General features: G+C 57.3%; 12 protein-coding genes across 13 annotated transcripts in view; 8 read left to right on the top strand and 4 right to left on the bottom strand.

The window, feature by feature from the left end:
* The first annotated feature begins 1491 nt into the window (after nucleotides 1-1491).
* On the top strand, nucleotides 1492-5655 carry AMIGO1 (adhesion molecule with Ig like domain 1). Its single transcript, XM_068995721.1, has one exon. The coding sequence runs from the start codon at nucleotides 2832-2834 to the stop codon at nucleotides 4320-4322; it is 1491 nt and encodes a 496-aa protein (XP_068851822.1). The 5' UTR covers nucleotides 1492-2831; the 3' UTR covers nucleotides 4323-5655.
* A 1340-nt stretch (nucleotides 5656-6995) lies between these two features.
* On the bottom strand, nucleotides 6996-15570 carry ATXN7L2 (ataxin 7 like 2). Its single transcript, XM_068996005.1, has 11 exons — nucleotides 15468-15570; nucleotides 12787-12861; nucleotides 12570-12674; nucleotides 12092-12257; nucleotides 11748-12010; nucleotides 10398-10480; nucleotides 10082-10308; nucleotides 9392-9572; nucleotides 9120-9241; nucleotides 7651-8440; nucleotides 6996-7290 (listed from the first exon to the last, which is right to left on the bottom strand). The coding sequence occupies exons 1-11, from the start codon at nucleotides 15562-15564 to the stop codon at nucleotides 7276-7278; spliced, it is 2124 nt and encodes a 707-aa protein (XP_068852106.1). The 5' UTR covers nucleotides 15565-15570; the 3' UTR covers nucleotides 6996-7275.
* An 886-nt stretch (nucleotides 15571-16456) lies between these two features.
* On the bottom strand, nucleotides 16457-21561 carry SYPL2 (synaptophysin like 2). Its single transcript, XM_068996007.1, has 6 exons — nucleotides 21455-21561; nucleotides 20729-20800; nucleotides 19241-19359; nucleotides 18371-18572; nucleotides 18097-18288; nucleotides 16457-16791 (listed from the first exon to the last, which is right to left on the bottom strand). The coding sequence occupies exons 1-6, from the start codon at nucleotides 21503-21505 to the stop codon at nucleotides 16663-16665; spliced, it is 765 nt and encodes a 254-aa protein (XP_068852108.1). The 5' UTR covers nucleotides 21506-21561; the 3' UTR covers nucleotides 16457-16662.
* Nucleotides 21562-22572: 1011 nt separating this feature from the next.
* PSMA5 (proteasome 20S subunit alpha 5) lies at nucleotides 22573-32519 on the top strand. Its single transcript, XM_068995932.1, has 9 exons — nucleotides 22573-22743; nucleotides 23722-23788; nucleotides 25469-25595; nucleotides 26905-26972; nucleotides 27554-27661; nucleotides 27745-27803; nucleotides 28490-28592; nucleotides 29551-29637; nucleotides 32244-32519. The coding sequence occupies exons 1-9, from the start codon at nucleotides 22715-22717 to the stop codon at nucleotides 32319-32321; spliced, it is 726 nt and encodes a 241-aa protein (XP_068852033.1). The 5' UTR covers nucleotides 22573-22714; the 3' UTR covers nucleotides 32322-32519.
* A 26717-nt stretch (nucleotides 32520-59236) lies between these two features.
* On the top strand, nucleotides 59237-63111 carry LOC138098960 (sperm-associated antigen 4 protein-like). The gene is made up of 8 exons (XM_068995899.1): nucleotides 59237-59265; nucleotides 59440-59480; nucleotides 59727-59814; nucleotides 60038-60098; nucleotides 60471-60583; nucleotides 61163-61330; nucleotides 61686-61775; nucleotides 62532-63111. Exons 1-8 carry the CDS (start codon nucleotides 59257-59259, stop codon nucleotides 62676-62678), a joined length of 717 nt encoding a protein of 238 aa, XP_068852000.1. The 5' UTR covers nucleotides 59237-59256; the 3' UTR covers nucleotides 62679-63111.
* A 4690-nt stretch (nucleotides 63112-67801) lies between these two features.
* On the top strand, nucleotides 67802-70178 carry LYZ (lysozyme). Its single transcript, XM_068995708.1, has 4 exons — nucleotides 67802-68031; nucleotides 68371-68529; nucleotides 68749-68827; nucleotides 69235-70178. Exons 1-4 carry the CDS (start codon nucleotides 67875-67877, stop codon nucleotides 69293-69295), a joined length of 456 nt encoding a protein of 151 aa, XP_068851809.1. The 5' UTR covers nucleotides 67802-67874; the 3' UTR covers nucleotides 69296-70178.
* An 8345-nt stretch (nucleotides 70179-78523) lies between these two features.
* On the top strand, nucleotides 78524-124457 carry CACNA1S (calcium voltage-gated channel subunit alpha1 S). 2 transcript variants are annotated; one of them, XM_068995799.1, is made up of 44 exons: nucleotides 78524-78723; nucleotides 82752-82857; nucleotides 92051-92190; nucleotides 92691-92824; nucleotides 93397-93549; nucleotides 93802-94007; nucleotides 94571-94674; nucleotides 96269-96417; nucleotides 97382-97463; nucleotides 97960-98120; nucleotides 98698-98923; nucleotides 99476-99683; nucleotides 99979-100099; nucleotides 100539-100653; nucleotides 100780-100873; nucleotides 101690-101759; nucleotides 101988-102120; nucleotides 102374-102503; nucleotides 103237-103296; nucleotides 103900-104006; nucleotides 104414-104501; nucleotides 104688-104795; nucleotides 105635-105687; nucleotides 105939-106085; nucleotides 106344-106545; nucleotides 107895-108053; nucleotides 108796-108906; nucleotides 109368-109451; nucleotides 112491-112547; nucleotides 114343-114471; nucleotides 115069-115134; nucleotides 115665-115756; nucleotides 116233-116392; nucleotides 116823-116950; nucleotides 117364-117460; nucleotides 118803-118905; nucleotides 119723-119824; nucleotides 119944-120068; nucleotides 121114-121242; nucleotides 121861-122060; nucleotides 122512-122576; nucleotides 122986-123080; nucleotides 123643-123759; nucleotides 123982-124457. In XM_068995799.1, the coding sequence occupies exons 1-44, from the start codon at nucleotides 78563-78565 to the stop codon at nucleotides 124240-124242; spliced, it is 5538 nt and encodes a 1845-aa protein (XP_068851900.1). In that variant the 5' UTR covers nucleotides 78524-78562; the 3' UTR covers nucleotides 124243-124457. The 2 variants fall into 2 exon arrangements, with proteins under 2 accessions (XP_068851900.1, XP_068851901.1); XM_068995800.1 differs by lacking the exon at nucleotides 112491-112547.
* Nucleotides 124458-142338: 17881 nt separating this feature from the next.
* KIF21B (kinesin family member 21B) lies at nucleotides 142339-165476 on the top strand. Its single transcript, XM_068995709.1, has 34 exons — nucleotides 142339-142441; nucleotides 142765-142947; nucleotides 145222-145371; nucleotides 145601-145735; nucleotides 146066-146233; nucleotides 146713-146828; nucleotides 147400-147595; nucleotides 148545-148734; nucleotides 148845-148908; nucleotides 149720-149944; nucleotides 150190-150271; nucleotides 150743-150860; nucleotides 151154-151345; nucleotides 151903-152102; nucleotides 152257-152364; nucleotides 152758-152826; nucleotides 153216-153445; nucleotides 153850-153997; nucleotides 154096-154290; nucleotides 155091-155192; nucleotides 155309-155474; nucleotides 155744-155804; nucleotides 156111-156168; nucleotides 156636-156841; nucleotides 157287-157361; nucleotides 157511-157624; nucleotides 158254-158292; nucleotides 160388-160524; nucleotides 160779-160959; nucleotides 162551-162715; nucleotides 163310-163427; nucleotides 164113-164283; nucleotides 164753-164952; nucleotides 165377-165476. The coding sequence occupies exons 1-34, from the start codon at nucleotides 142379-142381 to the stop codon at nucleotides 165474-165476; spliced, it is 4725 nt and encodes a 1574-aa protein (XP_068851810.1). The 5' UTR covers nucleotides 142339-142378.
* A 12663-nt stretch (nucleotides 165477-178139) lies between these two features.
* On the top strand, nucleotides 178140-182954 carry ELF3 (E74 like ETS transcription factor 3). The gene is made up of 9 exons (XM_068995869.1): nucleotides 178140-178258; nucleotides 179023-179191; nucleotides 179781-180002; nucleotides 180235-180318; nucleotides 180412-180525; nucleotides 180649-180738; nucleotides 181306-181422; nucleotides 181563-181758; nucleotides 181882-182954. The coding sequence occupies exons 2-9, from the start codon at nucleotides 179029-179031 to the stop codon at nucleotides 182000-182002; spliced, it is 1107 nt and encodes a 368-aa protein (XP_068851970.1). The 5' UTR covers nucleotides 178140-178258; nucleotides 179023-179028; the 3' UTR covers nucleotides 182003-182954.
* A 47153-nt stretch (nucleotides 182955-230107) lies between these two features.
* Nucleotides 230108-235466, top strand: GPR37L1 (G protein-coupled receptor 37 like 1). Its single transcript, XM_068995814.1, has 2 exons — nucleotides 230108-230822; nucleotides 234188-235466. Exons 1-2 carry the CDS (start codon nucleotides 230148-230150, stop codon nucleotides 234998-235000), a joined length of 1488 nt encoding a protein of 495 aa, XP_068851915.1. The 5' UTR covers nucleotides 230108-230147; the 3' UTR covers nucleotides 235001-235466.
* A 1740-nt stretch (nucleotides 235467-237206) lies between these two features.
* On the bottom strand, nucleotides 237207-252944 carry ARL8A (ARF like GTPase 8A). Its single transcript, XM_068995878.1, has 7 exons — nucleotides 252481-252944; nucleotides 244602-244682; nucleotides 243584-243657; nucleotides 241275-241368; nucleotides 240033-240100; nucleotides 239246-239316; nucleotides 237207-239122 (listed from the first exon to the last, which is right to left on the bottom strand). Exons 1-7 carry the CDS (start codon nucleotides 252601-252603, stop codon nucleotides 239073-239075), a joined length of 561 nt encoding a protein of 186 aa, XP_068851979.1. The 5' UTR covers nucleotides 252604-252944; the 3' UTR covers nucleotides 237207-239072.
* Nucleotides 252945-259863: 6919 nt separating this feature from the next.
* Nucleotides 259864-265297, bottom strand: part of PTPN7 (protein tyrosine phosphatase non-receptor type 7) — an 8774-nt gene continuing 3340 nt past the window's right edge. Inside the window, exons 5-9 of the mRNA XM_068995782.1 lie at nucleotides 264483-264620; nucleotides 263627-263737; nucleotides 262939-263096; nucleotides 261438-261551; nucleotides 259864-260889 (exon numbers count right to left, since the gene is read on the bottom strand). Coding sequence (XP_068851883.1) covers nucleotides 260796-260889; nucleotides 261438-261551; nucleotides 262939-263096; nucleotides 263627-263737; nucleotides 264483-264620 — 615 coding nt within the window. The 3' untranslated portion in view covers nucleotides 259864-260795. The remainder of the gene's footprint in view (nucleotides 260890-261437; nucleotides 261552-262938; nucleotides 263097-263626; nucleotides 263738-264482; nucleotides 264621-265297) is intronic.

Raw genomic sequence — 265297 nt, 5'->3', positions numbered from 1 at the left:
GATGGGGATAAGAGCCAGGATGGGATGGGATGGGATTGGATGAAATGGGAATGGGGATGAGAACAGGGATTGAATGGGAATAAGGGGGATGATGGGAATGATGGGGGTGGGGACAGAGGACAGGGATGAGAATGAGGATGGGGAGAGGATGGAAATGGAAGATGGGGACGAGGATGAGGACAGGGCTGGAATGTGGATGATGGGGATAGAGGACAGAGATGGGAATGAGGATGGGGATAGGGGAGAGATAAATGTGAGGCTAGAGATGGGGAATAAGGACAGGGATGGGATTGGGGTGATGGAGATGGGGACTGGGATGGGGATGAGGATGGGGATACAGGACAGGGATGGGAAAAAAGAGGGGGATGAGGTTGGGGGTGGGGAGGAAGATGGGGATGGAGATGGGGATGAGGATAAGGATGGGATTGGGACAGGAACGAGGATGGGGATGGAGAGGGGATGGAGACAGGGATGAGGACGGGGTCGGACATAGGGCTGGGGTGGGAGATGGGCCCGGGCCGGGTGCGGGGCTGAAGCTGGGGCTGGGGTGGGGGCCGGGCCGGGCCGAGCCCGGTGCAGGGCTGGGGTAGGAGATGGGCCCGGCCGGGCCAGGTGCAGGGCTGGGGCTGGGGCTGGGGTGGGGGCCGGGCCGGGCTGAGGCTGGGGCTCGGGTGGGGGCTGGGCCGGGCCGGGCCGGGCCGGGCTGAGGCTGAGGTGGGGACCGGGCCGGGCCGGGCTGAGGTGGGGGCCGGGCCGGGCTGAGGCTGAGGTGGGGACCGGGCCGGGCCGGGTCGGGCCGGGCTGAGGCTGAGGTGGGGACCGGGCCGGGCCGGGCTGAGGTGGGGGCCGGGCCGGGCCGGGCCGGGCCGGGCTGAGGCTGAGGTGGGGACCGGGCCGGGCCGGGCTGAGGTGGGGGCCGGGCCGGGCCGGGCCGGGCCGGGCTGAGGCTGAGGCTGAGGCGGGGGCCGGGCCGGGCCGGGCCGGGCTGGGCTGAGGCTGAGGCGGGGGCCGGGCCGGGCCGGGCCGGGCTGAGGCTGAGGCTGAGGCTGAGGCGGGGGCCGGGCCGGGCCGAGCCGGGCTGGGCTGAGGCTGAAGCTGAGGCGGGGGCCGGGCCGGGCCGGGCCGGGCTGAGGCTGAGGCTGAGGTGGGGGCCGGGCCGGGCTGAGGCTGAGGCTGAGGCGGGGGCCGGGCCGGGCCGGGCTGAGGCTGAGGCTGAGGCTGAGGCTGAGGCTGAGGCTGAGGCTGAGGCGGGGGCCGGGCCGGGCCGGGCTGAGGCTGAGGCTGAGGCTGAGGCTGAGGCTGAGGCGGGGGCCGGGCCGGGCCGGGCCCGGTGCCGCCCGCGGCGCTCGGCGGGTTAAGCCGCGCGCTGCCACCATTGGCGGAGGGCAGAGCGGCGGCAGCCAATGGGGACGGGGCGTGCGCACCGGGCCTGCCCCAGACCCCGTCCCGGGGCGGATCGGGGCGGTTCGGCTGCGTTCGGGCCGGGTCGGAACCGTTCGGCTGCGTTCGGGTCAGGCTCGGCTCCGCTCGGCTGAGCTCGGGAAAGATCGGGAAGGTTCGGCTGCGTTCGGCTCGGGCTCGGTTCCGCTCGGCTGAGCTCGGGGCAGATCGGGGAGGTTCGGCCCGGCCCGGTTCGGCCCGGCTTGATTCGGCGCGGCCCGCTCGGCTTCCTTCGGCTTCGCTTGGCTAAGGTCGTCTCGGTTCGGCTTCTCTCGGCTCGGCTCGGCTGCGCTTGACTCTGTTCGGTTCGGTTCGGTTCGGTTCGTCTGGGCCCGGCCCTGCCCGGTCGCCGCCGCACCGGGCCCGGTAACGCTCCGACCCCATTCCCGGTCCAGGCCCGAGGCCAGCCCCGGTAACGCCCCGGGAGGAAGGGGGGGGAGAGAGCGAGCGAGCATCCTCCGCCGCTCCGTCCGCAGCGCGGCCGGGACCGGGGGGGCGGAGGGATCCGGGCCGGGACGAGCAGGCAGGAGCCCCGGGCCAGACGTGCCCCGAGTGGGCCGTGACAGTGGGGACATGTCGTGACAGCCACCTCGCACCGTGACCTGGGTGGGCAGTGACCCAGGGACACCCTGTGGCACCAGGGGACCGAACCCCCCAAGCCGGGACACCGAGGGACCGCCGGGACACAAAGCCATTGCATGTCGTGACACCGGGGGACCACAGCTACCCCAGGCAATGGCACTGGGTGCACACCGTGGCACTTGGTGACAGCCCCCCTCAGCGCCGTGACACCCGTCACCAAGCACCCGCACCATGACACCCGGTGAGCAGGCAGACTGCGCTGTGACACTGGGTGAGCCCTGAGCCCAGAGCATGCCATGACACCGTGTGACTGAAGCCATCCTGGACCGCTGACATTGTGTGAGCCCTGAGCCTGGCACATGCTGTGACACTGGGTGACCAAACCACCCCGTGCTGTGACTCTTGGGTGAGCCCTGAGCCTGGCACATGCTGTGACACTGGGTGACCAACAACTGATCAACCAGCCTGGCACCTGCCACTGGGTGACCGAAGCCATGTCGGACTGTGATACCAAGTGACCAAGCCACTTTGCACCATGACACCTGGGGAACCCAGAACCTGGTGCCTGCCGTGACACTGTGTGACTGAAGCCACCCTGGACCAGCTGATCAATCAGCCTGGCACGTGCTGTGACACCAGGTGACCAAAGCCACCCTGGACTGTAACACTGGCTGAGCCCTGCACCTGCTGTGACACTGTGTGACCGAAGCCACCCTGTGTTGTGAGTGACACTGGGTGACCAAGCCACTCCACATCGTGACACCATGTGACTGAAGCCTCCCCCACTCTCCACGCTGCGTGTCCCGGTCATGCCACCATCCTGTCACCCGTGCGTGGCCATGAGTGTCCCCGTGGGGCCGCTGTCCCTGCTGCTGGCGCTGTCCCTGCTGTCCCCACGGGGCTCTGCGGGATGGAGCTGCCCCCCGCGCTGCGTCTGCGCCTCCAACCTGCTGAGCTGCTCTCAGGCCAACCTGAGCGCGGTGCCGGCCCCGCTGCCGCGCTTCACCGCCGTCCTGGACCTGAGTCACAACAACGTGACGCGGCTGCGCGCGGACTGGGCACCGGCGCGGCTGCCGCACCTGCACGCGCTGCTGCTGAGCCACAACGGGCTGGCCTTCGTGTCCACCGAGGCCTTCACCCACGTGCCGCGCCTGCGCCACCTCGACCTATCCTCCAACCGCCTGCGGACGCTGGATGAGAACCTGTTCAGCGACCTGGGCGAGCTGGAGGTGCTGCTGCTGTACAACAACGAGATCACCACCGTGGATCGCACGGCCTTCGAGAACCTGGGCCGGCTGCGCAAGCTCTACCTGGGGCAGAACCGTATCGCCCGCTTCCCGCTGGAGCTGCTCCGGGAGGGCACCCGGCTGCCGCAGCTGGCGCTGCTGGACCTGTCGGCCAACCGGCTGCGGGCCGTGCCCGCGGGCGAGCTGCAGGCGCTGCCCGCCTGGCTGCGCGACCGCCTCTACCTGCACAACAACCCGCTGGCCTGCGACTGCCTGCTCTTCCAGCTGCTGGACCGTGGCCACCGCCGCCACCTCAGCGCCGTGGTGGATTTCCAGGATGAGCTGCGCTGCGTCCTGCCCGGAGCACCTGCTCCCATCAAGATCCTGGCACTGGCGGGCCAGCAGCCTCTCAACTGCAGCAAGGCACAGGAGGCCGTGCTGGAGGCGCACCTTGGGGACAGTGTGACGCTGGGCTGTGACAGCCGGTGGCAGGGTGTGCGCAGCCGGCACTGGGTGACACCGGGCGGGGAGCGGGTGCTGGGGGACGGGGGCAACGGCAGCGTGGTCCTGCTGGCCAATGGCAGCCTCCAGCTGCGGGCGCTGCGCCCTGAGGATGCCGGCACTTACGCCTGCTGGGTGGCCGGACCCCTCCTCAATGAGACCCTCTATGTGGAGCTGCTGGTGCACAACTTCACCCTGCACGGCCCCCATGACACCTTGAACACGGCCTACACCACTCTGGTGGGCTGCATCCTGAGCGTCGTGCTGGTGCTCATCTACCTGTACCTCACCCCGTGCCGCTGCTGCTGCTGCCGTGGCACCGAGAAGCCACCGGCGCCACGCGACGACAGCATCAACTCCTCGGTACTGAGCACCACCCCGAACCACGCCGGGGGCACCGGGGAGCCCTGCGGATCCCACATCTCCTCCAGTGCTGGCACAGGGCAGAACGGCCGGTTCAAGGGCGGGGGGACCCCCGCGCTGCCCGCCCGGCAGGGCCCCAAGGCACAGAGGAAGGTGTCGGATCCAGACTCGGTGAGTTCCGTCTTCTCCGACACGCCCATCGTGGTGTGAGGGGACACTGTGGGGACGGTCCCCAGGGACACCCCATGCCCCCACCGCCACTGCAAGCTGTCCCTGGGCAGGAGGGGTGGCCAGACCCCCACTGCCGTGTTCCCATCTTGGGGGCTCACACCATCACACCCCAGGACTGAGCATCACCGCTGGCCCCCGCCGAGGTCACTGACACCATGGGACAGTGAGGGACAAAGATGTGACACACACTTTGGGGACAGTCTCCCACCGTGACCTGTCCCTGGGCAGGAGAGGTGCTCGGACCCCCACCACCATGGCCCCAGCTTTGGGGGTCCCACCATCATCCCCCAGGACTGAGCACTGTCCTTCACCCCCACTGAAATCACTGAGGGACTGTGAGGGACAAGGGTGTGAGGGGACACACCGTGGGGACAGTCCACTGGGACACCCTGTGTTCCTACTGCTGCTGTCACCTGTTCCCCATGGACAGGGGTGGCTGGACCCCTTCTGCTGTGTCCCCAACTTGGGGGGGCAACACCATTGCCTCCCAGGACAGAATGTCACTGCTGGCACCCACCGAGGTCACTGCGCAACTGCAAGGGACAAGGATGTGAAGGGGTAACCTGTCACCAGGCAGGAAGGGTGGCCAGACCCCCACCACCATGTCCCAGCTTTTGGGGGTCCCATCGTCACCCCCCAGGACTGAGCATCATCCCTGGCCCCTGCCAGGGTCACTGTGGGACTGCAATGGACAAGGGTGTGAGGGGACACACCGTGGGGACAGTCTCCTGCTGTGACCTGTCCCCGGGCAGGAGGGATCATGGGACTCCCACCACCATGTCCCTGGTTTTTGGGGGTCCCACTACTGAGGACTGAGGGTCACTGCTGGCCCCTGCCGAGGTCACCACAGCACCACAGGGGCAAGTCTCTGGCAAGTGAGGACAGCCTGGCCACAAACTGCAGGGCACCAGCCCCACCTGGCACCGGAGGACTGAGGGACAGTGACGGTGGCAGCCGTGAGCCCCCAGGAACAGCAGCACCAAGCAGAACCCCATCTCCCTGCAGCCCCGACCCCTCCCTCCCCGCCCCCCTTGGCATGTGCATGGCCAAGCATGAGTCCCCCGGGGAGCATGTGCCACCCCCAGGGGGATGCCGGGGGTGTGTCAACCCCCTGGGGACCCCCCAACTCCCTCCTGACCCCCCCTGCAACCCGCAGCCGCGAGCAGAGCCCTGTCCCCGCAGGGGGTGGGACCCGGGGGCTCCGGCGCCCCAAAAAGGTGGTGCCCCCCTCACCCCCCATGCCAGCCCAGCCTGTGTCTCCCGTGCCCCCCCGGACGTTCCCCTCACCCCCCGCACTGGGCAATGCCCACCAATGCCGTGGCCAATAAACGTGTTTGCCCTCATGCCTACGTGGCCTTCGCCCGGTTTGGGGGGACTGAAGGGGGTGTCCCCACGATGGGACCCCTTGCTGGGGTGGGGGTGGGGACAGGGTGACACTGCTGTGGGACCCCCCCGGGGTGAGGGGTAAGGCCGAGTGGGGGGCCCTGCTGCCCTCCTCGGCCCCCATCGGGGGTGCAAGGGGGGGAGGTAGGGGGAGGAGGGGGAGGCACCCCGGTCACCCCAGTGCGCCCACCCAAGGGTCCCCCTGACCCCGACGAGCTGTGCTGGGAGGGGGGTTCAGGGCAGCCCCCCTGCGGCCAGCCCCGTGCTCACCCCCACTCGAATACCCCCCCAGCACCCCAGTGACACGACTGACATCCCCGGGACCCCAAAGACCCCCTATGATCCCCAGTACCTCCCTATTAACCCCCCAGCACCAAGTCAGTAACCCCTTATGGTCCCCAGGACCTTCCCGCTCTACTGAAGCCCCCCCCAAACAACCCACTGACCCCCCAGCCCCTTAATGACCCCACTGACCCTCCCAGTCCCCAAAGATCCTCTATGGTCCCCTGTACCCTCCTAGCACATCAACGACCCCCTATGGTTCCAAGTACCCCCCCCACTAACTCTCCCCAGCACCCTACTAACCCCCCCAACATGCCAAAGCCCCACTGATACCCCCCCAGCACCCCAATAACCCCACTCACCCTTATGAGCCTCCACATGCCCCCCGAGCACCCCAGAAACCTCCTCTGGTCCCCAGTATCCCCCATCCAATGACTTCACTGAGCCTCCCCATCCCCCCAATGACCCTATTTACCACCACCCGGCACCCCAGTGAACTCCCAAAATCTCAATGACCCCACTGACCAACTCCCAGACCCCAAAACACCGTTATGGGACCCTGCCCACCCTGCAGCACCTCGAAGATCCCCTACAGTCCCCAGTAAACCCCCCAGCACCCCAATGACCCCCTCAGCCTCCCAAAGACTCTTACGAACTCCTGCCCAGCCCCACAGCCCCCCAGCACACCAAAGACCCCCTCTGGTCCCCAGTACCCCCTCCACAGTCCCCCAATGAGTCCCCCAGTACCCCACTGACCCCACTGCCCCCTCAACACTCTTAACAACTGCACTGACCCCCTGCCAGCCCTCAATGACTCCCCCAGCCCCCCAATAACTCCCCATGGTCCCAAGCACCCCCTTGCCCCACTGAGCCCCCCCAAGGACCCCCTGGCTCCCCATCACCCACAGCCCCCAAACCCACGGTCCCCCAGCACCCCCTTTCCCCCACCTCCCACCACACAAGTCTTTTTCTTTTTTTTTTCTCTTTCTTTGTTTTTTTTTACAAAAAGAACAAAAACAGCAACAACCGTTTCTTATAAATATCCGCGGCCGACGGGGCCCCGGGAGGTCCGGGTGGGTCCCCAGTGCCGCCCCCCTCCCGGGGCTGGTTTAGCAGCAAGAGAACAGAACTGAGAGTTTTGAGGTATTTTCTGGAAGTTTGGGATTTTCCTTCGTGTTTCCTTGGGATTTTTTTTTTTTCCCCCTTCATCGGTTTTCTGGCGTTTCCCGGTGGGGAGGACACAGCGGGGCCCCCGGTGACCCCTCTGTTAATGGGCTTTGGACTGCGGGGGCGAGAGGGGATGAGTCAGCCCCGGGGGGAACACTGGGGACAGGGCCCGATGGGGACTCTCGGCAGGGTTAGGGGAGCCCCACGGTGGCCCCGGGCTCGGGGAGGTCCTCACGGTGTCCCCCCACAGGACAGGGTGTGCCCCCCGGTGTCTCCCCCACCTCCCCCCCACCCCAGACCAGGATGTCCCCGTGGTTGTTCCCCCACTGGACCATGGTGTCCCCCACAGGGGGACATGCACAGGGCATCTCTGCGGGCACAGTGACCCCAATCCCAGTGTTCCAACCCCGCCGCCGGCTGTGACCCTGAGGAAGGGGGTTCACCACCCATCCCCACCGCCCACCCCCAGCTCTACCTTCAGGACGCTCCTCTTCTCCTCGAAACCCAGGGGCGTCCCCGGCTTCTTCCTGCGCATGGAGCCCCCCGAGGCGGAGGTGCCAGAGCTGGGGGGGGCCGGGGGGCCGGGCAGGGGGGGCGCGGCTTTGGGCTTGACGGGTCGGCAATAGGTGGCCGCGTTCTTGCGCTTCTTCACCTCATCCTCGGACAGCCCCCGGGGGGGCCCCCCCAGCCCGTGCAGCGGGGACGTTTGGGGGTCCAGGGCAGCGGGGGGGGCACGGCAGCTTTGGGCGGGGGGCAGCCGGCGCACCCGCGGGGTCCCGTTGAGGATGGCGATGGAGGGCGAAGCCGGGGGGGTGAGTTTCGTCTTGCCGGGGGGAGTCAACCCCTGGTTTTTGCCCTTGGCGCTGTCCCCCAAACAGGTCCGTTTGAAAGGGGGGCTGCCGGCCGTCAGGGGGGGCTGCCAGGGCCGGGGGTCCGTGTCCATCCCGCCGGACGCCTCCCGTGCCCGCGGGGATTTGCTGGCCTTGGTGGGGGGCAGTTTGCTGAAGGAGGGCGAGGGGGTGTTGGCGGGGAGGGGGGAGGTGATGGACTGGGTGCCCCCTCCCCCGCACTCGGGCTGGCTGCAGGCGGCCGCCGCGGGCGGGGACCCCACGGTGTAGGTGAGGCTGGTGGGGACCCGGCAGCCCCCCGCCGCTGAGAGGGTCCGGAGGGGTGGGGAAGGGGTTGCAGGGCCGTAAAGGGGGGCAGCGGGGCTGGGGGGGGCCGCGGGGAGGTGAAGAGGGGGAACGACGGCTGGAGGGATCTTCCTGTGAGAAGGGAGGGGGTGGGTGAGATGGGGAACCCTCGAAATTCCTGCTCCCAACCACATCCCCCCAGTTCAGGGGGGGGAGAGGTGAGATGGGACCCCTCCAAATCCCCATTCCCATCCCTCCGACTCCACTTTGTCCCCCGAGTTTGGGTGGGAAGGGGTGAAACGGTGAAACAGGACATGCCCTCGAATCCCCATTCACACCCCTGCCTTGTTCCACCCCAGTTCAGGTGAGGGAGGGGTGAAACAGCCAAACAGCCCTGCCCCCCCAATCTCTGCTCTCAGTCCTGCATCCCCACCTTGTCCTTCCCAATTTGGGTGGGAAGGGGATGAAATGGGACCACTCAAATCCCCACTCCCATCTTTGTCCCCCCAGTCCTTCCTGACTCAGGTAGGGAAAGGTTCACAAATCCCCGCTCCCATCCCTCTATCCCCATCAGTTTGGATCAGAATGGGGTGAAATGAGACCCCCTCCAATTCCCCACTCCCATCCCTGCCCAGTTTGAATGGGGGAGGGGGGCGCAACAAGACACCCCCCCCACCCCCCAAATCCCCACTCCCTTCCTCCCTCCCCCAATCCCAACACCACGCTGGGACCCCACGGAACACAAACCCTCGCTGTGTCCAGGTGACTTTGTCCCCCGGCCCCCCCCTCAGCGCCCCGGGACCCCCCTCACCTCCACCTGTGCGCGCTGAGGTGCCGCTCCAGCATGGAGCCCAGCGCGGCGCAGAACCGGTCCAGCCGTCGGTCGAACACGTAACAGCCCGGGGTGACCAGGCGGCTCCCAAAGGTGCAGAACTGGGGGGGGGCACCATGCCAGGGTCACTGCAGCACCCCCCAAGCCCCTGCCTCAACCCCCTGCCTGGCACAGAGCCGGGAACAGGACCCGTGGATGTGTTGCTGGCAGAGTTGGGGGTCCCCGCCCCACCCTGGGCTCCCCTCACTCACCGCCTGAGGCCGTGGTGGGCGCACTGGGGTCCGGGGGGGCTCCTCGCCCCCCTCCTCCTCGCTCTCCTCGCTGGACACACGGCTGCCCCCCTTGGGCAGGGGGAGGGGGAAGCCTCCCGTGCCCCCCTCCCCAAAGGTGGCTGGAGCATCCTCAGGGTCACTGTCAGAGGAAAGTCGGGCCCTGCACCGGAGAGGAAGTTTTGGGGTGCTCAATACTGGGGGGGTCACTGTGAGATGAGATCCCCCCCCCTAAATCCCCATTCCTAATCCCTACAATGTGCCCCCCCCAGTTCAGGTGGGGAAAGGTGAGATGGGACCCCCCTCCAAATCCCCATTTCCATCCACCTCCCCTCCCAATTCAGGTGCAGAGGGGCTGAGACAGGACCCCACAATTCCTCACTCACATTCCTGCTGCCCTGCCACACCCCCCAGTCCCAGTGGGGAAAGGTGAGATGGGACCCCCCAAATCCCTGCTCCCATCCACATCCCCCCAAATTCAGATGATGAGATGAGACCCCACCAATCCCTGTTCCAAACCACATCCCTCCCCCCCCAATTCAGGCAGGGAGGAAGTGAGATGGACCCCCCCCAAATCCCCACTCCCATCCCTGCCCTCTCAACGCATCCCCCCACCCCAGTTCAGGTGGGGAAAGGTGAGAGGAGACCCCCCCAAGTCCGCGGGGTGCCCACCTGGGGGGGTGCAGGCAGTGGGGCAGCCTGGCTCGGCAGGGAGGGGTATTGGGGGGCTGCAGCAGTGAGGGGGCGTCCTGCAGGGCAAGGTGCAGTGGGTCCTTCTCTGGGGGGCTCCTGTCTTTCGGGGGGTCCCCTCGGCGGGTGCTGGCCTTGAGCTCGGCCACCAGCACATCGAAGTCCTTGGCCCGACCCTGCACCTCCCGGCGCTGGTGAACCGAGTGGATCTGGCCGACAGCAGGGAGGGGCTCAGGACCCCCCCCCCCAAAACACCCAGGGTGGGGTACTGGGGTGCCCCCTCCCAATTTCCCACTACCTTGCAGGTCAGCAGGCGGGTGCAGAGCTTGTTGGTGTCGGGGTTCCGCACCCCACACTGCCGGTTCAGGTCACACTCCTTACCTGGGGGGGACACGGAGGCAGCGGGTGCTGGGGAGTGCCGGGGGGGCACCCCAACACCCCCCACCAGGGCTGGGCATGGAGCACCCACTCCTCGGAGCAGCTCTGAGGGGGGGGACACAGCCCTGGGAAGCTTTGAGGGGGTGGGGGGGGTCACCATGTGCTGCTCCCTCCCCTTTTTGCCCCTCAGTAGGGTGACACCCCCCCCTCCCCCACTTTTGCCTGGGTCCTGCTAATGGCATTGCTGTCACCTGGGAGTGTCTGTGGGCACAGCAGCGTTTGGCTCTTGTATTTTGGGCGTGGGGGGGCACATGTTTGACTCCCATATTTTGGGGAATATGTGTCCAACGCCCATCTTTTGGGGTGACATATATCCAAATCCCATATTTTGGGGGGGGGGGGCACACATCCAAACTCCATATTTTGGGGTGACACACACATTTGACCCCCATATTTTGGGGGGAAAATTGTTATATCCCCATATTTTGGGAGGGACAATACATTTGGTCCCCATATTTTGGGGGGATATGTGTCAGCCTCCATATTTTGGGGTGACACACGTCCAACCCCCATAATTTTGGGGGGACACGTCTTCAAACCCCACATTTTCAGAGGATACACATTTGACCCCCATATTTTGGGAGGGACACACATTTCACCCTCGTATTTTGGGGGGAACATGTGTTCAACCCCCATATCTTGGGGGATCGTGCATTCAACACCCATATTTTGGGGTGACACGTTTGACCCCCATATTTTAGAGGGATACACATCCAAACCCCCTATTTTTGGGCGGACCTACATTCAACCCCTCTACTTTGGGGGACACGTATCCAACCCCCATATTTTGGGGGGAATGCACATTTGACCCCCCATAATTTTGGGGGTTGCATATCCAATTCCCATATTTTTGTGGGGGACACAAGTTCAACCCCCATATTGTGGGGAGATGTGTTCTACCTCCATATTTTTATGGCAGACACGTGTTTGACCCCTGTTTTTGGAGGAACACACAGGAATTTGGGGATCCATCCTCAGCTCCCACTGTGGCCATTCCTCGAGAGCAGTCAAGTGGAGAACCTAAACCTGCAGGATGACCGGAACTGGGGGAAGGGCAGGGACCCCCCAAACCCGCCAGAGGAGAGGGGGGGAGCCACTCCCCTGGTACCTACCCCACTGCTAGACCTGGCCACCGGAATTCCGGCACCAGGATGTCCCGCTGGGATCATCCGCCCCCCCCCCATGGCCGGCAAGGAAAGGGGGGACTCACGCGCCAGCTTCCTGTGGGACCTGGGGGGCGCTTTGGGGGCCCCCACATCCTTCTCCCCCGGAGCGGGGATGCTCTCCGGCATCGCCGAATCCCCCCCGACCCCGGCCGGCACCGGGGGCTCTTTGGGCACCGCGGCAGCCGCGGGTTTCCCCAGGGATTCCTTGGAGTTGGTGGGGACGGCTTTGGGGGGCACCTTGATCCCGTGCCCGTCCGGTTTGGGAATGCTGGGAATCTTCTCCAGGTTCACCACGGGCACAAACAAGCTGTGGAGAGAATTTTGGGGAGGAAGGATGGGATCGAAGTGACCCCACAACAGCATCAGCGTCGCCCATCCCAGCGCTCACCAGAGGTTGTTGTCCTTGTCCGTGTGCTCGGGGAGGGGCTGGGCTCTCCCACGGGCACTGGGATGCTTCTCCTGCAGCGCTTTGGCCGCTCCAGGGGTCCCATTCACGGCGACGTGGCACGCGGTGGCACGGGCATACAGCTTGCTGAGCGGGCCGTGCCGGCGTTCTGCCAGGAGGGTCGGGTTGGGACAGGACAGGGTGGGATGGGATGGGATGGGATGGGATGGGATGGGATGGGATGGGATGGGATGGGATGGGATGGGATGGGATGGGATGGGATGGGATGGGATGGGATGGGACGGGATGGAATGGGATTGGATGGGATAAACCCACTGTTAGCCCACACCAGGCCTCCCACCGCTGTGCCCCCCCGCAGGCTGTACCCCCATAGCCAGCCCCAGTGGCGCCCCGGTGGCATTCCGGTGCTGTTCCCAGCACCATGGGGTGGAACAGCCATTCCCGGAATTCCCTGGCTCACCACAGTGCTTCTGGAAGGCCTGGGGCTTCACCACCTGGCTGCAGTGGTTGCAAACCACCAGGTAGAACTCGTCGTGCGCAGGGCAGTGCCCGAAGATGTCCATGTCTGTGGGGAGAGCTCAGTCAGCTGGCACAGACCTGGTGCTGCAGACAACGATCCCAACCCAAAGGCTCACACAGCCCCGAAACGCGGGGTTTCACCCCAGAGAGGAGCTCACCTTCCTTAATCAGGGTCATGGTGTCCAGTTTCTTGCTGCCACTCTTCCCATTCTCCTCCAGCTCTGCCCCTGATCCTGCCAGAGACAAAATCCTGTCAGTGGCTGCTGGCACAGGGATGGTCCCGGTGCTCCCACACAGGGATGGTCCCAGAATTCCTGCTCCTGGAACAATTAAACCAGGCAAAATTAGACCAGAGAGTCTGATCCATTCTGTGAGTGGGGTCACCCTGTGGTGCGTCACCACCTCCAGGGTCCCCATCTTGACAGCCCAGTGCCAGTAGGATGTTCCTGTGGACACCCCAGTATGGGATGTGACACCCCTGGGAAAACCCTGGTCCTGGGATGTGACACCCCTGGGACACCCCAGTCCTGGCATGTGACACGCCTGGGAACATCCTGGTCCCGGGATGTGCCACCCTTGGGACACCGTGGTTCCCACAGAGTTGTGGCTCCACTGGCTGTGCCTGGCCGATGTCCTGGGCTCTGCTCTGGGGGGACTGGTGGCCACTGAGCCAGTGGTGATGGTGCCCAGTCCATCCCCAGTCCTATCAGGCCATGCCTGCCTGGCCATGCCATACTGGGCACCCGGTCACATCTGTGCTGTACTGGGCAACCAGTGCCACCCAGCTGTGCCATGTTGGGCATACACTCCCAGTCCTGCCTGCCCACGCCATACTGGGTGCCCAGTGCCATCTAGCTGTGCCATACTGGGCACCCAGACCCATTCAGATGCACTATGACTGGTGCCCAGTCTGGGGTAGCCAGTCCCAGTGCTGAGAGCCCACTGGGACACAGCCAAGCTCCCAGTAAGGGGCACCTGGCTCCCAGTGCGTCCTGCCCAGTTCCCAGTGCAGGGTATCCCAGTGCCCCAGCTGGGGCTCCCAGTACCCACGGCCTGCTCTGGCGTGATGGTGGCAACCAGTTCCCAGTCCAGGCTCCCCAGTTACTGCTCTGTTCCCACCAGTGTCCACTGCACCTGGGAGATCTGGAATCCAGGATGAGGCACCCAATAACTGGCTCCCAGTAACAGGCACAGGGTTCCCAGTGGGCAGACTGGGGTGCCTGGTGCCAGATCAGCGCCCAGTGCGGGGTGCCCAGTTCCCAGTTCCTGGTTCCCAGTGCCCAGTCTGGCTGCCTAGTGCCCAGTTCCCAGTGCAAGCACAGAGTGCCCAGTTCCAGGTGCCTGGTTCCTGGTGCCCAGGGTCCAGTGCAGGATTCCTGGTGTTAGGTTCCCGGTATTGGGCACCTTTTGTAGGATGCCCCATTCCCAGTTCCCAGTGCTGGGTGTCCAGTACAGGATGCCCTGTTCCCAGTGCCAAATGCCCAGTGCTGAGTGCCCAGTTCCTGGTACTGGGTGCCACATCTGGCTGCCCAGTGCCAGGTTCCCAGTCCCGATTCCTGGTGCCAGGTGCCCAGTGCTGGATGCCACATTCCCAGTGCAGGAAGTGCCCATTCCCAGTTCCCAGTGCTCAGTGCTGGGCGCCCAGCTCTCAGTACTGGGTGCAAGGTCTGGATGCCCAGTGTACAGCTCCCAGTGCCCAGTTCCTGGTGCCAGGTACCCACTGCAGGATGTCCTATTCCCACTGTCCAGTGTCCAGTTCTGGGTGCCCCATTCCTGTTTCCAGATGTTCTGCTGCAGGATGCCACACTCCCAGTGCGTGTTGCCCAGTGCTCACTGCCCAGTTCCCAGTACTGGGTGCTAGGTCTGGATGCCCAGTGCCAGATTCCAGGTGCCCAGTGCAAGATTCCAGGTGCCCAGTGCAAGGTGCCCCTTTCCCAACGTCTGGTTCCCAGTACTGGGTGCTAGGTCTGGATGCCCAGTGCCAGATTCCAGGTGCCCAGTGCAAGATTCCAGGTGCCCAGTGCAAGGTGCCCCTTTCCCAACGTCTGGTTCCCAGTACTGGGTGCTAGGTCTGGATGCCCAGTGCCAGATTCCAGGTGCCCAGTGCAAGATTCCAGGTGCCCAGTGCAAGGTGCCCCTTTCCCAACGTCTGGTTCCCAGTACTGGGTGCTAGGTCTGGATGCCCAGTGCCAGATTCCAGGTGCCCAGTGCAAGATTCCAGGTGCCCAGTGCAAGGTGCCCCTTTCCCAACGTCTGGTTCCCAGTACTGGGTGCTAGGTCTGGATGCCCAGTGCCAGATTCCAGGTGCCCAGTGCAAGATTCCAGGTGTCCAGTGCAAGGTGCCCCTTTCCCAACGTCTGGTTCCCAGTGCTGGGTGCCAGGTCTGGCTGCCCTGTTCCCAGTGCCAGGTGCTAGTACAGGATGCTTCATTCCAGGTGTCCACTTCCCAGTGCCCGGGAACATCCTAGGACATGCCAGGACATCCTGCTCCGGGCACCTGGCACCACAAACTGGGCACCAGGAACCCTGCACCGGGCACCCACACCCGGCACCCGCTGCTGTGTGCCCAGGTCCTGCTGCTGGATGCCAGGTCTCCATGCCCAGCACGGGCTTTCCAGTGCCCTGTCTCCCAGTGCCCAGCGCAGGATGCTCCGTTCCCGGTTCCCTGCGCAGGATGCCCCGTTCCCAGTGCCCGGTGCAGGATGCCCCGCTCCCGGTTCCCGGTGCCGGACTCCCTTCTCCCGGTGCCGCTGCCCGCCCGCCGCGCGGCGGCGCTCGGACCGGGGGTCGGCGGGCGCGGCCCCGGTCGCGAAGCCCCCCCGCCGCCGCCGCCCCTCACCGCTGTCGGCGGGCGGCCCGGCCCGCTCCACCCAGGCGCTCCAGCTCTGCCCCGCGAACTCGTCCAGGCCGGGCACCGGCCGCCGCTCCGCCGCCATCGCCGCCGCCGCCGCCGCGGCACCGCCGCCCCCCCCGCGCCGCCCCCGCCCCGCGCATGCGCCGCGCGCCCCGCCCGCCCCGCGGCACCACGGGCACGGTAGTCCCGGCGCGACCCCCGCCCGGCCCGAGCCCGCGGGTCCCGCAGCGGGATGGGCTGACAGATATCCCAGTGCCGGCATGGGGCACCCGATGTCCCGATACTGAGTTGGGGGCACCCGTTATCTCGCACTGGCCTGGGGGTCCCAAGCGATCCCTATGCCAGGCTGGGGTTTCCTGTTATCCCGATACTGGGATGGGGGTACCCGGTGTCCCTATATCAGGTTAGGGGCACTCGGTATCCCTATACTCGGTTGGGGTTCCCTGTTATCCCTATACCGCGCCCGGAACCCCAATTACTCCCATAACGGGCTGGGGTCTGGTATAGTAATACCTCTACTGGGCAGTGATCCCAGGGTGTTGCCACACAAGGCTGAGGTCCCAGGTTATTCCTATACGGGGCTGGGGACTCCCGTTATGCCTATACCAGCCTAGGGTCCCCCGTTATCCTTATTATGGTCTGGGCTTCCCTATTATCCCCTATATGGAGCTGGGACTCCCTGCCATTTTTCCCATACCAGGCTGGGGTCCCAGGTGATCCTACACTGGAGTGGTGCCCCCTGCCATCCCAATACCGGCCTGGGGTTCCTGGTTATCCTTTTACTGGTCTGGGCTCCCCTGTTGCCTGTCTGGGACCTCCCCCATCAGCCCAGTACTGATCTGAGGTCCACAGTTATCCCTACACCAGCCATGGGGACCGGTTTACCCCTATATGGACCAGGACACCCAGGGATGTGCGCACCTCCATCCCGAGGCAGACACCAGGAGCCCAAATCCAGAGTTGGTACCCAGGACTTTATGCGCCCCCCACACAGACCTGGACCCCCGGGGTGACACACAGAGCCCCCCACAACAAGCGGGACCCCCGGGTTTCCGTGTCCCCCTTCAGCATCCGAACCCCCGGCGGCTCCAACCCCGGGGACAGCGACACCCCGTCCCCGGGCTGGCGGCCGGCGCGAGGGGCCGGGGGCCGGGGGGGATCCCCGGGTCGGGGCCCGCGGTCACTGCTTGTCGATGGCGCCTTGCTCGGCCGCGCTGTCGCGGGGCGCGGGCGGTCGCAGCCACGGCGTCTCCCGCAGCACGAACCAGCAGTTCCCGGCCCACAGCAGGAAGTTGAGGAACCCAAAGAGCTGCAGGAGAGGAAAGGGGAGAGGGGAGAAGACAGAGGAGAAGGGAGAAGGTCCCACGGGGCACCCTCGGGGGAGCACAGCGCCAGCACCCCACACACCTTTTGCACCCCATGAGCTTAAAGCACCCCCTGTACCCTGCTCATCGTGTGTGCCCTGTGCATCCCATAGAGCCCATGGATCCCATGCACTCCATACATTCCCTACACCCCACGTACCCTGCTCATCGTGTGTGCCCTATGCACCCCACAGAGCCCATGGATCCCATGCACTCCATACATTCCCTACACCCTCTGTACCCTGCTCATCGTGTGTGCCCTGTGCATCCCATAGAGCCCATGGATCCCATGCACTCCATACATTCCCTACACCCCACGTACCCTGTGCATCGTGTGTGCCCTGTGCATCCCATACACCCCACACATCCCATACATCCTGTGCACTGTGCTCCAGGCACCTCATGCACCCCGTGTGCCCCATGTTATGCGTGTGTAACCCATGTCCTGTGCACCCCATGTACCCCATGTAATCCACATGCTCCATGCACCCCATGTACCCCACGCACCCCATACTCTTCATACACCCCATGTGCTCCATTCACCCCAGGCACCTTATGCACCCCATGTGCCCCACATGTGTTATGCACCCCGTGCTACCCATCGACCCTGTATGCAGGGTACCATGCATCCCACATGCCAGATGCACCTCATGCACCCCAGTTCACCCCATGCACTCCATAAACCCCATGTACCTCATGCACCCCACATGCTCTGTGCCCCCATCCACATCACGGACCCCACACATCCCAAACACCAATGCCAGGGACTGCACCGCCACCACCCACCCCATCCTGGGAGTCCCTGATGGCTGGGGGGTTGGGGGGGGGGGGTGCAGGGTGGATCCCACATCCTGTGGGACCAAAGCAGGTGGCTGTGGAATGTTTCCACCCACATTTCCATGAGTGTGCCAACATTTTCATGTGTGTGTCCACATTCCCACTGCCCTCTCCTGGCCGAGCTCAGGAGTCTGGCACGTGTGTGTGCACACAAGGAGGTGTGTGTGTGTGTGTGTGTGAGCACACACCTGTGTGCACGTGTGTGTGTGCGCTGTGCGTGCACGGTGTGCTCAGGCTGTCCCGTGAACACGCGTGTGCACTGCTGTGCCCTCACATGCACCGGTTTGCAGCCTGTGGGCTGCACGTGTGTGTGAAGGCTCAGCTCTGCTTGAACCCCATCAACTGTGCTCCCAAGGAAACAATTCCACATATTTGGCCATGTGTGCCCATGGGTGTGCCCGTGTGGCCCTCACCACGGAGATGTTGGCCAGCCCAAAGGCCGGCGTGGTGCCGGCGCTGCAGACCACCTCATCGCCCTGGCAGACCCCCATGGCAGAGATGAGGGTGGAGGGGCGCGTGGCTGCCTTCACGTCGCTCAGCCCCTTGCCCCACGCTGCCGCTGCCACCAGCCAGAAGAAGGCAAAGCAGATGGTGACACAGAAATCCTGCCAGGATGAGAGACCGGGATCAGCTGCCATGCTGGCATGGCACTGGCTCCACGTGTCCCAAGGGATGAGCCTGCCTTACTATGAAGGGGAGCTTCGTGTTTTCGGTGTACAGGGAATGGAAGCGGAGGTAGAGCACAAGAGCCGCCATGGAGTAGAGGAAGGAGAAGACCCCCAGGGTCACAAAAAACTCGGCGGGAGCAGAGAAATCACCAACAAGGTACAGGATGTGGGCTTCTGCTTGATCCTCACAATTCGGCATCCCAAAGGGAATCTGGTATAACCTGGGATAGAGGGAGGGGGGTGTCAGGGGGCTGGGAATGGAGAGGATGGTGGGGGTAGGTGGAATAACCATGCAGGGTTGGTCCCCTGGGAATGGAGGTGATGACAGGGATGGCTGGAATAATCAGGTTGGGGTGGTCCCCTGGAATGGCGGGGATGGATGGAAAAAAGACTGGGGTGGCCCCCTGGGAATGGAAGGTTTGATGGGGGTGGCTAGAATAAGCAGGCTGGGGTGGGTCCCTGGGATGCAGGGCACCAATCCACTGCCATAACCTGGATTCTTTTCCAGGGTCTAGTGCCGTGGCATGGGGCCCGTGGCAGAGGAAAGGGGTTAGAACCACAGCTCTCATCTGGCCCAACTCCATCATCGTCTTCCCAGATAAAGCAGGATTCCCCTGGTCTTCCCTGATTAATGAGAATTCCCCTCCTTCCCCAGCCTGGTCTTCTGTGATTAACAAGGATCCCCCTGGAACGCATCAGGGACTGAAGCCGGGGGATGTCCCACAGTGTCAGGGTGTGGATGGTCCCCAGCCAAACATGGCACCGCAGAGACCATGGCTGTGGGCCCATGGAGGTCCTGCCAGCAGGAAGGGAGTCTAACCCAACCCAGCACGTCCCAGCTTTCCTGGGGGCAGTCCTGAGGGGGTGTCAGGGCTCAGCACCCCCTCACCTGAAGGGGTACCCGAACTGGATGTTGATGGCTGTCATCCCGCTGCCGTCACACTTCACTGTGGCTCCGGTCTCGCCGCTGAAGGAGCCGCAGGAGCCGAAGGCGAAGATGGCAAAGAGCTACAGGAGAGGGCAACGGGTCTGGGGGGGTTGAGGCCCTGGGGGGACCCCTTTCATCCCTGGGGGGGTGGGTTGTACCCCCGGTGCTGAGTAGGGCAAGCTGCCACCCCCCGGCTGTTGGCCTTGGGTGCCTCCCTCCAACACTGGGATTCTACTGGCACCGGCATTTGAGGATGGGGGTCATGTTTGGGGGAGTGAGGACACCAAGGCCAAACCCACCTCGACCCCCCCCCCCTTAATTTTGGGCAGGGTACTGAGTGCCAGAGTGGGTTTCCAGACAGCTGGGAGCATCCCCACGGTGGGACCCCCAGAGTTGTCCCCTCCCCAGGAGCCAGCACCGCCCTCCCTTGCCCTTAAGAGTCACGCTGCCCTCATCTCTTGGATGAGGGTGCCGGGAAAACACCATTCTCAAAGTGTTTTCCCGCAACTCCTCCTGGCTGAGCTCCCAGCTTCCCGGGTGAAATGGGGAATCTAAGCCACCAGGCCTGACGCTGCAGGGATGGGCAGCCCCATGTGTGGCACCAAGGGTTTAAGCAGGAGTGTCGCTGGATCCTCCAGGGATTTCCCCCTCGTTTTTGTTTCTGGGGTGTCTTTGCACATGGGGTCTGATCCCATATAGTGACCTCAATGGCAGGGGGAGCCCAGAGCCTCTGTGGGTGGGATTATGCAAACCAAAGAGTTGTAGGAGTGGGGGAAAGCCCCTCAATCTGGCTCCTCCGGGTAGGAGATGCCCAAAGAAGGCTGAGTCTCCCCCGGTGCCTCAGTTTCCCCTAGGAGCCCCCCGGCCCTGGCAAGGCCAAGCTGCAGAAATGCCACCCTGAAATCCAATCTCACAGGGAGCCATTCATGGCATGGCCAGGACAGGACAGAGCCGCGGGCGCTTGGCTCCCCCCCTGTCCCCAGGGTCCCCCTTCCTGGGGCTCACTGACCCTCAGTCCCTCTCCCCACCCACGCACCCACCCACCCACCCAGTGCCCCCTGAGCCCGTGGGAATGGCGGGGAGCTGACACCCCGATGTCACTGTCCCCTTTGGCACGGCCCAGCAGAGCCACCTGCTCAAGGTCACCGGGGAGGGCCAGGGAGGGGCTCGTGGTCTCAACCCAGGCGTCCGTGTGGCCCTGCTCCCCTCCTCTCCCGGAGCCCCAAAATGAGTCCTCCACTCCCGGTGCTGATGGGGTGCAGGAAGCTCCAGAGGGGCAGGGAGGGCTCTGGTATTCCTTCATTCCGGAGGGGCTTCAGGAAAGCAAACCCCAAATGTGGGGGGACCCAGGTCGTTGGGGAGCAGCACCCAGCAGTGCTGGGGAAGGGGCTGTGACGGGGGGTCCCGGGATCCGGCCGGGGATAGGGGGACACCCTGGGGGTCACTCACCCATTCCAGCACCTTGATGAAGCCCAGGGGCTCCTGGAGGCGGCCCCAGCGCAGCCCACGCAGGACACGGTCCTGCAGGAGAGAGTGACGGGAGCCAGGGAGCACCGGGACGGCACCGGGACTTGCCCCGGAGACCGCTCCAGGGAACCGGGGGGGCTGCACCGGGGGAGCGGGGGGCTACCCGGGGCACGGGGGGGCTGCACCGTGGGCTACCCCAGGTGGCCATAACGGGACTGCCCCGGGCTGGGGGCTGCAACGGGGGATAAGGGGGCTGCAGTGGGGCCTGCTCCGGGCTGGGGGTAACCTCGGTGGAGAGGGGTCCACTCCGGCAAACCGGGAGGACTGCACCGGGGGCTGCCCCGGAGTACCGGAGGGGCCGGGACGGGGGGGCTGCCCCGGGGAAACGGGGGGGCTGCAATGGGATTGCCCCGGGCAGGGCACTGCCCTGGGGGACCGGGGAACGGCATCGGCCACGGCACCAGAACAGCGGAGGGCTGCACGGCCACACTGGGAGGCTGCACCGGAGATCGCACCGGGCGGCTGCAACGGGACACTGTGGGCTTCTCCGGAGGTCGGCGCTGGAACACCATGGACTCCTCCGGGGATCGGCACCGGGACACGAGGGGGACAGCGGGGATTGGCCCGGGCAACTGTGCCGGGACACCAAGGGGCTGCACCGGGAGCCTGCCGCGGTCACCGGGAGGGGGGGACGCACCGGAGCCCTACCTGGAGCCGGGGCGCTTTATCACCGGCCGCGGGGGCGCCGGGCTCCGACATGGCCGGGCCGGGGGCGGTCGGTGCTGCCTCCGCCGCCCGCTGGGACGGCTCCGCTGGCGGAGCCGCCACCGGGCACCCCACCGCCCCCAGGGCGGGCAGCACCGCCCCGCCCCCGGCAGCGCCCCTGGGCCGGCCCCGGGCCCCCCCGGGACAGCCCCCCGCCCCGGTCCGCCCCCAGGCCCTCCGGCCCGCGCAGCGCCCCCCGGGGGGGCCCGCCCGTCCGCCGGCCCCTCAGATCCCCCGTTAGATCGGGAGCGCTGGAACGAGGCGAGAAGCCCGCCGGGGGCCGGTAACGGGGCCGGCAAGGAGCCTGACGGCGTCGCCCCGTGTCCTGGGCGCTGGGGTGCCCGTAGGGCCCCGGGGGTCCAGGGCCATACACCCCCTCCCGGTATTCCTCTCCCTGGATCCCGTCCCGTAGCCCCTTCCCGACACTGCCTCCCGTAGCTTCTTCCCGGTGCCCCCTGCCCGGTATCCCCTCCCTGGTACCGCCTCTCGGTACCCCTTCCCGGTACCTCTTCCTATTACCCCCTTCCCGGGACTCCTTCCCGGTACCCTTTCCCGATACCTCTTCCTAGTACCCCCTTCCCGGTACCCCTTCCCGAGACCCCCTTCCTCGGAGCCCCTCCCGGCACCGCGCCGTGCCCGCCCGCAGGCCCCGCCCCCTGCTGCTCTAGCCCCGCCCCAGCGTTTAAGCCACGCCCCCTCACGACCACGCCCCCGGGCGCATGTCCCATCCCGCTCTGGCCCCGCCCCCCGGCGCTATGCCCCGCCCCCTGCCCACACCACGCCCCCTGCCCACACCACGCCCCCTGCCCACACCACGCCCCCTGCCCACACCACGCCCCCTGCCCACACCACGCCCCCTGCCCCTCCGACTCCCCGGTGTTGTGACCGCGTCCCTCATGCTCCGGCCACGCCCCTCGTGCGTTGGCCCCGCCCCAATTTATGACCCCGCCCATCCCCCGCTCCCGCCAATCCCGGCCCCTCTCCTGCGCACTGATCCCGCCCTCCCTGCCCTCCTATTGGTCAGATCGCAGGGCCGCTGCCCAATGGGCGGGCGGCGCGGGCGGAAGTGGTGCTCGGGGCCGGAAGCGGCATTGCAGCCCCCGGTGAGGCCGCGGCGCTCCCGGTGCCTCTGGAACCCCCGAACCCTCCCCGGTACCTCCGGAGTCCCTGGGAACCCCGGAACCACCCGGCCCCGCCGTCGCCATGTTCCTCACACGCTCCGAGTACGACCGGTGAGTGCCCGCCCGCGCCCGCGGCTGAGTCACGGGCCTGCGCCCGGCGCGGCCCGGCCGGTCCGGGGCACCCCGACCGGCGCCTCCCGCACTGGGATCGCACCGGGAGCTGCCACGAGCCCGCAGCGTTGCTGGGCCCTGCCACGGGACCGGGGGCTGCCAGGATGGGACGGATCCGAGGGCGGCGGGAGCTCGGGAGCCCTTGGTTGGTGTGTGGGGATGAGGCGGGATGGGGTATCCAGGGGAAGGAGCGTGTCCGGTGAGGAGCAACCGAGCTGCGGAATCGTGGGTCTGGATCGCCAGGAGCCGCTGAGGGAGATGAGGGGGCTCGGCCTGGAGCAGAGCAGGCTCAGGGGGGACCTTGTGGCTCTGCACAAGTCCCTGACAGGAAGGGGCAGCCGGGGGGGTCGGGCTCTGCTGCCAGGGAACACGGACAGGAGGAGAGGGAACGGCCTCAGGCTGGGCCACGGATGTTTAGTTTGGATATTGGGATTTTTTTTTTTCATGGAAAGGGCTATCCAGCCCTGACACAGCTGCCCAGGGCAGAGGTGGAGTCCTCATCCCTGGAAAGGCTCAAAAAGCACGTGGATGTGGCACCTGGGGACTCGGGTTAGTGCTGGCCCTGGCAGTGCTGGGGGAAGGGTTGGACTCGACGATCTCAGGGGACTTCTCCAACCTCGAGGATTCCGTGGTGAAACAAAACTTTTCTGGCTCCTGGTGCTCCCTCTGGATTCCAAAGGCTTCCAGCACCCAGAGTGTGCTGTGACACCCCACCTGCTTCTCACCCATCCCTTGACCTGCTGGATTTTCCTTTCCATGAACATCCCAAATCCAGCCCCTGTGGGTGTTCAGTGCTGAGGGGGACACGTCCCCGCTGCCCCCCTGTGCTACCTGTGCCCAGGTAGCTTCACCCTTGAGCAAGGACTTGCATTCCTTTGGTTTCCTGCCCCTCTCACTCTGTCTGTGTGTCCCTTGCAGGGGTGTGAACACGTTCTCTCCAGAGGGGAGGCTCTTCCAGGTGGAATATGCCATCGAGGCCATAAAGGTACGTTAACACGTTTCCAAACTGTGACATTTAGGGCTCCTTCAAACCCCAAGTGTGGGTTGGTCAGGACTGATCCAGGCCGTGCCTGTTTCCTCCAGCCAAACATCCCAGAGCTCTGCTCTTTTATGGGTCACTAAGAACCAAAACCCATTGATTTTCCCCAAAATTCAGTGGAATGTTCCATCCCCTGTCCTACCAAGTGATTTATCCCCAAACCAAACCCAATCTGAAGCTGTTTATCCCCAAATCAAACCTAAAAGGCTTCTTGGGTGGATTTAAAATGTGAAGATTGTTATGAGCAAACCCACCTTTGCAGGGCCAAATGGGGTTTAAGTGTCCTTAATCGGTAAATGGGGATTAAAATATCCTTAATTATATATCCTAAATATCCTTAATAATTAAAATGTCCTTAATTGATAAATATTCCTGTTTATTGTATTTATAGAATGTGGGTGTTGATTGGTAATGGCTTGAATTTGGAAGAAGCAAGTCAAGTTATGAAGGGAAAAAGCTCTGAGGTGTTTGGATTGGGGAGAAGGGTCCTGGCTTCATCTTTTCTGTGTTGTTTTAGCTCTTTGGAGCACTGAAAAGAGGAATAAAGTAATAATGTAACAGAAAAAAGCAATAAAACTATCAAGGACTTGGGAATTAAAGCTCCCAGGAGGATGTTGGTGACCATGCTGACTTCATAAATTAAAACAGATCTCCTGCCAAGACCTGTGGCTGTAGGTGCAGCTTTCCAGGGAATCTTGGGGTTAGAACTAAACCCTGTGTCTTGAAGTGGATGTTGGGAGCTGTTAGCACTGCACACTGCAGCTGATCATGCCAGGAAGTTCCATGGTGGGGAAAAGCTGCGAGGGCTGGGAGCAAGGGGGGATCAAGGCAGGGGCTGGTGGGATCAAAGTGGGATGAGGGTAATTGTTGGTGGGATCAAGGATCGAGTTTAGGAGCTGGTGGGATTAGGGTGGGGTTAAGGTAGGACCAAGGTGGGGGTTGGTGGGATTAAATAGGATCAAGGTAAGGGTTGGGATCAAAGTAGGGGTTCTTCAAGGCAGGGATTTGTGGGATCAAGGTGAGAGTTGGTGTGATTGAGGTGGGATCAAGGCAGGGGCTGATGGGATCAAGGTGGGATCCCTGTGGGATCCAGGAAGGAGCGGGTGGGATCAAGGCAGGATCCAGACAAGGGCTGCCAGGAGCCCCTGAGATCTGTCCCTGTGCTTGTGGCCGTGGTGCCACTGAGGTGTCCTGCAGTCCCCAGGTGGAACTGGCTGCCTGGGACTCTGGGGAGAACAGGAGCTTATGGAAAGCCAAGTCCCCAAGCCCGAGGTACAGTGGGATTTGTACTGATGTGGGAAATCCTCTCACCCTTTAAACTCTTCTTTGCCTCTGGCAGAGGAGAATTCCCAGGCCCTTTTACACTCACCAGGCTCCACAAACTGCTGTTGCTTGAAAGATGAAGGATGTGCAGCAGCCCCACTGGGTTCTCATGGGAATCACATGGATTTCACCTTCCCCATTCCCTCCTTCAAGGAATGAGCTTTAAAATCCGCCATGCAAAGCCAGAGTGGGTTTGTGTGTGGGCGATACAATTGAATCCAAACCAGCACACCTGCAGATAAGTCAGAATTAGCATTGAGCTGGATATCTGTGTGAACTGGAGCCTGTGGTGGTGTTTTCCAGCTTGGCTCCACAGCCATTGGGATCCAGACCTCAGAGGGAGTTTGCCTGGCCGTGGAGAAGAGGATCACATCTCCCCTCATGGAGCCCAGCAGCATCGAGAAGATCGTGGAGATCGACTCCCACATTGGTACAGAGAAGGGATTCGGCCTTGGGGGTCCCTCTGGGTCAGCTCTGGGAGCACCCTTAAAGCTGTGAATTATTTATAATAAGAGTCTGTGCCCTGGGAATTCGGGAAGTTGTGTTTTGGGATGAGCCGTCCCTGCAGGCAGTTCTGCCTGGAGCAGGAATGCTCATCCCTCCCAGTGCACACCAGCTCCTGGTTACTGGTTTTCCAGGCTCTGAGCCAGCAGAACGTAGCTGCAGGAACCAGAAAGAGGCAGCTGAAGCACTGCCCCCTGCCTCAGTGACCTCCCTCATGAAAGCTCATCCCAAATTTAGCTCTGGGAGGGTGGGGAATTATGGTGGGCTTGACTTGGGGCCAGTTTCTCCAGGATCACTGATGCCAACCTGGAGCTACCCACACCCTGAGGGGCTCACGATGGGCTCATGACCAAATACATCGCCCTGAAAGGCAGGAAACCTCCAAAATCCCCATGCTGCTGTTCCATGGGCATGGGAAGAGCTCCAAGAGTCTGATTTCCTCTTCCCGGGGGCTTGCGGTGCAGCCCCCTCTTCCCAGAGTGGAGTCTGTGCTGGGGGCTCCTGCTGCATCTGCTGGCTGTGGGGCAGCCAGGGCCCCTTCCCAGCAGGTTGTGGAGCAAATCTGTTTCAATTCCATGGAATCCTTGAGGTTGGAAAAGCCCTCTGAGATCATCGAGTCCGACCATACCAAGGCCACCGCTAATCCGTGTCCCCAGGTGCCACATCCAGACGCTTTCTGAACCCTTCCAGGGATGGGGACTCCACCACAGCTCACAGGGGCAGCCTGTGCCAGGGCCTGACCACCCTTTCCATGAAAAAAATTTACCTAATGTCTGACCTGAGCCTCCCCTGGCCCAGCCTGAGGCCGTTCCCTCTCCTCCTGTCCCCGTTCCCTGGCAGCAGAGCCCGACCCCCCCGGCTGCCCCCTCCTGTCAGGGACTTGTTCAGAGCCACAAGGTCTCCCCTGATCCCCCTTTTCTCCAGGCTGAGCCCCTTTCCCAGCTCCCTCAGCAGCTCCTGGGGCTCCAGACCCTTCCCCAGCTCTGTTCCCCTGTCTGGATACGCTCCAGCCCCTCGATGTCCTTCTTGTGAGAAACCCAAAACTGACCCCAGGGTTCCAGGTGTGGCCTCACCAGTGCCCAGCACAGTGGGACAAATCCCTTTCCCATGTTCCCACTCAGGGACCAGCTTCTCCCTGCAGCCTTTTGTGTTTTATGTGGGCTTTGGGCAGTCTGGGGGGAAACACATCCCAAAGAATGGGTGGAATGACCCCTGTTTCCCCTTTCCCATTCCAGGGTGTGCCATGAGTGGCCTAATAGCTGATGCAAAGACTTTAATTGACAAGGCCAGAGTGGAGACTCAGGTAAGATCCAGCATTTCTGTTCTTAAATTAGCAGCACAAACCCCAGGAACTCCTTGAAAGTGCTGGGAAAGGGAAGATGATTCCATCAGAGAAGCTGGTGGGAAGCTGGAGGCTTTGCTGGGAGCAGAGGGGCTGTCTGACTGTTTTGGCAAAATACTGGATGTATTGGTTTTATTTTTATCCCCTTAAGTTTCCTGGATGCCTCAGGTGCTTGGAGGTCCCAGGAACAAATCTGTGCTGCAGCAAAGGATTTTCCTGGGGTTTTCTCCTGCATATCAGCAGTTTTCCACCTTCTGGAGAGCTGGATAACACATGACTTCCAAAACAGATACTGGGATGAAACCCTTCAGCCTTGCATTTCCCTGTTGGCATCCCAAGGCCTTGGTGTCCCAAAATTTTCTGTGGATTTTTGTACATCCCACTCTGCCTGATTCTTCCATGGGAGAACTGGCTGTGCCCAGAGTTCCGTAGGAAAGTTATCCTTGTGTCCACACAGGGCATCACTCCACCTCAGCCACACAGGAGCGTCATATTTTGGGACCATGGGGATCATGGGAATCTTTATTTGGATTTTCCTGCAGAATCACTGGTTCACCTACAACGAGACGATGACGGTGGAGAGTGTGACACAGGCTGTGTCTAACCTGGCCCTGCAGTTCGGGGAGGAAGATGCCGATCCAGGAGCCATGGTGGGATCCAGGGGGGATCTGGGGGTGCTGGGGAACCCCCCTTCCTTGTCCTTGTCCGACCCATTCCCTCCTTTCTCCTGCAGTCCCGCCCATTCGGCGTCGCTCTGCTCTTCGGAGGAGTGGATGAGAAGGGACCCCAGCTGTGAGTTCTGCTCTCTTAATCCAGGGAAAAGACCAAACCTCCACTGCAAAATTCCCAGGCTGTTTTAATGACTCCGTTCTGGGATTTTCCTTAAGCCAAACCCTCGGGGTTTATCCCATTATGTCCCTGATATGTTTGTTAATCCTGTTAAACTCTTTCCAGAGCCCTGCTTGCCTGTTTGCCATGGAAAAAACATCATATCTTCCCCAAACCCTTGCTTTTCTTTATTAAAAATGTGGTTTCCTGGGGAGGAGGGAAGCGTTAAAGCTCTCCTCGTCCTGAGTGTGTTCTTACCTTTCCCTAAGGGACCAGCAGAGCCACCAGTAACATAATCCATGTGACATTCCTTGGGGAGGTGTTGGAGCAGCTGTAACCTGAACTCAGGGCTTCAAATGGCCCCACTGGAAGTGGGAAAGGCTTGGCAGAGCCAGCCCAGTCAGGTCTCCCTTCCAGCAGGGAAAACTTGCTGGATTTATTAAAAAAAATAGGATAAACTGGGAAATCCAAAGGAAAATGGTTCTCTGAGGAAGGAGGGCAGTGTCAGAGTGTGTAAGCTGCCAGCCCAGGAGCTCTTGGGGATGAATCCCAGCTCCAGCTGTGCAGGGAGCTCTGGGGAGCTGGTGAGAGGGTCCTTGGGGTGCCCTGGGGTGGGATGGGGCGCAGGCAGTCACCCCCTGTCCCCACAGGTTCCACATGGATCCCTCAGGAACATTCGTGCAGTGCGATGCCAGAGCCATCGGCTCCGCCTCAGAGGGAGCCCAGAGCTCCCTGCAGGAGGTTTACCACAAGGTAAGGGCTGGATTTGGGATTGGGGGTCACATCTCATGGGTCTGGGGTACTTCACCACCTACCAGGATCCCCTAATTCCCTTCCCAGTGAGGATTTAGGACTGGGCTGGAGAGGAGGTGCCTGAGCTGCTCAGGGCAGGGTCACTCCTTAGCAGTGGATCCTGTGAGTAGGTGCTGAGGATCTCTGCGATGAGTAGAGCTACTCCCAGCAGCTGCTTTCTGCCTGTGAGGTAATTAAGGCCATGTCAGGAAGTTCTCTATAAATAAAAACTGAGCTCCAAGTGCTGCTGTCAGCATCAGGCTCTGTATGGATGCAGCTGGAAGCACCTTGAGCTCACACCAGCACCTTCACCTCACCAGGCAAGGGAGCAGCTTTTGTGCTGCAAGTTCTGGTCATGTTTGGTATTAAACAGGAATTTTTTTCCCCCTGAGGAGGGAGTTGCTTGTTTTGGGTGGTAAGAAACCAAACCCTAATTGAAAGCACAATTAGTGGTGGTGGCTGGGAAGACTCATTTGTTCACTAGAATTCTCCAAATTACCCAAACTCTGGACTCCCTGGATTGTCAACCCTTTTTCAAGTGCAGAGTGAGTGAACACTGCTGCACATCCCTCTGGCTCTAGGGATGCATGGGATTTATCAGATTAAATGCAGCTTGGAGGCTCCCACTGAGAGGGAATCTGGCTTTTTGGGAGGAAATTGGTGAAGAGAAACAGCCTCTGCTGTCCCAATCCCATCAGATTTATGTGCCCAAATTACCCATTTTTAAATCTCAGAAAGGCAGGATTTCACTGTCCCTGTGGATATCCCTGCCCTGCCTGCTCCAGTGTCCCGGGGATGCTGCAGATGCCTTGATGAGCTGCTCTGGTCTCTACCTGGCTCAAGGGATTTGGGAGAGGGGAGGGAGAGGGGCCACGTCCTGAGCCTCCACCATGTAATCCACGAGCCATTTGTTTTCCAGTCCATGACGCTAAAGGAAGCCATCAAATCTTCCCTGGTCATCCTGAAACAGGTCATGGAGGAGAAACTAAATGCCACCAACATCGAGGTAAGTCCTCCTGGAGTCAGGATTGCCCCTGGAGCAAGGAATGGAGCAGCTCAGGGCTTCCTGAGCCAACTGCTGCAGGTGTTCCTGCCCTTTTCTTCATCTCCTCTGGGGCATTTTGGAAAAGTTAAAGCTTTTCCCTTCCAGAGGTCCAGAGCCTGGTCTGTTTTCACAGCTAATCCATGATGAGCAGAAGGGATTCTCTGACCTCCAGTCAGCAGAACCCAACACACCACCCAGATGGGTTGTTCTTCCCCTGGATCTAGCCATTCTTTTTTGCCTTGCTGCTTGTAATACTAGAAGGAATGAAAATTACCCTGCTCCTGGGCTGCTATATCAGTCCTGGGGCAGTGCCAAAAATCCCTTGGACAGTGGGAGCAACAGGATCCTCCAGGAATGGCTGTGCCCCTGGAACCCCGGGAGCAGGCAGTACCCACAGACCTGGGGATGCTGGGCCCCCCAAACCTGCTCCATAGGCTCCTTTTTGGGTGGGAAAGGTACAAACCCTTTGGATTGGGTGGGGTAACCGGGAGATGAGAAGTCAGGCTGGTGTATAGAGTTTGCTTCTATTTCGGGTGGGTTATGAGACACCAGACCTTTCCAAAGTGTGGCATTCCAGCTCCTGAGCTGCTCTCTCCTCCCATTCCTTCCCTCTGAGTGCTGGGAAACCTTTTCCCAAACAGCCTCGAGGTGTTTGCCCCATTTTTGTGTGAAACGTTGCTGCTGGTGGGACCATTCCTGGTGGGATTAACCAACTTCCTTTGGAGGGGAAGGCCAACAGCACATGGAAACTCGGATACTCTGTCCCAAAATCATGCCAGGCAGCTGGAATCTCCTTCCCAGGTGCTCTTCCAGCCCTTCACCATACATTTTTTCCTGGTACAGTGCAGGCAGAGGAATGTGTACAGTATCCTGATGTCATGTCCCTGTTTAACAGGGCTTAACTGTGCTTGGCACGGCCCTGGAGTGGGGTGGAATTGTGCTGGGGGGAAGGACAGCAGGAATGTGCTGAGGATTAAAAGGTTTCTATTGACTCAAGTCACCCCGTGGATGAAAATCTGCCACCTGAAGAGCTCTTTGCTTCCTAGAAGTATGTGCCTCTCCCATTTCTTGGCTCTGGCCCCTCTCCTGTGGCATTTTCCATCTAGGAACAAAGAGAAGAGGGAAAGTGTGGTTGTGGAAGAGTTAAATCCATGGATGGCAATGGTCAGGAGCCTGAAAGGACTTCATGCTTTTGGATTAATGACTTCCCTGTGAAGCCTGTCAGGGAATGGTGGAGGGAAGCTTTTGTAGGGAGAAGGTGAGGGACAGGTTTGAGGAGGTGTGGAAAAGCAAAGGAACTGGTGTCTCTGAGTGCTGGTTTTGGGTGTTCATGAAGGTTTTTTCAGTATTAGAATTGGTTTTGGTGCATAAATCTGGGTCTTGTTGGGTCTGGTTGGGTCCAGGATCAGTCCAGTCCCTGCACAGGTGGTTTGGTGCCCAGAGCAGCTGTGGCTGTCCCTGGATCCCTGGCAGTGTCCAAGGCCAGGCTGGACAGAGCTTGCAGCCACCTGGGCTAATGGAAGGTGTTCCTGCCATGGCAGGGGTGGGACTGGATGAGCTTTAAGGTCCCTTGCAACCCAAACCACTCCATGATTTGAGAGGCCTAAAGTGGCATCTCCAAGTGTCTCTGCCTTGTCTGAGAGTTCTCAGTGAAGCCTGGGCTGGCAGGAGCTCTCAGGCTCAGGAACATTTCTACTTGGAAACACCTCATGGAACCTTCCTGCCCCTGGATCTGCTCCTTCCCCTTGTGCTGGTGAAGGGGAGACTTGTGAGCAGTCACCTCAGAAGAGCTCTGGGATCTGCTGGGATGCTCCAGAGCTTTCCTTCAGCTTATTGGTTGCATCCATACACTTTGATCCCTGAAGAGTCAAAACACGTGCCCAGTGCCTGTGAGTTCAGGAGCATCCCAGCCCGCTCCTGCCCCATCCCAGCCCGCTCCTGCCCCATCCCAGCCTGTTACAGGATACCCCAGCTCGTTCTGGGGCATCCCAGCTCCCTCTGGAGCCTTGGCATTTCCACTGACACAGCTGTCCCTGTTTTGGGCTCTCATCCCTGAGCCAGGTGTGAATATTTCTGCTCGTGTTTCCCTTCCAGGCTTTTCATTCAAGTATCCCTCATCCTTGGTGTTGCCTCTGGAATGTTTCGGCTGTCTGCCCTGACGCTGTGTTGTCCCTGTCCCTGTTTTCCTTAGCGATCTCTGCCTCAGTTTCCCTGAGCCAACCCTGAGTCCCCTTAGCTCCCAGACAGGCCAGGATTTGTCCCCTTGGTTGGTTCCTGGGGGAGAAGAAGCATTTGGAGAGGCAGGAATTCTCTCCTGGGAGGTTTTGATGGCTTTTCCCCCATCAAGTGGGAGCAGCGCCTGCCTGTTCCCACTAAAATTCCCTTCTGCTGCTCCTCTGAGGAGACTGAGTCAATTCAAAGCTATTTGTGCAGCAGGCAGCTATTTTAGGGACTCATGGAGCGTGTTCCGGGCTGGAATGATCCTGCTGGTCTGGCAGATCAGAAGAAGGAACAGCTGCTCCCTGCTTTCCTCAGCCACACTTAACCCCTTGTTCCTTCTCTTCCAGCTTGCCACGGTGGAGCCTGGGATGAAATTCCACATGTACACAAAAGAGGAGCTTGAGGAGGTCATCAAGGATATTTGAAAAAGAGGGAGAGACCCCCAAAAGTTCACACCCCTCCCCGACCAAAGGAACTGGTCCAGTTCCCCCAGCTCCTGGGACTTCCCTTCCCACAGCACCTGGATCTGCTGCTCCTGCCAACTCCAGAGGTTTTTTTACCATTTCTGGACAGAACTGAGGTTTGCCTGAGGAGGGAATGAAATAAATCATTTTGTTACTCTCTCTGGACTCCTCGGCACGGGGGGAAAAGGTGGGAAGGCGGGGATTTGGAGCTGAAACTGGGGGTGGATCGGGACAGAGGCTGTGCCAAGGACACTGCCAGCTCTGCTGTAGCAGCGAGTCTCCCTCTTGTGGTGCTGTCCCCGGGGAAATCCAGGTGTCATTCCACATTTCTTCGTAAAAAAGGAGAGTTTTTAATCTGTTCAGTGCGTTCCTCCCTCCTTCTCCAGTGTTTTTTATCAGTATAAGCATCCCTGGAGCTCCATCTCCTTCCCTGCAAAGAAATCTGTGATCAGCCTTGGGGTTTGTATTTGCTTTGAGTAGGGCTTGAAAAAATCCATAAAAATTGATAGATCAGAGCCCACCAGGCAGAAACAGGGATAATAGCCTGGGACAGCCCCTCAGCTCCAAAATCCTGCAGGTACCACAGAGTTTTGATAGTTAACCCTATTTTTCATCAGAAAATCCCTGCTTATCCCACTTAGTTTTTTGTTCTCCAGCAAAAATCTCTCTTTGTGTCCTCAAAACAGTGTCTGGGAATCGAAGATGGGTCTGATAAGGGAAGAAGTTAAGATTAAAAGAGTATTTTCCTTTAAAATCATGGTTGTGGGGCAAGCCAGCTCTGCTTCAATCCTGGCAGCTGGCTCTGCGCTGCCCTCGGAAGGGCAGAGGTCTGGAAATCAAATCCCAGGATAAATTACAATTTTAAATTACAGTTTCAGGATAAATTATGATTTCACCCTGAACCAAACAGCATTGGCTGGTGTGGAAGAGCTGGACCTAGCTGGGACAGGGGTTATCCTGGGAAATAGGGACGTTTTCCCCAACATAACGCTGGAAATGAGGAATTCTCCTTGTGTTTCATCAGTTGGCAAAGCCAAATCTCCCCCCCACCTCCAGCCTCTGCCTTTTCCAGAAGGAAAAATGCCAATCCTGTTAGTTTTCCCCTCTCTTGCCATTGCCAGATGGATTCAGGAAGGGAAGCAAAGTCTGGAAAATCAGTCCTTGCATAACCTCAGTTTCAGCACAGCCCAGCGCCCTCCTCCTGGAATTCCTGTGAGCTCCTGTTCCAGAGCAGTTTAAAGGGAACAAATGGATCACCAGGTGCTGCCTGAGGCTCTGCTGGATCCAACACCTGGCCCTGCAGGTAGAATCAAATTATTGGGTGATGGGACTTTTCTCCTTTGGGAAGAATTCCTGGAGCCGGGCTGCGGGGAGGCTGTGCCTCTCTCACTGCTCATCCCGCAACCGCCCTGCGGTGGCTCTGGAAGGGGACCTGGCCCATCCTGAATGGCAGGCCAGGAATGAGGGCCAGGAATGAGCGCCAGGAATGGCCCCAAACCAAAGCCACCCCCTCTATCCCAGTTCATGACGGCGGAGCTCGGCCCGGTTCCCTTCCCCGGGCCGGAACGCTTTGGCGGCGCCCCAGGGAACACGGAACCCGGTTCTTGGCACGATGGCCCCTCGTGCCCTGTGGTGTGACGGGGCCAGGCCCGGGAGGGCACAGCGCCGTCCCCTCCCCGGCCAGCCGGGCCCTCAGCCCCTCGGTGCCCCGCGACCCCCGCCCGCGCTCTGACAATGGCCCCGCCTCCCCGGGCCTTCGGCCAATCAAAAAATCGCCCTGGCGCTCCCCGCCAATCAGAGGCTGTCGCTGGGTAGATTAGAGACCGGGCCGGGGAGGGGGCGGGCTCGCACGCGCCGTGCCAGCGCTGCCGGCCAGTCACGGGAGGAGGGGGGCGGTGATTGACAGAGGAGCGAACCAATCAGAGCTAGCGAGGCTGTGCCTGCGAGGAGGAGGCGTGGCCGCGTTATGAGCGACAGCTCCTACAGCCAATCATCATCGCCCGGCCGGGACAGCGGGACACGCCCCCCGACAGACGGACAGATAAGAGAGACGGACGGACAAAGGGACAGGCGGATGAATAGAACGATAGACAGACGGACGGACGGACAGAAAGCACGACAGACACATCGACAGATAGGTCCTCACCCCCTGCCCTCCCAGCTCCCGGCGCCGGCAGGTGGAGGCGGACGGACAGATACACATCCCTACTTGCATCCCCTGGGACGGACAGACAGACAGATGCCCCTCTCTGCACACCCGGCATGGACACACAGACAGACAGACAGACAGACAGACATCCCCGCTGCGTCCCCCGGGACGGACACACAGACAGACAGACAGACAGACAGACATACATCCCCTCTGCATCCCCCGGGACACACAGACAGACAGACAGACATCCCCGCTGCATCCCCCGGGACGGACGGACAGACAGGCAGACAGACAGACATCCCCGCTGCATCCCCCGGGACGGACACACGGACAGACAGACAGACATCCCCGCTGCATCCCCCGGGACGGACGGACAGACAGACAGACAGACATCCCCGCTGCATCCCCCGGGATGGACACACGGACAGACAGACAGACAGACATCCCCGCTGCATCCCCCGGGACGGACGGACAGACAGACAGACAGACAGACATCCCCGCTGCATCCCCCGGGACGGACACACAGACAGACAGGCAGACAGACATCCCCTCTGCATCCCCCGGGACGGACGGACAGACAGACAGACAGACAGACATCCCCTTTGCATCCCCCGGGACGGACGGACAGACGGACTCTCTTGCCTTCTCTGGCAGCGCTCTCCTGGAAGCATGGATGAATAAAGGATAAATACCACGGATGGGTAAAGGATAAATACCACGGATGGATAAAGGCAAACCCCAGGCAGCGTTGTCTCCCAAGCAGGGAGTGTCCCGGAGTGCCCAAGCGCTTGTGATTCATTGGAATCACGGAATATCCTGAGGTGGGAGGGATCCACGAGGATCATCGAGTTCGGCTGCTCCAGTCCTGGGGGGACTCATGTCAGTGACCTCCCCCCCAAGTTGGGGTTCGGGGGCTTTATGAGCCACCCAGCCACAGTTTGGGGGTGTTGTGACAGGAAGAGTGAAAGCTTCAGACAAGCTCTGCCTTAGCCTCAAATTTTGGCAGCAGTTAAGCCGATCCACATGGTCTAATGATGGCAAATCAGATTTATAAAAATGAATAATTTATTAAATGGACAAAGATAACGGATGGAAGATCTCAATGGGAATGACTACACAGGATAAAACTGAAGAACCACAGATAGGTTACACCACAACATAAACAGTGCACTAGAGCAAGGTACCGGCACTAAAGCTGGCAAAAGGAATAGCATTGATTAGGAGTTGAAAGTGATTTGCCACCAAAACAACGATAACGTGCACAGATCACTTCGTCCCTGTGGAGTAACCGTGGAGCAGCGTCCCCTCTCACGGGAGAAACTCCACACATGTCCAGGAAAAGGTGGAGAGGATTTCTGCTCTGTGGAAGTTTGGTGTGGCTTTTACAGCTGTAACGTGAGGGTCACTCCCAAACCCAGCTCCCTCGGCCAGGTCTCACTTTAACAGCGAGAGGTTTGTTGGCAGCTGGGAGGTGCCAGCCCAGTGTTACCCCACGGCTCCAGAATAACTCACTGCAGGACAGCTCGTCCTGCTTGGGTCACCTGGTTAGCAAACAGCAGAGAAACTCTTGTGGGGGTGAGATGCCCTGCTGCAACAGTCAAGGGCAGTCCTCTTTTCCCTTGCAGCAGAGTCACACTGCTGCTCTGCAGTTCCCTGCCCAGCCATAGGGTAAGGTCACGCACTTCCAATCTGGCAGAGACCAAAGTGCCCACGTAGTCTGTACACAAAGATGTGCCAGAACAGAAGCAGGTGCGAGGTGTGTCTTTGTCACAGCAGCGTTTCAACAGCACACAAGGACACGGGGCTGTGCACCTTCCTTCTCAGCCACATTTGCTCTCACATTCCCCACTCCGCTGAGCCAAACTTGAGAATCCAGGAGCTGCTGCCATAAGAACGGACTAAGAACAAAATCCCAGGGCTGGCCTGCACGTTTCCCTTGCAGCTTATAAACCACACCAAACACGCTGCTGTTCTGTAGTTTTCTCCTCAGATCACATCACATTCGATCTCGCACAGTCTGAAGGTGAACCAAAGAGCTCCCAGTTACAGCTCGCAGAGGAAAATGTGCCAGCACAGAAAGCCTTCTCTGACTTCCCCCATTACAATTGCTAGCTTGCACTCAGGCTGCGTTCCAGTGGCACTCACGGCCTTCTTGAAGTCTGGAAACTGCACACACCCGATGGTCCTGGCACATTTTTCTCTGTGAAGGTACATCAGGATCTCTGGTGGTGGATGTAAGGTGTGTGATGATGCTCACAGCTGAGTGTGCAAAGCACCATAGTGGGAAAGTAATGTACAGGTGGTAAAGGAAAGAAGACTTGATTGTGGTGCAAATGCAACTTTCCACATGTAAGGGGCAAGGTCCCAGCAAGCCTCTTGTCCTGGCACAGTTGTGTGTGCCAGAGGTAGCTGGGAAGTTTTTTAGGCTTACGAGAGGGATGGGATGTGATGGTACTCAGAGCTGAGAAGGAAAGTGCATGGTGCTGCTGGGTTTTGACCGAGGCAGTGCTCTGGACTGCTTCAGTGGTGGCACCGTGCTCTGTGTGAGAAATACATGAACATTTTGGATCTGAGAGAACAAAAGGGCGTGATGCTACATGAGGTTGAGAATGAGCCTGCAGAGCACCGTGGCCGAGTGTGCAGGGTACAGGCTGCAAGAGGAGCGTGACTGCCACTTGATTGCCTTCCAAATCCAAGTTATCAATGGCAGCAGGAGAAGTCAGTGGAGTTACCTGTGCTGGCACATTGTCCTGTCTGAGCCCTACGTAGAAACAATTCTGTTCAGCTTTAGACTCGAGATTCAGAGAACATTCTGGTGAGGTGTAGCTGACAAGGAAAGTACAGAGTGCACTGGGGAGCTTGATGGGGCTTACCTGCAGCAAGGGGAAGGTGCAGCCCAGCACTGGCTTTTTCTTCTAGAGCCTTTTTTATGGGAGCAGCTGCTGGATGTTTGAAAGGGAGCTGTAAGAGTGGAAAAATGTGGCGGTGCCTATATGTGAGAAGGAAGATGCAAAGCCAAAATGTGTTGTGGGCAGTTTAACAGCTGCTAGGAGGAGGGGATAACCCAGGAACTCTCTCTGTCCTGACACTTAACTTCTCTGAGATGTAGCTGGTTGAACTCTGCGACACTGTGTGTGAAAGTGATTGCCCTGTGAATGCCAGCTTCCACAGGGAAGAGGGAAGGTCATCGAATGCTTCCTGTCCTGGCACATCTCTCAGTCCGAACTGCAGCTGGAAACGCTTCAGTTTAGTGGTTTGTCAGTCTCTGTGACACTGAGAAGAAGTGAAGCTTTACCGAGTTGAGAAGGAAAGTGTGACTCACCAGTGTGTTTCGTCTGGTTTATAGGCTGCAAGGGGAAGGTAAAGACCAGTACTGGCTTTTTGTTCTAGGACTTTTTGTATGGGATCAGTTGCTGGGTGTTTTGAAGGTGTTTAGTGTCTGTGAGAATGAAAGGCTAGGGGTGGTACAGAGATCTTTAGGGGAAGTGCACATCTCCAGCGAGTATGAGGCAGTTCAGTGGGTGTGAGTTACACGCTGAGCCAACCAAGAGAGTTCGCAGCTGACTCTGTTTGTGAACAAGTTTTTGCTGGGCTGTTGCAATTTTGTCCCTGGGTTTCAAATGTGGCTGTACAAACAGCTCAGGAAGGTGGTGCGTGGACTGATACTGCTTTGTGTAGCTGAAAAGCTGCAAGGAGAACAAGGGGTAATGCAGCATCTGTTTCTTTCCTGGCACAGGAATTTGTATTGTCCCTTGGCTGTGGTGAGAATTGGGGGTTTCAAAAGGAAGCTGAAGTTTCTTCTAAGCTGCATGTTGAATCCTCTCCTTTCAGTCTCACACAGAGACCTTCAAGATCCACTGCTTAAAAAAAAAAGTTCCTAGAACAAAGGAGTCAGTGCTGGGCATCACTTTCCCCCTGCAGTCTTAAACTGCATGTCTCACATTGGTGTTGTGCTTTTTATTTCAGGGTTTCACATTCACATCGAAGGCTATCAACAGCACCATGCAAACTGGAGCTTTCCTTTCAAACTAAATGTACAATCACATCTTTCACTCTAGCAGAGCCCAACTTTGAAACTTACCACGTCCAGCAATTCCCATACCAAAAGTCCTAGGGAAAGAGAGTAAACACTGGCCTTCACTTTCCCCTTGCACCTTACAAACTGTGGCACTCACAGGTCTGTGTGCTCAGCTCCGTGTACCCTCTGAACCTTCAGTCTCACAGAGCCCAGTTACAAACCTAAGAACGTCCAGCAGCTGGTCCCACAGAACAGGTTCTAAAAGAAAAGGCTGTGCTGGAACTCACTTTTCTTTTGCAGCCGATAAACTGCACAGCCAGCAGCTGAACCATTCTCCTTCCTTCCCAGCTGTATGCGCCATCACATTCTGTCAGTCTCCAAGAGCCGGGATCCACCTCAGAGCTCTTCCCTGAGCTGCTCCATCACAGGAGTAAGTGATTTTATCAATCTTTGTTAGATGTTCACCGTGTGCAACAACCTGATCCTGCACTGCTGAAAACTGAGTGGATCTTTACTTGCCACTTTCGAATGCGAGAGCCTATCCAAAGATGGCATCAATGCATGGAAACATTAGAGCAGTTGGGGTAGCTGAGAGGAAGAAAGCACACAGGAATTATTAGTTATGTGAACACTTGGAGGAGGGAAAAGAGCTACTAGAGCTGACATTGTCCTTGGTTACTGTCACAAGTATTCAGAAAGCAGATGAATTTATTGAATGAGGCCGGAGAAGCGCTTGGCTTTTCCCTGGGCACTGTCAGCGCTCATCGAAACAACCACACGATGCCGCTGCCGACTTGCAGAAGAAGGAAACGCTCCGAGCCCAGCTCGAAACCACCCCAAGGCCAGAGCCAAGCTGGAAACGTCCCTGCTCCCAAAGCAACTGTGGCAGGACAAAAAGATTTCCCGGATCTTCCTCTTTGCAGCACATTCAAATGGCAACACAAACTTATTTCCGCTTATAGATTTTTTTAATTCTTGCAGAGTGAGGCTATGAACTTGAAAACATTTGGTAAAAACAGAGCTCACAAAGTGCCAGCTGAGAGAGATCTTGCTGCCTGCAACTGCAGCTGCACCCACGGGACTGCACCACTCCCCCTGCTCTCTGCACTTGCCTTCTCAGCTCTAGGTACCATCACAGTCCTTCGGTCTCACAGGATCCAAAACTGAACACAACTCCTGACGGCTCAGACACTAAAGGTAGCAGGACAAAAAGCTCAGCAGTTTGGCTTTTGCATTTGCACCGTAACAGTTCCTTCTCATTCCTGACCATCCCTCTCCTGCCCTGCTGAGCCCTCTGTGTCCTTCCACTGCCCATCCTACACCTCCATTGCTTTGCCTTCCTCCCATCACCCCCCCTTCAGTTCCCTGCCTTTCCATCCTGGCCTGGCCTTGCCTTGCTCCTCCAATTATTACTTCCCTTCCCTACCTTTCACTTGCCTTTCCTTGCAAAGCCAACTCTTTTCTTGCCTTGCCCTGCTGCCCCTCCCTTGCCTTTTTTTGGCCTTGCCTTTCATCCCCTGGTTTGATCTGCCTACAACTTTTTTCCCCTGGCCTTGCTTTGCCTTTTCTGCCCCTCCTTTGCCTTGCCTTGCCTTTCATACCCAAACCTTGCATTACTTTACTGACCACCCCATGTCCTTCCCTCGCCCTTCCTACCACTCCATTGCCTTGCATTGCCTTGCTCACCCATCACCCACCCTCACTTCCCTATGCCTTTTTTCCTGGCCTTGTGTTGTCTTGCCTGCTCCTCCTATGACTCATTTCCTTACCTACCTTGCAGTTGCCTTGCCTTGAAATCCCACCCCTTGCCTTGCATTGCTCTGCTACCCTTCCTTGCCTGGCACTGCTTTCCGTGCCCATTCCCCACCTTGACTTGCCCACTGATTCCTTCCCTGGCCTCGCTTTGCTTTGCTTTCCCCTCTCTTGCCTTGCCTTGCCGTGCCTGTCCTACCCACGCCATTCCTGACCATCCTTTGCTTTGCCACTCAATACACACCTTTTTCTGGTGAAACACTGGTGTTTTTAAGGCTGTTCTTGAAATGAGTTCAGTGTCCAACTCAATTCTTTCAGCGCTGCCACGTTGCCACAGGACGTGTTTCTCAAGGCCCAGGATGGTGTCCCAGGCAGTGGTGGGAGGCACAGGGTAGGTCTCCAGCCATCCACTGGTGCCTTCCACCCTTGTCAGCACGTAACAACTGCATCATGCAATCCATCTGCCAGGCCTCCCCATACTGATATTTAGACCAACAGGGGCTTTACCCACTTGGCCTTCTTGATCACAGTACGTGTTTCACAGTCATGGATTACCCAGGATAGAGTGTGTTGGGGAGGATGAAAGTTTGGTAAGAAAGTTTCACAGGCTTGGCAGAAAGATCTCTGAATGTAGAAACTGGGGATGAGGTAGAAATGAAAGCAAGTTTTGATATAGAGTAAAAGATGTTTTGCTGAAACACTGAGCACTGAGTAACTGAGAAGGCAAAGGTTTGGAGATGAGTTGGAAAGAGATTTTTAGGAATAGGACAAAGGTATGTGACTACAAACAAAGACATGTTTTTCACCAAGTAAATAAGTCTCAAGAAAAGCATAAGTAAATAGAAAACATGTCTTTACCAAAAAGAGAGATATGGCAGGCAAACAAGAAATGTTGATGTAGCAAGAAGAAGAGAGGTCTGAGAATTTTCCACTGTAAGCTTAAATTGTAACTTACTTACTGTGATTGGATAATAATGACCATAATTTGGTGATGGTAGTAGCTATGATAGACTATAGGCAAATGTAAAGGTATTGTGTATGGTGCTTATTGGTTGTTATGTGTTAAGATACTCTGCAAAGAAAAGTATATAATGCTTTGTAACTTGAACAGAAAGGGGCTTCAGGTATGCCCACAGCTGGAGCTGGCAGCTGTAGGGCTGGCTCTGGATACCCACTCCCTGAGCTGCTGTAACTTCGCCTATGCAATAAACAGCTTTCAAGAGAGCTGCCTGAAGTCCAGACATCCTTTGTGAACCTTTCTCCTATAAGAGTGTCCATGGCTAAGCCCATTACGTTGTGTCTCTTCCCTGGTGGCCTGAGGCATCATGGGTGCACCAAGCTACAAATAACTCTCCCTTGTGTTTCCAGGCCAGATCTACCTCTGACATTTCAATCTTGGCAGCTTGACCAACCTGTTCATTGTTGTGATGCTCCTCATTAGCCCAGCTCTTAGGCACCTGATGGACTTTCAAGGTCAGCTTCTCTGCCCGGGTGGCGATGTCTTGCCACACTTTGGCAACCCAGATGGGTTTCCCTCTGTGCTGCCAACTGGCCTTTTTCCATCGTGCCAGCCACTCCCCCAGAGTGTTTGCTACCATCCACGAGCCAGTGCAGAGGCAGAGTGTTGGCCACTTCTCTTGCTCAGCAATATCCAAAGACAGCTGGACAGCTTTCAGCTCTGCAGCCTGACTTGATCCACCTTGTCCCTCGAAAGTTTCCTCAAGAGACCCTGGTCTGCACTGGTGAGGCAAGGAAAATGTCCTCCCTAAGCTCCTTCCTGAGTTTCTGATGGCTCTCTTTAGTCCCCCCTTCCAATTTCTCCATATGCCCGATCAGGTCTGTTTCCACAGCCAAGACTTCTCAGGGCATGGGCAGTATTTTCATATGTCTGGAGCCTTCTTGTCACAGCACCCACTGCCTCGTTTTCCTCATCCCATTGCTGCCTCGCTAGGAAGCGGGAGTGTGCTTGACCAAGTCCTGTGAGTTCCAACCACGCCAGTGTTGCACATTTTAAAAGGTCTGGACTTTTGGTGGCTTGGTCGTTATTTGAAAAAAATGATCTTTAGGACAGCCAGTTCTCCCACATGTTCGATTCCTTGCTCAATGGTTTTCCAAGGGCCTTGCTGCAGGTGGCATGGCCAAAATTCGGATTGCACGTTTGAAATTCAGTACAGCCAAAGATTGCTCGCAGACAAAAGTGGCCAGGACAGACTGGTCTGGCCAGCCTTGGTCTCACATGGGCTGCCTCTAATCTGCACCTAAAACTTTGTGCTTTCCTTCCTGTGGGAAAGAACTGTCATTCTGGTCCCAGAGCCATGGCAAAATGTGGATTGCCTGTCCAAAATTCAATCCACGCAAAGATTGGTCCCAGAAAAGCTGCCAGGACAGATGGGTCTGGCAGGATGTGACCTCCCCTGGGCTGCCTCTCATCTGCTCCTGAAACACGGCAGGTCTGTGAAGGCTTTGAGAGTCTTAGGAGAAGCAGGCACGGCAAGGCAAGGCTCGGAAATGGCAGGAGGAAAAGGGTTTCAATCCAGGTGGGGAAGGGAGAGTAAGGTCATGCCAGGCAGGGGAGGGGTTCAAGGGCAAGGCAAGGCAAGTGGTGGCTTTGCAAGGCAAGGCAAGTGAGAGGCAGGCAAGGCAAGGAGAGTCCCAGAAGGAGAAGGAAAGGCAAGGCTGGATCTGGATAAATGGGCAGGGAGTTCACGCTGGGAGACGGGTGAGCAAGTCAATGCAAGGTAATGCAGTGGTTGGAAGGGCCAGGAAGGACAGGGATGGGTCAGGAAAGCAAAGTCAGGAATGAATGGGCAATGCAAGGTTGTGTAGGAATGGCAAGGAGATGCCAAGGAGGTGTAGGCCTGGCAAGGCAAGGCCCTGGAGGAAAGCAGTGGGCAGGTCAAGGGTGGGGCATGGGCACCCAAGGTAATTCAAGGCAAGGGAGGCTCAGCAGGGCAAAGCAAGGCAAGTGAGAGTTCCACTGCAGTATTGCTCCCAGACAAAAGCTGCCAGGACAGACAGGTCTGGCTCACCTTGACCTCTTGTGGGTCACATGCAATCTACTCCTGAATCCCTGGGGCTAAAGGAAGGAAATGGGAGGAGCAGGCAACAAGGCAGAACTGGAAAAATGGGGTTGGGAAGGCAAGGTGGGGGATGGTTGAGCAAGTCAAGGCAAGGCAATTAAGTGAAGGAAGGGAAAGAAAAAGATGTTTAGGGGTAAGAAAGGCAAAGGAAGCGATGATCAGAAATGACATGGAAATTCAAGGCTGGGTAGGAATGGCAAGGCAAGGCAAGGGAGGGATAGATAAAGCAATGACAGTGCAACTCAAAACCTGCAAAAAAGGGGTGAGGAAGTCATTGTGGGGATGGGTGAGCAAGGCAATTCCAGGCAATGCAGTGGTAGGAGGTACAAAGGAATGATGTGGAAGCCAGGGAAAGGCAATGGAAGGTTGGGGTATGGAAGGAAAGGCAAGGGATTATCAGGAATGCCAAGGAAATGCAAGGTTGAGCAGGAAAGACAAGGAAAGGCAAGGGAGGGGTAGACAAAGCAATGAGAGTCATAGGCCAAAAAGCATTCTGGAAGTCAAGGTGGGGATGGGTTAGCCAGGCATGCAAGGCAATGGAGGGGAAGGAAGGGCAAGGAAGAGAAACAGATGGGTCAGTAAGGCAATGCAAGTTTTGAGAAGGCAAGGCAAAGCAAGGCAAGGGAATGGATGGGCATGGAAGGCAAAGTCAGGCAAGGAACAGGCAAAAAGGGCAAGCCAAGGAAAGGCAAGTACCTTGTATTGCCCTGCATACCAATCCCCCACCTTGACCTACCTACCCTTTTCTTCCCTGGCCTTGCCTCGCCTGCCCCTCCTTAGGTTTGCTTAGCCTTGCCTACCCCAGCCTTGCATTCCCTTACTGAACCCTCGGGGTCCTTCCCTTGCTCTTCCTGCCACTCCATTGGCTTCTTCACCCATCCCCCACCTTGGCTTCCCTACCTCTCATCTCCTGGCCCTGCCTTGCCTTGCTTGCTCCTTCTGTGACTTGCCTTGCCTTGCCCACCCCAATCTAGCACTGCCTTACCTACACTCACATGTCCTTCCCTTGCCCTTCCTACCACTCCTCTGCCTTGCATTGCCTTGCTCACCCATCAGCCACCTGAACTTTCATACTCTTTTTATAATCTCCTTAATTTGCTGTGCAAGCCTCTCATTTGACTTGCCTTCCCTTGCCTCAACCTTGTCTTGCCTTGCAAACACCCCCCAGACCTTGCCCTGCCTTTCCTTTTCCTTCCATTGCCTTACTGTGCATCCCCCACCCTTCTTCCCTGTCCTTGCCTTGCCTTTACTGCCCTGCCACTGACTTGTCTTTCCTGACCATCACTGGACTTGCCTTTCACTGCCCTGCCTTGCCTATAACTTTGGGCCTTCTCTTGCCTACCACTTGACTGCCTTGCCTTGCCATTCCTACCACACCTTGCTTTTCCTTGCCATTCCTCCCCATCCCTCGCCGTGTCTCTCCTTGCCTACCCGTGTCACGCTTTGCATCGCCATTCATCTCCATCCTGCCTGTAACTGCCTGGCCCTCTCTTCCCAGGTCTTGCCTCACCTTGTGTTCCTCTCCTTCCACCTGCCTTGCCTTTCCTATCCCTCTCTTGCCTCGCCTTACCCCTCCCCCTGCTGTGTCATTGCTTTGCCTAGCCTTTCCCTTAATTTCCTTCATTTGCCTTGCCTACACCTACCTTGCCCTGCATACCCCAACCTTGCCTGGCCTTAGCAGCTCCTTCCCCACCTTGCCTTTCTCTTCCTACTCCTCCCTTGCCTTGAATGGTGTTGCATACCCATCCCTCACCTTGACTTCCCTTTCTTTTCTGGCCATGCCTTGTCTGTCCTGCCCTTCCATTGGCCTGCCTTCCTTGCATACCGCTCCCTTTTCTTTCCATCCCTTTCCTTGCCCTGCCTTGAACTGGCTACAACTCCCTTGCCATGCTTTGCCTTTCGCTGCCTACCACTCCAGTACCTTCCCTTCCTCTGCCCTGCCTGCCCGTGTCTTGTTTTGCATCACCTTGCACAGCCCTTGCCTTGCCTCACCGGTCCAACCCCAGCCTTGCATTGCCTTACTGACTCCTCTGTGTCCTTCCCTGGCCCCTCCTGCCCCTTCATTCCCTTGCATTGCCTTGCTCACCCATCCCTTGCTCCACCTTGATGCCCCTTTTCTCCTGGCTTTGCCTTGCCTTGCCTGCCCCTCCTATGACCGTCCTTGCCTTGCCCATCTCTCACATGCCTTGCCTTTCTAACCCATCCCTTGACTTGCCTAGCCCTCCCTTCCCTTGTGTTGCCTTTCCTACCCATCCCCTGCCTTGACCTGCCTCCTCCTTACTTCCCAGGCTTGGCCATGCCTTGCCTCCCTTCCCTTTGACTTCCCTTGTCTTTCCTACCCTTCCCTCACCTTGCATTGTTTCCTATACCCATTCCCTGCCTTGCCTTGCTTTCCCTTTCTTGCCTGGCCTTGCCTTGCCTAGCCCTCCCTGTCCCTGCCTGGCCTCCCCATCACTGGACTTACCTTCCTATACCCAGCCTTGCCTACCACTTCGGGGCCTTCTCTTGCCACACACTCCATTTGCTTTCCCCTCACTGGGCTTGCCTTCCCTACCTCTGCCTTGCCTTGCCCAGAATTGCCTACACTTGCATGGAAGGCAAGGCAAGGCAAAGCAAAGAAGTCGTAGGCAGGGCAAGGGAGATGTAGGCAAGGGAAGGCAAGGCAAGGGTAGGCTGGGAAAAACAGGGCAATGGTACTGGGAGCAAGGCAAAACCAAGTGACTCGGAGTGCCTTTCGTTGGGAAGCAAAGGACATCGTGCCAGTGCTGGGGGAGCAGGTGTTAAGGTACCATGGGGAGGTAAACTCCAGCAAGGCTTTTCTGATGAGGCACCTTCTGTGTAGGAGCAATTGTTGGATGTGTCTGATTCTGGAGTGGTATCCAGGTTTTGGTTGGTAAATTCCTGAATGATGATGGCAATGCTTTTCCATGGAAAGGAAAGAACGTAGCCCGAGGGTTTCAGGTGCAGCTGAGAAGCTGCCTAGTGGAGGTCAAGGGCAGCAGCAACTTTCTGTCCTGGCATGTTTGGTGTGGAAGCACTCCCTCCATTTGTACAGTTACACAGTTGGTATCCATCTTTTGAAGGTGGTCTCCTGAAAGGGTCAGTTTGGCACGTGGTTTCCACTTCTCAGAGGTGGTCTCCTGAAATTCTGGCAGTACACTTATTTTGGACAAGGTAAGCAGCTATACTCAGTCTGGGTGTGCAGCTGATGTAGTACCCAGGGCAGGTAATGCCCAGGAACAGTGTTCTGGCACCCTTGAATGGGGTCAATTCCCAGATTTTCTATTTTGGAGGAGTGAAGCCTATTTCTTTTGAGATGGGCTCATAGTTCCTCTCTTCGCTGGGTGCAGCTCAATGGGAGCAGGTGAAGTTGTCACCAGCAACAGCTTTCTCAGCCAGCCAGCATTTTTGTGAGCTCCATTTTTGCCAAATGCTTCCAAGTTTGAAACAGGATTCTGTGAGAGCTGAAACCATTTACTAGCACCAAGGAGTTCTTGTTGCCGTTTGAGTGTGGCGCAAATAAGAGTTTGTACCTGGAAGAGGAAGATCAGCAAAATCTTTTTGTCCTGACGCCATTGATGTGAGAGCAGGGATGTTTCCAGCTTGGCTCTGGCCTTGGGGTGGTTTCGAGCTGGGCTCGGAGCGTTTCCTTCTTCTGCAAGTCGGCAGCGGCATCGTGTGGTTGTTTCGATGAGCGCTGACAGTGCCCAGGGAAAAGCCAAGTGCTTCTCCGGCCTCATTCGTGATGGAGCAGCTCAGGGAAGAGCTCTGTGGCGGATCCCGGCTCTTGGAGACTGACAGAATGTGATGGCGCATACAGCTGGGAAGGAAGGAGAATGGTTCAGCTGTTGGCTGTGCAGTTTATCGGCTGCAAAAGAAAAGTGAGTTCCAGCACAGCCTTTTCTGTGGGACACGGTCAACAGGTATCTCACACCCTTTGAATTGCATCAAACTCCCTGGAGATAGGCAACTTTCCCTCAAGCTCTGTGTACTGTCTACTCTGTCACTCTTGTAGATCTCAAACCCCTTCAAAACGTCCTGCAACTGCTCTCGTACAAAACAGTCCTAGAAAAAAAAGCCAGTGTTTACATTCATCTTCCCCTTGCAGTCTGTAAGCTAGACTGGACACACAAGTGATTCACACCCTCTTTCTCAATTATATATAGCATCACATTCTCTCAGTGGGGCAGAATCCATTGCTAAAGAGAAGCATTTCCAGCTGCAGTTTGGTCTGAGAGATGTGCCAGGACAGAAAGCATTCAATGACCTTCCCTCTTCCCTGTGATATTCTCAATACAATCATATTCACACACCTCCAGTGTTGCAGCTATACCTTACAGAGAAGTAAGTGTCAGGACAGAAACGGTCCCTAAATTACCCCCTTCTTCTGGCAGCCTTTAAACTGCTCACGGCACCCTGGGGTGCTCTATGTACCATCACATTCTATCAGTCTTGTAGATTCAGTCTTGTAGTCTGAATCTAAAAGGAAAAGTTTTCCAACTGCATCTCACACAGATAACTGTGCCAGCACAACAAGCTTGCTTGGTGCTTGCCCTTTATGCATGGAAACTTGTATTTGCAGCACAGCCAAGTGGCAGTTCTATTTCCTTTACAACCTGCAAAGTGCCATCAGATTGCTGTGCTCTGCATGTTCCTCCTCAGCTGTGAGTGTCATCATGGACTTTACTGCTCATAATGACCAAAGATCTGGATATACCTCTCGCACAGAAATAATGTGCCAGAACAAACACATTTTCTTCTCGTTGCCCAGATTGCAGTGGTTTCTTGGAGGGCTTAGAGGTTAAAGAACTAATTCAGGAAGTGCTTCTCTCCTGGCACATGTTGTTAAAATGCTGCCGAAACAAAGACATACCTAGCAAGTGCTTCTGTTCTGGCACATATTTGTGTACAAAAGCACATTCACGCTTCGCTATCTGCAAATTAAAAAGTGCATGATCTTACCTGAAGTCAAGCAGAAAATTGCAGAGCAGCAGAGTGAGAACGCAGTTCATACGATGCAATAGGGAAAGAGGTCTCCACTTGTGGTACAAATGCAAGTTTCCATCTGTAAGGGGCATGGTGTGAGCAAGCTTCTTGTCTTGGCGTGTTTATCTGAGCGAGATGTAACCAAAAACTTTTCGGTTCAGAGTCGGGCTAACATGTGATGGTGATGGTGGAAGTGACAAGGAATGTGCATAGCACAGGCATGCTGGACAGTAGCAATTCTGGACTGCTGCTGTGCTGGCACATCGTGCTGTGCGAGAAGCACGTGGACACTTTGGACTCTGGGGAAAGGAAGAGGTGATGCTTCGTAAGGCTGAGAACAAACCTGCAGAGCACCACGGTTGTGTGTGCAGTGTACAGGCTGCAAGAGGAGCCTCAGTGCTTGTCTGAGGCTCCCACTCTGTCCATAACAAGTTCAAACTCCAGCAGCAGAGGCAAAGAAGGGTGACTGTTGCACTGAAAGCCCATCCTAGACGAGAAATCAGCTCTCCTGTGTATGTGTCCTTTTGAATTCTCAGTCGTACAAGGACAAACAGCTCTGTTATGAATTTTCACTGAAGAAAGCATCACACTTCCCCTGAGCAAGGCAAGGTTTGTCCCAAATCTGACAGGACACTCCTGGGTATGCTCAGAAGGCTTACTTGCTCTGTAGGGGCCAGGAACTGGAAATGTCACTGAGAGCCTTAAAATTCATAAAATAAATGGAAATGGACAATTCAGATAATTACAAATCAACAAGTTCCCACAACCACCAATACGATGGAAGTGCTTCTCAAGAAGTTACAAGCAAGAACTCAGATGGACCTGATGCTATGGAAGGAGTTATGCTCTAAGACCAACAATGCAACTAAGTTCAGAGACAATAGTAAAAAGATGCCAAATGTGTTGTGTAAATAACCCAAATCCAAAGAAAGCTGCCTATAAGTGATGTAAAAAGAGGAATACTTCCCAGGCAACACTGGCTGATAGATTTCTCTGAGTTTCCAAAGTGTAAACAATAGAAATATCAGCCTGTTTTAGTGGATGCCTTTTCAGGGTGGTGGGAGCCTTCCCTTGCCACACCAATCATGCTAAGGAAGTCATGATGATGCACGGAAAGGACTCTACAAGTCAAAAGCTGTAAAGTAGGTACGTTTATTGTGGTGCTGGACACATGGGGGGGTAACCCCCAAAAACCACGTGTGCCGACTGCGGTGCTCAGCTTGAAATAAATCTGGTTACAAACTGCAGGTGCACCAGGTTACACAACACACCCGTACATATTCATACTCTGTCTCTGCTCTGTATTATAATTAGCTCAGCATCTTATTACGCCTGTGCAGTGCTGCCTGGTGGTTGTGGGCTGGGGTCTCTGGGATGAAGTAAATGCTCTTCCTCAGACCTGAACTCTTCACCTTGCTTCCCTGTGCGTGCTCTCTGAGGGCCTGGTCCAACCCCAAACCCCAAAGCTGGTTCAGGCCAGTTCCAAGGTCTGAAAGCAGGAATTCTGGTCATGGCTTCTTCTTATCAATGGTCTGGTATCCTATCCTTATCCTCCCATACGTGCTTCCCCTTTGCCAGGCCAGCACAGCAAATATTAAGTAAGCAATTCATTGTTTAGTAAGCAGCTGCAAAGTTTTGCCATACTAGCGGTAGCCACAATCAGCAATTAACCTCTTAAAGCCTGAGCCCCCTGTATCAATGAAAGTACTGTTAAAGGAAATAGTCCCTAGACTTGGAATTCCTGAATGATTGTCCTCAGTCAATGGCCCCCATTTTATTTCAGAAGGAAATCTTTTACTGTCCAAGGAGTACCGAAGTTCTTCCCCTTTAAAAGGGATTTACACACTCCCTGGAGACCACAGGCTAGTAAAAGGCTGGAAAGAATGAATCAAGATTCTTTAAAAAAAATATTAATTTTTTGCCAGGAAACTCAGCTCAAATAGGTAGATACCTCACCCATGTGAGTAAGGATCACTCCATGAGTCACAGAAGGAGTGAGTCCTTTTGAAATATTACATGGGAAGCCATATCTAAGTAATGGTATGGACAATTGAAGTGATCAGATGGTGCTAAAGGGAAAGGCCTGATAAAAAATTATTTGTTTTCTCTTTCTTTTGTTCTATCATCTTTACATAGGTAGTCAGTGAGCACATTTGTCCCTGGATATGTCACTACACAACTTTCAACCTGGAGACTTGGTTTATATTACCAAGTGGAAAACTGGGCTGCTGAAATAGAAGTGGAAAGGCTCTTGCATTGTTCTGGCTCAATTATTTTAGTAGCTCCGTTGATGCCAGTTTGCTGTTAAGGATTCAATGTTTACATGAGTGTTCTTTCAGGTTATAGAATTGACTCTGTTTTTTCAAAAATTAAGTCTGTCAGAGAGGGATTGTTTCCCGAGGAGCCCTGGCTGCTGTGGTCCAGGGGCAGAGCTGAATGCATCCCCCACCAGCTCTGGGCACGAGGGTTCATGGGTGCAGCCACCCTGGCTGGAGCTGCTGTCCCGGCTGTGCCACCCTGGGGCAGGAGGGGGCCAATGTTCTGAATTCCCATCTGGAGCCTGACAAGCTCACAGGACCAGGTGTGGACCCTCGTGTGAAATGTGAATGTGGTGTCCTTCAGGAGTGAAAAGGGGAGTGCAGTGTTTTCTGGGGATTTTCCTTCTTTGTCAGATCTCTGAGATTCACATGACCTTTAACAGCCAGTTGGGAGGATTTAAGCACACATTTAAACTCAAGCATTTCCCAACTGCTCTCCTGAGGTGTGGCTGGAATCCACCTGTGAACTCCTGTTCCCACCACAATGGAGAAAGCCATTTTTTTTTATTTGGTGATGAAAGCAACTCAGGAGTAGCACTGATGTTCAGCACCTGTTTTAACCTCAGGTCCCACCGCATCCTTTCCCAGGCTGTCACATAATGGAAAGGATACATCAAACCAACCCCATAAACATATCCTGCATCTCTCTTTATTTGGCCTGAAATGACAGTACAGGATCCTGCTGGGCCATCTCTGCTGCTCTGTATGGGAACCACGGTGGTGTCTTTACATTCCAGGATAAGGATTTTGTTATTTTTTTAAGTGACTTCGGAGCCATCTTCAGGCTGGCTGTGCTAAGTTGGTTCACTGCACAGCTGGTTGAACAGAGGAAAACAGCAACCTCCACTATTCCTTGGGTATTTTCTCATTCCTGTGTAGCTCATTTAAGTTATATTCTCACAATCTGGCAAGCAGAATCTACCACTTAAGCTTGGGCTTTGGTCTAATAGTCCTGAATATCAATACTGAAAGTCTTTCTGAGGTTTGGCTCAGGCCATATGCATTTTATGAAACTGCCTCTGGCTACTGTTTAAATTTGCTTTTTTTGCTCCCTCTGTTTGTCTTGAGTGTTGGAACTCTGAAAGAGGCTGATGGGTTGTCCTCCCTCAGTCGGCTCCCTCCTCTGTGGGGTATGGTTAATGTTTGCTCCTTAGCTTTGCAGAGGAGAAATTCCATTAACGCACCCCCAGACTTGCACTGCTCTTGTTGGAAACCAGTGAAAAGCTTCCTGCTGCCTGATCTTGCAGGTGGCCATCTGGTTCTTGTTGCATGGGCAGCCTGTGGGTTTGTCAAATCACTCTCTAGAACCCAAGTTACCCAAAGCAGTGATGATGGTATGAAGAACACATTTCCCACCTGGGGCTCTATGTCCAGCTCTGGGGCCCCCAACACATGAAAGATGTTGACCTGTTGGAACCATCAAGGTCTGGAACCCCTCTGCTCTGGAGACAGACTGAGAGAGATGGGGCTGGAAAAGAGAAAACTCTGGAGAGTCCTTAGAGAGCCTTCCAGTGTCTGAAGGGGCTCACAAGAAAGTTGTAGAGAGACTTTGGACAAAGGTTTGGAGTGATGGGACAAGGGGAGAATGGCTTCACACTGAGGGAGGGCAGGGTTAGATCAGATATTGGGAAGAAATTCTTGTCCACGAGAGTGGTGAGGCCCTGGCACAGGCTGCCCAGAGCTGTGGCTGCTCCACCCTGAAAGTGTCAAAAGGCCAGGTTGGACAGGGCTTGGAGCACCCTGGGATAGTGCTGGGATAGTGGGTCCATGCCCAAGGCAGGGGCTGGAATGACACAATGTTTGTGGTGCCTTCCAACCCAAACCAGGCTGTGATTCTGTGATTTATTGCTGGAGATTCTGTGCTTTTCACTCTGAAGGCTGGAAATGTGATTTTCAAGTGGGTGGCAGCTTTCACAATTGAAGGCAAAGCTGCTGCTCTGTGTGGTTGCTTTTCACCTCTTCCCTTATTCTCTCTTCTTCCTTTTCTTGTGTGAGGCTGCTTCTATGGTTCACCTTTTCTGGTGAAATGAGCTGTCACACCAAACTGAGGGAAAGGGAACAGGGGCAAGAGAGGTGTTACAGTCCTTAGCTGGCAGATTTCATCCCTAAGCCCTGTGCAGAAAACACAGCACTGTCTGTAGGGCAGCAGGGCCTGGCAGATTTTTATTGTTTACAGCAGCTTCTATGAATACAGGACTTCACAGAGAAGATTCACACAGTGCTGTGCTTCTTGTAAAAGGAACTGGTTTTATTCTTGCTAGGTAGCAAGTGCCAGCTTGAGAAGGAAATCATAAAATCATGGAATCTCCTGAGTTGGAAGGGGCCCACAAGGATCATCCAGTGCAACTCCTGCCCTGCACAGGACACCCCCAACAATCCCACCCTGTGCCTGAGAGCATTGTCCAAATGCTCCCTGAGCCCTGGCAGCCTTGGGGCTGTGACCACTGCCCTGGGACCACAATCTGGGGTCTAGATTGGATTGATTATTACTTCAGGTGTACGAGATACAAATTTTGTAGTAAAAAAGGAAAATGTTGATTGATTGCATAGGGTGTTGTACTGCGTTTTGTAATTTGATGTTTACAAAAATATTTGATGGATGTCTATGAAGTTGCAGGTGCTAACATTCTTGTGGAGCTAACTTTTTATATTTAAATTGAGAGAAGCATGATTTAATTTCACTTAAAATGTGCTCTTTTGCCCATTATACCTTGGAGAGATGGATTCTAACCTTCTAAACATTAAAAAAAAGGCAAACCAAATCTGTGACTAAGTGTAGGTGGAGCACCTGACCCAGTGAAAGTCAGATAATCTCTTACTGATATCCACAATTAGCAGAGCTGTTGCAATCAAGACCTAGAAATACAGAGACATTGATATTACATACAGGCAGCTCAAGAACCTAGCAGTCAAGATAGAGAATCATTTTCTGCACCAACACTTTTTTTTCCTTTTGTTTTTTCACTTTAAAGTGTGTAATTTAATAAATACAGATGTATTTGAAACTCACGTCATATCCTACCTAGTTTATGACAAGTGTGTGGCAGATAAGACTTTTCCACTTAAAGAGATGTTGAGCCGGAGTGGAAAAAAGGTTTTATGGAACAAGTGTGACAGAACAAAAGGGATAAAAGGGCTTTTATTCTTTTTTGCTTGTTTAGTGGTATGAAAATTCTGGCAATGACATCACTTCTGGCCTGAAGGAGCAGAGGAACACGATCCTTTTTTAGGTGTTCATGGTATATAGTTACAGCATAGAGGAGAAGCCTTACTGGAAAATGTTTTTCTCCTGGCATGGCTCACCTGTGATCTGCTGGGGTGTGAGGCAAGGACAGCTGCAGGTGAAGATGGCATTGCATCTCCCCTCACAGCTGAGGGGGCAACAGCTTTGCCATGCAATTGTGCAAGATACCCAACACATTCCTGTTTCTGCATCAGGAGAAAACCATCTGGGCCAAAGAGCTTTTTAGTGAAGCAAAGGGTGGAAGAAGCCACTTCCTAGAGCAGCCAATATCCTGATAGAGATGCAATTTTTTATTTTTAATTTTTTCTTAAGAAAGAAGTTTAATTCTGCACTGAGGTGAAAGTTAGCTGGAACTTTGCTGGCCGCCTTCTGCTCAGCTCTTCCTCAGTTCTTTCTCTCCTCTGACTGAAGACCTGCAAGGCTGACCAAGCCACCCAACTGAGTGTCTGACCAGCCCAATACTAACCGAGTGTGCTGTTCTCAAATAGATGGGTGCACACTTCAACCTGAGTAAAAGCTGTCGAGAAAGTCACGAATCATATCCCATTCTGCAAGTCAAATTCTTGGCTGTTTTCTCACTAACTGTAGATTACTTTAAAATACACTTTAAATGTCTAATTTTTCATACCAGCAAATTCTTGGTGCCGTAAGAGAAACTTTGTGCTGAGAGGGTGCTATAAACAAACAGCAATGTTTGCAGATGTAGATTTTGGCTTCCTTCAGATGAAGTTATCTTTTCATTCCAAAGCTTAGTGGAAGGATTTTTGGGTTTATCATGATCAGGTATACAAGGGCCATCCCTCTGCTACAGCTGCAGCATAAGGACTTGAGCTGTTTAAGCACTAAATTAAAGTTTTCCTTCCCATTTAGCTGTCATTTCCCCCTCCCTCTTAATTCTTATCTTTAAAATGACAGTTTAAATATTTGCTCACTTGTGGCAAAAACATTGCTATGCTTATCCTGTTAAGATAAGCTACTTATCTGAAAGGCAGAAAGCTGAGATGATCAAGAAAATTGTTAGGAGGCCTAAAAGAGAGGTGGAGAGGGACTTTGCACAAGGACCTGGACTGACTGGATGAGGAAGAACAGCTTTAAGCTGAAAGATGGTAAATTTAGATTGGATATTAGTAAGAAATTCCTCCCTGTGAGGGTGGGCAGGCCCTGGCACAGGGTGCCCAGAGAAGCTGCGGCTGCCCCTGGATCCCTGGCAGTGTCCAAGGCCAGGTTGGACAGAGCTTGGAGCAGCCTGGGACAGTGGAAGGTGTCCCTGCCCAGGGCAGGTGGGTGGAACAAAATGGTCTCCCAGGTCTCTTCCAACCCAAACCATGCTGGGGTTCCAGTGTGTGTTCTTCATCTGGCCAAAGCTGAGGAGGGAGAAGAAGAAAGGGAAGCACGAGAGAGCAGCTCCCTAAGGAAGGTTGGCAAGGGTAAGGAAGAGCCTCACTTTCTAACCTCCTTACAAAGCCCAGATTCAGCTAGGTCTAATCTTAACCTCAGATTTTGACAATGGTTTATGTTTAATGGAATTATCTATACAAATTTTATAATAGTTAATACTGAACAGCTACATAGATTTTTTTTTTATTATTAATTCAGCGTGTTATCAATCACTTACAGATGATCTGTTGCAACTAAGAAATCTGTCTTGGGTGTGAAAGGACCTCTTAATTTCAAGTAAGGGATCTCAAACCTTGAGTGGTGCCCTAGTTCAAGGGGAGAGTCACTGGTATGCAGTCCAGCTGCCACTCAGGGACAGCTCAAATTTGGCTTATCTTGATGGTAATATTTATAGAGTGAAGTAGTTGGCTGCTAGTCAATAGTATTGAGAAGATGGGTGTCTTTGTTTTAGCTCTGTTATCATCTTCTGTACATTAGTTATCTTGCATTTTTGGGTTTTGAAACCACCTTTCAAAATATTTTTCCAAGGCACTTTCACTTCCTTGTACATAAGCCAGGAGCTTTCCAGCTCACAAGTCAACCCCATAGGAGCATATTCACTTCCCTGTACCTGAGCCAGGAACTCTCCAGCTCACAGATCCACCACAAGGTGTGGGGCCTGTTGCTCCACAGTCAGCCTGATCCAGACCCTGGCTGAGGGTCAAGTGTATCTGTAAGAGGCACAGCAGCAATATTTATAAAACTGCCTTGGGGGCTCAGCTGCCATCTCTCTGTCACTCATGATGTTCCTTTATTTGCGACTTTTTTTTCAATAGACAGGAGAGTTTTCTTCTAGTTACAAAATTCAGAGTCAGCACGTGAGTGGTTTCCAAGCAGCAGCTGGAGTTACTAAGCAGATAGGCAGAAGTGACAGCTCTCACTGGCTTTAGGCAAAGGACTTAGGTTCCCGCCTGGCTTTTTGGTCCTTTCTTCAGTTATGTAGGACTGTGGTGCATATATGAGCACATTTTGTTGGATACCCCATCAGAAATGCCAGATGGGTCTGTTCCAGCTACTGTGGTTGTGTTCAGCAAAGCCTGGTCCTCTCTCACCACAGGTTTTCCAGCAGGAGGCCTGAAGCTGGGTGAAGGGAGCTCCTTTCAGCTTGCCTTCCTGCACATCTCCTTTGCTTGCCCATCAGGCCTTTTTGGCTTCCCTTACAGCAGGACTCTGTGCCCCATCAGTCGGTGCCAAGGGAACCAGGGGCTGTCCTTGGCCCTTGGTCAACAGAACCCCGTGTAGAGCAGGTTAAAGTAACTTGCAAGGGAAAGGGAGGCAACAGAGGCCATGTTTTTGTGGTTTCCTTTTCTTGGAGAACAAATGAGATCTTGCATGCAGTGCCAGGTCTGAGCAGGGTGGCATTGCCCAGGCTGTAAATCAGAAGTGAAAAACCTCTGGATGCAATTGAGGGTAAGCTGGGAAGAGGAGAAGGAGAAGAAATGAGATACTGAGGATGTTTTATTATGGCAGGAAAGAAGATGAATGCAATGGTACTATTTGTGTATCCACTCTCTCTCGTAATTATTTCGGCACTATGATCAGACCCAGTCTGGCAGAAGTTAGAAGTCCTGGAGATAATAAATTTTCCACAACTTGGGAGAGCAGTGGGAACAATTGGGTAGAGGAAACAAGCTCAAGTTAATACTTCTGTCCAGCAAAGGCAACAGCAATAAACTTTTATAGATAACACAAATTGATAGGAAAGGTATGGTTGTTCTAACCAGAAAATCCCCTCTGAGTTAGTCACTGGGCACCAAAAGTCTGTCTTTCACACACAAAGCTGCAAGAAACTGGGCTTCACACGTTCCAAGGTGTGTGGTTCCATTACTGTAAGGTGAATAGGCCCCAGCTGATGGCCTCAGGGGCAGCCTCCCTGGTACTGTTGAGGCTGAATCGTAATAACCCCCAGAGTTCAGACATGCATGGCCCTGCAGCATCCTTCCAATCCAAACCATCCTGTAACTGCATGATGATTCTATGATTCCTGGCCCTCTGCAAGCATCCTTTGCTTGTTTAGGTGTAACTTCCTAGTTAGATGGTGGGATGAACCACCTAACCTTGAGGCAGTCCTCCCAGCACTGCATTCTGCAAAACAAAATGGGGACACCCAGATGCACAGTTGCACCACCCTGGGCACCCCAATTGTGAAAGCAGAGCCACCACGGCTGTGAGGTCAGAGCGTGGGGATGGAACGTGGCACCCCACATTCCACACTCCTCAGCTGACCTGCTGCCTGACCCCCAAGGCAGCAGGGAGGAGACAACGGGCCCTGAGGGTTTGCTGCAAACCCCAGTCCAGTAACTGTCGGCTGTCGAACTGGGCACACATCCCCTCATAGCCCTGAGGAGGTAGAGCTGAGGGCAAAGGGATGGCGAGGAGAAAGGCTCACCAGACAAGCTGTTACGAGCCTTCCAAACAGTACTTGGAGCGTGAGGCTGATCAACCACTGGCAGAGGTGACTGTGGAGCTCAGCAGCTGCCCAATGAGCTGGTATGAAGTGGGCTGCTCCTGCCCAGGGTGTCAGGTTGGAACAGTAGGATGGGTGTGGTGTAACGAGGTCAGTGGGGTTAGAGCAGCGTGGGGAAGCTGACAGGTTTTCTGAAGACCAGCCCTGTGATAAGTCCCCTTTCTGTGGGGATGGGTCCCAGCTGGAGAAGAGAAGAGACTCAAGAGACAGGCATAACTTTTCTCTGGTTTCTTTTCCAAGAGATGTTCTTCAGGCTTATTTGGCAACTGGCAGGTGCCCTTGTCTCCTTGGGGAGAAATCTTCTGAGCACATGCCATCCTCACAGAGTACATACTACATGTTTCTACTGTGGACAGGGGGCAGGATGGGAATGCCTGAGGGCCAGTGCAAGCCAAGGGGAGAGCAGAGCCGGTGCTCTCACTGGGATGATGAAGCTTGAGCACTGCTTGTGCTGAGGCCAGTCTCTGGCAGAGCCAAGAGCAAAGCCCCTTGGCAGCATCACTGGCACACCAGAGCCAGAGCCTCCAGCTTTGGCTGCAGTAGGACAAACTGCTGCCTAGCCAGGTGCTCGGGGGAGAGCCAAGCATCTGCAGGGAAAGGGGTTTCCCAGCTCTGGTGCAGGTGTGGGAGAGCTCTGGGACCAGAGACAGACAAAGCTCCTGTGCTTCCTTGCTGTGAAGGGGGTTGCCTAAGGCTCAGGTAACTGACAGCAGCAGGGCTCCCTCTCTTTCAGGCAAAAGATGGTCCAGCAGAAGAAGAGCTTTAAAGTCTTCATCTTGTTGCTCTCAGTGGCTCTTGGTGAGTTTTCATGAGCAAAAAACTGAGAGTGACAGCCTGGCTGTGCTGGACACCAGCTTTCCTTCAGGGCCATTAGGTGTGGAAACTCCTGTGGCTCAAGGGCTTCCTGAGTGTGCCCTTGACTGGGACTGGCTTGTGGACCACCAGTAAGATTCCCAGGTAGTCTCACAGCCATGCTACTGGTCTGGCCACTGGACTGGATGGCTTGCTGCAAGGTTGAGAGAGAAGGGCATAGGTATTTCCAAAGCTGAACTGGGGATGCCCAGAGGGGAGGTGCTGTGCAAGGGGAGGGATGGGGAGGTACCTCCCCTAGCCCCTACAGCCTGGTCTTGGTGCTCACTGAAGCGAGGGGAAACAGGGAGTAGATCTGGGGCAATAAACACAACTGAAGACCATGCTGGGATGTCCCCTGAAGCCTGGGCTGATGGCCCTCGGTCAGAGGTGCATCCTCTCTCTGCACCCCACATTCCGCACTCCTGAGCTGACCTGCTGCCTGACCCCCAAGGCAGCTGAGGAGGAGGAGACAATGGGCCCCGAGGGTCTGCTGCAAACCCCAGTCCAGTAACTGTCTCTTGGTGATGTGATTTGCAGCTGTTGTTTTCTGCGGGACTGCCGTGCCAGGATGGTTACCGTGGACAAAGGGAATGATGGAGGTTAGTGACTGTTGTGGGACAGGCACCTCCTGCAAGGGAGGGTTGCTGGATAAATCTCGGGCTCTTCTGCTTCCACATGGCATGACCCGAAGAAGAAGCAGATTGTGTAGTCTTCCCTGGGAAGCCACGGTGGCTCTGGCAGTAGAGGTTCTAATGGAGAATTTTCTCTTTCAGGAGCTGACAAGTGTATTTCCAGCAGGACTGAAAACCCTCTGGTAAGAGAGATTTCCTGAACTGGAACTGTGTCTGTGCAGAAGTGTCAGCTGACCTTGTGCTATCTGTGCTCAGCTTCCAAACAGCAAAGGCTCCCATATTTCCATCCTGCCTTTGCCTTTTGCTCAGCTTGGGCTGGAAGGAAGCACTGGCAAAGCAGGGAAAGCATGTGTGTCTCCTCACTGAGCTCAGGTGCTTCACAGAAGGAATGGGCTGCTTTGACAAGATCTGCTTTTCTCTTCCTGCAGGAATTCACACACTTTGATTGAAACCCAAAAGTTGCAGAATCTGCTGGAAGAGGTCACTCAGCTGAGGGCAGAGATCAGCAATTTGAAGGTGACCCAAGCTCTCCTTGGCATTGTTGGTGGGGTCAGAATGTTGTGGCCACAGATGCTGTTCCTCACTCCTCGTGGCTCATGTCAGCAGCACAGTTTCCCAGCTCTGAGGGCACGCCTTGCCATGCATGGCTGACACCGAGCTCTGCCTCTGTGGGTGATGGCAGCGTGCTGAACTCTCCACTGATGTGGTCCTTTCCTGTGTTTGCCCATGGTTTTCCCAGGAATTGACCCAGACTGCTTTGGAATCCTGTGTCAAGATGGACTGGGCCCTGAAGAGCTCTGGTAAGGACACAAGCAGCCCGGTCTCCTTGCCTTGTGCTTTTCTGTGTCCTGTCCACAGCCTCAAGGATGACTGGGGCTGCCCCCACACACGTTCCTGTGGGGATGGCACAGAAATGACAGACATTCCTGGGCGGATGGAGGGGCCCTCTTCCCCTCCACTGCATCTGGAAAAGGAATGGCTGGGTTGTCCTTTGCTGCCTCCCAGCACTCAGCCCTGTGGGAGAAGCAGTCACCAGGCATGTGGCTGCTGTCATTGCAGATGTGGACAGGACAGGTGGACATGGAGCTGGCCAGTGGCATCAGAAATGGTGTCTGAGCCAAGCCCTCCCAGGCTGTAGCTGCTTGCAGCCTTTTGCTCTCCCTTCCTTACAGGAGCCACCATTGACACACAGAGAACTTCCCAGACCTACGACTGCAAAGACAGCGGTCTCTGCAGGATTTTACGCTTATTCTGGACTGCCAGCCCTCCTGATACTATTCTGCAGGTATGTTAGCAGAAATCATCAGTTTTCTTCCCTCCTGTGAATTTGGGAACCATTCTCGGGGGGTCTCCCCTCAGCCCAGTGGTACTGCTCAAGCCCACGGTGTAGACTGGATTCCTGAAACCAAAGGTGGAACACAGGGCTGGGCTTGCTGAGAAGCAGTGGCTCCTCTCTGGAGGGGAGTGGGGCCAAGCTGAGCTGTACTGCTGCATTCTGCCCACAGTCCTCGGCCACAGCTGGGTGAAAGGCTTTCTTCCTACCTGGTGACCCTGGCTCCACTGTCAACCCTAAGAACTGCTTTTCAGGGTGGAGGCAAGAGGAGGGGGGATGCCCTACAGAGTCCCTGGGCAGAGGTGTTTCTGCTTGTCCCTGACTAGGATGGTTTCGTAACCAGCATTCTCTGTTCTGCCATGCTGAGCCCACTTTGGCAGGCAGGGAAGTCCTTCTGCTTCTGTCCATTTCCTCAATTGCCCCTTGTTTTCAAGCTGAAATAAACTCCACAGACATGTCAGCCTCAACGCTTCAAGCTACATGGGCAGTTGTGTTGGCCCACACGTCATTGCTCTTGTGTTCTGGTTGCAGCCAAAAGTTTTCCCAGGAAACTGCTGGGCTTTTAAAGGGCATCAGGGCCAGGTTGTCATCAGGTTGCCAGCACGAGTCCACCTGACTGCCGTCACAGTGCAGCACATCACCAAAGAAGCCTCTCCAAGTGGGACCATCATCAGTGCCCCCAAAGACATCGCTGTCTTTGTAAGTCTGCTGGGCATTTCTGGTGGGGATCTGGGGCCTGGGGGGAAGTCAGGGCAGGGTCTTGCTTGCTTTTGTGCATCCTCCGAGCTTTGTGTCCTGCACTCCCCTGAGCACTGCTGTGCCCCAGTGCGACACTTCCAGGGCTTGAGAGCTCCATCCTTCTTAAGACCCGTTCTGGCCAAGCACCTAAGGGTTGACCAAAACACGAGGCAGAGACTGAGCTCTACCCTAATCAATGCCAGACTACTGCCAGCGCCCTGGAAGAGGCTGGGTGTTTAAGAGGGCTGATCCAGCTTGTACATTCTCTCTTTGTTGGGATGAGTCCGACTTGCTCTCCTTGTGCTTTGCCCCCAAGGGAGTGGATGCAGACAGCGAAGAGGAAACTCTCCTGGGGATGTTCACCTACAATACAGAAAAAGACCCCATTCAGACTTTCCCTCTGAAGGTATGCTCCACACATGGGGGCCAGATGCCAGGGAGCAAAACAGGTTTGATTGCAAGTCCGTAGCAGGGAGGGTGTGAATGTTTCCTCCCTGGGCAGAGAGTCCTGGATCACTGCCAAAAGAGACCTGGTGGGGCTTGGAGGGCTGAATAGCACGTGGTTGTGGTAGCCAAAGGACAGGGTCAGGCCTGTGGCAACACAGCTCCTGAGAGATCCCTGACTGCAGCCACTGCCTTCAGAAAAGCCAGATGAACATGCAGCCACTCCATCCAAACAACAAATGGACCTTGTGCCATGGAGGAACAGGGACAAGTGGTGGCAAAAGCTGTCAGGCATCACTGTTGCTCCACTCTGTGCCCTGCTGACACTGGACAGTGTTGCCCTGGCACAGCATGCCCCTTCTCTCCCGGTGCTCTCAACCTGCCAGGAGAAAGGCAGGCAGAGCAGATGGTGGGAGCTCAGTGGGGTCACACACCAGCCCCATGCACGGGACCACCTCCCAGCCCCTCTGTCAGCACAGAGCAAGGGGCAGAGAGAAAGGAGATGCAGCCCCAGCCGGGCCAGCATGCAGAGGATGCCAAGTGCCTTCCCATGTCCCCAGTCTCCCCAGCAGCCCTGGTACCAGCAGCGAGCTTCAGATCTCCATTCCTTCTCCCACCTACTTTTGGGATCTTGTTCCTGAGCAGAAACAGGGCTGGCAGGGTAAGACATCTTGATTTCACAGTTGCTTTTAATGCCTCCCCTTTTCCCTCTTCACAGAGCATGCTGCTTCCCAGAGCCTTTTCACATGTCAAACTTCTTGTGAAGAGCAACTGGGGAAACCCGTGGTATACCTGCATTTACCGAGTGCAGGTTCATGGAAAAATGGAAAACCGGAAAGCTCCAACCGAGGGCCAAGATAAATAAAAAAGAAAACACAAAAGAAGAAAAAAGGGCAAGGGGAAGAAGGGAAATGGGGGGAATGATGTGGCAGCCCAATGTTGATTTTAGAGGATGCATGTGGGACTGTGTCAGGTGAGTTTTACATAAGATATTAGGAATCATAGAATCATTTAATCCCTCTGTTGAAAGGGACCCACAAGGGTCATCAAGTCCAACTCCTGGCCCTGCACAGGACAGCCCCAACAATCACACTGTGTGTCTGACAGCTGGCTCAGTGCCGTGACCACTTCTCTGGGAAGCCTGTTCCAGTGCCCAACCACCCTCTGAGTGAAGAACCATGTGGGTAAAGAACCTTCTGGGTGAAAAATCTTCTGGGTGAATCACAGAATCTGCTGAGTTGGAAGGAACCCACAAGGATCATTGAGCTCAAATCCTGCAACTCCTGGCCCTGTACAGGACCACCCCAACAACTACACCATGTGTCTGACAGCTGGCTTGGTGCTGTAGCCAATTCTCTGGGGAACCTGTTTCAGTACCTGACCACGTTCTGGGTTCTGGTTCTTCACTCAGAAGGAGAAGGTTCTTTAGCCAAAGGTTCTTCACCTGTTTCTTCCGGACAGTTACAGGCTCTTCAGGAGGGGTAGGCAGGGCAGAAGGGGTGTAGGAGGCCCTTCCAAGTCATAGGTTCCATGGTTCTATGATTCTATGATTCTATGACTGGTTGTTTCCAACCCATCTCTTCTAAACACCTGACACAGTGGTATATGTGTCCTGTCCCAGAAACAGAGGGGAAGCCACAAGTCCAGGGTTTAAGATGATAGCAGAATGCATGGAAACCTCTACTCCTTGACCATGGATGTGTAGTGAGAGACTAACTTGTGCCAGAGCCTAGCACTACTGACAAAAATAAAAAAGCCATAGGCCCCAGGAGTTGTACTTCAACCTTTGTTTGATCAGTAGAACTGTAAGCAGTTCATAGGGAAGTATAGGATGGGGACTCCACCACCTCCCTGGGCAGGCCCTTCTAAGGCCTGACCACCCTTTCAGTGAAGAAATTCTTCCTCATGTCCTTCTCTGGTGCAGCTTGAGGCCGTTCCCTCTCCTCCTGTCCCTGTTCCCTGGCAGCAGAGCCCGACCCCCCCAGCTGCCCCCTCCTGTCAGGGACTTGTGCAGAGCCACAAGGTCCCCCCTGAGCTTCCTTTTCTCCAGGCTGAGCCCCTTTCCCAGCTCCCTCAGCTGCTCCTCATCAGACTTAGGACATATGACTCTTAGCTAGGAATTCTCTGCAACCCCCTTTGTAGCAATCTCATGCTGGTTTATTGTCACTTAAGACAATCCAGTACAGGGATTTAATTATTTTGTTACCAGAAATTCGGTAAAATAAAAAAACTCCTTAACACCAATGTAGCATTAAGAAGCAGGATGCAGCTCCTCCCAAAGCTGTTCATGCTGAGTACAGGAAAGTTTCTGTTTATATACTGTACTTTGTATACATATTCATTGTTCCAGACTAAACATACATATGATAATCATTTCCCCCAAAATCATTAACATATTTCCCCTCCCCTTTGCTCATGTGTTCATCTGTCCTGGGGGTCTCTCTGGTGGTCCCTGGTGGTCGTAGACCCCAATGTTCCAGGTGACCTGGCTGAGCTGGCAGGGCACTGAGGCCGGAGAATTTCCAGTCCTCCTCCTCACACAAGGGGCATTGTGCACTTTCCATAGAACAGTAGTTCTGGAGAACAAGCCTTGTGTGAACTAACCAGGTGTAGGCCATTAATCATCTGGTAACAATTATATTTATGGCATTATCTTCATTCTGCCCCTTAACCTGGAGTCTCAACTGATAAATGACAGAACTTTTAGGTGAGGTATTACCATTTTTAGTACTCCCCTGTGTCGCGGTAGGGTGGTAGGGAAGAGAAGAGAGATCCAGCAGGCAGGAATTGTGCAGCAAGGTTGATTTACGTAATTATTTTACAACTTTTTTATAGACTTTTTTCTTCATAGTCTAATTGGACAAAGGATCAGCCACCTCTTGGGGTGATTGGCTAAAATCCTAAAACTTCCATTGTCAAAATATTTTTCTACTGTACTATAAACAAAGCTTTGCATGGTCGCAGGTGTTCATAGCTTATAGAAATCTACTGATATCTTCCATGAGAGAGAAAAATATCTCACAGGACTGGAAAGAAGCAAGAAAAATTCTTGCTAGCAGCATATTTGTATCCACACCCATGCATAAAAATCAACTCAGAGAACAAATATTCTTCCACGTGACCAATAGATGGAAGTAGCTCACTCTGCTCAGTTGAGATTCAAGTCTAAGATGCTGAGGAGGCCTCTGGAGGTGAAAGCTCTAACAAGTGTAATTGTCACTTTCTTTATGTGACAAGCAGAGCAATCCTACATGGAAGCACCAGCAACAGGTAAGGAAGCCAACTTCAAACTATGGTATAGAATGAGCCCTGCTGCACTTAAAGCTATTCAGGTGTCACATTTGCCCAAAGAATTCCCACTGTTCCTTCAAATAATGTAGGAAAGCTATTGTTGGAAATGTGAGGCTCTTTTTTTGCATTTCCTAAAAGATTTCAAGTTTAAATCTTATCTGACAGTTGAATCTCAAGTCACAAAGTTGTGCAAAACTTTAAGAAGTCCAACCTTCTATACAAAGTAGGTCTTGGAAACAAATTCTGCACTATACAAGGGTAAATTAAATAACAGTACATATTTCACGGTTATTTACAAATTTTCTAATACCTGTCACTCATTTCAGAACCATTTACTCAATTGTAGAGCCAAGTGCTGAAGTTTACAGTAACAAACTGTCTCCAGGCAACACTTTCTAAAAGTGCCTTGGTAAAGGAGATCCCTTTCCCAGAAACGACAAAAACTTGCCTAGAAAAAACCAGAGTCACAGTAAACGAGGCAAAAGCAACCACTGATACAGGGTTTAATACATTTTACATGCCCCATACACACACTTCAGGCTCTAAACCACCCAGAAATAAAAAAAAAAAAAAAAAATTGACAGCATTGATGTTTATCACAAATAGCTTTATACACATCTGCTGTGCTTTAGGAGAGAGAATGATGACATCTACTAGAATATGAGGTCACCTCCCCAAGGAATGGCAAACCTCCGCCAACTGACACCATTTAAAACCAAACTGGAAGTCCTCTGAGGAAGACTAAAAAGCCCTCCTGCACTGGCACAAAACTCAGTGGAATACAAGATCCTTCCCATGAGATAGCACAGTTCTCACCATTACAAAACAAGATTTCTCACCATTACAAAACCTGATTTAAAGCCCACCAACACTTGGGTTACTCAGGGCACAATCACCTGAAATTGTAACACATTGTCCCGAGCACGCAGAAGTCTCTCAGATCAGGCAGAGCAAAACTTCCCCCATCAGCACCCCACACACACTTCTTTATCCAGAGCAATAATCACTTGTCAAGATAAGGGTGCCCACCCTGGCTGCAAAGATTAACAACTCACAGACACCACATTAGGAAAAGACCCTGATCTTCACTGATACTTAACAGTCACCAGATAGAGCCTTTCAGAAGTGGATCAATTCTATGCTATAAACTTTATTTTTTAATATGTACTTTATTTAATAATAATTTAAAAATTATTTAACAATAACTTTATTAATATTAAATTTATTTAATATAAACTTATTTTCATGCCTTTACCCCAAAAAACTCCATCCTCCACAGCACATTATTGCTTCTCTGAGAGCATCTGGGCTGGTTTTGCTTTAATTGCAAACTACTGCACTACAGCCTTAAAACCAGGGTGAGCAAGAATGTGCTTTAATTGCACACTATTGCACTACAGCCTTAAAACCAGAGTGAGCAACTCCCAACCACCTGATACAAATGAGCAGTATCAGGACAGCAAGCCAGGGCTTTTAAATCCTGCTTTCTTGCTTCATCAGTTTTTCCCTTTAAATCAGTTTAAGACTTGTTACAGCTAAGCAGTTCGTCATCTGCTGTGTCAGACTTGTGTTCTGCCACGTGGCATCTACACTTGGGTCCTCATTGTGTCACCGAAGCCGCAGGAAAAACAAAAACTCTCCAACAACATTTTAGGGTTACAGAATTAAGGCATTACTTTATTCTGGCCAGGATGTGCAACAGAAATCATTTCACCCACACATTGCCCAGGATGTGCAGAGAAAATCATCACACATACACTTCACTAGATACTTATACAGTAAAAACCCATCAAAATTCATTGGTCAATGTTCATTGGTCCCACGTTACACAGTTCTTAGTATTTGATTTCCTATTGGTTATTGATCTCTTTGTCTTCGATGTTAATTCAGTTCTCATTCTTTGTTCTCTTATTTATCTTTTCCCAGACCAGATGTCTCCAACCAGGGGTGATGTTTGGAGTTGATGTTCATTAACGGTCATTATCCTTTGTGTATCTTTTGTGCTACCCCCAGTCTGCTGAGATGTTAAGCTCATGAGGCCTGGAGTGGTGAAACAGTCCTTTGAAAAGAAACTTCAACTCCTTTCCATCTGGGCAAAAGCAAACAAAACCCCTGACTAAAGTTATATAAAAAATTTTAAATTGGTATAATTTCCAACAAGAGAACCCCCAGAAGCACCTCACTGAGCTAGAGGGTTGTAGAGGCATGGACTCCTTTCTTCTCTGGGGTTCATGGCAAAGATGAAGCCTTTGCACAAACTTAGGTGTGATGTCAGTTGGCACAACAATCCATAAAGAAGCCAATGACATAATTTCTCCTGCCAATGTCCTCATGACTGCTAGAGAAGAAAAAAGAAGCTCTTCCATTCAACACCTCACCCACAACGCCCTCCCAAAAATACTCTGTTCACCCTCAATCCTTCCTTCTTCAAAGCTGTATGGCAGCATTGTTAGCATGAAAGGATAAAGAGCTTGCTTTGGAGCTAGAGGAGGAAATAAACCATATGAGGATTGCTGGATTGTCTGTGGAAAACATACAGCCCAGCTTTGATGGAGCAGTGAAATAGGTACTGGCACTCTCCAGGAATTTGTTTTGGAGTTTGGCCCACTTCCCTACTGCCTTGTTACCGTAAAGACCGCCCAGACTTCCCAGACGTGCTTGCTTAACCAGCTGATATTCCTCCTGGGAACAGGAATAAAAGGCTGGCACTGCAGGCAGTCCTGGCAGACAGACAGCTCAAGTTCCTTTGGCACATCTTGCTGTGGACTGCATGATGGGAAAGTCAATGCTCTTCCTTGGCTTTCTTCTTATTTTCCTTGGGCTGGCTCTGCCAGGCACCCAGGGAAAAGTATTTTCCAGATGTGAGATGGTGAGGATCCTACGTCGGAATGGCTTTGAGGGCTTCGAGGGCACAACTGTTGCTGACTGTGAGTATAACAGGCTGCCACAGCACCTCTCTGCCTGTACCACCTTTGTCCCTCTCAACTTCTTTTTCATCTTCCAGCAGTACTATTCTGTCTCTCCATTTCTTTGACTTCATCTTTTCTCTTCCTTATCCCCTTCCTTGCTCCCTTCTATAGTTCACAAATACCCATCTAGAGCTTTGTTCTTCCAAGAATTTACCTATCCAGTTCTCAAGGTTATGATATCACCAGTTCAATTACTTCTCCAGCACTTCATTCATCCTTGATCCTTTCATATCTTTCCTCTTATTTACCCATAGTATACCTTAATGCTCTCCTCTGGGATCTCTCTTCCTCCTGCAGGGATGTGCCTGGTGGCACATGAGAGTGGTTATAACACTAAGGCGTATAATAACAATGGTCCAAGCAGGGACTACGGCATCTTTCAGATCAACAGCAAGTACTGGTGCAATGATGGCAGGACCGCTGGAGCCAAGGATGCCTGCCATATCAGTTGCTCAAGTAAGTGGCAGGACAGAACAAAGAACCTTTCTTTGTTCATTCCATGAAAGACACCCGCCTAGCAGCTGCTCTGGGCATTTCTATCTGTCCTTCTATTCATCCATCTCAGTGTGCCACCTGTCCTTCCTTCTTGATGGACACCTTTCCTTCTGCCAATCTGTCCCTGCTCTTCCTCTGCCCTGCTTTCCTCTGTACTGATCTTTTCTCTCTTCTCTACAGAATTGCTAAATGATAACATTGACGATGATATTCGGTGTGCCAAGAAGATTGCTCGAGAGGCTCATGGCCTCAGTCCCTGGTAAGGATATTCGCAGTGGACACTAGGGAAGAGTGGGCAGAGGAGATCAAAGACAATCCTGCTATTGACTGAGGGAGGCAGGGGGATCAATGGATGGGAAGCTGTATTTGGTGGAGTTTAGCACAGTCTTTCTCCTAAAGCTGAAAGGAGAATATAGGAATCCTGTCTCACAGCACCCGCTCTAATTCCCTAAATTTCCTGCCTCTCCCAGAGCTCTCCTTTTTATTCTCTTCCCCTTCTCCCAGCTCGCTTAGATTGAGCTTGTAATAATTTTCATTTATTCATATGTTTCAGAGAGATCTTTGAGAGTCTTCACCCAAGACTCTCAAAGAGTAACCAAGTCTGTTTTTATAACCAATTCAATCATTATTTAACTCCTCAAATTACATAATGTATTTGTTTTCCAGGTATGGCTGGAAAAACCATTGCCGGGGCAGAAACCTGAGTTCCTATGTCAGGGGTTGCTAAATTGCTCCACAGGTGTTCTCAGCATCACCAGAGGTGGAGAATGACGGCGTTTGGAGAGAAGACCAGGGAAATGGATAGGTGTGGGGAATTAAAAGCAGTATATTATTAAGATAGAGAGGGTACTGGCTAGTGCTAACTCCGGAGGCCTTCACACTGCTGCAATGCAAACAGAGAACTTACAACTCGTGGCTTAATACAAACGAGGCTTAGCAACAGGTAGAGTTTCAGCTGTTTACTTGCATAATCCTGACTCAAGATTTTATTGCCCTGACTAACAGGGCTTAGCAACATTTAGGGTTTCTCTCTCTGTATCTTTCTCTGTTCTCTTTACCCCTCCCTCCCCTTCATTTTTTGCCCATTCTTATTGGAGTGTCTGTAGTGAGAAAAGACAAAAATTGATGTACACTGTGTAAGACCTGCAGAATTGAGTTGCCTTATGACGAGGACAGTCACTGATGGAGGTGGGGAGTACAGTTCACTGATAGAGAGAAAACGATGCTGAAACGTGACCTTGCTCCTTAAATTTGTCTGAGCATCTGCTCCTGGCTGGTATGAGGGATAGGACACTGAAAGGTATGGGCATTTGGCCTGGGTGAATACAACCTTTCTTATCATTCTTTGAGGAAGCTGATCAAACACAGCCTAGAATGCAGGCAGCATCTCTGTGAGGAAACTATGGGTTGGAAAGCCAGTTGGGAAAGGGAAATGTTTTGCTGTTGAGTTCACAAGTCCTTCTTCCAAATGAAAGCTGAATTCAGAAACAGTGCATAAATGAAAGGTGCTAACACTGAAACCATGCTTGCTTTATTCATGTGCTTTCTGCTGCTGCTAGGGGAGCAGTGACCTCTTTGGTGCTTATGCAATAAAGGGATGCTTAAACTTGTGTCTTGTGTGAATGTATAAACCAACCATTAAAGGCACGTTTGTTTAGATGGCTGCATCTAAAAAAATAACCCACCAAAAAAAGCTCAAAGTAAGCCTTGCCAGAAAACCCTCTTCCCCAGTGTTGGAAGTTAGGATTTTTCCTTCATCTTTTCTTTCTCTCATGGAATTTTTCTCCCATTTGCTGCCTGAGAAATGGGAACAACAGCTACTTAAGAGAGAGAGAAGATGTGGCCAGGGAAGGGGGAAGGGGTGCAGTTTGTTACCGTCTCTTAGCTGGGGGGTTTTCTCTTGGGAAGTGAAGAGATACCGAGAGGTTTTCCTGGGGGCTCAGGGGCTGGGCTCAGTCCTCTCTCTCTCAGGATCCGAGTGGGGACAGGTGTGGTTTTGGTGCTGCACTGTTAGTGCCCAGAGGATTCGGCTGCACTGTTAGTGCCCAGAGGATTCGCTGCCACTGCGGAGTTTTTGTCCTTCACGGCTTCTCCTTACCGTAGGTGAGCCTTTGCTCACAAGAGCAGCTGTTGAACTGGGGCCTTTTCCAACACCCGACCTCACTGGAAAGGGGACCCCAACCCCCTTCCCTCCCCTCCGGAGGGAGCATCTCCCAGCTGCGTGCGGAAACCCGGCTGCCACTGCCCAGCCCCGCTGTTTTCTGCCGCTCCTTCAGGTTTTTTTGCTACACTTTAATCCAGCACCCCGCGTCCGCCTGACCCCCGCAGCGCCTGGCACGGCCCCAGCTTCTGCTGCATTTTGTTTGTCACCCCGGGTGTGGCCGCCTCTGCTGTTCCAGCCGCCGCTCCGGGGTTCCTGCTACAGCCCATTCTGCCATCCCGAGGGGCACCGGGCTCAGCCGCCCCATGGGTTTGTAAAGGAAGCCGCTTTTCCATCGCTCCCGCCGGCCGAGCCGCCATCGCCGCCTGAGGGGAGACGCGGCCGAGCTCGCGCCACAGCGCCCCCTGCCGGCGCGGGGGAAGCACAGCACCCGCCCTGCCCGGCCGGGAGCCGCCAGCGCCCCTGGCGGCCGCGAGCGGAACTGCAGCGAGGGGAACGGGCCCGCGGCGGGAGAGGCGGAACCGGGTCTGGAACCGGGTCTGGAACCGGGTCTGGAACCGGCACCGGAACCGGGTCTGGAACCGGAACCGGGTCTGGAACCGGGTCTGGAACCAGGTCTGGAACCGGCACCGGAACCGGGTCTGGAACCGGGTCTGAAACCGGGTCTGGAACCGGCACCGGAACCGGGTCTGGAACCGGGTCTGGAACGGGAACGGGGTCTGTAACGGGAACCGGAAGCGGGTCTGGAACGGGAACCGGGTCTGGAACCGGGTCTGGAACCGGCACCGGAACCGGGTCTGGAACCGGCACCGGGTCTGGAACGGGAACGGTGTCTGGAACCGGAACTGGGTCTGGTACCGGCACCGGGTCTGGAACCGGGTCTGGAACGGGAACGGGGTCTGGAACCGGCACCGGGTCTGGCACCGGCACCGGGGTCTGTTACTGACACTGGGTCTGGCACCGGGTCTGGTATTGGCACCGGGTCTGGAACCGGCACCGGGTCTGGAACCGGCACTGAGTCTGGTACTGGCACCGGGGTCTGGAACCAGGTCTGGAATTGGCACTGGGGTCTGTTACCGACACTGGGTCTGGCACCAGGTCTGGAACTGGCACTGGATCTGGAACCCCGTCTGGCACCGGCCCCGGATCTGGTACCGGGTCTGGAACCGGCACCGGGTTCTGGCACTGGCACAGGGTCTGGTACTGGCACCGGGTCTGGAACGGGCACCGGGGTCTGGCACCGGGTCTGGTACCGGGTCTGGAACCGGCACCGGGTCTGGCACCAGTACGGGGGTCTGGTACCAGCATGGGGGTCTGGTGCTGGCACGGGGGTCTGGTGCTGGCACCGGCTTGAGTTCTGGCACCGGGGTCTGGTACCGGCACTGGGTCATGTTATGGCACTGGGTTCTGGTTCCGGCACCGGGTTCTGGTTCTGTCTGGCGTTGCTGCCACTGCTGTTGTTTGTTTGCCTTGTCATACATATAAACACTAATAAAGAACTGTTATTCCTTTTCCACATCTTTGCCCGAAAGTCCCATAATTTCAAAGTTATAATAATTCAGATGGAAGAGGGTCATATTTTCCATTCCATGGGAGGTTCCCATCTTCCTCAGCTGGCACCTGTCTTTCAAACCAAGACACCCAGCCTCTTCCCCTCTTCCCAGCTCCAGGACAGGCGGTGGCTCTTTCGCCTGCTGTGACCCAGACACGTTCATTCTCTCATCAGGTAGCTCAAGGCAGAGCTATTTTACATGCTGGTGTTGTTCTCATTTAAGAAAATTTAAAGAGGTGGGCACTCTAAAATGAGTAACCTCACCTTAATTCCAACCTTTCCACCACTGAGGAATGGAATATGAGTGGATATAAGTGAAAAAGTAACAGTTCATTAATAAACGGAACAGCAACAGGCAAAAAATAACAGTGAATAACTGCTAGATACAAAATTGCTAAACCTCACAAACCCCACAGGAACAAAGAGAGACCCAAAATGCCTGAAAATGCCCTTCCCAAGATGACACCAGGCAGGGGCAGCCACGTGGCTTGAAGGACAAAGGGACCAGATGGTGTCAGATCCTTGCCAGTAAGGCAGGAGCTCACGGAGCAATTCCAGCGGCAGCCAAAGGCCTGGCAGCTCCTCTGTGTTCAGCATCTTCCTCGTGGCAGGAGAGAGACAGCAGGATGGGCACGGCAGGGCGCCCGTCTTGGAGGCTTTTTCTTCTTCCCAAGTTTCCGTGACAACTTCTTATCTGGGGTTTTGACTTGTAGGTACAACCCTGGTAAAGGGGTGCTTTCTTTCTGTGTAAATACTGAAGGCCATGCGTGCATCTCTGTACTAGTTTGAAAACAAACCAGTGGGAGGCACCAAGTCAGAATAACAATTTAATGGGGAAAATTAAAGGAAAGGGAAAAAAGAAAGACTAAAAGAAAACACTGGTTCAAACTGACAGAGTCAAGATACAATCTGAGTCCCAGTTAGGCAGGGTGGTGGTAGCAGTCTGGTAGAATGGTGGTTGCAGTCCTCTGAAGCAGTGATCCTGTAGAGAAAAAAAAAAGGTCTTCTCTTCCTCAGACGGTGGTGGCTCTGTAGCTCCTGTCCTCTGGAAAACCAGTGGAGAAGGGATGTCTCTGGTGTTCAGTCTCAGATTATATCCACGATGGGATGCTTGATTCCTCTCTCTGGGTGGAGCATCTCACAATGGGGTAATGAGTCATGAGGCCAAGTGTTGATTAGGCTCGTTAACAGAAGATAGTCCAGAGGGAGTTATCTCTGAGTCATGCGGCAGGACAATGATGGGCCATTAACAGAAAGATAGTCTGGGGGGAGGAGGCAAGGAAACACTGCCCCACCTGATTTCAACAGCTCATGAGGATGGTAATAGAATACACTTCAACCCAGGACAATCTCCAAGGGCCATACTCAACAGGAAAAGATCAGGGGGTGTGGAAGTAAACTCTTAGCAAATGAAAACACATCCCTGCTTCGGGCTGATGAATCCTGCTGCAGCTCCATAGCCGCAGGTCCAAGCAGGAGCAAGGCTGAGCACAGGTACCCAAGTTTGGTGGTGCATCCTCCCCTGTGTCCTCCTCCTTGGGCCTGCTCTTCACCTCAGCAGCTGCTCATAAGCCTTGGATGCTGTGCTGATTTTTGCCTTTTTCTTTTATATATTCTAAGTATTCTTTACACATGTATTTGTAGCCTATTATTGTATTAGTGGCTGGTTTTCCCAGTAGTTTTCCATGGCCTTTCCTTAGGCAGAAAGACAAAACACATTCCAAAGGCCCCTATCCTATCTTGGTTCTTCCTGGCTACCAAGGTTGAACACAGCTCTTTGAGACACATTTTCATGAACAAAGTACATCTAGTACCAAGGCGGGGGCTCCACAAAAGGGTTGAACCAGAAGGGGGAATTACCTCATCACCTGTGCTTCTAATTGGGAATTCTTGTCAATTATGCTAATTTGCTAAGCTTACAAACTGTGTTCACCCCGTGGGGGGTGGGCTTCTGTGGACATTTTTCCATAACTGCCCCTGGAGGTCCCCAATAAAGACCAGCTTTTCTATTACCTCCTGTACTAATATTATCTTGAAAGTGTGTGTGGTTTCATTTAAAGGTTCTTAAGGCATCGCCTTGACTGTACCAGCTGGGCAGTGAAGTGTCCCTGACTGTATCCAGAGCATGGTAAAGGTGGGAATGATTCTGACTGTAACAGGAGTCTTCCGTGACCAACCAAGGTGGAGAAAAAATGAAAAGCAGTTATGCTTGTTAGCCTTGGTAAATCATTTACCTGAGTTCTCACTTGAGTAGAATGGTACCATTGTTCCCAGCTTGGGTTATGGCCAGGATGGAAACTTGGAATTGATAGGAAAGATGTGATAGGAAAGAGAATTTAGGCATTATTTTATTCTGGCCAGGATGTACAACAGAAATTATTTCATCCACACATGCCTGGGTTGTGCAGTGAAATTCATTCCATCACACATGCATCTTTACCAGACTTTTCACATATTTATGCATACAAAACCCCAAAGAAATTCTTGTTCATTGGTCTTAAATGACACAATTCTTAGTATTTGATCTCCTATTGGTTATCGATCCCTTTGCCTTCAATGCTAGTTTGGTCTTCATTCTTTGGTTCCCTTATCAATCTTTTCCCAGACCAGGTGTCTCTGACTGCACCAGTGGGGGTAAGTTCATTAATAGTCATTTATGTCCATTTATGTGTATCTTCTGGCTACTCCCAACCCGTAGATATTGAGGTCATCAGGCCTTGCCTGGTGAACACAGTCTTTTGAAGAGAAACTGCAATTCCCCTCCCCCTGGGCAAAGCTGAGCAAACTCCTGACTAAAGTTACATAAAAAGTTTTGAAAGTTGTATCATTTCTGACACCATGGGCAGGGACACCTTCCACTAGACTGGGACCCTCCAAGCCCTGTCCAACCTTGAACACTTCCAGGGATGGGGCAGCCACAGCTTCTCTTGGCAACCTGTGCCAGTGTACTTCTGTTGTATCTAACTTATGGATGACTAAAGCCAATCATTTTGTGACCCTACCAGCTGAGGTCCAGAGCCTTTGGAGCTCTCCTGGACCACAGTGGCTGCACCAGCACCTGCCTTGGAATGGGAGTTCATCAACCCTCAAGTTTGTGATACATTCATGAGCCCTCAAGTTTGGAAAGATGGAGGCTGAGGAGGCCTTGGCTGATCCCCCCACCACACTCCTCAAGGTGCAAGCCCCACCTGTTGCGATTCACTAAGGGATGTGACATACGTCCCTGAACCTGAGGGGAACTTTTGGCAGATTCCTCTGCAGGGATCAGCACAGATGTACACATCTCTGCATGTGTGTGAATTGATTATGCTATGAGTGCTTTTATTATGAGTCTGTTATTAAGTCACTGTTAAAATGTAGCAAATGCTATTGAACTTTTAATTGTTACATCAGTCCATGACTGAGTGCTGCAAAACCCTTTTGCACCCTGACCCTTTTGCATCCTCGGTCTCTATGTAAATCATCCTAAATGGATTCCAGTCTGATTTTCCTATGCATACTTCAGCCATGTAGTCAGTAACAGGGTGAACATCGTAATTGAACTCCCTTAAGTTGCACTTTCACAAATTTGTATTAAAACCTGCTTTTTGTCATCACCTTTGAGTGCCCAAACCATTCACCGGTGACACCAGTGGGCACACACAACTACATACACGTGTGTGCCTGTACAGACACGTGGATTTACCCATATGTGGGTCTGGCCACAGAGATGGAGCCCTCACAGGAACATCACCAGCAGCACCAAAGCCCCATCCTGCTCCCCGCTGGCTAACCAGTCCCTCGGTCCTTGACTGGAAGAATACACACACACACCCAGACGCGTGTAGGTCCATGCACACACGCGTGCAGATCCCTGTGCACAACGCGGTGTGCAGAAGCCAGCTCAGCCTCTCCGCCTGCCCGGCAGCTCTCCCTGGATCTCGCCCCGTCTCTCCACTCGCTGTCCCCCCTGAATTCGCACCCAAAGGCGGCCCGAGGCCCTGCTCCGCTCCCGGGAGGGAGTCGGGGGCCGTGCGGGCACGGAACCGCCCGGCAGCGCAGCAGCTCCGGACCGACCGCCGGGACGGCAGCGGGGCGGGGAGAGGGGCGGGCAGCGGGGCCGCAGAGGGACCGGGACCGGGAGAGGGAGCCGGGAGAGGATGGAGGAGGGAGCGTGGCTGGCAGCGGCGCCGGACGAGCGGCAGAACGGGTCGGAGAGCGGCGTACGGCAGATTTTGGCTCGGCTCGGCGGCAAGAGGTGGCACCTGCGGGAGTCAGACCCCCATCACGGCCCAGCTCCCTTTGGGACCCTTCCCAAGGCCGTGCCACTGCGGTGATGGAGCGGGAGAAGGACATGCAGGCCCAGGAAGTGTGCGAGGAAGAGGAGAAGGGCTGTGAGGGGGTTTCACGAGGAAGCAGTCTCTCGCTGCCCAGCAGGTGGGAAGCGGCTCCGTCGGGCAGAGCGCTGCAGCGTGTGCGGGAGCCGTGCCGGGTCCGGGGGTGCCGCTCCCGGCCGGGCGAGGGGCGGCTCCCGGGGTCTGCGAGCCCAGAGAGGCTTCGGGGATCCCTCCCACAGCCCCTGCCCGCTCCTCGCTCGCAGCCCCCGTCCCCCTCCTCCTCGAGGTCCCCGGGCGTCCCAGGCAGATGTTCCTCCCGGAGATCCCCACTAGATGGGCCCCGCAGCTTTGCGGTCCCTGGACAGGCTCTTCCGCACAGGCAGCAGCGGGAATGTGGCTCCTGGCTTCCACTTAGGGTTGAGGGGGCAAATGACGGCCAAGTGAGAAGAGGGATCTGCCTCACACGGAGGCGGGGCTGGACCCCGCGGCAGAAATGGACTCTTGAGTTGCACAAAATGCAACAGAATGGTGTAGAAGGGGGCAGATTGCTAATTTAACCCTAGTGGAAGGTGCCCTTGGCCACGGCAGGGGGGTGGGACGAGGTAATCTTCAAAGTCCCTTCCAACCCAAGCTACTCCGGGATTCTATGAACCCCCTTTACAACCGAGGCCACCTTCCTCCAAAGTACACCAACACTGGCTGGAGCAGCTGCAGGAGTTGCTCTTCGTGCCATGGGCTCCCCGATCACTCCTTTCTGGCCTCCAGCACAGCTGGCTGCACACCTGGCAAGCATTTCCCTCGCCAGCAGAATGACCCCACGAAGCTGTGAGCAGGGCAGCGCAGTCCCGTGGGTGGAGCAGCACCCTGGGGTGCACGAGGTGGAGTGGGGCTCACTGGTCAGTCACGCCAGCTGTAACATCTGTGCAACAGGGAGGCCATTTGCTGTGGGACATTGCTGTAAGCAATTAGATCTCTGCAGTTATTTTGCTGACAGTCTAGAAAACCCCAGGAAAACCCCCATGAATAACACTTCTGGTGCCTCAGTCCCCTGCTGTGGAAGGTGCTGATAACCCGCCTCTCTCCTTACCTCAGCTCAGGAGTTACCATACCATTCATCCAGTTAGGCTTTCCCAAGGCCAGCAGGGCTTGGCAGGACACAAATCCAACCCCTTGCTGGGTTCCTGCATCCCCAGACATCCTCCATACCCTGCATGCAGGACTTACCTCTGTAAGGCTGAGCAAGTGGTTGAGTGACTGGTGCCAGCCAAGGGTTTCCTCTGTGCCTCCAGAAGAGCAAGCCTGAGCACTTTTTGGACTCACCAGGATTCCCTGGAGCTCTGAGATTGGATCTCCAGCCAGTGAAATGGACCCAGCCTCAAAGACCCTGCAGCCCCCCAGTACCACACGGCCCAGGGCTCAGGTGACCAGTGTGCACTGGCTGATGGTGAAATCCTGCAGAGAACTGCAGATGGGATGAAGGGGGGAAACTGGCCAGAGCTGGCTTCTCCATCTCCCCCTCAGTAATGTGATTCAGCAAATGCAGGTAGCCCCAGGCTGCTTCCCAGTGCAGGGGGGAAGCTGGGGACAGAGCTGACCTGGGACACAGGCGCTTCTCTTTCGGAGACAGTGCCCAGCACGGGCAGCCTGTCCCACCCCCAGCCCAGCCAGTGGCACGCCAAGCACTCGCCCGACTCCCCATGTGCTGGTAAAGAGGGAACAGCTGCAGGGGCCCTTCTGCTGCCTCAGGAGCTGGGACAGCACCCAGAGTCGGGCCGGGATCTAAATTTAAACTTGTGCTTTGTGTGTTTGTACATGCGAGCGCAGGCTCCAGCCCCCACTCCCCCACCACCTCCCCTGCTGCAGGGAGCAGGCAGAGACCCAGAGGAGCTCCAGCTGGCTGGGACCTGGGGAAGGGGGGCTCGACTGCAGGGCAGGAGGGGGAGAGACAACTAAGGGAGCAACACCATGGAGCCTGCTTCTCCCCAGGGTGACGTGAAGAAGAGGCAACAGAAGGAGAAGTCCAAGAAGCCGGTACCACCGATAGCTCCTCGTCCACCCAGGGCTCTGTTCTGCTTAACCCTGGAAAACCCTCTGCGGAAGGCGTGCATCAGCATCGTGGAGTGGAAGTATCCTCTGGCTGCAGGGGCTTGGGGGCAGTGTGTGGGTGCCTGTGAGCATGGCACGGGTGCTGGGGGGCACGAGAGCTGTCAGCCTGTTCCAGGCTCGTGCTGACTGTCTCATCAGGCCTGTAAAAGGCAGCGAGGCATTCAGGGAGCCCTGGCCTAGGCAATGGCTGTGCAAACTGGGGCATGAACAGGCTGGTGGGGAAAGCTGGGGCTGAGGAGCGGGTCAGGCCACGGGGCCTTTGGTGGGGTGGGACAGGGACAGGCAGGGACAGCCTGGGGGCAAGGGACTTGTGGGAGTGAATGTGCTGTGTGTGTTGTGTGCTGGGGAGAAATGGGGGACAGACTGTTGAGAGGGGAGGGGGTTTGGTGTGTCAGGAGGGGGCACAGTGCCCATCCTGGGGTGGGGGTGGGGTCAGGCTGGGGGAGTGAGGGCTGGGGACAAGGTGACACCCTGGGAGAGAGGTTTGGGGGTGGGTAGTGAGACCATGGTGGGTCGCTTGGGATGGCTCTTAGTGTGTATCCCCATTTGCCTGATCCCACAGCTGTGCTGTGCCCTGGTGGGGGGCTCCACCAAATCCTTGCTGACATGATTGTCCTCTCAGCTCCCTTTCTCATCCCTCCCTGGTACTGCTGTCACAGGTGAAGGCTTTCGTAGGTGATACTGTTCAGAGGGATAGTCTTTCTTTGTGCCTTTGGCTTACTGTTGTAGCTTGGGTGTTGCTTTTTGACCTTTTCACTGGGGCACTGTAGCTCAGAAATACCAAAATGTCGTGTTTCTGCCATGCATCCAGGAACTATCACTTTGCTCACCTGTATTTTATGTAAACGAAGAGAGTGGGAGATGAAATATTTCACTTTGTTTTCAGCAAAACATTTGGGCTCTAGCAAAAATGATGGACTGGGGAATGGAATCAAGTTCTTCCACCACAACTTTTCTCATATTCTCTTATCTTTGTATTCCTGGCCTTGGCAGGATGATCCCAGCCCTGGCCAGGCTTTACTCTAGGAGGTGGCTTGGTCACTTTAGGCTGGCTGTGTTGCTGTGGGGATACCAAAACCATGCCCAGAGATGTTGCTTTGTCCAGAGCCCAGGGAGCCCTTGGCAGGCATGAGGTCATGCTCACAGCTCTGGTGGTGCTGAGTTGGAGGCCTCTTTCCTGTACTGCAAAGGGACTCTCTGCCCTTCAGGGAGTGGGACCAGAGCCAAAATTGGGGGGGTTCTCATTTTATGTGTCTCTGGCAAGAGAAACGATGGTTCTGTGGGCACGCAGAAGGGAGCTGTGCCTGTGTCTTAAACAGGCACTGAGTAGGGAAGGAACTCGTGTGTGCACCCGAGTGGCAGGGGAGGAGCTGGAAATAGGACTTACATCTTCCAGCAGGCTCAAACACATTCTTCCTCCGGGGCCAGCACATGCCAGAGCAAATGCATAGCACAGGGGGGGGGTCTTTCCTGCATCAGGGCTCTGGAAGGACAGAAGGGTGGGGATAAGTGGGTGCCCCAGCAGAAAGGTGGCATGTGCAGGTGGTTCTGACCTGTGCAGGACAAGTGATCCAGGGAGTCAGGTTTCTCCAGCTCCTGGCTGTATTTATACCCAGATGCACCTGGCTGCCCTCACTCAGGGATCAGGGTATGCGAGGCGTGACAGGGTCGGGTCGTTCCAGTTCCTGTGGGTTATTATGGTCTGCAGGGACATGCAGGCTGCCGAGGGGAGATTAGCTGTGACCCTCTTCTGTGGGGATACCAGGGCTGTGGGTTCAGTGTGGCAGTACGTATTCCTGCTCCTTGGGCCCATCACTGCTGTGTAGCTGCTGCTGTCAGGGTACAAAGCTGAGCCACAGGAGTGGGCCTGATGCCTTAAGATGTCCTTTCTGGTGCTGCCTAAGAACTGATGCCTTAAGAGGCCTCCTAGAAACAGAGACTAGACAGGAGTAAGGGAATAAGAGGTATTTATTTGAAAGGCCTTCAAAGGTACGCCCTGGGGAGCCTGAAGCTATTCTCAAAATGGATCCCAAGATGGACCCCAGGTCACGAATTCTTCACACTTTTATAGGTTTGGTTCATTTGCATAGCAGGGTTAATTCTCCAGTGAAAGCTTCAGTTTTCCCCTCAGCTTACCCCCCCTGTGAGGCTCTTTGGTTTATGACAGTCTTGATGTCCTAGGAAAGCAGGGCCGGAGAGGCTTTGTTATGTCTACCTAGCATGAGAGAGCAGAAATTAACAGGCTACAAGAAACTTCAGAGTCATACACCAAGCAGTACAGAATTTGAAAAATATAAAGGTTAAAACCTAAGGCATCAGGCCAGGGTCTTTTTCAAGTAGTTAAAGGGTGGGTGCCATCACTCCACTCAGCCCAGAGTGGGGGAAAGTCAGGCTGACTTGAGGCAGAGGGGGTTTTATGCTGAAATTTGCTCTCATCTCAAAAAACCCATGCTCATTAGAACAAGGAAATCTGAATTGTGCAGCTTACTGGGTGTTGTGTGCATGACAGCTGGTCCAACAGCTTGGTGGTTGTTGGGACACGTCTCACTTTGTGACGCCACTCTGGTATTTCAGGTCATTTTGCAGCCAGGAGAACTTAAGGCAGATGGGTGAGGAGTCTGGGTACCCTGGAGGGCCACAGAGCTGCAAGAGGCGAAGGCCTAATTCCTGCTGCAAGGGAGATGTGGGGACCCTTGGATGCTGTGTGGGGGGAGCACGCTGGAGAGAAAGAAGTCAAATTGCAGGACAAGGAGATGGGGAGGATGCTCTGGGTCAGTGGCAGGAGGCAGAGACACTGTACCTGGTCACACTTCATGTCTGGGTTTTGGTTCAATCTGTTTGATTCCCACTGCATTTCTACCTCATAATTGTGCCAGACTCGCAGAACCACAAGCAGCAAGTGGATTCCAGCTCCAGTTACAGGAGCTCCAGCCGAGGTCACCCTTCAAGGAGGGCTTGCTCTGTCCAAGCAGGCAGGGAAGCCTCCAACCCCTGGGCTCTGCCTCATTCATTACCTGGCCACAAAGGGGAGCAGCTTTTCCAGCTGACTTCAGTCTTTAACGTGCCATCAGGTTGATGGATAGAAAGGTTCAGAAAAGGAGAAGAAGCCTGTGATGAGCCCAGGACACAGCTGACAGCACTCAGCCAGCTCAGCTGGCCATTGTGGATGGCATGCTGCCCAGGTGCCCCTTGCTCTGTGATGCTGGACTGGACACTGGTATGGCCACCAGAGCCCAAGGCAGCCCTCAAGGGAGAGTGCTGGGGGAAGCAGAGAGTGGGGGTCCCTGGAGGGAGAGCCTGGATGCAAATGAGGCCCTGGAGCCAGAGTTTGAGCTCTTTGGAGGCTTCAGGAAGGTGATAGCTGAAGCTTGTCCAAGCAGAGCAGTGACAGCAGCAGGAGCCTGGGAGTGACCAAGTGCTTGTCCCAGGGTCTTCGTGGGGTAACAGTAAGTCACCCCTTTCCTTCTGAGATGTCAAACAGCAGTTTCTCTCTTGAAGGGGGTGGTACAGTCCCCAGGCTGAGCACTCTGTTCTCTCCCAGCCCCAGGCACTTCTGGGGACAGTTGAAGGAGCGCTGCCTCTCCTGGGGCTGTAAGGACACCTGGGGCTGTTCTGCCAGAGGAGACCCTGGATGAGCTGTTTTGCCCCTGGATACCTTCCAGCTAGGGCCATACAACCCTTGTGAGGCCTGAGCAGAAGGAGTCTCCCTCGAGGATGCTGAGTGCAGGTGCTTAGGTTCAGTGCCTACATTATGCAAACGGGTCCTGACCCTTCGGGGTGGTTCACTGAAGGATGAGGAGGGGGAAGCCACCAGCTCTCCTATCCCTTTGTCCTGTGCCACAGCTGACCCTCTGCAGCAGCCATGCACTGAGTGTCCAGGCCCTGCAGCACCTGAGGATGTGCTGAGGCTGAGGTCTGGCTGCTCTCTGTGCTCTGCCCCCGTGGGGGGCTGGTTCTCCACCCACACCCCAGCAGGACAGGACAGGGCAGGGGTGGGATTGAACCTGCTTTTGCTTTCCTGTCTCCACTCCTTAACACTTCCTCTCAGACCCTTTGAGATCATCATCCTCCTCACCATCTTTGCCAACTGTGTTGCACTGGCCATCTACCTGCCCATGCCTGAAGATGACACCAACATTGCCAACTCCAGCCTGGTAAGGAACAGTTGGGACCCCTGCCCGTGGCCCTGGGCGGCCGAGGGCTCTGCAGAGCTGCTCGCTTGGTGTGACACGGGTACAGGCTGGCAATACCTGTTCTGGGGGCATCTGCTGCCCCAGGGGTGCAGTCGGGCAAGTGTGGGTCCAGCCAAAGCTGCTGCAGTCAAAGGGGGGCAGGGATGGGAAGAAGTGGCTGCTAAATGGGTTTTCAGAGGGGCTGAAACCACCTCTGGGCTGAGGTCAAAGGCAGCAGGTCAGTGTGTGAAGTACATGTGAAGGAAGAATTGATGCCAATTAAAATAAAAAAAATCCCACTGATTTTTTAAAATCACACTTTCAAAAGGAAACATTCTGTTCCAGAAAGGCTCAAATGGTTTGTTTCAGCGTTTTGGAATAAATTTTTCTGGCCTTTCCTTTCAAAACTGTATTTTAATTTTGTTACTTTTTATTTAAGAGGGGGAAAAAAACCTGTTTCTGTTAGGCAGAAAGATTACTCCTTTCCAATCATTCCATTTTCTTCCTCAGTCGCTCCAGTTTTCCTGGAATACGATGTTTTGATGTGACCCAAATCAACAGTCTTCACTATTTTTAGTTTTCCACTCCTTTCTGCTCTTCACATCCCTGCTGTGGTTCAATCCACATTGATTTCCATTGAGAGACTGAGGGTGATTGAATCAAAACGTCTCAATCCCTCCTTTTAATGAAATGCTCTCTCCTGCTGGTTTCGGGGCTCCTCAGGGTAAATGCCCACGGAAGGGCAGTTCCTGGCGTGTTCCTTCAGCCTCCTGGCCAGTCTGACCAGCTTCCCCAACCCCTTGCACTGGTTTTGGATTCTTCCCTGGCTGGGGGGGGGGCATAGCAGGGTTTGGTAGGTGCAGTTACCTAAGGAGAGAGGTTAAAGAGGCAAAGCTGGGCAGGCTGACCATGGGAAGCAGGAGATGGGGACATGTCGCTGTTGTACTGGGGACGGCGAAAAAGGCGGCCTACTTCGGTCCAGAGGAAGGGGATGGAATTATTTATTAATTTCCAAACGCGTTTCTATAACCTGGTTCACTTGAATGACATAAGGTTATCGTCCTTTGACCATCCACCTCTCAGGATGATTGGTTAAACCCTACAACACCCATTTCAAAATATTTCTCCAGTCAGTATCCTAACAATACTGCATAACAAGCTGCAGGCGGCAAGATAAAAGTATTGTTTACAAAAACCTCTCACTGTTCCCAGCTAGCGTGCGTGTGAAAGCGAAACTTCCACATGGATACTGGCAGAAGGCTGGAAAATTTCTCTGCATCAAGCTTTCAGCATCCACAGGGCCAGTGGGGATGGGGGCTTCCCTCTGGGGGGGCTCGGGATGTGGCTGAGCCCAGTGAGGGCAGAGCTGGGGGAAGCCCAGCTGCGTGTGGGGATAAGGCCATGAAGTGGCAGCGGCCTCTCAGGGCTCCCAGAGGGGCTCCTGCTGCCCAAGGACCTCTTCCATGAGCAAGAGGCAGGTGGGCAAGGACCAAGTGATGCATGAATGAAATTCCATCTGGTTTTATTTATTGTACATTAGATGACTTATGCTGTACCCTGCTGGGGGATTTTTCAGCCTGTTGCCATGCCAGCAGCCCGTGGTACCAGGAGCCAGAGGCAGCCCCAGGCTGCTGTTCTTTCATCCCTGCTGGCTGTCCCTTTGTCACCACGTTCTGGTGGCTTTGCAGGAGCAAACCCAGCTGAGAATTTAGCCAGGGACCCATCGCCTGGGGCATCCTGCAGGTAGTGAGGAAAGGCTTGCTGAGGCATTTTCCTGCAGCAGAGAGGTGCTGTGATGCATTTAATCTCCCCCTGTCCCTTTTTTGGCTCTCTTCATTACCCAATCCTCTCTGGAGAGGGTCGAGTTTATAAAAAGACGTTGAAATTTTTGAGAAGGCAAAATGTATGAGGGGAAACTGAGTCAGGGCAGTGAGGACGTTGCCCCACGTTGTTTGTGGAGGCAGGATTGAGGTTCCCTCTCATCCAGGGAGCCTCTTGCAGCCCAGGCCCTCAGAGCAGTGACAGCCACTCTGCTTCAAAGCTCTTCAGCAAGGAGAGTCCAGGAAGAGAGGATTCCTAGGAGACCTCTGCTGCCACTGCCTCCCTGCAAGGTTGGAACACCTGGAGAGCAGCCCCACTCTGTGCAGGACCAGCCAGGGAAGAGTTGCAGTCAGAGTTTACACTGGGTTTAGAATTAGGCTCATGAAAGCTTGGTTAATCAGCACTCATTTTTGGGGGGTGAAAAAAATGCAATACCATAAAAATGAAAACAGTGAAATTAAATAACCCATAAATTTTCTAAGAATCCATTTTGCTTTGTCCTGGAAGAAGCACAGTTGTTTAATTTCAGCACATTTCATTATTATTTTTTCTATATTAGATTTCTTTCGATCCAGAAGGGTTTTTTTAACCCTGTTTTTATCTTTTCCTAATGGAATCAAATTATTTTCTTCAACCCTGATGAAAGGATTTTGACTTTTCAACTTGTTCAATAATTCACAGCATTTATTGGGACTTCTACTTGAGTTTCCAGAGTTTCAAATCCCACTGCTTTTCACTGGATGCCTTACTCCAGGAGCAAGCAGCTTCAGAGTGTGTTTAGCAAGGCAGGTTATTCACAGGGATTCCCCCAAGAAAATACAGGTGACTCTGTGTGACCTGGCTGCCTGACCTCTGTTCATGAGCAGAGAAGAAATAAAGATGAATTTAGAGTACAGTTCATCTCCCAGGGCAGTTGAGCCATTCCTGCAGTTCCAGTGGGTGGTGTTTGACACACTGCACACGCTGAAATATCTGGTTTTCATAGGATCATAGAATTGTTGTATGGTTTGGGTCGGGAGGCTCATTCCACCCCCTGCCATGGGCAGGGACACCTTCCACTATCCCACGTTGCTCCAAGCCCTGTCCAGCCTGGCCTTGGACACTTCCAGGGATGGGGCAGCCACAGCTGCTCTGGGCACCCTGTGCCAGGGCCTCCCCACCCTTACAGGGGAGAATTTTTTACTAATATTTAAATCTACTCTGTTAATTTAAAGCCAACTCTCTTTTCAAAGTTTTTCCCCAGCAGTGGGATTCAAGGGTGGCTGCTTGGAGGGAGGCCACCCTTTCAGACCACCAAAAAGCAGCTGTCCTGAGTCCTGTGGGCTTTGTAGGAGAACCAGGTAGGACATGGGGCCCAGGGAGTGGGGGACAGAGCTGGAGCTCGGGCTGTCAAGAAGACAATTCAAGCAGCACAGGTAGTGGCCTCTGTGCAGGCACGCTGCTGTGTCACACGTGATGGCTTTAGGTGCTGTTCAGGCAGAATGAATGTTTGATGTTGAGGAGTATGCTTCTGAAAATCCCACCATTTTGGGCTGTATCTCAGCCCTGGGGTCAGGGAATTCAGTGTTTTTAAAGCCTGAACATAGCCTCAGGTGCAACTCGGTGACAGGAATATGGGAGTCTCCTGCAGTTGCAGGAGTCCCAGCTTTTCATCTGCTCTGGAGAGCTGTAGTTACTTGTGAGTCCTGCATGATGTCTGTCACTCCAGGGCTGTGTCATGGGCATCTCCAGGAACACAGGAACAGCTGAATTTGGGCAGCTGACTCGTGTCCCACAGTCCCTGAGCACAGTTTGCTGGTCCATTGCTGGTTTTGAGGAGCTGTCGGGGCCTGTGCCTGGAGGTTGGCATGGGTTCCTTGCTGCTGGAGAGTCGTGACTGCATGTGGCTTTCCTAGAGCTTGGGGTCACCCTGGATCTCCTGGAGCCTTCCGGCAGCTGTGACAACAGGCAACACCCCTGCATGTCTGCACGCACAGACTCGATGCCTGAGCTGCAGAAACTGCTGCTGCTCTGCTGCTGGCAGCTGGAGGGGTGCACATGCAGCTGTGTGAGCCACCCCTGCCTCCCTCCTTCCCCTCACTCTGGCCTGGGGCCACTGGCAAGGGCTGGCACCCTGCCCAGCTTGTGGCTTGGCCACCTCTGTGGTCACCCTGGGGTTTTGGGTAGGCAGATGGGCCGGGCCCCTCTCATCTCACCCTCCAGAGCTCACTGCTCATCCTGAGTGTCACTCACAACACCACAGCCTCCTTGCCCTGTGGTCCCCAGCTCCACAGCAAGGGGACCTTGCTGCCCCTCTGCTCCCAGCCCTGGAGGAGGCTGGATTGGCTGCAGCTTCTTGAGATTTCTGTTCTTCCAGCTGGGTCTGACAGGCACCACTGAGCCCTTGTTCATGCTGCAGTCAAATCCTTCTGGTTTTGGTGACTGAGCTGGTAGCACCCACCAAAGCCTTTTCAAACCAAGCAGACCTAAGACATCTAGTGCAGGGAGAAGCCTCGGGAATGCCACCAAAAGGTGTCTCACAGACGTGGGAACAGTTGTGGGACAGCTGGTGTGACGTGAGGCAGTGAGGAGCTCTGGATAGCCAGCGAGGGAGATGCAGTGGAGAACAACTTGTAGGACCCATCCACTCTGCACTCTCAGAGCTGCTGTAGGGGGGTTATGGCTTTCCTGGTTCCTGTGTCTGCAGCCCTGGTGTGTCTCTTGTTTGTGGGAAAGGAGGAGCTGTGGCTGGAGAATGTGGCAGGCAAGTCACAGCATTGCAGAGCAGCTAGGGGTGGAGTGACCTCTGGAGATGATCTGCTCCAACTACCCGCTCTAAAAAATCTGTGCAAACAATTCAAAAATTCTCCCAAATTCTTTCCTGCACATCTTCCCATCCCAAGTACTTCCTGTGCTGTGACAGAGGCCATTGTGGAGAGCAGAAGTGTCTCTCTTGATGTCTCATCCTGGCTGTGGTCTGCAGCAGTCCCAAACCCCTCCTGCCTTCCACTGTGCCCTTCCCAAGCTGGGTGCCACGGTTTCCCACCGCTCAGGGGAGACTTCCTTGGCTCCAGCTCTCACTTTCATCTTGTTTTCCAAAGGAAGGGGATCCTGTGAGATTGCTGTAAATGTATTTCCATGCATTACCTGTCCTGTCCCCTTCTCTGTCTCACATCTACAGGGTTTTGTTCGCCTCCATTAGGGGAATAGAAGGACTCTGAGCTGCTCTGTTTTGCAGAGGATGGTTGCTGCAAGCCTCTGGGGAACAACTTTACAGATGTTTTATGTCTACAAAGGGCTTAGAAAGACCTGAGCAGTGCAGCTCCCTGTCCTGCATGTCCTGGTGCTGGCATCCCGTGCCTGTGTCCTGGTCAACCCCTTGCTGCACCTCCAGAAAATGTTTCTATTAGGGTGGGCTGGAGCTGCAGGGGAGAAGGGGAGAAGGGCCCAGCTGGGACTGGGAGGCTCAGGGGGAGGTGCAGGGCACAGGAGCAAAAGGCACAGAGAAGGGCAGAGGGCTGGGGACAGTTTGGAGGAGTCAATGGGGAGTGTGAGGGCTGTGAGGTCTTGTTGCAGGTGAATGTAGCAGGTGTAGCTCTCCACCTGTGGTCATGCTGTGCCCTCACCGCCTATGCCCCACTTTGCCCAGCTGGGAGACCATTCAAACCCTGCTTCCCCTGCTCCCTGGGAGAGGGCCCCAGGTGATGCCTTGAGAGGCCACCTAAAAGCAGAGACTAGACAGGAGTAAGGTAAAAAAGGTAGGTATTTATTTGAAAGGCCTTCAAAGGTACCCCTGGGGAGCCAGAGGCTGTTCTCAAAATGGACCCTGAGATGGATGACAGGTCATGAGTTCTTCACCCTTTTATAGGTTTGGTTCATTTGCATAGCAGGGTTAATTCTCCAATTAAAGCTTCAGTTAATGATGTTATTTCCCCAGGCTTACCCCCCTTTAGAGGCTTTTGGTTTATACTTTTTGGGCCCAGGACAGTCTGGGTGTCCTTGAAGATCAGGCCTGGAGAGGCTTTGTTATGTCTACCAAGCACGAGAGAGCAGAAGTCAACAGGCTGCAAGAAACTTCAGAGTTACACACTGGGCAGTACAGGATTTGAAAAATATAAAAGTTAAAACCTAAGGCATCAAGGGACATAAAGTGGGGCTCGTTCCAGAGTCCCGTGTGGCTGCTGGGCCTGGGAGCTGACGATGCTGAGCAGGCTGGGGCTGTGTCTGGGATGTTGTGTCACATCAGCGTGGTGCACACTGTCACCCTGCTGCTCCACGGCTCATCCAGCACCATGGGTGGGGTTCCTGTGTGCCCACAGTGTTACAGAGACCTGTATCTCTTCCTCATGGCTTTTTGGCTCTTCACACCCCCAATGCCAGCTGTGCCAGACAGCCCTGTGCCCTGCCCTAAGCATCCCTCAGTGGGGAGCCAGCCCTGAGTTCTGGGGTGAGGAGGGGACAGTGGGTGGCAGTGGCACAGAGTGTGGGTCCCCAGCTGCCAGAAGCTGGCCAGGGCTTCAGTGAAGCCAGCAGAGCTGTGTCTGTCCATGGCACGTGCAGGGTGTGCGGTGTGGCCCTCATGGCGTGGGCACGGGGTGGCGACTGGGCCGTGAGTGCAGTCCCTGTGCTGACCTGCAGCCTGGGCAGCACCAGGGCTGGAGGAAGCGCTGGGTGATTTCTTCTCAAACCAGCCTGGGCACAGGAAGTGGGGTCTGCGCCAGTGTGGGATGTGTGGTCCCTGACCTGGTGTGAAGTCTGCCAGGATGAAATATCCTTCAGCTTCTTCCTGCTGGTCTTTGGATGCTGCACTAAGTTTGCCCTGGCTTAGGCTGCTGTACTGTAGCCATGTAAGTTTAATTGCCAGTACTGTACTTGATCATAGCCCAAAAAGCCACCCGTGGCCTGGGCTCACCCCCCCAGCAGGGAGGGGACGCAGGTACTGGTGGGGATTCTGGCCCTGTGCCCCGCTCAGGTGAGACCCCACCTGCAGAGCTGCCTCCAGCCCTGGGCTCCCAGCACAGGAAGGACCTGGAGCTGTTGGAGCAGGTCCAGAGAAGGCCACAAAGATGCTCTAAGGGCTGGAGCCCCTCTGCTCTGGAGCCAGGCTGGGAGAGCTGGGGGTGTTCACCTGGAGAAGAGGAGGCTCTGAGAAGGCTTCATTGCAGCCTTCCAGTACTTGGAGAGGGCTTATAAGAAAGATTGAGACAAACTTTATAGCAGGGTGTGTTGCAGTAGGACAGAGGGTGATGGTTTTAAACTGAAAGAGGGTAGATTTAGATTAGTTATAAGAAAAAAATGTTATACACTGAGGGTGGTGAGGCCCTGGCACAGGCTGCCCAGAGAAGCTGGGAATTTGCTGTTCTGTCCCTCCCAGGCTGGGGGAGGGTGGCTGGGAGCAGGGGGCTGCCTGCTGCCTCTTCCTTGGCCCAGGTTTGAACCTTGCTGCTCACTGGCTGGACCTGATGAGCAAATACCCTTGAAGCTGTCCAAAGCACCATTCATCTGCTGTGGGCTTCTCAAAGGGAGCTCTGAGGAAGAGCAAGTCACCTTTTGATTCTGGGCAAGGGGTTTTCAGAGGGAGATCCCTTCTTGTGAGAGACCCTGGAGCTTGAGTCTGTTCTGCTGGAAAATCAGGACGTGGAATTGACTTTTGCAGTGCTGGATCCTGACATCAGCCTCAGCAGCTGCATCCCGCTCCAGGCTGGATCCTGACACTCCCCAGCCTCAGCAGCTGCAGGGCTGCTGTAGCTTGCAGTGGGCTTTCCTGCTTTTCCTCTGCAGCTGGGGGGACACACCACTGGCTGCTGGCATGGCTCTGCAGCCCCTCTGTACCTGAAATGATCCCCATGGTGGTTTTATTTGCATGGGATTAACAAGGACAGGCTTTGGGGGACAGTCCAGGGGGCATTTGTCCCCTAAGGGTGGGAGGTGAGCAGTGTTGAGTTGCCATAGCTAAAACCTTGAAGACAGAGGCAATGCCAAGATCTCTGCCCTCAGAGCCAACAAGAAGCTGGCATTGTGTGGGTGACAGTCACCTGGGGACACGCAGCATGGTCACTGCTTTTGGACATGGTAACTGAACGAGCAATGCTTCTGTCTTGGGCTCTGGCCCTGGCTTTGTAAAAGGAGAGGATTTTCCATTTGGCAGGGCATGGGGACCCTGGGAGGAAGGTGTGCTCGCAGCACTGCAGCATTCCCCAGTGGAGACCCACTCCCAGTTTGGTTTCAGAGAGACGTTTGTGCCTTGCTGAGGGCAATTCCCTGGAGATCCCAAGCAGGGATGCTCTTTGCCCTTCAGGGGATATAGGCTGAGGAGAGGGACTGGGGAACACCAGAAATATAAATAGCCCCATCCACCTGGCTGCTTCAGAAGGCTTTTAATCCCAGTCTGGAAGGGACATGGGCAGCAAGGGCAGGGATGGCAGTGATGGGCAGAGCCAGCTGGGCACAGGCAGCTCTTGGCTGCGCTCCAGGGACAGATGAGCCATCCTGGCCCTGCAGCTGCAGGGCTGTGCCAAGCCCCTGCAGTGGGGTGCCAGGTCCTGCCTGGGAGGGGGTGCAGCACCTCTGCCCAGTGAGCCCCAGGCCTGTTTCTAGCAGGTCACTTTGCCAGGCAAATGTCTGGCATTAGGCAGGAGGTCTTGAGCCCAAGGCCTCCATTCCCTGGGAGCTTCCTTATCATCCCAGGGAAAAGGGAATGCCTGATACAGCTGGCTTGTCCCACAGGGACTGTGCAGGGTCTCCAGAACAGACCCAGCAAGCCCTCAGCTGGAGAGGATGAGAAGGTGAGGTCAGTGCTGCCTGTAGGAGGAAGGCTGGGAGGGAATGAGAGATGAGCAGCAGGGAGGAGAGGCACAGAGGAGCAGTGCCCTGGGCCAGGCACCTTTAGGTGGCTTTGCTGGAGCAGTTTGTAGGAATAGGCTCAGGGCAGGGTCCTGGCAGGGGCTGTTAAAGGGATGGGGGGCCATGCTGCAGGCCAGAGAATGGCAGGGGGACATTAAAGGGATGGGGGGTCATGCTGCAGGCCAGGGAGTGGCAGGGGGACATTAAAGGGATGGGGGGGCCATGCTGCAGGCCAGGGAGTGACAGGGGGACATTAAAGGGATGGGGGGCCATGCTGCAGGCCAGAGAGTGGCAGGGGGACATTAAAGGGATGGGGGGCCATGCTGCAGGCCAGGGAGTGGCATGTGGTGGCTCAGCATGCCACCCCTTGTCCCCAGGGTGCTGGTTGGGGTGTGTAGGGGGGTGCAGATGGGGTGGCAGCAGGGACTGAGCCGGAGTCACAGGGGGGTGACTGTGCACGGTGAGGACACCAGGGGAGGTGACAGACTGGTCTGATGAAGCATTCTCTCCTGCTTGCCTTTGCAATCCCCAGGAGAAGATCGAATATGCCTTCCTCATCTTCTTTGCCATCGAGGCGATGCTCAAGATAATTGCCTATGGCTTTCTTTTCCACACGGATGCCTATCTCCGGAACGGCTGGAATGTGCTCGACTTTTCCATTGTGACTCTAGGGTAAGGAAAAGTGGGAAGGCTGCTGCTTTTCAGCTTGTGCCAGGCCTGTTCCACAGCCAGTCAGGGACTGGTTTTTCTGGTGATTGGAATGTGTTTGGGGATAACTCCTTGACTAAGTTCATGGCCTTCTCCCATGGGCTCCCTTTTCCTGCTCTGACATCCACTGGGATCCTCTCTCGCTCCTGTTTCTTCCTGTCTTGACTCCTTCGTGCCTCTTAGGTCTCCTTGCCCTGGAGAAAGGGGGTGGCATGGGGTCCTCCAGGGTTTGCACACAGGGTGGGAGGTCCCAGGCAGTGGAGCTGTGCCCAGGAGCTGAACTTGCCAAGAGCTGCCCCCTGGGTGAGGCTGAGCACGGCTGGCAGTCCTGGCCTCGCTTTTCTGCCTGCAGAGCTCTGAATCCTTAGCTCAAATTTCTTGGTCTCCATTCTCATGCCCTTCTCTTTTTCCTTGTCCTTCCTTCTGCTTCTCCTCCTTCCCTCCCTATGCCCTGGCTCTTTCAGGCTCATCACCGTGACCCTGGAGCAGGTCAACGTGAAGCAGGGAGGGCCTTCGGGGGGAAAAGGCGGCTTTGACGTGAAGGCCCTGCGAGCGTTCCGTGTGCTGAGACCCCTGCGCCTGGTGTCCGGAGTGCCGAGTGGGTGCTGGGTGCCCTGCTGTCAGGAAGGGCTGGTGGGTGGACGGGACCTCTGGGCCTGGCCAGGGTGGGGAGCCATGGGACGGGTTTCTTGTTGCTGCTGGATCAAGCCCAGCCACGAAGTAGGTGTAAAGGAGGCACAGGTTCTTGCTTGTTCCTCCAGGTGGTAGTTGTCAGCCCTGGGGATCTGCAGGTTGGCACACATGTGGCTGCCTCCAGGGCTCAGCGTCAGTGCCGTTGCGTGGCCAGGATCTCGCTCGAATTTCTCAGAGCAGGGATCTTGTTCTTCTGTAACTGCTGTGAATACAGCCAGGATGAGCACCAGAACAAAGGGAGGGGCATGAAGCAGCCTTTGGCACTGCCTGGCTCTGTTGTGCTCTTCCACGTGTTTTCATGGTGGGTAGAAGAAAGGATTTCCTGCTTCAGAGATTTCAGTCCCGCCCCACCTGCGCCCCTCTTCCCTTGGCAAGGGGCATTTCAAAGGCTGCTTGTTGGTGGGCTGGCAGGGATGCAAGGTGCACCCAAAGCTGTTTAGGAAGTGGTTGACCTCCTCTCCCTTCATCTTTGTGCAGGCCTTCAGGTCGTCCTGAACTCCATCATCAAGGCCATGGTGCCCCTGCTCCACATCGCCTTGCTGGTCCTCTTCATGATCATCATCTACGCCATCGTCGGGCAGGAGCTCTTCAAGGGCCGGATGCACAAGACCTGCTACTACCTTGGGACAGGTAGAGTGTGGTGGGGGGATGCAGCAGAGGTGTCTCTGTGTGGCTGCTGTGAGACTGCAGGGATTCTGTGTTCAGCAGAAAGCGTGGCCTTGCCAGCATCAGGCCTGGGAGCGCGGCAGGACTGAGGGATGTGTGAAACAGCGTGCAGCTGGGCGTGAGCGGTGGTGAAAGAGGCCCCATTTGGAACGGGAGGAAGTGGGGGCTGCTGTGTTTGGCCTGACCTGCTGCTCACACCATGGCTTTGCTCCTCAGATGTGATTGCCACGGTGGCATCAGAGAAGCCAGCCCCGTGCACCAGCTCCGGCCACGGGCGACACTGCACCATCAACGGCACCGAGTGCCGCAGTGGCTGGCCAGGGCCCAACAATGGCATCACCCACTTCGATAACTTCGGCTTTGCCATGCTCACTGTCTACCAGTGCATCACCATGGAGGGCTGGACTGAAGTTCTCTACTGGGTAGGCTGCAGCACTTTGTGCCCAGTTTGGTGGAGGTGATGCTGGTCTTGGCTCAGGGCAGGGAATGCCCTCCTGGAGACAGCACCCCGTGGCAGGGCTCTGCCAGTGAAAGACTTCCTGCCCCCACCAACCTTCCTACTGAGATGCACATCCCATAACACACCAGTCATGTCTCTGCGTCCCTGCAGGCACTGCCTAAGCTGTCCTTGCTCTCCAGGTAGACAGGAGATTTCTCCAGCTCCCACCCTCGTGTGGGCCAGGCACAGCAATGCCTGGTGGATGCTCCTTCAGCAAAGCCCATGTTTTGCAGTTCTTGGGAGACAGTCGTGCTGAAGCTTAGGCTTGGGGCTGATGTTTAAGTCTGCTCCCAAAATGCTTGAGTCCAGCTGTAAACCAGACACAGTGTTCTAGGCAGCCAGGACTTGGAGCCAGGTTTATGTGCCACCATCCCAAGCACTCTCTTTGGAGGGGGTAAAGACCCCAGAGGCTGTTGAGGGGCTCTAAGGGGAAACAGACAGCGGACAGTGCCTTCAGAATATTTCACCTGCATCTCTCCTTGCCAGGTAAATGACGCCATGGGGAATGAATGGCCCTGGATCTACTTTGTCAGCCTTATCTTACTTGGTTCCTTCTTTGTGCTCAACCTGGTGCTGGGGGTGCTCAGTGGGTAAGTGCCACCCTACCCTTTCTGCCAGCAGAGGAGTTTTAACTATACAAGAAAGAAGCCTGGAAAAGTTCTGTTCTTTTTCCTCTCTCATTCCTCACCCTTTTTTGGTTTTGCATGCTTAGAAACACTGAGCCGTGAGTTACGTTTTTTGTTAGTGTCCACGGCTTTCTGATGTTTTAGCTCAACACTCAACACAGAAATCTTTTCCCTGTGGCACAAGCAGCTGTCAGCAAGCCCAGCCTGGGAGCACGTGGGTTCTGCCAGCACACCCAGCAAAAGGAGCTGAGCAAGCAGCAGTGGTCACTCCACGGCTGTGGGTCTGGACACTCCTCACTGGTCCCTCCAGCTGCCCTCCTGCTGTGAGCACACACAGTTTTCTCATGGCCAGCCTAAGGAGAACATCTTTGATGAGTGCAAGGGATCCAAGAGAATGATTGTTAGTCTAATTACTGCTTCAACAGCCTCGTCCAAGTACACCAATGAGCTGTCATCAGTCTGTTATGACAATCTAGGCCAAATTCAATTAGTGTTAATTCCCCCAGTGGTACAGTTAAAACCTGAGATGTTACACTCAACCTACCAAGCATTGCTGTGGGACTGCTACCATCCCAGTTTTGTTGCTTGGAAATATGTGTTGTCCTGGGAAGTGAGGGGGGCTTTTCTCCTCAAGTCTGTGTAGGGTCAGGGTCTTTTTTATGTGTTTCAATCCTTGTTTGTGCAAGTGGATCACTCTTGTCATCTCTGTTAGTTCACAGGGTTGGTTATACCCTAATTACGTGGATTTGTTAGGCCTCCAGTATGACAAGAGCCATGCCACTGCAACATTAAAACAAATTGGGTGTTACTATAACTAAAAGTTAAAAAGCACAAGATAAACCACAGGAACCTGACTCTTGTATAGGGTTGGCTGTAACAGCAGGACAAGCTGAACTACAGTCATTTGATCCTGGAGTAAGTTGCTGGCATGGTAAAGGTTCTGAAATAATTTTGCAAATACAGCTAAATTATGTTTGAGATCAGGAAAATTATTGTTACCATGTCTGAGACCTATTACTAACACGTGGCACCACCAGCACAGCTGGGCAGCAGGTCCACAGTCCTGCCAGATACCAGGAGAGAAAAGAAATTAATTGAAAGAGAGCAGGAAGAGTGGGCAAGGACATTGGCAGACCTGTCCTTTCCATGTTACAATGAAAAGAGTATCCTGTTTACCTGCCATGTGATGAGCTTACCTTCTCTCCATGTGGAGAGCTTGGGGCACATTTTTGGCCCCAGGATGGGTGAGACCCCACTCTGCTGCTTAGCAGGACAGGGGAACTGCCCTGGCCTCCAGCATCTGGTGTCCAGCTGCAGCACCCTGCAGCGAGGAGCTCCCAAAGAGCAGCAGTGGTGGGAAGGAGCCCTGCCTGCCATCAGGTGATGGCCCCATGACCCTGCATCGTGGGCCAAGAAAGAGGAAAGTCACTGGAGCAGTGTAGGGGCAGCACTGGTGGCAGGGTACTTCAGGACTTTCTGCAAGGGCTGGCCTGGCACAGAGCTGTGGTTCCTGAGCTCCACGCCATCCCCTGAGCCTGTGCTGCTTGCCTTGTGGCAGCGAGTTCACCAAGGAGCGCGAGAAGGCCAAGTCGCGGGGCACGTTCCAGAAGCTGCGGGAGAAGCAGCAGCTGGAGGAGGATCTGAAGGGCTACATGGACTGGATCACCCACGCAGAGGTCATGGACAGTGATCGGGCCAGGGGAGAAGGTACCAGCTCTGCTTGGTCACAGAGCCTTAGCGTGGGGGTTGGGTTCCTAATGCTGGCCACCTAGGGAGGCAAGGTGGGAATCTCTGAAGAAGTCACAAAGACTCATTTTGCCTAAAAACCCCATGAAACAAAATGCTTTGGCTTCTGCAGAACAGTTTCCTTCCTCTTTTTTTAAAATTTCCTGAATAATTTTGCCACATCTGACCCAAACTAGCAATGATTTATCCCTGGTGCTAATCCTCCACCTCAACCACAGTATTTAATATCTGCAGACCCCAAGCAAGGCCTGAGTCTCCTTTGGCAAGAGGCACTTAAATGGCCATGAGGAGCGTGTGCCCCTGGTGCGCAGGGGTGCCTGCAGGGCCACAAGCTCTCACACAGGCAGGTGCATGAATTTCTTGCCATCCTTTGACAATTTCAAGAGGTTAAAAGGGGTTAGCCTGTATATCCACCTCAGGGAAGGAGGTGGATATACAGACATGTAAAAAAAGCTCAGCAAAGCCTGGGGAGCTCTACCACAGAGCCACAGTGTCTGCCGTGCCACCCTGCCTGGTGAAAGCACTTTAAATGCCTTGAGCTGAGTGATGCATGCGTGCAGAGAGCCTTGGGAAACAGTGGGACAGACAAAATGCCTCTTCCAGAGCTGTGGCCCGTGTTCTGTTCAGCCTTTGCTCAGATCCCAACTGGCCCCAGTTTTTTCCATGCTGGGGTACCTGCTGCTGTCCATCTCTGGGCTGCCTCTGCTCTTCCTGCAGGGCAGGAATTCCTGGTGCCTCGTGCTTGGTTTGCACCTGATCATCAAAGCCTTCTGCCCAACCTTTGGTTGCTGACTCCCTGGGATGGCATTGTTTTGAGTTCCCTTCTGATGGGGAAGCTCTTCCTGGTGTACTTCTGGAAGAGGTTCCCTCCCACATGTTCTTCCCAAGGGCTCTGAGAAAAGCCTGTAAATGTCCTTCCCTCTAGGTATGATGGCATCGGATGAAGGAGGGTCAGAGACAGAGAGCTTGTATGAAATTGAGGGCATGAACAAGTGGATTCTCTTCTTGTAAGTGTGCTCTGGCTGAACCATCTGTATGTGGGCTTCCACTGCCTCTCACTTGCTGGCCCAGCTGGGCCAGGCTTTCCTGGTCAGCCACCAGTTTCTGGCAGAGAGACAGGGACTGGTGCTTGGGGGAAGATGCAAACATCGGGCAGCGAACAGGGAATTTGGCTGGTACTGGCAAAAAGCTTTTCAAGGTGAACAATGTCCTTGCTGTGGGACCAGGCTCCAAGCATCCTCCCATGGCCTGTGCAGCACAGCATGTAATTCAGGAGCTGTGCCTGCAGCTCCTAGCCAGAGGTGCTGGAGGCCAAAATTAAGCCAGGAGGGTGAATGACCTGCAGTGCCTGAGTGAATGCACTGAGTTCCAGGGGCAGGTTGTGGTCCTCATCCCTTTTCAGGGAAGGCACCCAGAAGAGGGAGCAGGGGTGGCTTTGCCCTGCAGGCACAGCCCAGGAACCTGGGTCTGGCCAGCTCTGCTGATCCTTTGCCATCTCTCCAGCCGTCAGTGGAGGCGTTGGAACCGAATGTTTCGTAGGAAGTGCAGGGATGTGGTGAAGTCCAAGTTCTTCTACTGGCTTGTCATCCTGATGGTGGCACTGAACACCCTCTCCATCGCCTCTGAGCACCACTTACAGCCAGACTGGCTGACACAAGTGCAAGGTAAGCAAAGAGCCTAAGAGAGAAGGAGGGCCCAGGACACCCTGCTGCCCCAGAGACTTGTGTGAACTGCTGTGAGCGCACAGCCACAGCAGCACGGCACAGAGGCTCTTAGACACACACAGAGCCTTGTTACCACACAACTCACACTGACCATGCGTGTGTACTCTTAGGGACATGATCTTGCCTGGTGAGCACACACACAGTGTGTCCATGGCACCTCTGCACATGAACACACGTGGCACGCACTTGAGCAGTGCGGCCACTGCACCTCCACCCACCTGCACACACCCATGGAGCACAGGTGTGCACACACACACACAGCTCAGCCCCACGTGCACACGCACACCCCACGTGCCCACCCTGCAAGGACTCACAGGTGCTGTACAGCCACGTGCTCACACACAAGCACGCAGTTGCACATCACCCCCTCGCCTTCCTCCCGTGTGGTCTGCGAAAAACCAGCAGCTCAGGGCTGGGTGGGCCAGAGGAGGGTGAGCAGCACTGCCCTCCTTCCCTGCCTGCCCAGCCATGCTGGGATTGAGGCCCCTGCTCTGACAGGCTGGATCTCCCACCCCAGACAATGCCAACCGGTTGCTGCTCGCCCTCTTTGTGGCCGAGATGCTGCTGAAGATGTACGCGCTGGGGCTGCGCCAGTACTTCATGTCGCTCTTCAACCGCTTCGACTGCTTTGTGGTGTGCTCGGGGATCCTGGAGACCATCCTCGTGGAGCTGGGCACCTTGTCCCCGCTGGGCATCTCCGTGCTGCGCTGCATCCGACTCCTCCGCATCTTCAAGATCACCAGGTTGGGGAGGGAGCCGTGGGTACTGGCAGCTCACGGTGCCCGGGCATCACTCACCATTCCTGGGCATCACTGGCCCTGTCCCCAGGGGAGGCTGCAGCGTGAACAGAGCTGGTGGCTGCTGGGTGGAGGAACAAGGCCGAGCTGGGGATTTGTCTCCAGGCCATGGTTTACTGGGAGTGGCAAGTAGGACAGAGCTGAGGCCCCACTCTACCTCTGGGTTCTAGGATGTTGTGAATGGGGGTGCTGTGGGCCAGGACTCGTAGCTCTTCTTTGTGGCCCCAACCCACTGTGTTCACCCCTCTTCCCCATCCTGCTTGCTGGTGCCCGGTGCAGGCAGCAGCGTTATCTTGCTTGTCACACCATGTCTGCAGCTTCGTTTCTTCCTCTTGGAGCCTGCCTGGAGCAGTCCCAGAGCCCAGCCTGGGTCCAGAGTCCCCCTTGTTGGGCTGCTGGCAGATCCCTTTGGCTAGGTTCCCTGTGCCTGCCTGGTCCTGCCCCACAGCCTTCCCCACTCTTTCACCTCCCATATGCCCCTGTCTCTCCTCTTCCCAGGTACTGGACATCTTTGAGCAACCTGGTGGCCTCTCTGCTCAACTCAGTCCGCTCCATTGCCTCTCTGCTCCTCCTCCTCTTCCTCTTTATCATAGTTTTTGCCCTGCTGGGCATGCAGCTCTTTGGGGGCAAGTTTGATTTCGAGGACATGGAAGTGCGCCGCAGCACATTTGACAACTTTCCCCAGGCCCTCATCAGTGTCTTCCAGGTTTGGGGCTGTGGGAAGGGCAGCAGGGGGCTGGGGGGTCTCCAGGCAGGAGTTAGGTCTCAGGGGGATGTGGGTTTGTGGGGGTGATGTGGCTTTGGGACAGGAACAGGAAAATGCAACTGGAGTCATGAGCAGTAGTTCAGGTTCAGGGCTGAGCAGAAAGGAGGATTTGACCATGGGGCTGGAGGAGCTGCAAAGGTTTGGGGCTGGAACCAGCCAGGTAGGATCAGTCTGTGGGGTTCTGTCATACTCTGCTGTGAATGCTCCTGAGTCTTTATTACTGCTCTGCTCCCAGATCCTGACTGGAGAGGACTGGAATTCCATCATGTATGATGGGATCATGGCCTACGGGGGCCCATCCTTTCCTGGCATGCTGGTCTGCATCTACTTCATCATCCTCTTTGTTTGTGGGAACTGTATCCTCTGCCTGCAAAGCCAGGCCCAGGCCCCCTGCACCCAGCCCCATAGCATCAGCTGCACAGGACTGGGAAGGGGGGAAGCAGGGGCTCCCCTCAGTGTTTCAGTGCTTGCCTTAAGCTTTTCGGTTCTGAACAGCAGTGGAATAAACCATGGGCTTCAGGGCTTGCACTGGTGGTGGCTGAAGGCTGGGGTCTGGAGGAAAGCACATCTGGAGCAGGTCTGGATGTCTGGCAGGCAGAGATTCAGCCAGAGAGGGCAGCCAGCTCAGAGCTCAGTGCTCACAAGGGATCGATGCTGGTTAGGGATCACCAGCCAGGGTTATCACAAGGACCAAGCTCCTGGAGGGTTTCTAAGGGCACCCACGAGACCATGGATGGCTCTGGCCACATCCTCCAGACAGGAACCAAGTCCGTGTCCTTAGCACTGTTCTCCCAGATATCCTCCTCAATGTTTTCCTGGCCATCGCCGTCGATAACCTGGCTGAGGCTGAGAGCCTGACTTTAGCCCAGAAGGCCAAAGCAGAGGAACGCAAACGGCGGAAGATGTCCAGGTGAGCGCTGCCATCCCCAGCCATGGGAGCTCCCAAGTGAGGTGCTTGGGTGTGAGGGGACAGAATGACCTTTCCTGTGGCCCCTGCCCAAACTTCAGTTCCTGCTCTCCCCTATTCTCTGCTTAGAGGTTACCCAGAGAAGTCTGAAGAGGAGAAGCAGATGCTGGCAAAGAAACTGGAGCAGAAAGCAAAGGGAGAAGGGATTCCCACAACAGCCAAGGTCAGTTCTGGTGGAGGTGAACCTTGGAGAGCTCCTGGGGAGGGCCCAGGCTCCTTCTCCCGCCAGCCAGGATAGACAAAGGCTTGGAGCCAGCCTGGGTCTGGGCTCTTGACCAGAATCACTCCTCGCTGTAGCATCCACTGGTGGTGGGTGCTGTTGGTGATGGGGGCTCTCTGGGCCCAGGCAGGACACGTTGCCTGGTGACACAGCTCCATTGCTGGGGATCCTTTTTCTCCGATCCATTTCCTTGCCCACAGCCAGTGGTCAGTGGCTGAGATGGTCTGGTGCACACCAGTGTGGAGTGGAGCAAAGCAAGTCAGCAGCATCCCAGATCTCCCTTATGCCCACACCAGCCCCCCCATAGGCAACCCCCTCTGTTCAGCCGTGCTGGCTGCGTGCTGAGCTGCCCCTGAGGAGCATCTGGCCAGCAGCTTTGTCCTGTCCACTTTGCAGAGATGCCCTTAGAAACTCACACAGGAGTTGCTCCATATCTTACTCCACCCCTGGCATATTTGCATGGCTCCAGGCTCTTGCTCAGCACACATTCTCATTTCCCATCCTCTTTCCCTTGCTTGCAGCATCCCCTCACCCGGCTCCAGGCTCTTGCTCAGCACACATTCCCATTTCCCATCCTCTTTCCCTCGATTGCAGCATCCCCTCACCTGGCTCCAGCCTGGGCCAGCACTCCATGTGCCTGGTGCTCTGTTGGCCAAATGTAGAGATGCTGCTTGTCCCACATGGCTTCCAGGATGAGAGGGTCTAGCCAGCTGGCACATGCAGCTGCACATCCTCCTCTCTGTCTCTCCCTTGTTTCAGTTGAAAGTGGATGAATTTGAATCCAATGTCAATGAGATCAAAGACCCCTACCCTTCTGCAGACTTCCCAGGTAAGACTTGTCCCTGGCAGGGCAGCAGGAAGGCTGGGCAGGCACTGCAGAGGGATGTGTGTGAGGAGCAAAGGATGTGGTGACCTTTCACCAGCCTTGGGGTACTGAGGTCCCTGTGGCTTGCATGCCAGATCAGGATCATGGGATCTGAAGCTTGTCCATGAGGTTGTATTCCGTTTCCCACTCTGGATGATTCTTTTCTTTTCCCTTCTTGTGGCCACCCTGCAGGTGATGATGAGGAAGATGAGCCCGAAATCCCCCTGAGTCCTCGGCCACGTCCCCTTGCAGAGCTACAGCTGAAGGAGAAGGCTGTGCCCATGCCTGAAGCCAGCTCCTTCTTCATCTTCAGCCCAACCAACAAGTAGGCACAGGCCCTTGTCCCTGCCCTGTAGGGCCAGGCATGGCCCAGGTGCCTCTGGCACCAAGTGTTCACAGCGGGGCCCTGTTTGTGCATGACAGCCAGTTCTGAAGGGAACCAGCTCACAGACATCCTTCCATGCCTAGGGCCTTCCTGTGCTCAGGGGTTAGCCATAACCCTCTGCCAGGCTGCCATGACCCCGTCTGATGTCCCTCTGGCCCCTTGCAGCATCTCAAGGCATTTCTGTCCCTGGCAGGTTTCGGGTCCTGTGCCACAGGACTGTTAATGCCACCTGGTTCACCAACTTCATCCTGCTCTTCATCCTGCTCAGTAGCATTTCCCTGGCAGCTGAGGATCCCATCCGGGCCGAGTCCTTCCGCAACAAGGTGCCCACGGAGATGTAGAGGGTTGGGATGGGTGGGGGAGACCTCATGGAGACTCCCAGCTCCCCAGCAAGCAGGGACTTACTTGCCAGATGCTATGCCTAGCCTGGGATTCCAGCCCTGCCCCTGGGAGGGCAGTGCCCTCCGGCAGGAAAGGCTGGATGTGCTTTCCATTCAGGGTGCAGTTGGGACAGCGTTTTACTGCTCCATGTCTCAGTTTACTTCTGGGTGAAGAGATCCACCAGACAGGGTGTGCAAGATTATTTTGGTTTGAAGCTGTGGTGACTTACTGGGGAAAGAGACATGCTGTGAGGTGGCAAACTGGATCTTTGGTGTGTGCAGTGCCCTCGGATGCTGCTGGCATGCAGTGGTGGGAGCCATGGCTCCTGTCCTGCAAGGTACCAATGGGTCTGGCAGGGACTGGGGGATCTCACATGAGACAGCCTCCCAGGGCACTTGGGGTTTTTGGGGATCAGATGCTTTCAGGTGAATCAGGTCAAGCCTAACTCACCTGGAAAGGGAGAGCTTTGTCTCAGCTGCAGGTTGGATCATGCACTGGAGAAAATCAGCAAAGATGGGAAAAGTTCAGGAGTCTTCTTGGTACTGGATTTAGAAACTCTGTTGAGCTGGACGGGCTCTCCAGTCCACAGAGTGGACAATTCCAGGATGTTTGAACACACTGACGCATTTCCCAGGTCACCCAAATCTCATCCAGTTTTGGTGTCTCTGTCTCCAGATTCTCGGATACTTTGACATCGGTTTCACCTCTGTCTTCACAGTCGAAATTGTCTTGAAGGTGAGTCCTTTGCCCCATGGTCCTGCCATAAGCATGGCCAAGCACATAGGTCTAGACTGTTGTGGCCGTGGACACTCACACTCTTTAGGCATTCATGCTCCTGAAGATCTCAGTGAGGAGGAGCTGCCAGCTGATCCTCCCCGAGAGTTCCTTCATGCACTCTGGGTAGTGCATGACCTGTCCCAGAGGCCATGTGTCCTCTCTAGTGGGGTCCAGCAGCTAAGTCAGCTGTGCTGTGACACGGGGACACATCAGCTGTGGCACCAGCATTTTCATTCTGATGTGCCATTAAGAAGAAGAGAGAAAGAGAAAGCAGTGAAAACCTGTGGACCAAAGTCATAATCCAAGCTGCTGCCACATGTTGTTCCACTCCAAGAGTCTTTACTATTCTCTTCTTTAATTTGCTGACTGACTGGGAGAGTTTTGTCTCCAGCCAGTGTTGCACAGAGGATTTCCACCTGAAGCCACCTGCAGAGGTCTGAGCAGGACAGGATCCCCAGGCCATGGAGCTGGGGCCTTGTGCCTTGTCCACCCTTCCCCCTGTGGAGGGACCATGCCCCTGAGCCCTGCCTGGCCCCTTTCCTAACTCCTTCTGCTCCCCAGATGACAACCTACGGTGCTTTCCTGCACAAAGGCTCCTTCTGCAGGAACTCCTTCAATATCCTTGACTTACTGGTGGTCGCTGTCTCCCTCATCTCCATGGGAATCGAGTAAGCACCTCCATGTGCCACAGAGTGGGCACTGGTCTCTTCAGGCTGGTGGGGCAGCTGGGGATGGTGGGTGGAGGAGGAGCAGCTGGCCCAATGGCTGCCCATGTGTCTGTAATGTCACGTTTAGGGGACACGGACAGCTGCCCGCAAACTCCTTGAGTGCCAAAGGTCAAGGAGGTCAAAGGACACTCCTTGAGTGTCAAAGGTCTATGGGTAGAAATTCAGTTTGGATCTGCTTTCTGCAGCTGCCAGTGTCACCTGGCCTTATATGGGGTGATGGCCGGTGACATCCGCGTGTCTCTGCCATCCCTTGTCCCTCACTGCTGGCCCCAGCCTGCCCTCCATGGCTGTGCCAGCCTGGCCTGGGCAGGGAGGTCACCTCGTCTCAGCTGTGCCTTCCTCCCCAGGTCCAGTACCATCTCTGTGGTGAAGATCCTACGGGTGCTGAGGGTGCTGAGGCCTCTGCGAGCCATTAACAGGGCGAAGGGGCTGAAGGTAAGTGAGAGGCTGGGATTGGGGAGCCTCTTCCCGTGGGTATGTGGCAGGCGTCGTGCCCTGTTCCCGATTCCCACCACCCGTCTGTGAAGGGCTCTGCCCGCTCCCTCTGCTCTTGGGTGTGGGATACAGAGCAGGGGCTTGCCCCAAACGTGGTCACACCTGCACTGTCCTTCACCTCTGCAGCACGTGGTCCAGTGTGTGTTCGTGGCCATCAAGACCATAGGTAACATTGTGGTTGTCACGACACTGCTGCAGTTCATGTTTGCCTGCATCGGCGTTCAGCTCTTCAAGGTGAGCGGTGCCCCAGGTGGGCAGGAGGGACCTTCTGCTCGAGCACATCCTGGCCAGGCTGTCCTGGCCATCACCTGGGGATGGTGTCTGCCGGTGCTGGGGTCAGCACAGGCTGTGCTCTCGGTGCTCTGTGAGGGGACCCGCCTGCTCCAGGCCTGGCAGTGAGAGGAGGGCAGGGAGCACCCAGGGTACTGCCAGGCCCTGCACCTGCAAAGGGGCCAACTGCCTCACCTCACTTCGTGCCTCAGTTTCCTCTTTCTAAGGCAGCTGGTACTTCTGACTGATTTCCTCTGTGCTTTGATTGTGAAGGGTTTCCTTTCTCAGGGCACCACTCCTGCTCTCTGGGCCTCGGCTGCTCTAAGGCAGAGCTGGCCCTGGCTGAGCTCAGTTTTATTCTAATAACTGAGCTTAAATTCTGAGCTGATGTGGGAAGAGCTTTCAGGACACCCAGCAGACTGAGCAGACCTGTCAGCATACCGTAGATTTTAGTTAATTCTCTGGTCACTGCTTTCTTCCCTATTTTCCAAATAGTTGACTCCCAGATAGGGTGAGCTAGGTAGGCCTCAGCTCAGGGCCATGGAAGCTTTGTTCCCATAACGAGGCAGTGTTTCTTGATCTCGGCCTGGGGTTGACCCCAGGTCTGCCATGACTCTGGAAACCCCCTGTGAACCGGGCTGTGTTGGCAGGCACAGTGGGGAGGCCAGTGGTGGTGGTGGGCCAGGGTGGGAGGCTGCATGGAGATGGTGGGGGAGAGACTGACTGAGGGCTGGGAAAAAGTCAAAACTCCCCAGGGCTTCTGAAGTCAAAGCAACACCACTTCTGGTCTCTGTTGAATGCAGGGCAAGTTCTACATGTGCACAGACCCATCCAAGCTGACAGAGAAGGAGTGCAGGTAAGAGCTCTCTGCAGCTCCCAGGTGGGCAGTGGCCAGGGGTGGGAGCTGCGGGGATGTGGTGGGGAATGCTTGTGTTCCTGCATGGGAATGTCGCATCCAAAAAGTGGACCTGAGGTGTCGTCGTGTTCTCCCTCACCCTGGGGTAAATTGGGAACAAGCACAGGGCTGTCCTCCCCTCCCAGGGACTGAGGCCAGTGCTGCAGCACGTGGGCTGAGGGGGGCCCTGCACTGTGTCCCTTCTGCTGCAGGGGTCAGTTCATCAACTATGTGGACGCGGACCCCACGCAGATTGAGGTCCAGCAGCGGGTCTGGGTGCACAGCGACTTCCACTTCAACAACGTCTTCTCAGCCATGATGTCACTTTTCACAGTCTCCACCTTCGAGGGCTGGCCACAGTGAGTCTGTGCTGAGGGAAGGGGTGTGCTGGGAGCAGAGCACTGCCATGGGCCTTGGCCAGGGTAGAGAAAGGAGAGCTATCCAGGTTGAGAAGCAGGACCACTCACCCCAGCAGTGGCTGTGCAGTTGGCAAGGTTACCCAAGCAGCCCTGTCCCACTGTTGTTGGATGTCCCCAAAGCTCTCTGTAACCTTCAAGTGGAGACATGGTCTTTCCCACCCACTGAGGATTTCTGTTGCCTCCATTTCCCTCCTGTAGGCTGCTGTACATGGCCATTGACACCAATGCTGAGGACGCAGGCCCTATCTACAACTACCGGGTGGAGATTGCAATGTTCTTCATCATCTACATCATCCTCATTGCCTTCTTCATGATGAACATCTTTGTGGGCTTTGTCATCGTCACCTTCCAGGAGCAAGGGGAGAATGAGTACAAGAACTGTGAGCTGGACAAGAACCAGGTAATGAGACTGCTGGAACAGGACAAGGAGGACCATCCCTAGGTCTGGCACTGCTGGGGCTGGCTGGTTCAGATCAGCCCTTCTTTGTGGTGACACTGCTGACACAGATGAGTTGCACCTGCCCCAGGTCTGTTTGCTGCTGGGGCAGGGCCAGCTGGACCCATGTCTAGCACAAAACAAGCCTTCTAAGGGAAGGGCAGAGGGGACCAGAAACAGAGAGTGGGTCTCCCTGGACAGGTAGGGTGTCCAGAGTGAGCTGGAGCAGAGGGCTGTGCCCAGTTCTGGGCTTCCCAGCACAAAAGCAACATAGATATACTGGAGTGAGTCCAACAAAGGTGGTGATGGAGGGTCTGGAGCATCTAAGGAGGGTCTGGGAGTCAAGTCTGGTGTTGAGAAGGCTCATAGGGATCTTACCTATGGGTGTAAACACCAATGGGAAGGTACAGAGGAGGCTGAGCCAGGCTCTTTTCAGTTGTGCCCAGTGACAGGAAAAAATGCAATGGACACAAACTGAAGAAAACAAGAAATTCCATTTAAACATTAAAAAAGCCCTTTTTAAAATGGTGATGGTGGTCAAGCACTGGAACAGGTTGCCCAGAGAGGCTGTGAAGCCTCCATCTTTGGAGCTATTCAAAAGTCAACTGTCCTGGGCAGCATGCTGCAGTTGGCCCTGCTTTGGGCAGGAAGCTGTGACTAAACCAGCTCCAGAGGTACCTTCTGCTGCCAGCCCTTCTGTGATGCTGTCATGCCATCCTTCTGGCTGGGGACAGCAAGGCTGAAAGCAGCAGAGGCATTGGCAGAGCATGTGGGACACACTGGGGAGGACATTGGACAGGAGTGGCTGCTGGCCCAGCAGTGCTGTCACGCTCCTGCACTGAGGCAGCAGGGGCAGCTCGAGCTGGGGGTGCCAGGGTGACGTGAACCACACAGAAACCCAGCAGAGATGGCCCTGGGCTGCTGGGGAGGGACAGGCCTGTGCAGCCATCTCAGTGCCCCCTTCACCCCTGGTTCATGTGATGTCTTCAGGGTGCTCTAAGCTGGTCCTGAGAGACCCTGGGGAAATGCTGGGGTAAGCAGGCAGGCTCTGGGCTGGAGGGGTCAGGCCAAAGGCAGATGGCCATCGTTAGAGGCAAAAGGTGACTTTGGAAACTTGTCCCCTGTGGGTGCTCCGGGGTGTTTTTGCAGGAAGCACAGTGGTTGCATGCCCCACTGCTGTACCTGGCCCATGTGGTTGGGCTGGGGGAGAAGGGTGATCCAGCCTGGTTCTGGGGGGGTGTGCAGCATTGCTGGTGGTGCTGAGTGTGTGTCCTGCAGAGGGATCACACCTCCCTCCCTCCCTCCCTCCCCAGCGCCAGTGCGTGCAGTACGCGCTGAAGGCTCGCCCGCTGCGCCGCTACATCCCCAAGAACCCCTACCAGTACCAGATCTGGTACGTGGTCACCTCCTCCTACTTCGAGTACCTCATGTTCTTCCTGATCCTGCTGAACACCATCTGCCTGGGCATGCAGGTAAGGGCACAGGGTGGTGGAGGGGTGTCTGGAAGTGCACAGGCTGGCTCAGCCCAGTGATCCCCAAGGGAGCCTCCTGATAGGAGGTACTTGCTTATGGTGTGATAGGGGCAAAATGGGACTGGTGGTGATGCCTTTTCCTGGTCTTAAAATCAAGAGTCAGACACGGTTAGAAGGGAAAAAGGGATTTTACTTTTGTATTTAAGGATCCTTAGGTGCACCACGTCCAGGTCGAATGCACCTCAATGCACATCACAATGCACCTCCAAAAGATCTGGTATCACATTCTAGGTGTTACTAATTAGCAGGTCTATCAAAGATTCCCCAGTGAGAGGCTCAAGTGAGCCCCCCTCCCCAAGGAGCCTTCCCCTGGATGGTTCTGTCTTAGTTTACAGAATGTGTTCTGGAGAGGACCTTGGGCTCTGGGGCACACTGATCCCTGGCTACGAAGCTTCTAAAATGTTCAGTCTCTTAGCTTAACAAACAAGGCCAAGAATGCGGCAAAAAGCACTGAGAATACAGAAGTTATAAGAAGTATAACAGGGGTATAAAAGGCAAAACATCATCGTGGCATCAGTGGGATGTGGGGACCCCAGAGAAGGGGCTGTAGGGGGGAAATCTCCTTTTTGCTGAGCCATAGGCCTGTCTGTGGGAGGGGGATCTGCATCCAGCACACACCTCTGAGCTCACAATGGAGGCTGGATCTGCCGTCAGCTGATGGCTCCTTCTGCCTTACCCTCAGCATTACAACCAGTCTGCAGAAATGAACCACATCTCAGACATCCTCAACGTGGCCTTCACCATCCTCTTCACCCTGGAGATGGTCCTCAAGCTCATGGCCTTTAAAGTCAAGGTGAGAGAAGAGCATGAGTGGCATGGAAAGCAGGCCAAGCCAGGGGATCCATTTATCCTGCATTTGGCATCTCTTGAGGACAAGCACCCATAGCCCTGCAGCTCCAGAAAACTTCTCCTTGTGAGACCTTTAGGGACCCCCATGTGCAGGACCTTGGAGTTTCTGGGAGGACTGCTGCTTGTCAGGGCTACCCTTGCTAGCCAAATCCCACCCAGTCCAGCTGGCCATTATTCCCATCTTCAGGGTCACTAGTGGGGTCAGCTTTAGCCATCCTGATCCACCCTCCTCATTCCCCTCCACTGCAAGACAGGACCAAATAACCGAGCAGAGGGTGCCAGGTTTGGCCACCATCCCTTCTTCTGAGGGTCACAGTCACTGAAGAACCTTCTGTACCCCTTCCTCTGGGCTCCAGCATCTGTCTCCTCCTTGACTTACACTCTTCTCTGGCTCCTCCCTGACAGGGCTACTTTGGAGACCCCTGGAATGTCTTTGACTTCCTCATAGTGATTGGCAGCATCATTGATGTCATCCTCAGCGAGATTGATGTAAGTGCCGGGGGGCTCGGGTCCCCACCCAAGGCTGCACTGTAGCACCTGCCCTGGGACGAGGCAGCAGTGCTGGGATGGTGTCCAGCTCTGCAGCTCTGCAGGGGGATGGTGTCCTCTCCTCTCGTCTCTCCCTGCTCTGCTTGGTTCTGAGGAGAGACAAGCCAGGATCAGCACCTGGCATGAGTGCATGGAGAGCACAGCTGTGGCCCTTGGAGCATTGAAGCCCTATTCAAACATCCCCAACTGCCCAGCATGTCACACTGCCCCATCCCCTCTGGTCTCCTGAATCTGTAGGCACTGCAGTCCTGTGGAAAGCAGTCGCTCAGGACTAGCCTGTAAGCAGCAGGCTGTGTGCCAGCCCCTGCCCCACTCACTCTGTGCATGCCTGGATCCACACATCCAGCCTCAGATCAGTGCAGGTGGGAGTAAAAGGGTTCCCACAGCTCGCTGTCCCCACAGGAACGATCAGACACATCAGATTTCAGACATTTGCTTTGTGTGTGTCCCTTTACACAGTGGCCTGTACACATACACACACCGGTGGTGTCTGTGTGCCTGTGTGAGCTGCAGACATCCCTGCAGGAGCTCTGCACTGTGTAACCCGTGGGCTGGTGCCTCAGGCAGTGCCTGTATGGTGAGTGCTCTGCTGGGAGCATTTTCAAAGCAGTGCTAGGAAGCCAGCATGGCCCTGCCTTCCACAGCACGGGGACATCCACACCTGTGTCTGGCCCTGAAAATGCCCCCCTGCTGTGGGAGGTGTGTGCTTCCTTCAGCAGCCCTGATGGCAGCTCCAGGAGCAGCTGTAGAATGGGGCAGATGATGGATTAACCCTCTCCAGTGACTTGGCAGTGCCTCCTCAAAGGGGCAGGGTTTGCCAGCTGCGCTGCACTGCAGGGCTGGGTCTGGCACTGCTGCTGTCTCTGCCACCCCTGCACAGGGTCACCTTCAGATGTTCCCTGTGCAGGAAGGTGAGGCCCTCGGGAGCAGTCACCTTCTTCTCTGTAGGGTGGTCCAGGTGTCACAGAGCTGGGATGAGCAAAAACCATCCACATTCCTCTCCTGTGAGAGCCCTGTGTCCCTCTGCACAGTCCTGCCCATCAGGACTGCCATCCTCTGGGCTTCTCAGCCTTCATGGGCTCCCAGATTTCATGCAAGTGCCAACAGCTTTCATCTGTCATCGTCCTTGCCCACCAGCTCTCTGCACCTGTGACTTGGTTTCCTGCCGGACCTCCTTCCCCAGCCTGCTGCCACTCAGAGCTGAAGTTCAAGGCGTGCTCCAGGCCCTGGACTGGGCAGTAGTTTTCAGTCCCTCTGGAGCAAGAGACCACTTGGCACGGGTACCAAAATCCTGCTGTCCTTGGCTGAGCATCTGTGGGGATGCCCAGGACACAGATCACAGGCACTGGGAGGGGTCTGGTGCCCTGACTGGGCTGGCAAGGACTGACCCAGTACTGTGCTCTGTGTGCTGCAGCACTGTTGACAGCAGCAGGGCTGTGCAGAAGGCCAGGCAGAATTTTAGGAATGTTCTATGTGGCCTGAGCTTCCTAGATCCTTTCTGCTGGGTCTGTGTGCAGGAGCACTAAGGGCACTGGTCTCCTTCCCCAGTCCCCCAAGATCTTCAGGGACCTCTGTCACAGCCAGCCCTGCTCTGGCAGTGTTCATCTCTGTCCCCTCAGGGCTGTCTTACCTTTCCCAGTGTGCTGTCTTCTCATTTCCCACATCTCTCCCGGCACTGCCAAGTGTTTCTCAGCCATCTGGTGATGTGCAGGGGGTTGTGATTAGGATTAGGAGGCATGGAGAGAGGGGGTGGGGGCAACCTCACCTTCCCTTCTGAAAAGTCTCCTTCCTGCTAAGAGGTCAGTACATGGTGGGTCTGTCACCTCTCGTCCCCAGGAGCTGTTTGCAGCCATTGCACCCATCACACATCCATCCCCTGGAGGGGCTGCAGCCTCTCCTCTCCTCTCCTCTCCTCTCCTCTCCTCTCCTCTCCTCTCCTCTCCTCTCCTCTCCTCTCCTCTCCTCTCCTCTCCTCTCCTCTCCTCTCCTCTCCTCTCCTCTCCTCTCCTCTCCTCTCCTCTCCTCTCCTCTCCTCTCCTCTCCTCTCCTCTCCTCTCCTCTCCTCTCCTCTCCTCTCCTCTCCTCTCCTCTCCTCCCCTCCCCTCCCCTCCCCTCCCCTCCCCTCCCCTCCCCTCCCCTCCCCCAGATCCTCATGGCTCTTCAGTCCCCGTCTGAGTTCCCCAGATCCCCGGGGGTATTGGGAGGTCTGAGGGAAGCAGGGATGGGGGCCGCACTGGCAGTGCTACCCCAGGCTCTGAAATGTGGGAGACTGGAGTGCTCCTGCTGCTGTGTTGCTCCTGTCACTGCCCTGGAAGCTCAGCCTCTGGCAAGGGCCAACCCCTACAACCTACCCACCCCCCAGTTGCTGGCTGGGACCCCAAGAATGAGCCTGGGCTGAGCAGGGGGCACGGGGGCTGGACCACAAGAGTCAGGAGTTGGTGTTGAGCCCCCTGCCCCAGAGTATCCCGGGCAGAGAGGAGCGTGTCTCCGACTGGCTTTGAGGAGCCCCAGGGGGTTTGCCTGCTGCCCACCCCTGGGACTGCCAGGCTGGGTGGCAAACCTGCACCAGTTTCACCTTGGTGTCCGTGCTGGGAGCAGCCTGGCTGGCTGCAGAGGAGCCGTGTGTTGGCTGCAGAGGAGGTCAGCTGCCTCCAGATCCCTGGGCCTGACCATGGGAGGCAGCAGAATTCCTGAGGTTTGGCCCAGCTGTCCTGGGCACAGCCCTGCCCCTTTGAGGGTGTGTCACAGCAGGCACAGCGGTGGGTGAGCCCCTCGTGGTCTGTGTGTTTCCTTGCTCACCCAGATGCTGCCTCTGCCTATCAGCAGTCACATCACCTTGTCCCTGGGCCCAGGGGATGGAGGGCCTCTGCCTGCCCTTTACTGTTCCCCTCCTCTCCAATTTCCATCTTCTTGTGTAACCACCCCTCCCTCCCTGTCCTTCCTGCCTCACTTGTGCTGACTCTCTTGTTCTCTTGACAGACTATTCTTGCACCCAGTGGTGGATTGTACTGCCTCGGCGGAGGCTGTGATGGCATTGTAAATATCAGCTGCATGTGCCTGCCGTGCTCCCCGCTCCTCTCTGCCTGTGGCCAGCGTTTGCATGTGCCCTGCATGTCCCTGAGGCACACCAGAGCCAGCTGTTCTCTCTGGGGTGTAATTTTGCCCTTGCCAAGAGGGATTTGGGGTGACACCCCACCCACACAGACACCCCTTCCCACCCTGAGAGGTGCAAGGCTGTTCCCCAGCCCTCCAGGGCCCATCTGAAAGCCCAGCTCTGCCCTTCACCATCCCATCCCCTGGAACTGCCATATTGGAGGACCTCTCCAGCTGTAGGGGGCAGGAAAGCTGGCCTTGGTCCTCCTGCCCATCACCCTGGCTGCCTAAAGCCTGGAGGGATGCAGCCTCTGACAGCCAGAGAAATGGCTAAAGGGGTGATCCCTGCACTGTGCCTTCCCCCAGAGCTGGCTGTGTCCCCTGGGTGCAGCCCAATGTCCTGGAGGGTTGAGTGAGCCAAGCCCTGCACCGGTGGCCAAAGACCACCAAGGGGGTGCAGTGGCAATGGGGTGTCCTGGGTCTGAAAATGTGGAGGGAGCTGACTGCAGGGTGCCACGTGCCAGAGCCTCTTCCCAGGCCCCTGGTGCTGGGAACTGCAGGGTGCAAGCTGGTCTGCACAGGACACTGCCCAGATCCCAGTGGTGGGGACGTGGTGCCCTGGGGCTGATGGGATGTTCGTGACCACTGCACTCACTGGATGGGCACGAGGCACTGGGAGAGTGACAGGCAAAAGAAAGAGGTGGGAGAGGAGATGGAGTTGTTCGGTGCAGCCCTGGGAACTGAGAAGTGTGATGCTGAGGAAAGCAGAGCTGCTGGGAGGGGCATTTACAGCTGGATTTTGTTGCCCTGAAATAGCTGGGAGTGGGTGGCCTGAGTGATGGGAGTGAGAGGGATCCAGTGGCAGCAGTAAAGCCCTGGGAGGCCAAGGGGGCAGTGGGAAAAGCATCCCAAGCAGTGCCAGAGTCCAGACAGACAGTGCCAGGAGGGTCTGTGCCAGGAGGGCTGCTGGTGGCAGAGACTGTGGCTGAGGCTGTGCCATGCTGGAGCTCTCAAGGGCACAGGTGACCAAGCCCCGAGCATCTCCAACCGGCACTGTTAGGTGCTCCCAGACAAAACCTGCTCCTTTCAGGCCAGGAGCCATGCCTCATGGCTCACCTCCTGCCTGCTCACTCTGCCCTGAACCCCTGGGAATGTGGCTGTTCCCCCTTCAAGGGGGATATCCACAGAGAGGAGGCATCACTGCACGGCCAGGTGACACTGGGCAGCACCCCCCAGAGACTCCTCCTTTGGTTAAAGTCCTGCTGGAACATTCTCAAAACAGCCCTTCTCTGCTTAAACAGCTGTCATTATCCCCTCCTGTGCCTGGTGCCCACCCTACACCTCACCCTGCAAATACAGGATGTGCTGGGCAACAGCTTGGTGGGACTCAGCCTGTGTGTGGTGGCCCTGTGGCCCTCCCAGCTCTCCCAGTCCCCGTGTGGCAGCATGTCTTCCTTCCTGCATTATCCCAGTGTCAAAGGTGTGAGCATGGGGGCCTGGGGAGATGAGATCCCTGGGAAGGCTGGGGGCAGAAGTGCCAGGGGAAAAAGCACCAGCACGTCTTCCTTGCAGTCTGATCCTGTGTGCAGGCAAGGGCTGTGGGCATCGGGCATCGTGACTGGTGCCTGGGGGTGGGGGTCTCCTTACCCTTCCTCACCCCAGGACCTGGACACCCCTGCCTCGAAAGCCTGGAGGCTTCAGCACTCCCTGTGCTGCAGCTGCTGTGCTCTGCCTGCAGGACTCTGATGACAACTCCCGCGTCTCCATCACTTTTTTCCGGCTCTTCCGGGTGATGCGTCTGGTGAAGCTGCTGAGCCGGGGTGAAGGTGTCAGGACCCTCCTGTGGACCTTCATCAAGTCCTTTCAGGTGTGTCAGGAGCAGTGCTCCTCTCCCAAACACACACAGGCCCGGGGCTGGCAGCAGTGGCTGGTCCTCAGGCTGGTAGCACGAGCAGCCTGTCCTCAGCAGGCAGGGCAGAAAGCTCCAGCACTGGCAGGCTGCAGACCTCAGATTGGGCCGGGGGCTTGTGGTGTGTAGAACATTGCCCATGTGGGGGGAAGGTGTGTGGGACTCCCTGGCTGACAGCACTGTGTGTCAGAGCTGGGCCAGGCGCTGGCAGGACCTGCCTGGGCCCATTTGTCCTGGTCCCAGCTGGCTGGGATCTGCAGGTGGGTACCTCAGGGCACGCTGCAGCATCAGCTCACAGCCCTGACGTGGGCAGTTCCCTCAGCCCTGGGTAGCCCTGGGGTGTGCTGAGCCTTTGTCCAGCCAGTGAGACCCCGTGGGGGCTGCCATCAGCCTCCCATGAACCACAGAGAAGGGGCCAGCAGGAGGGTGGTGAGAGGAGCAGGTAAGCTGTCCCTCCCCACACAGGGACCTTGATGCTGGCCTCCTGCAGCACCTCCAGAGCTGAGCCCTGTCCCTGGGTTGTGTCTCACACAAGCCGTGGTCCTTTTGTCGTAGGCTCTGCCGTACGTGGCCCTGCTGATTGTGATGCTTTTCTTCATCTATGCTGTGATTGGGATGCAGGTGAGGGGCACAGGGGCAGGGGGGTGGGAATTGGTCTTCATCAGATGCCCTGAGCCTGATGGCACCTGGGGAGGTGGGACAGGGAGGGACTGGTTCCTCTGCCAGGCCTTCTCTGGGACTTTGCACATGATGGGACCTGTTTACTCTGGTCTGCAAGGATGTTTGCCACCCCAGCAGCCGCCCATCCCTGGGTTTTAGCCGGGGCAGCTGAGGCACATGGCAAAGAGCGCTTGGGGAGTCAGTGGCACGGCCCAGACACACAGGCACCAGTGCTCATGCTGGCTCAGGAGACCTTGTCTCCTTGGCCCAGATGAAGTGCAGTTGTAGTCAGGGGTGTTTTCAGAACTGGCAGGAATGTCCAAGTAGCTTCTAAGCCCCAGAGCTCCCACACCCCAATCTCAATCTCTTTTGGGCATGCCCGAAGCCAAATAAACGAGAGGAAGGGGAGCTCAGGCATCAGAGGTGCTCTGGAGGGTGGTTGGTGCCTTAGAAAGGATGGCACCCTGGAGACCTCACACTGGGACTTACAGATGTTTGGGAAGATCGCCATGGTGGATGGGACCCAGATCAACCGAAACAACAACTTCCAGACCTTTCCACAAGCTGTGCTGCTGCTCTTCAGGTCAGTCTTGTCCTGTCACATGAGCAGCTCCAAAGGGAGCCAGGCTCTGTGGGAATGCCCAGCTTGGAGTGAGGGAGCACCAGCATTGCAGGAGCTGATTTCTTTTTTGTCCCACAGAAAAGTCTCCTGCAGCAGTGGGAGCGTTTCAGGAGAGGCCGTGGGTTAACCTGGTGTAGCTGGGCTGCCGGAGAGAGGGGCATTTTGGGGCTGCTATTCTGAATATTTCCTTCCCAGATTTTAATTTGTGAATTGTGAGGAAACTCATGGGAAGCAGGAGCTCAGCCCAAGGCTTTTCTTGACTCCAGATGCTTCACTTGGAAGCTTTCAGTGGCCCTACAGCAGCAAGCCCAGAATCCTGACTGCTCCTTTCCCAGCAGCTTCCCATTCCCCTGTGCACTGGACTGGCCTCAGCCCTCCCTGCATGCCCAGCTCGTGCCCAGGACAGGCAGGGACCAGCAGCTGTCCCCTCTTCCCAGGTGTGCAACCGGCGAGGCCTGGCAGGAGATCCTGCTGGACTGCAGCTACGGCCGGCGCTGTGACCCAGAGTCGGACTATGCCGAGGGCGAGGAGTACACCTGTGGCACCGGCTTTGCCTACTTCTATTTCATCAGCTTCTACATGCTCTGTGCCTTCCTGGTATGCTGGCTCCCACAGGGCCCCTCTGGCACCCCTGTTAACAATAACAGGGTGTTGTTGGCTGTGTGTCCCATGGGGTGAGCCCCCAGCCCACCTACCCAGCCATGCTGGAAACTGGCACTGCACTCCTCGGGGACCCAGGAGCCCCTTTTAGTTTCTTCCCACAGCCTCCATGTGCTGCCTTCCAGATGTGTTTGTGTTGGCCTTTGCCAGGGTGGAGAGGGACAAGATGCTGATGTGCCTGTCCTTTCACATGCCCTGCTTGAGCAGGGGGCTCCTCTCTGCATGGGAAGACCCTCCCTCAGCATCCTCTGATTCCAGGAGGTCCCAAGCCCCTTCTGCTCCAGAACACATCCTCCCATGTTTTCATGCTGCTGCCTGGGTCTTTCTCCCCTAACTGGGTCCTTCCCATCCATTCCTCTGCCCACAGATCATTAACCTCTTCGTGGCTGTCATCATGGACAACTTTGACTACCTGACACGGGACTGGTCCATCCTCGGGCCCCATCACCTGGACGAGTTCAAACGGATCTGGGCTGAGTACGACCCGGAGGCCAAGTGAGTGTCGGTGGGTGGGCAAGGAGAGGGTGTTCCATGGAGTGGGAGACCTGCGTGGCATGGTAGGCTGTGGCACTGCCTGTGAGTTAGGTTCCAGCATCTTGGAGGTGGATGTGGGCTTGCCAGAGCTGGTCCAGATCTGATAAAAGCCATCGGGATATTTGGGAACATAAGACTTTCAGTTCCCTCTTCATCCAGCTGTGGTGAGGCCGCCAACTCTTCCCATGCCACTGCACACCTCTCCCTCCTCCCTGGAGCCAAAGGGAGCAGCTGCTTTCCCCAGGGGGAGCACAGGGAAGAGCAGGGATTTGCCCAGTGCAGAAGCATGGGGGAGATCCCAGGGATGAGCTCCCAGAGCACCTTCCCAGGCCATCGTCAAGCAGGTCTGCTGAGCTGGTGTGTTCCCTCTGCAGGGGCAGAATCAAACACTTGGATGTGGTGACTCTGCTGAGGCGTATCCAACCTCCCCTGGGCTTTGGGAAGTTCTGCCCACACCGTGTAGCTTGTAAGGTAAGAGCCAAGGGGGTGACAAGGTGTGTGAGCACAGGGACACCTTCCCCAAGCTGTCACTGTGTCCTCGCTGAGAGTGACACTCCAGCCAGCTTCCCAGTGCCATGGCTTACACTCTGCCCTGACCTCTCCTTTTTAGTGAAGGGGGCAAGGAGAGGTGCTGCTGATGTGGTTCAGGCTCCTGAAGATCAGAACTTACCTGTGCTCACCTCCTGCCTCAAAGGTGTGGCACTGAAGGGCTGGCTCTGCCCGCAGCGCTCCGTACAGGGGAGTGCCAGGCCTCACCTGTGCAGCTGGTGCAGGAGGGCAGTGCAGGGCCTGAGCCTGTGGCCATGTCAGCTGGGCTGCAGAGCTTGTTTCCGAGAGCTGATAGTGCTTAGGGAGCAGGAAACCCCAATTTGGCAGAAATACACTTTTCCTGGCTCAGCTCCTTCTGAACAAACCCAGGGCCTGTGTGAGGCTCGTGTGTAACGTGCATGGGCAGGAGCTCAGGCACTAGTGCCACCCACCCTGGGTTTTGGGCAAACACATCGGGAGATTTGATCCCCAGATTCCTCACAGCAGCCTGGAACGTGTTTTGGAGTGGGGAGCACAAAACAAAATGACTCCTGTCTCTCTGAAAGCAGCTGGGGGGATTCAGCCTGCAGAAAGAGGGGGCTCAGAGGGGACCTTCTTGCTCCCTACAGCTCCCTGACAGGAGGCTGAAGCCAGGTGGGAGTCGGTCTCTACTCTCAAGTAACTAGTGACAGTACAAGAGGAAAGAGTCTCAAGTTGCGGGATGAGAGGTGTAGGATGGATACTAGGGAAAATTTTTCCACCAAAAGATTGGTTAGGCCCTGGGACAGGCGGTCCAGGGCAGTCGTGGGTCACTCTGGAGGGATTTAAAACCTGTGTGGGTGTGGCACTTGTGTACATGGTATTTCTGGTGGCCTTGGCAGTGCTGGGGGAACCTGATGATCTTACAGATCTTTTCCAACCTAAATTCTGTGATTCTGTCCACTTGGGGCTGCAGCAGGCTGCTGGGCTCCATGAAGCTGTTGACCTGGCCAAACAACAATTGTGTGATTCCATGATTTTCTCCCATGGCACCCATGCCCCTATAGGTTATTTCCCCTGGCTCTACCCATCCCTTGCCCTGGTTCAGCTGGCTGGGACAAGGGATGTATGTCCCTGCCTCTGGCAGTTGTGGTAGCAGGGGTGGTGCGGAGCCCCTGGGCCAGGGCAGGTAGGGCTGGGAGAGCTCCATGCCCTGAGCAGAGCCTCTGGCCAAGACAGGCCCTGAGTCTGGGGGCTGCCAGCCTGCTCTGCTGCCTGGGGTCACAGGTGCTGGTTTGCTGTGCAGCGTCTGGTGTGCATGAACATGCCCCTGAACAGCGATGGCACCGTCACCTTCAACGCCACCCTCTTTGCGCTGGTGAGGACGGCCCTCAAGATCAAGACAGAAGGTAAGCAGTGATCTTGTCTGCCTCTACAGCCTGACAGGGACCTTCCTCGTGGTGCCAGGTGCGGGTTCCACACCCCCGGCCAGGGATCTCAGGGCACTTGTCCATGGGATCAGAGCCTCTGGACAAACCCTCAGCTCTGTGTTCATTGCCCATCTCTTGGCACCAGAGCCCTGGGTGTGGGCGTTGCACTGCTCAGGCTGAGCCTGGAGGATGTTTTTAGCTGAAGGCCCACGTGTTGCAGCCCTGAGGAGTGAACCAGTGCCACCCTGAACAGCTTGGGAGTGGGGCTGCTCCAGTTCCCATCCTCTGAATTGAGCTGTGCTGGGGAGGAGTTGCTTTCACCCCTTCCTTGCCAGCAGCACAGTTTGCTGAGCCTTGCTGTGGGCAAGTGTCCCACCAGCTTGTTCCTGTACCTGTGGGCTGTGCCTGTGCCATGAGCAGCTCTGGGCTGTGGCGGGAGCCGAGGCCAGGCAGTGGTGAGCTGCTGGGATCAGTGTCTTCCAGCAGTGTGGCATGGTGCATCCCTCTGGCTGGGGTGGGAACATGGCAGCCTGGGAGAAGCACAGGAGATCTTGGGGATAGACTGGGATTTCAGGAATGGCGAACCCTGTGGGAGCATCGAAGGGGAGGTCAAAATCTGTCAAGTATTTTGGCTAAAATCAAAGCCTCCATCTTACTAAGCTCATTTTTGTTGGGTGGGGAGACAGAGGAGCTGTCAGACCCTCGAGGAGATTGGCCAGGTGTTCACATGCTTTGTCTTCACTCCTGTTCACGTCCCTGGGAATGAACTGCTCTGTCCTGCTCGCTTTCCTCACAGGTAATTTTGAACAGGCCAATGAGGAGCTCAGAGCTATTATCAAAAAAATCTGGAAGCGAACAAGTATGAAGCTTTTGGACCAGGTTATCCCACCTATTGGAGGTATGTCACCAGGTGGCACTTCCCAGAGGGACAGAGCCACTCCTGGTCAGGGTCTCGCTGCTCCAGCCACTTGGGGTCTTGTGACAGGCAGAATCATCATGTTGGTTTCCTCCCTCCAGATGATGAGGTGACAGTGGGCAAATTCTATGCTACTTTCCTGATCCAAGAGCATTTCAGAAAGTTCATGAAGCGCCAGGAGGAATATTACGGGTACCGGCCCAAGAAAAACCCCGTGGAGATCCAGGTTGGTGTGTGGGTGGTGCCAGAGGGGTGATTCCTCCTGGAAGCAGGCAAGGAATTCTGCAGGTCAGGGAAGAGGCTCCCCCAGCCTGGGGAAGTCCAGGGTGACTCAGAGAGTGGCAGAGACCCCTGTGCCTCAGGCCTCTGGAAGTGAGGTGACCCCAAGTAAACCAGCACTGAACCGGCCGTGAGACCCCAGCGCTGAGTGTGACCTCAGTGTCCAGGGTGCAGCTGGCTCAGAAAGCAGAGGAGGGTTTTGACTCTCTGCTCCACTGACTCCAGTTGTAGAGAGGGCTTGGCAGGATCTGGTGCCTCACCAAGGAGTTTTCAGACCTGGAAACTCCCACCACAGACGATTATCTGTGCCAAATGCTGCCAATCCAGGCCCTTACCCACCTGCTCTGCTCCAATCCCAGGGCCTTCTCCTTTCTTCTCCCCTTAGCAGTGTCTGGATAGCTCCATGTGCCTGGTGGTCTCTGTTCTCTCAGCCTCGTAGAGCATCAGGTGGAGGGGAGTCAATGTGGCTGGCTTTGAGGGGACCACAGAGACTCCTGCACAGCAGGCCTGAGGGGTGCTGGTGGAGGATTTCTGTGCCTGGCCAGAAGGCTGGGATGCCCCTAGACTCTCCTGACTTTATAGGGAGGAAATCACCTGTAGAGATAAAAGACCAGGCCCCAAAGGTGCAAAGCAAGGAAAAGAGCCAGGTCCCAGATCAGGAGGGAGGCCCAGCCTGCCCTCGGCTGTCACCAGCCTGACCCTCTGCCAGGCTGCCCCTGGCATTCCCTTTTGTGGGACAGCCTGAGCCCAGAAGCTGTGGGGCAGCTGTGGGACAGCCTGAGCTCAGAAGCTGTGGGGCAGCTGTGGGACAGCCTGAGCTCAGAAGCACTTCCACCAAGCACAGAGCCAGCTGCAGGGTGTGAGCCCTGGCCTGTCCTTGGTAGGACACCTGGCAAGGTGAGCGGGCCTTGTCATGTTTCCCTTTCCCAAGACCAAGGTGAGAGGGGTGGTGGGGCACAGCCACATCAGCCCTGCCTTCCTGTCCCCTCCAGGCTGGGCTGAGGAGCATTGAAGAAGAAGCTGCTCCTGAAATCCATCGGGCCATTTCTGGGGACTTGACTGCCGAGGAGGAGCTGGAAAGAGCCATGGTGGAGGCTGCCATGGAGGAAGGGATATACAGGGTGAGTTCACCCCTCAGTGTGGTTTGGTGGTCCTACCCAGCCCTGATTTCAGAGTGGTGGGTCAGCTTGGCTACTAGCACTGGGGGACAGTTTGCAAGGATGATCAGCACCTCTTTCTGTGAGCATCAGGACATCCTGGTTGTGTCATCTTGGGCAAGCTGCTCTCTGCCTCAGTTTCCCCTCTGTGAAAGGACCCAGCCCATGTGCCTGGCAGGGCTGTGCTGGATGTTTACCTGCTGGTTTGGAGGTTCCCACACACCTTCTGCCAGGCTAAGGCAGGACAGCTCTGGTGTCATAGGAGCTGATTCACTGCCCACTCCTTGGGAGTCTCAGACACAGCCTGGGCAGCTGTGGAGTTGCAGAGTTGCACCTCCTTCTGTGTCCAGAGGTGCCACCACCTCAGGCTGTCCCACAGAGGTGACAGGATTTGTCCTGGGCTGGCTTATCCCAGTGCTGCTGCATGGCCATTGACCCTCAGTGCCTCAGTTTTCCCACCTGGGCAATGAGGCTTTTGGGTCTGCAAGGCCTGAGCAGAGCAATTGCTGTTTCGACATGGGAATAGTCCCAGAGCAGCCTGGAGCTCCAGGCTTCCCCTGATGCCCTCCCTGTTGGTTGCAGAGGACAGGTGGCTTGTTTGGCCAGGTCGACAGCTTCATGGAGCCCAGCAGCCCGCTGCAGCCCCAGGTGGCCAGCCAGAGGCCCCTGCAGTTCACTGAGGTGGGCAGTGAGGATCTCGACTCTCCCGTGTTCCTTGATGACTTCCCCCAGGAAGGCAACACCAACATCAACAACGCCAACAGCAGCAGCTGGCTGGAGGGGTAAGGGCGGTCAGCCTCAGTGCATGGGCAAAGAGGGGCAGTGCTGGCCGTGCCACACTGCCCTGGGGCTGTCCTGGCAGCTGGCTGCACCCTGGCCTACCCAGGGGCTCCCATCCCATCACCCCTTCATCTCAGTGCCATGAGGATGGAGGTGGACAGCAGGGCTCCAGGGACTGCAGGAACCATCCCTCCTCCTGGTACCTGCCAGTGTCTGAGGGCCAAGGCCCAGGTTGGGGCCACCAGCACGTGCCTGGGCACAGGCAGAAGGGACAAAGATTACCAGTGTGCTTAGTCCTGCTTCTTGGGGTCTCCACCCTGTTCATCCATTCCAGTTGTCCCTACAGGTCTGTCCCCCCAGGGTGGAGAAGGTGGGGAGGGCTGCACCCCCAGGGGAAGCTGGGCTCAGTGTGTGGCCCCTGCTCAGGCTGACCCACCTGCCTGCCCTTGCCAGGGTGCAGTATGAGGATGAGGTGCTGAGGAAGACGGTACCAGCAGCACGCAGGCGCCCAGCGTGGGGTGAGTCTGGCTTCGTTGTTCTTCTGCGGGACTGGGACCAGCCCAGCGGCCAGGGCAGGGGGAAGGGTCTGATGTGGATGGGTGGAAGGAGGAGATGCAGGCCCCAGTAAGCTGGAGGTTTGCTGAGAGCACTGAGCAGAGCAGGACCTCTCTGGAGAGCTCCAGGAGACTCTTCTCCTCCTTCTACCCTTTGGGGTGATGGAACACGGAGACAGTGCCTCAGGTTGGGGGAGCACTGGCCATCCCAGGGCTGCAGGGCCACAAGACCTCCTCAGACGGGGACTTTGGGTGCTGCTGAACTTCTAAATCCTTTGTTTCCCGCAGTCTAGCGAGCCCATTCCCAACTCTGTTTGGCAGTAGTGTCCTTGCTCTTGTACCCATCTAATGTCCCTACCTTTCCCTCCCACAGAGCACAGCTGCCCCATACCCATGGAGAGGCTGAGCAGGAGGCGAGGGGTCACCTCTGGGGGTCCCTCATCACCAGGGCCACTCCTCCCCCAGCAGGTAAAAGGGTCAGTGCATGTCCAGAGGGGATGTGTAATGTGGGGGACACAGGTGAAGCTCCCTCCCATCCTGGGAAAGGCTGTCACAGCTGTGCTGGGACGGAGCCATGCTCCAGGGCTCACTGTGTGAATCCAGCCTTGCCAGAGCTTTTCTCTTGGATCAGCCTGGAGATGGAGCTGGGCTGCCACCCCACTGCTGGAGCAGTCCTGGGGAGCTCCTGGAAGCTGGAACAGCTGCAAGCACATTCCTCTGGCTCCCCATCAGCCTCCAGAGCCAGGGCAGGCAGAAGGGATGCATCGGATTTGCCCCCATGCTCCATTTGCTGGCCACAGTGCCTCGTGCCCAGCACGTGCCAGGGCAGGGGTCCGGGGCTGTTCACATGGCCCTGCTGGTCCCATTTTGGGGGTGCCCTGGACCCAGGAGCTCCAGCAGGATGGCATTGCCTGTCCAGGCCCTGGACAGGGACAGGGGACAGAACCTGCAGCCCCCACACTAACGTGGGAGAGATCTTCCCTGGGCAGTGTCCCAGCCCAGGTTGCAGCTCTGTGCTACTCTCACCCAGCTGCCCACAGAGGATGGCACTGTGACAGGAACAGCATCCAGCTCAAGGTTCCAGCAGGGAGAAACTGGTCAGCCAGGAACATCCTCCACCCCAGCCATCACCTTCCTCATTCAGGAGGTAAGGCAAGGGCACAGCCTGGCAGAGGGAACAGCAGGGATGGGACTGGAAGTTCCATGCTTATGCCATGATGGGAGACTGGGGGGCAAAGCTTAGCTGCAAGGGCAAGCAGCAGGTACGTGCCAGCACTGAGGGCAGAAGGGAGGAGAAGAGGGTGGGTGCCTGCAGCCAGGGCATCTCCCCAGGCTGAGCACCCAGGCTGTGCTCTCCTCTTCTGCACAGGCTCTGATCTCCGGAGGCCTCGAGGCTCTGGCCCGTGACTCATCATTCGTAGCAGTGACCAGGGACGAGATGGCGGCCAGCAGCCAGCTGCAGATGGATGAAGTGGAGAAAGCAGCTGTGGAGCTGCTAAAGGGAAGAGAAACACTGCAGGGCACAAAAACTGGCTCTGCCCCACTGGACACCTCAGCCATGCTGCCAGGCAGCTCCCCAGGGCTCGGTGCAGCCCCCTCCCAAAAGACTGTCGCTGCCACTCGCCTGTGAGCTGCCCACTGCAATAGCCCAGGGTCCTGTCACAGGGGGTGCTGGAGCAGAGCCACACTGTTCCCTGCTGCTGCCTGTGGTCCTGAGGTCCTCTGGCCAGCTGTGGCATTATTTTTGGGACAGGTCTCTGGGATGCTGGTGCAGAACAGGACAGTGCTGTTCCAGCGGGGTCTTGCAAGAGCTGGACAGGTCATTAAAGTGTTCCTGCTGTGTGACTCTGGATCTTCCTCCCCTCCTTTCTCTGCTGCCCTGCCTGCACAGCCAGTGGAGGGGGTTGCAAATGCGAGGCCACGTGTAGCCAGAGCTGGCAGTGATTCACATGGCAGCCTCCAGTCCAGTCATTTTGAGGTTGCCAAGCTCTGGGGGTCTCCTGATATCCCAGCACTGGACCGTGCATCCTCATATCTCTGCTGGAGCCTGCAGCCTCCTGCCTGCAGCCAAGTCTGGCCTGTGAGGAGGAGATGTGCCAAGGGCTGGGCAGCAAAATGGGGCCTGGGGGCTTCTTGGCTCCTTGTCCCAGCTGTGTATGAACCTGGGCATGGGGCAGAGGTGTGAAAGCACATTCAGGCTGGGGCAGCAGCCCTGGGGGCTGGCCAAGAGGAGAGTTGGACACTGTGATGCCATTTCTGCCCCTTCCACTATCTCCACACTGTGCTCTTGGGGTCAGGCATCCATCCCAGTCTCTGGGAAGGTTCAGCCCGTGGCATCCATCCCCACAGCTCAGCGGGGCACGGGCCAGGAGAGTGTGGAGCTGTTCCTGCAGCGCTCCCAGCACTGCCTGCGCTGGTGCCGAGCAGCAGCCGAGGTTATTCCTCTCGGGGCGGCCCAGGCGTTGTGTTAGAGATCACAGTGCCCCCATGGGATCTGGGTGCTGAGCACTGGGGCAGCCCCATCTCCCAGCCCAGCTCTTTGGTGGGATCCGGCTCCCGAGGGCCCCTGGCCCAGCCTGACTGGGAACTGGGGGGCTCTTGAGCACCTAATATATATTAAAATGCAGAGAGTGGATGGGTCCCAGGGGAGGAGCAGATCAATGAATCAGCCTGATCCCCAGCATGGCTTTTATTAATTCAGTCTGACTTCCAGCTGCAGCCTGAGCACCAGAGCCAGCCTTCCTCTTGCTTCTTTGTCCTGGGGCAGGACCTGCGCCCCTTCACATCCATACCCTCACACCCACTGCTGATGGAGGTGCACGGGGGTTGGCACTTCAGCTCTGGCAGCTGCTCTGCCAGGGGATGTCAAGGACATGTTATGGGGTGAGGGGTCGTGGTCTCCTGGTGGGTTTAGGGAGGGGCAGGACTGTGTGTGTCACTTGCCAAGACAGGTGGGCGCTCACTGGAGACTAAACATGAAGGGTGACACTATGGTTGGGATAATACCACTGTGGTGGGGCCTCTGCACCCTCTCCTGGGGCTGCACAGTGGAGGATTTGCTCCATCTCGTGTGGTGTGTGTGGTGTGTCTCAAGGTGATTCTAGCTGGACTGGGGGACAGATGTGATTTGTGGTACAGCTGGCACGTGGGTGGGAGTAGGAAGAGAGCAACATCACGGCACAGTCACTGCCCCTCTCTGCCTAGAGCTTCAGTGGGGAAGAGTCCAGCCTCAGGAAAACCAGCAGCTGAGGGTGGGAACTGCACCATGGACCAGGTGTCCTTGCAAACATGGGACAAAGAAAGAGGAACATGAGCTCCTCACATCCTTGCAGGAAGACAGACAGGCCATGTCCTGCTCATCCCCATGATTTTGCGCCACATACGGTGCCCTGGGACTTACCCATCCCAGCAGAACTGAGGAGCTCCTGCGGGATGCAGAGTCCTGTGCGCACGTGGCCCATGGTCCTGGCACCTTGGGAGGAGCACGAGTGGATGGGGTGAAGGGCCAGTGCTGCTGAGGTGAAGGTACCAGACTCCAGAACAGAGGGCAGGTGCTGGGCTCTGGGCCAGGCACAGCACTGCCTCACTGGCTGTTGGCCACCAGTGCTGGAGTGTCCTGGCTATCCTTCTCCCAGGGTACAGCCTGGACTCCTCATTGCTCTTTGCCCTGACATTGACACCAACCTGCAGAGCTCGGAGTCCCCTGTAGGTCCCATACCTGCTGGAAGATGCTTTCTCCTGCTGAGCCAGGGCCTGTCTGCATCAGGCTGCCGTCAGCCCCGGCAACGCGAATGCAGCTCAGGAAAGCCGTAACAGGGACTCCTTCAGCTCCCCAGTGCTTGCCCGTCTCCAGTCCTGATCCCTAATGGCCTCTGGATGTGTCTCCCTCACCAGCCCCCCAGGACCAGTTCCTAGGATGGAGCCAATGGCCCTGTGGGCACGGCTCTGTGGGCAGTGCCCTGAGCTGTGTGGGACCCCAGCCCCGCAGTACGGACTGTGCACGCTGGAGAGCCGTACTGGCACCTGGCCACCATCCTGCCGTGCCACCAGCCTCATGCCCTGTCCTCTTAGGATAGACCCTCACCACAGCCTTGCACAGCCCAGAGGGTTACCAGACCCCCGGCCCAGGGGCTCTGTCAGGAGCACTGAGCTCACCCCTGCCCTGCTTTGTATCCTGCTGCTCCATGGTGCCACCACCCCCAACACCACAGAGGGGACGGGATCCAGCGGAGCCAAGGAGGTGTCTGAGTGATGCCAGCCACGGGGAAACACGCCATTCGGTACAGCCCGGAACAGCCCTCGGTACAGCCCCGGTACAGCTCCGGTAAATCCCAGAAGAGCCCGGAGCAGCGCAGGCGGCGGTGGGGCCGCGGGCCTGGCCAGGGGGCAGCACGGAATGGCGAGTGTGAGTGAGTGCGAGTGAGCGTGAGTGAGTGTGGGTGCGAGTGCCAGCTGTGTCCGTGTGTCCGTGTGTCCGTGCGTCCGTGCGTCCGTGCGCGCGCCTCCCCCCTCCGAGCGGGATCCCGCTCCCTCCGCCGCGTGCCCGCGCTCCGGCTCTGGGGGCGCGGCCCCGCTCGGCCCCGCCCCGCACCTGGCCCGGCCCCGCCCCGCCCGCGGCCCCGCCCCTCCCGCCCCGCGGATGCTCCGGGGCAGCGGCGGCCGCGGTGCCGGCGCGGGGCCATGGCGGCCCCGGACAGCTGCGTGAAGGTGGCCGTGAGGTGAGCGCGGGGATCGCTGCTTCCGGCGGGGGAGGGCCCTGCGTCCTGGGGGGGGCGCACGGAGCTCGGTGCGCCCGGGACCGATGCCGAAAGGCGGGGCGGGCGCTGCGGGTGCGGGGCGGGGGTTGGTGGGTGCCCGCTCGGCTCTGAGCCCCCCCAGGGCAGTGAGACCCCGCCGAGCCGGTCTCTGCCGCACCCCCCACGGCCTCCGCCGCTCTCCTCCCCACCCCCCGCTCCCCACCGTTTCGGGATGTGTCCCCCCTCTCCCCACCGGCTCCCGCGCCGCGCAGCCCCGCACTGCCCTCCCTCCACCCACCCCCATCGCCCGCCATCCCCCGTGGCCGGCGGAGGGCGAGGCCGACAGCCCCCGGCTTCTCCACCTGCAGAGCCGGCTGGCGCCCAGCCTGGGCAGTTCCCGGCTGCTGCGCGGGTGCCTTTGCCCGTCAGAAGTGTCACCAGGATGCCGGCGGTTGTGGGGGCTCCCTGCCCGCCCCCCCCCCGCTGGGTGGTGGGAAACGATGCGGTATCTCGGTGTCCTTTGTGCTGGGAACAATGCGCCTGCAGACCCGCACCTCACAGAGGAGCTGCTGGCTGCCTCTGAGCCCGCCGGGGCTCGGGGGGCTGCGGGAGCTCGGGGGGCGTGGGCCGGGCGAGGCCGAGCCCCGCAGGAACGGGTGACACCCCCCAGTGTCACCCTCGTCTTTGTGAGCGCCATGCCCGGGCCGGTGCGCGCGGTACGGGCGGAGGGGCTCTGCCGCTCCCTGCCCCTCGGGAGGAAGGAGTCCCCGGGGAAGGAGGGGATCTGAATCCCACGGAGCGGGATTCTGGCAATTGCGGATTCCGGCAATGCCGGACCCTGCCCGGGCCGGGACCCTGTCGCGGCAGAGCCGCCGTCACGCGGGGGAAAGGACCGGCCGGCCCCCGCTCACCCCGTGCCTGTGCCGGGGCAGTCGCATCTGCCGCGCCCGTGGCGTGGGAGCGGATCGGACCCCGCGGGAGCCCGGCCCCGCAGCCCGTCCCACCCGGCCGGGCACGCCGTGCCTCCCCCCCTCTGTCCCCTGTGCCCCCGGCACGGGCAGGAGAGGGCTGGTGGCTGCGGGGACTGCGCGGGGCTCGGAGGGCACTGCCCGCGCCCTGCCTGCTCGGAGCGGGAGCACAAAAGATGCTGCTGGTGCAGCGGCAGTGATGGAGGGAGAGCGGGTGGGTGTGGGGCTGTGTGTGCGTGTGCACGCCGATGTGCAGGGCTGTGTGCGTGTGCACGCGTGTGTGTGCCCCACCACACCTCCCGGCCCCCCCTGCCCTTCCAGCCCGCTCGCCCTGGGAGCAGCCGGAGGGGATTTTTTTGCCATTCTCCTCTTGGGAGGCCGAGGGTCGAGGCCGGGCTTTGGCTGTGAAGGATGGGGGAGCTGCAGGAGTGACGGCAGCTCCTGCTGCGGCTGCTGCTGGGGTGCCTGCACAGGGGCAGGGAGAGCTGTGCCAAGATCGAGTGTCTGTGCCAGGACACTGACCTGGGAACCGAGTTAATGCCGTCGCTGGGGGTGGAGATTTCCTCCTGGCCAGACTCTTCCCGTCTCCATCCTGCATTCTCTCGAGATGATGCCTTTTAACATCATCCTGAAGATGGGGTGGGTTCCCCGCGGGATGGCGGCTGTGGAGTCGTTTCTGCTGGGCTCTCCTAATCCCTCAGGTCCCTTCCGGCAGTGGGGTCCTGGGCTGGCTGGTGCTGGGGTAGGGGATCGCAGCCAGGAGGCGACGGGGGTATGCAGCATTGCAGGGGGGCTGGAGTGGTCATGGTGAGGAACCAGGGAGGGGGGAGAGGTCCAACCCTCTTCCACCCCTCCCTTAAGGGAGTGAGCCAACATCCCGCTCAGTGCAGCTGGTGAGAGCTGGGCAGATGGGGGGGGGGTGGTGGCGGAGGTGAGTCGGGAGGACAAAGGAGCAAGGCTGGGAACAAGGAGGCTGCAAAACAAAGCCGTCAGGTCGCCATGCAGCAAGGTGGCTCTGATGCTGAGCTGAGTGTGCAAGGGCTGAACTGTTCTCCCTGCAGACCACCCAACTTTTCTGCCACAGCAGGCCTGGGGGGCTGGATCCCCTCCTGTCCTGGACTTGGAGCAGAGCGAGGTTTTCCTTTGTCAGTGCTGGTGACACCCTGCTGGTGGAGCAGCCAGGCTGCAGGATTCTCTAAGACCCTTGAAGTAAACCTGCCCCAGATCCCACCTCTCTCAGCCATCAGAGCATGGGGGGGATTGAATGTTTCTGGGATGCAGCAGGACACGGATCAAAGCTCCCCTTTTGTCCCTTGTTAATAACATGAATGGGCCACCTGTGCTGTTTCTTTGGGGTCTCTGTGTCTGTGCTGCTGGTGGGAGCAAGGTGGGACCTGGGGAAGAGCCAAGGACACTGGGAAGTGTTGGTGGACACTGGGTGGTGTTGGTGGAATGCACTGTTATTTGCTGGGGTCAAACAGCTGGGGATGATCCAGCTGATGTCAAGAGGTGCCAGACCCATCTCTGTGGTTCCACAGAGCCCTTAGGGTGGGAGGAGTAGGGACAGTTGAACAGAGATGCTGGATCTGTGCGCCCCAGTTTCTGCTGATTGTCTTGGTGTGGCAGGGGAAGGCAGGAGCCATGCTGTGTTGTTTCACTCTCAGCCTTACAGGCTCCCATCTTCTCCTCGAGGCCCTCATCTGCCCCATTTGTGCTGGGCTCCAAAGAACCCGGGTGCTGAGCCCCTGATTGTGGTGCAGGGACATTTTTTAGGCTTCCCACGTGCTGGGAGGGAAATGGCCGGTACCTTCGGCAGCGCTGCTGTCAGCAGAAGGAAATGCAGGCCCAGCAGCTCCTCCTGGCCCAGGGGCTGATTTGTTCCTATACCTTGTACCTGAAGCTCCGACCTGCACTGTCTGCAAGGGCAGGGCTGGATCCTGCCCCGGCCCTTGCCCTCCCTGCCAGCAGGGTCTGCCTTTGCTTGCCCCTTACCCCCAAGTGTGGCTCGTGGCTCCACGGGCGGGGAAGGGCCGGCAGGGCTGAGCTGGCACCGCAGTCAGGCCGTGCCCGCGTGCCCTGCGCCAGGGCAGCAGCCTCAGCAGGAAGCTGCGTCCTGCCAGAATGGTTCTGAGCAGGGCCTGGGGGCCACCCCTCCTCAGACAGCAGCCACTGCTTCCTTCTTGGAGGTGACCTTCAAGCGGGTGGCTGCAATGCAGCCAGTGCCGCAGCTCCCCACTCCTGCCCTCTGTCTAGGAGCACAGCCTTGGTTTGAGGCTTGGGACAGAAATTTGAGGTTTGTGCCTTGAGGCTCGGCAGCCCCTCTCCCCACAGCCCCCTCCAAGACTGCAGACAGGTGCTGCCAGCTCCTGCAGCCACAGTGAGCCGGGGAGTGTGACTTGCTGTGCTGGCTGCAGGAAGCAGAGCTCAGCCCAGTAGTTTTGCAGTGTCAGGAAGGGCTGATGGCGTGTATTGACCCCAGAAACCATTAAACTCCTTGGCTGGAGGCCTGAGTGGCCTGGCTGGCTGCAGAGCTGCTCCCTGAGGGCACCTCCAAACTGGCTGGCTCATCGGAGAGAGACAGTGGCATCCCCTGTGCCAGAGCTGCCCCTGGCACTGAGCATGCCTGGCCCACTGCAGAGACGCAGGAAACGGAGCTTGTGAAATTGGGGAAGGAAGTTGAGTCGTATTTCAAGTTTATTTAAACTCTGCAACCTCCAGTGCTCTGCTGCTCTCGCAGACGCCCCTGCTGCGATGCTCTGTGGTCCACACCAACAGCCCGCTGCTGGCTCATGCCTCGGGGAGTGACTCCCAGCTCCTCCTTGGAGTCCCCCCTCCCCTCATCATCGGGCACCCCTGGGAGTGCTTCGGCCAAGTGGCTGAGCTGGCAAAGGCCTGGTGGTGGGATCAGCTGGGCTCCAGCCCTGCCAGGGTCCTGGCATCTCTGCTGCCACACGGCTGGGGCTCTCTGCCTGCTGGGATGCTTTCTGTGAATCCAAAGTGTCTGGAACCAGCTGGGGTCCGTCCCCGAGGCAGTGAAGTCGTAGTCCTTCCGCATCAGCTCTCTAGGATGGATTTGGGTCCAGCTGGAAAGGTGGTGTGAACCCAGCTCGTGCCAGTGTCTGTGCTGCCCAAGGGCTCCAGTGGGGAGAGGGAGGCTACAGCCCTGGTACCTTCTGCCCACCATCACCTGCTGGTGCTGCTGCTGTAGCTTGGAGCCCCTTTGTGTGGTCCTGGGGGGGCACTGTCTCCTGCCAGCTTTGCTGGTGTGGGGCTGGCTTTGCTCAGCTGTCACAGGGCCGTGCAGGGAGAGATAAGGCAATCAATTCTACCCCAAGGCATGGGATGTGACTGTCTCCTGGAGGGGGAGGGGTAGGGAAGGGGAAGGGGGGAGGGGAGCAGCCCATCCTGGTGTTGGGCACAGCCCTGGGGTGCTCTGTCTCCCGTCTGCAGGGTCAGGGGGCAGCCTTTCCTTGAGGAAAGATCTCAGGAGGCTGCTGTATCCTCAGGGTGCTGGGCTGGCCGACCACCGGTGTGGGCACCCCAGCCCCTTTCTCTCCCCCCTTTGCACCTACTGAGGGCAACTCAGCCCTGGCTGAGCGGCCCCTGCCCCATTCTGTGACTGTTTTGCTGCTGGGCTGAACCCACCCAGAGGAGCTGCTGCTCTTTGCTTTGGCTTTGTGGGTTGCCAGCCTGCTGTGGCTCGGGGCTGCTGTTCAGAGAGCGGCGAGGCAGCGGCTGCCCAGCCTGGAGGGAGGTGCCGGGGACCGAGGAGGGCAGGGACTCCTCCCCGGGCTCCGGGGCGGTGCTGAGCCCAGGTGTGTGGGTGCAGGGCGTTCTGTGCCTGGCTTCAATCAGGCTCTCAATCGGCTTTTACAGCGGAAATGTCAGAAAGGGGATGGGGACGGTGCGAGGGGGGAGCAGGGCCGCGCCCCGCGGTCCCGCCGGATGCGCCATCGCCCACAGCAAAGCTGCTTGAGGAGGCTTTTGGTGCCTGCACGCATCACCCATCGGCAGGGGATTTAACTGAGCACCGTGGAGCATCAGGAGCTTGGGAGGCCAGGGCCTCCCAAGGATCAGCCAGAGGACGGAGCCAGCTGCTGCCTCAGCAGTGAAATCGGAGGCAGGAGAAAATTGCAGATGAAGCCCCAAACAAAGCTGTCAGGAACATGGCTCCTGGCCCCAGGAGAGGGAAGGTGATAGCCCCTGCGAGCCCTGTGTGAACCACGGAGCCAGGCCTGGCCAGTGCCTGTACTGCTGTTCCTGCTGGGGGTGGGGGGCTGGCCCCGGTGGTCCCACAGGGCTATTTCCTGCTGGAGGCTGTCAAAACACTCCGTGCCACTGGTTAAACAGCCGGCAGATTTGGGATGTGGTGGATTGTGAGGGCAGCTGCCACTGGGATCTGCTGCAGGAGATCAGTCTGCAGGGGGTGACTGCACCCTGGTCAGCTGCTGAGGGGTTTTACTTTGTCTTGGTGGAAGGGACAGTGACTGGCCACCTGCCCACCACCCCTTCCCTCTCTGGGCAGAGCAGGAGCTGGTCCAGTGCTGCCCTGGTACGTGCTTGTGTCCCCACTGGCACCGCACTGCTGTGTGGGTGGAGGCTGCCTCACCTTGCCTGGAGTCTGTCCCTCTGCCCTCTCCATACGGATGCCATTACAGTCCCCATTGCCAAGTGAGGGTTCAGAGCCGGGCCCGAGGACCTGGGGATTCCAGTGCAGTCCCTTTCCCTGCTCTGCAGCTCCTTGGAGCCTGACGTGGGTGGGGATGATTTCTTGTCACAGCTTGCTGTAGTGGAGCCTGGTGCCAAGCTCCCCATCCATGATCCGCCTGCCCCATGTAACTGTGTGGGGCTGTGGACACCTCCCTGCCCACTGCCCATGCCCGAATTTGGCAGAGTGAGGTGTCTCCATCCCTGCTCTGGTCTGGGATGCTGGCTGATGCTGGCAGGGAGCTGAACTGCTGCTCCTCCTCTTCCTCTAAGCCTTCAAGCACTGAGTTCCCTGGCCCAGCATTGCAGGGCTGGAAAGCACAACCCAGCCCCTCCAGGGGGGAGGGGGTCTCTGGGTCCATGGTGCTGAGGTCTCTGCTCATCCATTATCTCAGGCTGCACCTCCCTGAGGGAGACATTAGGTCAAAACATTCCCTGTTCCTTGCCCAGGTGAGGGACTGGGTTTGCTCCTGGGTGCTTCACAGCATCCCCCATCCTGCTGGTCAAGGGCTTGGCATTTATTTGTATTTTGGGGAGGGGTTGGAGAGGCACCTCTTTTGTGCCATCTACTCCTGCGTCTTGTGGGCAAGACAAGCAAGTTTGCTCTGGTGTTCCCCGTGGGCTGTGGGGCTGTGGTGTCTTCTGCCAAGGCCAGGTTGTTGTTTCCCAGTGGCAATCGGAGTGCACTGGGGGCTGCCAGCGTGCTGGCTCTAGGGCAGCCTGATCTCCAGTATGGGCACACCATACTGGTACTGGGGTGGAAGTGGGATGTGGGGACCTTGCAGGGGCACCTGGGGAAGGGCGAGATCCTGTGGATGTGATTCACTGACTTGGGAGGAAATGGGAGCCTCAGTACTGGGGTGCAGAGCTGGGTGGGGAAGTGTGTCCATCTGTCTCCACAGGGATGTCTGTGCTTCGCAGGATCAGGCTGATGGCCAGTCAGGCCCAGGGTCTACCGGTGAACAATGGTTTCCTTTTAACTCCCTGTTAATTGCTGATACTGCTGCTGAGCCAGTGGTTTTGGGGCCATTCCTGCATGGCTGGAGGGGAGTGGGGGCCCTGCTGGGGCATGCGTCACATCGTGTGTGCTGTCACACGTGTGTTTCCCACCCCACTGGGGTCTTGTGACACTTCAACCCTTTACAGATGACTGTCCTGGGTCTGTTGTTTGCAAACATCCTCATGGTGCTCCCCTTGGGAGGAGCTGGAGGCATCATCAGTCACTTATGGGGCTGAAGGTGGAGTCCAGGGAGATCCCAAACTGGGCTGGCTCCTGCTCCACTCTGGGCTGAGCAGAGAACGATCCCGTGCATCCCCTGCTGGTCCCTGCCCGCTGCCAAGGGCTGGGTGTCCCCAGTGCTGGCCTGTGCAGGCAGCACATCCCTCATCCCTGCGCCACCATGGGTTCAGCGCAGAGCAGATGGTGCAGCTCAGAGCCTCGTGCTCCTGCCAGAGCTAATGAGCAGCACATGCTGCCTGCCAGGGCCTGATTTAAAGGTTTCCCTAAGCCTGGGAAAGTCTGGAGTGGTAGGATTAGGGGGAGCCCCGGGGGGCTCTGGGGTCCAAGGCAGCGGGGCTTGCCCTGCAGGGGAGCAGGCTGGGTGGCATTGGGGTGGCTTCCTTGGGGGATGGATGTGGTGTGGAGGCATGTCCCCCCTTTGAGCTGTGCCCAGTGGGCCTCTGGGTGCACCCTAGCTCTGTGGGGTGTCCCCAGGCTGCCCAGGAGCTCTGTCTTGCCCCAGTGCTGATCCAGTCGTGCTGGCTGTGGCACCCCCTGCCTCGGTAGGGTCTGATGGGCACACAGTGGCATGGGGGGCTCTGTGCTGTGCTTGCTTCTGCTGGGAGGTGCCTGGCTTTATCTCTTAATTGGACCGTTTGCTGACCAGACCTGGCAGTCTCTGGGGAGCCTGATTCAATTTTCTCTGATTGCTGAGCCACTTCCCTGCCGTGGTAATTAAATGCTGAGCTTTGTCTTGGTTTGTGTCCAATATAACCTGTGTGCAGAGAGCCAGCCCTTGGCAGCCAGCGCTCCCCCGGGCCCCCATGATCAGGGGGAATGGGGCTGGGAGATCCTTCCCCAGGCAAGGGGGAAGACTCCCCCATGGGATCTGGGTCTGGGGAGCCACTGGTGAGGGCAGGCAGCCCCAGGGATGCGTGCTGTGTTGGCCTGGAGATGTGGGAAAACCTGGAGAACTTTGTTCTGATCCTGCCCTGGGGAGCTGCTTGGCCAAGCTGAGTGCCCCCCATGCTGCTGTGCTGCACCCCATGTGCCACACCCCACCTCACCTGCTGGGTCTGTGGTGCCTGGGCTGTCCAAGACCCATGAAATGTCCCAGGAGAGCATCAGAGGATGTGAGAGCTGCTCCTCCTGGCTGACCTGGGCTGCTTGGTGGGATTGACAGGGCAGCAGCAAAGCGTGGGGGGCAGGCTTGGGGCAGAGGAGAGTGAGCTGTGTGCAGGGCTGGGCCGCTGGGCTGGTGCTGCTGCAGCTCTGACCTGGGGAGGCTGGAGGGAGCCGGTGGCACAGGGAGCAGAGATGGGGCATGGGAGGAGTGGGGATGGGAGCAGGGCAAGCAGAGGGGATGTGGGCGTGGGAGCGGGATGAATGCACGGTCGTGTGGGGAGGGGAAATGGGGTGAATGCAGATGGTGTGGGGAGTGGGGTGAGCACAGGTGATGTGGGAACAGAGAACGGAGCAGAATGTCTGCAGGCAGTGCAGGGAGAAGAGCCAGGTGCTGTCTGGGCTTGCCCAGCCCACCTGTTGTGACAGGCTCACAGAGCTGGGCTGTGCCCTGGTGGGGTCTGCCAGCTCCAGCCTCTGCCAGCCCACGGTGGCTGGTGCCTGTGGCTGGGTGAGGGGCAGTGCTTCCCCTGCAGTGGGCAGCCTTGCCCCTCTGCAGGCAAAGTGGACAAGAGGTCGTGGCTATGAGCATCTGGGGCCTGGCACAGAGAGGGAAAGTCCCGTGGAGCTCTTCCACCCATCACTCTCCAGCTCTCTGGCTCTGCTCCCTGGGCAGCCAGCCCTTCCTGGCTGGGCAGCCTCCTTGGGAAGGAAGAGGAACAGCTCTTTGTAGGGTCTGCAGGCGGCTTGCAGAGAGGTCTCGGAGGGACAGGAACTCTCTGTGACCCCCCCAGTCTGTGAGCAGCTGCCCTACAGCCCCCTGACAGCGCTGGGAAATGTTGGAGGGTGTGTGTGCTCAGGTTCCCTGGAAGGTGCAACAGCACCTGTGTGACGTGGGTAATCCTGGGTGATGAGTCTGGGTCCCTCTGCCCCTGTGCCAGGGCAGCTGTGTCCCAGCAGGATGGCATGGCCTGGCATGTGCCCGCAGGCAGTTTGGTGGGGTGTGGCTGTTGTGGCTCTGGTTCTGTGCTGGAGGGCTGTGGGAGGGCGCTGCCATGGCTTTGGCAAAGTGCTGGGGGCCAAGGATGCTCCGAGCCCCTTGGGGCTGCCATGGTGGTGGGCTGGGAGACAGGAAGGTGAGGCAGTTGGGTGAGGAGGACATGAACCCAGCAGTCCCTGTCAGCCAAACTGTGCTGTCCCATGCGAGGAGACAGCCTCCCTTCGGAGTGCAGGAGGCTGGTGGTTTGTGCAGCCCTGCAGTGGGGACACTGGCTGTGCCTGGTGTGGTGAACCCCATCCCCTGGTCTCTTGTAGGGCTTGAGATGCTGGGATGGGCAGCTCCCTCCCCGGGAGGCTGTGCCTGCTGCGATCAGGGACCCCAGGCTGACCCTGCCTTTGGAGCTGCCTCACAGTGCCCACCTGGCACTTGGCTCCCAGCCCCTCCTCCGCTCCCCCAGGCCTGGCACAGGGCAGCAGTGCAGAACAGCTCACCCTTTGTGCCTGCCGAAGCTCCTGCCCCTCAGCTCCTGCCCCTCGGGGTGCAGGACCCGCTCCCCGCCCTCTTCCCAGATGCTCGGTCTCCCTGGCAGCTGAGCCATGGAGACAGCGCTTTCAGAGCCTGCCAGCCTGGCAGGGATGGGAAGGGGAGCAGTGGAGACGCTCCAGCCGAGGTCCCCTTTGTGTGTGTCCCTGTGTGGCTCTCCTGGCACACACAGCACAGCTCGTGCTGATGGCTGTGGATGCTGATGCTGGATCAGGCTCCTGCTGAGATGCCCAGCGGGAGCTGCTGGCTGGGGAGGGATTTTCTGCACCCCGACCTGCTCCTCTGTGTGCTCATCCATCCACCTCCTGCCTGGGGGACGGGGTGCCTGGGAAGGTTTTCCTGGCAGGAGCATTTGGCTGGGAGTGTGCAGCTCTGTCCTGGCTCTCCATTCCTTGTCACCGTCCCTTCGGAGGGAGCTGAGGGGGTGGTGGTTGGTGGGCTGAGGTCCTGCTGGCTCTCTCCTTCCTGGGGTGCTGCCTGTGCTGAGGCCAGTGTGTTCATGTGGGCAGGAGGGAGATGAGCACTGAGCACCTTGCTGGCCTCAGGACAGGCTGTATCCTCCCCACACCCGCTTTGGGCACAAGTGGTCACCAGTGCCAGTGTGGGGCTGGCTGGGCACGGACTGGCTGGGAGAGCTGGGGCCTGGGTCACTCTCCTGCCAAGGTGGAGGGTGGAAGGCAGCACCCCACTGGTTAATGAACTGCTGTTAATTTTGGCTGCGCTTGGCAGCGAGGTTCCTAAGGGTCACATAACCACAGGAGCCTGTGCCCTGGACCCTCAGGAGGGCAGCAAGGCTCTCGGTGGGTGTCCCAGTCCTGTAGGCCAGGGCACCCCAGTGTGTTTGGCTCTGCTGTGGGTCCCATTGGTTGGCACAAGCTGTGCTCAGGGCTGGGGGCTCATGACTGGGTCCAGAGCAGGTTGGCTGGCGGGTGAGGGAGCATCTCCATCATTCACAGGTTTGACCCCGACAGCATCACACCCGGTTCTTCTGGACCTATGAACAGACAGCATGTGGCCAGGATCTTCTTTGGTGTGGCAGGGACAAGGAGTGCCAGAACAGACTCAGATGGTGACTTTATGGCCACCAAAGTTGCTCATCTGTGGGAGAACATGGGAAACTGAGGCAGAGGATGGCAGCACTGCAACCTCCCACAGTGTCACCAGCAGGGGTTGAGAACAGGGCCAAGGAGAGATCCTGGGCTGGCTCTGTAGGTGATTGTCATGTTTGGCTGGAAAGCTGCTGGCAGGAAAGGACCTGGGGGATGCTGGTCAGTGGTGGCTGAACATGAGCCCAGGTGTGCCCAGGTGGCCAAGAAGGTGACCTGGCTTGTACCAGCCTTAGGACCAGGGCAGTGCTCATCCCTCTGAGCTGGGCACTGCTGAGGCACCTCCATTCCTGAGGGCAGCCTTGGAACCCTCACAAGAAAGACATTGAGGGGCTGGAGAAGGGGCATGTCCAGAGAAGGGAATGGGGCTAGAAAAGGGTCTGGAGCATCGGGAGGGACTGAGGGAACTGGGGGGGCTCAGCCTGGAGAAAAGGAGGCTCAGAGGGGACCTTCTTGTTCTCTATAACTCCCTGACAGGAGCATGGAGCCAGGCTGAGCTCTGCTCCCAGGTAAAAAGTGACAGGACAAGAGGAAACAGCCTCAAGTTGTCCTGGGGAGGTTTAGGTTGGATATAAGGAAAAATTTCTTCCCTGAAAGGGTGGTCAGGCACAGGGTGCCCAGGGCAGTGGTGGAGTTGCCATCCCTGAGAGTGTCCGAAAGATGTGTGGGTGTGGCACCAGGGGAGGTGGGTTAGTGGTGAGTATGGCAGAGCTGGGGGAATGATTGGACTCAATCTTAGAGGGTTTTTTCAACCTAAACAATTCCATGATTCCATGTTTGGAGGAGGTGTCATGGTGCCTGGGCATGACTTGGAACTACATGTGAACACCTCCCTAACCCAACTGGAGTCTCATGTTGCCCAGTGCCCAGCCTGGTGGGCTTCCTGAGAGGGCAGGGGTGCCACACTCTGGTGCAGGAGAGCTGGGCCAGTTGCACACTGGGGAGCAGGAGGAGCAGCTGCACTGGCCTAGAGAAACCCTCTGAGATGTCTCCTGGTGGCCACATAAGACCTCCATGATGCTTTGTGATGTCTCTGTGCTTTCCCACATGAGTTTTGGCAGCTGGTGCCTGTCCTTGCTCTCTTGCTCCACTCATCCCACTCTCATAGCAGAGTCTGTGGTATTCGTCCACCAGCTGGCAGCAGCTCCCAGGGACATCCCTGGGTGATGCTTGGGCAATTGCCTGAAGAGCAAGACCTTCCTGGGGGGGGTTCCTGCGTCTCCCATGCCTCTCTCGCGCTGGGGAGACAGGACAGGATGGCATAGGGCAGCACTCCGGGTATTGGCACACTGGGTCCTCTCCAGCCCCATAGGTCCCCTGGCTGGGAGAGCCAGGGTGAGGGATAGGTCTCTTGGGTGCTTGGAGCTGGTTGGGCAGTGAGGTTTGGGGAATGGGAGTGGGGCAGATGTTGGTGTATGGACACTGGAACAGCCCAGCATGGCCAGGCTCAAAGTGAGTTCCTAAATGCCCTGTGGAAAATTCATGTGTGCACACCCCTCCAGTGCTGCTTCTCATGCTGCTGCAAACCCCCCTTGCAGGTTATTAACCCTCTGGAGGGAGTGGAGGGCGAGTGGAGAGACAAAGAAATATTTTGCTGAAAACCTGCTCTCTTTTTTCCTGACAGGAAAAAAAAATTCCCAAACGTATTGTAGCTCCGGTTGGTTCCTCTGCCCATTCCCTGGGGCCGCAGTTGCTGTGCATGTCTAGGGTGGGGATGGGGGAAGCACATCATCTTGTTCCAAAAGTAATTAAAGTCAGGGATAATTTTTCTGGAGGAGGGTGGAACCCTGGGAAGGCGACAGGAACGAGTCTGGGACCGAGCACATCAGAAGCTGCTTTTTATTGTGGCTGCTGAGCTAAATATATCCACAGAGGCACAGAGCTGTTCCCATGCATCTGCTGAGGGGGTGAGGGGGTGCCTGTGCACTGCCTGCCCTGCCAGGGACACCCTGTGCCCCCAAACACAGCCCAGGGCTTGGGCCCTCCTGGGCTTTGTGTGCCACTGGCTGGGTGGGTGAGGAGTGGTGACTCAGGCGTGGAGCTGTGCCAGGGGAGGGTCAGGCTGGAGATCAGGGAAAGGTTCTTCCCCCAGAGGGTGCTGGGCACTGCCCAGGCTCCCCAGGGAATGAATGGGCACAGCCCCGAGGCTGCCAGAGCTCCAGGAGCGTTTGGACAGCGCTGCCAGGAATGCCCAGGGTGGGATTTGGGGCTGTTTGCAGGGCCAGGGGTTGGAGTGGGTGATCGTGGTGGGTCCCTCCCAGCTCAGGAGATTCCATGATTCTGAGTCCCAATCCACACAGCAGCTGCTCAGGTCTCGATGTGGCTTGCCAGGGATGTGGTTTGAAGGAATTAATAGCTGTGTTTATGGAGCACCCGGGGACGGGAGCTGTGCAGTCATTAGCACTAATGAGAACTATTTGCATGGTGCTTGGCTCCAAACTCCTTTCTCCATGAGTCCCCTGGGAGCCCCCAGCTTCCTGCAGCCAGTGCATCCACTGACAGCCCTGAAGAGGAGCAGTGTCAGTGCAGGTCCAGCTGCTCCGCTCCCACGTTCTCGGGCAGGAGCTGAGTGCCGTGGGCGGGATGCGATGGGTGGCTCACGCTCTCTGCCCCAGCCAGGAGCCAGCGCAGCCTCGCCTGTCGCGATCCCTTCGTCCAGTCCACGGCTGGGGACAGCTGTTGGGCTGGGCGGGGGTTTGGTTCAAATGGTGGGGACTGTCTCGTCGTGTGTCTGCATTTTGCATTTCAAGCCTTTGTAGCTGTGGTTTGATGTGTCTGCGTCGGCAGCGAGCGGGGCTGTGCTGTGGCCTGGCTGCCTGACTGTGCCCTGGTCCCTGACGGGGCTGCTGCGATGCCATGGCCTGTGCCCAGCCCCTCTGCGATGCCATGGCCTGTGCCCTGCCCTGCTGTGATGCCATGGCCTGTGCCCAGCCCCTCTGCAATGCCATGGCCTGTGCCCAGCCCCTCTGCAATGCCGTGTCTGTGCCCAGTCCTTCTGCAATCCCATGGCCCGTGTCTGTGCCCAGCCCCTCTTTGATGCCGTGTCTGTGCCCAGTCCTTCTGCAATCCCATGGCCCGTGTCTGTGCTCAGCCCCTCTTTGATGCCGTGGCCTGTGCCCAGCCCTGCTGTGATGCCATGGCCCACGTCTGTGCCCAGCCCCTCTGCGATCCCATGGCCCGTGTCTGTGCCCAGCCCCTCTGCAATGCCATGGCCCATGTCTGTGCCCAGCCCTGCCGGGGGCATCAGGGTGCGTGAGCCAGTGCAGGCATGGGGGCTGCCTGGCCCGGGCTGGTGGTCTGGGGGCAGTTTTGGGTGCAGGCTGTGTGTTGCTGCCGGCTCTGTGCCCAGCCCTGCCTGTCACCTCAGAAGTGGAGGTGTCTGCTGGTATTTCTGGGGTGTGTCAATCTCTGTTCTCAGCTACAAACAGGTCAGGGTGATGGCTGGCTGCAGGAGCTGAGGCTTCCCCTGCCCTGTATGCTCCATGTTGCAGGCAGAGGTGTTGCCCATGGCCTGCCTGCATGAGCCATGTTTCCAGCAGGGATTGGAGAATGTCCTGAGCTGGAGGGGCCCCACCAGGATCACCCAGTCCAACCCCTGGCCCTGCACAGACACCCCAACAATCCCACCCTGGGCATCCCTGGCAGCGCTGTCCAAACGCTCCTGGAGCTCCGGCAGCCTCAGGTCTGTGCCCATTCCCTGGGGAGCCTGGTCAGTGCCCAGCACCCTCTGGGGGAAGAACCTTTTCCTGATCTCCAGCCTGACCTTCCCCTGGCACAGCTCCAGCTGTTACACTGGGTCCTGTCCCTGTCATACAGAGCAGAGATTGGAGCTGCTCCTTGTGGGGAAGCTGCAGAGCTCGATAAGGTCTGACCTCATGGTGCTTTTATCCAGTCTGAACAAGCCAAGTGACCTCAACTGCTTCTCATATGGTTCCTCAAGGCCCTTCGCCCTTCTCCTGTCCCTCCTTTGGACACTCCCTAATACCTTTATGTCTTTTTTACACTGCAGTGCCCAAAACTGCACACAGCGCTCAAGGTGAGGCTGTGCCAGTGCAGAGCAGTGGGGAACAGTCTTTTCCCTCTGGTTGTGCTGGACTAGACACACTCTAGGACATGGCACCCAGCATGGGCTGTGCTCGCATCCTCAGGACCAGACTGGTGTCCCCCAAGGCTGGGCTGCCCTCAGCCTGCTTCTCTTCCCATAGGATCCGTCCGCAGCTGCCCAAAGAGAAGATAGAGGGATGTCACATCTGTACCTCGGTGACACCTGGCGAGCCCCAGGTGCTGCTGGGGAAGGACAAGGCCTTCACCTATGACTTTGTCTTTGACCTGGACACGTGGCAGGAGCGGATCTACACGACCTGTATGGGGAAGCTCATCGAGGGCTGCTTCGAGGGCTACAATGCCACTGTGCTGGCCTACGGGCAGGTACGGGCCCTGCCTGCCCTGAGGGCTCTGCCCCCAGTGTTGGGCTCTCCAGCAGCACTGGGGATACTGGGAGGGCACCTGCAGAGGTTAAGGAAGGTGCAGGGTGTGTGAGGTCCTGGGTATGGAGAGAACAGAGCTGCCCCTGGTTGGGTGAGAGCTGGGGGCAGGGCTGGGATGGGAATGTGGGAGCTGATGTGTTACTGCGGGTCACGGTGGCTCAGTGAGGGTGTTTGGGGAGCCTAAAGTAGCAGGGGGAGAATGTGGGGTGCATTGAGCTGAGCCTGGGAGGGCCCAACCAGCTCCCCCTCTCTGTCTCTGCACAGACTGGCGCAGGGAAGACGTACACCATGGGCACCGGCTTCGACATGAGCATCTCCGAGGAGGAGCAGGGCATCATCCCGCGGGCCATCAGCCACCTCTTCAGCGGCATCGAGGAGCGCAAGCGAGCGGCCCAGAGCCAGGGCGTGGCAGCACCCGAGTTCAAAGTCAGCGCCCAGTTCCTGGAGGTGGGTGGTGGGAGGTCTGGGGGACACCCTGCCCCGTCCTTGCTCCTCTCCCATGCCTTGGGTGCCTTGAGATCTCCTGCCCTGGCTGCTTCCTGACAGAGCTGGACCCCTCAATGGGCATGGGACTGGGGACGTGTGCTGGTGCTGTGGAGACTCAAAGCACCTCAGTGTTGTTGGCCTCACGATGGCTACAAACTGGGTGGAGGGAGCTCCCACCATGGGAAGGGTCTTATGGCTTGGTCCCCTGGTGATCCAGGGGCTCTGGGCTGTCTTGCCCCTGTTTGAGGTCAAGGATAGCAGGATACCTGCTACCTTGGACCAGAGTTGCCAGTGAAACAGGAAAAGGTGCCACTCTTGGTGGGGTTGAGGAAGGACTGTGCTATTTTCCATGTCCTTTGTTGCATCTCTGACATTGAGAATGCATCCTCTCCTGCCTCTGTCCTGGCTTCTCCTATTCAAAAGCCCCTTCTGTTAACGGCTTCATTCCCTGGAGAAGTTTGTCCTGGGAAGCCCATGGACCTCAAGTGTTGGCAGCGTTTTTCTGGGGGTTGCTCCTGGGCTGAAAGAGCCAAGAGATGCAAGTGGGAACTGGTTGAAGGCCCCAGTGAGAAAGCACAGGGTGATGCTGAGCAAAGCTGAGCTCCCAAGCAAACTTCATCTGGTTGAGGTTGTGACCTGGGATGTGCCCAGAGGAGATGGGCAGGGAGGGACCCCGTGCTGTGATCTTGCCTCCAGGTGGCTTTCTTGGCCATCACATCTTGGTGTCTTCAGATGCTGATGGCTTGGACAGGGCCCAAAGTCACCTCCTTGCTGGGGAATCCTTCCCACTTATGTCTCCATCTGCAGAGCCCCTGTTAGCTCCTGCGGTGCTGTTGCGTCCTCCCATTCCCATCACTTGGCCTCGCCAAGCTCCTGGTTGCCTTCCCAACTGTGCTCAGCTCATGGGGCTTCTCTTCAGGGAGCCTGTGTGCTGGGATGGAAATGGGGGCAATTTCCTGCCTGTCCTGAAGTCCTGCATGGATAAAGCAGCACATGGCCTCATTAGCCACTGGTCACCAGCCCTCCTGTCCTGGCAGGGGCATAGGACTTGTTTTAGCTGATCCCTGTCTTGTGACTGTGCTCCTGGGAGCAGGCTCTGGGAGGTTTAAACCTTTGAGGAGCCTGGTGGCACCTGGGGCAGCCAGGGATGGATTAGCCTGATCCGTTCTGCTGGCCAGGCACCTGCAGTCCTCGGGTGACCCAGCACTCTGCACTGGGATGGGGGTACAAGAGGGTGACATGGAATGGTGATAGTGGGGGGACATATGGGCAGGGGTGTCCCTCCACCCCAGGCTGAGAGAGGATGCTGCAGAGTTAAGATAAGGATGGAGTCAGCTCTGGGGCAGCAGCGTTTTCTTGCTTGTTCAGCACTCCCTGGTCCCCCTTACCCCTTTCCACCTGACAGATGACTTCAAGGAGCTGTGATGAGAGTGGGGTTTCACTGGCTCCTGTGGCCAGGTGAGCCAGGAAGGTCAGGGGGATGTGTAGCTCCTGCGTGTCTGCTCAGTGGATAGGCCAGGGACTGCACAGGGTTGGGCAGTGGAAACCAACTCAGACTGCAGCTCAGAGCTTTGCATGGTGGGTTCTGGAACCCCAGTTTGGTGAGGGAACTAAGGGAGTGAGCTAAGGGAACTGTGGGGCTCAGCCTGGAGAAGAGGAGGCTCAGGGAGGACCTTCTCTCTCTCTACAACTTCCTGACAGGAGAGTGGGGCCAGGTGGGGGTCAAGCTCTGCTCCCAGGGAACAGGGACAGGACAAGAGGAAATGGCCTCAAGCTGTGCCAGTTGAGGTTCAGATTGAATATTAGGAAAAATTTCTTCCCTGAAAGGGTGGTCTGGCATTGGCACAGGGTGCCCAGGGCAGTGCTGTAGCCACCACCCCTGGAAATGTTCAAAAGATGTGTGGGTGTGGCACTTGGGGACATGGGTTAGTGATTAACATGGCAGTGCTGGGGTAAATGGTTGGACTTGATGATCTTAGAGGGCTTTTCCAGTCTGAAGGGTTCCATGACTTTGTGCATCATCTCCTCTCTGCATGCACGTGCTTGTGCCTCCTCTCCTACACCTGCACACACCCTAGCTCCCTGCTCAGCCTTGCCCACGCGTGTGAGCGCACGAGCATCCCCAGCTGTGGGGGGAGTGGCAGCAGGGTGCCAGAGGGCAGCTCCTGCCAGTGCCAGGCTTGAGCAGCCTCGTGCTCCCTCTGCTCACCCCACGCCCGCTGCTGCCCCGCTCAGCTCTACAACGAGGAGATCCTGGACCTGTTCGACAGCACCCGCGACCCTGATGCGCGGCACCGCAAATCCAACATCAAAATCCACGAGGATGCCAGCGGAAGCATCTACACCACGGGGGTCACGTCACGCCTCATCAGCTCACAGGATGAGGTGGGTGCAGGGGGGGCAGACACAGAGCAGGGGTGGCAGCTGGCTGCCCCTGGCCAGGGATGTGCTATGTGGGGACAGCTTGGTGGGGGGAGATCTCTCCCAGGATGGGACAGTGCAGTCCTGGGGGTGCTCTGGAAAAGGTCAGTGTGCCCACTGAGCTGCACAGGGTCTGTCCTGACTCACCAGAAGGGTGCTTTAAGGTTTCCTTCCCTGCCTTGTGTCATTGTAGCTGATCCAGTGCCTAAAACAAGGAGCTCTTTCCCGCACCACTGCCAGCACCCAGATGAACGTGCAGAGCTCCCGGTCCCATGCCATCTTCACCATTCACCTGTGCCAGACGAGAGTGTGTGCCCGCCCAGAGCTGGTGAGATGTGGTCCTGCCTCATGGCCAGGCTGTTCCTGGGTTCCATATGCAGGTGATGCATGAAGTTCCCTTGGGAAGGGGAGAGGGTTTGAAATCTGGCAAAGAGAAGCAGGGATTTTTCTGTCTTCTTTCCAGTCACGGCCAGCATTAGGATTTAATGGGAGTTGAGGGTGGCTCAGAGCAAGCTGCTCTTGGGATCCTGTCCCCATCTCTGAGGGGCTGGATATGGAAGGGGAACGCTCAGACTCTCACTGACGTGTGAGTGGAGCTAAGGGAGCTTCTGCCTGCTCCAGTCTGGGGTGGTGACCCCTCGTGTGTCCCTGGCTGCAGGTGAATGGGGAGGTGACCAGCCTTCTGGATGGATCCCAACCCGCCACTGAGTACGAGACCTTGACAGCCAAGTTTCACTTCGTGGACCTGGCTGGCTCGGAGAGGCTGAAGCGGACGGGTGCCACTGGCGAGAGGGCAAAGGAAGGGATCTCCATCAACTGTGGGCTGGTATGGCAACAGGCTGCACTGGGCAGTGGCAAGGCAAGGCCTGCCAGGGAAAGCCTGTGACACTCCTGGGTCTTGCTCGGAGCTACCATGGGCTGTTGGGGTGCTGCTGTCTTGGCTGGGGTTCATGCTGCCCATGCCTGATTGCAGGAGTGTGCACAGTGCCAGCGGTGAGAGCACAGCTCTGCTGCCAAAGGAGACGTGTGCTGTGGGGAGGGGTGCAGCTGGGCACAGTGGTGCAGGTCCCAAAAGGGTGAGATCTGCTAATCAGAGCTACAAAACCAACCCTGGGGCTTGATGCTGCTTCTCAGTGCAGCACAGGGGAGAGGCACAGCCCAGGCTAAGGGAAGACCGGTGCTTGCCCCTTGTGCAACCCAAACCTGTGCTGCAGTGTGTGCCCCAGGCCTGATGTGCTGGCTACCTGGCAGCTGTATCCTCAGCCAGGGCTGAATCTGGGGGGGGGCTTCCCTTTGTGTTGGTAGCTGGCCTTGGGGAATGTCATCAGTGCCCTCGGAGACCAGAGCAAGAAGGTCGTGCACGTGCCCTACCGCGACTCCAAGCTCACCCGCCTGCTGCAGGACTCCCTCGGGGGCAACAGGTAAGGGGGTCCCAGGTGGGGGCTGAGCTTGGGGTGAGGGCTGCTGGGGCTGTCCCTCTGCAGATGGGGCTGAGGGGCTCTGGAGGTATGTAAGAGCTGTCTCAGGGCTCCAGGGCCTGCTCGGTGGGGAAGGGATGCCTTCTTCCCGGCACGGCATGACTTTGCAGATGCAAAGATTGTGGCTCCTCATCAGCCTCAGGCGCAATTAGCAGCTTTGGCAGAATCAGGTGGTGCAAAACCCTCCTGAGTCCTCGCAGATCTGGGACTTGGCAAGTGGTCGTGCCCAGCATGGGACTGAATTCCCTGCCTCTCCTGCAGAGAGGGAGGTACTGAGGGAGGGCTGCCTTTGCTCAGTGCTGTGTGATGTGCTTGAGGGGTCCTGTGAGTTCTCTGGCTCTGGGAGGGATGAACCCAGTTTGTAGCTTGTTTTAAAACACAGAAGGGCCCAGGATGGGCTTCCAGGCAGGATGGGTGTCTGGGGCATGTGTTCTGTGCTGGCTCCTGGGTTTCCACCTGCTGGGTTGCCGAACAGCGCAGGGACTTTCTTTCACCCTGCCCTTGCACCCCCAAGCCAAACCATCATGATCGCCTGCGTGAGCCCCTCTGACCGGGATTTCATGGAGACCCTGAACACGCTCAAGTACGCGAACCGGGCCCGCAACATCAAGAACAAAGTGGTGGTGAACCAGGACAAGACGAGCCAGCAGATCAGCGCCCTGCGGGCTGAGATCGCCCGGCTGCAGATGGAGCTGATGGAGTACAAGGCAGTGAGTGGCCTCCTGTCCTGCTGGGACCTGGCCAGCAAGGGAACCCCGTGCAGCCAGCTGTTCACTGCCCCCCAGTGGGATGGGGGAGAGAATTCCAAGAGGAGCAGGGAGAAAACTCGTTGGTTTACATACAGTTTAAGAAGTAAAGCAAGCCAAGGAACTCATTCCCCATGTCCCATCACAGGGAGGTGTTCAGCCATCCCCAGCCCAGCAGGGATCGGTCAAGTGTAACAGTGGCTCGGGGCAACACTGCAGGCACTCCCTGTTTCTTCTTCCTATCCCCAGCTTTATATGCTGAGCATGACATCCCATGGTTTGGGATATCCCTATGGTGAGTGGGGGACAGCTGTCCTGGATGTGTTCCCCCCGCTCCTTGTGCACCCCTGGCCCAACGCTGGTGGGTCAGGGTGAGGGGCAGAACAGCCCCTGGTGCTGTGCAAGCCCTGCTCAGCAGGAGCTAAATCATCCCTGTGGGATCAGTGCTGTTTTCAGCACAGATCCCAAACACAGCACCACGCAAAGCTGCTGGGAGGAAAATTAGCTCCACCAAAGGCAAACCTAGCTGATGGAGTGACCCTGGTGAGGAGGCAGAGATGGATGCAGAAAGCCCCCTCCTTGTGTTTGAATTGGGGCAGGGTTAGTGGGACAGACCCTCCTGCCTCCCATCCCCTGCCCCTCTGCATAGGGCTCACTGCTAGGAGGAGTCAGGAGGCTTAAGAAACAGGGTCCCAGCTCCTGCCTGTCAAGGCGGGACCGTAGCCAGGTTTTGGGGGTGGTAAGGCAGGGAGAAGCCCTGAAGCATCTCTCACCCTCTGCCTGCTCAGCTCAGACTTTCCTGGTCCCTAGGTTTGTCCCTGCTTTTATGTCTGGGCTTGCCCCAGGGCTGCAGTGCTGGGTCTCCGTGTCCCAGCTTGCCCTGCACTCAGGGCCTTCCCTCCTGTCCCCACAGGGCAAGCGGGTGATCGGGGAGGATGGTGCAGAGGGCTACAGTGACCTGTTCCGTGAGAACGCCATGCTGCAGAAGGAGAACAGCGCCCTGCGCATGAGGGTGAAGGCCATGCAGGAGGCCATCGATGCCATCAACAGCAGGGTCACCTACCTCATGAGCCAGGAGGCCAACCTGATGCTGGCCAAAGCAGGTGAGGCTGGGCTGGTGTGTGGCATGGTGGGTCAGCCCAGGCAGCAGCTGGGGCGGGGGCTGTGGTACAGCCGTGCCTGCCTCCATCCCCCTGTGCCTCTGCCGCTGCAGGTGATGGCAACGAAGCCATCGGCACCCTCATCCAGAACTACATCCGTGAGATTGAGGAGCTGAGGTGAGTGGGCACACAGCTGCTGAGTCGCTGGGGTCCTGGTGCCAGGGGCTGGGTGGCTCACACAGCTCAGTGCCTCCAGTGTTGCTGGGGTGAACTGTAAGCCTCGTGGAACAGCACTGCTGCTATACAGCGTTGAAGGAGGCCTGGCCTTGGTGCCAGGCAGTGCTTTGGCCATTGTTGTCCTTGGTGTGGGCACTGATAGAGGGGGAGGTCCTGTTTGGAGTGCCTGGGGTCTTCCAAGGACTGCTGCCTCCCAAAGTTGGGTCCATCCCAGTCTCTTGCATGATCCTGGTACCCTGTCTGGCAGCATTGTGGCTTTCTGAGCCATCATTAGCAGGAATGGCTTAGTAGTGTCTCTGTCTCTGGCTCACACCATCCAAGCACATCATGGTCAGTCTGTAGAAGACTCTGGGGAGATCTTAGAGCCCCTTCCACTGCCTAAAGGAAGCTTATGAGAAAGAGGGAGAGTGCTGAATTTTTTTTTTACATGGACAGATAGTGATAGGACAAGGGGGAATGGCTTTAAACTAAAAGTGGAGAGATTTAGGTTAGAAGTTAGGAAGAAATTCTTCTCTGTGGGAGTGGTGAGGCAGTGGCACAGTTGTGGTTATCCCATCCCTGCAAGTGGATGGAGCTTGGAGCAACCTGGTCTAGTGGAAGGTGTCCCTGCCCAAGGCAGGGCTGTGGAATGAGGTGAGGTTTAAGGTCCCCTCCAACCCAATTTATTCTGTGATTCTAAACTCAGGCAAGATCCCCCCCTCTAGGGGCAGTGGGATGGCCCCTCTTTGACTACTCCCTGTTTCCACTCTAGGACAAAGCTCCTGGAGAGCGAGTCCATGAACGAGTCCCTGCGCCGCAGCCTCTCGCGCGTCTCTGCCCGGCCCCCCTACTCCATGGGCTCCTCTCCGGCCGCTGGCCTGGCTGGTCTGTGCAGCCCCGCGGCCCCGGTGGAGACAGAGGCCTCTGATGTCCTCCGAAGGGCCAAGCAGGACCTGGAGCGCCTGAAAAAGAAGGAGCGGCGGCAGCAGAGGAAGAGGTGACGGTGGCTGCTGCTGGGGAGGGGGAGCTGTGCGCCGGCCTGGCCCTGTGGGGCTGGGTATCCTGCTTCCCCGCACGCCTGGGCTCCCCTCCCAGCCCTGCCTTGCCCTTGGTCTCCTTTTCACCCATCACGTCATTCCAGAGGCTGTTTTCCCCAAAAGCAGCAGGGAGGGTGGTCCCAGCAGAAGCTGTTTCTGGCCTCCCCCATGCTGGGACTCAGCAGGCCCCCTCTGCTCTCCCCAGCCCGGAGAAGGAGGCGTTTAAGAAGCGGCAGAAGCTGCAGCAGGACAACGGGGAGGAGACGGATGAGAACGAGGTCGAAGAGGTGAGTGGGCATCGTGCCCACACTGTGGGGCTGCCTGGGTGTGTAATTGCCACATGTGGGACAGGGACCAAGCTGGGCCTGGCCCTGAAGCAGCCTGGAAGGGTCATTTTGCTGAGGACTCTGTGCTGGAGCAGGGGGAAGTTGGATATTCCCCAGTCAGCCCTGCTGTAGAAGGAGGAGTCCACATTTTTGGGGGCTTGGTTTCAATCAGCATAGATGAGGGGTCAGGCTGCTCAGCTGGGAAGGGATGGATGCAAGAATGGATGGGTCAAATTGCTGCTCCTCTCAATGGTGTGTGCTGGGGGTCCAGAAATGGTGCTGCAGCCCCTGGGCATCCTGTGTGGGAGGCTGGGTCCCACTTGTGGGGCTGTGGCTCATTGCTGTAGGGTGAGCTCAGGTTTGAGGGAGGGAGAAGCTGTGGGGAGAGGGACAGGCCATCCTGCTGGCTGAGATTAGGCACTCATTTTGTAGGAGGAGGAAGAACAGGATGAGAGTGGCTGTGAGGAAGAGGATGGGCGTGAGGATGAAGATGAGGACTCGGGCAGCGAAGAGAGCCTGGTGGACTCAGACTCGGATGCAGAGGAGAAGGGTAAAGTGGAGATCTGCACGCAGCCGTGGGCATGGGGGCCATTTGCTGGTATCTCTGGCAATGAGCTCTGCTCTCTTGGCAAGGCAGAGTTCACCAGAATGCCCCAGCCACGTCTGCCCTGTGGGACTTGCAAGAGCCCCAGGGTTGCTGCAGTGCTCTTTGGGGTGCTGCTGCTCCCCAGCAGCGTGGGCTGCCATCAGCTCCTCTGCCCTCTCTGTGTGCTGTGACTCAGTGGGGCCATGGAAGTGATGCTCCCCCATCCCTCCCAGCCTGACTTTCTCCTCTGCCTCCAGCTGTGAATTTCCAAGCTGACCTGGCAGATCTGACCTGTGAGATTGAGATCAAGCAGAAGCTGATTGATGAGCTGGAGAACAGCCAGCGGCGTTTGCAGACCCTCAAGCACCAGTATGAGGAGAAGCTGATCCTACTGCAGAACAAGATTCGGGACACGCAGCTGGAGCGGGACCGGGTCCTGCAAAACCTCAGTGAGAACCGCCTCACCCGTGGGATCCCATCCCCAGTTCCAGCTCAAGCCCAGCTAACTCTTAAGTCAAAGCATCCATCCCTGGCTCTGGTAGAGCTTTGTCATCCCCCTGCCTCTACTCGAATCCCTGGCACCCCCAAGGTTCTGCTTGTCTTGCCATGGGAGCAGCAGTCAGCTGCACAGCTCTGGACCCTGCTGCTGCTGGAGAAGGATGGCGAGGCAAAGCCTCTTCCAGCCTGGAGCACCACTTCATGAGCTGTGGGGACTCCTGGGGAAACTGAGGGGCAAAAGACCCAGTGGTGTGGCTGATCTCCAGGCTTAAATAGGGTCACCCATATATGTGGCTGTGGGTCTCAGTCTGCAGCTCTGCTCAGCCCAGCCACTGTGTCTTCTCTCTGTGCTGAGCTCCTCAGTGGGTATTCCCAGGCAGACCCCAGTTCACAATGGGGTGAGGGCGGCTCTGATGGGACAGGGAGGGACACAGTGCCTGGTGCCTCCAGGCAGGGTACGTGGGTGCAGGAGGATCCTGGGGTGCATGGCCCTCTCCTCACCCACCAGGCACCATGGAGTGCTACACGGAGGAGAAAGCCAACAAGATCAAAGCAGACTATGAGAAGAGGCTGAAGGAGATGAACCGGGACCTGCAGAAGCTCCAGGCGGCCCAGAAGGAGCATGCTCGCCTGCTCAAGAACCAGTCCCGCTATGAGCGGGAGCTGCGGAAGCTGCAGGCAGAAGTGGCTGAGATGAAGAAGGCAAAGGTACCTGGATGCGCCAGGGCAGGGAGGAATCACCTGGACAAGCCCGGCTCTCCGCTTGGAGCAATGTTCCCCGCTCTGGTGGCAAGTGCAGAGCGTGTCTGCTGGGCGGGTGGGTGCCCCAGGGCAGTGGCACACGCGGGACCCTCCGTTGCAGGTGGCACTGATGAAGCAGATGCGGGAGGAGCAGCAGCGGAGGCGGCTGGCGGAGACCAAGAGGAACCGGGAGATCGCGCAGCTCAAGAAGGAGCAGCGCCGGCAGGAGGTGAGAGCCTGGCTGGCCACATGCTGCCCATGGCCCCGTGCAGGGGCTGGCCTGGCTGGGGACGAGGTGTTTGTCCTGCTCTGGCACTCCTGGGGCTCACGGGTACCTCAAAGCTCGGTGCCCTGCTGTGCTCGTGGCCTCACTGGAGCCTGCACAGTCCTAGCAGAGCACAGCTGGATGAACGGTTCCCAAAGGCTTCCCACAGCTCCTGTTGCAGTTGTGGGGGATGCTGTGGGAGGGGGGATGTGCAACCAGAGCCAGCTCAAGGCTGGGAGCCTGCTCGTTGTTAGAATCAGGAGTGAGACTCTGCCAAAGGGAGCACTGGGACTGCGACCACCACTGGAGTGTTTGGGCTGGACCTCAGGGGTGTCTTTTTCTTTCTCACTCATGCAGTTCCAGATCAGGGCTCTGGAATCTCAGAAGCGGCAGCAGGAAATAGTGCTGCGGAGGAAAACACAGGAGGTGAGGAAAGGGGGTTTCCTCCACATAGCCCCCAGCTCCCATGGGGGTCTGGGCCCCAGTGCTTGGCTCAGAGGAATCCCATTCTCCAGACAGGGCTGGCTTTGGGAGTGAGGTTCCCAAAAGGAAAGGAGGGGGTTTTATGGCTCAGGAACTGGCTGGGAAATGGCTGTAGGCAGCAGCAGCATTCCCCGTGCTGAGCAGCAGAGCCTGGGGGCAGGGGTGGGCTGTGAGGGAAGAGAGGGAAACCCATGAGGCACAAATGTCCCTGGGCTTTGGGTCTACAGAGCTGCCACTCTCAGACCTGTGGGCACCTGGGGGTGATGCCAATGGGTTTAGGCTGGCTGGGGCTGCCCAGCTGACACCCTCTCTTCTGTCCTTGCTCCGGGCAGGTGTCAGCTCTGCGCCGCCTGGCCAAGCCCATGTCAGACCGGGTGGCGGGCAGGATGGGCCAGAAGCCGGCCATGCTGGACTCGGGCGCAGAGGTCTCGGCCAGCACCACCTCCTCCGAGCCCGAGTCCGGCGCTCGCTCCGTCTCCACCATCGTGCGCCAGTGGAACAGGAAAATCAACAACTTCCTGGGAGACCCCTCGTCCTCCATTAATGGGGCCCGGCCTGCCAGGTCAGGGGAGGGGCTGGGTGGTAGGGGGTGAGACATCCCAGGGACCCCCATGCCTGGCTTTTGGCAGGTGGCGGAGGTTGAAGGGTGGCTTCTTAGTGTCCACTTGACCCATATTAAATCAGTGACCCTGGGATAAGCTGTGCTGGCAGAGTGTGACTGTCACCTGGGCTTGAGCCCAAAGCTGGCCTTCCATGAGGATTAAATGCCATGGCACAAACCCTGCTGGACTCATCTCTTGTCCCACTTTGCTAGGAGGAAACTGAAAAGTTGGGCAATGTGGAAACAACACAGATGCATCCTCTGTTTCTGGCCAGCCAGATCCCAGACATCTTCCTGGGGCAATCCCAACTCTCCAGCACGGTGTGGCCATCTGCCCATATGCCTCTTCTTCCCTCTGGCTGTAGGAAGAAGTTCCCCAAGAAGGGCACGAGCCAGACCTTCAGCAAAGCTGCCCGTCTCAAATGGCAGTCGCTGGAGCGGCGCATCTTTGACATTGTAATGCAGAGAATGACCATCGTCAACCTGGAGGCAGACATGGAGAGGCTCATCAAGGTGGCTGTGGCACTGGGGACGGAGAGGGCTGGGTGGCAGGTGTGGGACAGGGAGATGGCCACGTGGGCAGTGCTGATCCCCCTTCCCTTTTCCCTCAGAAACGCGAGGAGCTGTCACTGCTGCAGGAGGCATTGCTGGGCAAGCGAGCAAAGCTGCAGGCAGAGAGCCCCAAGGAGCAGAAGGGGCTGCAAGAGCTGAACGAGGAGATTGAGGTGCTGGGGGCCAACATTGACTACATCAACGACAGCATTTCAGACTGCCAGGCCACCATCATGCAGATTGAGGAGACCAAGGTGGGCAGTGGGACTGGGTCTGGCTGGCAGGGAGAAAGTGAGAGCATCCCTCTGTGGAAAGAGCATCCTTGGGCACAGCCAGTTGGGGCTGGGCTCTGGTCAGAGGACCCAGAGTCCTCTGAGCTGTGTCACATTTGGTGGGGCTTCACCCACAGTCACTTCTCGTTAGGTGATTAATTATGGAAACGAGTTCTGGCAGGTCCTTGCATGTCCATAGACAGGCTGCTGGTGTCCCACCGCCCTGGAATTGTGGCAAAGCTGTGGCCCCCATTTGCCCATGGGGCTGGTGGTCACTTGTCCCCATGGTTGCTTCATGTGCTGGAAACATCCCAGGAGAACTGGCTTTTTCCCAGCAGAAACCATCTAGGTTTTGTGTCCAGTTGTAGTCCTGGGCACGCCACTGTGCAGCTCCCAACTCCCCTCAATGCCTGCAGCCTGAAATGGAGGCTGTGTGCTGTCCCTGGCTTGTCCCCAGCTGTCACCTTGACTGGCAGGGAAGGAGGGCTGCTGTTAATTCACACTCAGCTTTGGGTTGTGGATTTGGGTGAGCCTGGTATCTGTTCAGTGTCCAGTTAAGTGCTGGAACCAGGATTTCTGGAGCAGTGCAGAAGCCCTTCAGGCTGCATTGGACAGGATCTCCCCAGCAGCCACTGGGCAGACTGGGGAGGGTGAGCGTTGGACTGGGCAGTGCTTGCAGGGTGGTGGAAGTGCTGTGCTGGCCATGGAGGCCCTTCCACCTGTCCCATGTCCAGCAGCAAAGCTGCCCTGCTGCATCCAGCTCTTGTCTCTCCACGTTTCAGGAGGAGCTGGACTCCACAGACACCTCGGTGGTGATCAGCTCCTGCTCCCTGGCCGAAGCCCGGCTGCTGCTGGACAACTTCCTGAAAGCCTCCATCGACAAGGTGTGGGGCTGGGCTGGGGTGTGGATGTGTGACAGGGTTTCTTGCTGGGTGCCAGGCTGGGAACCTGGTGGCAAGGACCTGTGGCACCTCTCTGAGCAGCAGCATTTCTTCCTCAGGGGCTGCAGGTGGCCCAGAAGGAGGCCCAGATCCGCCTGCTGGAGGGGCGGCTGCGGCAGACAGACGTGGCCAGCTCCTCGCAGAACCACGCCCTCCTGGATGCCCTGCGGGAGAAGGCTGAGTCACACCCTGAGCTGCAGGCACTGATCCACAACGTCCAGCAAGGTGGGACGTGAGGCAGGTGCATCCTCAGGCCGGCTGTGCTGCCCGTGGGGTGGGTGCCCACCCGTAGCTCCCTCCAGAAAGCACCTGGAGGTGCTGTGGCTGGGACCCTGCCCCAAGGGCCGTGCTGGGTGGGAGCATGAGCATGCCATGGATAACAGGGACAAGGGCTGGGTCACCCCCCACGGCTGCCTGGGCTGTCCCTCCGCTGTGCGGTCGCATGGGGCTGGTGACAGTGGCGTCCCCTGATGCCTTGTGTCCCTCTCACACAGAGAACGGCTACACCAGCACGGATGAGGAAGTTTCAGAGTTCAGCCTGGCCTCAGATGGGAGGTGAGCACCCAGCCTGGCTGCCTGAGGTGGTGGTGGCCGGGGCACAATGCCTGGTGCCATTCATGGGACCTCGTAGAGGGGTGTGGATGAACAAAGCCCCACCTGAGCTTTTCTGTGGTGGCCAGCCCTTGGTGGGGAGAGTAGGATGTCTCTTGGACATGAGGAGGGAGTGAAGACTTGGTCATTCCTTGGAGAAAGGGTGCTGGGGAGCAGAGGGTGACCCAAGGAGTCTGGTGGACCAGTGGCACCAGCTTTCTGAAGAGAGTTTGGCACTGAAGGTCTGTCTTTGCTCCTTTCTCCTTGCAGCATCTCCCAGTCCTTCACCATGAAGGGCTCAGCAAGCCAGGATGACTTCAAGTTCAAGGTTAGTTGGCCTTTTTTGTGTGGCCTTGTCCCAGATCCTGGGAGGAGGGATGGAGGGATGTTCAGTGATGCTTCAGGCCTCTACTCTGCAGTCTGCACCTCAGGGAACCAGGCTTGGCATAAGGCAGTATGGCTGCTCTCTGGATGGGCAGAACCAAGGTCTCCTGGCACAGTGCTCTTGTCCTGAGGCCCCAGAGACTTGGGAAACACCCACCACATCAGCCAGTGCCCCCAAACCTGGCACTAAGTGGCACCAAGGAGGTCCCCATGCGGGGCAGAGGTGGAGGGAAGCAGCCCTTGTTCTGTGCAGGCTGTCGTGTTTGCGTGGTGAGCTGGCTGTGATGGGCATCCCAGTGGGACAGGGGGAGCTGGTTTGTGGCCAGAGAGCACAAACACTTCCAACCCACAGCGCTGGCTGCTCCCACTGCCCCCCTGCTGCCCGCCCCTGAGCCCTCTGCCCTGCTCTAGGGGGAACCCAAGCTCTCAGGGCAGATGAAGGCAGTGTCGGCTGAGTGTCTGGGACCCACGCTGGACGTCTCCACCAAGAACATCACCAAGTCCTTGGCATCCCTCATGGAGATCAAAGAGGATGGGATCGGCTTCTCCATCCGAGACCCCTACTACAAGGAGAAGGTGTCACGCACCATCAGCCTGCCCACGCGAGGAAGCACCTTGTGAGCATGGGGCAATAGTGTCAGGGCTCTGGGAGGCCCGTGGAGGCATGGGCCTGTGGGAAGCTGTGCCTGGCCTGTGGAGGGGCAGAGGGGTGAAGGTGAGCCCAATCCTGCATCTGTCCATGCTGGGCTGCAGCATGCAGCGGTGAATTTCTTCAGCGGGGCTTGGAGAGGGTGTAGGAGTATGTTGGTATCCTTTGCAGGTGGAGAGGAGGGTGCTTCAGGAGGGAAAGAAGGGGGGTGCGAGGGTCCCCAACTCCCTGCTCAGGGTTATCAGCCTTTTTGAAGGTTCTGCAAAAGCCTCTGCACTCATGGGCTGCCTCAAGATTGACTCCAGGGTAGCCTGATCTCTCATTTGCTCTTCTGGGGGAGGACACCAGTGTTCATTGGGGAGGGATCCTGGTGCAGGAGTGGGCACCCACTCTGCTTTGTTCACTTGCTTCAGTCCCAGGCAGTCTCGGGGCTCGGACACTTCACCTCTGACAAGGCGGAAATCCTACGACCGTGGGCAACCTGCCAGGTGAGCTTGGGAGAAGCAGTGATGTGGGCAGGGGAGGCTGTGTGGCCCAGAGCAGTGTGGAAGGATGCTGTCTGGGCAGCTCTTCTGTACCCTGGTGTGCCAGGTGAGCAGTTCCCAAGTCACGTGTCCCTCTGGTCCTTTTGGCTCAGGCCTGCAGACATTGGCTTCACACCACCCTCATCCCCACCCACCCGTCCGCGCAATGACCGCAACGTCTTCTCCCGTCTCACGAGCACCCAGAGCCAGGGATCTGCCTTGGATAAGTAAGTCCTGGTGGGGTGAGAGCATCTGAGTGAGGGGGACCCAGACTGTGATAGCACATGGCATGACCCGAGTCCTGTGGGCTCTGTAGGAGCACCAGGGCTTGGGTTGGCTCAGCCAGTGTCCTGTCACCACTTTACCTCCCTGCTTCTCCCTGTGGTGGAGCAGCTGCCATGCCAATGCTGTGCTCCTGCCCACTGTGCCCCCTCTGAGCTCACAGTCCTGGCCTCTGCCTGCAGACAGGGTGGTGCCAGACTTGGACCCCTGGAAAGGCGAGGGAGCAGGATGGGGTGAGGGGATGAGGGCTCAGAGGAAGCTGATGGACTGGCATCCACCCACAAGTGCTGCTCCAGCCTCTCTCGGCAGCAGGGCAGGTGCTGCTCGTGGCTCAGGTGTTGCTAGCAGCGCTGGTGTTCCCTGATGGAGACCTGCTGTCTGATCCTCACATGCCCTCCTGCTCTTCTGCTCTCCCCTGGTTCTCCATGTGTGCTTCTCCTTCTCCTTCCCTCCACTCCTCCTCTCTGTCCTACACTGGCTTGGATGCAATAACAATCTTCTACCTCTTACTCCACTGCTGCCTTCTCTAGTCTGGGTTTTCTCTCCCATAATCCTGCTAATTTTCTGCCCCTAGGTCTGATGACAGCGATTCCTCTGTCTCGGAGGTGCTGAGGTATAGACAACTTTCTATTTATTATCCCTTTCTCGGCTCCTCCTTCTCTCTGTCAGATGCCTGCTCTCCCTGGCCCCCCCTGGCCTGCCTGCACCTTGCTGCTCTGCCCCGCTCCCGGCCTGTGTGTCTGTCCCCTCCTGGCATGCTGCCTCTGGTGCCCGATGCTGTCCCTCAGCTGCAAGTTCAAGCTGTTCCTGCTTGGATTAGCCCTTGGTGCACGATGCTGGGCTCACTAATGGGTGCTGGCTGCTTTGAGTTGGCAGCATGTTCTCCTCCATCTCTGATGGTTACTCGCCAGCATGAGGCCACCATGTCCCACCCTGTCCCACCCCTTCCCCAGCTCTCCAGCAGGATGGTGAGATGGTGGGGAAGGGTGCTTGCAGCACGTCCTTTGTGCAAGCTTCTTCCAGGCAAATATCTCAGGTTCCCCTCGTGCCTGGTTGTGCTTCCCTGGTGCTGAGCTGGAAAAGATCAGTCTCTTCCCTAAAGAAGTCAGATTGTGATGCCGAGCTCAGCCTTGGAGTTAAGGTTCTCCTGGGCTTCTCCTCCTGCACCCACCTGACTATAGAGGTTTCCCAGCACAAGGACCACCTTTCCCCCATCCTTTAGGGACATTGCAGCCTTCCAGTGCCTAGAGGGGCTTATAAAAAAGAGGGAGAGCAACTTTCAGTAGTGACAGGACAAGGGGGAACAGTTTTAAACTGAAAGAGGAGAGATTTAGACTAGATTTTAGGAAGAAATTCTTCCCTATGATGGTGGTGAGGCCCTGGCACAGCTTTTCCAGAGAAGCCATGGCTGCCCCATGCCTGGAAGTGTCCAAGGCCAGGCTGGACAGGGCTTGGAGCAACCTGGTCTAGTGGAAGGTGTCCCTGCCCATGGCAGGGGCATGGAATGAGGTGATGTCTAAAGTCCCTTCCAGCCCAAACCATTCCATGATTCTGTGATCAGCCCTCCGGCACCCAGGTGTCCCCTCACTCTGCCTGTGCCCTGAGCTCCCCCAGTCCCTGGGGAAGTGACACCAGACCACTCTGAGCTGGGTCACCGTGGGCAGTTTGTAGGCAGGCAACCACTCTCAGTCCATGGAAGATGTCTCACCCTGCGGCACAGGGATTTCCCCTTGGGTTCAGTGTTGCTTTGAGCCTGGTGGAAGCACTAGGGCTGAGGGGGGAAGGCTGTTGGCTTGGCACTGGTAAGTGCAGAGCTGAGGAACATCACGTGCATGCGATTTCCAAACCCAAATTAATGAGCCTATGCTTCTCCTCATGACTAATGCAAGCCTTGCCCTTCTCTAGCCCTTCTCATGCATCAGTTTCCCTGCCTGTAAGAAGAAACTAGCACAACTCGGGGTCTTGTGGCTGTGCTTGATGACCAGGCACATCGGGGCTGCCAAGGGTCACACACGGGAGGGTCAGGCTGGTGGTCCTCAGCACCCTGAGCATGTCTGAAGTGGAGGGGGTCAGCAGATGATGTGTCCCCCAGGACAGACCACAGTGTCCCTTGGGAGCAGGCTGGGCAGGGGTAGGTCCTGTCCTGCCCAGGGCCAGCAGTGGGGGCAGGAACAGCCATTGCAGCAGGGATGTGGGGTGCAGATGCTGGTGCTGCCCTTTGTCACCCTTGGGGTCTCTGTAAAGGAGTGAGGCCCTGTCTCCAAATGTCACCAGCCAAAGGCTGACAGCCTCCAAGGGATAGGGTACCCTGAAACATTTATCCCAGCAGAGCTTCAGCTTGAGGCTGGAGAGGGCACAGTTTGTCCCAAAAGGGACCTCAGGGCCAATGAGCTGAGTGTCCTGAGCCGTCCTGGATCTGTGCTGGCAAATGAGAGGTTTAGGGGAGAGCAGAGGCCACTGGGCAGCCTCCCCCTTTCCCTTTCTGCGTTGCTGGGGCAGAGGCAGGCGGGGGCTGCCATGGGGAGATTCCTGGGGTTTCCACAGAGACCTCAGCTCAGACACACCACGTTCAGGTGGAGGAGCCCGTCTCAGTGCTGGGCAGTGGAAGATGCTTGGTGTGAGACAGCTCATGTTCTTCCCTGCCCTGGGCCTGTGGGCACAGTGCCTCTCCACCCCTGCACTGTACCTGTTCTCTCTCTCCTGTGAAGGGGCATCATTAACCCAGTGGGTGGCACCAAGAACGCCCGGACAGCCCCGCTGCAGTGTGTCTCGGTGGCAGAGGGACACACCAAGCCTGTGCTCTGCCTGGATGCCACCGACGAGCTGCTCTTCACTGGGTCCAAAGGTGGGTGATGGGCAGAGGGGACAAGGAAGATGCAGATGCTGTGGGAGCAGGTCGGCATTGGGAACGTGGGAGGTGTTGGGCATTACATCCCTGTCTTCAGTGTTGAGCCCTGCCTTGCCCTGTCCTGCCCTGGGGCTGGCTGGCTCCTTTCCTCTGGCCCTGTGAGCGGGGGGAGATGCTCATATTGTCCCCAGGCCACCATGCCCTTGCAGGAGACACCCCCAACACTCCTGGGCATGTTCTTCCTCCCACAGACCGGAGCTGCAAAATGTGGAACCTGGTGACAGGCCAAGAAATCGCTTCTCTCAAGGGTCACCCAAACAATGTGGTTTCCATCAAGTACTGCAGCCACACGGGGCTGGTGTTCACCGTGTCCACGTCGTACATCAAAGTGTGGGACATCCGCGACTCGGCCCGGTGCATCCGCACCCTCACGTACGTGCAGCTTTGGGGGACCTGGGGCACTCTGGGCACCTCTGGCTTTGCAGAAGCCAGTTCCAGAACCTGCAGGGAGAGGGGACATGGCCAGACACCAGCTCCTTTAGTGCCAGTTTGCAGTGCTGCTTCCTTAGGGAACAGGGAGGCTGGGAGAGAGTTTGGGGTGAGGGAACTCATGGGGACCTCCTGCAGCAAAGACTCAGGGTCATAAAGTCACAGAATAGGCTGAGTTGGAAGGGACTCATCAGGATCATCAAGCCCACCTCCTGGCCCTGCACAGACACTCCAACAATCCCACCCTGTGCCTGGGAGCGTTGTCCAAATGCTTCTTGAACTCACACAGGCTTGGAGCTGTGCCCACTCCCTGTTCAGTGCCCAACCACCCTCTGAGGGAAGAACCTTTTCCTGATATCCAGCCTACACATCTCCCAGCTCAGCTCCAGCCATTCCCTTGGGTCCTGTCACTTGTCATGAGAGGGAACAGATTGGTACCTGTCCCTCTGCTGCCCCTCGTGAGGATGCTGAAGGCCCCAGTGAGGTCTCCCCTCAGTCTCCACTGAACAAACCAAGTGACCTCAGCTCCCCCTCCAGACCCTTCACCATTCTCGTGGCCCTTCTTAGGATGCTCTCCAATGTCTTTTTTATATTGTGGTGCTCAAAACTGCACCAAGGACTTGAGGTGAGGCTGCCCCAGCGCAGAGCAGGGCGGGACAATCCCCTCCTTTGCCCAACTGTGCCTGGTGCCTCCCAGGACATGGATGTCCCTCCTGGCTGCCAGGGCACTGCTGACTCACATTGAACTTTCTGTTGACCAGCATCCCCAGGTCCCTTCCCACCTCTCCAGCCTCCGTTCCCTGCTGTATGCACACAACCAGGGGTGCTGTGTCCCAGCTGCAGCATCCTGTGCTTGCCCTTGTTAAGGGTCAGGAGCTTTGAAAAGATCTTGTAGCTGTTCTGGGGGTGGCCAGGAGAGCTGGCAGCTCCAGCGGGGGGGACACAGCCCCAGACTGCATCATGGCTGGGCACATCACAGGCTCTTCAGTGGGAAACTTGGATCCCTGTGCAGACCAGAAAGGAGCATGGGACAGACTGCAGCTGTGGCTGCCAGTCTGGAGTAGGACTCAAAGGTTAGGACAGAATGGTAGGTCAGAGTTACCCACTTGCTCTGGCACAGATCTCCTTTCTCCATCCAGCCTCTGCTCATCTGCCTCAGCCTGAAGGTGCTTCTCTCATGGTACAGAGGCCAAGACCTCTGCTTCCCTGTGCTGGATGCCAGCACTCACCAGCTCTTCCTGTGGGAAGCAGAGAGGCATGGGAGGAGAGCAGAGTGGCCCTCAGCTGGAAACCCGGGCAGGATGCTCCGAGTCACGCACAGGCCCTACATCCTTGGCTGCCTCTGCAGGCCAGGCACTGGTCTGTGGGACAGAGCTCTTGTTGGTCCCATTGTGGCCAGAAACACAGGGATACCTGCAGGGCCTTTCCTCAGGGTGGGACCCAGCGGTGCCAGCCTGGAGCCAACAGCCCCGGGCGGTTCCTCAGTGGCTCTGGTCTCCACTCATCCTCCCCCTTTGAACCCTCCCTGCTTCAGATCTTCTGGCCAGGTGATCTCTGGGGACGCGTGTGCTGGGACCACCACCCGCACTGTCACCAGCGTGCAGGGGGAGCACCAGATCAACCAGATCGCGCTCAACCCCACGGGCACCACGCTCTACGCCGCTGCGGGAAACTCCGTCCGCGTCTGGGAGCTGAGCAGGTGAGGGGAGTGCTGCCGTGGGCAGGACATCCTACGGGTGCCAGGTGGGCACTGGCTGCTCAGAGGGGCCTGAAATGATCCTCCTGGGGAAAATGAAAGCCTTTTTCACAATGGAAGTTGCCCGGAATAAGGATTTTCGGGACGCCTTCCTATGGGACCCAAGCGGAGATGAGCAGCACTGGAGCTGCTTGGGGTGGGGGGTTTTTCTGTGCACGGGGCAGAGCTTAGCAGAAGGGAAAAGGCAAGTGGGATGAGCAGCAGTGCCTTGCTTTTGCCTTGTCCTCCTACCTGCCCAGTGGGCACTGGGCTGCGAACCCTGTGCTGCAGCCTGGGCTCTGCAGCCAGATGTTGGCACACTCTCAGGCTCTGTAGCCAGATGTTGGCACACTCTCAGGCTGCAGCCAGATGTTGGCACACTCTGAGGCTGCCATCCTCCCCCAGAATCACAGGGAATGGGGTCATCCTGCCCACTCTCCCCCAAAGGGAGAACAACCCCTCCTGAGGTGCTCCAGGGCTGGGGGAGGCTGTGCTTGGGAGGGCCCTTTGGATGAGCTCCAGCACGCAGGAGGGGCTGACCTGTGCCCTTGAACCCAGGCTGCAGCCCGTGGGGAAGCTGAGTGGCCACATCGGGCCGGTGATGTGTCTCACGGTGAACCAGACGGCGAGCAACCACGACCTGGTGGTCACAGGCTCCAAAGATCACTACGTCAAGGTACTCTCCCCCCTGAGGAGCAGCACCCCCAGTCCTGTAGGGAAGCCCAGATGTTGGCAACCCCTGACTCTTCTCTCCTTCTGAAAGCTGAGCCCAGATTCTGTTTTCACCTCTGCACATGAGGTTTTCACTTGTTTCCTTTTCCTAAATCTTGCCTTTTGCTTGGTCCACAATGCACCTTTGGAGAAGTTGCATTTCTCTCATGCATCAGACTCCATGGCTGGGACTTGCATGTGATGGCCAACCCAGATGAGCAGCTCACCCTGTTCTCCTCGATAATACCCCCAATAAAGATGTCTTGTGCCCACTCTGTCACAGCTCCAGCACAGCAGGAGCCTGTCCCTTCCTGTCAGGTTTCAGCAGGTTGAAGTGGAGCTGTCACCAGGGAAGTGAGGAGGGGTGGTGAGGGTCCCACTCAGCTCTCAGCTTGGCTCCTGAGGAGTGTGAAGGCTCACCATGAGTAAAATGCAGCAGAGAGGGGCTGTCCTTGGTGGCAGATCTCCTCTGCTTGTGGCAGGACCCTCAGTCCCAAAAAGCCTCCAGCAGCCAATGCCCAGTCCCCTTTCCAGCATCACTGTAGGTGCCCTGAGCCTAGAACACAGAGGGTGGTGGCCAAACTCCCCAGGAGAGGGCCAGCTCTGTCCCCAGTGCCATCTGTGGCCTGTTACCTGCTGCTCTTCCCCAGGTGTTTGAGCTCTCGGAGGGCATGGTGGGCAATATTGGCCCCACGCACAACTTCGAGCCCCCTCACTACGATGGCATCGAGTGCCTGGCCATCCAGGGAGATGTCCTCTTCAGCGGCTCCAGGGACAACGGCATCAAGAAGTGGGATCTGGAGCAGCAGGAACTTATCCAGGTCTGGAGGGGAGCAGAGCACAGGTCCTGTGGTGACACAGGGCAGAGAGGTGTTGCTGCTGGGGCCTGGGGGGTTGTCCAGGAACCTCGTGCCAGTGTCCTGCATGGAGCTCACCAGGGAGCGCACTCCCAGTCCTGGGCCGGGTGTGGGTGTGCTGTGCCCCCACAGTTGTCCAGCAGGGTGCTTGGGATCGCCAGCTCTCCTTCAGACAGTCTGTGGCATCAGTTGCAGTGTGGGGGCTTGTGTTCCACCTTGAATTCTGGGTTGATGTCTCCTGCCCAGGAGAGAAGCCAAGCCATGACTTTCGAGTCCATACACTTGGCTGCTAACTGGGCATCGCCAGTTCCACAGTCCCAGTCAGTCCCAGGGTGTCAGTGGGGTCCTGAGGACCCAGGCTGGGTGCATGGGGCTGCTCGTGGGGCTGCAGGTGAGGTTGGTCACGGCCTCTGCTCTGTGCCTGTACCTACAGCAAATCCCCAACGCCCACAAAGACTGGGTCTGTGCCCTGGCCTTCATCCCCGGCCGCCCCATGGTGCTGAGTGCCTGCCGAGGAGGCGTCATCAAAGTCTGGAACGTGGACACCTTCACCCCGATTGGGGAGATCAAGGGGCACGACAGCCCCATCAACGCCATCTGCACCAACTCAAAGCACATCTTCACTGCCTCCAGGTGAGCCTCGCACGTTCTGCCCCCACGGCCCCTGGGAAGGGGGAGACCCCGGGTTTGAGCCGTCGCCCCTGGGCCTGGGTGGGCGTGTGCTGGGTGAGCAGGGAGCGGGGAGGGAGTCTTGCAGCTTTTTCGTCCCTCTGCTCCTTCCTCTCCTTTTGCCCGCTGTAGCCTGCCCACGGCACGGCCTGCCCACCGCAGTGCCAAGAGCTGTCCCTGGGCAGCCCCCCCGCGCTCTGGTGAAGCCCTGGGTTACTCCCCACGCAGGGACCCCTCTCCCTCGGGGCTGGGCATTGTCTGCTGCTCTCGGGGAGCTCTTCGGCAGCAAGACTCTGATATCCTCTTTTCGACCATGTCCCTTTTCTCCCTTCCTTTTTCTCTGTCTCTCTCTGCCTCTCCTTCTCCCCACTTCCCATCTGTGCCACAGCGACTGCCGGGTAAAGTTATGGAATTACGTGCCTGGGCTCACCCCTTGCCTTCCACGACGCGTCCTTGCCATAAAGGGCCGTGCTACTAGTCTGCCTTGACCCTCCTGCTCTTTGACTCTCTTGCTCATATGCTCTTCTTCCGTCCCTCCTTCCCTTTTCTCTCCATCTCTCCCTCCCTCTGTCCCTCTCACTGTTGCTTTTGCTCCTCTCTCTCTTCCCCCCCCCCCCTCTTTCTCTCTGGTCTGAGCTGCTTCTTCACGGTATGAAACTATTCTGCGTTTTTCCCCACTTGATAAGTCTTTGTTAGAATGGACTCGCCCCCTTGTCCCAGTCATAGCCCTGCCTTGGTTTCACTGGCTTTTTGTTTTTCTTTCCTTCCCACATCTACTTTGGCAACTCTGTGGGAAGCCGTGGCCTGCCCGTGCCTTTGCATGGATAGTGGGTTGGGAGTCAGCAGCCACACCCAAATCAGCCCATGCCCCAGGAGCAAAGCAGCTCCCTGGATATCACTGCTGGGACCTAGGTGGAGCTCGTTCAGGGCGGGTAGGAGTCCTGGTGCGGGGTCAGCCCTGGAGGTCACCATTTCCCCTTGTCCCCAGCTGCTGCCAGTGGGGTGAGCTGGAGGCTGAGCCCCATTGGGCTTGCCTTCTCCCCAAAGTGCATCGGACAAACTCCTGCCGAGGGAAAAGGGCCTGGAAGTCTGGGGGGGCTGCATGCTGCCGTGGCGGGGGAAGGGGGAGCGAGCGTGTTCCCTCGTGGTGCCTCTGGTGCAGTGTCCGTGGGGCTCCTGCCCCGACCCCTGGGTCATGCTGTCCCTCTCACCTTTGTTCCTCAGCGACTTGACAGTGAAGCTCTGGAGTGGGAGGAGGTTGCCTGCGGGGTCAAACTAGGAACTGCAGAAAGACTGGAAGGCGTGGGGGCAGGGTGAAGGTCAGGGTGCCTCCCCTGCTATCAGGACTCAGTCATCTCCCGGAGCTCAGCCCAGGACAGGGATTTCTTTGTGCCTGACCCAGCGAGGTGGACAATGCTGCATCTGGTACTTTGAGCGCTGTCAGCTCCTGCGAGGAAGCAGCTCTGTGGGGCACCAGCAGCTCCACCTGCCCTCCTGCGGAGGTTTCTCGATGGTTCTCCAGTGAACAGGAGATGTTTCATCCCTCCTCCCACCCATCCTGCTGTAAGGACTTCTGGGGGTCAGAGATCCTTGACTCCTTCTCAGAGACACCGAGTTCCCTCCTGCCACTGTGGGCTCATGTGGCCTCTGCCATGCTGTGCTGCTCCCGGGCTGGTTCCTGCAGGAGTCTTTCTCCACTCCACGAGGACATTTGGTGTCTGCTGGCCAGGACCGCAACACAGAGGGTGCTTCTCTGGAGCCATTCCTCGTGGGACACCTCTGCTGTGGGGGCTACAGAAGCCTCTACGCTCCTTTGCCATGTCCCATCTCGTGAGGCAAGGCAAGCCTGGGAAGATCTCCATCGGGCAACTTCCAGACAGACCTGCTGCAGTTCCCTTCAACATTCTCCAAACCCCAGTTCTAAACTCAACTGCCCCATGGCTCTGGGCTCTTCCCCATGTGCTCAGCCTACTCTGCAGTGGGAAGGGCTGCTCAGCCCTGCTCGGGACATCATGACCCCCATCACAGGTTTGTGGTGGGTTCCTGCAGCGAGTTAACCCCCTTGGGTTGGAGAAAGGAAGAAAGAATGGAGGTTACAGGGCAAAAAAGCCAAGGATTTGTCACCCTACTGCTGTGGCTCTGTCTGTCCTTCCCTTAGGTTCTGCCCTCAGACCTCTGCCTGGATTGGAGCTTGCTTAGGCTGGGCCTGCTGGCCCGCATGGATCCAAGGACGGAGAGGAGCCAGCAAGGCACGGAGCAGCTGCTGGGGCAGGAGCACAGTGAGGAGGGGGTTGCACACACTGATCTCGCACAAGTCCCCTGATTCCCCCTGTGCTCCAAGGACAATCCTGCAGTGGATGATCTTGCACAATCTCATCTCCTTGAGGGTCTGGGGGCTCCATCCAGGAGTGTTTCCCCAAGGACGTACATTCTGCAGGCTCCTTCCTGTCTCTCTCCTGTTCAAGGGGTCCTGGTAAGGCCCTGGTCTCACACTGGAGTTTTCCTCCATCTCTCCTATGGCCCATTGGACCATCCCCTGCTCTGTCCTGCCCTGGGCCACCCAGGGCTCTTGTGGGATGGCCGAGGAGACCCCAGGATGGGTGTTCTTGCCTCACACGCTCTCCTTTCCCTTTTGTCACAGAAGAAGCAGCACCTGAACTCAAATTTAAGGATTTCTTCATGTGATCCCACCAGCACTGAACTGGGATCTTGGAGGCCAGGGGCTCCAGGACCTGCCCCATAAAGCACAGACCATTTCCCCTCTGCTCTCTCCAACCACGGTGATACCTTGACCAGCCCCAGGTCATTTGCCACCAGGCCTTGTTCGAAGTATTCTGGCTGGAGGGTGGGGATTCCTCTGCATCATGAAAGACAGGAGCATCTCTATTGGTTTGACGGGGGAGGGGGGTTGCCTTTTTTTGGGAAAAGTTCCATCCTACTGGCTTGCCTTGTTGGAGGGTAAATGGTACCTGTGTGTGTGTGTGTGTGTGTGTGAGTGAGTGTGTGTAACCCTGCCCAGGACAGTCGCTGCTCCCCTGTGATTGTGGCTGAGCCCTGCCCAGCCAGGCCTGATGACTGTGCTGAGGAGAGGAGCCCATCCATCCCGTGTGACCCGTGGAGCTGAGGGTGCAGCCAAAAATGCACAGGGACCTCACCACCCAGTAGCACACACACACGGAGGGGCTGGGGGAGGTGTCCCCCCACCCCAAGCCTGTCTTGGAGAGGGTTTCTGCACTCATTCCTCAGCTGGTTTATCCCTTGCCTGGCTGGAGGGGTTGTGTGTGTATGGGGGGGTCTGTGGCAGAGTGTGTTTGGCTGTAGCCAGGTGTCGTGTGTGAATCTGTGTCTGCTCTGAGCTCTCCAGTGCCTGCCCTGAAGCCTTCCTGCTCCCTGCTGCCGTGGGTGAAGGTGTCTCTGGGGGACCTGGGGTCAGACCTGCCTTGCCTTTTGCCACCAGTTTCTTCCCATGTGCAGGCTGTAAGTGCCTGTTGAGTATTCCAGGCCTGAGTGACCAGTCCTGGATGATGCTGAGCCTCTATTGCTGCTGTGGCCAGCAGCGATTTGAGGGGCTTCAAGGCTCTCACAGCCCGTGAAGGGAGGGAGCTGATGCTGGGGCAGCAGCATCCCAAGGCAGGGGGGGTTTGAAGTGAGGGGTGTCCTGGTTTAGGAATAGTATTCTCCAGTTTAGTGCTCCCACTAAAACCATGCACCACTCACACCCCCATCCCCAGCAGGGTGGAGAGGGGAATTGGAGGCACAAAAGATGAAGATCACAGGTTGAGATAAGAGCAATTTACTGGAAACAGCAGTGAGATAAAAAACAAACAGTAAAACAGCAACAATATTAACAGAAGTATACAAAAGAGAGAATGATTCACATGCAGATCACTCACCCTGGAGCCCTGACCTGGCTGCAGCTGTGTTTTCCTGACCAGAATAGACCTCCCCTCCCCAGAAGAGAAGAAATGGATCCTGCCCCTGTGTACCTCAAGGACATCAGGGTACCTTGTGCTAAAGCCTTATACCCGTGGGGCTCTGCTGTGCCGGGCCATGGATCCACACAGTCCAACAGATCCCATTGCTGCTCTCCCCACCTGGCTGGGGGCAGGGCCCCTCTAGTTCTCCTCCTGGTACTCACTGCTCACTTCTTGCAGATGTGAACTGAAGGTGCATTCAGGAGGATCAGAAGTGACATTGGCCCTTTTATTCCGTCTGAGCACGTGCCCACTGGAAACTGGAGCGGCATTAATCCTTGAAGAATTTCCTGCAGTTGTTGTTTTTCCTCTCAGCTCACATGCCCATGCTGCTGGGGCAGAGGTGGGTTTTCCATCCCACTTCCTCTTGTCCTCTGCATAGTCATGCAGGTAAAACCATAGGTTGCCTTGTGGTGTGTCCCCTCTCTCTCAAGAGGGGGACAGTTGCTCCCAACAGCACAGACTCTGGTCCGTGCTGGTGTGACATGGGACATTTCCTCAGTCCACAGTCCGTGGGCTGGTCCACGGGCTTAGACAGTCTTTTTACACAGTTGAGACACAGGTTGGTAGGAAGGAAGAAAGATGATCTCTGTCATCAGAGTTGGGGAGCCACCTCTAACACTGTTTGCTCTCCTTCTGTTGACATCAGAGCCAATGAGTCTGTGCTCTGTACAACCTTCCTCCACATGGACTGTGTGCACTGGACCTCATCTGCACCTACAGGGGACTGTTGGTTATTGGAATCCCTATGGACTGCCTCTAACACAGAGAATTCCCTCAGGTCCTGGGTACCTTCTCCACGGCGTTCCATCATCCTTGGGAGAGGACCTTTCCCTCATGCTTGGCAGGAGTCACCTCCAGAGGCTGAGAGTTTCTGTCCTCTTCCCAGTCCCCTTGTCAATGCCCACATCCCAGGACAGGGATCCCAGTTACTCGGCTTCTCTCCCATCCGGTTCCACAGCGTTGGCTGCAGTTTCCCAGCATTGGAGCAGTTGGGTCACCAGAGGCTTAACCCAGCTGGCAGCTGAAATCTTTTCACATCATAGCTCACCTGGGGATAGGGATTGGGTAATTATCTCCAGCCCTGCCTCTTCCTCCTGTTGTGAGGGCCCTGCTTCCTCTTTATCCCTCTCTGTGCAAACTGATTTGGTCTTGGATTTCTTCTTCTGTATAGGGGTGACTGCTCCCAGCATGGGTTGTTCCCATGGTGCAGCTGCAGTTTGGCCACGGTCCCTGTTGCTCTGCTGTCTGGTGAAAAGCAGTGTCTGATAAATGCTAACCAGGGCCCAGCACACTGCAATGCTCCTCTCTGGAGCTGCCCCGGCATTCTCCTTGCCAATACTCTGTCACTTTTACAGCGTCTTGTACTTGTTCAGGGGGAGCTTCCAAACCACTGGAGGAGAGAATTTCTTCCAGAAGTGGCCTGTTTTCTCCCACATTCCATGCCAGTCTTGACTATTCCCCATCAGGGCAGATTGCTGAATAACCTCCCTAGAAATCTCTCTTGACTCCAAAGATGATGTGGACTGCACTAAGGAGACCTGGCAAGAATATGATTTCCTTAACATCCCAAGGGAATTCAGAACTTCAAAAGCTGTTTTAACAGGCCTCAAGGAGGAAAAGTGGGTGAAAAACTGGGGGAAGTCATCCTCCCCTGTTCCCCCACAGGCTGGTTATGATTGTTAATGGACTGCCAAAGGAGTGCCCAAGGTAAGGGTAGAAGAGCAACACTCAAGACACATCCCAAATGACTCTCAGTGCCCTTGATGTTATCATGTCATAAACTGACATCCCACAGTACATCAACAGAGCAATCCTGATGCCTCTCCCTGCTCTGAGGAAGAGCACTGTGATGGGAACATACAGAAATATTTACAGGGTTAGGTACCCACATGAGCAGACCAAGCCACATTGTGACCAGTGGCTCAGTACCTAATACAGAAAATGTTTAGATCAAATTTGTTTCCAGCCCACTCTGGGCAGTTCTGTTGTTATCTCGACCATTCCAGCCCTGCCTTGGATGCCAAAAAAAGCTGTTGTGGTTTAGGAACAGTATTGCCCAATTTAGTGTTCCCACTACAGCCATGTGCTGCCCACTACCCCCCACCCCCTTCCTTCCCTGCAGTGGAATGGAGAGGAGAACTGGAGGCACAAAAGGTAAAAATCACAGGTTGAGATAGGAACAGTTTACTGGAAACAGCAATGAGATATGAAAACAAATTACCAGCAACAATATTAACAACAAAAGTGTACAAAAGAGAGAGCGAATCACATGCAAAATGCTCACTGCAGCACACGCTACCCGGATGGGAAGAGATCCCTTCTCCCTGGAAGAGACTCCCCCTGCCCCAGTAATGACATGAGGTGGTACAGAAGGGGTTCTAGCCACGACCCCTCCTGGCTACTGCAAAAATTAACTCTGTCCTGGCTGGAACCAGGACAGGGGTGACTGTGATCCCATAGCTCTCTGTGTGTGTGTGTGTGTGTGTGTGTGTAGGTCTCAGTACCTGTGTGGGCTGCTGTTTCTCATGCAAAAGAGCATTTCTTGGGTGTTGATCTGGTTTAGCTACCTCACGGTGCAAGCTGGGTGCTGTTGTCATTGGGTTTCGTATTGGGGATGGGGTGGGGAGTTTGTGGTGTAAGACTTTTTTTTTTTTATTCTCTTAATTATTGTTATTGTTACGGTTTTGACACTTGAATTCATCCTGGGGACTGGTGGCCTCACTCCTGCCTTGCATGTCTGAGCTACCCCCTGTGTTCCCCTCCCTGCCTCCTCCTGGGCAGGGCAGGAGGGCTGGCATCCCCTGCACTGCCAGCTCCCACCTGTGCAGTGGGATCCCCCAGTGCAGTGGCAACACCGAGATTCTGCTCCCATTTCCAGTGGGATTCTTGATCCGAGGATCTGTGGTGTTGCCCTTGGTTATTCAGTTGATTGGCAGCCTGGATGTGGTTCCCATCTTGTCCCGCAGAAGGGTGGAAAGGGAACTCTGAAGGGCTCAGTTCAGCCCGTATTTCTTCCTCTGCTCTCACGGATATTCTCTGTAGATGTGATGAAGTTCTCGACTGGGAAATGTCTGTGCAAAGCACATTGCTGGAATGGGCTGGTTCCAGCCACCGTGTCCCAGAGCCTGCTGCAGCTGCAGGGCAGCAGGGACTCGGTGCTGTACAAGCCTCTGCTCAAGCTGGGCATGGTCTGTGAGAAGCTGATTCTGGTGTGTGATGTTTGATTTTTCATTCCTAGGAAACGTAGCTGTGTCTAGTTTCAGTGCCAGGCCCTGAACATAAACAAGGGTAGCCCTGGAGCCCCCAGCTTGTCCCCAGCTTGACGGTGGGGGCTGCCCTGGGCCAGACCTCGCTGCCCTGGCACAGGGAGGTTGGGGAGCTCCGAGCCACACTGTCAGTTTGGGGTGCAGGTCCTCCCAAACAGTAAAGCACAAGGTCCCCACACGCAGCTGGGTGTAGGAGGGGTGGCCCCTTGGACTCTGGCGCTTCAGAGCTCAGACTGGGACCGTAGGCTGAGACAGCTGAGGAGGAGCTGGGCTGGGATGAGGGCTCTGCGCCTGCCGGTGGCCATGGGTGAGCTGTTCCATCCCTTTGCACTGTGCTGGCTGCTCCCTCAGGGGCCTGGGGCCCTGCTGCACCACTGAAGTCCCCTCTGATGGTCTCAGAGCCCCTCTGACAGCCCCTCAGGGCAAGGACAGTTTGGAGCTGCCTTTGTGCCATGCACCTCATTTTTCTTTGCCCTTGGGCACCTTGTTTTGTGACAAGGGTGTGATCATACCTGCAGTCCTTCCTCCAGCTGCTGGGTTATGCTTTTTTCCCCAGGGCCTAACTCTCGCTCTGGGGGTCTCCTCAACCCCAGCACACAGGGGCCAGCTCCAGGCTCTGTGGAGGCTGCAGGGCTGCCCCAGAGCTGAGCTTTGCACAACAGGGGTGGAAAAGTGTCAGGAGCCTAAAAGCACTGGATCCCCAAACCACTGTGAGCCCCCCCTGGGCAGTGTCCCCTCCCTGTCACCTACAGCCCTGATGACACAGGATGGCCAGCTGCAAGGAATGGCAGCTCCGGGGTCCCATCCTGTCCCCCCCAGGTGCGTTGTTCCTCCCCACCACCTCTGAGCACAGCTGCCTTGGGGTCTCAGATGCTGCCTCCTGCCTTGGTGCTGCAAAACCAGTGCCTGCTTCCCAGGGAGCTCTCCCAGTGCCCCACACCAGTCCCTCCCCTGCCCCACGCTGAACAGAGCCCAGGTATGACCCCTGCGAAGCACAGGGTTCCAACTTGCTTTCCACAGGCTCCCTGGAGCTTCACCATCCCCTGCAGGCTGCATGCCCTTCTGAGCCCCCCTCACCCTTCTGGGAAGGGACGAGGACCCCCAGCCCCTCCAGGTGCTGCATGGTGCTCCAGCTGTAACTGGGACAGAGGCCAGCACAGACCCAGCTCCCAGAAAAGTACAGCCCTGCACCTTCCTCCTGCCCCAGGGCTTGTCCCTTCATCCATCACAGCTCTGCCCTGGTTCCTGCCAATTGCTCCACCTGGCCTGGGACCCCCAGGTCCAGCCCCACACAAGGCTGGGGCAGCTGCAGCACTGTGTCACCTGCTCCATCACTCCTTTCCGCACAAGGAGCACAATAGCAGATGCCTTTTCACACTCGGAGCTTTTTCCAGAGGCCAGCTCTGTGAAGGCTGGTGTTGTCTCTGTGGGCTTGTGCAGCCCGGCCCCGGGCTGGGTTTGTCAGAGCACGAGATGTGTGCGTGTGTTTTATATCTTGGTGTGTTCCTGTAAATAGTGTAAGTTATTGTGGTCTCCTGCTGTACGTTTTTCAATGGCTGTGTTTGTTTCTTGCCTTTTTGTCTTTGCAAATAAAATGTTCCTGACATGAAGGGACGGAGCAGAGAGGTGGCTTTGAGGAGGGCAAGAGCACAGCCAGGAGCCTCCCATCCCCTCCTGCTCCCATGCGCCTGGCCCAGGGGCTGGGGGAGAGATGGGGAGGGGGGACTGTGGCCGCAGCCCTTCTGGGCCTGCCCGGTGGAGTGGAAAGTGTCCCTCCCCATGGCAGGGGATTAGGCTTGGTGGCCCTTAAAGGTCCCTCCCGCTCCAAACCATACGGGAAGGAAGGGGAAGGGGAAGGGGAAGGGGAAGGGGAAGGGGAAGGGGAAGGGGAAGGGGAAGGGGAAGGGGAAGGGGAAGGGGAAGGGGAAGGGGAAGGGGAAGGGGAAGGGGAAGGGGAAGGGGAAGGGGAAGGGAGGGTTCGGCTCTCCGGGGCAGTGGCGCGGGGCCGCCGGCAGAGGGCAGCGCTGGCTGCGGGACAGCGGCGCCCGGAGCGCGGTCGGGGGGACACGGGGGGGGGCGTCGGGGTCCTGAGGGGGTGGGGGGAGATGCTGGAGGGGGGGGGCGGGGTCCTGAGGGGGTGGGGGGAGATGCTGGGGGGGTTCGGGGTTCTGAGGGGGTGGGGGGAGATGCTGGGGTGGGTTCGGGGTCCTTCCGGGGGTGGGGGGAGATGCTGGGGGGGGGTTCGGGGTCCTGAGGGGGTGGGGGGAGATGCTGGGGGGGGGTTCGGGGTTCTGAGGGGGTGGGGGGAGATGCTGGAGGGGCGGGGGGGTTCGGGGTCCTGAGGGGGTGGGGGGAGATGCTGGGGGGGTTCGGGGTTCTGAGGGGGTGGGGGGAGATGCTGGGGGGGGGGGTTCAGGGTCCTGCCGGGGGTGGGGGGAGATGCTGGGGTGGGTTCGGGGTCCTTCCGGGAGTGGGGGGAGATGCTGGGGGGGGGGTTCAGGGTCCTGCCGGGGGTGGGGGGAGATGCTGGGGGGGTTCGGGGTCCTGAGGGGGTGGGGGGAGATGCTGGGGGGGGGTCGGGGTCCTGAGGGGGTGGGGGGAGATGCTGGGGGGGGGGTTGGGGTCCTGCCGGGGGTGGAGGGAGATGCTGGGGGGCGCTGGGGAGAAGGGGGTGCAATGCAGGGCCCTGCAGGATGGGGGATGTTGGGAGAGTGCAGGGTCCTGCTGGTGGGAGATTTTGGGGGAGATGCTGGGAGGTGAGGCCGGCAGGGGCCTTGCCAGGGCGGGTTGCAGTGGGGGGATGTGTGACACGGTGCCAGTGTGTGGTGGTGCCCTCCAGGGTGGGGAGGGGGACAGCTGAGCCCGCAACCCCTCAGGGCCGGGCTCAGCTCCTGCAGCTTCCATTTTCTCTTTTCCAGCCAGCCAGCACTGGTTAAACTGGTCAGACAGAGCAGCTGAGCGGGAGCTGCCAGCCTCGGGGCTGTGCCCACGCTGACCCCCAGATGCCATCACTCCCACGCACACCCTGCCCCCTGCCTGGGCACCCCCTGAGAACCTGGGGCTGCAGCCTGGGTTTCAAACACACCTGCAGGGCTGGTGCTGAGCAGTGCCAGGCAGCTCTGAGGTGTCTCAGGGGGCTGGCAGTGCCCAGGGGTATCGCAGCCCCCAGCACCATGCCCTGCATCACCCTCAGCCTGTGACATGGCTGTCACCTGTGCGTGAGCCTCCGTACCAACAGCCACCATGGTGCTGCCTTGGTTACACACCTGGGGGTGTCATGGGCCCAACTACCCCTGGCAGGGCAGGTGACACCGCAGCATCCTGCTCCCACCTGGCGCCTCAGCCACTCGTGGCACCACAGGTGCTTTTTCTTGCCAGTCACCATGTCACTCCACATTCATGGCCACCTCTTTCTTGCTGCAGCAAGATGCCAAGCCTGGGCTGGCAGCACCCTGTGCCTGCCAGAAGGTGCACTGGGAGCTTGGGCTAGCAGCAAGGGGACAGCAGGGACACAGCCCTGGGAGGTACCAGCTCTGGTGATGAGATGCTGGCAGCCCTGTGCCACCCATCCTCAGGCTCAAGGAGGAGTTGCTCGGAGCCCATCAGGGCTGCGGCTGCTCCTGGGCAGGGGAGGGTCCCACGGGCACTATTCTGCACCTTGCTGTGCCCTGTGGCTCTGGGGAGTCCATGGGGACACCTCAGGAGAGGCTTATGCCCTCCCAAGCTCCCAGCACAGTGCTTCAGCATCTCCAGGGAGTGTTGCCCACGGCGATCTCCCCAGGACCCATTATAGGGCCCAGGTTGTGGCACATCAGTGGGCAAAGGGGCAGGAAGGGCATTCCTGCAGGCAGGAAAGCTGGAGGGTACCCGCAGGGGCTTGGGGAGGATTGCTCAGATCCACTGGCCTCCCGATTCCCAAACCCCAGGGGAAGGAAGGGGCAGGCTGCGTCACAGAAGGACCTGGAGAGCTCCCGTCATGCCAGGCACACATCAGAGGCTGAGGGTATCACCCACTGAGAGCAGCTCTCTCACCGGGGGTGGCATTGCCGGGGCGCACGGACTGGCTGTGGTGCCTCCCTCAGGGCCACTGTCAGCCTGCAGGGAGGGGGACCTGGGAAAGGGGTGCTCAGGGTGGTCTGTGCCAGACAGCCCCGTCAGGCAGCCCCCAGATTCCCTGCGATGGGAAGAGCTGCGGGTGGGCTGCGCATGGCTCGGGCAGGAGACTCCCAGATGCCACATGGCCACCTCATCAGCGCTTGGCTTGTGGCCCAGGGGCTGGCACAATGTGGGCACGTCCCACCCTGCTGCAGGGACACCAGCATTGCAGCGGTGGGTGGAAAAGCCTTCCCCAGGGGCAGGTTTCCAGCCACAGGCAGGTTTCCCCAGTGGGCAGCCAGGTCCCCAGGCACGGGGGAGCCCTGGGCTCAGTCCCTGGCTGGATGCATGTTCAGGCTCTGTGTCTGCCCACCCTGGTGGCCCTGGCTTGCCCTGTGGCACTGACAGACAGGGCTGCTCCCTGGCACGGGGATGTCCCTGTGGGATGCGTGTCCAGGAAACAAAAGGGCCTGGCAGCACCAAGCACTCGTGACTGTGCTGCGGAGGAATGAAGCTGGGGTAGGTGATCAGCTGCTGGGACCCGCTGCCTCCTGGTTGGCACACGGGCCCTGCCTGCCCCGGAGCTGGGGGATGTGACAAGGGGGACAGGACATGAGCCCCCCTGCCATTGCTGGTCCTCGTGCCAACATGCAGTATCCATGTTTGAAACAGTCTGTCACCACCGTGGTGTCACCGGAGATGGTTTGAAGTGATAAGTGATTAGGGCCCTGAAGTGACAAGGAGGTGGCTGTGTGATGCCAGGGTCTGCTCTGCTCCCAGGTGCCCAGCATTGCCTCAGCCTGATGTGGCATGGATGTGGCTGGCTCGACAAAGTACCAGAACCAGGCAAAGAGGTGCCCAGCTGTGGCTGGGACTGGCCTGGCCTCCCTTGCCAGCACAGGGCTAAACCCAGCAGTAACAGACTACAAAAGGGCCCCAGGTACCCCTGCCCAAAGCCAGAGGGGCAAGAGCCACCACAGGTAATTCCCCAAATGCATCCCACAACCCTGCCTTGTCCCTTGGCACATGCCCTGGTGAGTGTGCCTGTCTGTGCCAGGCGCGTGTGACACGGCAGGGATGGGCTGTCCCGGCTCTGCAGCCTGTCCCAGGCCTCCCCCAGGCAAAACCCGACCCATTCTGACAGACAGAGCAGCGATTCTCGGGCACTTGCCTGGTCTCCGCTCCACCCCCACAGGGACCACTGTCCCCACCTGAGCCCTGTCCCCAGCGCGTGTCCTGCTTGGTCACTGAGACCCTCTGCCTGCTTTGTGCCAGTCCCAGCCTGGGCCCCACGCATGGCCAGGGCAACCCACACACCCCTGCTGACTACCAGGGCTGGGCTGCCCACCAGGCCTGGAGGCTGCTGGGGGCAGTGGCCAGGGGCAGTGTCCGGGAGCAGTGTCCGGGGGCAGTGTCCGGGGGCAGTGTCCTGGCTCCCTCGCTGCAGGCAAACCCCAGGCAGGGATCCATAGGCCCCAGGGCCTGCTCTGACCCCAGGGTGTTTTTGGCTGCAGGAGCTGAGCGAACCTGCTGCTGTGAGCAAACAAACATAAGCCTGGCAAATGGCAGCAAAGAAAACAGCCCATGAAGGCAGTGTGGGTGAAACTCTGGGCACCGGTGGGGCACGGGCTCTGACAATGATTAAACTGGCCAACCCAGATTTCCCGGCAAGGCAGCTCAGGGCTGGGACCCGGTGGTTCATATTATGCAAATCACCTGGATCTGGGAGCATGAACGTTTGGGGCTGGAATTCCCCTCGGGCTGCCAGATTGTTACGCCGCCCAAGCTATAAAAGCAGAGGCACGGGCAGGGCTTGCCCATCGGCACCAGCCTCCCGGGGCCCATGAGCAGTGGCTAGCGGCCAGCCCGGCCTCCGTCTCCCCTTGCTCCTCTCTGGATTACCCGCCGCTCCTGGAGTTGCCATCACAGAAGGTACCAAAGCTTTTTTTTGCCGAGGCCTGGTGACGTCCCTGAGGCCAGGACAGCTGCTTTGCTCTCCTCCCCGTGCACCTTGGCTCTCACCGGGGGATGCGCTTTGGTCTTTTCTCGCTCCACGTTTGCTCTCCCACCGCAGCTGACGCCCTTCGGGGGCCAGCGGGACGGCAGCTCCCTCCAGCCCCCAGGGTTTGTAGAGCAGACAGCACGATTTGGCTTTTTGTGATGGCCGGGCAGGGGCTTGGTCCTGTCCTGGCTGCAGTTTTTGGGATGTGCTTATGGCGACTGGTTGAGAGGACTGGAGCCGCTGGTGCTGAAGTCCAGCGGTGGGCAGCGGGGCAGCTGGCTGTGCCATGGGGCTCAGGAGTGGCCAAGTGCCCGTAGCCCCCACGCACCGAGGGGCTGTGTGTTGCTGTTCTCTGCCAGCCACCTTCCTGCCGTCACCTCTTGCTGGCTGCCAGCAGGGTGAGGCCAGGCTGCTGGGGACAGGGCTCCTCACAAGCACAGTGACGCCACGTCCCCAGCTCGCTCCGGCTCAGCCTCCCTCTCTCCTGGCCCCTGAGGAGGTGGTGAGTCAGGCCCCAGCCCCAACCAGCAGGTGCTGGGTGGATGTTTCTGCAGAAGTGACCTGAGAGGCGACGATGGGTGGAGGGAGGGACGGCCCAACCTCACCCAGCCTGACTCTGGGGTGCTGCAGGTGCTGCGGGTCTGGGTCCCCCTGCCTCCACAGGGCTGGGGCTCACTGTCATCTCTCGGCACAGAGCTCCATGGCAGGATCGTGTGAGATCAGCAACATCTTCTCTAACTACATCAGTGCCATGTACCAGCCGGACGAGGTGCAGCCAACCTTGGACATGCTGGGACACCTCGGGGATGACAGCAGCCTGGGGCTGAGCCTCCCCGCCAGCCAACCCCCCACACAGAGCACAGGTAGGACAGGGGAGTGGCAGTGGGGCAGTTGTGAGGCAGTGCTGCTGGCTGGGAAGAGCACTGCAAGGTCCTTGTCCCACTGGGACTGGTCAGCAGCTTCTACCATGCCTCAGTTTCCCTAGGGAAAGGCCAAAAGGCTGTGGGAGGAGACCCTGGGTGGCCCAAGGTACGGCTGCTGGGAGCACATGTGACTTATACAGGAGATGGGGGAATCATTGTCCTCCTCCCACAGCACAGGCCAGGGGACACGGTGCCAGGGCTCGCCAGGAGCTGGAGTTCGGAAGTATAATCCTGGTGATGGGGGCCCATCATGTGATGGTGCTCAGGGAGGCATGAGAAACACCAGCAGAGCAGCACCAACAGGACAAATGGCACCGAAACCAGCGGTGGGGGCAGTGCGGGGGCACTGCTGTCTGCAGGGCAGGGCACTAAGGACCCTTTAGTCCTACAGCTCTTCAAGTGTGGGCCCTGCTGTGCCCCTCAGGATCACCACTGGACCAGACCAGGTGTCCAGTGGCCACCGGCAGCCCACACGAGGCACACGGTGCTGGCACGGCCTGCTCTGAGCCCTGCTCTCCATCCCTTGCAGACAAGCCGGAGTGGTTCAGCGAGCTCCCATACTTCTGGACCAAGGTGCAGGTGCTGGAGTGGATCAGCTACCATGTGGAGAAGAACAAGTACGACGCCAGCTCCATCGACTTCTCCTGCTGCAACATGGATGGGCACACGCTCTGCCACTGCAGCAGGGACCAGATGCGCCTCATCTTTGGGCCCCTGGGGGACGAGCTCTACGACCGCCTGCATGAGATCAGTGAGTGAACCGAGGTCTCCTCCATCTGCAGGCCTGGCAGCTTGAGGAATGAGGCTGAGAGCCCTCCACTAGCCCAGCATCCCCTGCTTCCCAGGCACTGCAGGGGCTGGTTGCGTGGGAGGGTGTGGGGGCACAGACCAGAGTCCAGGCACAGCTGGGCTCAGCTCCCAGTATGCACTATTCCCCTTCAAATGGAACAGGCATTGCTAATCCCAGTCCTTCACCCCTGTAGCCTCTGACGAGCTGAACTGGATCATTGATTTGCTGGAAAAAGAGGATGCGACTTCCCAGACCTTCCTGAACTCCAGCCACCTGGGTAAGAGAGGAGCCCTGGTCCAGCCTTTTCCCCAGGGATCACATACCGATGGCAGCAAGGCTAACCCCTTCTTCCCTTCTCTGCCCCTTCCAGAGCTGGGAAATCCCTGTGCCAAGGACTCCCTGGAGGACTTAAAGCCCACAAACCCTTTCACAGACTTCACCTGCTTGCCGGGTGCCATGTCCCCAGGCAGCTCTGATGTCTCAGGTCAGTGTTTTGACAAGGGTGGGTTTGGGTCTTGCAGCAATCTGGTGGTGGGGGAAGCGGTGGGAACCAGGGGAAAAGTCTCCAGATGCTCAGCAGTCTGAGCCCTGATCCTTTGCCTCTCAGGGCCTGTGATGTCCCACAGCCCCAACTCTCAGGACTCCGGTGGAAGTGACCTCGACCTCGACCCTGCAGAATCAAAGCTCTTCCCTGATGGTGAGTTGTTAGCTTCCACACAGGAGCTGGGAGGGGAGGGCTGGCTCCCGGGCAGTTCTGCACATCCTGCCTGGCAGTGATTTAGGGACAACACCTGAACACCCATCCTCACACTGGGAGGGAGGGAAAGGTCTGTTTCCCTGAGTGCTCTGCTTCGGTTTCTCTCCACTGAGCAGGGTGAAGGGCAGGACTGGGATAGCTGGGCAGTGGTGATGCTGGGGGAAAGGGGTGGGTGGTGGCAGGTGGGTGAAGACTGCAACCAGAAATCCTGGGCACAGAAATCAGTGTTTGGTATTGATCCAAGCTGGTGGTGGTACTGGGAATTACCAGGAATGCAAGGAAGCAGTAGGGTTTGGGGAAGGAACAGCATGCTGCCCTAAGCATACTGTCAGGGATGAGGGTGGAATGAGGCTGGAGGGAACGGGGCGACCTTGTTCTCAGGGGGTATTTCCCTGGTACCTGGGCCTGAGAAGAGGGCACTTCTGGTCCCCAGGAGGACAAGGAGGGGGAGGCTGTGGCCCAGCATGCACTGGCCAGCCTGACATGTGCCCTTCTCTGTGTGCACAGAGCACTTTTCAGGCAGCAAAAAAGGGGACAGCAAACACGGCAAGCGGAAAAGGGGACGGCCCCGAAAACTCAGCAAGGAGAGCAGAGACTGCCTGGAAAACAGGAAGAGCAAGCACTGTATGTGAACTCTTCAGCTCTTGGCTTCGTGGGGGTGATGGGAGGAAGGGCCATGGGCCTTGGCAGGGCCGTTTAAGGAGATCCAAAGTGCAAGGACCTGCAGGAGCCTCCCTCCTTTACAGCTCAATCTCCTCTTTCAGCCCCAAGAGGTACCCACCTGTGGGAGTTCATCCGGGACATCCTGATCCACCCTGAGCTGAATGAGGGGCTAATGAAGTGGGAGGACCGGCGGGAGGGGGTCTTCAAGTTCCTGCGCTCGGAGGCAGTGGCTCAGCTCTGGGGCCAGAAGAAGAAAAACAGCAGCATGACCTACGAGAAGCTGAGCAGAGCCATGCGGTAAGTGCCCTGCCCTGTCCTGTCCTGGGGGCACCTGCCCCACACAGCTGGCTCAGCCCTCCAGCAGCTCCTCACTGCCTGGGGCTGCATCCAGAGCCCTGATTCCACCTCCATCTCCTGCAGATATTACTACAAACGAGAGATCTTGGAGAGAGTGGATGGGCGACGGCTGGTGTACAAGTTTGGGAAGAACTCCAGCGGCTGGAAGGAAGAGGAGGTGCTCAACAGGGACAAGGAGCTGTAGGAGTCCTGGATGAGCCAGGGTCTGAGAAGCCCCTCAGGGCCAGCCCTGAGCTGGGCTCCTTGACAGGAAACTTTGCCTGCAGCTGTACCTGGAAGCTGCTGCCCCTTGCAGCGTGTGGAACTCCGACCCTCGCAGGGGCACGCTCGTGTGTGTGGGTGGCTGCCAGCACCGAGGTGTTCAGAGCCAACCTTTTGGCTCCAGTAGGTTATTGCAAACTGTGACTTCCCTTGCTGGATTCCTACCTCCACCTGGAGCTGCAGGGACTGGGGCTGTTTCAAAGCCTGAACAGATGCAAAGGGGAAGAGAATTTCAAGCCCTGCTGTGAGAGCCCAGCAGGTCTCCTGCTGTCACCCACCTCCTGCCTGGGCAGAGGAGCAGCACGTCTGTGTCACCTGTGACTGGACAGATCCCAGCTCTGGGGTCTTCCCTCTCACTGCTTGCACTGTGAGGAAGGTGCCCCCTGTCCTGTGGGCTGGGTGAGACCCCCTTTGTGTAGCAGCTTCTCAGTGTGGCACCTGCTGAGAGAAGATGGGAACATTGTGGAGCTTCACCTGGCCCCAGAAGGCCCTCAATGAGAAGAGGATGTGGGACAGCAGGGCCGTGCTGCATTTCCAGCCCAGCTGCCGGGCTGTGTCTAGAGACAGGCCTTTTCCCCAAAAGGAGCTTCTAATTTATGTAAGACCCAAAAAGAGCAGAGAGTGAATGTACAGATATATTTTTCCATGAGTAAGATGTTCCTGTGTGAGAGTGTGCGTCATGGGGCACACGGGTGTGTGGTGGCTGGTGGTGATGCTCAGCTGGACTGAAGTGATGTCACAGGGCACAGACTGGTGCTGTGCCAGCCACAGAAGGGGACTCCAACCCAGCCAGGCACCCGGCAGGTGCATGTGGTTTCCTCCTTTTCAAATGGGAATATAAGATGAATAAATGGTTGGTTTGTTGGGGTTTTGTACCTACCTGTAACTTTTCTTGTTTTTCTTAAAGACATGGTGAGGACCAGGCTCGTGTTACTTGGGATGTCCCATGGCATGAACACCATCTGCCACCATCTCCTGCCTGCTGTGGCCTGGACCTGCCTGGTCATCCTGGCACAGGGTCACAGGGTCTTCCTCAGGGTGAGGTGGGCTTGTCCCAGCCTGGCTCAAAGCCACCCATGGAGGGGCACCTTACATCCGCTCCCAAACCTTGGCCCCTCTGAGAACCCTTTAGAATTCTAGCCCTGGCACTCACCTTTCCTGGAGCACTGGCTCCAAGCCAGAGTTCACCAGCTGCAGGCAGATGGGAAGCAAAGCCCTGGGGGATCTGGGGAAGGGTCTCTCTCAGCACCCTCCACATTAACATCCCCAGCTGGCTGGGGGTCACGGCCTGTGGGAGGACCTTCAGCTCTCTCTGGTCAGGGACGCATGAAGGGATATCCAGAAGCAGCACAGGCACTACAATATGATTAATGCTTGCTCATCTTCCAGCCTGGCTGTTTTCTGGCTCCTTCTAAAACCTGGGTGGCATCAAGGACCACATCTCAGGAGGGGGGACTGCAATGACCTGGCAGTGTGAGCAGCCCAAACATATCATGTTCTCCTTCTTGCCCAATGCCATCTTGCTTCCCCCGTCTAGCCCAGCTGTGAGGAGGTGGGAGGTTGTCCCAGGGGTGCTGAGATGATCTCTCCAACCCACAGGATACATCTTGGGGTGGCAAGAAGGAGTTCAGGGTGTTGAACTCCAAGCAGACTCTCAGATATGTTCCTACCCCGAACATGGCAAACAGCAGTCCCTGTGTGGCTCCTGGCTGGCACACACTGCATTCCACAATGAGTCTCTCTGAACACTGCTGGGCACCAGAGGATCTTGGTGCCACCCTGACCTTCTGCTGGTGCCCAGGACCTGCTGAATTGGAGGCACATAGGGCACTGTGCACTGCTCAGTTCCTGCTCACCTCCAAAGAGAAAAGCCCTGGGACCTGTTCTCTGAGTTTGGAGCTGGACCAGGTCTGGGATGCCCAGGCAAAAGCCATGCCACATCCTTCTCAATGGTTTCAGCCGCTTCCTGGAGGGACTAAGGAAAGAAGCCAGACCACCAGCAGGAGGGTGAGGGGAGCTTTTGCTGCCTCGACAGTAAAGGTGCTTTGCAAAGCCTGAGATGCATTTTTGGCAGGGGGATCCAGCCATTATCATAGAATCACAGAATCATAGAATCCTAGAACAGTTTGGGGTGGTAGGGGCCATAAAGCTCATCTAGTTCCACACCCCTGCCATGGGCAGGGACACCTTCCACTGTCCCAGGCTGCTCCAAGCCCCATCCAACCTGGCCTTGGACACTGCCAGGGATGGGGCAGCCACAGCTGCTCTGGGCGCCCTGTACCAGGGCATCACCACCCCCATGGGGAAGAATTTTTTCCAAAGATCTAATCTAAATCTCTCCTCTATTAATTTAAAACCATTCTCCCTGTCCTATCTGCCCCTGTTCCCTTCATTACTGCCAGAGACAAGGTACCGTTCAACATCCCCCATCCTGCAGGAGTGGGACACATTGCAAAAGAGAGCAGTAAACCCTTCAAAGCAAGGTCTCTCACAGACCATCTGGGCTGTCCCCCATGAGCTGTACTGGCTGAAGCAGCTGGAATTGCTCCCAGTCTGCCTGGCCTCAGCTTGAGTGTGAGGTTGGTGGCTTGAGCATCCTCCTAGAGATGCTGCAGCAACATCAAGGGCATGACCCACCTGCTTTGCAGGGGCAGAAGGTGCCCATGGGCCAGACCCAACTTCGTTTTTGTGGGTTTGACTGCTGTTTATATGTGGTGTTGCCCTGCTGGTCCCCCTGGGCTGCCTGGTCTCATACAGAAGACCTCTCTTCCTTGCCTTCCAGTATGCTGGGCTGAAGTTGTATTGCTCCCAGATACACGCTGGGATGAGGCGACCAGGGCTGCCCTGTGGTGCAAGGAGAGGCCCCAATCCCTGGGTGTGAACCTGGAGCCAGTCCATGGTCTGGGCTGCAGCCAGACCTCCGTCAGGTTCCTTGCGTAACCCTCCCCAGGGAACAGGTTTTCCTGGCTGGTGTCTGCTGGCTTCAGTGAGTGGAGGGTGCCCCAGCTCCATCCCTGACCTCCTGGAGCTGCTGCAGAGAGCAGGCTGGAGGGGTGGCAGCAGGGACAGTGTCGATCTTGCTGCCTGGACAAGCAGCACACGGGGGAGGGGCCAGGCCAGTCCCGGTGGCCATCGGCGTGTCCGGGAGGAGAGCGGGGAGCGGGGCAAGCCCAGCCCCAGGCTGGGTCTCGCAGGAGCCGGCTGTGCTCCTGGCTGCTGTCCCTCGAGTTTGGGGTTGTGGGCGAGGTGTTTATTCTCCGTAAATAGATAACCCCAGCAGGTTGGCAGTGAGAGGGGAGCACTTTGTCACGCAGCCTGGTGCCCTGCCAAGTGCGCCTTGTTTGCTCAAGCAGTTTCATTTCTTCCCCGCTGCAGTTTGTGTTACCTAACTGGCCTGGGACAATGTTTAACCAGCTCCAACAGCAGCAGGGAACCTGTCTGCCTCGCCTCCTGTGCCCCGGTGTCCCCACTGCCCATCACTGCCACTCCACTGCCACCGCTCAGGGGGTGGCACACCAGGAGGGAGGCTTGGGGCAGAGGCAGGGTCTGTGGATCATAAAGCCTGAAAATGGTTTGGAAGGGAATTCACAGACATCGTGATCCACCCCCTCTGCCATGGGCAGGGACACCTTCCACGATCCTAGGGTGCTCCAAGCCCCATCCAACCTGGCCCTGAACATTTCCAGGGATGGGGCAGCCACAGCTTCTCTGGGCAACCTGTGCCAGGGCCTCCCCACCTTCACAGAGAATCCTAAAATCTAATCTAACCCTACCCACTGTCAGTGTGAAGCCATTCCCCCTCGTCCCTTGAGGTCCTCCAGCTGTGGGTACCTTGTGGGAGAGGAGGAGGAGGAGGCAGGGGTGTGTGGACACGAGTGGGGGGACCAGATCCTGCAGCCTCTCGTGAAATCTGTGCAGGTCTGTGGGATGAAGAGCCAGGAAGGACTGGAGAGAGAGCAAGGCTAGAGACAGGCACACACATACACCAACATGTGCACAACCAGCACACACTCGGGGTAACCCCTACAGTGACGTCCGAGCCCATACTGAGCTACCCTTGCAGAGCCTCCCAGCACACTGGCATGAAAAACAGATGATTTGTTTATTTTTTTATTCACTTTGGAAGTGCCTGGATTTTATGACTGTGGCAAGCCATGACAAGAACTGAAGAAAAAGACAATTTTCTTACAAGACAGCCTCCCCTCACCCTTTTACCCTGGGGTCTGTTGGGAGACTTTTCCCATCAGGTGGTGCCAAGTTGGACATGCTTCTGGCACACAGTCCCCATAGAAATATCTTGGGGACCCTTCAAGTCTCAGCATTAAGGTGTGTTTTGTCTCCCTCAAGACTTCCCAAAGGGCCACAGGGGCCATTGCTCAGCCCTGGTCCCAGTTAGGGAAGAGACCAGCTTGCCCTGGCCACTGCTTCCCGAGGACCTGTGGCCAAAAGCAGGTTGCTGTGGCTGAAATGTGCTGAGCGAGAACAGAGAAATTGGGTGAGGGGAGAGGTTTCATCCGGACCAGCAAGAAGGTGTCCAATGTCCCACATGCCAGACCATGAACTGCCCCTGAGCGCAACAGCATGACCTGATTTTCCAGCCGAGCCAGACCGTGGCCATCACCGAGCAGATCGGAGTAGATGGGAATGCAGTGTGGAAGGGGACAGCTGGTGGGAGGCAGGGACCCTCTTTCTGGTTCCCAGTGCTCCCACTGCCTTCGAGCTCCCTGCAGTCCCTGCTGGCTTTCACCCTCCCTTACCCTTCTGCCGCTGCAGCTGAGGGCAGTGCTCAGGGATGGCACAGCAGGAAGCCACTACGGCAACCACGCACACTTTGGGGACCACGGAGGGGAATTGCTGCACAGCATGGGACAAAAGGGTGTGGAGCAGGTGGAACCACTGCTGAGGGGCTCGTGGATGGAGCTGTAGGGGCTGTGCTGGGGGCAGGAAGGTGAATGTTTGGGGGGCTCGTGGATGGAGCTGTAGGGGCTGTGCTGGGGGCAGGAAGGTGAATGTTTGGGGGGCTCGTGGATGGAGCTGTAGGGGCTGTGCTGGGGGCAGGAAGGTGAATGTTTGGGGGGGCCATACAGTGAGGGAGGGGCTGTTACATACCTGCACTTCTGCAAGTGGAACTGCAGAGGGGAGGGCTGTGCTCAGGTCAGGTGTGGAGGGCAGAGCTGTTGCCTAGGGGACCTGCATCACCCAGGAGCTGGGCAGGACGGCGCTGCCAGGGGTTCGCAGCAGGGTGCTGCCTGCTTTCAGGGCTGGGCTGGCATGCCCAGGGCTGGGCAGGCCCCCTGCTTCCCGGGGTGACTGCAGTTACCTGGGCACCCAGAACACACCCTCCCCCCTGCCCCACAGCCTGACGGTTTCTTTGATAATCACTTCCAGCAGTAGCTGCCAGGGGTGCCTACTCGGCCAGGGCAGCTGCCTGCTGACAGGAGCTCGTCTGGCAGCCCTGGGCTCTCTGGTTGTTTAACAAGAGAATGGCTGTTGCCACTGGAGGAATGGGGAAGCTGGTGCAGTTGCCTGGAACAGAGGCAGCAGGTAGCCAGTGACATCGGGAAGCACCCCGGGAGCATGAGGGTACCACTCTGGGGAAGCAGGGTGCCACCCTGGCACACACTACCTGCCTCTGCCCGTTCATGCCCATTGTAGGAGCCCAGAGTGCAGAGAATATTTCTCTGCCTGTTTTTAAGGGTTCTTACCCCCCTGAACAACACTGTTTTAACCTCCAACCTTGGAAAAAATTACCAACAGTCAGACAAGAACTAGAAAATACAGTGGTGTGAATTAGGTGATAGACTACGATGTAAGATTGTCACAGGGTGAAAAATTTAGAGGTTTTGGGCTTCTCTTTGTAGTAAATAGATAAGAGTAAAAAATATCAAAATGGAGGATTGTTGTTGTTCTCTAAACCTTCTTCTCCTTCTCCTACCACTCCATATTTTGCAGTAAAAGTAGTGTGGAATGATTGGATAAAGAATTCCGCAGTTCCCAGTCGTGTTACTGAATAATTGGTAGGAAAGTGAAAATAATATATGTTTTTTATTAACTTCTGGTTAAATTATCTTTAAAAGGCCATGTAAATCTTGATGATTAGACTCCTCTCCTGCCTTCTGTGCTCTGTGCTGTACCTGGGTCACGCTGGTGGCTCTGTTCCTCTGGTAAGACTTAATAAACAACTATCTGGAAGCATTGAAACTCAAGGAAAAGTCTCTGTTTATCTTTGAAACTCCTTGCAAGGACTTTTAGAAAATTCTCTCCCATCAGGAGGGGTTTGATTTATGGCACGGTTCAGTGTCACCTATCTTCCCCTCTCGCTGTGGTCACCACTGTGTTTCAACTTGTGCATCCCACCTATCCCTTGCTTCCAGCCAGAGCTTCCAGGGTCTGGACTAGGACATCCTTTGCTTGGCCATTCAGGATGGGACTGGAGGCTTCAAGCTCCCAAATGGTTGGCTCCTGGTTTTGCACTTGGTGATTCAACACCAAGCGTTTTCCCTGCAGCCTGAGAGGAAAGCAGAAGCTGCCCTATCATCCATGGGGAAGGATTCTCCCAGCCTCATGGCCCCATGCTGTGCTTGCTGCTTCTCTGGGACCAGAGCTCTGCTTGCACTCGGCCAAGGCAGCTGGTCCCTGCTCCTCAGGGACAGGCTGCATCAACAGTTTGCCCAAAAATGTCGTGGCTGCCCCATCCCTGGAAATGTCCAAGGCTGGGCTTGGAGCAGCCTGGGATAGTGGAAGGTGTCGCTGCCCATGGCAGAGGGGTGGAACTGGATGGGCTTTAAGATCCTTTCCAACACAAACCATTCTAGAACTCTGATTACATGACCTGATTCCAGCCCAAAGCTTTATTCTCACACAAGTTTGACAAAGCTGCATCTCTGCATCCTCCCCAGCTCCTGTTCCTGCTCAGATGCTTCCCCTCCTACAGAAAATACCAGGTCTCAGACTTCTCAGGTTGGGATACATGTTCAGCCCTTGGTTTCTGGCATCCTGAAAAGGGTCTTCTTGGGTGGAGGTCTCCCAGCTTCCTTCATTCCCCTCTCTCCCTCATTGCCACCAATAACCCCAGGCCTGTTTCATTGTGGAAGAAAAAGAAATGCTCATTGCATTCTTGTTTCCTGGCCAGCCCTGCCCTTTGTTATCCACCAAACACAATATGGAGCCTGGCACTCCACCAGCTTGAAATGGAGTCTCTGGGCAGAGCACAAGCTGGGGAGTCCAGGAATGGCAAAGCACAGACTGAAGGCCCAGCCAAGCTCATGGCATCCCTGGTAGGCTGGCAGATGCCAAGAGGCTGTCAAGGGCTCCTGCAGCTTCCATCACACGGACATTTCACTTCAGCTGACCAACGCCACCTGAGAGCTCCCACCTTCCCATAGGCAATCAGGCACCATGAGCTCTTCTCTCCGCTTCCTCCTGAGCAGGCCACATGCAAATAAGCCCAGAAGCCCTTTGCCAAGCCCAGAAGCCCTTTGCCAAGCCGTCATGATGTGTGGTCCTCAAAGCCCTGTGTCCCTGTGCTCCAGGGACTGGAGCCTGGGGCTTGATGAGAGCCCATGGGGGTGGGGGCAGCTGCAGAAGCTGGGGCTGTGTGATGAGGACAGAGCTGTGTGAACTCACAGGCTGCAGCTCCGAGCTGGTGTTTTCTTTCCTCCAGTCTGTGCAGATTCAGTTCACAGTGAGGTCACCAGGAGCCCCCATCTCCTCCACTCGCTGCTCACCTTCCCACCCAGTCATGGCCACATGCTCATCTGCAAGTTTTCACTGAGGATACACATAGTAAATTAAGGTGTTTTACCCCACCAAACCATTCTGGGTACATTCTGGCCCCAGCTCAGCACGGCACTAAGCAGCAAGAGGTACTCTTCAAAAGCCAGAATGCTGAAAGCCAGTGTGGCCCAGACACTGCCCTGGCCTCTGCTGCCCTGCTCCAGGTGTGCGAGCGAGGCCGTCCCAGCTCCCTGCCTTCCCCTGCTGCACTATCCCAGCACAGGAGCACATCAGTGAGAGAGGAAGGAGAGCAGAACGCTGTGGTGGAGGGAGAAGGAAAATGAGAAGCAGTGGTGTCTGAAATGCCTGAGAGAAGATGCAAGGGAGCGGTGAGAACTGGGAGAAGGAGCTACCACCCTGCTGCATTGCGATGATGCCCAGTGAAGCCAGAGACATGGGGAACCCCTGGCTGAGCATTTCATTGTGTCCATCAAGCCTGAACAGAAAAAGAAATGTCTCTGTCTCTGGGTGCTCCACAAAGAATTCTGTGCGTTCCTGACCTGCAGCACTGGTGATGTTGTGAGGGCTGCTGATAGCCAGAGATGTCACAAGAGCACGCAGGGAGGAAATGGGAGCTGTCACACAGGCAGTGTGTCAGCCTGTGGCAGGCCAGGGAGGTCAGCACCACCATGGCCATGGACAGGAGCCCCATCACCCTGCTGTGTCTCTTTCTGGCAGGATTCTGAGGGTCGGTGAGCAGAGGTAGGAGACAGGTATAATAAAATCTCCAGCCTGCTGTGCCATGCAGTGTGTTGTGCTGTGGTGTTCGCTGTATTTCCCTGCCTGCCTGCCCTTGAATCATAGAACCATTGGGTTGGAAGGGAACTTAGAGACCATCTTGTTCCACCCCCTGCCATGGGCAGGGACAACTTCCACTAGCTGAGGTTGCTCAAAGATCCATCCAACCTGGCACTGAACAGTTCCAGGGATCCAGGGGCAGCCACAGCTGCTCTGGGCACCCCGTGCCAGGGCCTGCCCACCCTCCTAGGGAAGAATTCCTTCCCAATATTCCATCTATCCCTGCCCTCTGCCAGTGGGAAGCCATTCCCCCTTGTGCTGGCACTCCAGGCCCTTGTCCCAAGTCCCTCTCCAGCTCTCCTGGAGCCCCTTTAGGCACTGGAAGGGGCTCTAAGGTCTCCCCAGAGCCTTCTCTTCTCCAGGCTGAACAGTTCCATATTCCCTTAGCCTTTCCTGTCACCATCCACAAACACCAGAGGTTTCCATCTGCCCAGCGTGCCCGTTGGGTAGGACAGGGCTGGTGGTGCCCTGAGAGCTGCGGGCACACCCGCTGAGCACAGGACACGCTTGCCTGTCTCTTGCCTCAGCCCTGCTCTCTGCCTGAGCCCCGGGGCAAAGGTCTGCTTGGGGTTGAGGTGCCAGAGCCCCCTCCATCTCTAGAGGACGGGGTGAGACAGGGAGGTGAAGAGCTGAGGATCTAGTCCTGGTCATCCCAACACAAAACCTTGGAAGATATCACTCCACATCCACCTGGCTGGGGGCAGATCCCCCTGCCTGGGCTCTCCTCATCCAGGGAACTCACCTCTTGTGTGGCGGGGTCTCTGCTGCTAAAACACACCCCAGGGCAAAGTGACTGTGCACTGGTGGCCACAGTGTCCAGGCCATGGATGCCAGCCTCAGCTGGGGCACATCCAGCTGGCCAACGGGCTGCCATTGTGTGGCTGCCAGGTGGCAGCTCCCGTGTGATCCTCAGGCTCCCTGGAGAGCTGGCGCTCCTCCAGCCTTTGCCTTCAGGACTGCAGGTGAGCAAGTCCAGGCCTGAGCCTGCTCTTGGGCAAAGGGTGGGTCTGACAAGATCTCATCGCTCCAGGCCTGTCTAAAACGAGCTGAGTTTCAGAGCAGTCTCTGCAGGAGCCACCAACACCACTGGCGTTACATAAGGCACGTGCGGGGGGTGGGCAGTGGGGTGAACTGAGAAGGAGCCCAGCTCCTGGGCCATAGTGGTGGTGCAAAAACAGGGACTTTGGGGGCAGGTCCTGAGGGATGAGACAGTTGTATTTTCCCCATGGGATCTGCATTATTGCAGCACCAGGATGACGAGCCTTGGCTCTTTCTGAGCTCGAGCAGCACCCGACACAGCGGGCACAGCGTGGCCTGTGCCTTTGGGGGGTCTGCACAGCCTCCTGCGTGTGGGGATGCCTGTCCCAGTTTCCCTCCTTGCGTATTCCCAGTGTACCAGCTGAGCACAGCAAGACCTGGCTCTGTCTGACACTGGGCTCCAGCTGGTGGCATCTGAGGTGCTGGCCTTGTCAGGAGCGAGGCCAGAGCAGACAGCCAGCCCACCAGGATGCACACAAAGTGTTTGGCCCCAGGTCTGCTTCTGGCAGCAGCCAGGATGTTCTGTGTAGGACCGACAGGGGCGGATGGACACCTCGGGGTTTGCAGGAGAAGCCCTTCACCTCCTCCACCCCAACAGGTTGGTGGAATCCAAGTGCAGGAAACCCTTCTCCAACAGGACTAAGAGGGAGGGTGCCCTGGCACGTGCCTCAAGGGCTCTTTGAGCACAGCAGGAGAGGGGACAGGCACATGGAGGAGCTGACTGTCTGTCCCCTCTCCCTGGGCACAGGCAGGGACACCCTGAGGCTTCCTAGGGCCCCTGGTACTGCGAGCCCTTCCCAAGCCATCTCAGGGAGCAGGTCCCAAGGGTCACTTTACCCATGGGCAGGTCCTCAGCCTTTGTGCAGACCCATCCCTCCCGCATCCTCGCTTCCCAGAAGTGACGGTGGCAGGCGGTGGCAGGTGGCCAGCTCCACCTGTCTGACAGGTAGAGCAAGGGTGGGGGCAGTGCCTGGCACCCGCTGCCTGTCCCAACCTGCCAGGGTCCTGCCAGGAATCACCTGCTGCAGGAGCAGGAGGAGTGGTGCCCCCAGCCAGCAGTGCCACTGTGCAGGGACAGCTCTGCCCCACCACAGAGGGAAACCAGGAGGTGAGGCACTGCTGGGTGAGGATACCTGAGAAAGGGAGTTGAGGTTGTTCATCCTGGAAAAGAGAAGGCTCCAGAGAGACCTTGGAGCCCCTTCCAGTGCCTACAAGAGGCTTCTAGAAAAAAGGGTGAGCAACTTTTTACATGGGAAGATAGTGACAGGACAAGGGGGAACAGTTTTAAACTGAAAGGGGAGAGACTTAGATTAGATGTCAGAAAGAAATTCTTCCCTGTGAGGGTGGTGAGGCCCTGGAACAGGGTGCCCAGAGAAGCTGTGGCTGCTCCTGGATCCCTGGAAGTGTCCAAGGCCAGGCTGGACAGGGCTTGGAGACAGCTGGAATAGTGGAAGTTGTCCCTGCCCATGGCAGGGGTGGGATTGGATGACCCTCAAGGTCCCTTCAAACCCAGGCCTTCCCACAGTTCTGTGCCTCTGTGGCTCTGTGGTCCTGCACCATGTCAGGTTACCCGCACGCACACTCAGCTGCACTCGCGTGACCACACACAGGGGAGGCACAGGGTGTCCGACACTGCACACACACAGCTACGGGCACACACAGAGCGTGTTACACTGGAAACACTCCCAAACACAGAGACACAACCGATCCAGGCACGTGAAGGGTACAGGCACAGCCACACATGGACACACAGACACATGGACACACACGGACACACAGACACACACACACACACAGCCACACACGGACACACAGACACACGGACACACACGGACACACAGACACACAGACACACAGACACGCAGACACGCAGTTACACATGGACACACACGGACACATGGACACACATGGACACACAGACACACACAGACACACACGGACACAGACACACAGACACGGACACAGACACACACAGACAGACACACAGGGACACACGCGGACACATGGACACACATGGACACACAGACACACACGGACACAGAGACACACACAGACACACACGGACAGATGGACACACACGGACACACATGGACACACACGAACACACATAGACACACAAACACACACAGACACATGGACACACAGACACACACAGACACACACGGACAGACGGACACACACGGACACACAAGGACACACATGGACACACACGAACACACGTGGACACAGACACACAGACACACACGGACAGACGGACACACACGGACACACATGGACACACATGGACACACACGAACACACATGGACACACAAACACACACAGACACATGGACACATGGACACAGACACAGACACACACGGACACACACAGACACACACGGACACAGTCACAGTCACACATGGACACACAGACACAAAGACACACAGACACACACAGACACATGGACACACGGACACATGGACACACGGACACAGACGGACACACGGACCCACAGCGTGCAGTGCATGCACACAGGGACACACAGTGCGTGTGAGCTGCAGGTGTGTGCGCAGGCACGCAGAGCTGACACGCTGCATCCCTCAGGCGTGTCAGCAGTTACACACGGGGTTACTCACGAGCAGTTACTCACACGAGCCCCCACACAGCTCCTCGCCCCTGGGCTCACACACTCTCTCAGGCAGGTCGCACCCAACATGGTGCTGGTGGCCCAAGTCACACCTGTGTCCCACCTCCATCACCCATGGAAGATGTCGGGGTGTCCCCTCGCCCTCAGCCATGCTGTGCCCAGCCCTACACACCCCAGCCTGTCTCTACTCCCAGCTCCCTGGATTGAGAAGGGCTTTGGGATGGGCAGGAATCCCTGAGGGGTGCTGATGGGACTGAGGAATCACGGTGGTGTGTCATGCCCTGTGATCCAGCCCAGCTGGAGGCAACAGGGAAGGGCACCTGATGATGTAGGGTGAGTGCTCCGTGTTTCATGGCAGCAGAACCCCCAGCTGTCAGGAGCTGACCCCCAGCCTTGCCTGGTGAAGGTGCAAGCAGACCACGGGTGGACTCTTGCCCGTCCCTGGCATTTTATCAGGAGATGGTGAAGACAGGCTTGTACCTGCTAGCCAGCACCCTGCCTGCTCTGGCACCCATCCACCCAAGTGTGTCCCCAGCAGGGCCTGTGGGGCCCGTTTGGGGCAGGGCTGGGCAGTGTCCAAGGGCTGTGTGACCTCACACTGTGTGACCTCACACTGTGTATTTTCCTAGTTTCAGTCCCCACAGACTGACGGCCTCAGAGCTGCAGGGACAGGCTCACCTGGGCTCAGAGACCTCCAGCATTCACAGCACCTCAGCATTACCTGAGAGTCACAAACACCCTCCCGGATCTGGCTGGGCCACTCCAGCCCTGAGTGACAACCAGCAGCATCTTGCCCGGCCACTTCCAAACAAGCCAAACAGCTTGAGGTCTTCCAAAGGCGCTGCAGACATCTCAAGCCAAGCTGAGGTCTGGGCTGTGCCTCTCTCCTCCAGGCAGGGGTGAGAGTGCCCTGCAGCTGCCCAGATGCAGAGGTAGGTGGGCACCTCTGCCCTGGCAAGCCAACCACAGTGAGTCACACACACCAGCCCAGCTGACTGCTATCTACCTCAGTTTGCCCAAGCAGAGCCACCAAGCATCCCTGGGGCTGTGGGGTGTGGAGGACACGAGTCCCAGAACACAGGGGAGGGTGATGGAGCTCCCTGGGATGAAAGCAGCGATCAGGTCTCCATGAGGCAGACACGCTGGCCAGGGTTCAAAGCAAACTTCTGCAGCTGAGGGACGTGAGGAGGGCTCAGTACAGCAAGAGGTGCCTTGGCACTGTGCAGAGCTCCTGGTGCACAGGGCTCTGGGGAGACCAGTTCTTGCTCTTGGATCTACAACAGTGTGCTGGGAATCTCAGTGCAGAGCCTACAGCAGGCTATACAGCAGCTTGGTTCCTCCCCTCGTCCCCAAACAGTGAGCAAATCCCATTTGTCCTGAGGAAACCTAACTTGGGGTGTGCCACAGGGAAAGCTGGATGGGGAAAGGGCCATCGGCTGCAGCTGCGATGACCCTGTGACTGTCCCTCACTGCCCCCGGGGTGGCGATGAGCTCATTCCGCTGTGGTTACCCTCGCACTGCATGCCAGGTGCTTTGTCATGAGGCAAGAGGAGGAGGGGGAACAGGTTATTCAAGGTCTGCAGGGCCCAGGGCACAAACAGGGTGAGGGCAGGGGTCGAGGGCAGGAGAGCTGGGCCAGCAGGCAGGGTGCAGCCCCCTCCCCTTTGCACAGGAGCTCCAGGAAAGGGGGGCTCAGGAGGGAGTCAGCGCCGGGCACTGCGGTACAGCCACAGGGCACGAATGGAGGGAGCAGCAGACTTTGCCCCCGCCTACAAGGTGTGGCACAGAGACTGAACAGTCTGCAGGGCATAATTATCATCAAAGCCGGAACAGGTGGGTTGGGATCAGGAGGGGTCATATTTGGGTCAGGTCAGGAGAGCTGACCTGCATGGGATCCACAGAACGCCCCTGTGATGGGTTTTGCAGCATGACAGCCTCCCTCCATGCCTGGGGCTCCTCACTAGTCGTTGTGTCCCCCACTGTCACATTCCCAGCCTGGGAACCAGCAGGTTCCATGTGCCCAGATGGACCAGAACAATTCCACAGCACTGGAGCACCTCCTGCCCTCCCCAGGCTCTTCTTTGCCACCTGTCCAGCAAACGGGACAAACTCCTTTTGGCGAGGCCACGACCCTGCAAGGCACAGGGACCAGGCACAGGAGCCCTTGTGCTCTGCCATCCCAGGGCATTGGACCTTCTGGGCACCTTGGAGACCTGGTGATGCTCCACAGAATACTGTTCCTTCTCTTCTGCTCCAACCACTGCTTTTCCTGCTGGCAGATGCTGCAGCCAGAGCCCCTGAGCCCCATGTGCTCATCCCACACGCCTTTGGGGAGGCTGTAGTGCTGTGCCCCCTTCCCCTGCACTGTATGGCCACACACAGACCCTCCTCTCATGCACATCCCAACCCTGCACACACACACACTCACCATCCTTGCCCCCATCTTTCCCCCCATCCATGTCCCTCCCTGCTCTACCCCTTGGGCTGGAGGTTGGGGTCTTGCAGGGTGTCATGGATGCTGACACTGAGGGTTGTCTTGGAGAGCTCAGGGCTGGGAACTTGGCACCACATTTGTACAAAGATTTGGCTTCTGCCAAGGTCTCCAGAAAACAGAGGAGGGGCTGGGGAAGCACTACGAGAGGTGAGGATGCTCCCAAACCTGCCAACCCCATGGTGTCCCACAGCCAGCCCTGTCACCAGCACACAACTGGACACGGGCAAAGGACTGGTGAGGTTCCATTCCTAGCTCAGGGCAAGAGCCAGCAGGGACCTCTGCTCGCAAGAGCTGAGGGACTACAAGAGTCCCCTTCTTGTGGACAGGTCAAGCATTGCCCCAACAGTGCATCTGGTCCTTGCTCCAGACACCTGCCTGGGAAATGGTTGCAGCTCCTCCCTGTCCTGATGATAGTTGGAAATTTTCTCTTTTCATGTTGCAGTATGGCCAGAGACACTGTTGTCCAGTCACTTCTCTTTCTGTGACCTTTGTGTGTGGCCAGAAGAGCTGTCCCCCACTCCTGATGGTACTTGTTGGAGGCCATCGGGCTGGGCTGCACCCACACCCCGAGATCTGGGGATGGAGGGAAGAGCACAGCTGAGGGCACCTGCCCTGGATGGGGGCAGAAGGACGCCCTGTGGAGGGATGACCCCACACAGAGCAGCAGCCCAGTGCAGGGGGCACGTCAGCAGTGTAAAGGAGAGAGGGTTTGGGAGACCTACACACCTGCCACCCTGCCAGGGGCACGGCCAGGCACGGCTGAGCTGCACGATGCCTGCTGCCAGAGCGGGTCCCTGGGTCCCTCCCTGACCTGGTGGGTGGAGGGAGCTCCTTGCAGGGCCCCCCATGTGTGGTGTGACCCAGGTGCTGTTTGTGCCGTGGGAGGTGTGTGCGCACGCGTGTGTACGTGTGGGCAGGGCCCCCGCGCATGGAGCTCGGTGAGAATGCTGTGTCAGATGGGCTGGGCACCACCCATACATTCATTTTGCAAACAGTCGTGGGGTCATGAGCAACATAAAGGGCAAGTGTAGGTAGTGCCAGTGCCCATGCCGAACCTCATCTCCCATCCCAGGAGATGCAGTGGGGCACAGGGAGTGCATGGAAGGATGCAGGGAAACTCTCAGCCCTGGGACAAATAAAGCACAGCACCAACTCATGCGAAACCAAGATGAGGGACGGAGGATTCCCCCAGCCAAGTGCCTGGTGGGTCTGTAACAGCTGGAGCTGCATTCCTGTGCACCTCCCCCAGCACTGGGCACAGGGACCTGGGGTTCATGACCAGCTGGCTGGACTCCCAGTGGAGATGTGGGAAGCCAGGGAGGTTCCTGGCACCAATCCAGATCTCCAGGGCAGCTGGGGATCTTGCAGTCCTGCTGGGTCTCCCAGGGCTGCTGAAGGTAGCCAGGCTTCTGATTCAGTTTAGCTGTGGTGACCCCAACACCACTTACCTGTTCCTTGGTGCAGTGGCCAAAGCCAGGGCTGGATGTTCTGGCCGAGATGCTCCTGCCCCTGTCCTCCCTGCTCCCACGGCAGTCCTGCGGTGGCTGGGGATCCCACTGTCTGCTATTCCACCTTCCATCCCAGACATCCTGCAGGCAGGGACAGCAGCAGGGCACAGCCCGGAGGGACCCAAGGACACCTCATCAGCCTGAACTGCTGGTTTCCCAGAAAAGGGATGTGGAAGCCTTGACACAGCACTGCTTCTCCAGCGCCTTGGGTGGTTCTCTCAGCTGCAGAGGGCATTTAGGGTGCAGGGGTGGCTCTGTGCCCCAGAGGGAACCTTGTGGGGCTGCAGACTCTGGGGAGCTGTCTCTTTTCAGATATGTGCTGGTCCTGACACTAATTTGCCTTCAAACCTGTTGCTCACAGAAATAAAAAGCAACACTGAAAGTGCCAGTGGAGACCCCAAGCTAAGGCCCATTTTGGAAGCCCTCCTTTCCCCCAGCCTGCAGCCCTGCATCCCTGCATCCCTGCTCTCACAGGTGCTCGCCTGCCCCTGCCCTCTGACACAGAGCTGTGCAGGCCCTGGGCAGCAGATCAGGGGCTCAGCGAGAGTCGCAGAGCTCTTACTCCTTTTAATGCAGGACTGGATGAGATATCCACTCAGATAAAGGCAGCACCGTGCCCCCATTTCCCGGAGAAAGGCAGAGCCGTCAGGGAGGGGAAGGACTGTGGGACCCTCTGAACTTTGCTCCTGATAACAGGGCAGTCCATGTGGCACCCTGGGGCCCTGCAGCCCCAGAGGCATTGCCTGGCTGCCCCACACGCCGTGGGGTCTGGAGGCTGTCCCCAGCCCTGCCCCTCGCTGCCCGACCTTGCGCTGGCACCGCGGCTCCCCGTGCCACCGGACTTTCCGGGGACTGGGCTCGGCTCAGCTGCCCGTGGAAATTCCCCACCTCCCTCCCAAGGCAGGACCTGCTCCGCCTCAGTGCCCAGAGAGCCCGAGGGCTGTCCCCAGGCCGGGCTGCGCCTCTCCCCCGTGCCTGGAGCGCAGCCCGTGTCCTGACGCTGCAAAAGCCCTGATGAGCAAGCCCTGACAGCGCTGCAGGCGGAGCTGGCTGCGAACAGTGGCCTCTTTGTACGGCCGGGAGCAGGCGGGTGCCGTGCTCCCGGGACTGATTTATCTATTTACGGAGGTGAACGCTTACAGCTTGTTGGAAAGGAAAACACGGCACCTCGGGGTGCAGGCAGCGGTGCCTCCCCACGGTCCAGCCCGGGCACGCAGAGCTGGGCATGTGTCCTGCAGGGTGGGAAAGGCTCAGCGCACCCAGGTGTCACTCAGTGCCAGTGCAGAGCCCACCCCAGCCCTGCTGCGGGCTTTTTGGGAAAGGGGACACTGAGGCAAGAAGGACAGGACAGTGAAAGTGCTTGTCCAGGATCGTTCCAGCACTGTCCTGTGGCTAGGACTTGAGGCAAGCACCACATCCAGCCCCTCAGGGCTTGTCTGGATCTGCTCCAGCCCTGACACAAGCTCATCCCACACCTGGACCAGCGCATGGAGTGCTGCACCCACAGCGGGCAGCTCCTCCCTGCCTTTGGCTCACGACCATGGTGAAGATGCCACCAGGCTGCCGCAGAATGCCTGATGTGACACCTGATGCCACGTCCCCCGGAATCCCTCTGCTCCTGGGACTGGGAGCAGTGGGCAGGGAAGATCAGGAGGCAAACTTAGTGAGGTTGCAGTTAGGAAAAGGAACGGTCTTGATCAATTTTGGGCTGTCCTGTGGGCAGAGGAGCTTCATGTCTACCCAAACTACAGGTCTTGGCTGCCATGAGACTTCACAGCAGCCTGGCAGCAGCAGAGTTCTCCGTGGCATGAGCTCAGCTGGCCAAACCCCTCCCAAGGTGCAGCTCACTTGCCTGCAGAGAGGAGTGTCTGTGTGTTTTGGGGACAGGCAGGTGAGAAGCTGGTAGGTGTGCTGGAGGGAACTGTGTGTAGCCTTGGGCTGCGGAGGGAAGCTGCTGAAATGCTCATATTTATCCTCCCTCTGTGAGTGTCATCTCACTAACCACAGTGCCACCTTGGCCACCCTGTGCCTGGTACACTGGGGCATCTTCTTCCCCACCAGTGGAGATGGCAGAGTGGTCCTGCCTCTCCTCCATCAAGGAGCATCAACAGATCCTTGGGGCAGCTCCTGCTGGAGTCTCACCCAGTTGGCCCCGTGCTGATCACAGCCACAGGGGTGACTCCCTCCAGGAGGTAATGGTAATTTTGGCTCAGGACCTCAGGAAGCCTGAGGTGTTCCAGCAGCGTGTGCTCATTCTTCAGTGCCAGTGACCTGCAGAGGGGAATGTGTGCTTCTGGGGACACCCAGCTCTCCAGCCTCTGGTGTCCTGTGGGATGATGACCAGCAGTGATGGTGTGAGTGTCTGGGTCATGCCCATCGGTCCTGCTGCAGCTTGGCTGGTGGTCTCCCAACAGCACAGCATCATGGCCCTCATGTCTAGCGAGGCTGGGGCAGGTTCAGTGGGAGCAGGTGGGATTTAAGCTCATCACCAGGAGAAGCTGATGGCCAGCAGTGCTTTAGGATGAGGTCCAGCAGATCTGGGGAGCTGTAGGAGCACCCTGACCTATTGCAGCTGCTTCTCTGAGCACAGCTGATGCTGCTGATGGGGTGGCTAAACCAGCCTGGACCATCTCCAGCCTTCTCCACACACACAGAGCTGGACTTGGCTGGCCTGGGAATGGCCACAGGAGGGCAATGACCACACAGGACACCTGGACAGTACTTGTAACAAACTCTATCAATTGAGACCTGTCCTACATGGAGCTGGTGAGCCCACGTAATGCTGTGGGCCTCCCTCCAGGCACAGAGCTGGGCTGTTTGTTCTTTTGCTTGTATAGCACGGGCTGTCTTCCAGTTTGGCTTCAGAGCTCTCAAGTGACAGAAATGAGCACATCAACTGTTCCATTTCTGCTGAAAAAAGACACCTGCAGCAACCAGTGTGTAGCTTTCCTGCTTTGAATCCATCGCAGACTGAGTCTGGAGAGGTTTTGCTCTGTCAGCAGACTGGTCTGTAGATGTCTTTGTGTTATCCTGAACAAGGAGAAATCAGTTCAAACCAGCCCAGCTGTTTGATCAGTGCAGTTCCCCAGTGGCCACTTGCCTGGGAGAAGCCTGACAAGTCGCTGGGGTGCTTGAGCTCCCCCCAGCCCTTAGCTGTGGACAGCCACCAAACAGGAGATAACAGACCCTAAGAGCAAAAAGCAGAGTTCAGTGCCCTGTCATGGCTGAGACCATGGGACAATGATGGCACAGAGGAGGGTACAGGTTCAGGTGCCATGGCTAGACTTGTTCTGACCCTTGCTCCCAGCACCCACCCAGTCAGGACAAGTTGCCTTTCCCATGTAGGAATTCTTGTGTCATCCCCGCGACCACCATATGGGGATGAGAGCATCTGCAGGATAATTCAGGCCTGTTCACTCCTGAAAGCAAGCTGGTGAATCCCTCCTGTGCCCCACAACAACCCTTCTGCTCTGGCAGTCGTGGCTTGCCAGTATCCCCCACCCTGCAGCCTCCCAGCTCAAACTGGATCTGCGTTTTTATTGCAAAGCCTGCCTTGGGGGGAGCAGGGGAGGCAGCCCTGGGGACACAGCCAGCGCTGTCCCTCCCTGCCAGCTGCTGGCTCTCCCCATGTGCTGTTTGCTCAGCACTGGGTACCGTGTGATGGCAAACACGGCTGTGCCGGGAGGAGCAGAAACGAGGGCAAACAGAAGCTGTCCCCGTCCTGCAGCCACCGGGCGTGCTGAGTGGTGTTTGGGGGTTTCCAGGGCACAGCCGAAGCCGATGGCACCCCAGGGCCCCGACAGCCCCTCACCTCTCTCAGTGGTGTGGGACTCCCTGTCCAGGGGCTCTGGCTGCCACAGCCCCGCAGTGTCCCCCTGCCCCCCCAAACTGCTTCACAGAGTGCAGATTCAAACTGTGCCATGTGAACCAGGCGGACCAAACTCCCCAGAACAGAGAGCTTGATGGTTCCTGAGGACACAGAGACAGTCCCCAGCAGGAGAGTGGCTAATTTTGCCATCATTGTGTGCCATCACTCTAAATTTGCCATCATTGTGTGCCATCCTGAGAAGAAGAGCCTGGACTGGTCGGTGACCCTGTGCACCAATGGCAGTGTCCCCCCACCCCACAGGCAGTGCCTGTCCCTCCTCTCTAAGCCCCAGGCATGTCCTCTGCTGCTGTCACCTCTGCAGCCTGTCCCCCTCTGCTCTCAGCTCCCTTTGGCTGCCCCAGTGGAGGGGAGGGAAGGGAGAAGGCAAAGAATCTTTCCAGTGCTGCTGGGGAAGGACAAGCCAAGTTCAAACCAGCAGCACCTGGGGCAGACATGGTGCCCATCTGACCCAAAAAGAGACATGGTGGGACTTTGCGTATCTGGCTCCTTGGGAGTCTGCACCCCACAGCCAGAGAGCTGACCCTGTGCCAGGCCGGGACCTGGCTGACCCTTGGCCATAGGAGCCTCTGAACAATGTAAGTCACCTCCTCCACCTCTAATTAGCACAGCCATTTGCTGGGGAGCTGTGCTAATTTTCTCCTATGAGATCTCAGGTCAGAGACAGTCCTGGTTTTCCTCCTAACGCCTGCTGAGCCTGACCTGCTGAGAACAGAGCCCGCTCATCACACGTGTGCCGCAGCAGGCTTTGCTCTCTGCTGGGCTCGCGCAGGAGGGTGCCTGCCCCTGCACTTTGGGAGCCATTCTTACACCTCTGAAGAGGGCACCCAAAATAACTTCTCACCTCCCCCCATCTGCCCCACAGGTAGTGGCAGAGGGGCCACAGCGTCTCTGCCGTGCCAGGAGCCACCCTGACCCGGGCCAAAGGGATGTGACCCGGGTTGCACAAAACCACGGGCATTTCCAGAACCACCTCTGCCAATTCAAAGCAGAAAGAGAAATCCAGCGTTCACAGACTGATCGTTGCGTACTTGAGGTGTGTCTGCAGATACATTATCTGTCCCACGGTGGGGTCTGAAGTCCAGGAGATAAGAGGCTGGGGAAAGCAACTCGGCGGAGCTGCTGTGGGAGAGATTCCAGGGTCTGGCAGAGGGTGTGGAACAGGTTCCCAGTGCACAGTGCTGGTGCTGCCAGCTTGTGCTGGGAGAGGTCAGGTTCCCAGCAGCACCGGTCCAGTGCGGGGCTGGCTGCCTCCTATCCGGCCAGCTGTGCAGAGGGGCAGGGGGACATCACGGGGACATCACTGGGACGTGCTGGAGCAGCGGGAACTGCCCAGCCCAGCCCAGCCTGCCCATGCAGGAGGTGGGAGAGAGCAAGAGGCATGGCTGGGGCTCACAGCAGGCAGGGGAGAGCAAACGCTGCTCTGCCAAAGCTCCCTGCACCCGCCCACCCCCACACAAGAGTCCTTTGTTCCTGCCATGTCCCTGTCCTCACTGCTGCTCCATGAGTGAGGGACGAGCCCCATGGCCCTGGTGACTCTGGCAGGCAAAATGAGAATAATTAGAAGGAGGTGCCTTTATTACAGGTGTCTGTGAGGGCCTTCAGAGTCTGACCCAGGGGGCCCTTTGATCTCAGCTTTTGAAACCCTATAGATTTGCTGACAGAGCTGCTCTGTATTTCCAGGTCACCAGGATGATCATTTCCATCTGGGAACAATGAGGCCTTTATGCTGCCCTGTGTGCTGGACTATCCCTGTGTGGAACGAGCTGCTGTGCAGGAGGATGTGCTGCTGCACAGCCCTGTCGGCCTCAAGTCCTTCTCTGGGTGGGTGAGGGACAGCAGCAGGAGAGCCCACCCAGCATCCTCATTCCCAATGGAATATAGGGAATTTTCCATTTGACCTCTTAATGCCAGGAGGTCAAATTTACCCAATGCACAGCCCTGTGAGAGGGCCTTTAGTCCCCAGCATGTACCCAGAACCTTCCTGCCCCCCTGGAGAAAAGCCCTGCACATCCCCAGCCCCAGTGGCAAAGCCCAGCCTCTGGGATGGGTCACACAGGGAGTCTGCACATGGGGGAATTTCTGTGCCTCCCAGCGCAGTGGACCCAACACCTCACGGTGGGGAGCAGGAAATGTCAGGGTTCCTGAGCAGGTCCCCGAGCCAGTGCACTGCAGGGTGGGCACCTCTGCTGTGTGCTGTTTGGAGGGCTCCTGGCATAGCCCCCAAACCAGCAGGTCCCCAGCACTGTCCTGGGTCTCCTCACTGCCCCACGCTCAGCCCCTGTGCTCTGCGTGTGCCCAGGCAGTAGCAGAAAGCCCTAAGCCTGTATTTCTCAGGGCAACACAGACTTTGCTGGGGGGAGAGCCACGCTGTAGAGCCTGGAAGCTGAGGACAAGGCAAGGACAGAGAAGGACTTGGGGAGGACATGCCCCTCAACACCCCCCTGTCCCACTATGAGATTTTGTCTGAACTGAAAAAGCAGCATCTGAAAAAACCCAGCATTTTCCTGGTTGACGTGGTCTGTCCATGCCTTTTCCAGCTCCACAGCCTTCCTCAGCCTGGGAATCTGCAGTGACACCTTCCTCTCCCTTCCCTCTCCTGTCAGGTTCCCTGGGAGTCTGTACCCATCTCCTGCTGGTCCCAGCTTGGCTGGGGCTGCTGGAGGCTGTGGTTTTGCCTTTGTCAAAACAATGCATTGTTTGGTGGCAGCTGCAGGCGTGGGGACCGGTCCTGCCAGTTCCCTTGGTTGGGGCAGTTTTTGCTGGGGTACAAGGTAAGATTTTAACTGGAAAAGCTCCAAGGTCTGGTCCCTGGGGAACAGGGTGTCCCCACAGGTGCTCTGGGAACACACATTGGGGACACCCACTGGGTCCAGTCTGACCCCCTTGGGCTGTGCTTGGGTGATGATTTCATCCCTCTATGCCTGATGGAGCATGGCTGTTCCCGGCCTGAGGAATGCAATGAGTTGTCCATGTGGAGGCCAGCAGTGTCAGCCACAGCCTTCCACGTTCCAACAGCAACCAGCTCCAGTGCCAGAGACCAGCCCACGTCTCTCTGTAGCCATGGAGGCTCGGTAGGCACTGTGGGATGGGGCATGCTGAAGCCAGAGCACAGATCCTGGGCAGCAGCTGGTGTGAGGTCTGTGGTGGTGATAACAGCCTGGCTGATCGATTCATGGATAACGGGAACGCAGCCAGCAGGGCGCAGTTTGTCTGTGTGCTTGCTGGCCTCTCCTTGCACTGCACGTCACCTCCTGGTTTTGCAAAGCAAATCCTGGCGGTGCAGGGGCAATGCAGTGGGGACACCTGCTTTTTGGACAGATAAATTCCCCAGGGACCAGAACTGTAGCCAGCTGTCAGCCTCTCTGTCAGCGGGGTGTGGGATGTGGGGCACACACACCCCACCCTGCTCCCTCTCCCCACCGTGCTCTAGCAGAGCTGTCTCCAGGCAACCCAGCCAGAGCAAGGAGAGTCTCTCCCCTGCCGAGGTGTGCTGGTGCCACACATACCTCACATAGCTGGATGCAGGCGTCACCACGCACCAGGATCGCTAACCCTTTCCCATTGTCCAGGCAGCAACGCCAGCTGAGTGCTGGTCTCCCAAGGGTGCCACTGGTCTCCCAAGGGTGCCACTGGCCTCCAGACCCAGTTCCAGCACCCTGAGGGTCCTGCACACTACAGTGTAGGCAGTGCTGGCACCCACCTAGGCAAGGAGCCAAGAGCCTCCGTGGTGCCAAAACTTGGCTTTGCTGCCTCTGCACGTGTCCTTCCAGCCATGAACAAACTACAGCACAGCTCACCCTCCTCGAACCCTGGCACCTATTCTGCTACTGATGCCATGAAGATTTTTGCCTTTTCTTTTATACCCCTGTTATAACTTTTTACAACTTCTGTATTCTCAGTGCTTTTTGCCTGCATTCTTGGACTTGTTTGTTAAGCTGAGAGACTAAACATTTTAGAAGCTTCGTAGCCAGGGATCAGTGTGCCCCAGAGCCCAAGGTCCTCTCCAGAACACATTCTGTAAACCAAGATAGAACCATCCAGGGGAAGGCTCCTTGGGGAGCAAGGCTCACTTGAGCCTCTCATTGGGGAATCTTTGATAGATCTGCTAATTAGTAACACCTATAATGTGATACCCGATGTTGGGGAGGGGGGAACAGAGACAAGGAGAGAGAGAGACTCGGTGGGGTACATCTCGATGCATATGACCTGGACGTGTACACCTAAGGATCCTTAAAATAAATACCAAGGTAAAATCCCTTTTCCCCTTCTAACCGTGTCTGACTCTTGATTTTAAGACCAGGAAAAAGCATCACTACCACCCCTGTGGCACTGTGACTGCACCTCCCTCCATCATCCCCTCAGACAAGGATGCTCCCAGCTGCCTTAGAGAAACAGAAGTCATAGAATGGTTTGTGTTGGAAGGGACAATAAATCATCTCATTCCACCCCCCTGCCATGGGTAGGGACACTTTTCACTATCCCAAGGTGCTCCAAGTCCTGTCCAACCTGGCCTTGGACACCTCCAGGGATGGGGCAGCCACTCTGGGGGTTGCCTCTCTGGGCAGCCTGTGCCAGTCTCAGCATGCTCACAGGGAAGAATTTCTTCCCATTCTCCAATGTAATTCTCCATTTCTCCCATTCTCCTGCCTTCAGGATCTGAACCATTCCTCCTTCTATGTCCTAAGTCACCATGCAAGTCACAATGTGTAGAGTCCACTGCAGGTGGCAGCTTCCCTGCAGCTCTTTGTCTGCCCTAAGCAGTGCTCAGGGGGATCAGAATGGATCCCTGCTTATCTCCAGGATGCTGAAAGGCCCACCACGTTCCCTGCAGCATCTCCCTCTCCCAGATGCAGCACGGCCAGCTACCCACTGGCTACTGGTGGCCGCTCCCAGCAAGCACTCACCCTGTGCTCAGGCCATGGCGATCTGACACATCCTGCACCCAAACCTGGAACATGCAGGAAGGGAGCCTGGGGACAAATCAACCTGATCCACAACTGTGTGGCTCCTCTGGTTCATTGCAAACCTCCCAGCTCACACTTCACATCCTTGGAGGAGGAAGATGTCTTTTCTGCTGGAGTCTGAGATCCAGCTGAGCCCATGTCAGAGCAGACAGGAAGCTCTTTGTGCATGACTGGAGATGCAAGTGCTGTGTTTCCATTTTGGCATGCATGTGGATGTGTGTGCCTTTGTGTAGATGCCTCAGAAGGTGAGAGTCTGCACACAGCTGGGTCCCCAGGCTGCTTTCAGGTGTTTGTGTGTTCTCCTGGTTCTGGGTGCTCTCTGCAGGGTGGATGCATGGAGAGAGAATCCCATTATGCCTGTCCAGGGACTCCAAGTCCTACTCTTTCACCATCAGTTCTCATTGCAAGGACTCTAAGATCTCCTCACTCATCTTTCTGCCACATTCTGCTTAACCCACTGTCTTGGTGTGATTTATGGTGATAGTCTATTCCATGACCCTCTGCTTTATGCCCCAAAACAGTTTCTGTATCTCTCAGTCCCAGGACTGGGTGCGTGCAGGGTCAGGGAAGGAGGGGAGCTTTGGGTTTTTTGGTGGCATTTTCAAAGCCTTGCTACCCAGGTGTTCTGTGGCACTGTGCAGTTTGGTTTTGCTTGGCTTGCTTGGGGTTTTTTTGGCCCAGGCAAAAAGCTTTTCCCTTCCCTGGCTTGGAGAAGCTGCAGCAGCAATCTTTCAGCTGCCTTGAGGTGAACTGAACAGCTGCTGGTTGGAGGCTGGAGAAGTGGGACTGGTGGGAGTGGGGCACACTGTTGCAGCCCCAAGCCTAGAGGAACTGAGCCCGGGAGAGAAAGCACACCAAGAGAATCCAGCCCAGCTGCTTCAGCTGCCCTGGAGAGGAGGTCGACACCAGAGAGCCACCAGGGTTTTGCCTCCTGCTGGAGCTCCTCTGTGGAAGCTCCACTTCCCTCAGTGTGAAATCTCATACCACGTGTTGGGAAGGGGTATTTCTTCAGTGTTTGCCCCATTCTCCAGGCATTTTTGGGTCTTTGTTCCTGTTGGTGGGGGGTGTGAGTTCTGATAGTTCAGTGTTTAGCTGTTGTTTCCTCTTCCCTGCTTTGTGGGCACTGTTGTTAATAAATTGTTGTTTGTTTGTTTGTTTGTTTTTTCACTTTCCCCTATTACCCTTCATTTTTCCGTCAGTGGAGGGAGATTGTTGCAACCCTTTGGAGGAGACTACTCATTGCAGAGTGTCTCCTCTTAAATTTGTCTCAAAACTGAGACACCCACACTACAAGCTTCTCCTGCATCCTCCAGCCTGCTGTCTGCCTGGCTTCAGGCAGCCCATACTGCAGAGTCTGACACCCTGGGACTGCCTGAAGTGATTCTTCCCCCTGAGCCTATCCTGACAGTATCCAGAGACTCATGCCATCCAGGTCCATGCTCCAAGAGCCCTCTAGCCAAAGCCCTAACATCACAGGGGTGTGGGGGTGGTCTGGACACCCTCAGCCTCTCTGCTGCAGCTCCAGCTCCTCACAAACCTGCAAAGCCCACAGTGGAGCAGGAGGTCTACAGGATGGGGCAAAACCACTGGTGGGAAGTTCTGTGCCTGAGACCAGAGAAGAAGAGAGAGCCCAAGCATCAGGACAGGCATGGCTTTTGGGGCTGCTGGGTGTTAGCAGTGATATTTTGAAGCCCTAGCAAGTGGCACAAAGAAGGAAAGGGGCAGGCCAGCCATGAAGCATCACATGAGACCATGCAGGTGCCTCTGGAGGACACTAAAGGTGAGCTACACACAGGCAGCACCCAGCACACACTGTGCTCCAGGTCCTTTGCTAGGTAGAAGGGTGGGATGGAGTCTGAGCTGCCCAGGGGGGCCAGCAGATTTTTGTTGGTTTCCTGGAGAGGTGGATCCCAGGAGATTTGTGGGACTGCTAGCCCAGACACTCCTCAGCTGTGAGTTCTGCCCACTGGCCCTGTAGTCCAAGAGGCTCTGCCAGGTGGTGGCTGGTCCAGGCTGTGCCAGCCTGAGCACAGCTCTCCCCACCAGCACGCTCTGGCTGGTGGGTATTTCGCAGGCGTCTAATGGCAAGCACCCAAGTGAGTGGTCCCTGAGGGCAAGCTGAGCTGACCTGAGCTGGGGATGCAGCTCTGAGTGACAGAGCTCTGCTACAGTGCTGGGGACACGGCATGGAGGTGAGCAGGGAAAGCCAGGCAAGGAGCTCAGAGCAGCTGGAGCAGAGATGGGTCTGGCACATATGCTGTATTTCCATCTCCTCAGGTGTTACTGCTGTTCCAGTATTGCCAGCTCTGGAGTGAAAGGAGTTTAGGGAAACCCCAGCTTGGTGACGAGACCAGATTTAGATCTTGTGGCTAAGGAAGGAAGTCTGCTCCAGGGCATCTTCCAGCACCCAGCCTGGAGCAGGTTTCCGAGCTGATGGGCACTCTGTTCAGTCCCAGGCAGTACAGCTCATGCTCAGCAAGGCTGCTCACAGCCACAGGGCAGTCCCACGCTGGAAGAAGTGGTGGGTGGAAGTGCCCAGGGTGATAAACAGCAGCACGTGCAGAGCCAAAGGATGGGGATCCCCATGGTATGCAGACCAGTAAAGCAGAGGAGCACATGACTGTGGGGTTCACCTGCCCGAGACAGAAATGCCCGGCAGCCCCAGGAGCTGACCTACCACTTCCACCTCTCCAAGCTGGTGGGCTGTGCCTGGACCAGCTCCAGGCACACAGGAATGAGCCAGTGACTCACACCAGCCTGCTCCCCTAACATGGCACAAGTCCCCCTGGGCACTGCCAGGTGCTGGGGTGAGCCAAGAGCTGAGACCCAACACTGCTGTAGAGGGCTGCTCACACCTTCCCCATGAAGCTGGCGCTGGCAGCCTGCACCATGCAGCACCCGGGCTGACAGCCCATGGGCAGGGCTGGGCCCCAGCACAGGCTCTGTGGCCACCAGCCCAGTGGAGGCCAGCCCGGACCCCTCCAGCCCGTGCCTCTCCTTTTGCCTAGGGGTGCTGGGAGCAGAGCCACGGCTGGGCCCCTGGAGCAGCCCAGGCTGGGAGTTTTGGGGAACTCCCAGCCCAGTGCCCCGTGTCACAAGTCCTTGTGTCACCCTGCATCAGGTGGGTGCCAGCACCATCCTGCCACGCTGCCATAAGGAGCATTACTTCAGAACAAGGGTAAAGGAGCTGAAGTCCCCCCTCATGGAACCTTGGCACAGCTGGCTCTTCTCAGAGGTCCTGCAAGATGTAGAGATTGCCTTGAGAGTCTCCCAGCACCAGCCCTGACTGGGCCCCAGTGATGAAGGAGTGAGGGACCAGCTGAGCACCGCTGCCAGGGAGAGGGTTCCTGCTGGCTCAGAGGCAGAGCCAAATTCTCCACACAAGCACTTTTTTTCCAAGCTGCATTTTCACTGTGCTCGGCTAAGAGTCATTTCCCTCTGCCAGCAGCAGTGGCTGGCCCTGGGTGCACGTCCTGATGGAACTTGGAAGGGGTGCACTGCCAAACCTTTGCACGGTGCACAAATTGCCCCCAGCTCTGAGACTCCTCTTGGAAAGCTGAGGGGTTTGGGTCATGCTGTCCTCCCTGCATGGGGTAGAGCGTGATGTGCTCAGCCCTGTGGAGGATGGGTCTGATGGGTCTGTCGGGTCTGTCCTCTCACTGCTAAACTGAGGCAGCTGCCTCCTACCTGGGAGCCCTTCTGCCATGGATGGGGAAATCAAAGCAGCGAGAACTCGTGGCTTACTCCCATTTTCAGGCATACTGAGGAGGATCTGGGCCCCAGCACCTCGCAGGAGAAGGGACCCACACTGCTGGCACTGTGGAGTGAGAGGAGAGGGCAGGATGGTGGCAGGAGGAGCAGCCTGGAGTGCGGGATGACTCAGCTGTGATGTGTGGGGGTGAGGCTCAGCCCAGCCTTTCGCAATGTGTTTACCAGCACCTGGGTGGCCGCTGCCTTCCAGGACGAGCAGCCCCTCCTCCTCAGCACCGAACCTGCTGGCCAGGCTCAGCGCAGCTGAGGAGTGACCCGTTCCCACCCCAGTCTGCCTGGCTCATGCTGGGGAGCTGGGCAAGGAGCCTCTGGCCAACCCTCTGCTCCAGCACTGCTGCTGGCCTGCTGCCCCTGCCCAGGGGACAGCAGTGACACAAACTGAGGTCCTGGAGTGTCCTCCTAGGGCAGCCAAAAACTGCAAGGTGCACCAAAACACAGTCCCAAACCATGGGAAGGTAGTGGCACATTGAAGCAGTTATATCGGCATGATGTCAGCCCGGGGAGAGGGACAGAAATTCCCCTGCATTCCTTACGCTATTTGCTGACTGCCATCCCAGCCACCTGGCCACCTTCTGCCAGCTGCCAGGATACGTGTCCTGTGTGGGCAGGGGACATTCAGGGGAAAGTCCCTTTATATGGATAGTTTTAGAACTAAACATGCTGTTTTGAGAAATTTCCCTAGAGGAAAGTCAAGGGCAACAGATGCAAAAAGTTTTTTATTTCAATTCAGCTTCTTGTGGAGCTTGAGATGGGAAATGCTGGTCAGAAGCAGAAACACCAACATCTCCTTCCACAGTGGGCTGGGAAGGAGGGTGTCAGACCCATCTCCCTGCTTTCTGCTCTAGATTAACTTGGTTTTGCTGCTACAGCACTGCCAGGGGTGGACACCCAGCACGATGGTCATCAGTGCTCCTGCTGCAACTGGAAACAACTGCTGTGCCATGGGCAGGAGTGCCTGGCACATGATGACCCCAGACAAGAGGTCCTGAAGCCTTCAGTGGAGATCTCAGGTGCTTTCAGCAGGTCCGTGTCGATCCCCACCACACTGGCCATGGGGCACTGCAGAGTGATGCCATTGCCTGCTGCATCCTGCTGGCACCTGGCCAGCCCAGACCTTTTGTCACGCTGAGCAGATGACCTGTGTGCAGGAGTTAACCTCAAAACACCGTTCCCAGTTAACCTAGATTGGCTCTGGGCAAGGCTGGGCCCTCTAGAGAAAACCACGTGTGGGCCTGTCTCCTGCTGGCCTCTTTGCTGGCCCGCTTCCATCGCATGATTCACGTCAGTTCCAGTGCCAACGCCTGAGAAGGAACCTGTGTCATTGCATTGTCCCTGGGATATTTACTGCTTGGTTACTGATCAAGGTTCAGGCTGGCAGGAGCTCGCACTGCAGGCAGAAACTGGCGTCCCCAGCCTGGCAGGAGCTGTGGCTGGGTCAGGGTGGGCAGCTGACCTGGCTCCTCCAGCATCACAGTGCCGTGGGGATGGATGGTGAGAGGCAGCTGTGCAGTGCCATGGCTTGGCGTGGCAGCTCTCTGGCTGCCTGGGGAGGGCCCAGCCATTCTCGCTGCCCTCCAGGCTCCTGCCAGGCTCCTGCCAGGCTCCACCCTGACGGTGCCCCAGCATTCACCCTGACTGCTTTGCACCCCAGCTCCACAGCAGGAACATCCGAGAGGGCAGGGCCCACACATGAAAGAGAAATGTCTTCACCCACCCCATGCCAGGAATATCTGCCTGCAGGCCATGTGCACTCATGGGCATGGCACGTTTTCCCTCAGCTGATTCTCTAAAGGGTCCCCGAATGCGTATTCAGCCCAGCCCCTTCCTCTCTGGGGCTGACCTGCAGCTCCCATGCTGCAGCAGTATCAGGCAGGGATCAAACTCCTGTCCCCATTCCCGGATTCAGAGGGTATCCAGGGAGGTGGGGAAGGTGCCACACAGCACATTCAGGAGCCACCTGTGCAGTAAATCAGTGACAAAGCCACAGGTCCTCCTGTGACGGCAGTCTGTGGCCTCTCCCCGTGGATGGCAGGCAGGAACGGGCACTGATGTGGCTCTCGACTGCCACGCACCCCGGCGGCGCTGCGGGATGTGCTCGGGGGTGGCCGGCGCAGGGCACGGAGGGGGCAGCTCCTGTTCCCTGGGGGTCGTGCTCACCCCACGCTCCTGGCGCTGTGGGGCTGGGGCCTCAGCCCTGGCACACACACCTGAGCCTCTTCTTCTCCCAGTGCTTGCTTAGCAATGCCCCTCATTTGGGACCAGCTCTTCCCTGACCACCTCTCATCACCTGTGCGGATGTGATGGGAATTTACATAGCCCCTTGGTGGTCTCCTGGGGTACACCCATCCCTCCAGCCACATCCAGGGCCTGAAAATGAATGTATTTTTATAACAGAGAGAGACAGAGGGGGCACCAAAAAACCCCAGTTCCTATGGCAACCAGGAATAAACTCTTTGGAGACAGTGCCCTTTCTGCCAATCTCCAGCCCAGACCCTGGTGACACAGGGGCCAGCACGGCCTCTTGAAGAGCCCCATGACAACTAAAGCAGGGTCCCTCAGCTCCAGAGTCCATCCTTTCCTGGTTTCCCTACCTGCTGCATTTGCTATACTGTCCTGCTCTGCAAACATCAGAGCCAAGAGGGATTTCTGCAGTTTCACAGCTGGGGGAGCAGGACAGGGACCTGCCCTCGTTCAGCCCAGCCTGCACCCCACCAGCTCTTTGCTGCAGGTAAGTGCTTCTCACTGGCAGTCCCACGCTGGACTGGGAGAGCCTCTGCCCCATCCTGTGCTTCTCCGAGCTACGATGGAGGGTGATGGCACCCTGTGCACCCCGTCCCACAGCGGCAGGGCATTCCCACGTGGAGATCTCACTAGGAGTCCGTCACTTCTGGGAGAAGGCAGCCGGTGCTGCACTGCCTCATGCCTCCATGGGCCAACCCAGCACGGGGCTGCACAGGAGCTTATCACCCATCCCTGGAGCAGGGAGGGACTGTCTGCTCCGAGGCAGCTCATGGCACTGCATGGCACAGAGTCCTCCATGCGCACAGCTGCAGAGAACCCTGGAAGAGCTTACCCAGGGAAGCTGTGGAGGCACCATCTGGGCATGATCCCGAGCAACCTCCTCCAGCCTCAACCTCTGGGCAGGTGTCTCCCTGGGCCACAGAGTGCCCGGGGCCAGCCGGGGCTGGGGAGGAGCCGCCCGGCCCCGCAGCCCCGGCCGCGCCTCAGGTGCCTCCCCTCACCTCGGCGGCCGTGACGTCACGGCTGGTGCGGCGCAGGCACTCCTGACCCCGAGTAACCCTGCAGAGCCGCCGCTCCTGATTGGCTGCGGCGCGAACAAGGTGGCGCACGCGGCCAATCAGAACACAGCTACCAACCGGCCGGGTGCGGGAGCGACAGGCGGTCTCTGATTGGCTACCGGGCCTCTCCTGAGGGTTTATTGGGGAACGCCTGGCGCTGATTGGCTGCTTCGGTCTCTGCTGGACGCTCATTGGTTCCTTGCTGGGTGTGGCGGTGGCGGCGGGGGCAGCGCGGCGTGAGGGAGACCCCGGCCCCGACCCCGGACCCCGGACCCCGGCCCCGACCCCGACCCCGACCCCGGTCCCGGTCCCGACCCTGGCCCTTCACCGCTGTGTGGGGCAGAGCCTTCCCTTGGCTCAGCCCAGCAGTGCACGCTCTGTTGGAGGCCAGCCCTGGCACCCACATCCCGCCTTAAGGAGGCAGAGCCTGTCCCTGCGACCTTCCTTGTGATCGTTGAAAGGAATGAGAGACAGGTGTCTTTACAAACAAGCTGTGGGCCTGCTGGTAGATAAAGCTAGATACTGAGAGGTGAAAGAAGCAGTGGGAGGAACCATAAATTCGATAGGAATTCCATTAATTGATATTGACTGTTGCTTGCTCAAGGCCGTGCTAAATTCCTGGACATAGAAAAAAAAGAACTGAGACAGAAAGAAAAAGAAGGGGTGGGGGAGGGATGCACATTAGAAGAGGGTCTGTATTAGACTATTTGGGAAATCTGTACCTCTCAAATACCTCAGCCAATGGGGAAAGAGAGAGGGAAATGTGGCCGGGAAATTAGGATGAAAAGGAGTCTGTGTCGTCTAGGAATTTGAGAGACCCCGTGGGAAATGCCCCATGGCCTCTCCCTTTATTTGACTAAAGTTACAGAACTCCTCTGTCTCCTAAACCCCTGACATCATCATCTTCTGGGAATGGCCACTGATGGCCATCAGGGGCCTGGGCCAGGGTTTAAGCATCAGTTCCCAGGCTTTCTTGCTCCAGTCTGTGATCTTGGGACAAGCCCCAGAGCCTGAAAAAAACCCAAAGCACTACAGGTGGAAAATGATTCCTGGGTGTAGGCTGAGAGCTTTGAACAATGTCTGGGGTTCCTTAGGAGAACAGTGGAAGGGAGGGACTCCATCTGTGCAGCAGATCACGGAGCAGGGCACGAAGCACATGGGCAGGGAGAGGCACTGGGCAAGGTCAGGGGAGATGGGTGTGAGGCATTGCTCATGTTCTTTCGCACCTTGTGCTTGAATCTCCCTTTGTGGCACCACAACAGTCCTTTCCTGCTCCGTCACACGCACGGGGGGTTCCTGAGGAGCTCTGTCTGAGGCACCAACCTAACTGGTGATCCTGTGTCACCATAAGGGCTTCTGGAGCTTTTAATGCCACCAGCAGCACCAGCTCAGAAAGGATTCCTGAGACACTCAGCTGGTGACCTCAGTCTTTGGGGAGCACTTCACTGCCAAAATTGCTCTGACCCTTAATCACAGCTTACTGCTAAGCCACGTGCCATGGATCCCCTGCTAGGCAGCAACCCCACCTGTGAGCTCCCAAACCCTTCTGTGGAGACATTTCTCCATGTGAAGAGCCTGCCATTTTTCTCTCCATTCATGTAAACTAATGTGCTCTGAAATGCTCCTCTCCTGGCATCCTCATGTGAGGGACCTCCTTGAACTTCTTCACTGTGCAGAAAGAGCACAGCCTGGGAAGCCCCTGAGTGCCTCAGCAGGGACAACAATGTGAGGGATTCATCTCACTTCTCCTTGCAGCTTCTTTTCATGAGTGGTCCTGTTGTACTCCGTTGTTTGTTGACTTCAAACTCTTTGGCAGGCAACCACCTTTTGTCTACTCACAAAAGCCCTTGGAAGTTAGTTGTTACGCCTTTAGCTAGTTGTTCCTCAAAAAAAATTTTGGCTTGCCTGACCGTGGTTTCACATTTCACTTGCCCAGGTTTACCCTCCCCGGTGTTTGGACACGGTTATGGCTTATCCAAAGATATCATTTTACTTCCAACAGGCTCCCACGCTTGCTTTTCACAAACATTTGCTATAACACCTGCTCGAACCTCTGTGGACAGACACACACTTGCTCTCTGCCTCCAGCATCATATTTACATAACATCCAACATGTTATAAAGGCAAGAGATAAAGCTGTTAGAGAATAGCCAAAGGAGGGCTGTGAAGGTGATGAAAGGTCTGGAGGGGCCACACGAGGAGGGGCTGAGGGCACTTGGTCTGTTCAGCCTGAAGGAGCCTGAGGTCAGACCCCACTGGGGGCTGCAGCTCCTCATGGGGGGCAGCTCAATCTCTGCTCTGTATGACAGGGACAGGACCCAGTGTAACAGCTGGAGCTGGGCCAGGGCAGGGTCAGGCTGGCGATCAGGGAAGGGTTCTTCCCCCAGAGGGTGCTGGGCACTGCCCAGGCTCCCCAGGGAATGGGCACGGCCTGAGGCTGCCAGAGCTCCAGGAGCGTTTAGACAACACTCTCAGGGACAGGGTGGGATTGTTGGGGTGTCTGTGCAGGGCCAGGGGTTGGACTCAAAGGCCACTTCCAGCTCAGGAACTCCTCTGGTTGCTAATTTTAATTTCTTAATTTCCTCCTTTTTTTTTTTAGTTTCTTAATTTTAATAGTGTCCCTCTTTTTGCACATAATTATTGCTGCAGGATTTCTGCTGCTGGTTTTCCTGTCCTAGAGATCTTTGTGGTTATCAGAAGAACATTTTGGCCTAGGTTTGGTGTCCTGCAGGTAAAGTCCTGTTAACATGTACACTGAGGCTGGGATGAAGGCAGTGTCTGTGGGACTGGCTGGGTTTGAAAGTACCAGAAGGAACTCTAAAGAGGAAAATTATGAGCGTGGCTTGCACGGGGCACAGTCAAAACCAGGAAGATGCTGAGCAATCTGTTGTTTGCATCAGCCCAGATGGCTGCACTCTGATGAGGGCTGGGGTGTAGGTGACACCAGCAGCAGACTTGTGCTTTGATAGCAGAAGGATGGCAACAAGATACAGGCACATCCCTCACATCATCCTCCTCCCCTGACACCGTGATAGCACCTGTAAAGGCACCCACAGCAGGGAAACCCAGACAGAGGCAATAATCCAGCCTGAGGCTCTTGGGAGGTGGATCAGAGGCTCCATGAAAATGGTCAGTTCCTACAGGGTCTAAAGGAGCTGTTGGCAGCGCTTGCTGTAGCCAGTGAAGAGGAACCCTGAGCCACAGTAAGGACCCACCTACCACCACCCCTCACACCAGTGCTGCACTGGTCACCTGGTCAGACCCTGTGCGGGTGTGAGTGAAACTGGGAGGCAAACAGTGTGAGTGATTCAGGCAGTTCATTTTAATAAAAATCCCCTTCTCCAAGGAATCTACAGCATATGATGTGCCTGGCCCAATGGAAGCACAAGCCCTGGCATGCACCCCATTGGTATGGCCTTGGAGGGCTTTCCTGGTCCACAGCCCGGTTTTGGGGGGCTGAGGTGCCCGTGGTACCTGTGTGCATTCAGCCTCTGCCACACACCTGTGCCTTGGCTGGGGCTGTTCCTGGAACTGCGATCCATTTCCCAGTGCAGTTGCCTGTGGGTTGAGGAGTTGCAGATGTGCTGGCCAGGCTTGCGATGCTGCTTCCAGCAGCTGCTGGGAACACATTCTTGGAGAGTAAGGTTGGATTCCACAAAGGCAGAGCCCCTGTGAAATCCTAGAGAGCTGCAGAGAGCTGCCAGAGCAGCTGCGAGCTGGGTATGGTATGCAGAGAGTGATGGCTGGTGCTGTGCACTCCTCAAACCTGCCCAGACTCATGGAGGTCCAGGGAGAGGGGGTCTCCTGGGGGCAGCCAGGGCCGTGGTTCTGTGCTGCGGCTCCTCTCTGGAGGGCAGCACTGGAGCCAGGGAGGGCTCTCCTCATTCTGGCTCCAACACTGCAGGAGGAGAATAACAGGATCAGTGCTGGTGATCCCCCTGACCCTGCTGAAACCCTACAGATCCGTGGCTGGACAGGCTTCACCCAGGAGAAGATCCCTGTGGTGTCAGCCCAGCGCAGGGAATTCTGGCTGCCTGGGAAAGGGGCAGCTCAGGGGATGCCGCTACCCCAGCAGAGGTGGGGCGTGTGCTCACAGCACGGTGCAGGTGTGGGCATGAGGGCTTGTGGCCATGCCACCTGCAGGGAAAGACATCACCCACAGACTCGGAGATCCCCTGCACCGTGGGTCGTGTTGTTGTCCTTTAGTTGTCCTTCCCTGCCACCCCATCCCGACTGCATTCCTGCAGCCTGACTCAGGGTTTGCAGATACTGCCTACGCCTGCCCAGCCACCCGGGAGGGCTCAGCCCCTCCTCCTGGCAGAGCAGGTTGGCAGCGGAGCAGGTTGGCAGAACTCGGTCAGTCAAGGTCAGAAAGGTGTTTGGAATCAGGGAAAAGGGGAGGGAGGAGTGTGGGTACCATCATGGGAGATTTGGAGCTCCTTGCTCCTGTGGGAGACCTGCTCCCTCTGCAGTGACCCATCAGCATGATCCTGTCAGGATATCCCAGGCTCAGCACCCCTCCAAAGCTGACTCCAAGGACACTGCAGGAACATGGAGTGATGGCACCAGCAGTTAATGCTCCTTGTCACTTCTCAGTCACTGAGTGGGAAAAGACCAGTGGGATTAGAAGGGTCCTTCCATCTTTCAGGCTGAGGTTAGAAAACCTCAGCATCTGCAAGTACTGGACGAGAAGAAAAGTGAGAAAATGGTGATAGGGAAAAGCAAAAAGTCATTTCAGCAAATCAGTCCATTTCAACAAAGCTCAGAGGAAGAGATGCCCAAAGGTGGGTTCCAAACCTGAGCATGGATGAGGGACCAGAGGTGTCTCTGCCAGTGGCAGAGAAGATGAGATGGGAAGAGAAAGACACTGTAGGCTAAAAACCATGTTGGACAGCAGAAATTGCAGACCTTTCCTCAAGTTCCAGGGACTGTTTGTGTCTGAAACTCTACCTGAAAGCAGGTATTGTCCCCAGTGAACTGGTGACCTCCTAACTGGGGCCATGGCATTGATCAAATTAGGCTGGTGAAGATTGGAGCAGGAGCGCAGGAGGAGCAATGACTTCCTTCCAAGCACGTACCAAAACTCAGGGCCAGACCTTGTTGACGGGATTTCTATTTTAAATGGAACTGACTCAGTCTCTCACTCTTCTTGCTGGTCTCTGTCACCCTCACAGCCACCCCCACCCTGAGGTGTTTGCACAAGGGGCATGGCTGGGCCTTCAGGCTGAGACATAGGACAGGGCTGCCACGTCAGGTCTCCTCTGCATGGGGTTCTCTCAACTGGCAGTGACAAAACAGTTTTGGGGCAGGTTTTGGGTGCATCAGCAGTTATTATTGCAGGATCTTTCACCTCCAGACGTTGCTCTCTTCACCTTCCACAAGACTCAGGCAGAGCTACTGCTTTTTAGCTGTTCATTCTCATTTTGGGTGTCTTTTTTGACTGCAATGTCAAAGTGTTGGGAAAGGAGGAAGACATGGGGTGTCTGCTGGCATCAGCTCGCGCTACAGCAGTGGGCTGGCACTCTGGGCTGGCAGCAGCGTCCTTGCACCGCCTGGCAGCACTGCCACCTGCCTGGCAGCCTGTCCTCTCCCCGGTCCCGGCACCTGACACGGCACTAACTGAAATACCTGCCTGTGGTGTCTTATCTGCCAGCCTGCTGCACACTGGGAGTGGGGAGATGGCCCAGATATTCCATTTCATGGGTTTCCTATGTCCACAGGCACGAGTTCGCCAGAGCACAGGCACACAGGGCAGGAGCACCCTGGCTGTGCCCCACTGGCTCTGCTCAGCACTGGCCCTCTGCTCTCCCAGCCCTTCTTTGGGGCTCACTCAGCACCCCACAGACAATGGGATGGCAGGTCCTGAGGTGCTGGAAATCCTCCAGAGCTTTGTCACGTGATGCTCATGGAGTATTGCCACTTGGATCCTACTCTCCCGCTGCCCCCTCTGGCCTTGCTCCCTGCTGGCAGCCCCGGGATTGCTCCTACAGAGAGAGAGCAGAGAAATTTTTTAGTATTCTGAGCATCCCAGATAGGAGAGAGAGAGAGACCTGCCAGGCTGGGCAGGACATGGTCCCCTGCATGACCACGAGTAGGATTTAAGACAGCCTGGTAGGACCAAGGGACCATCTGCCCCGAATACAATTGGTCCCCAGGAGTGTGCTGGGGTTGCAGCCAGCCCTGGACCCCTGCTCCATTACACAATCAGAGAATCATGGAATCTCCTGTGTTGGAAGGGACTCACAGGGAACATCGAGTCCAACCCCTGGCCCTGCACAGACACCCCAACAATCCCACCCTGGGCATCCCTGGGAGTGGTGTCCAAACGCTCCTGGAGCTCTGGCAGCCCTGGGGCCGTGCCCATTCCCTGGGGAGCCTGGGCAGTGCTCAGCACCCTCTGGGGGAAGAGCCTTTCCTGGTATCCAGCCTAACCCTCCCCTGGCACACCTTCATGCCATTCCCTCAGGTCCTATCACTAGTTAGGTCCTATCACAGAAGAGGATGTGGGGCCTGGGGCTGGCTTTGTTCCCAGGTGCTGCATCTGACTCTGTGGAGCGGGCAGGAAAGGTCCCAGTGTGATGGCCAGGACATGTGGGCAGCGGCCCATGCCCATGGCTGCGCTGTCAGGGACAGGGACAGAGGGGTGAGGAGGCTTCCTTGGAGCTCAATAGCTTCTCCCAGGGAAGAAGAGCCCAAATCCTGGCAGGCATTGGACATCTGCCAGCCAAGTGAACTGTCTCACCAGCTCCTCAGCAATTGCCCAAAGCTGTGAATAGCAGAGAGACATCCCCCACCTACAGTCACGAGCGCTATCAGCACCAAGCTGCAGTTGCTGCCTTGCCTCACATCACCCATGGTGCTGCCACACCTGAGATACCAGCAGGATGTCGTCACCTGGTGACTCAGGGCCGCTGGCTTTGGCTCTAAGCTGGAGCCTCTCACCTGAACCTAGGGCAAGCTGCTGGCCCTGCCTTACTGTGGCACTGAGGAGCTCCAGGCCTCTGCGGGTCGCTGGCTGAAAGCCATGTGGGTCAGAGGGTCAGTGCTGAGCAATTCGCTGCGTGGGACAGTCACTGGAGAGTGGGGAAGACTGCACAGGGAGCCTGGAGATTTCTCCATCTCTCCCTCTTGCCCTTCTGCTGCCACAGCCATAGCTAATACCTGTGTCCTGCAGGTGGCAGGGCTTGGAGCCTGGGATGGATGGTGAATGGTGCTAGCAGCCTCAGGAATCCCACTTGCACCTCTGTGCTTGTGGCTGGCCTTGCTGATACTGCAGGTGTTGAGGTAGAGCAGCTCTGACACTGGTGAGTACATCCTGCCCACCCGTGGACACGTCCTCGTGGCTGCAAAGTGGGCATCCCAAGGTGCAGAGAGTCTGCAAGGTAATAATCTTGGTAGGGAGGTTTTTCCCTTCCTGCATCACCCTTCAGCATCCCAGGCAGCACTGTGGGAAACAGAACTTCTAAGGTAAAGGCTTAGGAGATTCCTGTTCTGTCCTCTGCCCTTCCCTGAGCCTGCTCTGTAGGTATCCTCAGAGCACACGATGCTGATGGGGTGCAGCTCTGCGACCTTGGGGCTCCTGCCCCCCAGTCCACGCAGCATCAGCACAGAGCCAGCACTGCAGTGCCCTGCAGTGGGCACAGGTACCAAACTTACAGGGCAGAGCACGGATGGATGCCTGTCTCCTCCCACAACCTCCTACCTCCAAGGACCCTGGCATATCCTTTTTCCCCACTTGTGCACAGCAGTGGGGATGGGACCTGCTCCGTGGGACACCCCTGGTTCCTGGGCCCTCAGTATGGCCCTGGCTGTTTGTGGCTTCAGCAAAGGCTTCTCTGGCTCCAGAGCAGGGGTCCAGTGGAACTGCAGTCTGTATGGCAGGGCAGGGGCACAGCCCACCCCAGCTGCATAGACAGGCTGTGGGCAGTGAGTGCTGCCCTGGGGACACAGCCATGCCCTGTGACCAGGACATCTCCAGGGGGAAAGACAGGTTTTGAGGGGCCAAGATGTGTGATGGTGACCTTAGTGGGGGCAGTATGGAAACCCCCAGCCTGGCTGGGGCGTGGAGAAGGGAGTGCAGTGGCAGGGGCGTGGGCACAGGATTCCCAGCTCTCATTTGCATGTGTGCAAAGCAGGGAATTTTCCATCTGCAAGCGGCTGAAATTTCTGCACGGTGACCTTTGTCCCCAGCCAGGCTGGGGAGCCCACGGGAGCTGACAAATGTCACTGTGGTGCCCTGCTCCCCCTGGTGCAGTGGGACAGCCTGAGCTGTGGGCAGCCAGGGGACAGCGTCCTGCCCCCACACCCTCGCACTGCCAGCTCGGTGCTAAACCAGCAGGACCCCCCAGAGCTCCCCCAGGGAGGGCAGGGACTCTGGTCCCAGCCACCGCTGGGCATCAGAGCCCCCAGTCCCCCCAGCCCCTGGTGCTGACCTGGCCCCACAGGAGGGGCTGAGCTGTGGCACAGGCTCTGTGGAGTCTGCTGGGAGATGATGGACAGACAGACATTACTGGGGTCACTCAGCACATCACAGCATCAGACTCTGGCTGCTGTGGTCAGGTGCTGCCCGTGGGTGCAGGATGGGCCGTATCTGGTCAGGATGGAGTGGGTAAACTGTGTGTTTGAGGGCAAGAAGTGGGGCAGCCGGAAGAGGCCACTCAGGAGACAAAGAATATGGGTTGGAGGTCTCTGAATAGAACCCCTGCAGCTGGGAGACCTGTGCTCACCACCCCCAAGGGTCTGACAGCCCGTGCAGGCAGGGCTGACGGCGCACACAGAGCTCTGGACGCACCGCAGCCTCTCCCAAAGCTCCCAGCCCGCCTGGCTCTGCGCTGGGCACAGACCCCACAGGAGGGGTGGCACTGGTCCACCCGCTGCCAGCCTTGAAGCCCCGCAGCCTTTGGGGTGCGTCCGTGGCCCTGAGAAGCACACAAAGCACAGACTGCCCCCACAGCACCTCCCTCCTCGCAGCGTTCTGAGGAAACGCAAACACAAACGGCAGTATTCCTGGGAAGCACAAATCACCTTGACTTTTGCTCAGAGCCCTGGAACACCTGGGGCAGAGCATGGCCGGGCACCAGCTCTGTGCCTGGCTCAGGGCTCCGCAGCTCTGTGTGCAGGTTGCTTTCCACAGGTGCTTCCCCAGCGCCAGTGCCTTGGCCGGCAGCCACAGGTCACCCAGTCTGCCACCCCCAGCTGAATGGCAGCCCCAGCACGAGTCACCCAGCACAGACTCTCTGCTCTCAGAGCTCCCCCAGACCCTTCCCATGTTTCTCTGGAGCCTCAGTGTGCACTATGGCCAGCTGGGCTTGGACCCGCGTGGCTGCAGGAGGTGCTGGGGTTCACTGAGAGCAGCCAGGGATGCCAAAGCACCCTGAGAGTGGTGCCAGAAACAGAGGGAGCGTATCACCTTCCCCAGGGTGGCTCCAGGGCTTAGGGGAGCTGCTGCTGCACCCCCATGCAGCTGTGAGCCAAACCCAAGCTCCACAAAGTGCTGGAGCCCCTGGGCACAGTGTGTGATGGCCAGAGTGGGGGGACACAGCAGCAAGGGAACATGAGGTTTACCCACAGCAGGATGAGGGATTTCTTGCTAGAGCCAGAGGGACTGAATTGAGACAAATGGAGAAACCAAATACTCATCCCAGAGGAAGGGTAGTGGACTTGAGGATGGTTTATTTTCTACACTTCACTTAGGAGGGCTTTTGCTCCAAGTCCCATTTTTGCTTTTGTGACTTTTCCCTGGCATTTACAGGGAACTTGGAGGTACATCACCAAGGGGGATCCACCAAAGGGGAGAGCTCAGGGCCTGTCCCAATGGCCTTTTGCTGTTTCCAGACCATTGCTTGTTTAATTTCACAGGAGAATACTGCCTGTGCCCTAAGCTGACCTTGCTGTGGGTTCTCAGTTCCTCTCGGAACACTACGTGACCACCCCAACAAGCCAAAAGAGCAGCCCCTGCTCACAGAGCTGGGAACGCTCCCCTGCACACCCATGATACCGACCCACGGAGTGCCTGGATGTCCCTGGGTTGTTCCCTGGAGGCAGCCCCGGGAACTCACCTCCTGCTGTGGCTCAAGGACAATCCCACTGTGCTTTTGGTTCTACCGCTGTGGAATGGGTTTGAGTGCTCCTGTCGTGCCTTACACCCGTGGCTCCTGGGGAACCTGCTCATGGAAGCAGAGCTGGGATCCCACAGGAGACCATGGAGGCCACGGGCTGCGAGTTCACTCCAGCAGCACTGGCAGCAGTGAGCTCAGTGCACTGGGGCATGGTCGGATGGGAGCAGCTTTTCATTACCTCCAGGGAGCAGGGCAGGAGAAACTGCAGCTCCAGAGCCTGTCCTGGCTCCTGGTTGGCACCGTGGTGTGCAGGTCAAACACTGAGGATGCTTCACTCCCCAAAGCCCCAATTTCCATTGCACACCATCCCCGCAGGGAGCAATGACAGAGCCTGGGACTGGAGTGGACGAGCTCCTCTGAGTCCGTCCTTGCCTCTGCAGGAAGCCCCTGTGGTCCCCTCTCATGTTCCATCGCCACCGTCCGGAGGAGCCCGGCAGGGTGCGAGATCGGTGCCACGGGGACGCTGAGGGGAACCCCCAGGCTGAGTGGGGCAGGCTCAGATTCGTGCACCGCTGACACGGGGGCTGGCACAGACACTGGGCTGGCCTCAGCCCCCTGTGGGAAGGCTAGGAAATCACCGGGGAGTTTTGTCCCTCGGGACGAGGGGGGACAGCAGCCCTGGGGATCTCCTCGGTGGTGCTGCCCTCCAGCAGCAGCCGTCTGAGCGCTGGGTTACCTGCACCAGCCGTCTGTGTTTACCGTGTCCCCTCCCTGCCCTGTCCCTCCTTTCCCGGGCAAACAGGCGTGTACCAGCCTGGTTATTGCTTTGTTCCCGCAGCCGGACTGTTTGGTGGAAACAAAAGGGAACTTTTCCTCCTCCCACGGGGTATTTGGGCCTCACGTGCCCTGACTCTCTCCAGCAGGAGAGGTGCCATGGGGTGAGGGGCTCACGCAGTAGCAGGGGGTGGAGAGGGTCTAGAGCAGTGTCCCCCGCCACCTCTGCAAGGCTACCGGGACAGGTCTGCTGTGTGCTGTCAGAGACAGCTCGTGGCAGCCCTGGCAGCTCACCAAAGCTCTCCAGAAGGCCAGCTGAAGCCTCACAGGGTTCTGACATTGATTCTGATTTAAGAAAAAAAGACGTTTTCGTTAACAGAGCAGGGGTGAAAGGGTCTGAGCTCTGCAGGGCTATGGGGAGCTGAGCTATGCTGGGCCTGCTCTCGCTGTCAGGGTCTGATAAGGGACATGCTTCTGCCAAGAGCAGAGGAGCTGGATGGCTCTGGCATCCCCAGAGCTCGGTGTGAGGATGCTCTGTATGATGGCCATGCAAAGAGGAGCCTGAGGTCATGGGCAAGAGCCTCAGTGCCAGGGTGTCAGGGTGCTGCACGCCATGGGGGACAGGGTGGCTTGTCCCTGCCACCCTGCTGCCCTCCCAGCCTAAGGCAAACAGCTCAGCATCATTGGCAAAGGCACCTCCTGGCAAAGATGCTCCTCGTCCTGCACACAGGCAGCCCCATATGCCTTCAGGTGACCCACCCCACTGTCCATCCCCACAGCCCACCCCAATGTCCATCCCCACAGCCCACCCCCCTGTCCATCCCCACAGCCCACCCCAATGTCCATCCCCACATCCCGCCCCACTGTCCATCTCCACAGCCCACCCCCCTGTCCATCCCCACAGCCCACCCCAATGTCCATCCCCACATCCCGCCCCACTGTCCATCTCCACAGTCCACCCCACTGTCCATCTCCACATCCCGCCCCACTGTCCATCCCTCCAGCCCCCCCCACTGTCCATCTCCACAGTCCACCCCACTGTCCATCTCCACATCCCGCCCCACTGTCCATCCCTCCAGCCCACCCCACTGTCCATCTCAGCACAAGCATCACTCTTGCAGGCACTGCTGCCTTATTGCTGCCCAGACTTTCTCCATCTCAGCCACTCTTCTGGGCTTGGACTGGAACAAGTGGCATGGAGAAATTCTCCTTCCCCCCAGAAATCCCCAAGTCAGTGAGCAGTGGCAGAGGGACCAGGCACAGCTCACCCCACTGGGCTCCTCCACAAGGGAGATGCTGGAGCAGGAGAACACAGAGGCAAGGAGGGAGTCTGAGAAACTCATCAGAGAGACCGGGGGTCCCAGCTGTGCCCACCCCCTCCCCCTGGGGTTTTGGTGCTGGCACCCTCGCTATCCCCTCCAGGCAGGGAGAAAGAGCCCACCAGTGGGGTCACACGTGTCCCTGTTCCGCCACCCCCAGCACCTGGGGAGCCGTGGGGGTACATGGACATGGGGGATGGGGTGAGACATTGCCGGGTGGTTTTGCATCTGCCCTTGGCTACAGCAGAGCTGCCCTGCCCCAGAGGAACAGCTTTAAAAAGCCTCGGAGTGGGGCAGACAGTGTGGTGCAGTGCAGGCTCAGTGATGCTCCTGACCTGTTCTGTCAGAGTGTTTGGGATGTGTTCCTGAGGGGATGTCCCTGTGGGCCACAGACTGGGGGATGGATGGAGGTAGTGTGGGATTTTTATGCAGGCTTGTCCAAAACACAGAGGGTTGAGTGAAATATCTGGAAGGGGGGATGTAGGAAGAAACCTCTCCTGGGTCACAGTGGAATACTTGGGCTCTGATGAGGCACCTCCCAGGAGACATCTGCAAAACACACACTCATCTCCCCGGGAACAGCCTCACCCTGCTGTGAATTCGGGCTGGAGAAGATAAATGTGCCCTTCCCAAACAGTGTCCAGGGCTGCTGTCTGGCTCCCGGTTTGGTGACAGCCAGGGAGCCTCACTGGCTGGGAGCTTCTGGAAAGAGGGAGGGAAGGAAGAGGATAATCTCGAAGAGGCAGCGATTCCGTGGGTTACAGAGCCAGCCCGAGGTCGCTCCTGTGCCACTGAAGTGTCACCTTGCCCCAGTGAACTCTGCTGTTGTCTTCAGGCAGCTCCATGACAACGCCTGGCCCTTGTGCAACGACCACGAAATGAAACTAAAAATAGCTCCGGCTCCTTGCAGAGCACCTGGCTGCAGCACCTGCCACAGCTGCGCTCCAAGGGCTCCCTCCTCCGAGCTGGTGTGGGCACTGAGGGAAGACCTCAGCCTGCTGCTCTCCTGCCCCAGGCCTTGCCTGGCCTCTGCTTGTCCCTTGCCCAGCGGTCTGGGGCGTGTTGGAAGGACGCTGGAGGATGCTGTGGGATGCTGGGACGTGTTAGGTGGATGCTGGGGGATGTTAGGGTGTTGCTGGAGATTTTGGGGGGAAGGTGGGGGATGCTGGGGGATGTTGGAGGATGTCCAGGGGATGTTGGGGGCTGCCAAGCTGCCCATCCTGGCCCCTGGCACAGTGTGTTTTTTGCCCAAGCCTCACCAAGGTGCAGTGTCATCACTCCCTGAGCCTAATGTGGGGACTGATGGCACCACCTCTCCTGCCTGACCTTTGCAGAGGGAGCTGGGGTCAGCACTGGGGGTTTGCTGAGGAGCAAGTTCAAGTTATTTATCTTTCAGTGAACCCAATTTTGTGCTTGGCTGGCGAAGCTGCCCCTGCCCTGACTCTCCTGGCACCCCCACACCTGGGCACAGCACTGTGCCCCGTTCAAACTGGGCACAGTTCAGCTCTTTTGGGCATTTGTTCTCCACTAGGGAAGATCCTTGGCTCATTTTAGGTTTGGGGCAGTGGACCAAGGCTGGAGCAGTCAGGGACCCTGAGGTCCAAGTCACGTGAACTTTTACAGATGCCCTGCAGTCCTTGCAGCCAGAGCACCTGAAGCTCACAGGAGTCCTGTGAGATCCTTGGGCTGGCAGTGAGCTCAGGCTGAGTTGTCCTTCCTCTGTTGCAGTCAGGCTCTTCCAGCATCAGGCCAGGGATCCCTTGGAGGCAGCAGTGCCTCCCCCACCCGGGCCAGACCTCGAGCATTGCCACTGTCTGCTCCCGTGGAGCCCAGCGAGAGCTAAAACCCTCCTCTTCTCATGGAAGGTTTCCAAATGATGCTCCAAAGTCCGAGCGTTACTGAGAGTCAGGGAGCAGCACCTGGCTGCAGAAGCAGTGTGGGGAGGGAGAGCAGCTGGGCACAGCTGGGCACAGCTGGGCACGGCCGGGGCTGCCACGGTGCCTCTGAGCTCTGTGGCCGGGTCTGACCCGCGCTGTCCCACACCGAGGGACGGCTCCAGCGCAGGGGCGGTGAAGGGCTTGTGCTTCACTGAGCCCATTGATCTGGGAGCAGACACTCACTCCTTCTGCCCCTGCCAGAGCTTCTGCCAGCCCAGCTGCAGTGGCCAAGCACCAAGTGCCAGCTGAGCACGATGTGACTGCAGTAGAGCAGGAGGCATCCCACCACCAAAACACCTGTCAGCAACATCCCACATCCCTCCTCAAAAGCCCTGCCAGCGATGTCCTGCCATCTGGGGCCACCCACTCCCCTGGAAGGAGCATCCTCTGAGTCCCAGGACTCAGATTCCCTGCTCTGGCTTCAGTGGCATTGTCTGTCGCAGTTCCCAGGGACACAGCAGGAGGCCCCTGTCCCCCAGTGCTCTGGGATGCCAGCCCATTGTCCCTTCTGGCTCAGGCAGGGGCAGCAGTGCCAGACAGACGTGGCAGTGGGGTCCCAGATGGGGAGGAGCTGGAGTTTGCTGGCTGCCGGGGTCGAGGTGTCCTGGCCCTTGCCACTGCCCTGGGCAGGACAGGGACACACTCCTGGAGCTCCCCTGGTGTGGGGCAGCTCTGCAGCTCCAGGCCTGGCAGACATCCACCCCCACAGGCTGTCTGCATGCCATGGGGCGTGTCCCCAGAGGGATCCCCTGGGCCCTCCAGTCCCACAGGCGGAGAAAAAAGGGGTGACAGTGCAGGGAGGGATAACAGGTAGGGGAGCAGGAGACTAGGACAGAGAGGAGGTGGATATGGGGATAGGAGAGGGAGGCAGGGAGAGACGATGGGTGAGGGAGAGAGCTTATGGGTCTGGGGAGGAGTCACAGATACAGGGGTCAGGCACCCCAGTTCTGTTCAAACCGCTGTCCCGAGGGCGAGTCAGGAGGAAAAGCAGCAGCAAACCCTGGGAGAACCGGGCCAGCAGATCTGACCCCGCGCTGCCGCCAGAAGCATCACCTGGAGTCACCAGTCCTTCCTCCTGCCAAGGGCAGCCCTGTCAGCCCCCCATGCCCAGGGAGGTGGTTTGGCCATTTGAGGGTGTCCTGAGCCCAGGCTGAGCCTGCAGGGGATGTGCCACATCGTGCCCAGTGCCGGCCCTCAGGCTCCTGAGTGCCACCTGCTCCAGGGAGAGAGTGGAACACCTGCCATGGGAAAAGCTGAGCTCAGCAGGCCATGGCCAGTGCCGGGCTGTGGGCATCCCTCACCTGGCCTGGTCTCAGGGGCTGTTGGGGGATGCATGAGGCTGTTGGGGAATATTGGAGAAACTTGGGGGATGCTGGGGGATGTCGAAGGGTGGTGGGGTATTCTGGAGGGGATGCTGAAGGGACGTTTGGGGATGTTGGAGGATTTTTTTGGGATGCTGGGGGGATGTTGGGGAATGTTTGGGGATACTGGGGGATTTGCGAGGATGCTGGGGAGAGGTTTGAGGATGTTTGGGCAATGCTGGGGGATGTCGAGGGAAATGCTGGGGGGCGTTGGGGGATGTGGACCTGCCCAGTCTGGCCGCTGTCCCATCTTCCGGGCGGTGGGTGACCAGCAGAGGGCTCGGCTCCCCTCCCGCCACCGCTTTATCCTGCCCAGCGCTCCCCGAGCGCCCAGAGCCGCGGCCGGAGCCGGACCGAGCGGCTGCGCCCGCACACAGCTCCCGAGCAGCCCCGGGGGCTGCGCCGCCTCCGCCACACGCGCTCCCGGAGGGTGCGGGGACCATCGCGGGGGCACAATGCCTTCGCCGCCGCTTCTCCTCCTGCTGCTGCTGCTGCCGCTGGCCCCGGGGGCCGCGGGGATGCGAGGCACCGGCAGCACTCCCCACGGCCAGGGTGCGGACAGGGGCAGGACGCTGCCCACGGCTGCCCGGGACATCCCGGAGGTGCAGGGGATGCGGGAGCGGCTGCGCCGGGGCACGGAGGAGGACTCCAAGTCGGTGCAGCAGTACGTGCCGGGGGTGCGCGTGGAGTTCCCGCGGCCCCTCAACTCCGGCAGCCTGCACCCCACCAGGGCCCTGCTGCCATCCAGCACGGACCCGTCGGAGCAGCAGCCGGGGGTCCCCACGGACAGGGACAGGTCAGAGCCCCGAGCCAACCTCACCACGGTGTCTGACAAGCGGCTGCAAATCCACAACCCCCTGTACCCGGTGACAGAGAGCTCCTACAGCGCCTACGCTGTCATGTTCCTGTCCCTCATCGTCTTCACAGTGGGGATCATCGGGAACCTGTCCGTGATGTGCATCGTGTGGCACAACTACTACATGAAGAGTGCCTGGAACTCCATCCTGGCCAGCCTGGCTTTCTGGGACTTCCTCATCCTCTTCTTCTGCCTGCCTGTGGTCATCTTCAACGAGATCACCAAGAAGAGGCTGCTGGGGGACATGTCCTGTCGCATTGTGCCCTTCATGGAGGTAAGGGGCTGCACAGGTCCCTGCAGGGATCAAGGACTCAACTCCTCTCTGCCCTCTTGCTCCGGGGCAGTCCCTGCTGCTGGTGGCCTGGTTGTGCCAGACACCCCACTGTGGGGCACAGCAAGGAGTCGAGGGACAGTCCCCATAGTGACCTTCCCTTGGTCCCAGGCCATTGCTCAGGCTCTGCAGCCAGCACTGATGCTGCCAGGGCTGGGAAAAGCCCATTAGACCCTCCTCCAGCCCGCACAGGGACTCCCTCCATTTGTCTGTTCCTGTCCTAGCCTGATGCCCCAAAGCCTGGGGGCTCAGCCCTGCAGTGTGCTGGCCCAGAAACTGGCCACTGGGGGCTGCTGAGGATGGTGCAGGGGCAGGGGGCTGCAGGTGGACAGTGCTGGTCAGCACTGGAATGGGACAGCCCAGGAATGAGGTGTGGAAACCTGAGATCTGTGTTTGTCCTCAAACCCCACGTGTGACAGGTTGGCCACACTCGGGGAGAGCCAGGCACCCACTGAGAAGGCCAGAGGGACTGTGGTGACAGGGGATGGCAGAACGAGCAAAAATGCCCCACATGGCAGGATTGATGCTGCTCTGGTGCTGGAAACCAACCCTTGCTGTGCTCATCTCCCATCCTCAAGGGAACCTTGGGGTCCAGCTGTGCCCCTCCGTGCCCTGGTGGGACAGACAGACCAAGCCTGGCTGTTCTCTGGGGTCAGCACCCCGTCTCTCAAAGGGTGCAAACACCTGGAAGAGCTTAGAGACAGTGTCAGGTCGCTGAAGACCCTCTCAGGCTTGGTCAGACCAGATGGGGTTCAGAACCTGCCCCTCCCTCTGAGCACCCACGCCAGTGTTCAGGGGTCCTGGCTGCTGTGGGCCCTGCTGGCACCAGAACATCACCTGTGCGTGCCCCAGAACATCACCTGTGTGTGCCCCGGTGCCCCTGTGCAGGGTCTGCAGCTGTGCAGGGGTCCCTGGCTGCTCACAGGGTCCCCACCTGTGCACAGCCCTAGAAGCCCCAGCAATGCCACTGAGTCCTCTGGGTGCAGGGTGATGGACCGGGGTGTCCCACTGAGCACAGCCCCAAAGCAGCCCAGCCCAGCCCAGCCCAGCACGGGGATGTGGTGTTTGCTGGGGGAGCCCTGCAGCCCCCCTGCAGCCCCCCTGCAGCCCCCCTGCTCCCCTGTGTCCCTGCCCAGGCAAGAGCTGCTCCTTTCCACGGGTGTCCCACCCCATCCTCTCACTAAATGGAGAGTTTACCCCATCCCTGTCCTCCACCTCAGACCTCCAACACTGCATCTGGGTGGACTCAGAGAGCGGCAGGAACAGTGGGGAAGGGAAGGGAAGGGAAGGGAAGGGAAGGGAAGGGAAGGGAAGGGAAGGGAAGGGAAGGGAAGGGAAGGGAAGGGAAGGGAAGGGAAGGGAAGGGAAGGGAAGGGAAGGGAAGGGAAGGGAAGGGAAGGGAAGGGAAGGGAAGGGAAGGGAAGGGAAGGGAAGGGAAGGGAAGGGAAGGGAAGGGAAGGGAAGGGAAGGGAAGGGAAGGGAAGGGAAGGGAAGGGAAGGGAAGGGAAGGGAAGGGAAGGGAAGGGAAGGGAAGGGAAGGGAAGGGAAGGGAAGATGTCCCCAAAACAGACCCTTTCTTGAGGAGGATCTGCTGCTCATGGGCTCCCTGTCCCCGTGAGAGAACCCTGAGGGTGGCACCACCAGGTGCAGGGATTCAGCAGCACCAGGGCGCCCTGGGACAGCTCGGTCCCAGAGGAGTCAGGAGGGAACAGGGTCGGTGGGATGTTGGTGCTGCAGAAGGACGAGCATGCCACAGACGGGAAGCACAGTCCTGGTGTGGGGCTACCCTTGCTCTGCCCCCCAGCACCCAGCCCTACACTGCCCTCCTGCCCCCCAAGGCATGGGCAGAGAGAGGCTCCAGGGCTTCACCTGGGACCCAGCTGCGGGGAGCCTGGCTGGGAGCCACAGCCAGGCCAGAGCCAAATCCCCAGCAGAGGGTCAGCGATGAGAGGGGAACCAAGGGTTCGTGTCTGGTGGGACTGTGAGTGGCTCAGGCCACTGGATGGACGCAGTGAGAAGCAGATCTATCCTCTGGAGCTGCTCAGTGCTCTGGCACAGAGCCAGCTTTTGGGAGCAAAGCTGGTTACAGGGGCTGCTGGGGACAGGCCTTGTGCAGGGATGTGCCAGGCTGACTGATGCCACCAGCTACATCCCTGCCAGGGCACTGGAGATGGGTGTTCTGCAGGACCAAGGGTGCCCAGAGAGCCACCCTGTGAAGGCTGTAAGGGGAGGAGGCAGCAGCACAGCAGTGCTGAGGGCTGCAGGTGCCAGCCAGGGAACAGGTCCAGTGTGCTGGGTGCTGGCTGTGGGGCAGAGCAGGGTGCTGGGTGCCCAGGCTGGCCCTGGGCTTTGGGCAGAGGAGCTGGGACATGCTGGGAGGTGGTGCTGGGTGCAGAATGCTGGTGCTGGGCCGGTGTCCTGATTCTGTGTCTGGGGCGATGCTGCTGGGCATAAGCGATGGTGCTGCTGAGGGCTGGCACTGCTCTGGTCATCAGCTGCTGGAGTGACCAGCCCAGGGCCAAGGAAAAGGCTGGGGGACTGGGGGGGCAGTGTTCCAGGCTATTCCCCACGCACCACGTGGAGCCCTGGGAGGTTTCCTGAGAGCTGGGAAGGTCTTTCAGCACAGGGTGATGTTTGATGGCTTCGTGAGCCAGGAATGGCCACAGCACTGGGGGCACCAGCATGTGACTCTGCCATCATTTTGGCCAAGGGCTGTGGGACTTGGCTCCCAGCTCTGGGGCTGGGACTGGGAATGCTGACCAGTGCCTGGCCAGCCCTCCCAGAGCCACAGCGATTCCTGTCCCTCCTTTGGCCTCCTCCTTTGGCAAAGGGGATGTTTTTCTTGCTATTCTCAATGCAGCGGAAATTGCCCCAAGCTGATTTGGGACAAGAGCGCCTTCAACTCACTTGGCCTGTCCAGGCAGGCCTTGGGAACCCTGGGAAGGTGCTGGTGGGTGTGATGGTCCCTGCTCCTCCTCTCCAAGAGCCATCCAGAATAGAGGAAGAGCCTGAAAGACAATCCTGCTGTTCGCACCTTGGCTGGATGGACAGACAGACATCCAGCTAAACTTCTCCCTTCCGCAGAAAAGAGAGATGGGGGTCGGGGGACATTTTTCAAAACCTTTCAGGAGTCACAGAAAAGTGGCTCTAAACCCTGGGATGCAGCCACAGGCTGTGACCTCCCTACAAGCTTTGAAGGAGAGGCTGTGGTCTTAGGTAGCCAGGGGCTTGCCCCAAGCCTGGTAGAGCCCAGCCCCCTGTGATGTCCCTGCAGCAGGGCCCACCTGTTCTGCCTCCTCCCTCACCAGGTATCGTCACTGGGAGTTACCACCTTCAGCCTCTGTGCCCTGGGCATCGACAGGTTCCACGCAGCCACCAGCCCCCAGGCCAGCACGCGGCCCATTGAGCAGTGCCAGTCCATCATCGCCAAGCTGGCCGTCATCTGGGTGGGCTCCATGACGCTGTCGGTGCCAGAGATCCTGCTCTGGCAGCTGGCGCAGGACACGTCGCCCGTGTCCGGTGGGGTGACGGAGTTTTGCACCATGAAGCCCTCGTCCAACCTGCCTGAGTCCATCTACTCCCTGGTGCTCACCTACCAGAACGCTCGCATGTGGTGGTATTTCGGCTGCTACTTCTGCCTGCCCATCCTCTTCACCGTCAGCTGCCAGCTGGTGACGCGGCGCATCCGCGGCACCGAGAAGAAGAGCGAGTGCCGGGGCACCAAGCACGGCCAGTGCGAGAGCCACCTGAACTGCACCATCATCGCGCTGACCGTCATCTACGGGCTCTGCACCACCCCCGAGAACGTCTGCAACATCGTGGTGGCCTACATGTCCCCTGACATGTCTAAGCAGACCTTGGATCTGCTCAACCTCATCAACCAGTTCTTCCTGTTCTTCAAGTGCTCAGTGACGCCTGTCCTGCTCCTGTGCCTCTGTCGTCCCCTGGGCCAGGCCTTCATGGACTGCTGCTGCTGCTGCTGTGAGGGCTGCGGCCCCGACACCACCTCCAGCGAGGGCAGCGCCGACAGCAAGCTCAAAACCGAGATGTCCTCCTCCATCTTCTTCGACAAGCCCCGGGAGACTCCCCCACCCCTCCTGGCCCTGGGCACCCCATGCTAAGTGCCACTGGGGAGCTGTAGCGATCATTTCACCACCTCCTCCCAAGACCAAACGTTGTTTTGCCATTAGTACTCATGTCTGGACATGGAGCAAGCAGAAGAGACAGAGCAGGGGGCTGTGCCGTGGGCTTCAAACCCAGCACTGGGCAGGTGGGGCTTGAAATCCCAGTCCCCGTGGCTACACTGGTGACCCTCTTGCCTCTGCCCAAAGGTCAGCGAGGACAGCAGCACCCTTCTGTCCCGGCTGCCTGGCCAGGCTCCGTGGGGCTGCTGCTCTGGAGATGGTGTTGTGCCAGGAAGGTCTTACCTGAACCCACAGAGGCTGGCCGTGATGGCTCACAGAGGACACAGCAAACACAAACTGCCCTCCTCCTGCCCCCTCCCCTCCTGCCAGCCCCTCCACAAGAGGAGAAGGTCCAACTGGCCGTATCCCACGGGTTCAAGCCGTGCCCTGTATGAGCTCAATAAACCAGTAACCTAGAGCACGTCGTGCTTGCAGCTGCTGGCACTGCTGGGCTGAGCCCTGGGAGCTCCTTGGATGGCTCTTCCCTAAACCTGGGAGGCTCTGGGGTGGGCATGGGCAGCTGGGGGGCAGGAGGGCAGGGAAGCAGCTGTGCCAGGGTGGGCAGCAGTGAGGGGAGATGGGGAAAGGCCCCCAGCCCCTGTGCTCCCTCCCTCTGGGTGATGCTGAGCAGTGCCGGTGAGAGGGCGCCCTCTGAAGCGCTGGGCTTGGGGTGATTTGTAGGACTTGAACTGGTCTCAGTAAAGCCCAGCCAGCCCAGCACAGGGCCGAGGTGCCCCACAGCCTCCTGGTTCCCCATGTGCACTGCGCACCCCGGCACGGTGCTGCTGCACAGTGCTGGGGGAAGATGTGGGACCACCACCCCCAGCACCCCTCGGGGAGCCTCGGGGTGAGTGCACCTCACCCAAACTGCCCCCCAGGGCTCCTGGCCCTCATCCCCCTGCCCGCTGCAGGGACAGCATCGTCCCAGGAGGATGCTTTCAGGGCTTCAGGGTTTCCAACCCCACACCCACCCCCTGGCCATGGCCCCTGCATGGGGCAGGGCGGGTCAAGGAGCAGGCGGGACGGATCTGCCTGAGGGCAGCCTGGCCGTGGCAGCCCATCCACCGGAGCTGTTAGAGCTCCTTGTCCCAGCTGCTGGCAGCCGCCCCAGCCCCCGAGATGCCGGGGCGAGGGAGACGGTTGCCACGGGCAGTGAAAGCGAGGGGCTCACTGCGGGCTTTGTGCGCAACACCCACCGGGCTCCGCGCGGGCTTTGCTTTCGCAGACCCGTTTCCAGGGAAACAAAAGCCCCAGTTTTCTTTCGAGAGCACAAAACTGGGTTTTTCCTTTCATCCTCCTCCCCCCCACCCCGTGCTGGGCCCCACGGCTTGGGAGAAGAGGGGTCTCATCTTGGCACAGGGATGCAGGGGGGCTCAGAGTCCGGGCCGTACCTCCAGCGCCCCGTGTGCCCACGGGGTGAGCGGGGTCCCTGGGAGGGGTCGGTGGCAGTGGGGGTGGTGGGGGAGGGCATCTCCCACGCGCCTGGTCCACATCGCTCCGTCCTGAGCCCGGGCCAAGGGCGAACAAAGCCAGGCTTGTGCTGCGGCCCCGCGGGGCTGCACGCGTGGGGAGGGGAGCGCGGGCGGGGCAGGGGCTGCGGCAGCACACGGCCCCACAGCAGGCACAGCACCCCAGGGCTGCGCTGAACCCCGGCCCTGCTCCCACCCTGCTGCCCGGGCACCTGACAAGCGCAGGGCAGGGGGCCACCCCTGGGACACGGGGCGGTGGGAGCCCAGCAGCAGTGGCCACACCCTCCCGAGGACATGGGGCCACCCCTCCAAAGGACACAGGGCAGGGGGACCCCAGCAGCAGTGGGCACAGCCCCCAGGAGGGAGCAGGGAGAGGGGGCACTGCAGCCCCCCCAAACCCAGCAGGGTTCCACGGCAGCTTGGGACGTGACAGGGGCAGAGGAAGGTCCAGCAGCAGGGATGACCACAGACAGAGTGTCCGAGCTGGCCTTGGCACCCAGGCCAAGGAAACAAAGCAACTGCAGCCGTCAGAGGTGCCTCCAGCACCTCTCGGGTGAGCATGACCCCACAGATGCCCAGTGGCACCCAGAGGATGGGGACCTCCCTCCCAGGCAGGGCCCCGAAGGATGGGTAGCAACGATGGGGAGGAAGAAACGTGACTGCAACCACACCCGCAACGCAAAATTGTTAATTTATTGTTAGGAGGCAAAAAAATTGTACAGTTACAAGAATCATTTCCCAACAGAGGTCAAATCTGAGTCAAAATATCTCTTACAAAAAAAAAGGGGGGGTGGGGGGTGACAACACTTTACAAGTCATTAAATTAAAAAAAAAAAACAACAAAAAGAAACCTCTCTTTGTGCAATTCTGCAAAAACAAGAACAGAAGATAAATCCCTGGCCTGATGCGCTGGAGCTGAGTGGGAAGGCTGAGAGGGGCCCTGCAGCCCCCCAGCCATCCCTACCCTATGTCCCAGCCCTGCACTGGGACCAGCAGCTGCCTCCTCCTGCACACCCACCCTCCAATGCCAGCCCAGTCCCCCCAAACTGGCCCCAAACAGCCTGGCCAGACCCCCAGGCTGCACCTGCAGAGCCCCAGCCAATGGCACAGACATGGCACGGACAGCCACAGCCTTTCTCACCCCACACAACTTCCACAGACCTCCACCCTCTGCAGACACAGACCTGACCATCGTCCCCACAAACCCTGCTGCCCCCTGCCCCACGGCTCCTGTGCGGCCCAGCCAGGGCAGCAGGGCAGGGGGTGGCATGGGGAGTAGGGAGTGGGGAGCAGGGCATGGGGAGCAGGCACAGGGAGCAGGGAATGGGGAGCAGGGAATGGGGAGCAGGACAGGGGGAGCAGGACATGGGGAGCAGGACATGGGGAGCAGGCACAAGGAATGGGGAGCAGGGCATGGGGAGCAGGCACAGGGAGCAGGGAATGGGGAGCAGGCACAGGGAGTGGGGAGCAGGGCACGGGGAACAGGCACAGGGCACAGCCCCCTGGGTCTGGCGAGCAGCACTGACGGTGCACAGATGCTCTCAGTGTGTCTCTGGGTGCCTCCATGTGTCCCTCCCTCTCTGGCATCCCAAGGGATGTCCCTGGCCAGGGCAGAGCCAGCCGCCCCAGCCGGGCACTTGGCATGTGGGGAGCCAGCACAGCTGTCCTGAGAGGCTGCACGGGGTTGAGCCAGCCCCAGGATGGGTGGGAGGCAGGTACCAGCCCCCTGCTCCCCCAGGGGCTGCTGGCATTGCTGGGCCCCCAGCACTGGTACCAGTGCACCAGATCCTCCCCCCTGAGCAGCCAGGCTGGGCAGAGGGCAGGAGAGCAGGGGCCATGTGGGGCAGGGGGACAAGTGGCCCTGGGCCCCCAAGGGGGGTTGGGGAAGTGGAGGCAATAGGGGGAGGCTGATGGCAGTGGCTTGTGACCAATCCCTGTCCCCTGGAGGGGTGAGGAGCCTTCGGGTGGCAATGACACACCCTCTCCCCCCCACTGAAGCCTGAGGCAGGCAGGGCAAGGTGGGCACCTCCAACACCCCCAGGGTGGTCTCTGCCCGGAGGCAGCAGCAGGACACCCAGAGAAGGGGAGAGGGAGCCCCAGGGGACCCGCCTGCAGCTGGCACAGCCCCATTCCCAAGGGCTGCCTTCTGCTACCACCCTCCTCCTCCTCCCAGCGCTGACCCGTGGCTGGCCTTGGGGAGCCCCAGCTTTCCTACTGCTCACAGGGCCCAGTTCAGTAACAGCACTATCCCTTAAATTAAAAAATTAAAATATATATACATATATATATACTGTATACACAGACAACAACAGAACAGTGCCAAAATGGAGGGAGAGAGAGAGGGGAGGAGAGGACAGGGGGAGAGGAGGGCAGTCGGACATCTCTTTACAATAAAAACAAGGATTCTGCCCCAATGTGAGCAGAGTCTGGGGTCCCCTAAAAATACCCATCTAGAGAGAGAGCTGGAGGGACAGAGCAGGAGAGAGGGGCGTGGGCTTGTACAATGGCATCTTCCCAATCCGAGCCAGGCCCGCGGGACCTCAGCTTCGCCTGGACTTCGAGTGCTGGATAAGCCACTGTAGGGTGATGTCTGCAGAGGCAAGGGGACACTTACAGCCTCTGCCTCTGGCTGTCACCTCCTCCCACACCTGGGCAAGCACGTGGGCACGGGCTGCCCCCCACGCCCCCCGTGACCCCAGCCCACAGCACTCACCGATGTTGTCCTTTTCTTTGCAGGAGATGGAATAGCAACAGATCTCTCGGTCCTGGATGGCAGAGAGGTTCCTGTGGGAAAGGAGCAAGTGCTGGCTGCAGACTCTGAGCTGTGTGGGGTGGCCATGGGAGACACCTCTGGGCAGCCCTTGAAGGGTCCCTTCGGACCCGGTCTCTGAGACAGAGCACACTGAAGGGGCAGCAGCTCCCCAGGCTCTCCAGGAGCTGCACGTGGGCCAGGGGAGGGCACCATCACTCCATGCCTGAGGGGCAGAGGTGGTCTGGGGGGGCCTATGTGACAGGGCAGGACAGACCCAATCCCACAGAGACTGTGGCCACCAAATCCCATGGGTCCCCCCCAGCCCTGCAGCCAGACAGGGCAGGGAGGTTCTGGGAGCGGCTCAGGGCTGGCAGCATGGGAGCTGCACAGGTGCCCACGGCCAGGGGGGCTCGGAGGGGTGGCTGAAGGGGAGGAGATGCTGTGAGCCAGTGCAGCATCCCAGGTCCCCAGCATGGAGGAGCCCAGTGCCACAGTCCAGTGCGGTATCTGGGGGAGACCAGCTCCCCCAGCCAGTGCCATGCTGTGGCCAGGCCCCCACGCCACCATGTGGCACGTGGGACCCAGCCCTGGCACTGGTGGCTCCAGCTCCTCTCTGTCTCCACAAGGTGTCACCTCGGACATCCCCAGCCACCCCAGGCACCACAGTGCCAGCCCAGACAGGTGATGGTGCTGGTGGGGACACGGCAGAACAGGGAGGGGTCACACTGTGTCACACTGGCACACTTACATCTTCTCAATGAGCTCCTTCTCATCCAAGGCACCGGGCAGGTCCCGCTTGTTGCCCAGAACGAGGACCTGCAGGGCAGGACAGGGGACACCTGAAGCACCTGGCCACCAGACCAGGCAGGAACCTGCTTCTGCCACTCAGAAGCAGAGCCTGCTTGTGACACAGGACAGCCCTGGCTACCCCACTAGGATGTCCCAGACAGAGAAGCCCCCTTCAGCAGCACTCAGGAGGCAGGGCACTTCAATTAACTGCCTTAATTAGCCTGTACACAGCATCTCCTGTGCACTCTCTACTCCCAGTGTGGAGATGTTCCCACAGCACATCCTCTCTCAAGGGTACCAGCATCTGCTGTGCCATCCAGGATGGTCTCCCAGGAGCCTCCCACTGCCTCTGAGCAAAAAGTCAAGTGAAATGGCCAACCCTGACGTTACCCAGCAGGAGCAAGCTGTGGATGCCGGGTAGAACCCACTCTGCAGGCAGCCAGCCCAAACCAGGATCAGTCGTTTGTGCCATCACTGATCTCTCCCTCAAGGCTCTCCACAGCCACAAAAGCATTCTCAGACTGTGTAAGGAAAATAACCACCCAGCAGGGCTGGTTTGTCCCTCCGGAGCAGCCATGTGACTGTCACCTGATGGGGCGGTGCTGAGGCTGTGGCTGCCCGGACTGCGCCGGGGCTCTGCAGCAGCACAGGATGCAGCATCCCCTGCTTCAGTCTGGAGGCTTGTTCTCAGAAGAGAGCCTTCAGAGGCCTGCAACTGCAGCGTGCTGTGTCAGGAGCTTAATTTAGCTGGCAGCGGACATTTGGGATCCGTGGCAAGACCTTCAATTAGCTCCTTTCAAAGGATGCTGATTTGGGGGGGTTGGTGCACATCCCACCTGACATGTACAGGGTGCCCAGCACTGCACCACATCCCACCTCCTGCACGTGTCACAGTCCAGCAGCTCCCCTCCCAGGAGAGGAGACCTTCCTATCACACCATAAATCAGATGCAAATCCATGTGAGAGGACAGACTTCACCCAGGGGGTCTGATCCGTGCCCTAAAGCTGCCCTAAAGCTCCCTCTCTGTTGCTTGGCCCAGTTCCGACCTAGAAAGCGTCATTGCCCCAGCCGGCTCCCTCAGGAGTGCAGCGGGGAAGCGACGCCTCCAAGAAAAGGAGATTCATGGGATGTCCCTTCCTGAATCTGCTCTGCAAGCCCTGGCAGTCCCCAGCCTGGGGACCGACTGAGGCACCAGCTCACCGGGATGCCCTGGAGCTGCGGCTTGTCAAGCAGGTTGTGCAGTTCGTTCTTGGAGGCCTCTATCTTCTCCTGGTCAGCAGCATCCACCATGTACCTGCAAGGGAAGGGACAACCCTGAGCACAGGTGTCCAGGTCTTCACGGCCTCGTGCTGTGCTGAGGTCCGTGCCACCCCCAAACCTCCTCCCATGGCAGCTCACTGCCCCAGCACGTGCAGGTGGTTGGTAACAGGATCCTTCCACCAGGATGCCTCTTCCCAAGGATGGCTGTGGAGCTAAAAACCCCTCATGTCTCCCAGGGGAGTAGGGGACCACCCCAGCCTTGTCTCTGCAGGTGTCAACCTGCTGACAGCAGGGACAGGCTGGGCGAGGGAAGCCCAGGCAGGAGAAGCTGCAGGACACACATTGTCTCCATGTGCCCAGTGAGACTCGTGCACATGGCAGCTCCCATGGAAACAGCCAGGATAGAGGACAAGCAGAGAAGGCAAGAGAAGCTGAGGATGGAGAGGTGACAGCGACCCAAGAAGGGGAAGGAGCTCCTTGTCCCATCGATGGGGTAATATTGGGAAGGGCCATGGAGCACATGGATGTGAAGCCGGTGGCCAGCAATGCTTCTCTGAGCAGAGCAGGAGATTTGGGAAAGGATTTCGTTCTTACAGGGCAACTTTTATCCTGCAAAGAATGTCAGTGAAGCCAAAACTTGGGTGAGGAACCGATCAAAGCAGCCTTGATTTCAAAGATCAAGAAGCTGGGAGAGAAGGAGTGAGAAACACCAGCTCATCAGGCTGTGGGGAGTTATTTAAAAATAGGGAAAAAGCTACTAATGACTGAAGTGCTTAACACAGGAAAATGGGAACAAGGGGCCAGAGGGAAAAACACCCCCAGACCTTGGCATGTTGGGCAGGGGAGAGGGCTGAGAGCAAAGGGAAAGGGACATGACACAGCTCGAGGTGATGAGGGCAGACTGGAGTGTGACCTGGATGCTGACAGGTCCTTTTGTTTCCTGACAACCACGTGGGCCAAAATGATGACATTATGGAAGGAGGCAGCAAAAGGAGTGAGAAGACAGATTTTGTCATTTCCAGCAAAGCTCACTGTAATAAAAAGTGTAATAAAAACCCTCCTGCAGGTCCAAGGCCATGTCCCACCATGGTTACAATCTGCAAGGGCAGGAGCAGACACCACTGTCCCAACATGCAGGACAAGCAGTACCACACTCCTCCTCACCTGCCAAGGCTTGGAGTTGGGAAGGGCAGCACGGAAACCAGCCCTCCAAATCTCAGGGCACGGTCACTTGGAAAAGATCCCATAAATCTCATTTTCTGACTGGGTTTAAGGAACCCCAGTATGGTGTCCCAGGATCAGTATTTGTCCTTTGGAATAGGCAACCTGCTTCCCAAGAATGCCTTGCCAGGCTCACCCTGAGCCTGGACTCCCTGGGATTGCTTTCACTGTGCTGTTTGCAGGCAGGGGACACCCAGGGACACTCAGATTTGCTGACTCAGTAGCAGGTGTTGCACTGAGACTCCTGCTCTCAGCACAAGATTTATCTGGCAGCACATGAACATCCTGACCTGGAAACCAGCCTCTGGGAAGGGCTGAGCCCCACCATTGGGCTCTGCTCAACCCCAGCAGTGAGCAGCCAGCAGAGAGGATGCATGGGAGCCTGGAAGGGCAAGATCTGAGGAACAGAGCTAGACTGAGTGATGCTGGAAGGGAAGAGAAGGGTCTGCCACAGCTGGAGGGACCTGGCTGTCCTTTGCTCAAAGTCCATGTAGACATCAGTCCCCAGGGGAAGTATCTGGAAAAAAGGAGGCTCCGGGGGGACTTTCTCAGTCTCTCCAATTCCCTGACAAGAGGGAGGAGCCAGGTGGGGGTCGGGCTCTTCTCTCAGGGAACAGGCTACAGGACCAGAGGAAACAGCCTCAAGTTGCACCAGCCGGGGTTCAGGTTGGATATTGGGGAAAATTTCTTCTCTGAAAGGGTGGTCAGGCCCTGGAAGAGGCTGCCCAGGGCAGTGGTGGAGTCACCATCCCTGGAGGTGTTCAAAAACCACCTGGGGACATGGTCTGGTGGTGAATATGGTGGTGTTGGGTTAACGGTTGGACCGAATGATCTTCGAGGCCTTTTCCACCCTTAATGATTCCGGGATGATTCAGTGATTCCACCCCTTGGCACAGGTGTCTGGCTCTGGCAGCAAAGGCACCGCAGCTCCCCTGTCCCCCAGCACCCCGGGGTGGGATGATGCCCCCAGCCAGCAGCAAGGCTCAGCATCAGCACGTGGGTGACAGCAGGGCCCTGGGGATACTCACACGATGGCACTCACTCCACGGCAGTATCGCTCCCACATGCTGCGGAACCGTGGCTGCCCCCCGATGTCCCAGAGCTGTGACAGGGAGATGGCAGCGTTACCCCCACAGTCCTGCCCAACACTCTTTCCTCCCCCATGTGGCCACCCGGAGCATTTTGGCCATGCACCAAACCCACCCCCATCTCCTCCTCTTCAGCTCAAATTTCAGGAGGAGGCTCCTGACTTGATGAAGAAGGGAGAAACCTCAGGAAGGGCAGCTGGAGGATGCTGAATCCCCCTGTAATGTGCCTCTGCTGGCATGGAGGGACCCTCTGGCCCAAGCTGGCTGCTCTTCCCCATGCCCATCACACCTCCTGGCACTGCTCTGAGACATTTCCCATTTCAGAACATTCGGCACACTCTCAAAAGTGTTCCTGCAGCAGCCACAGATCCCCAGCCAGCTTTTCAAGTCTGTCCAACAGCTATTTCCCAGTACAACCCCAGGCCCTTGAAAGATCCAGAACAGGTAGAACCCTCCTTTTCCTTTGCTCCCAAGGCAGAGACCATCACTGCAAGCCATGACCTGTTTTTCCCAGCACTACCACCCTCAGCAGCGTGACCACATCCGTAAGTCCCAGAGACATAAGAAAGCTCCAGCTTTGCAGCCTGAACTGGCTCTTACTGCCCAAGTCTGGATCTCCTACACCCCTTCCCACCACCTCCTCTGGTGGGTACCTGCAGGACCCTAACAGGGCAAATCTTTCCCTTCCAGATGGTGGAATCACAATCCCTGGAAATGTTAACAAAGTGTGGATGTGGCACTTGGAGACATGGTTTAGTGGTGAACATGGCACTCCTGGGGGAACATTTAGACTCAATCTTAAAGTGATTATCCAGCCTTAATGATGCTATGCTTCTATTCTATGAGCTGCATCTGGGGTGCCTGGAATTCTTCCACCTCCAGCAGAACAGCCACCAATCTCCCTCACCTCCACCTTCCATCCCAAGAGCCCTCACCAGCAGTAACAACTGCATCTCACCTTTATGGTAACATTCCCTTTGGTGATCTTCCTCATGTTGAAGCCCACTGTCGGGATCATGTCTTCGTTGAACTGTCCTGACTGCAAGGAAGAAGGTGAAACAGCGTTAGGAGGCAGAGGAATGGGGCCAGCCTGCCCCGGCAGGGCAGCAAGGCTGACAGCCCAGGATAACCCCAAAGGCTCTGCCAGCCCTGCCGTGGGCACGGTGCAACGCTCCTGCAGGTCCACGCCAGGACGCAGAGCCCAGGAGACACGGTGCCACCAGGAATGCTGTGTGTCCTGGTTCCGGCCCAGAGGGACGGGATGTGGCCAAGACACCAAGACACTGTGTTATTCAGTACCACCTGACATCATTGCCATGGCCAGGGAAAAGGGACTGAGTTCTTTTCCAGTTGGGAAAAAGCCTGGTGGGTGGAGGAAAGCCATTGTTTTATTGTCCCGGGCTTGGTGAGCATTTTGCATGTAAATCACCCTCTCTTTGTGCACTGTTGTTATTAGTAGTGTTGCTCTTACTGTTTTCTTATCTCGTTGCTGCTTCTAGTAAATTGTTCTTATCTCAACCCGTGATCTTTGCCTTTTGTGCTTCCAGTTGGAGGGGGAAGGGGAAGTACCGGGAGCAGTGGGAGCACCAAATTGCGGACTACCATTCCTAAACCATGACGCCGTGGCTGCTGCAATGGGCACAGGTGCCCTGGGTGCCCCAGTGCAGTCCCCAACCCCGCAGCGAGCTGCCAGCCTCAGCCCTGGACACCCTGTTGTCTCGCTGGGCTCGGGGCTTGCCCATCCCAGCTCTTTCCAGGTGTGACTCCCAAGCCCTTGGTGGGAGGAGGCTGAGACCTTCATCCTGCGCAGTGACCTCTGGTGAGGCAGCCCTGCAAGGACCCCCGGGGTTTTAGGCTGGGCTTTTCACCCAGACAGCCACCTCCTGCTCCAGCTCCTTTCCAGTTGCAAGTCCTGGGGGCACCAGCAGGTTTCATGCTTCGCATCACTTATGGTCTAGCTCAAACCAGACTGACTTCTGCTTTCAAGTGAGTGCTGTCTGCGCTGGTCCCCCAGTCCTGCATCCTGCCTGTGCTGGGTGACGTGGGGGGTCACAAAGGGCCCCCCTACCCAGGAGCTGCTCTCATGCAGCTCCAACGTCTGCTGAGTTTATGCATCAGATGCAGGAGATCGAGCACCCCAGTGCTGCTGTGGATGGGTCAGGCCTGTCAGAGCAGGGAGCAGGGACCATCCCTCTGCTGAAGCTGGCTCATGCCCACCCCACCGTCCAGCTTGGTGCTCCAGTTCCAGCGCTGCAGGACGGGCCCAGGCGGAGCAGGGATGTTGGGGGCAGTCCCAGCAGTGATGTGGCATCGCTGGGGCAGGACAGGAGCTGGCACAGCCCCTCAGCCACTGCCTCCAGCAGCTTCCCTGGGACTCATATCAGGCTTATGGCCTGTAAATGCATCCTGGGGAATGCTGAGGAGCCAGTAGGGAAGACTGTTTGATAGCCAGGATAATGCAGCTGCGGGGAATTTGGCCATCAATGCCAGAAACTTGCAGGAACCACCAACCATGGCCAAACTCATCCTAGCAGGTCCTTACTACCTTAAAACCTCAGTTTCTTGAGGGCTTTTCTGTTAGTTAACACAAACTTCAAAACAGGAAGTCAGTTTATGCTATTTTCTCATAAGCAGATTTTTGTGCCCAGTTGAGCCTGTGGCTCCTCCGGATGCACCACATCAGCAAGTCACCAGGGTTTTCCTGACCTCTTCCAAACGCTCTGCAGTACACACTGCTTCCCTTTTTCATATCCCTTTTGCATTCAGCAGTAAAACCCAGCAGCCAAGGGGTGTTCAGGCCCCGCTGCACCCAGAAAGGACTGTGGGTAAGGGCACAGGGAGAGGAGGGGAAGCAGGCAGGGATCCACAGGGGATGTCTCCTACGGACTGAGGTTCAACACACAACTGAGCTTTATGAAACTAAGAAATTCTCAGGCTTTGATCAGTGGGCATGGAGAGCAATTGCTGAAGAGCTTCTTGGAAGCTGCAGGCACCTCCCTCAGGGATCCCAGACCACACCACGGGATCTGCTGGCTGTGCAAAAGCCACACAACATATGGTTCTGGTCTGATAGAAGCTTCTTCCAGGAAGGGGTGGGTTGCAGGAGCCAGGAGTCACCTCTTCTTTCCTCCATGGGTGGGAGAGAGCATGTCTGTGTGAGTGACCACAGCCTTGCTCCCTGCCCCAAACCCCTCTCCCCTGCAGCACCTGCCTCCAGGCTGCCCATGGCCAAGGGGCCAAAACAAAACCACTCGAGCTGTCCAAAACAGGCCGAGCTGGGAATGCAAGGCCTTGTGGTCCAGGATGGCTCACACGTGCTCCCCGCTGTCCCAGCACCCACAGAAGCATCTTGCACGTGCTCCTCCTCCATCAGCTCCTCCTGCATCAGCTTCTCTCTGAACGCAACTCTCAGTGGTGGAAACTGGAAACACAATGGTCCCTCTTCCCTCTCCAACCACCCCTGGTGCCTTCAACACATTTTCAACTCCCTGCAGGGTTCAGCCATCCACAGGTCCACTGCCAGGGAAGCAGTGAGCACCCTGATGGAGACAAGCAAGAGCTTCACAGGACACATTCTTCCCCCAAATTTTTGTTATATAATGAACATAGCATCCATGCTGACTCTGAAGATGATGCCAAGCCACACTAATTGCTTAAGAATGGGATTGCACTGGGAAGCACAAAAATCGTTGCAAGCAAGATGGATTTTGTGGCTACAAATGGCAGATCAGGTCTTTACAGACTCGAGCTCATCGCTGCTTTTGCCAGGGTCACTCACTGCTCTGCCCAAACCACTCTGCCTTGGTGCCCTGCCTGGAAGGCGAGTGACCTTTCCACCCAGCCCCAACACTTTCCAGTTGGGTTACTAGGAGAAGTGGCCAGAATTCAGCTTTTGCCAGGGCAGGCAGTGCCCCCAGCTCACGCTGAGCCCCATCCCCTGACACATGAACAACGATTCCACATCACCTGCCAGTTCAGCCACCATCCCTTGCTCAGACGGGCCCAGGACCTCGGCTTGCTGGCACATGCAGAGAAGCCACCTCAGCCTCCCCCAGCTCTGGTGAGCAGCATGCAGGGCTGAGGTGGCCAGGCCCTGCTCCTCACCGGATGACATTGAACTGATGTGACCTGCTCTGGATAAATCACTGCTGGCTGTTCTGCAGCCCTGCTCCCCAGAGGGCAGAGATGGCAGTGCTGGGCCAGGCAGTTGTGTCTCCACCAAAGCATGGCCATCTGTGGGATAGAGGCAGGAGCCCAGAGCACCTCAGGTTGGGTGTCTCCCACCACTGCCTGGACCATCCCCACAACTGGCACTCCTGCAGGCATCTCCTGCCATACCCTGTCCAAGCTCTAACATGGAGGGAAACTTAAGATATAAAAGATAGAAGAAAGAAACTTTTTATGATGTGAGAGGTGAGGCCCTGGCACAAGTTGCCCAGAGAAGCTGTGGCTGCCTCATCCCTGGAAACATTCAAGGTCAGGTTGGATGGGTCTTGAAGCAAACCAGTCTAGTGGAAGGTGTCCCTGTATGTGCCTGCCAATGGTAGGGGTGTTGGACAAGGTCATCTTTAAAGGTCCCTTCCAACCCAAATCACTCTATGATCCTGTCTCAGGAAAGCCACACTGTCCATTTTTCTTGCCTCACGTTGACATAGCTTGCAGCAGCAAGACAAAACCATGCCCCAGTCAGATTCTCCTCCTCTTCCAGAAATACAGAGAAACCCCCCAGAAAACCTACCACCTTCTGCATTATGAAGCTAAGGTGCAAAGACACGCCTGTGGAGGGCCCAGGGGCTGCATCTGGAGGCAGAACGACCGTGAGGCAGCATGAGAGCCCACGGCCACCTCCCACCCACCCTGGCCCTGCCAGACCCCACGCAAGGGGCACATCCAGAGGTGGGTGTTAAGACAGACTGGTCCACATGCATCAGAACAACATCTCCCTACTACTTCCTCAGCACCTCTCTCTCCTCTACCTCCCCAGCAAACCCTGGGGACCTTGCAGACCTGGAGCTGCACCTTCCCTCTCGGCCTCAGGCACCAGAGCACATCCTGCCAGGATGGGTCAAGTGGCTAGTGAAGGGGTCGGTGTGTGTCTGAGGATGGGCGGGAGCAGGCGCTGAGCTCTGCAGTGCTCTGAGCCACTATCAGGCTCACTGTCGGAGCACTGGCTACCTGCCACACCAGCCACCAGCCCACCTGGTGCCAAATATGAGGCTGATGTGGTTTCACAGGATGGGTCAGGTTGGAAGGACCACACTGGGTCATCTGATCCAACCTCCCTGCTCAACCACGTTCATCCCAGAGCACATGGCACAGCATTATTCCCAGACAGTTCTGGAATATCTCCAGTGAGGGGGACTCCACACCCTGTCTGGGCAGCCTGTTCAGTGCACAGTCACTGCACAGGAAAGAAGTTCTTCCTCATGGTCAGGTGAAACTTCCTGGGCATCATTTTCTGCCCATTACCTCTTGTCCCATTGCTGGGCCCCAGGGAGCAGAACCTGGTGCATCCTCTGACCCCTCCCTGCAGACACTGACTGACATTGATGAGGGCCCCTCTCAGCCATCTCTTTTTGGCTGTTTGGCTCAACAGCCCCAGCTCCCTCAGCCTGTCCTCATAAGAGAGACGCACCAGTCCTCTCAGCATCTTCACAGCCTCCACCGAACTCACTCCAGGAGCTGCATGCTTCCTCTTGCAGCACTGCTCTGAATCACTTTCCAAGCAGGGCTGAAGCACAGGATGGTGCCCCAGAGCTCCCACCACACGTCCAACACCCCGGCACTTGTGGCTTCACTCTCCTGGAAGGCTCTAGCACAGATAGAACACGTGTGATGTTAAAAAGCAGCAACACTCTCTTGTTCTAACCATGGCCTGCACTGACAGGTTTCGGGCCCCAGCACCTGCTGAGGAGCTCTCAGTGGCCTCGAGTCACCCTTGTCACCAACAGACTGGGGTAAAGGCAGCTAAAAGACCACTGGCTTCAGGTTAAATCAAGACCACATGTATTTGCAGTTTTCACTTCTCCTTGCAGGCAAGACTTCAAGCCTCAGCTCTCAACAGCCAGGAGAAGAAAAAATAAGTCCTGGAAAATCAAAGTCCCCAGGCAGGTGACCCAGGAGGAGTCACCCTGGTCGTAGCTGCCTTCAGCAAAGCCCTTGCCTGGCACAACCACAGCCTGGCTGCTGGAGGGAACCGGCCACCTTCCAGGGAACCGGAGTCCACTTTTCAGTCAGGTGCAGCTACAAATCCTGGAAGGAAAGGACGGTGCCAATCCCCCAGAGCAGGTCCAATCCCAGAAAGGCTTCTTGTGAGATCTCTCCAACAACACCAAAATCCCAATCTTCTTCAGGTTTTTCCCGCCCCGCAAAGCCCAAATCACAGCTATTTCCCCTTCCAACAACCCCATTGCAACACCCTAAAGCCAGGCACCTCTGACCTTCTCAGGCAGTTCCTGTCGAGTTGGCATTTTCTGTCATGCTTCTATTTCACTGTGCCCAACAAGTCCTTCTTTCCAGGATGTCTTCTCAAAAGCTGGTGCCCCTTTTTGTGTGCATCTGCCACAAAACTTGAACTTTCCAAATAACTTGAGAGGTCGAACTCAGCACTCTGAGCCCGACTGCTGTGTGAGCGTCTCAAACACCCCACCCCAGACCTGACAGACCAGCAGGCCATGGTGCCAACTTCAGCAGCCTCAAGAGCTGCTATAATTCCTGGAAGTCCCTTTTCCCTACACCAGCAATCCTGGCTAAACGGAGAGTGTCCTAGTGCATGGGTCTTGCCAGTGGGGTCTTGCCCACAATAAAACTGCCAGGCACAAAGTATTTACTCGCAGAAGCAAACCCCACAAAGCCCACACTGAGCCCTGTCTGCTCCAGATACAGCTGGCAGAGGAGGAGGCATGTGGGGAACACGGAGCCGAGCAACACCAACCCTTGGGATTTCCAGCCCTGTGCAGGCAGAACTGTGCAGCAGGTCTGGGATAAAGCTCCATCACCCTTCGCAGCTTATCTGGGTGATTAAAACCGACACTAAATTACTTTGCCATTTTTAAGGTAGTCTGGGTGCTGTTAACAGGCAGCAGCATCCAGCGGATCCAGAGCAGGAGCAGCCCACACGTGGCACCGCCACGTCCCACCCTGGCATGGGATTGCAAAAATTGACTATTAAACACACAAATAACAGGGAGAGGTCCCCCAAAAATAGGATTGGTGCTCAGTCACTGCCCCAGAGCCGAAACGTTCCCTTGTCCCCAGAGGCTGGTGTTGGTTTATGGGGGAACCAGCAGGAGACCGGAGCACTGGGCAGTGACTTTCAGCAAAACAGCTCAAGAGCAGGAGTGCCATCATCTCCAGGATGAAAAGCATTTTATGGTGTCCTCTCTCTGCCCCTAGACACTTCAGGAAGGACATTTTCACCCCTCAGCACCTCCCAAAGAGCATGGCTCCCGTGCAACGAAGCCTCCATATGAGCTGGAAATCCCCTCTGACAGCCCAGCAGCTTCCAGCACCCTGAGCAAGCAGCAACAACTCACTCTGCTTTGGAGCCATGGTGAGTATGGACTTCGGAGCAACGTGCAGGGACCAGGGGGCAACCAGGATGGATCTGCATCCACCTCCTTCCATAAAAACCCCCGGGAGCAACAGCCCAAATCCACCCCTTCAGGATCCTCCCGCCTCGAACCATCGCATATTGAGAGGACGAGAACAACCCAAAAAGCAAGAGGGGAGACTCTGCCGAGCATCCCCATGGGCAAAGCCACGCCCTGGGCTTTGGGATCCAGGACATGCAGCTCCTGATCCACAGCTGGATGCAGGGACCCGGTGGACAAGGCAGCGCAGCCAGGGAGAGGCCAGGGCTGGAGGAGCCTAAGGCGAGTGCCGCTGCCCCGCTCGGGTGCGGAGCGTGTGCTGCTGGAAGAGCAGCCGGCACCCACAGGACGCTGCTGCTGGGGGATGCTTCCCGAGGAAGGTCGCCAGGCAAACACCTCCTACACCGGCCCCCAGGCAAGGAACCCCGGTGGCACCGAGCCCGGCAGGGTCGCCATGAGGCCCCACCTGCGCGTCCCGGCGGCGGCAGGGACGATGACAAAGCGCCTGCTGTTACGGGGACGAGAGCAGGAGCTTCCCGGCTCCCGGGGCTCCCGCAGTCCCGCCGGGCGGCAGCGCCCGTCCGGGGCACCGGCACCGGCTGCTGTCCACTGGCGGAGCCCCGGCCGGGAAGGGCGAGGCGGTGCCGGGACCCTTCCCCAGGCCCTGCTCCGGCTGTGGCCGCGAGCACCGCGCTCGGCTCCGGGGCTGCGGGGAGCAAACGCTGCGGGCTGCCTGGGCCGTGCCGGGCCTGCACCCTGCACCCCGCACCCCACACCGTACCCACTGCTGCACCCCACACCGTACCCACTGCTGCACCCCACACCCCACACCGTACCCCACTGCTGCACCCCACACCGTACCCACTGCTGCACCCCGCACCCCCACCCTGCACCCCACACCGTACCCCACACCGTACCCCACTGCTGCACCCCACACCGTACCCACTGCTGCACCCCTCACCCCATACCGTACCCACTGCTGCACCCCGCACCCCCTTCCCAAAGGCGTTTTCAGGCTGGGGTGCGATAGGGCGGAGACGTTCTGAGGAGCATCCAGGGCGTGCAATGGGGGCATGCAAAGAGGGTGCAGTAGGGGTGCGATGGGGGGGTGGAAGGCGCAGGGGTGCACTGGGGGGGGCAGTGGGGGGGCAGTGGGGGGTCCAAGGCGCAGAGGTGAAGCCCTGGGATGGGCGCGTGACCCCTCGGGGATGGGGGGATGCGGGGTGTCCCGTCCCCCGGGCTCACCGCGATAACGTTGACGAAGGTGGTCTTGCCCGAGTACTGCAGCCCCACCAGGGTCAGTTCCATCTCCTCCTTCCAGAACAGCGCCCGGAACCAGTCCAGCAGCTTGTTGAAGAGCGCCAGCATGGTGCCGGCCGGGCCGGGCCGCGCTGAGCGGGGCCGAGCTGAGCCGTGCGGAGCCGGGCCGGGCAGGGCCGGGCCGAGCCAAGCCGGGCTGGGCCGGGCCGAGCCAAGCCGAGCCTAGCCGAGCCGAGCCGAGCGGGGCCGGGCCGGGCAGGGCCGAGCGGGGACGAGTGGAGCCGAGCGAGGCCGAGTCGGGGCGGGGCCAGTCGGGGTGGAGCCGGGCAGGGCCGAGCGGAGCCGATCGGGGCCGAATGCGTCCGGGCTGCGCCGAGCGGTGCCGATGGAGGCCGAGCCGCCGCCGCCGCCCCCCGGTATTGTCCGCGCGCCGCGGGCCCTGCTGCCGCACCGCCGCGCCGGGTGGGGCCCGCGCGCCGCCTGCCCCGCCGCCGCTGCCGCGCCCCCTGCCGGACCGGAGGACCCGCCGCACCGGGCACCGGACAGCCCGGACAGCCCTCCGGACAGCCCTCCGGACAGCCCGGACAGCCTGGAGTACCCCACACCCCTGCCCTGGTCACTCCCTGCAGCCTCGCACCCTCGGTAACCCAGGCCTTCTCAATCATAGCACGGCCTGAGGGAGGGGGGAGGCACCACTGCACCCCGGACCCCTGCACCCCGACACACCCGTACGCCCCGGCAGCCTGCACCCAAAGCCTTCCGCAGCCTTCTCCCCGTGCCCCCTGCACTTGCTGCACCCCCAGTACCTCCGCACCCCCAATATCCCTCCAGCCTGCACTCCTGTGCTCCCAGCTCCTCCTGGTGCCACTGACCCAGCACCCCCGGCACCCCCACCTCCCTCACGCCCTGTGCCCTTGTGCCCCGGTGACCTCCGCACTGGTCACCTGCACCCCTGGCAGTGCCGTGCCACAGCTGGCGGCAGTGCCGTGCCACAGCTGGCACCAGCCCCTCCAGCTGTGCCGCTGGGCACACCCCAATCCTGCACCCGTACCAGCCCCCCTGGACCCCATTCCCCTGCACACCTGGGAGGGCCACTGGGACCCCTGGCACACACAGCAGGACTGAGCCAGCCCGTGGGGCTGCTCCTCTGCCCTCCTGCCCCACTGCGGCCCATGCCGCCGTCCCCCTGGTGTTACCTGCCTCTCCAGACAAGAGCATGTCTGACATTCCCAGGAGGTTCTGATGTGGTTGCTCAACCGAGTTCCTTAAGGAAACGGAGAGGTCAGGGCTGTGCCAGCCCACGTGGGTAAGGGGTGGCTTATCCTCGTGCTCCCCTGGCTCAGGGGTTAGCCCCTGGGTGACCAAGGACCAGCACAAAGAGGTGTCCCTGCCATGTCCCACGGTGTTCCTGGTGCCCTCAGGAACCTGCCAGAGTACAGCCGTGGCAGAGAAAACAGCACCTGGCCAGTGGCCAAGGCAGGAACTGCCCCTGGCCACAGGTGCCCCTTGCCCAGGGCTGGTGGCAGGTGTCCCCGAAGGATGGTGTGGCAAGGTAACACCAGTGGTGGCCCCAGCAGCGACCCTGGCTCCTGAGACTCGGGGAACAGCAGCAGGTGAGGTGGGGGGACCTGGAGCTCCAGCCCTGAGGGAGGTGCATCCTGCTGTGATGGGACCTCAGTGGGCACAGAGAAGACCTCACCCACTTGCTGTTTCCTTCACTCGTGGGTTTTGTGGCTTTGGAGGCTGTGCTTTGACCTGGTGCTTGGCCTCAGGCCTCAGTTTCCCCAGGTGATGCCTGTGTGTTGGTTCGGGTGCAGGGTGCAGTGGGTGCAGTGGGCAGGGATGATTCGGGTGCAGGCTGCAGGGATACTGGGAGTACTGGGGCTGCAGGTGTTCGAGGGGTGCAGGCGGTGTGGCAGTGCTGGGTGGGGGAGATGCAGGGCACAGGGGTGCAAAGGTGCTGGAGTTGCAGAGTTCCTGGGGCACTTGGGGGTGCAGGGTGTGATCGGTGCAGGAGAACTGGGAGTACAGGGCTGTGGGGTGTACAGGGGTGTGTAGGGGTGTACAGGGGTGTGTAGGGGTGTACAGGGGTGTGTAGGGGTGTGTAGGGGTGTACAGGGGTGTGTAGGAGTGTACAGGGGTGCATAGGGGTGTGTAGGGGTGTACAGGGGTGTATAGGGGTGTGTAGGGGTGTGTAGGGGTGTACAGGGGTGTACAGGGGTGTACAGGGGTGTGTAGGGGTGTATAGGGGTGTGTAGGGGTGTATAGGGGTGTGTAGGGGTGTATAGGGGTGTACAGGGGTGTACAGGGGTGTGTAGGGGTGTGTAGGGGTGTACAGGGGTGTGTAGGGGTGTATAGGGATGTACAGGGGTGTGTAGGGGTGTGTAGGGGTGTATAGAGGTGTGTAGGGGTGTATAGGGGTGTGTAGGGGTGTGTAGGGGTGTGTAGGGGTGTACAGGGGTGTGTAGGGGTGTGTAGGGGTGTATAGGGGTGTGTAGGGGTGTACAGGGGTGTGTAGGGGTGTGTAGGGGTGTACAGGGGTGTGTAGGGGTGTATAGGGGTGTGTAGGGGTGTACAGGGGTGTGTAGGGGTGTGTAGGGGTGTACAGGGGTGTATAGGGGTGTACAGCGTTGTATAGGGGTGTGTAGGGGTGTGTAGCAGTGTGTAGGGGTGTGTAGGGGTGTACAGGGATGTACAGGGGTGTGTAGGGGTGTATAGGGGTGTGTAGGGGTGTACAGGGGTGTACAGGGGTGTGTAGGGGTGTACAGGGATGTGTAGGGGTGTGTAAGGGGGTGTGTAGGGGTGTGTAGGGGTGTATAGGGGTGTACAGGGGTGTACAGGGGTGTGTAGGATGCTGGGTGCCAGCAGGCAGGGTGGGCAGTGTGGGGTGTAGTGAGTGCCAGGAGCCCCAAGCAATCCCACAGAAGCCAACAATTCCCTCCTGGAGAGCGAGACACAACCCAAAGGCACAGCTTCCTCGAAGGATGTTCCTGTGAGACCTTTACCCAGCCTTTCCCCATCAGGCTGGGCCCTGCAGGCTCAAAATCCCTTTTCTTTCCCCCTGCTCAGCTCTGCTGGGTTGGGGGGACACGGAGCTGCTCCAGGTGTGTGTGCTGGCCATGCCTTGGCTCTGCTGAGCGCTCAGAGCAGGGCTGCCTGGCTGTGCCATGCCAAAAGGGTTCCATCCACGTGGGATTTGAGCCAGTCCTAAAGTGAGGACTGGCACACTGAAGGTGCAGTTCCCTTACACCAGGTCCTTTATTCCAGCAGTTGCTGGGGAGAACCTGTGGGTAGAGGTTGCTCGTGTTCTCGTGAGAGACAAAGATGCTGAATCCACTGCTGGGGCTGCCTGAGACAAAGGTGTGTGCACAGAAAATAGGGAAACTGGGCTGGGGTTCGATTCAGCTCACAGGGGCTATCTCAGCCCCTGACAATTAATGGTGGGAAAGTTTCCCTCATGTGCTGTGAGTCACTGGGAAGCTGCCTTTGTTTTCAGAGACACAAAGCATTTTGCTTTCCAAGCTGCTGCAGCCTGCTCAGGATCCCTGTGCTCTGGAAGGGAGGCCTGAGGAAGCAGAAATATCATTGTTTTCTGTAATCACCCCATCATAACTCCTCATACCAGTGAAAAATTCATCATCCCCCAAATCTTGAATGTAATTTCTGCTTGAAGATGTTTTCTTTTCATAAAATTCAGAGAATTGTTCAGGTTGGAAAAGACCCCTAATATCATCGAGTCCAACTGTAATCCCAGCACTGCCATGGTCACCACTGAACCGTGTCCACAAGTGACCATCCTGCAGGGATGGCGACTCCACCACTGCCCTGGGCAGCCTGTTCCAGGGCCTGGCCACCCTTTTGGTGAAGAAATCCTTCCTAATATCTAATCTAAACTGCCCCCAGTGCAGCCTGAGGCCGTTCCCTCTCCTCCTGTCCCTGTTCCCTGGCAGCAGAGCCCGACCCCCCCGGCTGCCCCCTCCTGTCAGGGACTTGTGCAGAGCCACAAGGTCCCCCCTGAGCCTCCTTTGCTCCAGGCTGAGCCCCTTTCCCAGCTCTCTCAGCCCCTCCTGGTTCTCCAGACCCTTCCCCAGCTCTGTTCCTTTCTCAGGACATGCTCCAGCACTTGAGGTGTCTTTCTTTTCATGGGGGGCCCAAAACTGTACCCAGCATTTGAGGTGGGGCCCCACGAATACAGGAAGAAAACAGATTTTTGTTTAACATTCCAGCCCAAAGAATGTCCCTACACCAGTCTGGGGCTTCCCCCCCTCAGGATTCCTGTAGCACTGAAGCTGTCAGAGACTGCCCTGGCATCGTAGGGATGTTCCTGCAGCCCCTGCCACAGAAACTGCCCATCCAGTGCTCCAACCAAACTCACCCCTCACAGCAGGGACAACAGCTGGGTTGTTGACCATCCCCACGCTGGGAGAGACATGAACAAATGAGCAAAAAAGATCATTTTCATGCACCATCCCCACTCCACCCATCCTATTTCCCTTATTCCCGTCAAGGGGAGCCATCCCTGACTGGTTTGGGGACATCCGGCTGTTTCCCACTGGTTTGACCCAGGGTCCCAAGCTCTGCTGCCTGCAGAGGGTCCGTGGTGGCACATGCAGAGATGGGCACACCAGCTCTGGTCCCCACAGCTGCAGCTCTGTCCCCCACTGTGTCACCCTGTGGTCTCCGTGCCAGGAGCTGGGGACTGGGCAGAGTCTTGTGCAAGGGCCAGCATCACCCCAGGGCCTCTCCAGACAAGAGCATGTCTGACATTCCCAGGAGGTTTTGATGTGGTTGCTCAACCGAGTTCCTTAAGGAAATGGAGAGGTCAGGGCTGTGCCAGCCCACGTGGGTAAGGGGTGGCTTATCCTCGTGCTCCCCTGGCTCAGGGTTCAGCCCCTGGGTGACCAAGGACCAGCACAAAGAGGTGTCCCTGCCATGTCCCACGGTGTTCCTGGTGCCCCCAGCCACCAGGTCAGCCCTCCCTCTGATGCTGGGTGAGTGCTGCTGGGTGAGCCTCATCCTCTGTGGGAGCTCTCATGGGGCCTTCTTGAGATCCCGGGCCCCCACAGTGCTGCCTGGAAATGTCAAAGCATGCCATAAAAATGTGTCCTTTCCAGGTGATGGCTTGGTCACTGATTACTTGGAGTCCATGGGTGCTGTTGGAGCCTGTGGTTACCATCACTCACCTGAGAACAAAGATGTTATTAAATACTCAAAACCCTGGATTTTGGCATATGCTCTGCCTTTCCCAGGACCTGCTGGAGCAGTGCTATGTTTGATGGCATTGAAGCTTCCAGCAGCTGCAAGTGAATTTGGAGCATTCTGGGTCTACTTGCCACCACCAATGCTGGCGTGTGCCACAGTTGTGATGTGTGCCACGTGGCCACCGTGTTTGTTCCTCCCATCCCAGTGAGTTGTTGCAAGGGGAGGGGATGGATTACCAGCCTGGAAAACCCCAGGCCAAAATTACAGTCATGTGGATAGGACATGATCTTATATCTTGTATCTTTATGCCTAATATATTTTCTTAGATGTAAGAAAGTAATGTTTTACAAAGAGGGTGGGGAGGCCCTGGCACAGGATGTCCAGAGAAGCTGTGGCCCAGCCCTGCAAGTGTCCAAGGCCAGGTTGGACAGGGCTTGGAGCAACCTGGCATAGCAGAAGGGGTTGGGACTGGATGGCCTTCCAACCTAAACTGGTCTATGGTCCTGCAGAGGAAGGATTTTCCTGAGCCCTGGGCAGGACCTGGCCTCCTGGGAACGTGGTTCTCAGGATGCTGCAACCCAGGGCCCTCAGTGCCAGCGTGCTCTGGGCTGTCCCTCCCACGAAGCACAGAAACACCACGAGAAGGATAAGGACAGCTGGGTCCATACCTGGGCTTTGAGTGGGGGAGTGAGGAACTGGGGCAATGTTGGCTGTGCTGAAAACCCCTGGCTGAGCTCAGGGGCTGAACCCTAGCCCAGGGCATGGGGAAGCATGAGATTTTGGAGAGATTCCTTCCCTTTGTCTGCTGGGCACCCTGTGGTCTCTATGGACAGGGTGAGGCAGTTTCTCAGGACACTCAGGACACAGCCAGAGCAGATCAAACCCTGCTCACCCCTGACACGGGGTGAGCCCAGGATGGGGTTTGGCAATAACACAGGCGATGGCTCAGCACAGCCCCTGGCACTGCTCGGGGAGTCGGCGCACGGAGGATGGAGAGAGCTCACATGGCAGCCCGGTAAGTGTGGAACAGATGGAGCTGGTAGAAATTGCGGTCAAAAGGCAGGAAACTGATGATAATCTGCATCAGACAGCTGAACTGGAAAAACTCCCAGCACCTGATGGGGAATCTGGGAGGGGGAGACAACAGCCCTGGCCCAGCTGTGATCCTGGCATGCCTTGGGAGACCCTGGTGCAGTTCCTGGCCTGAGCCTGAGCTCCCTAAGAGCTCTCCTCTGGATTGCAGACTGAAAGCATGAGGAAAATGCTGTGTGTCCTGCTGTCCAGGGAGTGCAGGAAAACTGTACACCTGCAGTTTGCAAGTCTTCAAGTTCTCCTGCCTGATGGCAGTGGGGGAGGAAACACTTGAGGAGGGGGATGCTGAATAAAGCCTGTCTCACAACTCAAACCCCTGTCAGTGTCTCCAGAGACACCATTAAAGGCAACAGTGTTGCACTAAATTACCTGAGAAGGCAAGGTCCTGAGCCATGCATCCACCTACACGGAGCTTGCAGGAGCTCCACAGCCTCTCTAAGAGCCTGAGCATTGTGCAGGAGTCCCATAGGGAACACAATTCCCCCCCAAAGCACCTGGCTGGGCAGGCTCAGGCATGAGGAAGGGCTGACCTGGCGCTAGGAACGGGGATTTCTCTGCCAGGATGATCGAAATGCAGCAGGTGAAAAGGACATTACTTGAGATCTGTCCCTTTTCCTGCTGCTGGGCCAGGGAGCAGATTTGTTCCTGGTGCCAAGTGAGGAAACTGGGCAGGGAAGACCATTGGGCAGCAATTCAGCTGCATTTTGGGGACCCATGGAGTGGTGAAGGGGTAGGTCATGCACACAGCCCTGAGCTGGGGAAGCTCAGGGAGCCCAGGCAAGCAGGAAGACTGGCCCTTTCTTCCCTGGATCTCACACTGGGTCATGTCAGGGCTTGTGACATGGGCTGGCACAGACTGGGCAGATCCCATCTCCTTCCCAATCCTCACTGCCCAAGCAGGTGTGTGATGTGCATCAGCCAAGGGCAGCTTTGAATAGCTTCAAAATACTTCACAGAATATTCCCATCTCAGTGCTTTACGCCAAAACGTTTTTCTGTCTTCTATTTTTCCCTCCCTGCATTTATCAGTGAAAAAGACAACTGAATAAAACCCAAATATTATTTTGTTCTGATTTCAGAAAAAAAACACCCCAAGAATTCAAAATCCCCACCCTCATGTAACAACAGAAGGCAACTGGGAACACATCACTTGCAAACTGCGCTTGGGACTCTCCCCTGCTAGGGAGAGGGCAGGTTCGGGTTGGGTAGGGGAGAATTTCTTCCCTGAAAGGGTGGTGAGGCACTGACACAGGCTGCCCAGCGAGGTGGTGGAGTCACCATCCCTGGAGCTGTTCAAGAAACAACTACACATGGCAATTCATGATCCAGTTCAGTGGGCACAGTGGGATTCGATCAGAGGTTGGACTCAATGACCTTGGAGCTCTTTTCCAACCTTAATAATATTCCATGGTTCTACTTTAAGGCTGTTGAGAAGGTGTTGGCTGAAGGTGGAGAGGAAAGCAAGCTACGGAACGCTGTTAGCCGACCGTGCGCCAAGCCACCAAGGTGTCTTCAGCAAGAAGAGCTTCATGGTGCATGTTTGGAGCAAGCCCAGCCCTGCCCACAAAGGATGCACAGCCAGGACAGAGGCTCCATTTATTTCGGGGTAGTTCTACCAGCGCTGCGTCTCACAGGGTGAACATTTGAGTGCAGCTGAAAGGCAAACTGTGCTCCCGGCGCTTGCCAGCTGCAGTTCCTCTGCACAGCTTGCTCTTCTGCTTCAGGATCTTGCACCTCTCAAGCCAAAGCCTCTTTCTATGGGTGAAATCTGCCTCGAGCCGGCAGCAGTGGCCACCTCGAGCACCCACCGCACACCACACCTTGCTCATCCCCAGGGTCCAACGCCACCGTCCCCGTGGGTTTGCTCAGCTGTACTCATCCCGAGGGATGTTCGTGCTGCTGCTCTGTGGCCTGGCAGCATCAGGAGAGGTTTTGGTGAAGGTGTCCCCCGAGGCTGGTGCAGGAGAGGTCAGAGCAGGGAGCCAGAAGCCCGGTGGGAGCCCTGCACTAGTGGCTTCCCCCCTCTGGCAGCTGGGAAGCGTAGAGAGCTAGTGTGTGATGGAGGAACTGGTACTGCTCGCTCGTCTGGATCATCCCACCTCTGCAAGGGAAAGGCAGGGCTTGCTGACACTTCACCAAACACAGAACCCTGTTCCCAGCTCTCTGCTCCCAGGGCACAGATATTCCTGCTTCACCAGCCACGTCAAGATGCCTCTGAAACAGGCACCAGAGCAGCCCAAAGAGTGCAGAGGTTCAGAAGCATTGCTGGGCTGTTCAAAATGAGATTAGCAACTGATTTGGTGCTAGTTTTTTACCTGTACTTCTTGAAAAGTGGCCAGATGGAGTGTTTCTGGGTTTAGTGGCTGAGCTGGAAGGGAGGAGCAGATGGCTGCCAGGTTCACAGCCCCTTTACTCTCCCTCATGTCCTCAGGTCAGAGCTACAGCAGCTCCGACAGCAGAACCAGCCCGGCACTGGGAATTGTTTGCCATCCACACATCTGCATCCTCCAGCAACCCTTCTGGTTTCCATCAGAAATAGTCCCCTTGGGATGCCCATCCCCACGTCTCTGCCACATCCCTCCCACACCCCTCCACCCAGGCCTCCAAGGAGCCACCTGCTCTGAGTACCCACCTGCTCTGAGTACTCACCTGTCTATGCGGAGATGGCACACGATTCCAAGGATATCCACCTCCCCCTTGTCCTTCAGCTGCTGGCACCCGATCCTGGTGGCGATGAAGCAGCCGGTGCGGCCAATGCCTGCGCTGCAGGACAGACACAGCTGTGCTGAGCACCGACAGCATCCACTGCCCACACCTGCATCTTGCTGAGCTGGATGCACTCCTGGATTGGTTTGCTGCTGTGATTTCTTCCTAGAGGGATGAGGGGGTCCTGGCCCCAGCTGCCAGACCAAGCTTCTCAGCCAGGCACCAAAAGCTGTGGGCTGGGGTCACTCTGCCATGGCAAGGAGTTCTTGCCGTGTTGCACAGCAGCTGAAGCTGCTCTGGAAGCACAACACCAGTCTGTGCCCCATCCTTGTGCAGTGCAGGGGGCTCTGCAGCCCCTTCCCCTCCCAGATGGCCTCTAACCCCAGCACTCCGCCTGCAGCAGTGCATGCTGAGCGTGTTCCACAGGGACAACCGGGTGCTCTGCTCCACTGTCCCCAAATTCACTTAACAAGGAGAGGAAATAGGCAGAGGCCACATCCTGCAGGAGGGCTGTCCTGAAACCTGGCTCCACATGCAAGCCACAGGCCATGCTTGGTGACACAGAGAGCAGGAATCACAGAATTACAGAATGGGTCAGGTTTGAAGGGATCAGCCTTGTGATGCCATGATGATTTTTTGCCTTTTCTTTTTATATACCTCTTATGTATTCCCAGTATTCTTAGCATACATACTTGTAATACTTTAAGCCCGATATCTTAACATAGTCCTGGTATTCTGCTAAGCAAGAAGACCAAACATCCTAAAAGGCCTCACAGCTGGAGGCCAAAAAGCCTTACGCTATCTTGAGAAACCAAGGCCCCTCTAGAAGATATCCTGTAAACTAGGATTAAGCCCATCTGGGAGGAAATACTTTAGAATAAGGAGGTGTCACACCATTCATTTAAGCTCCTCATTGGGGAATCTTGGTCAGATATGCTAATTTATAAGGTGCAGAAGATTATATATGTGATATACCGTGTGTGTGCATTTTGGTATATTCCACCTTCACAAACTGTTGCACCATAAGGATCCTTATTAAATCCCGAAGTAAAAACCCTTTTATCCCTTAACTGTGTCTGGCTCATAGTTCTAGGACCAGGGAAAAGGCATCACATGGGGTCATCTGGTTCCATCTCCCTGCTCAAGCAAGGATCTTCCAGAGCCAGAGCTGTGGGTGTACGGTGGGGCTGGTGGCTGGGTCCCAAATGCAGACCTCTCCTGCTCCCATCCTGCTGCCCATGGATGCAGGATATGCCACCATCCTGCTGCCAGCACAGGAGCTGCTGGTTGACAGCTCTGCTGTGGGGTGGCTGTGCCCCAGGATTTCTTCACCACAGTGGGACCCATGCATGAGGACTAACACGTGGGATTTTCCCCTCAGGCATTTGCAGCCTGACCCCGAGGTGAAGCACAGACAGGGCTCAGGTGAGGTGCAAGCCCTTACCTGCAGTGCACCACGATGGGCCCTGGGCTGGCTGCAGTCTGCAGAGTCTCCTCCACCTTGGACACCAGGTGCAGCAGGGGCTTGGCTGACTCGGGTGTTTGCTGGTCCGGCCAGGAAGGGAAGAGGATGTGTTTGACCTTGCGGCGTTCCTTTTCAAGCTTCTCCAGCACAGAACAAAGAGAAATCGGGATGTGAGAGCAGGGGCCAAATGAGACATGGAGCGCAGCTCCAGCAGAGGCCAGGCAGCCTGTACCCATCTCTGCCACCCTCCTCCAGAATCCCTCTTTGAGCCTCTGCCAGACATGAGGGAGACACCCCTGGGCCAGAGACGATGGATGTGTCCCATCCCAGAAGACGAGAACAGATGCAGAGTGTTCCAACACTGTCGCCAGCGTCCAGGCAAAGCAGGATCCTTTAGGCTGGTGTCAGCCAGAGAGTACAGAGAGCCCATGGGGCAGAGCCCAACAGCACAGTGCACAAACACCGGGCTGGTGGTGCTGCCCAGCTGACTCCTTCTCCTCTGTACCCCAGGGCTGGGTCCTGCTCCCCTGCAGCCTCCCCAGGCAGGAGGGGCTCCTGAGAATCATGGACCCTGCTCTTTGCTGTCACACAGCATTGCCATCTCACTAGACATCCCAGGGGTGTCAGGGGCACTGCTGGGCCCCAGCGTGCTCCCTCTCTGACCCACCTGGATGGAGAGCTCCCGGACCACGTACTCCACAGACTCGCTCACTGCCTGCACGCGGATGGTGAAGGGGCCATAGGTGCCCTCCTTCTCAGGCCAGTAGTGGACGCATTTCTGGAGAACAAGGCAGGTTTGTGGCTGTGGAGATGCTCAAGGCACCTCCTGGATGTCTGAACTGTGCTTGGGTCAGTGCTCTTGGGAGGGGGCATCATTGTGGGGGTGGTAGGAGAGCGGGGAAGGTGGATGTAGGGTGATACAGAGGGAAAGCAAGGAAGGGATGGATCCCTGTCCCTGCACCTGCTGCTCTACACCTTCTCCCATGCCCTGCCCTGGCTTTCAGGCCTCAGGGATGCACAGCCTTCCTCAGCCCTGGGAGCTTCCAGATGCAGCAGGACCCAGGGCACAGGGAGGCTGTTGGGAGAGAAGGGAGCAAGGATGTGGCCAGGAGAATTTCCAGTTCTCAGCTCCCCCAGGCGGGTGCTGTCAGCTCCATCCTGGCTGGATCCCCTGGCTGAGAGCTCCCAGCCCAGGGGAGAGCTTGGGGGGCCAGAGGGGCACTGCTGCCCACTGCTTCTGCCCCGTCCCCAGGGCTTTTTATCCTATTATCCAGCTGGTAAAGCGTGCCCAGGGCACACAGCCATGTGAGGAGGAAAATCTTTGCCAGGTAGGGCCAAGGCTGCAGCCCTGGGGCTCTCTCCTCCACTTGTGATCCATCAGGGAATCCTCTGAGACGAAAGCACACTAAGTGGGTCCACAGACCCCATGTTTGGCCCCACACAACCCTCTGCTGTCATCAGCACCCCACTCCCCCTGTGCCCCTGGCTGGGCGGTGCCTGAGCCCGGGGAGGGTCAGTGGTACCTCCTTGCGCTCCTGGAGCTCGGTGATCATGACGATGAGAGGCACCTCCTCCTGCCACACCATCTCCCAGAAGTCGGTCACGGTGTTCAGCAAGGGTCCCTGCGTGGCAATGTACTCCCGGGGCCGCCCCGCGTAGCCCTGCCCAGCACACGGCCCGTCAGGGAGGCTGGGGGGCCTCGAGGGGAGGGCGGCCTGTCTCCAGGCCACTCCGGCCCTCATGAAGCTTTTCTGCCTCTACAGGCTGAGCCACACATGTTGGTTCCTACTAAACCTGTCCCTAAAATGCTTTTATAGATCTGCTGAGGAACCCCCAGGCTTCCCCCCCATCCCGCTGGTCCCCTCACCCAGGAGCAAGCCCGTGAAGCTGGCCTTGTACACCCAAGTGCCTGCAAGCATCCCCAGGCTATCAGTGTGACAAGCGTGATGGATGTGGCAAGGCAAAGCTCACACAGGGAGCTGCACTCCTCACTGTGGGTGTTTCTACAAGGACAAGCAGGAATCCCTGTTTCACAGCTCCAAGCATCTTCTGTCTCCAGTCACTTCCTGTCCTAGTATAAAACTGCTAAAGGTATCAAAAATCCAGGCCTTTCCAGCAGTCCCGTTAATGGTTTGGTCTCACAAGAAGTCGCACTGGCTCAGCTAAGGGACAGGAAGGTTCTCAGGAACATTTTGCAGAGCCCTATTTTCATGCCTCAAGATCATTTTTTTCCTAGGAAACATGATTTTCCATTCAGGAGACCTGGAGGCGTCAACCCTGGGAATTCCACCTTCTCCCCACCACCCCATGCTCAAAAACACTTCATGGAACACCATCA

The sequence above is a fragment of the Aphelocoma coerulescens genome, chromosome 26 (genome assembly GCF_041296385.1).
Source record: "Aphelocoma coerulescens isolate FSJ_1873_10779 chromosome 26, UR_Acoe_1.0, whole genome shotgun sequence".
NCBI classification, from domain to species: domain Eukaryota; kingdom Metazoa; phylum Chordata; class Aves; order Passeriformes; family Corvidae; genus Aphelocoma; species Aphelocoma coerulescens.
Note: the sequence above shows the minus strand (reverse complement) of the source record. Positions and strands in the feature narration are given on the sequence as shown.

What these genes read in the sequence shown, in the direction of transcription:
- AMIGO1 (XM_068995721.1), top strand. Translation starts at nt 2,832, where the DNA reads ATGCCACCATCCTGTCACCCGTGCGTGGCCATGAGTGTCCCCGTGGGG.
- ATXN7L2 (XM_068996005.1), bottom strand. Translation starts at nt 15,564, where the DNA reads ATGGCGGCGGAGCGGCGGCCGGTGCCCGGCCTGGACGAGTTCGCGGGG. An exon ending in CCCGCCTGCTGACCTGCAAG is followed by an intron (nt 10,309 to 10,397) that starts GTAGTGGGAAAT and finishes GCTGTCGGCCAG; the next exon opens with ATCCACTCGGTTCACCAGCG. An exon ending in CTCAGCGCGCACAGGTGGAG is followed by an intron (nt 8,441 to 9,119) that starts GTGAGGGGGGTC and finishes CCCTTCTCACAG; the next exon opens with GAAGATCCCTCCAGCCGTCG.
- SYPL2 (XM_068996007.1), bottom strand. Translation starts at nt 21,505, where the DNA reads ATGTCGGAGCCCGGCGCCCCCGCGGCCGGTGATAAAGCGCCCCGGCTC. An exon ending in TCATCAAGGTGCTGGAATGG is followed by an intron (nt 19,360 to 20,728) that starts GTGAGTGACCCC and finishes CCTCTCCTGTAG; the next exon opens with CTCTTTGCCATCTTCGCCTT. An exon ending in ACACGAAGCTCCCCTTCATA is followed by an intron (nt 18,289 to 18,370) that starts GTAAGGCAGGCT and finishes TCATCCTGGCAG; the next exon opens with GATTTCTGTGTCACCATCTG.
- PSMA5 (XM_068995932.1), top strand. Translation starts at nt 22,715, where the DNA reads ATGTTCCTCACACGCTCCGAGTACGACCG. An exon ending in ACACGCTCCGAGTACGACCG is followed by an intron (nt 22,744 to 23,721) that starts GTGAGTGCCCGC and finishes TGTCCCTTGCAG; the next exon opens with GGGTGTGAACACGTTCTCTC. An exon ending in GATGAGAAGGGACCCCAGCT is followed by an intron (nt 27,804 to 28,489) that starts GTGAGTTCTGCT and finishes CTGTCCCCACAG; the next exon opens with GTTCCACATGGATCCCTCAG.
- LOC138098960 (XM_068995899.1), top strand. An exon ending in CAGAGATCAGCAATTTGAAG is followed by an intron (nt 59,815 to 60,037) that starts GTGACCCAAGCT and finishes TGGTTTTCCCAG; the next exon opens with GAATTGACCCAGACTGCTTT. An exon ending in CTCCTGATACTATTCTGCAG is followed by an intron (nt 60,584 to 61,162) that starts GTATGTTAGCAG and finishes TTCTGGTTGCAG; the next exon opens with CCAAAAGTTTTCCCAGGAAA.
- LYZ (XM_068995708.1), top strand. Translation starts at nt 67,875, where the DNA reads ATGATGGGAAAGTCAATGCTCTTCCTTGGCTTTCTTCTTATTTTCCTT. An exon ending in CTGCCATATCAGTTGCTCAA is followed by an intron (nt 68,530 to 68,748) that starts GTAAGTGGCAGG and finishes TCTTCTCTACAG; the next exon opens with AATTGCTAAATGATAACATT. An exon ending in GCTCATGGCCTCAGTCCCTG is followed by an intron (nt 68,828 to 69,234) that starts GTAAGGATATTC and finishes TTTGTTTTCCAG; the next exon opens with GTATGGCTGGAAAAACCATT.
- CACNA1S (XM_068995799.1), top strand. Translation starts at nt 78,563, where the DNA reads ATGGAGCCTGCTTCTCCCCAGGGTGACGTGAAGAAGAGGCAACAGAAG. An exon ending in CCTGGTGTCCGGAGTGCCGA is followed by an intron (nt 92,825 to 93,396) that starts GTGGGTGCTGGG and finishes ATCTTTGTGCAG; the next exon opens with GCCTTCAGGTCGTCCTGAAC. An exon ending in AAAACCCCGTGGAGATCCAG is followed by an intron (nt 120,069 to 121,113) that starts GTTGGTGTGTGG and finishes TGTCCCCTCCAG; the next exon opens with GCTGGGCTGAGGAGCATTGA.
- KIF21B (XM_068995709.1), top strand. Translation starts at nt 142,379, where the DNA reads ATGGGGAAGCTCATCGAGGGCTGCTTCGAGGGCTACAATGCCACTGTG. An exon ending in TCTGTCTCGGAGGTGCTGAG is followed by an intron (nt 158,293 to 160,387) that starts GTATAGACAACT and finishes TCTCCTGTGAAG; the next exon opens with GGGCATCATTAACCCAGTGG. An exon ending in CCAAAGATCACTACGTCAAG is followed by an intron (nt 163,428 to 164,112) that starts GTACTCTCCCCC and finishes GCTCTTCCCCAG; the next exon opens with GTGTTTGAGCTCTCGGAGGG.
- ELF3 (XM_068995869.1), top strand. Translation starts at nt 179,029, where the DNA reads ATGGCAGGATCGTGTGAGATCAGCAACATCTTCTCTAACTACATCAGT. An exon ending in CGACCGCCTGCATGAGATCA is followed by an intron (nt 180,003 to 180,234) that starts GTGAGTGAACCG and finishes TCACCCCTGTAG; the next exon opens with CCTCTGACGAGCTGAACTGG. An exon ending in AAACAGGAAGAGCAAGCACT is followed by an intron (nt 181,423 to 181,562) that starts GTATGTGAACTC and finishes CTCCTCTTTCAG; the next exon opens with CCCCAAGAGGTACCCACCTG.
- GPR37L1 (XM_068995814.1), top strand. Translation starts at nt 230,148, where the DNA reads ATGCCTTCGCCGCCGCTTCTCCTCCTGCTGCTGCTGCTGCCGCTGGCC. An exon ending in GCATTGTGCCCTTCATGGAG is followed by an intron (nt 230,823 to 234,187) that starts GTAAGGGGCTGC and finishes CTCCCTCACCAG; the next exon opens with GTATCGTCACTGGGAGTTAC.
- ARL8A (XM_068995878.1), bottom strand. Translation starts at nt 252,603, where the DNA reads ATGCTGGCGCTCTTCAACAAGCTGCTGGACTGGTTCCGGGCGCTGTTC. An exon ending in CGCAGCTCCAGGGCATCCCG is followed by an intron (nt 240,101 to 241,274) that starts GTGAGCTGGTGC and finishes CCTGCCCTGCAG; the next exon opens with GTCCTCGTTCTGGGCAACAA. An exon ending in AAGGAGCTCATTGAGAAGAT is followed by an intron (nt 239,317 to 240,032) that starts GTAAGTGTGCCA and finishes CCTTTCCCACAG; the next exon opens with GAACCTCTCTGCCATCCAGG.